The sequence below is a fragment of the Camelus ferus genome, chromosome 12, assembly GCF_009834535.1.
Source record: "Camelus ferus isolate YT-003-E chromosome 12, BCGSAC_Cfer_1.0, whole genome shotgun sequence".
Taxonomy (NCBI): Eukaryota; Metazoa; Chordata; class Mammalia; order Artiodactyla; family Camelidae; genus Camelus; species Camelus ferus.
The window spans coordinates 7426676-7685402 of NC_045707.1; the positions used below are offsets into that span (position 1 = coordinate 7426676).

At 54.7% G+C, this 258727-nt stretch overlaps 5 protein-coding genes, 1 long non-coding RNA gene and 1 other non-coding gene across 10 annotated transcripts; 3 read left to right on the forward strand and 4 right to left on the reverse strand.

The window, feature by feature from the left end:
• The first annotated feature begins 2613 nt into the window (after positions 1-2613).
• Positions 2614-18420, forward strand: BIK (BCL2 interacting killer). Its single transcript, XM_032492380.1, has 6 exons — positions 2614-2716; positions 3072-3325; positions 14997-15158; positions 16502-16609; positions 17216-17333; positions 17934-18420. Exons 3-6 carry the CDS (start codon positions 15004-15006, stop codon positions 18015-18017), a joined length of 465 nt encoding a protein of 154 aa, XP_032348271.1. The 5' UTR covers positions 2614-2716; positions 3072-3325; positions 14997-15003; the 3' UTR covers positions 18018-18420.
• A 3395-nt stretch (positions 18421-21815) lies between these two features.
• Positions 21816-30609, reverse strand: MCAT (malonyl-CoA-acyl carrier protein transacylase). The gene is made up of 4 exons (XM_006177528.3): positions 30105-30609; positions 28887-28974; positions 25984-26201; positions 21816-23070 (listed from the first exon to the last, which is right to left on the reverse strand). Exons 1-4 carry the CDS (start codon positions 30531-30533, stop codon positions 22642-22644), a joined length of 1164 nt encoding a protein of 387 aa, XP_006177590.2. The 5' UTR covers positions 30534-30609; the 3' UTR covers positions 21816-22641.
• A 6128-nt stretch (positions 30610-36737) lies between these two features.
• On the forward strand, positions 36738-47689 carry TSPO (translocator protein). 2 transcript variants are annotated; one of them, XM_032492386.1, is made up of 4 exons: positions 36738-36833; positions 44654-44867; positions 46556-46694; positions 47281-47689. In XM_032492386.1, exons 2-4 carry the CDS (start codon positions 44683-44685, stop codon positions 47467-47469), a joined length of 513 nt encoding a protein of 170 aa, XP_032348277.1. In that variant the 5' UTR covers positions 36738-36833; positions 44654-44682; the 3' UTR covers positions 47470-47689. The 2 variants fall into 2 exon arrangements, with proteins under 2 accessions (XP_032348277.1, XP_006177574.1); XM_006177512.3 differs by lacking the exon at positions 36738-36833 and adding an exon at positions 36871-37261.
• Positions 47690-50567: 2878 nt separating this feature from the next.
• TTLL12 (tubulin tyrosine ligase like 12) lies at positions 50568-68817 on the reverse strand. The gene is made up of 14 exons (XM_032492384.1): positions 68501-68817; positions 64599-64771; positions 62194-62392; positions 61183-61342; positions 60968-61101; positions 58442-58518; positions 57116-57232; positions 56834-57028; positions 56383-56494; positions 55504-55655; positions 55073-55154; positions 53223-53291; positions 52579-52717; positions 50568-52013 (listed from the first exon to the last, which is right to left on the reverse strand). Exons 1-14 carry the CDS (start codon positions 68708-68710, stop codon positions 51862-51864), a joined length of 1971 nt encoding a protein of 656 aa, XP_032348275.1. The 5' UTR covers positions 68711-68817; the 3' UTR covers positions 50568-51861.
• A 5805-nt stretch (positions 68818-74622) lies between these two features.
• Positions 74623-74695, reverse strand: TRNAA-GGC. The gene has a single exon. It is a non-coding gene; the product is annotated as a tRNA-Ala (tRNA).
• A 1915-nt stretch (positions 74696-76610) lies between these two features.
• LOC116667539 lies at positions 76611-81003 on the forward strand. Its single transcript, XR_004324360.1, has 4 exons — positions 76611-76735; positions 77296-77430; positions 80275-80490; positions 80879-81003. It is a non-coding gene; the product is annotated as an uncharacterized LOC116667539 (long non-coding RNA).
• Positions 80157-203339, reverse strand: SCUBE1 (signal peptide, CUB domain and EGF like domain containing 1). Of its 3 annotated transcripts, XM_032492381.1 has the most exons (23): positions 203137-203339; positions 199368-199499; positions 181497-181625; positions 159592-159726; positions 136112-136237; positions 131907-132023; positions 129238-129327; positions 112841-112957; positions 107459-107581; positions 104874-104990; positions 103292-103414; positions 96631-96750; positions 96162-96266; positions 95122-95238; positions 94195-94332; positions 93081-93284; positions 90266-90427; positions 88781-88948; positions 87300-87461; positions 85431-85628; positions 83739-83891; positions 83257-83336; positions 80157-81021 (listed from the first exon to the last, which is right to left on the reverse strand). In XM_032492381.1, the coding sequence occupies exons 1-23, from the start codon at positions 203222-203224 to the stop codon at positions 80869-80871; spliced, it is 3057 nt and encodes a 1018-aa protein (XP_032348272.1). In that variant the 5' UTR covers positions 203225-203339; the 3' UTR covers positions 80157-80868. The 3 variants fall into 3 exon arrangements, with proteins under 3 accessions (XP_032348272.1, XP_032348273.1, XP_032348274.1); XM_032492382.1 differs by lacking the exon at positions 129238-129327; XM_032492383.1 differs by lacking the exons at positions 129238-129327; positions 131907-132023; positions 136112-136237.
• Positions 203340-258727: the final 55388 nt, after the last annotated feature.

Here is a 258727-nt window from a genome sequence, read left to right on the forward strand (position 1 = left end):
GGTACAATTTCTTTTGTGAACATGTCAAAATCTTTACCAGTTCCTAAACCACCTCTTCAGTAACAGGCTCTATTTTTTTTTTAATTTTATTTTTAGGGGTTTTTTTTGGGGGGTGGTAATTAGGTTTGTTTGTTTATTTATTTATTTTAATGGAGGTACTGGGGATTGAACCCAGGACCTCACACATGCTAAGCTCACACTCTACCACTAAGCTCCACCCTCCTCCCCAATAACAGGCTCTGGGTTTATGGACCACCTACTGTGCACCAGGCACCAAGCTGAGGGCTTCCTGTGCTTTCATCCTCACAGCAACCCTTGTGAGGTGGGAAACTTCACAAAGAGTGGGACAGGCCAGCACATCCCAATGGGGAGGGGGAAACTGAGGCCCTGGAGGTTTGGAGGCCAGCAGCGGGAGGGTGGGAAGAACACTGCAGGAGGAACAGGGAGATCCAGCCTTGAATCTGCCTCCGCTGCTCATGGGCTGGGTGGTCTCTGGAAGTGGCTTCCTTATTTGGAACCTCAGTTTTCTGATCTGTAAAAATGGGGCCACAAGTCCTCTCTTGCCTGTACATGGGTCCTTTGTGGGTGTGCTGGTGTCTGTAACATGGGACAACTGTAAGGACTATTGGTGACAAGAGAAAGTGCTTAGCCCTGGTACTGAGGGATCTGAAGAGATGATGGCACCTGCTGTTATTGTTTGTTATTGTTATTGTCTAATCCTTTTCAGGACTGATAGGAAGCCAAGGCCTTCTACAGGCCCAATTCTTAATTCAAAAGTTTTTTTCCTCCTCCTGTCCATTTGACCTGCGTATTATCTTGGGACCTTACAAGGTGAATATTTTCACCCACCTCTCCCTTGGGCATGTCTATCTCCAAACTGTCCTCCCTCCTCTATCTGCTCTGCTAATATTTACTGAATACCTACTACATGCCTGGCACCATGCCTTCAGCCTCGAGACCCCTCTGGAAGCACTTCTGGCCCGTGAGACCAGGCCCTGGCTTCCCCTCTCTGAGTCTCAGTTTCCATGGCAGAGCACATTTGGAGAGAGGCCCCTATTTTGGAGCACCCTATGCCTATCAGGGAACTAGGGCACGCCGGGCTGTGTGGGGCTTGGAGCTGATGGAATTTGGGAGGCCCTTAAAGAAAGGGTTACAAAATCAGAAGAGGCCAGGAGAGAGGGAGGGAGGGGCCTTGAAGCTTAAACTCTGCTGGGAGTTTACTAAACATTTGAGGATTATCTCCTCTGATCCTTCCTACAACCCTATAGGGTGTGTGGTGGGGGCGGGGGGGGGCGGCATGCTGTCATCCCATTTCACAGATGAGAACAATGAAGGAAAAATACATATCAGTGTCATCACTCCAGAGGTAGGAAGAAGGGGCAAAGGGACCCCCAACAGCTAGCAAATGGCAGAACCAGGGAGAGGGGAGCTCCCCGACGCTGCCGTTCCTCCTTCCGAGGCAGCAGGACTGAGGTAAACAAGCCCTGTTGTTGTGCTCCTGGGACAACAGCTACTTTGTAATCCCATTGCTCTGCTCCGCCTTCCTCCACCTCCAACACTCTCCAGCAATAACATTTTGGAGAGTTGAGACCCTATCGGTCCCTAACCCACCCCAGGGTTGGGTACCACTGCAGCCCTGGAAACTTCCAGGTTTCTCCTCCCTCTCCGGAGCTTTGGGGGCCCTTCTCTGCCACCCATTTCCCTCTTGGCTCAGGAGCCCGAGGGCAGGGCGGGCTGCCCCCCCCCCAACACTACGGGAGGGCCAGGAAGGGAGGTATGTGGATGATGCACCTGGAAGGATGAGGGGTGGGAAAGAGTAGGGCAGGGAAGACCCCAGGCTTGGGTAGGATGCTGTGGATGCTGTTTCTGCCAAAGCTTGAGTCTTAGTTTTCACATTTCTGAAACAAGACTTAAACATACTTATCTCCTGATGGTTGCCAGGGGTGGGCAAGGTAGGAATGGGGACTTATTGTTTAGTGGGTATACAGTTTGTTTTGAAAGATGGAGAGTTATGGAGAGGTATGGTGGTGATGGTTACACAACATTAGGAATGTATTTAATACCACTGAACAGTATGCTTACAAATAGTTAAGATGGTAAATTTTAAGTGCATTTTACCACCATTTAAAAAATTGAAAAAGAATTTTAAAACCCCAAACAAAATCTTAAGTCCTGAAGCTGCCAGCACAAAGAGCGAGAATATTTGAGCACTGAATTCATACTGTCATTTAGCATGTCATTCCGTCCTCTCCAAGCCTCAGTTTCCTCATGGGTAAAATGGGCATGAAAAAAACACCAAGCCCTTAGGACTTCTTTGAGGACAGAGTGAGGCAATCCATGTAAAGATCCGGGATTATACATCCAAATGCAGCCAGTGGATTCATCCACAAGTATTCCCCAGAGCCTACTGTGTGCACGCCTGTGCTGGGAAAACAGCGCACGCGACAAAACAAACTTGCAGACCCCAGAAGGCAGAGAGACAGTAAACAAGAAAACAGATCACACTTGTAGCAGTTCTGTTGCCATTCGGACCCGCCGGAGTCGGTGCTATCGGGTGGGGAGGCGGCCCCTGGGGGCGGGCCAGGGCGGGGCGGGGCGGTTTATATGGTCGCGCGCGCGGGCCGCTGGCTGCAGACAATACGCCTCTCGGTTCCAGCGCTCCGGGCGTCGCCACCACCGCCACCACCGCTACCGCCACCGCCACCACCTACGCGAGGTGAGTCCGAGCCCTGCCGCCCCTGCCGTGACCCTAACTCGGCTGCGGCCCGCCCCTCCACCCAGCCCGAACCCGGCAGGTAAGCGCCCGGGGGCTGCCCTGGGCGCCGAGCTGCGGGAAAGTGGGGTCCCGTGCCCAGGTTTTTCTCGCCCAGATACGTTATTTGCAGGCGATGTCTCGGGACCCCGGCTCCGAAACACCCCGTCGCTGGCGGGAGCTCCAGTTCCCCGTTGGCAGCCGTGCCAGCCGCGGCCCCTGCGGGCCTCAGTCTCCGCATCTGTGCAATGGGGCGGCCCCTTTTCGCCGCGCCCGGGGCACCAGACGTCCCATCGCCCTCCTCCTCCCTCCTGCGCAGCCTCCGGGGCGGCGGTCCCACGTCCTCCCCGGCCGTGCGGACCCCGCCAGCCCAGGGCCGCGACGGCACAGCCGCGCGGGCACCAAAAAAGGAAGATGGCGTCGGCACGGGTCCCCGCCGGCCCCGGGGCGCCCCGGCGCCGCGCACCTGCGAAGGGCGGGAGACGGCCTGGCTGCGGGACGCGGGGAAGTCCGGAACAGGAACTGCGCGCGCGGCGGGCGCGGCCGCGCTCCGTCTGCCCGCGCCCCGAGCAGGTGCGCCCCGCGGGGAAGGCGTCGGGCTTGGTTTTGTAAACCTGGGGGGACCGCCGGCCGCCGCAGCGCTGGAGTGGCCGCCGGGCGCGTTCCATCCGGTGACCGCGAGGGGTCCCGCCGCCAGCCCCGGGCGGCCAAGACTCACCCTGCGGGCCTGAGGGCTCCTCACACTTTTTCCAGGAGCTCGGGTCTCTTGGGTGCGAATCGTTTAGTAAACCGTTAATTGTTACTGTAATTTTCACTAGAAGGAGCCACCCTGGCGGGGGGGATGATGTTGTTGTTCTTGCTGCTGCTGTTGTAACATTTTTCAAGCACCTACGTGGCTGGGCCCTTGGTGGGGTTTTCTGCGTAAGCTTCGCTCCAGCTCCCCAGGAAGGGGGCGTTGTCATCACCTTATCTTTCCCATGTGAGGGAGGGCACAGACGACTGATATCTGCTGGTCGCCCTCCAAGGATCCGAGGCCTCATTTTACAGACGGAGAAACTGAGACTTAATTCAGGAGACATTATACAGGCTGTCTAACTAAAAACCCAGAGCCATTTTCTGGAAACCAAGCCAAACCTCTCCACTCAGCCGCTTTCCAGCTGCGATGTCTTAGATGGGCTTCTCCATCTCTCAGCCTCTGTTTGGGTCCAAGAGATTTCTGACCAGGTGTGGGGGAGCACACCGCCTCCCCGAGTGCTGGTGGCCAGTTAGTGACTTCCCTGGAGTTAACACTTTAACCTTGTTTCTACTTGTTTTGGGCCTGCCCTTGGAATGAGTCCTTACGAGGGGACATTCTGGCTGTTCACTGGTACTGTTTTTCACCTGTTCCCTCAGTGGCCTGGATTCCAGTGTTCGCCCCTTCCCCACCGTCTTGTTTCCCCTTCTCACTCCAGGATTTGGGGACTTGCCACCATCTTAACCTCCAGGTCACAGGGCAGCACTGACTGATTTGGCTGGTGCTTCTCCAGCCTTACCAACATCAGGTTATACGTGTTTGCTTGGTTTTGGTTTAAAATGTCTGAGTCTGGGAAAGCTGGCTTCCAGAGTGTGGGCTTTGAGGCAGTGCTTCAGAATGTCCTCCAGGGTGGGGAACATACTTAATTCACCTTCTAATATGGCTGCCAGGTGGTCTTTTTTTTTGGTGGGAACTATCTCAGCAGGAATATTTCTCCAAGCTCCAGGGATCCAGTGAGACCTTCCATGGGAGCGTGTGAGGCCTAAAACAAATGGAGTAATGTACTTAGCATAGTCCTTGCGGATGTCACTCATCATCCTTTGCTATCTCAGCTCAGTTGCTGCCTCCTCTGAGAAGTCTTCCCTGACTACCTCATCGAAAGCCGCATCCCTCCCACTCTTCCCACCAGTTCCTCTGGCTTAGGACCTTATTTTGTCTTTAGGACACTAAAGACTAGAAATTACTGGTTCTCATTTAGTGTGCTTCATACTAGTCTGCAGCTCCACGAGAGCAGAAACACTCACCGGAGCATCCCTAGTGGGCACTCTGGGAGGAAGCTGGAGAGAGGGTTGCATGTATGTTAACTGTAAGTTTTATTAGGCGTAAAAGCTGAGCTGCCAAGAATCCAGAAAGCAATGTTAGTCCATTTTCTCACGTCCAATCTTCTAGTAAATGGAAGGGGGTACTCGGTGAAGGGCTCCATCCACCGGTGGGTCTTGACCCTGACCTCGGAGGTATTTTCCCCTCTCCCTGGAAAGCATCCTGTTTTTAGTGAACCCATTAAGTTTGTAGACAATTAATGGCTTCTCGCTTCCCCTGCCGCGGACATAGTGGATCCCACGAGAGTCTGACTGTTTTTCTCTTGGCTCAGAACAATTCCAAGGGGTTTCAAGGAAGTTCCCGGCACGCTTGGGTTTTGTTGTTGGCGGCCACCAGGAAGCCTGCAGTGGGTCTGGAGTGGACATGTGCCGCCATTCCCTGGTCTCTTTGTCCTGCCACAGGTTGGTTGGGGCCAGGCCCTGGGAGAAACACAGAATGTAAGCAAATAAGTCCCCGGCCTGAGTCCCTCGCTGGCCCTGAGGCAGGCAGGAGAGGCCAGCCTGGTGGTCAGGGCGCTGGGGCGGGCTTGGAAAGGGCAGCTGATTTTCCTAGTGTCAATATTAGGATGTGACAACACAAAACACCCTCTGGGCTTGCCAGGCGCTGCATGGTAAACCTGTTTTTCTGGAGGTGGGAGAAGACACCGGGTCACCGAGTCTGAGAGGGCAACCCACCTGGCAGTCTGGGAAGGGTCACTGTGTCTGTGGCTCAGAAGCCAGAAGAGGCTTTGTCGAGGCGGGGCAGAGATGCACCGGATTTCCCACGTGCAGACCATGACGCATCCGGAAATCCCGGCTCTGACAAGGTCGGCAGGCCAGTGCCAACTAACGAGAGCTTCCCGTTAGTGAGTGCTGATTGTATGCCATGCACATAGCATCTGCCTCCTCTCTAAAAGTGAGGTTGTCCAGTCCAGGATCCCCCCAGCCAGAAGTTGCTTGTTCTGTGAGTCCAGTTGCCTCGTTCTGTTTTGCAGTGTACTGCCTGCTTCCCACTAGGCTGTCCCTGTTCACTGGGTCCTGCTCTGAGCTGGGGCAGACAGACAGGTAAACATTTAATGAGACCATAATGGGCTAAGTGCCTCATCCAGGTCTGTTTACCCAAGGTGCTCCGACAGTGCAAATGAGGAGCAATTAATTCTGTCCTGGGAAGGGTGGCGAGGAGGTGGATTCTGGGCTGGGCCTGGACGAGGAAGCAGGTCCCCCACGCCAACCTTGGGAGGACAGAAGAAGGGTGTAAAGTTGAGGTTGAGGATGTGAAAGGGCCTGGGTGAGTCAGTCCACTGGGGAGCTGAGGGTTATCCCAGGGAGGAAATCAGAGCCCCCAAGGCTGCCAACTGGAGGGGTCCATGTCAGGATCTGGTGAGTGGTTGAGACCTCTCAGAGCGCTGCAGGGAGACCCAAAACTGAAAGAAAGGACCGCGAAGGCCACGTCTCTCTGAGGCCCCGGTGTCTGGGCCCAGCAGGGTGTAGTCCTTTACTTAAATTCTTAGGGACTTAAATACATGTTTTTTTTTAAATTGAAGTACAGTTGATTTATAATATTGTGTTAGTTTCAGGTGTATAGCAAAGTGATTCAGGTATGTGTGTATATATATATGAGAATATATATATATGTTCTTTGATTCATTATCACTATAGGTTATTATAAGATACTGAATGTAGTTTCCTGTGCTATATAGTAAGTCCCTGTTTATTTTAGTAGATAGTTTGTATCTGTTAATCCAACACTCCTAATTTATTCCTCCCCCTTTGGTAATCATAAATTTGTTTTCTATGTCTGTGAGTCTGTTTCTGTTTTGTAAATAAGTTCATTTGTACTATTTTTAGATTCCATACATAAGTGATATCATGTAATATTTGTCTTCCGGTCTGACTTACTTCACTTAGTATGATACAGTCACTAGGCCTGTCCATGTTGCTGCAGGTGGCAGTATTTCATTCTTTTTTATGGCTGAGTAATATTCCATCGCATTTATGTATCACGTCTTCTTAAACCAGTCGTCTGTTCATGGGCACTGGGGCTGTTTCCATGCTTGGCTATTGTAAGTAGTGCTGCTGGGAACATTGGGGTGCATGTATCTTTTTTTTCCCTTCTTTTTAAAAATTTTTTTTTAATTGAAGTACCATCACCATGTATCTTTTTGAATTAGAGTTTCCATTTTTTCCAGATACGTGCCCAGGAGTGGGATTGCTGGATCATATGGTAGCTCCATTAGTTTTTTAAGGAAACTCCGTACTGTTTTCCATCATGGCTGCACCAATTTACATTCCCAGCAACAGGGTAGGAGGGTTCCCTTTTCTCCACACCCTCTTCAGCATTTATTTGAAATTCATGCTTTCAAACTGCAGATTCAGGCGTATCTTGGCACCCTTCTTTCTAATGGTGATGGAGAAGCACAGGGGTTCCCTTCTGGGTGTCAACAATGGCTTGGTTGTCTGGGAACCCCCCTCCGACCTAGCCTTCCAGGTTTTCCTCACCTTGTTTCCCCCACCTGTTTTCTTTTCACTTCATTGAACTGTGTATTCTAACAAAATACCACAGACTGGGTGGCTCATAAGCCACAGACAGTTCTGGATACTCGAAGTCTAAGGTCAGAGCACCTCAGACTTCCTCTATCCTCGGTAGAGGATGGGGGAGTGACTTTCCTGGGCCTGATTTACAAGAGCACTTACCCCACTAGCAGAACCCTCATGATATAATTGCCTCCCAGAGGCCCCACCTTTTCCATCGTGGGGCATTACGTTTTCAACAGAGGAATTTGGGGCGGGACACAAACTTTCAGACCTCAGCAAACTGTTTTTAAAACCAATTTCAAATTTATTTTTTAATTATCATTATTAATAAGATTATTATTAATTATTATTAACCTGTAATTATTAATGTAGACTATTAATCTGTAACAACTTTCTCCATAGTTCGGAGTATTTTTATGGATATTCGAGCAAGAGAGTCATAAAAGGATCTGTCCCCAATGTTTATTTTTGTTTTGTTCTTTTGGGGGGTGTAATTAGGTTTATTTATTTATTTATTACTTATTTTTAATGGAGGTACTGGAATTGAACCCAGGACCTCGTGCATGCTAAGCACGCACTCTACCACTGAGCTACACCCTCCCCCACCATGTTTATTTTACAAGTGAAGAATTAGGGGTCCAGAGGGGCTAAGGAATTTGTCCAGAGTGGCACAGCCAAGCTGGATCAGAACCCAGGTGTGCTCCCAGCCCATTGCCCCTTGGCACAGTGTTTCCATTCATAAATAATGCGTAACCAGTGAAACGAAAACGTTTGCATAAACAGCATCGCAGCAGGTTCCTTATCTTGCTCTGTCACTGGACAGCTAACCAGGGCTTCTTTCCATGTCGCTACACAGAGGCCCACTTCCTTCCATTTTTGCGGTGGCCAGCCTGCCCAGGTGTCGGTTTGGGGAGGAGATGGAGGTGCTGGTTTTGCATCATTCTTTCCACTGACATTCCTGAGCTCATTGGGCCAGGCCTGCGTGAGGCCCAGGGGACCCGAGCCCAGTCAGCCCTGAGCAACTCTCACCAAACTTTGACCCTTAACTATGGCCAAGAGTGTATCCCAGAGTTGAGGCCAGGTTTAATGTGTGTGTGAGAAGCCCCCAGTTTCCTCATCTGTAAAAAGGGGCTAATGTTGCCCCTCCATAGGATTAAACCTGTGGAGTGCCTGGTGCCGGACAGGCACGTCCTGTGCTCATGGGCCTGAGGTGATGCCCAGTTATTGGGCCCTTTCTCCGCCCTACATGCAGGGCCCCATGTGTTCCATCCACTGTCGAATTCAGTGAAAACTCTGGCCATTCAGGCCTCAGAACAAGACCTTCTTTGTCATTGTCAAGGCTGCCTTCCTGGTTTTCTTTTCTCCCGAGTGTATCAGCCACACTGCTGGCTCAGGGTATTTTTGGAGCCTGGAGGTGGGCAACATGATTGTATGGCCAAGAGGCTCTGAATTGCCATTCTTAGCCCTCCTAGGTCCCCTGTAAGTGGGCAAAAATCCCCTCCTGAGAGATGCTGAGTTCAGAAGATGCAAATAAAAAGGATGTGGGGTTACTAAGCGTTAAAGAACAGGCCCAGAGAGGGCAGCCTTTGCCTGAGGCCACACCAGCCAAGCCGAGGTTGGATCTCTTACTCAGCCCAGTGGGTGGCCATGCCAGCACCTTGGTTCAAGGTGGATCAGGCCAGCACCTGTGCTGGGTAGAGGGCTGTGGGGCCGGTGGGGACTGAGGGGGTGTCCATTCCAAGCTGCCACTTTCCAAATTACTGGGCAACTCCCTTCCACCCCTGCAGGTGAATTTCCAACTTTCTTTTTGCTTGAAATACCTTCCTCTCCCTCTCTCCTCTCCTTTTCCCCAGGTCATTTCTCCATCACTTAAGGGAGGTGAGCCCCGCCCACCTCGAACCAGCTGCTTTGGGCACCTGCAGGTTCCTAAGTAGTACCTCCCCTGCCAGGTGGGGAGGGAGTGGGTGGGCACGGGGGCGGGGAGTGAGGCTGGGAGAGGTTGGGTGCTTGGTTCCTAAAATAGACCTTTAAGACAAACAGCACCATGTCAGACCACAAATTCAAGCTATGAACCTGAAACACAATTACTTTGGCTTTATTTTTTGAATCGATGATACCAGCATGAACAGATAATTCAGGAAGACAAAAGCATACACAGTAAAATGTCTCTTCCACCTTTGTCCCAGAGACGCCCCTGCCCCTCTTTGCCGATCACCTTTCTCTTCCAGGAGATGATCTGCGCAGATAGAGGAGTTTGTCTTTTCTGTCCGTACCTGTGGCAGCACAGTTAACAAGCTCCCTTCAAGGTCTTGGCACAGTGGCGCCTGCCAGGTACACGCAGGCGTACACGTATGACACACTTGGAGAGATCAAAGGGTGTGTGTACATTTGTGATGTTGGTAGCTGTCGTCACATTGACCCCCAGAGAATCAGGGACTAGCTGTTTCCCACGCTCTTGTGGGTCTGTTGATTTCTTAACCAGCTTTGGAGCCGTGCTTGGTGGCAGAAAATGGGCGACAGTTGTATCTTTGACTTCTCCTAGCAGCCCTGGAGGTTGTGTTCTTTCTGCGCAGGAGAAGCCCTCTCTGAGCTGGGCTCAGAGCTAGGCGACTGGCCCTGGTCACACAGCAGTGGCAGAGTTGGGACTGGAATCTGGGTCTGTCCTGATGAAGTCACGGCTTTTCTGCTTGATGCTTGGAGCACTGGGTGCTATGTAAACCAGGGCATCACCTGCTCATGGGTTGGGACGGGGGTGGTGTGTGGATGGGAAACCCTGAAGGAAAAGACTGGGGACCAGGGCTTTCCAGCTGGGTCCACCCGGCAGCCACTGGCCTCGCACTCAAGACTCCATTTACCAGGTGGCACTGGTGCGGCCCCAAAGGTGACATCGCCTGTTCCTGCTTTGCTGCCAGGCGTTCAGGGACATAGGGAAGGCTGGGCTTGGGGCGACTGAGGGTCCATCCTCCAAGGAGAGGGCAGCTGTGCCCATCCCAGTGTGTCTGTGGAAGAGGCACAGCCACTGAAACTGCAGGCTGGCTGGTCCAGAGCCTGCCCTCCCTTCCAAGCCCTGCAGGCGTCCTCATGGCTGCGGGGGCGTGTCCTTCGCACTAAGGTTAGATTTGCATCTCGATCTCCTGAGGGAGAATAGGTTCCTAAATGATATTTCCACTGAGTGTGTAGGAGGGCGTGTGTGGGCTGCAGCCTGGGTGGGGACACAGGGCTAGCTATGCCTGCCTTTCACCAAAGAAGGGCTTTAAACTACTACAAAGAAGGGTTTGCAAATCTGCTGGAAAAAAATAGATGCTTGAAACCAGTCCAGGTTCCTGGATCTGCAGCTGCAGCGACCTCAGTCCTTGCCTTTGCTTAGTCATTCAACAAACATTTATCTCCTCAGTGCTCTGTGCAGAGATTAGTAGTAATGGCAGCTCCTGTTTTGTCACCTGCTTACAGTGTCAGACACATTAACACGGCATCTATCACCCTGCCCTCACAGGAGTCCTGCCAAAGGGCTTGTTGCTAGTGTCCTCATCAAGGAGTGAGGCAGAGGTTGACTCACCCAAGGACACCCAGCAGGGACCAACAGGGATGTCAAAGGAGACTGAGGGTGGCCAGCGGCACTGCTCAGACAAAGGCTCAGAGGCCTGGCAGTGTCTGGACGTGTGCTCGTTAGTGTGGCGGGAACAGGGTCCAGGATCGGGGTGGCAGGGCTGGGGTGGCCAGGAGTAGAAGAGGGTCCTGATCGTGGTGCAGCATGTCTCCCGGAGGGGACTGGGGCACGTGGAGTGGTAGCAGGGTCAGATCTGAGGCTGTTGTGTGGAGATCAGATTGGAGAGCCCAGCAGGAGCGGGGCCAGACAGGAAGGGACCAGCGGTGGCCCTGCACTGGGGCGGAGGGGAAGCTGGGAGGGACCAGAGCAGGTAGGCTGCTGCAGGGGCCCTGCCGCCTGCCCGGCCACACTGTTCACTCACTCAGATCTCAGGCCAGCCCAGGCCTGGCTGCTGATTCTTCTCCATTAATACCAGTCAGGATCTCTGCATTGGCGGAGGGGCAAGAGGGCTAAGGACTTGGATTACTTCACTCCTCTGACTTAGACACTGGGTTAAGTGGTGAGCACTTCAGAGTTAATCCACATGCAGGGCTGAAATCAGTGCCTGACAATAGTAGATACCAACATCAGCCAGGATTGTAAGACAGGCAGTGCGGGTTCTTGCCTAGAAAAGGAACCCTATTAGCTTGGGACCATTATCCCTGTTTAACAGATAAGGAAACTGAGGGTCTTGCCCAAGATCTCACTGCAAGTGAGTGGTTGGGTTAGGACGTTAACCTAAGATTTCCCCTGCCTGTTGGGAGCATCAGTGCAGGGCTCAGATGAGCATAGGGAGAGGGGAGTCTAGTGTCTATTCCAGGCCAGCTCAGGGAGGTCCAGAGGGGTCTGGGGACCCACATGAAGGTGCAGACACAGATCCTGCCCCCAGACAGTTCAGTCTGGCTGTAGCAGGGGCACCACTCCACTGCTCACCCATCCCTGGAGCTGGTCAGACACAGCGAGGGCCTCAACCCCAGCTTGGCCAAGCTGCCAGTAGTCACTGTCCCTGTTCAGGCACCTGCCCCTGTAGGACTCGGGGCCCCTCACCCCATTTGGTACCCAAGGTACCTAAGGATTCTAGGCATGACTACTGGGGAACAAGGGATGTTGGGACAGTAGGTCAAGGTGAGGCTCAAGCCATGTGCCCAGAAGTACCCCTATGGCCTCTTGCCTGTGGGGGAGGCAGGGGTTTCAACAGGAGCAGGAGCCATCTCTGGGAAGAGAACAGCCCCTTACGGGGGTGGGGTGGGAGGGTTGTGGAGGGGTAAGGGAGCAGGGAGACAGATGTAAATGAGGGCTGGAGCAGCTTTCCCTGGGAAATGGCTATTTGCATAGACACCCTGGGGCCTGGAGCCTGAGCTCCTGGTCACAATTCCTTAAATGCCAGCCTAACACAAGTTCAAGTTCACATGGCTTACAAGCTATGCAATGTTACAACCTCTGTCTCCATTTATCTGGGTCTTTTAAGTCCTTTAATGGAGTTTAAAATTTTTCTCCATGAAAGATTTTAAGCATGCCATCTTAACATTCATTCCTGACCAACCTTATATGTCTGCAATTGTATTTATCGTTTACTGTATTTTCTGGTTTTCTTGTAGAAAGCTATTGATTTTTGTATCTTGGTCTAACTTCCTAAGACACGTTGACAATTTTCTCAATATAAATCTAACTTAAGTTAATTCAAGTTGTCTAACCTTTTGTGTTGGGGTCCCCCCCCCCCGCACTGTGTTGTCAGTGACCCCGGGGGACCTGGGAGCAGGGTTTGTGACCCTGGCTCAGCAACCCCTGATTAAACTCGGAACGGAGGAGAGTCAACCCTGGCTACAAAAATGGTTTCAAACCACACTGATTTTGTCATCTACTTTTTTTCTAAAGTGTTGTCAAACAGCTTTGCATCACAGGTGGATTTAGAGTCACCTCATAGCTTTTAACTGATACCCAGCCTTTCCTAGAACAAATGTGTGCTCCCAGAGTGAGAGCTGTGCTGGCTGTCTTAGGTTGTTAACAGCCTTTTAGGGGTCTTAGAAAAATCCCCTGTATGTGCATGTGGCCTGCTGGTTTGGGGGTGTCGCTGGGTCGGGCCTGCAGGTGCCCTCAGCAGGTGGCAGCACCCTTCCCCCCACCCCGCCTCAGGTGCGGGGGGGGCACCCTCCCCCCACCCACCAGGTCTGACCTGACAGCTCCCTTCAGCCCACGGGGGAAGGTGCTGTCCTGACAGGTGTGGGTGGCATATGTCAGGCCGGGGCTCTTTTGTGGCCGTTGTGGCTGTGTTTACACGTCTGATCTCTCCAGCCCCAGCTCCTGCGAGCACTGCCTTTCACGTTGAGCTTTCATCTGGAACAGATGTAAAACTGTTGCCCTCCTAGGAGACTGAGACAGCCATCTCTCTTTGATATAAATTCTGGGCACCTATTCTCTCTAGAACAATGTTGTCCTTATGTGGTGTCCTTTCTCAAAGGCCAGAGTGCCCCAGACCCCCAAATACCTGTCTGCGCCCTCGATGACATCACATCCATCTCCGCATGCAGTGTGGATGCATTGTTGAGAGTGACCTGTCTAGACTCGCCCCGAGACACCTGGAGGATCCAGGAAACTCACTTGTGTGCCCACGAGCCCCTGCCCTGTCTCTGCATTTCCAGGCATCACCTTTTAATGCTGGAAGCACGTGGCCAGTGCAAGCTCATTTACTCCATGTCCCCACAGGGTGCCTGTGTGCATCCTGCCTGCAGTCCTCTTCAGGGATGAACGTCGGTCTACCCTGGCCTAGGTGGGAGCAGGAGGCTTGGGTGTAAGCCAATTGTTAATAATACTAATTGAATAATGGATTGAAGTACAGGGGTCAGAACAGTTAAGTGCCCGCTCCCTCCGTGTTCCAGGCTCTGCTCAGAGTACTTGAAGGAGAATCATTTAATCCTCAGACAGCCTACTAGGGGGCTACCGATACCTTACAGATGCCACGTTCTTCGTTATATTCTGGACTTAAGGCTGTTTGATACAGTGTGGGGGTAAATTATGGTGAACAAGGTCGGAGTCCTACCCAGCTATCACACATGATGTAAACATTTACTGAGGTGAGAATTCATAGTTGTAAATAGGAAGACTGGCTGTGAGGAACAAGAAACTCAGTGGTGATTTGAACAAATTGGTTTTTTCCCTTACGCAATTAGGCAGGCAGTGACTTAGTATTTTTTTGGGCTGTTCAACAATGCCATCAAAAAGCCAAACTCTACCTCTGCTCTGTATTTGATATCCTTGTGCTCAACACTTCTGTGGCATAAAATGGCTGCTGCAGTTCCAACCCTCACTCCTAAGTTGATGGCAGCAAGGAGGAAGAAGTCTGTCTGCTCCCTTTCAACCCCCACATCAGACTTTGAGACCTCATTGACCAAAACCGGGTTACATGCCCACCACTAGCTACAAGGCATGCCGGGGAAGTGGGAACAGGGCTCAGAGGAACACCGATTTAGGGCCACCCCAAAGAAAACTAGTTCTATCAGCAAGGAGCCAGGGGAGTGGAGGGGTGAGCCTTGCAGAAAGGAGGTTATCATATTGCAACAATCTTTGTAAGAACCACACAAATAAAATTCTCTTAAGAAGACCAAAAAAAAAAAAAAAGGTTCTTGAAATTTTTGAAAATATTTGTGTGATGTGTGTGTGTTTAGAAACTGTCAATATCCCTGTGGGAACTGGGATTGTGGATGACTTCCTCTTTAGGTTTATTTTTAGAAGCTGGCTTCTTGTGCTGGTGAATCCCAAGAGAGCCTGTATTACAGCCGTAGATCTGTACACCAAGAGAGAAGGCAAGGACCCCTATGAATCATCAAATCCCTGACTTTGGGGATGTATGGCAGAGAAAAGAGAGGCACGGTGACTTGGCCAAAGGCACACAGCCAGCACAGAGCAGGACGCACGCCAGGGGGACCTGGGGTGGAGGTGAGGTAGGGTAAGGTGGGAGATGAGGACAGGTGACTAGTGAGTGAGACCCCAGATTACATACTTCTGGGCATCCAGTCTGTGTCTTTTTTCCTCCAGAGAAGAAATGTCTCAAGCAAGACCTGTCTCTAGGAACCTCTTTTTTTTGTACACCTTCCTGCAAAATCATGGCCCTGGCTCCCTGCACGAGCAAGTTGTGGGGGTTCCCGGCGTGACGGTGACTGATGTCTTGGAGTTCGATCCTGAGATCTCCCCTGACCGGTAGGTTCCAGTGGCCCCTGGGCCCTGCCCACCCCCATTCCTGGCCAGTGACTGCTGTGGGCTGGGTGGAAGAATCTCTGGGTTCTCCAGGCCGGGCTCCAGAGTGGAAATTCCCCAGGTGTGGTCAGGGAGGCAGGTGCCCTGCGCGGGAGATCTGTGCCCTGATACCAGCTCACAGAGGGACCCCCAGAGCACCCAGCATGTTCCCAGTCCCTGGGCACTGGCCATCAAAATGGCCTTAAGACTGGGTGCCTCCCGGCCCTCATGACCACGATCACCTCAAGGCCTCTGCAGAGATGGATTCAGTGTTAGAAAACTAGGAGGCCACTTGAGATGCAGTTCCTGGCCCCGGCTGTGCAGGCCGAGAAGAGGGGGTTCTCCCAGCGCCAGGGTTCCCTTCTGCTTTAGGCCTCAGGAATCTCTTAGCCATTAGGTCCTGGACTCAAGGTTTGGGCTGATCAGGATTTGGGGGCTGGAGGGACCTGAAAATCTGCCTCCTTCCCCTCCATGCTCCATTTGTAGATGACAGCAGGGGACGTTCAGCTCGGGGCGTGTTTCCTGACCGCAAACTCCCACCTGAATGCCAGCCAGCCCTCTAGTGCGCCGCCCCCTAGACTGGGCAGGTGGCCGGTGCTAGGCTGGGAGGGGCTCAGAGTCTTAGCCGCTGGGAGGCCTATCTGCCTGGGGATTCCCGGCCAGGTCACTGGGATGGAATGTGGGCAGCCCCACCGAGAGCAGGGCTGAAGCTGGCCTGGGGTGTGGAGGGGCCTGCTGGACTTTTTGATTGGGTGGGAGTGCATACCTCTCCATTTCCATCAAGGATTCATTCAGTGAGTGGGGGGCCAGGTAGCCCCTCCTTTCTGAAAAGGGGTGGTGACATCGGAGGTTTCAGAATTGAAGACCAAGGAATAGGTCCCAGCGTCCCTCCGCACGAGGAGGGTAGTGTGAGGCCCCCGCCTCACTGCTCACCTTTCCCACCAAGCCCACCAGGTGGGTGGCTTCTCCCGGGATTCTCCAGGGCGCTCATTGTCCTGGGAGGGGAAGGAGGGCTGCATCCAGGAGGCTGACTGCTGTTACATGCACTGAATGTCTCCCTGCTCTCCCACAAGAGAGGCTGGGACAGGCTCCTGCCTGGCAGCCCCGTCCCCACGGTCCAGGACCCGTACTCCAGGGAGTCCACCGGTGGATGGGCCCTCATTGGCTTCTTCTGAAGCAAAATGGGAGCCAGAGGAGGGGAGTTTGAGGGTTCCCTGCCCCCACCTCGTCCCACCACCCCTTCCCCGACTTGAGCCTGTAGGTCACCAGCACACCACTCCCCTAGTTCCCCTGTGGTCTCCCCACAGTGACAGCCTCCACGAGTTGGCCGCGCAGCTAGCCTCCACTGCCGATGACATGGAGCTGAGGTTCGTGCTATGCCAGTTTGCTGAGCTGCCTTGGATGGTCATATACAGGTGACAAACCCCTGCTAGCTCAGGGCCCCTACAAGGCTCTTGACTTAAAATGACGGGAAGCACTGAGTGAGCCCAGGTAGAGCTGCGGGCCCAGCTGTGCAGGCGGAGCCTTCTGCGCTGGGTGCAGCGGCCCTGACCTGCCAGCTTCCCTGCAGGTTCTCAGGACCTCACAGAACTGCCCAGGTGGGGACAGAGACCGCACACTCCGGGACCACGGTGGATGTTGGTCTCTTTGTCTCCAGGAGAAACCCATCCTTTTGAGGAGCCTGGGCCTCTCAGAGCAAGGCTCCTCCTCCTCCCCTGGACCTGCCTCTGTGGGCCTGCGGGCAGCGAGCACTGCCCTGTGGCGAGCTCTGGGACGCAAGTCCAAACCCGTCTGCCAGCTTGTGGGGTGGGGGTGGGGTAGGTGGGAACTCAAATGAGCTTAGGACCAGAAACAGTCAATGGAGAGAGGCCGCCATTGGTGGAGGCACCCAGGGAAGGGACAGGGTGGCAGTGGGTGGGAGGGGACAGGCCCTCTTCTCCCTGCAGTTGTCACCTAAAGTAAAGGCTCTCGGCCCCTATTCCTGCAGTAATGGCCCTGCTTCCCTCCCATTTGTCTTCCAGCTTGTTTTTCACCTACAACCAGACAGGCCTGAGAGATGTTTATAGAAGTTTTATGTATGCTCTCACTAACCTTAGGGAGAACAGAAGGTTCCGGAACTTTCTGGCCGGCAGGGGCAGGGTAAGCCTTGAGATTTCATGGCCTTGACTTCCACTCCTACAAGCTGTGACAGCTGTGGACCAGCTGCTCCATAGGGCCTACCCTCTCCGGATCCACAGGCCCCACCACTCCCTATTGTCTTGCCTGCGTGCTTCCCCCATTTCTACCTCTGGCCTCTGGGTGTGAGACTCCTGGCTTATAGACCATATGCCTGAATCCTTGAGCACCTGTGCTGTGCTTTCCCCTCTCCCAGGAATTGCTTCTTATCCCAGGCGGTTTCCTGACCACTCCCCTCCCCTCCCGCCCAGCCCATCACCAGCCCCTCACACCAGTTCATTCTATCACACCAGTTCCTGGCAGACCAGCAGCCCCTTGTGGGGTGTCCTCAGGGCCACTTTCCTCACCTGCCCTTCCTGTGCTCCTCATCTTTCTGGCCAGCTCATCCTCGACCCCTCCAGTTCTGAGAGGTGCCCCTGTACCCCCAGCCTTCCCCATCACCACCTGCTCTCACCCGCGCCTGGCTGGTCCTTGTGTCCATGGAGCAGGTGCAGGAGGCGAGTTGCAGTGAGTGGGCCTCCTGCAGACTGGAGGTCCTCACTGGTCACGACCTTCATCCCACAGGTATTCCCCGGCCCGTGGCGCGAGATGGTGCTGTCCCTGCTGCTGGGGGTGCTGCTCAGCTGTGGGTGCCGCCTCGCCCACTGACAGCTGCCCGTTGGTGTGGGGGCAGGGCTGGCCCCTCCCCCTCGACTACCACCCTGGAGGTGGCCTTGTTGGTTTTGTTGTCTTTTTAACATTTCCTGATGACTTTTTTTTTTAATTTAAACTCTTGAGTGCTGGGACACGACTGAGGATCATACTAGCTTTTTGTATACGAGAGATGAATTCATTATACCTCTGGGGCTGTTACTGGTTAACGCGCCCTCTCTCCTGGCCCCAGTCTGCCTGTCCTGAGAAGGAGCCTTCCTCTCGTGGGTGGGTCAAGGAGCAGGCGGCAGGGGGAGTGCTGGTCACACCCCTGTGTCTGTGATGCCCGTGACAAAAAAAATCTACTGGAATAGATTTCTGTGGGGTGAGGAGAGCTCAATAAAATGTTGGTTTCCAGCCAGTCTCTGGTCCTCTCTAGGGGTTTGCGGTGTGGGCTGGGTTTGCCTGTGGAGGGGAGGGAAGGGCAGGGCGTGCTCCTCGCCACCTGTGCGCCTGCTTGCATCACACCGCCTCCTGGCTCCTTCCCACACCTGTAAATGCTGTCATACTGTTTGGTCCAACACAAGCTGGTTTACTTCCTCCTTGTCACGCCTTAGTGCCTAAAGCCTACCATTAGAGTTTATGTCCTTCGGGCTGTCAGTGCCTCCTATCATCAGGCTGCTCGCCTTCCCCACGTTGGCTCATCCAGCACTCCTGCTGGAGTGGTGCAGTCTGTGGATACTCACACAGGTGTGGTGGGGAGAAGGGGCTGGGCCGGGGGCAGGAGGGCCAGGTCACCCTTGCTGTGGGCTTAGCCCACCCCAGACCTGGACCCAGTGGTTTCTAGACCCTGCCAGGCCCCCCTCCCCCCGGTGCTGCATCTCTCCCTATCCCCAGTCCCCTACCTCATGCACACCCCAGGCTGGGGTGAGCCGCCTCCTTCCAGCTCTCCGCCATCCCCATTCTGTCCCCCCAATCCCAGATCTTCTGCAGCCTCATCCTCCTGCCCCCTTCAGGGCCCAGGTTTGGGGAGCCTTCCCGCCTCCAACTTAGCCCTAGGCCTGATCCAGCAGGTGCAGCCGCCCCACACCTTCCAGCCAGACTGATCAGACCCTGCTGCCTCAAGACTGTAGGGAGCACCTGCCCCTAGGCTCTGTGCCGCAGCTCCCCGAGGTCTGGCTCTTCACAGCTTTGAATCCTGACTTCACTCCCTTTCCTGTGTAAGTTGTCAGTGTCAGGCCCTCAGAACCTGACAGGGTGAGCCCAGAATCTCCCCGTTCCCATGTGGTTGCTGGGATGCTCCACCACAGCAGCCTGCTTCATCTGGAGAGACTTTCCATCCCAGACAGACAACCCCTCCCCAAGCTTACAGACCTGGAAGTGACCCCTGGGTCACCCTGTGTGTACTGATTCCAAAGCCAGGGCACTCACTATAGAATCAGTGGCTAGGGGTGTGGCAAGGCCAAATCCAGAGGCACCTCTTCCAGGAAGTCCTCCCTGACCACCTAGCGCCCAGCTTGCTCCATCCTGAGCGCTCAAGATAAATTGCCCACCCAACTATGTACCCACGTGGATGTGGCCAGGGGTGCCTGGGGCTTCAAGGAAAGGGACTGGAAACACTATCAGGTCCCCAGGTGTAGCTGATGCTGGCTGGGAAGTGGCCTCACCCTGCACTAATTTGGGGGTACTTCCCTCCAGGATCATCCTGTCCTGGGTTTGCAACATCCTTTCCAGCCAGGGGTATCAGAGGACCCCCCACTGTACTACCTCAGCCCCGGTGGAGGCTCTGGGGTTGTGAAGAGGGCAAGGGCCCCTGCCTCAGATCTCACTTTCCTTTTAGGGAAGGAAAAAAATGCACATAAATAAACCAAGAGTATTGTGGAATAACAGTGTTCTGAGGGCACCAAAGGACAGAGTATGATGGGGCCTCTGTCGGGGAGACAAGTCCTCTCTGAGGAGGGGCTGGGGCATCCAGACTGCGGGACAAAGGCCCTGGGGTGGGAGACAGGCCTGAGCATGGAGGTGTGCTGGTCTGCTCGGGCCAGTGTCTGACCCACTATATCTACCTGTTCACGGCAACCTGGGGCCCTGATGAGCTAGCTTGCCTGGCTTTAGTTCCCACACACGAGGCAGCCACTTTTGACCTGAGCTGATGGGGCTGCAGCCATCTGGGCCAGCACTTCTCTCATCTGACAAAGAGGGGAGTGGAGGCCCAGAGAGGGAAGGGGCTTGACCGAGGTGGCTCAGGCTTTGGTCACATCAGGATCCTCCAATCCCAATCAGATTGGGATCCAGAGTCAAACCCACTGTGACTGCTTCACGTGGCAGTTTCCACAGGACCAGAAAGATGCTCAGCCCTTAGGAGCTGAAACTGGCTTCAATCTGAGTTCACAGCAGTACTAGAAATCAGTCTAGTCCCAAAAAAGAACCAGAGGCCTGTCCCTCACAGGTTGAGGGCAGAGGTGCCATGTAGTTGCCAGTGCCCCCTCCCCATCTCCTGCAGCAGCTCTCCAGGAGGCCCTGGGGCCCGGCAGACAGGGGACATGCAGCCCCTAGGCCCTGGGAGTCTGTTGGCTGGGAGGCTGCTGGAGGCAGTGAAGCACCTTCCCAGAGGAGGTGACAAAGCTGGGGGTGGGGCACAAGGGGTCCCACCATCTCTGTCCCTTTCAGAGGCCCCTGGTGTGGTCAGATTTCTGGGCATGAGGCAGGATCTGAGACTCTTAGGAGGTGCTGCCAGAGAGCGGTGCCCCCTGCAGGCAGACCTGGGGAGTCAAGTGGCTGGGAAGAAAAGCAGGCCAAGGATCTCCACTCACGGGGGATCCAAAGATGTGGTGGCAGGTATGAGTCCCACTTTGGGGTGGGCCGGAGCCCTGGGACCAAGGACAGCACTGGTCTCTTCCCAAGGGGATAGGAAATCGCCGAGGTCCTGCCAAGGAACAGGATGTAGGATCCACCATGGCCTCCAGGCCCTCACCCCGGACTTGGGGCCCGTCCCACAGCTCCCTTCACCGCCCCACGCCTGTCATTCATCCAGATTCAAAGAGGGCAGGCAGAGGGCCCTCCCACCCCCAACCCAGGGCTCCTGTAGGAGAGGTGGAGCTCTGCCCACCCACTCTCCTAGCCAGCAGCCCCTAAGGCAAAGAGCCCAGAGGAGCCGCAAGGCCTGCAGGGACCACCCGCCCACGCCGCCACTCCAGCTCCCTCACGAGGGACGGCGCTCCTCAGAGCTGCCCGCGGTGCAGCGCAGCCAGACACCTGAAGCCGGGACCGTGTGGAGAGCTTGGCCCCCCCAGGCTGCCCACTACTCAAAGCTCTCAGCGGAGGGGGTTCCAACAGACTCAGCAATTATTTAAAAACAGTAACAAAGTTCTTTGTGAAAGTTTCAATTTTCTAAAACAAAGTTTAAAGAAATAGTTCTTTCTTCATTTTGTGTGCTCCAAAGAACACACAAACTCAGGCCATGGTGGAAGTGGGGTTCAGCGGTAGTGTCTGCAGTGTTCTCCACTGTGGGAAGGTGGGAGGGAGGGCCGTGGAAACGTGGGGGTGTGTTTGGGGCCACAATGCTGAAAGTGCGCCCGGCACATAACGGCTGGGAGCCGGGACGGCTGCCCACAAGAGCAGGACAGTCCCACGCAACGAAGACTGGTTCTGCTCAAAGGCCAACAGGGCCCCTTAAGAAACAGAATCAAAAACAAGAAACCCTACCCAGGGTCTGACATGTGCTTCACAACAGGGACATTAAAGGACAAGCTCAGAGATCTCACTCCCTGTAAGGTTTCCCCACTGTCACTGAATAATGAGAAAACCACCCAAGAATCTTAGAAATACTCGTATTTAATACTGATACCAGGGGCTCCTGGTGTGGAGCAGGCCCTGGAGGGTAAGCCCCGAGGGCGGGCCTGTGCCAGATTAGGCCCCGGGCACACAGCAGGCACTCAGTGACCACGGTCTGAAGGGAGGACTTCGGGGTGGGGAGGAAACAGGGCCCTCAGCCGCCCTCCTCACACCACTTCCGCCTTGCTAAAGGGCCCCTCTTCCCCACCAAGGCAGGGGCCACCCACTCCCTGGCACACAGCAGGCCCGCAATGCTGTTAGATAAGTAAACACATGGGGGACTGGGTCTCCTAGCTAAGTGATGGGGTGGACAGGACGGCGGCCGAGGCCCACCAGGTCCTAGCGCCCTCTGGATTCAGTGACAAGGAGCTGATGTTTCGGCTGCATGTGGCCACAGCCCTCTGGCCCCAGCCTGCCTCGTGGCTATGCCGTCTGCCCACGGCACCCGCACGGCAGCAGGCCAAGCCTTCTCAGCCCCAGGACGCAGCGGCAGCCAGGCTGTCTCAGCTGGCTCTGCAGAGCCACCACCTGAGCTCTCGGGGTGCGGGGGTCTGCCTGAGGCAGAGCAGGCGCCCCCCCCAAGGCTCCTACGCAGCTGTCATGGTTACAGCTTCTCCCCCGGCATCCAAATATGTTCCAAGTGGGGAGAAACGGACATGCAAAGGAATACTCATTTTCAGTGCTTTTTATGTGGCAGTCAAAGCACTTTGCAAACAGTCCCTCCCCATCACTGGGAGGAGGGCGCCCGATAGAAGGCCAGGCTGGGCTCAGCCCCCTGGACCCCCTTCAGCCACCCCCCTCCCAGAACCTACTGGTTCTGGTCCAGGTCCTCGTCAGCCTCCAGCACCTCAATGTGACTGTAGGACTTCCAGGCCTGCAGGTTACAGCTCTTCAGGATGGTTCCCAGCTGCTTCCCAGGTCCTACTTCAAAAGTTCTGGGGAACTCGGTGCCTCTCTTCCTCTGATAAATGGTGTGCATGGTCTGCTCCCACTTCACTGGGGAGACCACCTGCTGGACCAGCAACTTCTGGATGTGTTTTGGATGCATGTATCTGTTCCCGTTGACGTTTGAGTGGACAGAAACCAGAGGCTTCTTGACATCAATCTCTTTTAAAACCTGCGCCAGGGGCTCCACGGCCGGCTGCATGAGGCGGGTGTGGAACCCACCGCTAACTGGCAACAACTTGGTGCGTCTGAAGTGATACTTAGAGGAGTTTTTCTGGAGAAACTGCAAAGCCTGGAAGAAAAACAAGGGAGGTTAAAGCCAGTCAAATCTTAGGGGAAGAACACAAAGAGAGGCGGTCCCCACTGGCTGACATCATTGCAGGCAAGCCCATAGTGTATGTTTATCTCTACACACGCACACCCATATTTCATCCTGCACAGTCCCCAGGTCAGTGTCCCAGAAGCCCTCCTCCAGGGACCTGACAGTTCACACACCCGACATGGTGCCTGGAAGAGATCTGAGGCTTAACGTGGGTTCTGTCCCAGCATCTTCATTCACCAGCCCAGGTCCCCAGGCAACCTCTTTGAACTTTTTCTCCCACCATAAAAATCAGCACAATTTCATCTACTTCATAAGGTTGCTGAGAAGTGAACAGACAGGCGGTGTGAAAGCATCTGATAAACAAAAAAGCACTCTAGTGTAGTTTTCAATTAGAATTCTGCCACCCTTTATAACTTTTTAAGCCTGTTTTCTGGTTCACCTATAACCTTCAAGATGAAAATTATGCAGATTCTAAGCCTCACTTCACAATGAGAGGTCTTTCCCATCAGAAACCCTTCATCTGGGGTTTCTCTAGAGAAAACAAGAGCTCTTTCCCTGAAGCCAGAAGCCTTCTCCTAAAAGGCACGTCAGCTCCAGAAGGACCTCTGGGACTGACAGGTCCAAACTCAGAACCACTTGCAAACAAGGTTATTTCCAAGTATCTTTAAAACAGTATATATTCTTAAGAGACGCTGTGCCCTCGGACTGTCACCTTCACAGCCCTCCACCGTGATCTGCCGAAGGCCTTCCTACGCACTAAACCATCTGCCGCATCCCTCCGACCCGATGCCATCCATGGCCTGCTCGGAAGCTGGGCCAGCTGCTCCTGAGGACTTAACAGTCAGGGTAGCTGCATGACCTTGGGCAACTTCACTTGATCTGTCTGTGCCTCAGTTTCCTCACCTGTAAAATGGGGATAACAGTAATAGTTATCTCACAGAGTTCTGGTAAGAACCATGCTTGGCATACAAGTGCTATACGAGGGTGAGCAATTGATATTATCTGGGTTACCAAGCCCATCCGTGTCCACTGGGGAAAAAATACAACAGGGTAGTTATTTGTGCCCCGAGGGTAGGAGGGTTTAATACTCCTGGCTGGCTGGCACTCGTTCATCCCTCTCTGGGGCCCCTCCTTGCAGGGGGTGTACCCTGTTGTCCAGGTGTGGCCAGCGCAGCCCGTGGCTAACGACGGGTCACTCCCCTCTGCCGTGCTCCGTCAGCGTCCCATACCGGGGCCACTCAGCTGCCTGAGCGCTGGGGCGAAAGTGTAGTGGAGCAGAGCCCAGCACTGTGAGTCTGGACCACGCCTGAGGTCTGGGCTGTCTGTCACTGCAGCAGATCTGGTGCTTCACATGCAGTACCATGCTCCATCCACGCCCATCACACTGAGGCACACGCCCAGGCGCCTCTCTGAACAGAGGCCTGTTGGACTCCACAGCCAAAACCCTTCCCACCACGCCTGGATCCTCCTGATCAGCGGCACCTATGGAGACAGCTCTGCAGCGGCACTCCTGCGTCTGCGTCCTTCCAGCGGTCTCTAAGTGCTTTCCAGGGACAGTCTCTAGACTCATCTAACTCAAGTCCCAGGTCAGGGCCACAGGAGTCAAGGCTATAGCCTCAGGGCCCAGCAGGCTCCTCTGGGGCTGGCTCTCAGCCCAGGCATGGGTCTAGCAGACGCCAAGTTTTTCCACATCCACTGTTGGAGGGGGCTCTCCTGCTCAGGGGACCCTGCCCACGCCTGAGCTCTTTGCTGTGGCACTTCCAAGAGCACCAAAAGGCCACCCCTGGGAACCCCAGGAGCTGTTACCTGGACCAGATTCCCACCTGTCTGGGAGCCTGTGTGGGAGACTCCTGCCCTGACTGGGGGGCCCTCCTGGCCCATTTCTGGGCTTCTTACCAAGGCTATGAGTGGGAATGAGCACCCAGCTCCACAGTTAACGGGGGCCACTGGAGCCCATCCTCCCAAGTGAGAACTGCACCAAGAGGGACTCACTGGCTCTCACTGACTCAGAGGAGATACCGAGGGGCGTCTGTATACTGGTCAGGCCTTAACGGGGAGATGAACTCAGTGCTCGAGTGGAGGAAACACAGATTCCAGAGTGAGACGGACATGAGCTCTCATCCTGCCTCCAACATCACTAAGCACTTGCTTTTCTCTGTCTCAGTGTCCTTGTGTAGACCTCCCTCCCACGGAGTACAGGACTGGCTGTAAGGACTGAAACAGACAAGACGTGTAAGCATCGGTCCTGTCTGCACTCAACACTCCCCACTGGGCACCTGGGACAGAACTGCCCTTTCGTCAGGTGCTCCTCTCTGCCTAGGCTGCCCCTGCTCTCGGCAAATTCATCCTCCAGGGACCACCTCTGTAGGTCCTCCAGTCCTCAGCCTGACCCTTGCTGTGCCCCGAAGCCTGGAGTCATCTGTTCCCAGCCAGCCTTCCTTGGACGGCAGGAGCCCTGGTTATCCATCTGTGGGCCCTCAGTCCCTGTCACGTAGGAGCTGCTTGAGAAATGATGTCTGGGCCAGCAGTGAGTGGAAGGATGGACAGAAGGAAAAGGTGCAAAAACAGACACACAGGAAAAGCAGAGCAGGGGAGAGTAAGCCAGGAGGCAACAGCTCCTCTGAGGAAGCAACTGGATCAGAGGATCTGAGAAGCCCAGAACGTATTACAGGAAGGCCCTGGAGACCACCTGGTCCACTCTCCCAGCCTCCCGCCTCCCTCTGCAGTGCTCGTTCCAGCACCCCTCCCCACGCCCTCAGTTACTTCCCAAAGACCACGGCTGGGCAGAGCCCTCGTTACGCTCTGTGGGTTCATAGGTGTGGAATGATTCCAACCTTCTGTACTGAATTGGGGTCTAGGACAGCTGCTCCCGTCAACACCAACCTGCAGATGTCCTGAGATCACCCTGCAGTCAGGAAAGAGGTAGCTGGACAGCTCGCACACAGGGTCCTCTATGCCCAAAGTCCTGCAGTGCTCCTGGGCTTCCACACAGGCGACGGTGAACCTGGACTGAGGCTGGCCGAGGACAGACAACATCCCACTGGGGACAGCTTCTGAGGCTTCCTGCATGGCCTCAGCTCGGACTTTCACCGCATACAAACCTACCCAGAGAGAAGGGCATTTGGAAAAATCAAAGCATGTAATGGAGGGAAGCCCAGACCTGAAAAACAAAGCACAAATTCCAGTTGCTGGAGACACTGATATTAGTATCTAGCACCAGTTCACAAGGCCACAAGTCTACGTATCTGTGTCTACGATAAAACAGATGGTACTGCCATCATCAAAGGGCAAGGTGCTGTCCTTGTCACAGTACAAATTAACCCACAGCTTCCTGCCTTAAAGCTGGCTTGAGGGGTGGAGGGTGTAGCTCAGTGGTAGAGTGCATGCCTAGCATACGTGAGGTCCTTGGTTCAATCCCCAGTACCTCCACTAAGTAAATAAACCTAATTACCTCCCCTCAACAACAACAAAATTTGTAAAAAATTGAAAAAAAAAAGCTGGCTTGAGATGGGATGGTGGTTCTTAACCAGGGTTTATTTCACCCCCAGGGTGGTGTCTGGATTCTCCTGATTGTCCAACTGGCGGTGGGGGTGTTACTGGCATCTGGTGGGCAGAGGCCAGGGATGCTGCCCAACACCTTACAATTAACACGCCCCGCCCCCACAGACAAAGAGCACCTGGTCCAAAATGTCAACAGTGCTGCTTCTGAGAAACCCTAGTGCAGAGTAAAGCGGAACAGATTTTGAGACACACTGCTCTGAGTCATGACCTCGTTCCAGATCAAATTTTTAGTTAGTAAAATGAGGATAATGATATTTAACCTGCGTGGATTGTAGTGAAAACTGGGAATTATTATTTAAGAGAAATCGTGCTGAACATGAAAAGCAACTACAAGCCATCAGACACTTGGAAAGATGTACCAACTACAAAGATAAGAATTTCAATAACATAGTTATCATAAATCAAGCATTAGGGCCCTCACTTAGAACTGGAGGACCTGCCGCTGACAAGGCAGGTGAGCTAAAATGCAGGGCTCCCGGTTCAGTGTGGCTCAAGTGCAAGGTGAGAGGACAGGGCTGTGCCCAGGCCTGTAATTACTGGATATCCGTCATCCTGTCCTGGGTCTGCTCCCTGGAGGGGCGGGAGATGACTCGACAAAGGAGAGGTTAAGAGATCAGTCCAGGTTTGATGGGACAACAAGGCCTGAGGAACGAACTCTGCACCCTTCCTCCCTAACACACCTCCACTCGCCCAGCACCGTGTATGTCTGCACTGGAGTGCTAGCCCCTTACACAAGGACAACTGCGGAGCAGATTCAGTAAGAGCCTGTGTTAGGAGGTAGGCCAGAACACACAGGAATGTGGAGAGCCTCCCATGTGGCCATTAAATAACTACGCAAAAACATCAAGTGAAAAAAATACAGAATGTCAATAATTCTGCAAATTATGTACACATAAAACTATATTCGTATAAAATTGTTTTATTAGAATGTGAAAATATGAAACCTTTCCCACTTCCTTAATAGTGCTATGCTTTTTAAAAAAATAGGCAGTGAAATTCACATAAAATATAACCAATTTCAAGTGTATAATTCAGTGGTATCTGTTGTATTCATCACCTTGTACAACCACTAGCTCTAGTTTCAAAACTTTCCATCACCCTATAAAACACGCCATGCCCACTAAGTAATCATTTCCCATTTCTCCTTCCCTCCAGCCCCAGGAACCTCTAATGTGTCATCCCCATGGATTTATGTATTCTGGACATTTCATGTAAAAGGGATCACACAATATGTGGTTTTTGTGTCTGGCTTCAGCACGTTTTTGATCTTCATCCATGCCGCAACATGAGTTATTTCCTTTCTTTTTATCGCTGAATAATATTCCATCAGAGGACAGGCCACAACTTGTCTATCCATTCATCTGATTATAGGCATTTGGACTGTTTCCATCTTTTGGCTCTTATGGATAATGCTGTTATAAACACCTGTGTACAAGTTTTTCTGTGTGGCAACATGTTCTCATTTCTTAGGTGTAAACCTATGAGTAGCACTGTTGGGTCACAAGGTAACTGTGTTTAACTTTTTGAGGAACCACCCAGCTGTTTTCCACAATGGCTGCACCACTTTATATTTCACAAATGTGCGAGGCTCCTGCTTTTCCACATCTTCACCAACGCTTATTATTTTCCTTCTTTGCTTTGCTTCTTTAATTAAAGCCTCTTTGGTGGATGTGAACTGGTACCTCACTGTGGTTTTGATTTGCACTTCCCTCATGACTGGTGACGCTGCACATCTTCTCATGTGCTTACTGGCCCTTTATGTACCTTCTTTGGAGAAATGTCTATTCAAGTCCTTTGTCTGTATTTAACTATAAGCAAAAACGTCTACCTGTTTTAACTACATCCAAAAATCTTAAGTGAAGTTGATATGGCTCAAAATGAAACACTGATTTACTCTTTTTCATTTAGTGAGTATCTACTGAGCACCCACCACGTGACAGGTGCTGGAGGTATGTGAGTGGACTAAGCATGCACAGGAGCAGTGGGAGAGACAGAGGAGCAAGAAGATTTCACAAGATTACAAAAAGAAAGAAACAGTTCCCTGATGGACCCCCAGGCTTAAAGGGGAATCAGGAAGTCTGGCCCTCAGGTTCCAATGTCATCTCACCCATGTGCTCCCTTCTCTTTCACACCTGAGTAGGTCCAGAATTACCTGTGGCACCTTGTCCTCAGTGTGCCCAGCAAGACAATACCCCATGCACAAAACCAAACCTCTTCCTGTGTACCTTCACAAAATTCCATGGCTCCGGCAAACACTAGGGCTGCAAATTCTCCCACACTGAATCCAGCAGCAGCAACACAGTTCTCAATAACCTGCAGTGACAGATGCAGAACGTGAGGCCAAGTTCTCAAGGGAGTCTAGCCCAGGGCTCTGCACTTAAGAGCTGACAGGGTGTTCAGTGGTTCAGTGAGCTGGCCTGGTGCTCCAGCTAGAAACAGACACACAGAAGTGGCCGTGACAATCACTGACTCAGCCCCTTTATTGGCAAGGAAAGTTAAAGGCTGGTGGACTCCATGGTAGGGCCGTGACTCCAACCCAGGGCTGTAGATTGTCTCACTTCTGCCCTGGAGCTGCATCTCAGGCCAATGAAGACAGAAGGCGTCACAGAAATTAAGATCATGGCTTTCAGAGTCACTGGATTTGATTCTTAGCCTGAGAAGGTTCCCTAACCTCTCTAAGCCTCAGTTATCTCCTCTGTGAAATAGGGAAAGAGCAGGACCGACCTCACAGGGCTGCTGAGAGTATTTCATGGAGAGAATATCTCTAAAGAGCTCAGCACAAACTTGGCCCAGTAGAAGCACTAGATGAATGTTATTACCACAATTCAACAGGACCACTTAAACTAATCCTTTAATGTCTCTTGAGTCTTCTTTTCTTATCCACAAAATAACAGTACTTACCTCACAAAATTGTTGTGAGGAAGAAACGGGGTAAAGTACTAACTTAACATGGGCTGTTTTGATATTAAATATTAATAGCAATCATTTCACAACTTCAAGTGTTATTTTTAGATATCTTCTCAATGATCCTTCCTTTAAGGATGAAGTTTAATCCTTCTAAAATCATTTAATAATTAATTAAATGAGTAAGGATCATTTAAATTCTCAACTCGGCCGTCCATTCCCTAGCCCCTTTCCCTGCTCTATTTTCCTTTCTGTAACACTGATCTTTAATACACTATGTAATTTACACAGTATGTTCACACTCTATTATCTATCTCCCTGCCCTAACATGGCAGGGATCCTTGTTTTGTTTATGGCTGTATCCCCTGCTCCTACAACACTGCCTGGCCCAGACGGGAACTCAGTAAGGATCTGCCCAAGAAGTCAGACATGGCAACACTCCGGCCTGGCAGGTGGGAGCCTTGGTGGGGCAGCGGCCTGGCTGTAAGAGATCGGACAGAACCCATCTTCCCTGACCTGCCACGGGCCTCAGGCCTCACCGTGGGCTGCAGGTGGTTCAGTTTCTCGACGGCGGCCAGTGAAGCCACGAAGACAGCGGGCTGGCAGTGCACCGTGCGGTCCAGGGCCTCCTGCGGCCCGTGCAGGCTCAGCTCCAGCAGGTCGTAGCCCAGCACGCGACTGGCGGCGGCGTAGAGCTCGCGGACGCGCGGATAGCGGAGCAGACCGCGGCCCATGCCCACCACCTGGCTGCCCTGGCCCGGGAAGAGCAGCACGGAGCACTGGTTCGGCAACCACCGCGCCGCCACCTGCTGGGACCCTTCCTCCGCCGTGGTCGCATCTCTCAGCAGCTCCGCCACTTCCACCGCGCCCGTCGGAGGCAGCGGGAAGTTCGAAGCGCTGCGGCGGAAGCTTGCGCCTCGGCCCCAGGCCCACGCAGCCCACGCAGCCCGCGCGACCCGGACGCTCATGCTGAAGAACAGCCACACGCGCGTTACCCGGGCGACCGAGGCCCGACTGCGGCCGCTCGGCGCGGCGCGGTCCCTGACGCACTTCCTGCCGGGTGGGCCGGGGCACCCTCAAGCGGGAAGAAAGGTTCCGCAATTATTGGTTCCGCCCCGGCTCCAGGACCCTTGGCTGTGCGGTGGGGGCCTAGAGTGATCCCCGAGGTTTAAATACGCTTATTTAAACCTCCGCAGAAAAGAATAAAACACGACATCGGACCACAGTGACCCCTCAAAAATATTTACTGAGTAAACAACTCAAAGCAATGTAATATTCAACCTCGCATGGGAAAAGTGCGTGAAACGCTTCCACGTTCTTTCTTTAATTTGATTTTCCCAGCACTGTGCTCTCTTTAATGATTTCTATAAACCAGACACGGTGCCAGGCATATAATAAGTATCCGATAAATACTTTTAAAACATTTTTTTTATTGAGTTATAGTTATTTTACAATGTTGTGTCTAATTCCAGTGTAGAGCACAATTTTTCAGTTATACATGAACATACATATATTCATTGTCACATTTTTTTTCGCTGTGAGCTACCACAAGATCTTGTGTATATTTTCCTGTGCTATACAGTTTAATCTTGTTTATATCCCATAAATATTTAATTCCTCACAGCAACGCTATGATGAAAGCTATTATTACCCTCATTTTACATATGAGTAGACCAGGCCTCAAAGATTGAGTGACAGGTAGTTAGTGACAAAAGGAGGATTGCAAATTGGAGTTATTTGGCTTCCCAGTGGTGGAGCAAGGCTGGGTCAGAGTCTAATTCTGACTTCACCTGTAACTGACCCCGACCCCTCCAACCCCGACCCACCGCCGCTGCTCCTGTTTCACTTCCTGCCGCCTCTTTAAGGAGCCCAGGACACCCCCCCAACACACACACCCCTTAGCATGAGAAAGATCTAGGTAGACTTACAGCAGCAAATCTACTTCAATGAGCTTGTCCTGAGAAAATAATCGGATGAGCAAAGACCTAGCTCTCAGGACATCCTTGGCAGCCTTGCTTTTGACATAAAAAAGGTGGAAATAAGGTGCATATTCAACTAGAGGAAATTAGTTAAATGAATGATGGTGTATCTACATAACGCTGTGGCCATGAAATATATGGAGGCGATTTTCAGGATAAGGCATGAACAGAGCACACACTGCCTCCAGAATCCTGTAAACCCACAAAAAGAATCTTAAAGACATAAACCACAAGGACAGGGAGAACAGAAAAGGGGGCCCTAGCAGCAGAATCTCTTGAAGCTGGAAAGCGAGATGAGCAGTATTACCTGATTTAGCAGACTCCAGACAGCTGAATTCCTCCTGACAGTGGGGAAAGTGGAGAACCAACCGTTATTTATGTAACAGAATCCTCAAAACCTTAGTAACTGACAGCACTAGCTGTTTCTGCATCTAAGGGTTTAAAAAAGGCTAAAATAAAGAGGACTTTTTGAAGACGTCTTTGAAGAAGGGTTAGATCTTTAGATCTCTTTCCTCTCTCTAACCACTGGGTGACACCCCTTCCTCATTCTGGCAAGTTCTTAGTTCTGGAAAGTGCTGGGCAGGCCAGGGGCAGTGGTGGATGTGGGTACTCTGCTGGAACAGATGGCTACTGAAAGCTGAATGCAGAATGCAGAGACCTCCTCCTGTGCTCCCTGCACTGAGCTCCCAGAAACTCAGAACAAGACCTCTATCCTCCAGTCAACAACTAGAGGGCCTTGGGGTATCTGATCAGTTTTGTCTTTAGAATTTTCTGAAATTCTAAACATATTGACAGTTCAGGAAGTTACCAAACAAATCGCCACAAGTACCATCCAGAGTCTTACTTTCCTTCTCTCTTCTAATCATGAGCAGCCAGCCAAAGAGTCCCATGAATCTGAGAAAAGCCTCTTACATACAGAAAAAAATAAAATAACAACAATGCATAGAACTCAGAGACTATGATGAGAGAAGAAAATAATTGTTTTAAGTAAACTATCCTTGATAGTTGAGAGGTAAGAGAAGACATTGCATTGGTGAAAAATGAACAGGAAGTTATAGGTTTTTTTTTTTTAAAGAACATTCAGAAACAAAATAATAATCCCTTGGAAATAAAAAATAGGATAGAATTTTAAAAAATCAGCAGAAGGCCAGGAAAAGAAGGTTGAGAAAACTTCACAGAAGGTAAAAAAAAAAAAAAAAAAAAAGAGCAAAACATGAGAAGAAGGAGAGAAAAGGAAGTTAGAAGTCCAGGATTCTGAGTAATGTGCGTCCAGAAAGAGAAGTGAGAAAATGAGGGGAAGGAAATCATCCCTCCCAAAAATTGAATTTCTGAAAAATAAAGGATACGAGTTTCACATACGAAAGGACTCCCTGAGCACTGACGCAATGAATGAAATTAGACTCACATAGAGGAATATCAGCATGGAATTCCAGAACTCTGGGGATAAAAATCTTAAAATCTTCCACGAAGAACAAAATAGATTGCATACAAAGGCTCAGAACGCAGAATGGCTTCAGCCTGCTCAGCAGCGCCATGGCTGCTGGAAGACGGCCTGTCTTCATGACGCAGAAGGACAGATCTCTAACTTTGAACTCTTACTCCGTCAAGCATCAATCAGCCACGGGATTAGAATGCAACAGCTGAGAAAAGCTACCTCCTCTGCAGTCTTTCTCAAGACTGCATACTGGAGGATGAGCCCATCACAAACACTAAGAAAGGCAGAGATTTGTCATCCAGGAAACGAGGACCAGCCAGCGGAGGGGTCAAGGCCACCCCCAGGATGATGTGTGCACTGGGCCTTCGAGCAGCTGGTACACCAGAGATGCACTGAGGGCTGCCATCACCAAGATGCCGACTGCCACTGTCCTGCCTGTTTCAGAACAGAATATCCAGTGAGCCTGGCCTAGAATCTCCACCACACCTGGTGGTCTTAATCACAGGCTGATGCGACCTCAGCAGAGGACGTTGCTCTACCTCCCAGAAGTGTTCACCCTGTTCTCCTGAGATCTGAACACAGGTGAGGTGAGCTCAGAAGCAGGAAGACAGCCCACGCCTCTATTTCCTGTTGAATGTCTTTGGCACAGTCCTGCCAGACGTGCCAACAGGGGAACTGCACCCCTGGCCTTGGCCTCCGGCTGCACCCAAAGGGACTCTTGTAAAAGCTCAGGGAGGCTGAGGCCAGTCTGTGCCCCAGAGAATCAGTTCAGTTTTACCTTCCCAGGGGTCTTCCTCTGGTCTGGCCACCATGCTCACGTTTTTAGCCAGCTGTGTGCTGTCCCTCTGCTGTTCAGAGTGAATCAATATAGCACTCAGGGACACATACCTAAGGGTATTAATAAAACTCTAAAGGAAAGTGAGGCCATGTTTAACCCAAAATTCAAGATAGAGGTGAGCTCTGGAGTGGCAGGAGGAATCCCGGGAGAGACCGCCAGGAGGCTGGTAGGGCCCTGATCATCTTCTCATTAACTTGAGGGGTGGACACAGAGGCATCTTCTTATTTTTAAGTGTATACAAGTGTTTTATACACATTTCTGTTCATATGGAGCATTTCACAATTAAAAACAATATAGACAAGTGTTTGATCATGTAGAAAGAAGTTTCTGGTTCATTGTAAGGGGAAGAAAACAAATTACAAAACCACTTATTGCATGAAGGCATTCCTGTAAAGGAACGGGTGCATATGCTTAGAAAAAGGTGTGGAAAAACTCACAAAATGTTGACCGTGCTTTGCTCTAGGTAATGGGAAAGCGGGTGACTTTTTTTTTTCTTTTTTGTATTTTCCATCCTTTATAAAAAAAATAGGAATTACTCCTGTAAGAAAGTAAACAAATAAAATATAAGGAAATACAGTACTCGAGTTACACTTAGAACTGAGAAGGTGAATGACACAATGGTTAAGAATGCAGGGTGTAGGGGACGGGGAACAGCTCAGTGGTAGAGGAGGTCCTAGGCTCAATCTTCGGTACCTCTGTTAAAAAAAAAAGTTCAGGGGAGTAAGGTAGAGCTCAGTGGTAAAGTGCTTGCCTAGCATGCAGGAGGTCCTGGGTTCAATCCCCAGTTCCACCATTAAAACAAATAAATAAAACTAATTATCTCCCCCTACCAAAACAAACAAACTAACTAACTAATTAAAAAATTCAGGCCCTGGACTGCTTGGGTGTGAATCCTGATCCCATCACTGGTGAGCTGTGTGACTTTGGGGATGTCCCTTCACCTCTCTGAGCATCCTCTGAAGACTTGGCAGGGTGTTTCGATGCCTCCGTCCTGGATAGACTGATGCCGGGGCTGGGTTTGCTTGTGTTGTACTCTCCAGGGTTCAGCCCAGAGCTGGGCACCCTGCAGTGCTCAGGGTATATGTCCTTCCAGGTTGGCACATGCCAAATGCCCAAGAGAGGCTCCAGTACTCAGTGCTGTGAAGTTCAGAGGTCACTGCCTGCTGAAAGTGGAGGTGGCGCAAAGTTGGGGTTCTGGGAAAGCTTCCTGGGGTGGCACTGGAGAGCAGTCAGACTTGGACAAGTGGAGTTGCCTGAGGTGGGGGTGAAGGATCCTCTGTGCAGGGGGAACCATGTGTGCAAAGGTACAGAGGTAGAATAAGTTCAGGTAGTCAGAGCCTTGAGTGCCAGGTAAAAGGCTTGGACTGGATTCTAAGGCAGGGGGAGCTGCAGAGGGTCCTGAGCAGAGGAGGGACATGGAAGGAACAAGATGGGAGCTGGGGACCAGCTAAGGGGCTGTGGCTGCTGCCCAAGCTCAGGCGGGGTCTGTGGGGTTGGGCAGGAGGGAGGCACAAGTAACGGGAGGCTTCCAGGCTCCAGGCACACCAGAGGGGACATCCACATCTGCGTCTAGACCTGCAGCAGAATCCCTCCAGCATCAGGTGGGAATCTGGTCCAGGTGACAGCTCCTAGGGTTCCCAGGGATGGCATTTTGGTGCTGTTGGAAGTGCCACAGCAAAGAGCTCAGGTGCAGGCAGGGTCCCCTGAACTACAGGGTCTCATCTGTGGGCCTACTGATGCAGCAAGAATTTGGAGACGGAAATCTCTGCCTCCCAGGATGCCCCGGTGGGCCTAGAGCCCTGCATGCAGTAAGGGAGAGGCTGGAGGGAAGTCGCATTGCCTCCTCCCCACAGGGCTTCCGGAGGAGGCCAGTTTGCCACTCTGCCAAGCCACTGGGCACCTCCTTACAGGAAGAGGGTGAGGGCTGGCAGCTCTCTGGGAGGCGTGGCCACACCGACCTCATTAGGAACGGCAGCCACAGGGCCTGGGGCCACGATACTTTGAGGGATCCAGGAAAAATCAGAAGAAAAAGATGAATAAAACCCAGCCTGGGTTATACTTGTCTTTATACCAACACAAAGGCGGAAGAGGCCCATGAATGCAAAAAAGGCCTAGGAAAGTCAGACTTGGGCCCCAGAGAAGCAGGCACAGTTCACCTTGGGCCCCCAGAACCAGTTTGGGCAATTGTAGTTCCTGCAGGCTGAGGGCCCTGGCAGGCCAAGTTAGCCAAGGGGACAGGAACAGGCTCTGGGCTGCAGTAATAAAGCAGCAGGTGCTGATGTGGAGGTGAGGTGCTCAAGGCCTGGGGTTGGACATGCTGTTCCATTAGGGTGACCCTGGCAAACTGGAGGCCACCTCTGGGCTGTGATGAACACTGAGTGCCAAGTGTCTATAGCATCCTTCATTACAATGGGGGCATCCTCATTAGTCCCACAATATTGTGCCCATTTTACAGATGAGGAGATGGAAACGGAGAGAACCGCCACAAAGTGGCTGAGCCAGGACCCAGAGTGCAGCGCTGCCTCCTGCCCCAGGGCAACTGCTAAAGGCACTAGGTTGCTCCTCCGGAGATGGGGATCCAGGGCTGTCGTGTAGGAGGATGTTCCTGACTCTGCCATCAGGCGACGTGATTCCCCTCTCTGAGAGCGGTCTCTGCCGCTCCATTTTACAGATGGGAAAAGTGAGGCACAAGAAGAGACGCGACCCTGCGGACCCGCAGCTGGGAGGCAGTGTGGCCAGCTCAGCACCGGCTGGGCCTGCCCGGCACGGCGGTCACCGTGGGAAGGAGAAGCGGCCGCGAGACCCGCTTGCGCTCGGGGAGGCAGAAGCGCGTCTCGCTCGCGGGGAGTGAGCGCCCCGACCCGCGGGGCTGTGGGCGGACCGACCCCGGGCTTCCAGCCGAGCTGGGCGGGGCCGGGCGGGGGTGGGGCTTCGCGGGCGGGGCGGGGCGGGCCCGGGGCCTTGGCCGTCGCCTCTCGCCTCGCAGCGCTCTTCCCGGAGCGAGTTCTTGTCGCTGGTGAGTGAGGACCCGGCGCCGAGGGGGCGGCGGGAAGGGGGCTCCGCGCGGGAGCGACCTCCGATACCGCCCGCACGCCCGCCGGCGCGGGGCCCAGGGGAAACTGCCGCAGGAGGTGGCGGGGACCCGAGCGGGCGGCCTCTGGGCAGCACTAGGGGCTTGGATACCGGGTCAGCTGGCGGGGGCGGCGGTGAGCCATGTCCTGGTCTCCGCGATCGGCGCTCCGGAAGGGGGCCCGGAAGGGGGATCTTGAGCACCCCCTTCCCGCCGCACCGCGCTTGGCCGCTGGGGTCCCGGGGAAGCCGAACCGCGGGACGGGCCAGACACCCCACTTCCCGCCCATTCCGAGGCCAGGAGAGGGCGGGAGTGCCTGAGCGGGTACTTTGAGGATCACAAAATAACTGGGAGACCTCTTGCTCCTGATCCAGGTGAGACGCCCTGTTTCTTGGGGAGGAAACCTAGGCCAGTTAGGGGAGATTATTTGCCCAAACCCAGTTCAGGCCCTGTGGGGCCTTAGAACCGGGTCCCTAGATCCCCGTCCAGTGCTCAGGTGCACTGTGGCCCCCACGGGGGGCCTTGTGAACAGAGCATCCCCTGGGGCTTGCCTGTCTCCTGCCCCTCCTGCAAAGGGGCTGAGAGCCCAGGTGGGAGGGGTCATGGTGTTACCTGAAAACTGGGTTCACCTCTTGATGGGTGTCAAGCCAAAAGACAGAGCCAAGCTAAAGATCAGGAGAACAAGGTTTTATTATTACTTGCAGCAAGTAAGCAGAACACTGTGGATCTTTCCCAAAGCAGTGTCTCCTTGAACAGCAAAGTTGGGGAACTTTTAAACTAAGGGTACGTGCATATTCATGACGGGGTTAGGTTGGTATATGCATATTCATGAAGGGGCTCCAGCAGAGGAGAATTCAACATAGAATTTGGGCAAAGTTCTACAGAGTCCAAGCTTTAGTTGACTGAAGCCACAAGGGTCAGCAAATGTCGCCATCATGTCCCTAGGGTTCCAGTTGATCTGGTGGTTGAGCACTCGAGGAGGCTTTACATTCTGCAAGACCGCCCAAGAACGTGCTTCAGGCTAATCTTTACCTTTGAAACAGAGCTGGGAGTCTGTACAACTGATTTACTGTCTTTGCTACTGTTGCTTCTCCTGCCTGATAACAGTCATTTGTTCCTGCATTCTTTTGTCTCCTTAATAACATTATTACTAAGACCTGTTCGAGGGCAAGCAGTGTGGCCAGGCTTAGATCACAAAATGACTTGGGCCAAAAATGACTTCTCTTGTGTCAGAAAAGACAAGTCTGTTTCTCTTTCTCAGGGGGACTCTCTACCCTGTCTGCTTACAGTGGACGTTCCAGCTGTGAATACCCTGCTGAGTGCTGGAGTCAGCCTCACAGATGCCCGTGGCCTGGCCTGGGTTGGGAGCTTCTGTGGCTGGCCTGCTAGGGCATGGTGGTACCTGGTACCAGCCACATGCTCTAGAATGGACGGCAGGAGGGGCAGGACTTGAGCTTCCCCTAGGGATGTGTGACTGAGTCTGTTCCAAAAGGGTCATAGGGAGAGAGGATGTCAGTGGAGGCCCTGTACAAGGAGCTCCGCCCAGGGTGCTTGGCACATAGCAGGCCTGCTGCCAAAAGGCCGAGTCACCAGGATGTGGGCCCAGGCCCTGGTGTCTCAGTGGTGGAGTGGGGACCCCCACAGAGGGTAGCAGGGGGCAAGTGTCCACTCCCAGGGAGCAGTAGCACTGGTCCACTGGTCGGGAAAGGAGCCAAAGGGCAAGGGAGGGGAGGTAGCAAGCCTCTTGGGGCAGCAGGGAGATGGGCTGCCGCTTTCTCAGTCTCCAGTGGCTGCTCAGCACCCCGGAGTGCTCTGAATTGGGTGGGAACGAAGCTCACCCAGGAAAACTTGCCCAGGGTCACAGGGCAGTGGAGCTGGGGTTCGAACACTTCCAAAGCCCTGTTTTCTCCACCGCGCCCAGAGGCCACTTTCTCTGCCTGGGGTGTGTGTGTGTGTGTGTGTCCACATATGTGCCTGGCCATCAATGAATAGTGTCTGCTGAATGTGCCAGAAGCCACTGACAGGCGATTGCTCAAGGGTGGGAGGAGGCGCTGGGCTGACTGGGAGGGCACCTACTTTTTGCCGAGTCCACTTTTGCTTTTTCATTATTTCGTTTTTGAATCTGGTGTCTCATATTTTCTTTCACTTACTTGCGATTGGGCAAGCCATGCTTGAGCATGCTCTCTGTCTTAAAAAATATTCATTCTCCATAAAGCAGATCCCTCTTTGTCACCCAGCGGCCCCACCCCACCCGAGACTTCCTGGGTTTCCAGCTGCATGCAGACCCTTTCAGACCTGTTGTCTGTTACACTGGCTACTCTCATAATGAAAAAGATTAATAGAGGTTATAAAGAGGTGGATTCGTGGTGAATCATTAAAAAACAATAATAATAAAAAAAAAACAGCATTGATATAAGTCCCTGGGAGCATCCATGAAGCTTGAAGGGGAGATAAGGCACAGGGGGAGCCAGTAAGGCTGGAGAGGGAGGGGAGCAGAGAAATGGCAAAACCCTGTGTCTTGTTCCTGGGCAGCAGTTTCTGTCGCCTATAGCCTCAGAGAACAGGAAAATCTTCCAGGGACTGCTGGCTCAACTCTCACCTCGCTGGTGGGGACCCAGGCCCAGGATGTGAGACCCTTGGGCCAGGGGTGAAGCATCTCGAGGGTGGGACATCCTGGGTCCCATGGCGGGGGTGTGGCAGGGAGGGAGGATTCTGAGAGATTGCCACCCTTGGGCAGAGATGGGGCTGGGACACTGGCCCTGGGGCTGGAGAGAGTGAGGCTGTTGGCCCTGAGAATCTCTGGCACCAAGGCAGAGGGTGGAATGGCTGAGGTGGGACGGGAGTGGCCCTGCAGGCTTCTGGGGCAGGCCTTTGGTGCCCTGTGACTGGCCATGGGGCCCAGAGCTGAGGCCAGCAGACTTCCAGGTCAGGGGGTGAAGGGGTGTGGTGGGTTTCAGAGTCATCCAGACCTGGCAAATGCAGTGCCTCCCTGTGCCCCAGTTTCCTCTTCTGGGAAGTGGGAACAGTAATGAGTCCACTGTGGAGGCCAAGAGGGTATGTGACTCAGGGCCCCCTCCTCTGAGCCTGTTGTGAAGAGTAAGTGAAGCTGTGTTGGCCCAGGATAAGCCCAGCCTGGCCCTCCGCCGAGCTCCGCTCCTGCTCCTCAGACCCCAGAGGCCTAGAGCCTTCTCCGGACCCCAGGTCCTGAGCTCTCTGCTTTGCTGGTTCTTGGCCTCTGTGTCAGAGGCGCTCCCGCTGTGAGTGGCCCTAGGCCTTGCGGGCAGGGCCTTTTCTGTGTGCATTTTCACCCACTGAATGTCCAGTGGTGTTTTTTCCCCTTGGTCAGCGCCACGTGGCTGCACCTTCCCCTGGAGGGAGAAGTGGCCCCAACACGGACCCCCACATCCCCTCACTTGTCTAGTCCTCACTTGAGTGTCCCCACCACCCCATGAAGCAGGCAGGGCAGGTTATTCCCATCTGACGTAATAGGAAACTGCGACCCAGAGAGGAGTTTTGGCCCGGGTTGCGGAGAAAATTGGAGGCAGAGCCAAGGTTTGGGTTCTTAGTCACCTTCTGACAGAGACAGAAATGAAGGGCAGTGGGGTGGCTTTGCCCTTCTGCCTGAGCCCTGGGCCCCTTGGTGCTCCCTTGCCCTCCCGGGCCCTCCCTGGGGCCCCGTCACAGGGCTGATCTCCCTCAGGCCTGCCAAAGCCAGCTTCCCTGCCCAGCCCGGCCCTGCATGACTCAGCTTGGTGGGGTCCCTTAATCAGGTGATTCAAGAGCCTGGCCCCATGAAGCTCTCTGAAGCTCCCTGCCTGGGCTCTCTCCATCTGCCCTACCTGGCAGGCCCTCCAGTCCCCTTGGTCCAGTGGTGCATAAACACAGCAGCCTGGAAGGGTGGGCAGGAGCACAGAGCTCAGGCCCTACTCTGTCTCTGTGGCCTTGGGAGAGCCACTGCCCCTTCGTGACCTCCGTTTGTCTGTACAGCAAGGGGCTGGGATGATGGGCTCCATGGCTGGGTCAGCGGGCACAGTGGGCGGCTCCTGCTTGGGGATTCCTGGGCACCGGCTGTGGCAGGGTGACACTGGCACCCCTGCCCACAGAACCTAGGGGAGAAACATGGACACAGGGTGGAACGCAAAGACATGCTCAGTGAAAGAAGCCAGACCCTAAAGGCCACATATTGTGATTCCATTTATGTGAAATGTCCAGAAAAGTTAAATCCACAGAGACAGAAAGCAGACTGGTGGTTACCAGAGGCTGCGGGCAGGAGGGGTGGGGAGTGACCGCTAGTGGGTGCTGGGGTCTTTTGGGGGGATGGGAATGTTTTGGAACTTGATGTTGATGGTTGCACAACATTGGGAATGTACTAAATGCTGTGGAATTGTGCATTTTAGAATTGTTAATTTTATGTGATATGACTTTCATTTCAATTAACCAAAAACAATAGGAAATAAAAACCAAACGGTCAGGAGCCTCTGAGAGGCCTCGGTGGCAAGTGGGGCGTCTGGGACCAGGGGTGGGAGTCAGGGACCAATGCAGTGATGAATACATTGAGAGAAATGTAGGAGACTATGCAAGTTAGTGTCCAAACCAGGATACTTCTTTTTTAATGTTTCATTTTGAACTCATTTTAGACGTACAGCAAGTTGTAAAGGCAGGACAGAGAGCTCCCACGTGCCCTTCACCCCACTTCCCGTCACAGGGGCAGGGAGTTAACACCCTGCCGGTCTCCCTGCTCATGCGCTTCGTTGGCCCAGGACCCCATCCGTCTGGGATCCCACGTTGCGTTTAGCTGTTATTTTTCCTGAGTCTTCTGCAGTGGATGACCTTTCCCTCGATCTTCCCGTGCCTTTCATGACCTTGACCCTTCTGAATAATGCTCGAGTGCAGGTCAGGGGTCGGGTATTTTGTAGAGGGCTCCTCCATCCGGGATTGTGACGTTTCCTTGTGGTTGGACTGGGGTTTGCATTTTAGGCAGGAATACCACAGCGAGTGTGTCCACCTCCCTGGACCGTGCTGTGTGTCTTGTACGGGTGGCATTAATCTTGATCACCTGTAAAAGAGACACTGCGGAGAGTGAGGGGGGCCATTCACTTGGGACAAAGTGGCCATACATTGGGACCGTCCTGGGAAAAGGCACATATGGTCACCCTGAGGAGGCCTGAGGTCTGGCCCTGTTCAGTGCCTGACCTCCTGGCTCCTGCCGCTCGGCCCCTGGGCCTCAGTGTCCCTATCTGTACGTGAGAGTCAGAATGGTGTGGAGATCCCCCCATCTGCCCAGCACGTCTCATTCCAGAGGGGCCTAAGGTATTGAAAACAGCTTGTTACGTTGCCCAAAGGCCGTCACTTGGCTGTGGATTTGACACATTTATTAAACAGGCTGTACCTGTGGTGTGGGTGAGAAAGTGGGCTGAGGTGGTCCGGGCTCACTGGAGATGACACTTCGGTGGCCGGTCTCAGGGCTCCACATCCGCCTGGCAGCAGCGCAGGGCCCTGGAGAGGTGGGCTCACACTGTGGTGAGATCAGACCCTCACCCACCCCAGGAACAGTGCTTGGCCCCCGGAAAGCGGAGGGCAGGGCAGGAGGGAGGGGCCGAGGCAGGACCATTTACTCCTCAGGAGCTGGCCCTGGGCAGTGCTTGGCCTCCCAGAGCAGCAGTCGGGGTGGGGGGGTATGGGGGAACCGTCCCTACTTGACAGGCGAGAAAACTGAGGCCCAGGGAGGGAGGAATCAGAGGCTCTAAATAGCAAAGCCAGAATCTGCTGGATGCCTAGCACTCTCCGATGGTTCCTTTTAAAATTATGCTCATTATAGACATTTTGGAAAGCAACACCAGGGTAGTGAAAGCTTCAGACATCCCACCGGGGCCTTAGGCTCCTGGGCTACCCGCTCGCAGAGGGGCCCTGGGCAAACACTGCCGCCTTTGTCGGCAGGCGGGATAAGACGGTCCTCCCCGGGCGAGGACTGAAGGACAGTGTTCAGGCGGGGCCGGGCCAGGCTTACAGCCATTCCCCAGGACACTTAGTTTTATGATGATGACAAAGCTAACATCTTCACACATTTGTTACAGTTTAAAAAATGCGTATCAGTGTTATCGATTTTTTTTTTTTTTTACTAAAATTGGGATCATTCTGTAGTCAATTTTATACTCTGCTTTTAAAAAAATTATCTAAAAAATTTGGGGGGGCGGTAATTAGGTTTATTTATTTTTATTTGTTTATTTATTTTAATGGCAGTGCTGGAGACTGAACCCGGGACCTCTTGCATGCTAATAAGCACATGCTCTAACATTGAGCTAGACCCTCCCAGCTATGTTCTGCCTTTTGCACTAATGTTATGTGGAGAACATTTTTCACATTATTAAAGAAGTCTGCAAGCTGGATTTGGGAGTTGACCAGCCCCCACCCTAGGTGGAGCTGCAAGTTTGCTGAACTGAATTGGGTGTGTGGCTTCTTATCTTATACAGACACCTCGGGTTCTCCAGTTAGGGTCAGGGTGTGTTAGTGGGAGTTCAGCCTCCTCTTTTTGTGATGGGGAAACCAAGGCCCAGTCAGGGGTGCTGACAGGCTTAGGGTCCCACTGCAGGTCCAGGCAGAGCTGGCCCCTGACACCCAGCTCAGGCCCTCCTTGCTGTCTGACTGGACTCCCAGCCCGAGTGAGCTCAGCTTGCTGGGAGCCTAGTAGGTCCTCAGCGCAGACCTCGGGACTGCTGGGCAAGGGGGCTGAAGAGCATAATGGAGAACCTGGAAGACTGGATTCCCCCTGCCCCTGCTTGGGGGCTCCAGCCCCGGGGTGGGGGCGACAGCATCCGGGCCTGAGATGAGGCCTTCCTTGCTCTGAGCCCTGCCTGCCTCTCAGGGCTGCGGAGGGGCCTCCCCAGCCTTAAACTCTTTCACTCTGTCCCTCCCCCTGCTACCTCCATGGCCCTGGGTATCAGGGTGGGAACAGCTCTTTGACCTGGGCAGAGCCTGGGCCCAGAGTGCTGTGTGACCTTAGGCAGGCTGCTTCCCCTCTCTGGCACACAGAGAAGGGGAGGTGATTTCAGGGTGGGCCTGGGGGTGGGGGTGAAACACCTGCACGCAGAGACACTCCCACACTGGTAGGCGATGTTGATGTCCTGTTCCACAGAGGGGAAAACAGAGGCCCACAGAGTTGAAGTGACTTGCCCGAGGTCACACAGTAAGTTGGTGGGGAGCGGGGATTTGAGCCAAGCTCTGATCCCAGTTGTTGTACGAATGATGAAAGAGTGCAGTACTAGGGTGGAAGGTGCGGAGCGTGGATTAATGCGACCTTGCAGAGCGCTGGGCCAGCAGTCGGCCTGGGGAGGAGGGGCTGGGAAGCCTTCTTGGTGGAGGGGACCCAAACTGGCCTTGAGTGAGGTGGCAGAGAGGAGGGGTCACTTGCCAGGATACCCAAGGTCAAGGATGAGGGTGAGAGCTGGGAGGCTGGCAGCTGGAGCAGGAGCTGACGGGGGCAGGGGCACCAGAGAGGCTCCTGCCAGCCAAGGCAGCCCTCCAGGCGGGAGCAGGAGTTTGGGTGGAAACGTGCTCCCTGGAGCCCTTGGGCTGGACTCCGCCTCGCACACCTTTTCTACACTTCCTGATTGTTCAATCAATTGACTGATCGATCGGTGAGTGATGAGGGGCTGGTAACAGACCCACCCTAGGTCTGCGCTCAGTCGGTCCTTGGGAGACGCTGGGCGAGGCCTCACCCCAGCTCTGGAGCATCCCCACCTCTCACACCAGTGCTTCTTCTCTTTCAGAGCTTTCCAGAACAGCAGCTGCAGCAGCAATGGTTATGCCCTATGTGCCCGCTGCCATGGCCTTCACGCTGGTGCCCAGTATGGGGGGCTTCCTGGGCTCCCAGTATATCCGCGGAGAGGGCCTCCGCTGGTACGCCGGCCTGCAGAAGCCCTCGTGGCACCCGCCCAACTGGACGCTGGCCCCCATCTGGGGCACGCTCTACTCAGCCATGGGGTAGGTGGGGGCGGGTGCCGCCTGCCCGCCTGCTGGAGCGAGGAGGGCAGGCGCAGGCTCAGGCCCGAGGTCAGAGCTTGTCCTCCAGAGTTTGAACCGTCTGGGTGCTCCTGGGGCAGCGAGCACTGTTTCCCAGCCTTGTTTGGCAAGTGAAGGTGGAGAAAGCTCTGGGGCCTGTTGGTTGCACAAACGAAATTTTTCCTCTGGGGCCTCCTGGAAGGGGCGGGCAACCCCATGCTGGCATTCTGGCTGTTTTCACAACTGCAGCGGGAGGCTGGCTCAGGATGAGGATGCTTCCAAGATCAACAGCAGTAATAACAGCAGTGATAGCAGCTGTGAGCACTTGCTCGGTGGCAGGCTTTGTCTCGGTTAATTTTTACGACCCCTCATTTGACAAGGGACCTCCCAAGGACAGGGCTATCAAGTAAGGACCCTACAGAAATTCTTGGACTAGACCCACGAATTGCCATGGAGGAAAAGCAGGACTGGATGGGTGTGTGCCCCGTGGCGGCTCCCATAAGAACTGCACCCAGGAGGCAGGTCAGCTTCCCACCCTCCTCTGGAATGTTCTGTGCATGCTGGTTCTGTGCCAGCCCAGTGCAGGGTGGGGCAGCAGATGCCAGGCACCCAGGTGGCAGGTAGCAGAGACCAGGCTGATGCTTCAGGGTTCTGATAGGAATAAGATGGTCCTTGAAACCGGGGTGTCCCTGGGCCACACCCTCCGCCAGCCCCAAGCCCTGCAGGTCAGGCTGCAGCGCTTCCTGTGTCCTGCCCCCTCCTCCCTATCCTGGCCCAGGCATCATTCTTTCTGCCACAGCTTGCTCTGGCCTCCAGGCCTCAGCATCGAGACCTTGACAGAGCACAAATCTGGCATCTCTCTTTTGCAGAACCCCGTGGAGGCTCCCTGCGGCCCTAACAAGGTCAAACCCCTCACAGAGTAAAGAGCCCGGGCTCTGACCTCAGACCACCTGGGTTCAAATCCTCACTTACCTACTAATTGCCTGCCAAGAGATCTTAGCACTCCACCTCTCTGTGCCTCAGTTTCTGCACCTGTAAGATGGGAGTGGTTAATACTCACCCCCTTATAGCATTATTATAATGCTTGGAATGAGCGGGAGCGGTGACTGCATGTGCAAATGCTGGAGGCCATTAGCTATTACTGGTGGTCTATTGTTGCCTTTGTGGCCCGAGAGCCCCTGTGACCAGGCCCTCTTCTGCCTTTCAGCCTCACCTCCTCAGTGCGCCCTAGACCTCAATAGTGATGTAGGCTGACCCGGTCTCATGCATGCCTCTAAGCCTTTGCATATCCTTATTGTCTTCCCAGGCAAACTCTTACTCATCCTCTAAGGCCCAGCCCAAATGTCCCATCCTGTTCACTTGCATGCCTCATGTGCCTTCCCCTTTACAGTACTGATGATGGTAATAATTTCAAATGTTTATCGAGTATCCCATGTGCCAGGCACTGCCCTAGGCACTGCCAGTGTGTTAACTAGAATCCCCACAGCAACCCAGTGAGAAACAAAGGCCCAGAGAGGTTAAGCAACTTCCCTGAGGTTACAAAGCAGTCAATGGCAGGGCATGCCTGAGCCATCATTGTGTCATCCCAGAGGTGAGTGTGGCCCTCTGCCCTGAAGGGAGGCTCCTGGCCTCTTCCTTGTTGGTGCCCTGACTGGCAGCCTCTGTTTCAGGTATGGCTCCTACATAATCTGGAAAGAGCTGGGGGGCTTCTCGGAGGAGGCCGTGGTTCCCCTGGGCCTCTACACCGGACAGCTGGCTCTGAACTGGGCGTGGCCTCCCCTCTTCTTTGGCGCTCGACAAATGGGTTGGGTAAGTGTGGCCTTGGCTTGTTTCCCTGGTCCCTGGAGGCACCCCTCCCCTGGGGGACATGGGGCATCACGTCCCAGACAGGGTCAGGGTCTAAAGGTGGAGGCAGGGGAGGCTCATGGTCAGCGTCTCCTCAGTAGCTCTTAGGGGACCAGTGCCCCTCAGCTGCTTTTCCTCCAGTGAAGGTAGCCTTGTGGGGCTCTGACTGAAACCACATGGCGGTGGGGGAGAGTAGAGCTCAGTGGCAGAGCACATGCTTAACATGCATGAGGTCCTGGGTTCAATCCCTAGCACCGCTGTTAAAAAAAAAACTAGATAGGGTCACTGGCTTGGGTTTAGGGGCCACGTGTATAGGAAACTTGTACACCTGGTGCTGTGTGCCCCCACCCATGGCATGGTCAGGCAAGGGTGATTGTTCCCATTTTACAGATGAGGAAACTGAGGCACAGTGTGGGGGAGGGGCTTGACCAGGTCACTTAGAGGTGGAATGGGGTGCTTTCTCCAGTGTAGTGATGGTGGGCAGCTGGGACACAGCCCGTGGGCACACTGAGCCTCAGGCCTCTCTGTCCTCCCTCCCCTGTCTCTGCAGGCCCTGGTAGACCTCCTGCTGACAGGCGGGGTGGCAGCAGCCACAGCCGTGGCCTGGCACCGGGTGAGCCCATCAGCCGCCTGCCTGCTCTACCCGTACCTGGCCTGGCTGGCCTTTGCGGCCACACTCAACTACTGCGTGTGGCGGGACAACCAGGGCCGGCGCCGTGGCCGGCGGCTCTCTGAGTGAGGGTGCCCACCCTCCGAGGACTGCAGTATGTCCAGAGGTGGTGGCCTTCAGGCTTGTACAGCCAGCAGGCTGCCTGTCTGTCTGGTCTCAGCCCAGAGGATCACCGGCAGTTTCAGAGGTGCCCCCGGCTGAGCCCCCACTCTAGAAACACCCCCACCCTCTGCTTGAAGCACACGCTCGGAACGTGTTTTACAAGCCAGATAAAGGTTTTAACCTCTTGGCAGTGGCCTTTTTACTTGGGAGGGACCCTGGATGTGGGGAGGGCATGGGGCTCGTCCTCCCACTGGATCTGTATGGACTGTGTCATCCAGACGAGGCTGGCCCCGGCAGGGCTTCCTCACAATTCTCAGGACCCTCCTCAGACCCTACAAGAGGAGAGGTGGCTGCCCAGGCCAGAGCAACGGACACCGGCGTAGACCAGGCTACAGCCTCGTGCTTCCACTGAGGCAGGAGCCCACCCACCTCCTTCTTGTCCAGGAAGCTCAGCCCAGGCTCTTGAAGGGCGCAGGCCCACAGTCTGCCTGGTCCAATGCCTGGCTCTGCTGGGCCCCCAGCATGGTCCTCAGCTGACCTGGGCCCTGAGCTGGGGACACCAACCAACATGTCCCTTGGGGCCGGGACTCAGGCCAGCCTCACCAGGGGCAGCCCCATTCACTTGCCCCAGCTCAGCAGATAGCAGCCTCTTGCTGGCCCAGGCACACCCAGGTTTGATGTCACCCCGATTTTGAATTGGGTGACCCCGGCCTCTCTAAGCAGCTGTTTGGAGTGGGGTTGAGGCCACCACTGGAGTGACTCCTCCCGCTGTAAGTTCCTACACCCCGTGCCACACTCGGCGGCACAGACTCCTAGGACCAGTGCGGGTCCAAGCTGCTGGGCTTTTTGTTGCTTGTCTGTTTTGGTTGTTGAATAAGTGAATTCAAATTGGCAAATTCTTTGTATTTAGAGCTCACGCTCATTTTGGCAGGCTGGGTTTTGCTGTTTCTCCCTCTCACCTTGCCCCCTCTGCGTTCAGACACGACCTAACAGTATGAGGCGTTTGGGGAGAAGGTTGGCAAACAGCTGACTGCGTTCTCTTGAGAGCAGGGGCAGCTCTTTCGGTGGCTGTCCCCCCCACCCCAACCCCGGTGGAATTTCATGCCCCACAGAGTGTGTTCCACAGGAGTCCAGCCACTTTGCAGCCACGAGCACTGAGCTGAGCCCTCGCTCAGCTCCCCAGCTTTTCTGATGCTCATCTGAGCAGATGGGGGACCCTGTACATCCTTACCATTGATTTATTCCTAAAGTTCTCCCAGACAGCCAGGGGTGCATCTTGACTTAGCATGTAAATTTACCTGAGACTTCTGGACTCTTCTCAGTGGCGTTCAGACTTTTTTGTCATTTCCACACACTCATGGGTTTGTTCACCTCAGGCAACATCCCACATCCTTCCCACTGGCCACAAAACCATGCACGGCCACAAAGACACCTGGGAAAATGAGTGACAGGAGGGTGCACTTTGCCATTTTCTTTGCTCCCTTCTTGCAATGCTCTCCTGCTTCCTCATAATTAGATGGCATTTCTGAGCTGTTGCCATCCACGAGGGACTCCAGACAATCACTGTGTTGGTCTAATAGGAAAATCCACAGCTCGCAGATTTAGCAAGTCCTCCTGGTCTGTTTCTTTGCTGGAGCTGCTTCCCACAGTTGAGATCTCCTTAAATCTGTGTCTGTCTCCCTCTCCATCTGACTAGTCCTAAAGGATGCAAACAGGCGTTCAGTGGCCCAGGAGGGCTCAGCTGGTGACCAGCCAGCCGGGAAGCAGCAGTGACTCAGTTTGCCCGGCATTTTGATGTTGTGGTTGACACTCTGGATGCTACAAGATGAAGCCCTGCCCCTCCTGTACCAAGTTCTGCCATGTCCACGCCTCTCCATGAAAGAGCTGCCACGTTTGGGTACATTTATGTGGCACAGACCATCACCGAGAGCGTTTTCTAGGTATCACTATCAGCATCTCAAGGTTCACCTTTTGGGTTTCTTCTGTGTTGCCCTGTTGTAACTCTGGCACAATTATTCCTGCTCCTGAGACCCTCGATCAACCCCAAATGTCTGACACTTACAGAATCTGGCTTTGATGAGTTCTTAACACAGAGAAAGTGACTTGGGTGAAGATGGTTACCAGAAAGAACTATTTAGAGGGCTAAGGACCACATCCCCTGCAGTGAGTCTTCCTGGACAGTGGAGGTCCTGCTTGACGGCCTTCCATGGTGGGTGTCTGACGTCACTGATCAGAGGTGCAAGGACATGAGAATTGGGGAAAAGCACGTTTATAATTAAGGCAAGCCTTCCTTGCATGGTCCTCTGATCCCAGCGACTGGGCCGAGTCCACTGGGATTATTCTGGGCAACCAGGTTCTAAGTGATCTGGGACCGAGTGGGAGCAGCACCAGCCCTGAGGCAGCTGAACCACCTGGTAAGGGTGCCCGTCCTGAGGGGCACAGGAAGGTCCTGGCTTAGGGGTGGGGGGTGGGGGTGGGGGGAGGGGTCTCTGCATCCCTCGTGTTTTAACATCCAAACCACCAGGGGGCATCACTGCTAGCTGAAGGGGCCCACACCTACTCCGGTTGCCTTGTGAGCACTTAGGGTCTCCTATCTGAGTGTTTACCCTCAAATTCATATGCTGAAACCCTAACCCTCAGTGTAATGGTGTTAGTTGGTGGGGCGTCTGGGAGGTGATTAGATCATGAGAGTGGGGCCCCCATGCATGGGATTAGCGCCCTTTTTAAAGGCCCCAGAAGCTATGTGAGGACACAGCAAGATGGCTGTGACCCAGGAAGAGACCTTCACTGCCCACCTCAGGCCTCTTGATCTTAAAGGGACACCCCAGCCTCCAGAATAATGGGAAGAGATTTCTGTTTTAACTACCACATTTATAACATTTCATTACAGCAGCCCTAACAGACTAAGACAGAGACCTGGAGACCTAAACACCACCTCGCTGCTTCTGTCTCTCAAAGCGCACATCTTGATGTTTTGGTTTTCCTCCACAACCAGCAAGTACAACAGCTGACACACCATTAAGGCCTGTGGTTCCAAGGCCTCCAAAAAGAAAGGGAGGCAAAAGGACAGAAGACTTCCTTTATTGCGGTACATATCAGGTCAGGGAGGGGACGGGACGCAGCAGCTCTCCGGGGACAAAGCCAGAGATGAGGTGTCCCGCCCTTTCCACCTCTACTTGGCTGGAGGGAAGGGGTGTTTTCCCAGGACACAGGCTGACCTTCTGGTTAACAGAGAGGATGGACAGACACACCCAGACAGACACAGAGATGGGAGGCACGATCAAGTCCAATTTTGCTACAGGGATCACTCTTGGCTTCAGAATGAAATAAGCAGACACACACACACACAGTTTTGCTACAGGGATCACTCTTGGCTTCAGAATGAAACAAGCAGACACACACACACACATGAAAGCTCTGCAGGCAGCTCCCCCATGAAAATCAGACTTGCCCCCTGTGCCTTTAGCTGGGCCCGAGTGCATGGTGGCTACACAAAATACACTGGAAACTGACTCAAAATTTCAGAAACAAAATTAAGGAAAAGAATGAGAATTTTAAATTTTCTTCCCATGAATGAAAAAGCAACAAAAATCCCACATTTTGACTCCAGACTGGTGCAAGATGACATCTGACTTCAACGTAAGGCTCTCCTTGGAATCGTCTCTTGGCCACCCGCTGCCTGGTGCTCTGCGGCCCCCTCCTGTCCCCGAGTCCCCGCACCAGAATCCCGGGCAGGGAGGCGCTGGCACCACATTTGGTCCCTTCCACAGGACCAAGTGGAAAGGCAACAGTAACCAAAGGCAGTGGCCATCCTGCCCTGGAGCCTGAAGGGAGGTTTGCTGGTGAAGGTTCGACTCACAGGGGCGAGAAGGCTGGGCCTTAGAAGCAGGCTCCCAGGGTGTTCTGGGGACGCCTGTCACTCAGGGCCTGGGGTGGAGCGTGGGAGGCAGACACGAGACGCAGCCAGTCTGGGTCTGTCAATGCCTGGGCTCCCAGCGGCGCTCCTGGGGAACCTTGCCCGACATGCTCCCCAGAACCCCTCTTCGCTTACACTCTCTGGGAGCACAGCACCCCAGGAACCAAACTTTCCCGAAGAAAGCCCGTGTCTGAGCTGAGACCAATCAACTGCACAGACAGCGGTGAGGGGAGTGTGGGCGGGGCTTGGTGCTCGGCCCTGGGGGCACTGTGATGGGCCCTGCTCCTGACCGCTGCGGGGAGGGGGACCTGAGCCCACAGTGTGAGGCCAGAACGATGGCTCGCAGGGCGGAGGGAGAGGAGCAGCGGGGACTTTGCAGAAGCAGCTCAGAGAACCGAGGCTGGAATCCTCCTGCGAGCACTGGCAGAGGGGCCAGCAAGCACCTAGATGAGGCGGGTGACGGGGCAGCTGCTGGGCTCATCCAGGAACAAGGTGCTGAAGATGTCATTGAAGAAGGTCGGGTGGTACCTGCAGGCCCGCTCACAGTCCGGGTTGAAATTCACCTCTAGGATCTGCGGCTGCATCACTCGCTTCCCTGGTGTCACAAAAGCACAGAGCATCTCACTCTTGGGAGGGCGGCCCTGGGGGGCCTGTGGCCCCAGTCACCCAGCAGTGGACCCAGGCCAGGGTCTGGAACTTGGGTCTCCTGGCTCCCCGGGGGCCTGGTCTGAAGCCTGCTCTTCTAGGGGAAAGACTGGAGCTGTCTCTGACCCCAGGAGTATTATGAGCCACCACCAGCCCCAGTGTGAGGTTTGGTCAGCCCCCAGGGACTCTGGCACAAGGGGCCTGGTGAGGGCTACTGCCCGCTCGGCCTTCCACACGGGGCTCCTTCCTCGTGGGCGCTCCTGACGCCGCTGCTGCCCACTCGCCTTTCCCAGGTGCGCTCTGCCCTGCAGGCCGTGGCCCCTTAAGGTGGGCCTCCCCTGGACCCAGATCTCCTGGCTAATTCAAGTCAAAGGACAACCTGGGCAGTGCTGACCAGGGCGAGGGAGTGGCGATGCCCTCTCTCGTCCCTGGGGGGCTGGTACAGGGAGGGCTGGATGATCAGCTTTGTGTAAGTGGAGGGGACAGTTTAGATTATGGGCGGGGGGCCCTCTCACCATCTGGACGGCTGTCCCATTTCAGCATGAGGTCGACGGCATACACGGCCCTGGATGAGGGGTAGTCGCAGAGACCCAGCGGGGGCGGCTTGGCACATGCCACCTGGAATAGCTCCATGAAGGCCTGGAAGATTTCAGCCTGGGGACCGGGGGAGGCAGGGTCAGGGGGCCTGCGTGGCTGATGTTGGGACTAGCCCCTCAATATGGGGTTCACTGCCCCATCCTGAGCCCTGGACCCCAAGTGGCCAGGTTGCCACACCCTACATCCTTAGAACTGGCCACAGCCACCTCTACCCGACGCCTGTTTGCCTCACCCCTGGAGTCCGCCTACTGCAGACCTGCCCGTGTCTCCTGCCTCAGAGCCCCCAAGCGGCACAGCACAGCACCTGAAACACTCAGGACACGGAGGCCAGCCTGCATTTCAGATGCATCCCTGTGTCCCCTCAGGTGTGCAACTCCTGGGCAGGGCCCTTCTCTGTCTGGTTGTCCTAAGGGTGCCCTGAATGCCCCTCTAGGCTATGTTCTAGGAACCCTCACCACACCCCATCTGGGCCAGAGGGGAGGAGGGGGTCTCAGCCCATACCCGCCCGATGCCCCTTCCCCCAGAGGGAAGCCCCGGCCCCTCCGGCTTGGCCAGGACTCACCTGGACGCTCTTCCAGGGAAATTCTGGGTACTGCTTCTCAAACTCAGGGATGAACTCATCGTAGTGCAACTGCAACAGACAAACGGCCCGTCGCACTCTGCCTGGGGCCTCCTCTGGGCAGGGAGGAGGGCAGGCCCGGCCTGCCCTGCCTTGACGTGGAACCTCTGACACTCGCTGGGGCACAGGTCAGCACCAGCAGCCTCTCTGGCCCCACCTCCACAGGGCACAAATGGGAGGTAGGAGTCTGGGTCTGAGCTCTGGATCCCACAGTGACTGGCTGTCCCACTTCAGCACATTACTTCTCAGAGCCTCAGTGTCTTCAGCTGTAAAATGGGACAATACTCCCAGCCCAGCAAACCTACTTTGCATGGCTGCTGTGGGGCTCAAGTGAGGCACTGAACGTTGCAAAGCCGGGGCCAACGTGTCATCATGTCCTTCTCAGGACAGTGCACTGGAGGCAGAGCTTGGACCCCAGACTGCAGGGCCCAGGTCTGAGCCTGCCACTCAGCTCCAGCTCGAAGTCCCTGTGCAAGCAAGATCGTCTCAGGCCAAAACTTCACCCAACCACACCCGAGCAGGCTGGCCATTGGCTCAGGTTTCTCCCAGTAAGGGCCAGGTCCGGCTCCCTATGGAAGCCCAGCATTCCCACCCCACTGGACATGCGTCTGCACATGCGGGGGCTGCAGAGGAAATGTGACCCTCGGGATTCACCTGCTATACAGAGGGAAGGCATTTAGATCCCTCAGAGACGATCTCAACATCCCTGGGCCCCGGGCCCCAGGGACCTGCCTTCGGCACAGCCCAAGACAAGAGCAGGGACAAGCAGCAGCAGCCCTGCCGGGCGTGCCTGTGTCCTGGCCACTTGGGCGGTGCAGCGCCCCCCAGAGGACTTCTCACACAGCACAGGGAGGCTCTGAGTGGTCCGTGCAGCACACCTATGGACACTGAGAAACCAGAAACGGCCTGCGCTACCCTTACCAGGGTGACGCATCTACAAACGTGATACTCAGTGAAGAACTAAGCCACTGAAGGGTTTGTTCTGTAGGATGCTGTTACTCAAAACCTAAAAAACTCAGAACAATAGTTTGAACTATTTAGGGATGTCCTTGTGCTGAAAAGAATCATAAAGTGCCTGGAAGGAAATCACCACATTCAGGAGCTGCTACCTTGACAGAGGTGGGAACAAGAAAGCCACCTGCAGGCTGTGAGGAGCAGGGTGGCAAGCGTGGGTGTGCCTGCATCCTGTCTGCCCAGCACAGCAATGAACCAACTGCAGGGTGGAGAGGACTTCCGGGACAGCACGTCAGGGGACCTACTTCTCCTTTCTTCCTTCCTCCTCCCAGAGCCGGCCTCTGCCTCTGCCCAGTCTGCAGCTACCCTCCCTGTCCCAGGTGCACTGCTGGCCAGCCGGGCTTTGACACCCTCACACTAAATGAGCTTTGCCCTGATGCCCCTTTGCTCGAGGTGCCCAGATAGCATAGGGAAGACAGAGGAACCAGGGTCCAGGCAGGTCACAGCTCAGCTCAGCTCAGCTCAGCAGCCCACCCCGGGGGAACACGTGACTTGAACCCCTGTGCCTCCAACCCCGACCTGTCCTCATGCTCAGTGGGTGCTGAACGGAAGGCAGCCTGTGCTTCCCGGCTAAGACCCAGCTCTGCTCAGACTCGGGCCCAGGAAGCCTCGGGCCCCCAGTTAACTCGAACAGAGCTGTAGGGGCAGCTGCTGGAGGTGACAGAGGAAGGCAGCTCCTCTGAACATCTATGCAGCCTGCCTGGAAGGCAAGCTGATGGGTGTAGGGTCAGTGCCAGCCTCCACGAGAACCTGCTCCCCAGGCCCCGCCAGGTCCCTACCTGCTTCAGCACCACTTCCGGGTCGTAGTTCATGACAGTGAAATGTTTCTCGTAGTCGTCCAGGTCGTTGAGTGCGAAGGGCCTGCAGGATGAGCAGGTGGACACTCATGTGGGTGCTGAGCACGGCCAGTCTGAGCAGGGGAGGTGCTCAGAGCCCCCAGCCCCACCATGGGCTAGCTGTGAAGACCCCCCAGGCCCGTAAACATCGCCGTGGCTCACAGATGCTGGTGCCTGTCCGACAAGGGGTGCTCACACCTTGTGGCGGCTGCTGCAGGCAGGGTGAGAGTCACTGCCTTTTAACAGAAATGGGCTTGGCGGGGCCCCCTGAGGGTGCCGGGTGGTGAGGGAGCCCCTGTGGAGGTGCTCAGGTCCCGAGTTACAGAGGGGCCGTCGCCCAGACCCCCACCCTGCCCTGCCGTCTCCCCAGTTACCGGTTGGAGAACCGCAGCCAGAACACATCGTATACAAACAACTGCAGGGGCTTCACTGACCGCAGGAGCACGATGTAGCGGACGTCGAACTTGACCCTCCCCACATCTTCCCGAAAGAACAGGACGGGACTTTCAATGTATTTGGACACAACCTGCAGGACACAGACGCAGGCTCACCTCACCTGGGCCAGGACAGAGCACCCTGACCTCGCCAGCTGCGGGCTCTAGCCGCGCCACCCCCACAGCCTGGAGGACCAGGCCTGCTCCCGGGCCCCCTCAGTCTCAGTGCCATGGGGGTCCTGCTCCCCGCGCTCGCTTCCTGTGGTCTCTTCAAGCCCATGTCAACGCTGCAACAAATTCTCTATCTCAACTTTCACTTTAATTGACGGAAAAGGTCCCACCGGTGTTCAGACTTTGAAAACTGAATACAAATTCTCAGCCGTAAATCCACGGATTGCCCCATCTCACTGTTAGAAATCTTCCCAGTGGCCATCCCAGCGGCCTGGTTTCACTCAGGCCTCTGTCCAGGTGCAGAATCTTGTGTCCCACAACTCCTCCACTGACGTGCCCCGTGTCACTACCGCACCTTCGTCCAGGGCCTTGCGGGGCTCCCTGGCCTGGCCACATCCCTCCTGTCAGGTGGTCACATGAGATGCGGCGTGTGGGGACGCGGTCAGATATGCCCAGATGGCTCTGATGGAGGGTTCCCTCCTCTCACTGGCTGTCACACGGCCCCTCCCTACTGGCGGGGGCAAGGGACAAGGGGGGTGGGGGCTTCAGAGACTCCTGGGAGCTGAGTGACGCTACCAGGACCCACCGCACAGGTCCTAGATGCCAGAGTCCCCTCCACCCCACCTTCTGGCACACCCAACGCCTCACCTTGGGGGAGCTCTCGCGGTGCCGGATGACGCTGTGCAGGTTCTTGGTGATGTGGGTGTCCAGGCTGCGGGCCAGGTTCCAGGGCTTGCAGATCCAGTGGTTGTCCTCACCCCTGGGACCAGACGGGGCCAGCTAGGCTATGCCCGGGCCCACCCTCCCAGGCAGTGTGTCCCTAGGACTGTGCAGCAGAGCAGGGGCACCCGAATCCCCTGGGGGGCCAACGGAGCTGCACTCCGGGCAGAAGGACTACCTGAGCAGAGGCGCTGAGAGCCCCGCGGCAGCCCCTCACTGAAGGGTGCCCATGGCTCCTGGGACCGCGGCCTGTACACAGCAGGCATCCAGCTATGGAGCAGGCCAGGAGGAGTGAGGATGGGTGAGGCTGGGGCGGGCGGGGGCCGCAGGAGCACGACAGGTGTGGGGTCTCCACTCACAGGGCTCTGGGGGCACTTACCGCCTCTCCCGCTGCTGGAAGTAGCTGACAAACTGCGGCAGCTCGGTGCGCAGGTTGAAGGTGCGGGGCAGCCAGGCCGGGCCGTCAGGGCCCCCCGCCCGGCGCGCGATGGAGGCCAGGCAGTCCTTCACCGTCAGCAGGTTCTCGCAGGGGAACTGGTTCAGCAGCACGTTGGGCCTCTCCTGGCTCAGCCTCCTGCGGGGCCAAGGAGGTGTGATGGGTCAGGGGCGGGTGAGGGTGCCGGGGCCTGTGTCTGGAGATCGGGGCGGGGAGGTGTCTCACCTGTAGTCCTTGAGGTGTGAGAAGTGGTAGAGGACGTCGGCGTCCGCCTCGCTCTGGGTGAAGGTGAAGCGCGGGTGCGTGAGGTGGCTGAGCACCTGCTGGACATCTGTGTAGACCCTGCGAGGGGCCGGGCTGAGGTCAGCCAGCTGGGCTCGGGCCCCACGGCCCCTGCTTGTCCGCCAAGTGACTGGACAACTTGGACCCTCACGACCTCAGGTTACCCACCAGTAAGATGGGACCCCAGGGCCCACCTTACGCCTGACCTCAGGATGAAACAGGAGAACTTGAGTGTTCAACAAACATGAGCTCTTTTCTTCTCATGTGGAAATAGAACAGGGTGGACACACTAAGAACTCTGTCCTCAGAGAAGGGATCAAGGACCCTAGGTGCCTGCAGGTGAGCGTGTGTCCAAGACAAGTGCCCCACATAAGGCCTCATTCCACGCTGGTGCTCGCTGTGCCTGCCATGCCTGGCCGTGCTGGCCCCAGGCAGAGGGGAGGACAGGCCCTGGGAGCCTGTCTGCTGGGGGTGGTGGATGCAGCCGTACTTTTAAAGCGATGGGGCCAAGTGTGAGGGCGGGAGGGAGGCCCAGCTGTGGACAGTGTTCTAGGGGAGGAAGGGAGGTGAGGAGCTAGACGGCTCAGCTGGGCCAGCCCAAGGCCTGTAGCCTGGGGCTGGTGCACGGAGCACAACTGTGGGTAAGTGGCAAAGCTAAGGGCCTCAGGGAGGGGGATGAGGGCCCAGCCCAGGGCCAGTGGGGAGGAAGCCCCCAGGACCTGGGGGAGGAAGCAGAGGGAGCATGTTGCCTGTTTCTGGCAGGATCAGGTCTGGGCGGCCAGAGGGAAGGGTTCCCACTGGAGACAGAGGCCAACCTGCCCCTGGCTAGGCTGGGACCCGCCCCCTAGCCAATGCTCCCCAGTGGGTGGAGGTTCAGCCTGGGCTCGCATGCCTGCATGGCTTCCCGTAACCTGCCAGCCCACACCTGCGGACACCTGGGAATGCCTCCTTCCTGGCAGCCCAGGTGCCTTTCCCAGGTGCCCAGCACGGTGACTGTCAGCACTGACTCCCTGCTTCCAGAGGGGGCCGGCGTGTGTAGCCGGGCTGTATACCCCTAGCCCCACCCTCACTTTCCAGAGCCTTCTCTCTGTGATCCTGAGGCTCCACCCCAGCACGTCCGTCACTGTCATGCTGCCCGGAGGCAGAGGACGTACTGAGTGCCTCCCTGCACCAGGCACTGTCCCAGGAGTTGAGGGGGCTGGGGGGGAGTGTGTGAGGAAAGTGACCGAGGGAAAATCTGATCACAGGCTGACAAGGAGGGCTACGCACTTGAAGACGTGGTCACAGGGATACGCCACCGGGGTGATGGCAAGTGGCAGCTTCTCCTTGTTTTCCTCCAAAATGGCCTGGAAGGGAAGCATTGAAGGTAGAAACATACCCTCAAGAAAGGGAGTGAGTGAACACATGCCTCCCCATCCTGTACCTCGGGGTTTTGCGATCTCAGGGGGCACACCCGGACCTCAGGAAGAGCCCTTCGCAGGCACTGCAGCACCCAGAACCCTCTGACTGCTCCCACCCGGGAGTCTGGGGCTCAAGGCCCCTCAGGTGCCAAACAGCCTGTTTTGTGTTCAAAAGAACAATGTAAACATTTAGAAAACGTTCTAAATCTCCTCAATGCTTCCTCCAAGTCACAGGCAGCCGAGATGTGCCCAGCCTGTCCTGGGAAGGGGCTGCCTGGTCCTAGGGGAGTGCTCGAGGGCTGTTCGAGCTTAAGCAGCATGGTGGTTTAAAGCATGCCCAGAAACTCTGACACCCTTTTCAAAAGGCAGTTAATTCATCTCCCCTTGAGGGTAGGCTGGACTGAACGAGCTGCTTACAACAAATTAAAAGAGAGTGGAACAAAATGCTTCATGAAAGGTCCTGCAGCTCCCCTCCCTGCCTTCTCTCAGACCCTTGCTCTATGAGGGGTGAGCCGCCACATCGCGAGGACGCTCAAGCAGCCTGGGAGAGGTGCACGCGGGCAGGAGCCAGGCCTTCTGCCGACAGCTGGCACTGCCTTGCCAGCCGTGTGAGGGCTCCACGTGCGAGCAGGACCCGGCCCCAGGAAGCCTCAGATGACAGTGCCAGCTGACAGCGGGGCTGCGCTGTCTGAGACTGAGCCAGAAGCCCCCAGCCCAGCCACTCCCCATCTCCTCCCCACAGGAAGGAAGTGGTAATGAAGGTCCGCTGTTTTGAGCGGCTGTGTATTGGAGTAACTTGCTACCTGGGGACAGCTAAATACAGGCAAGCCCAGGGCCCAGAGTGCAGGCCTGATCCAGACAGGCCAACCACGAGAAACCACCAGGATGTTTTGAAAACCAGTGTTTGCTCTTACCTCCTCTGCCTGGCCAGTAGAGGGCACTCCCCCCCCAATACTAATGTCAGCTCATGTCCCTCTAACAATCTCCAGGTTAGGAAGTCTTTGTCCCTTAGCCAATTCTTTAGCCTCTCCCCTTTACATCTGCTCACTGTTCAAACGTTTACCAAGCACCTACTGGGTGCAGGCCCTCTATGAGGCCCTGAAACACAACTCCGAATTGGGAAGGGTGATCACGGAGTTTTCGGCAGGATGAGTTCAATCACCAATGGCTTAAATCAAATTCAAAGGGAAAAGTGCCAACGGGGCCACATGCCAGCCTGGCTCTCCCAAACAGCAGCATCAGAGAACAGCTAACGCCACACATGCTTCCCACTCTGACCCAACTCAACTGGCTTCCTCCTGTCCACAATCCTCTGGGGCATTCAGGGAGCATCTGATGTGCTGGCAGGGGCAGGGGATTTCAACATGGTGGGGCAAGGTGGGACCCTCCGCCCACAAATTACGAGGACCTCCTGGTTTTGGATGCCAGCTCTTCTACCAGCTGACCTTTGGCAAGCTACTTAACCCCTCTGTGCCTCAGTTTCCTCATCCTCAGTAAAATGAAGATAAAAATAAGCCCAGACATCCTACTGCAAGGATCACAGCAGTGCACGCCAGTAAAATGCCAACAAGCAGGGGCTTATGCACCTCTTGGCTTCCAAGTGGGACCAGCTGACTGACAGGAAGCCGAGGCAGGAGGTCAGAGGGCAGGGGAGGGAGGAAAGAGGGGCCAGGGTGTTAATCCCTGCTCCGACTTGCCTGGTTCTGGCGCTGGCTGTGTTCGCACAGGCTCCACTTCGTGCTCTGCCCCAGGCCTCAGCGACCCTCGCTCCCTCACCTGGCCTGCCCATGGGCCCTGCATTAACTCACCACTAGCCAGGTGAGTGGGCCCGCTGGGTCCTGGTGGGGCCCTTACCGAGGATGCTCGTGGACTGAAGCATGGCTGCCATTCACAGCAATCACATGCATGAAAACCGCTAGTTGAGGGCCTACTACGTGCCAGAAAACCTACCATATGGTGTCTGAGTACAGTGTCCTCACATCCCTGGTGAGGGAGGTGTCAGGAGATGAGGAAACCCTGCGGTGCCAGGATTCACGCATGGAGCCAAGCCGCATGACCCACACTGCCCCTGCCTCCAGTCCTGGTAACGAGTCCCCCAAAACGAGCAAAAGCAGCACTTCCCCCACCCCACCAGCTCCACCCAACCCTCTGAAAAGACAGTTTCCAGCACGGAGCACCTGGAGTCTGGGCTCAGGGCTGGCGCCAAGCTGTGTGACCACAGCAGCAGATGTCCGCTCCCTGAGCTCTGAGCCCTTGTCCCTCAGACACCCCCCCCAAACTCTTCTCTACCTCGCACGGCAGTCGGCTGGTGCTCGGGAACATTTGGTGAGTGGACAGAGAATGTTCTAGAGATGACCAGGCAAACAGACCCAGGGGTCGGGGGTGGCAGTCGCACCTGGTAGTGCTCAGCGGGCGGCTCGGGCGTTGAGGAGCTGAGGTCCAGCAGGTCAGCGGGGGCCCAGGGCAGCAGCATGCACCTCCGGATCAGAGGGTCGGCCTCTCCGTAGGCAAAGTCCCGGGTCACCTCCTCTGCACCGAGACACGCAGGCCTGTCAGGGGCGGTGGGAGGGCGGCTGACCCTTCCTCAGGGGTGGGCGGGGTCAGACTTACCACCTGTGTCCAGGTCCCTCAGGGGCCACAGCAGCGTGTAGGCCACCTGCTGGGGCATGTAGAAGAAGGGTGCAGTGGCGAAGCTTGGCTCGTCAGCGTGCTGGATGCGTGAGCCAAATTCGTCCATGATGTACCACACTGGCACCTTCTCCTCAGCCGTCTGCGGGCAGAGCACACACGGCTGCCCTCGTCCACCTGTCCATCTCCCCGACCCTCCCGTCCGCGCACCCGAACACCTACCACCAGCCCGTCTACGCCCAACTCTCCAAGCCTAGATCATCTACCACACACGCTTCCAGTCCCTGTAACCTGCAGCCTCTGGGACCTCTGGCAGACCAGGACATGGCCCAGTGGACTGCCGTGTGATCACTTGTGTGGCAAAGGCGTATGGAAAGAAGCCACTCAGCCTAGTAGCTACACGGAAGTGTTTGGATTTTTGTGTGTTGTGAGGAAAGGAGTGGGGAGACTTTGAGTTCAGTGAAGGCTTCCTGGAGGAGGCGACATCTAAGCTGAGATCATGAGAAATGACTTTTGTCTTTTCCCATACTGAAAGTGGTAAGAGGGGCTGGAGTGTAAGGGTGAACCTGGGGAGGCCGGGAGAGGGGAGTGATATAAGCCCAAGGACATGTGCTAAAGGTACTCAACCTTACTCCCAAAGGCAGCAAGGGACCACAAAGGGCTTTTAAGAGGGTGACAGAACCAGAAGGTGCCAGGAAAGAGGCAGCAAGGCCCAAGTCTAGGGGTCTGAAAGAGTTGTGTCACGTGAGTTCAAAGTCCACATGGACACCTGGGTCCCAGCATTGGGTGGCCCAAGGCAAAGAGTAACAGGCCCACGATGAAGCCATGGAGAATGAAGGGGGTGTCCATTGGCCATGGAAGACAAGTTTGCTCCCTTGTGAGGTAAAGGGCCAAGGCTGGGTTGGGGTTCCCCTGGATGGCCTCCCATCAGCCCTGGTGGCACGGGGCAGTGAAGGCCTGTCTGCCTCCCCCAGGGCCCAGCTGCCTGCTCACCCCGTGGGCCAGCTGGTAGGTCTGGTTGAACTTCCACATCTCCTCCAGCACCAGGTCCACGGCCTCGGCGCTGGGCAGCTCGCCGTGGAACTCGACGCCCATCAGGTTGGCCATGCGGTGCAGCAGCCCGGGCACCTGCAGCAGCTGCTGGCGGGCATGCTCCACGCGGCACGTCCAGGCGTGGTCGATGAGGAAGATGCTGCAGGCACAGGCCACAGGTGAGTGGAGGCGGCCACACAGGCGGGGAAAGAAGGGAAGGGTGGGGAAAGGGAGGCAGGGGGATCCACCTGAGGAAGAGAGCGGGGCTCTGGCCTGGACTCTGCACCCAACTTGAGACTTGGTCTCCCCAGCACCAGCGGGCCTGGGTGGGGATCCTGGCTCTGCCGACCACTCACTGTGTGGCCCTGGGAGAGTTCCTCTCCTTTTCCTAGTTTCTAAAACAGGGCAGCAAGGTCCCTACCTCCTATCAGCAGGCTGATGGAGTATCAAGAGGCAAACACACAGCACGCTGACTGTGTACTATGTATCGCCACAGTAACCACCACATCTGTAAGTGTCCTCGACTGGATTCTGAACTGCTGGAGGGCAGGCCCACACTCCCCACCTTGCTACCAGCAGGCCTGACACACTGTAGGTGCTCAGTGAAAGGAAAGGCTGCACCTGCTGGGAGGCCAGCTCTGGGCAGATGTGCAAAGGAGTCCCACTGAGAGCTCACACGCACCTGCCTAGGACTGCAGGGCCCTTCCTGGAAGTGCCACGGCCTTTGGCAGGAGAGGCCTCAGGTCCCTACATGTATGGGTGCCTGCAGCCCATACGGTCTGGTCTCCCTGGAGGAACTGTGGGGGCCATGCATGGCTCTCACACGGCCATGGTGGAGGGCGAAGCGTTCCCACTCCAGGCCCCAGGCCGTGGCTGCCCCCAGCCCACAGGTCAGGGTGCCTGGACACCACCCAAGCCCTGCTGACTCAGAGGCTCCAGCGCGGGGTTCTGCCTGGTGGGAGAAGCAGCCCTGGCCCACCCGCTGCTAAACTGAAAGGAACAGCAAACGCTCCCGCTCTTAGACTGGGGGGCCGGCTCAGTGGTATGTATTTCCCTGTGCTGATATTACTTTCTGTTCACACATCCTAAAACAAATGAAGATTTATTCCTGTCCTCATGCCGTGTGAGGTACTGCAGAGCCAGGCCTTCCAAGTGGAGCATCTGGGGGGGACCTGGGCAGATGCATACGAGGACTGCTGCTCATGGCAGGCACGGGAGAGGATGGAGGCTGGTGCCTGGCCACCAGGGGAGGCTCACAAAGGTCTCGAGGGAGAAGGCCCAGGAGCAGGAAGGGCAGTGGAGCCGAAATCAACACCCAGGACTCCACACCCAACTCCATCCGTTTCTGCATCCCCTGGCAAACCTGACGGGTGGTGGCATGTGTGGTGGAGGGTGCAGAGAGGCAGCAAGCTCCCTGAGGTGGCCTCTGGGCCTGAGCCCCGCGGCTGGCACAGGTGGGAACAGAGCAGGCACGCACGAGTTTGCTGAACTGAACTTAATGAGAAAGGTGAGCTGCGAGTTTGACTCAGAGAGCATGTGGGTGGAGGTGCCTGGCTGCTATAATTACCTGTGTGGCTGCTCCCACCTCAGCAGGGGCTTGGGGAGGAGGCAGAAAGCCCTGCAGACGAGGAGCCAGACCTCCTGGAGAAGCTATGGACACAGGAGCCCAGTGACCCTCAGAAGCCGGCCAGCTTCCCCCTCCAGGTTCCAACAAAGCTGGCAGAGGCCTGCAGGCCTGTCCTGGCCAAGAACAGCCCCTTTTGGCCCCTGGGAGGCAGGAAGCCTGGGGTCCAGTCTTGGTCCTGCCCTTTCCACCCTGTGGCCCTGTGTAAGGCCCAGGCCCACCCCCAGCCTTGCGCCCTCACCTGAGGCACCGAGCCCAGGGCTCCACCCAGAGGACTCAGGTTCAGTAGGACTGGGTGGGGTGGGGGGAGTGCCAGGGGTCCTCGGAGAAGCCCGGACTCACGAGTAAGACTGCCCTGGGTTTGATACCCACAATCTTAACCAGCTGTGTGACCCAGGGCAAGTCCTTCCCCACCGTTTCCTCATCACACCTCCACGGTGGGCCCACTGGGACAGTTAGGAGACATATAGGGGGAGGCTGCTCTCAGGACGGTGTGAGATATGACTAACACAGGAGCACCGTCAGTGTCGGGACTGACACGACCCTGAAGCCCAGCTGGAGACACAGTGGCCCCAAGTGCACCTTGTCTTAGGGACGGATAAGTGACCAGTGCCTGGCACACAGGAGTGCTTGCAATGACTGCTTCTCCCCAATGCTGATGGCCTTGGTGACACATTTCTAAAAGGGAGCCTGGCTCTGAGAGCCCCGGTGTGAGAAGGGACATCTGGTCAACGGCTCCTACCTGTTGGGGTCAGCTGCCCGGAGCCCATTCTCGTTGGTCACGATGACCTTGTAGCAGAGCTCGCCGCCCGGGTTGGGCTTCTTCCGCGCTTCCCGGGCCGCCTCATCCTCACTCTCGTCCTCCTCCACTTCTTCCACTTGCATTATCCCAAACATCTCCCCGGCGTCAAAAACCTGGGGGACACGGGGGGGGGGTGTTGGCAGGAAACCCCATCCCTGGCCTGTTCCTTCCACCACACCCTGGCTTCCAGGACCCCGAGGAGAAGCAGGACTCATTTACTGCCCACCTACCCACAGTACAAGTGGGGAGCCTGACAGGGAGAACGAGGGCTGAACCGACCCCACCCTCCCTGGTGCTGTCGTCCAAGGCCCCTCACCCCGTGGGAGCCACGCTTGGAAGTGGGATCGCATGCACGTGTCCCAGTCACATCTGGTCTGGCCCCGAGCTTTTCAGGGAAAATGAGGTCCGAAAGGCAGAGGGGGTGGTTCTGCTCACACCGGAAGTGAATGCAAAAGTCAGAATCTTGGTGGCCAGGAATTTCACCCCAGTTTTGTTCTCATCAGAAGAACCAATCCAACAGCAGGGCAGCGGAGGCAACCCAGGAGCAAACAGGTGCCCGAGAGTCCCCTGCAGCCACCAAGCCAGCCCAGGTATGCACAGAGCATGGCCTGGGACTAGTCTGGGACACAAGATAACAGCCTTGGTCCTTGAGTTTCCCTGGCAAAGTGCAACTGCCATGTGCAGCTGGTGAAGAGGACAAGCCAGTTGCCCCCCATTCAGCCACACTCACACACCCTGTGTCTGCCACAAATCAGCAAGTGGCCTTGGGGCAGATCCTGCAGCCAGGCCACGTGACCTTGAACAAGTCACTGAACCACTCTGTGCCTCTGTTTCCCCATCCATACAGTGGGAATATTAGAACCGATCCAAGATGTTTGTTGGAAGGATTAAATGCTTAACACAAATGAGGAGCTTAGAAAGAGCTGAGCTTGGCAGACACTCTGCAAGCACTTGCTACCATTGTGACGCTTCTGAGAATAGTCTCCCACCTGGGAAGGGGGGCACCATTCACTTCCAGGAGAGCTAAGAGCAATAAATCAATAAAATGGTGAACAGAAGGTCCCTGACACATAGCAGGGAGTCAGCAAAGGCCAGCCGCCCCTAAAACCTATTTCTCATGACTCTATTAAAAACCAAAAAAAATTCATCCAAGCAGTTAGAAATCGGCCACCTACTCAGGCACAAACAGCTTTCATGCACTGGGCAGGAAGGCACTTCGGGAGTGTGAGGGTGACTCACTCATGACCTTGCCCCAGGAGCTGATAGCCGGGTGGTCATTTGAGGACCAAGTAAGTGGTGCTGGGGCCTGAGGGGCCAGGGAAGACTGTACTGGGAAGACATAATCTGAAGTGAGCGGTGAAGGAAGAGGAAGGTTTAAACGTGTGGCCACGGGGTGGTGGTACAAGGACTCCAGGCAGAGAAGCTGGGGCAGGAAGGGCCGTGGAGCTGCCCAGGTTCATCCGAAAGGAAGCTGGGGCACTTTCTGGGACGGAGCCTTGGGGGAAACCACTACCTTCCCTCCAGTTTAGAGATTAGGAGAGAGCAGCTCAGAGATGGGATTCACACCTGGGGCTTCAACCCAGAACCCCAATCTCCAGCCCTCCACCCCAAAACCTGACGGGAAGGAGGGGACAGAGGGGGCAGCACCGGGCCTGGGGATACAGGGCCTGCCTCAGGCCTGGCTTCTCCCCAGCTGTGAAATGGAGGTGACCATAATCCCTTTACAGAGGGACTGGAGAAGCCCCTTATGAGGTAAGGAAGGGAAGTGTTTTTGCTGCTGGGAAGTTCCTACAGGTAGAAAATAGTTGAAATGTATTTGAACACACTTCCCATCATTTCCAAGGCACCAGCGTCACCGGCTTGTGGGGGGGTTGCAGAGGCCCCATTATTCTGTCAGCAGGTGCCTGTTCTGCCGGCATGTGCCCTCCCTACACCTGGACCCACAGCAGGTTTGTCAGAACAATGGCTGCAGGTCTGGGTCTGGCAAAGTGGTGACTCACAGCTCTGCCCGTAACCATAATGGCAAGGGAGGGCTATGGAAAAGTACTGGCTGCCCCTCAGCAGAGCAACAGTGGCCAGACGGCCTGCAGATCTGTGGCCAGGACGGAGGGGACACTACACTCCAGTGACTGCCTACTACGTGCTGGGCACTGGCTGAAACTTATCTCATGCCTCTCCATCCAGTCTCCTCCACCAAGACCGTGGGAGCCGGAGCCAAGATTCACGATCCTCACTTACTAGATGGAGACTTGGACTCAGATGGGTAGGTGACTTGCCCAAGTGAGAGTTTACTGCACACAGAGCCACACATGTTCCCACGTCGTGCGCCTTTCACCCAGCATACGAGAACCTAGCAAACTGCTGAGGTCCCCTCCCGCCCCGGCACAGGCCTGGAACTAGGGTAAGTGCCCAGGAAATGCTGGTGAATTGAGGACAAGTCATAGGGGAAGGAAATTCATTGTTATAAAAGGCAGGCACCAATGACACTGTATCTTTTTTACAGTAACTACCTGTGTTTTGAGCAGGAAGGTACATGACCTGACCCTGATTTTAGAGGTAGAGAAACTGGCTGAGAGGGTGGGGTTTGTCCAGCAGCCAGACTCAGAGGACACCCTTTTCCTGGTTCAGGGTTGCACGGCTCAGTCTGCCCCAACCCCAGAAGGCAGCCCCTGCAGAGGAGCCTGGTTCCAGTTAAGGCACTAACAGCTGGCCCGTGAATGTACTTTGGCTTCAGCACCTGGTAAACCATCAAAAACCAGGTCCCACCTCTCAGCCAGGACCTGTGGGGAGACCCTTGGGAGGAATAGGCTCGAGTAGGCCAGAAGCAAAACGCAGCCATCCCCACAGAGGGGGAAACTTGAAGTATCTAAGCTCTTCTCATTTTTATTTAGATTCCATCTCCACCTCCCACAGCCTCAGTTTTCTTTAATCTGCAAAATGAGGGTGACTCGGGGCTCAAAACAAATGAAGAAACAGGAAAGGATTCTTCTATGATCAGAAGAGCTAAAACCACACATCTATTCCCCGTGATGGAGGTAGTGGCTGAAAGAAAGTTTCTGGTGGTTAAGTCTGACAGACCTTGGGAGTGTCACTTCTTCCCGAGCCTCAGTTTTCTCAACTGTATGAAGGGAGTGACGAATCTTACTTCTCATGAGACTGCTATGAGGCTCGGGTGAGGGGAGGATGCAGCCCCGGGCCTGGCGCACAACAGGAGCCAAAGTTCATTTTGGTTCCAGTTCTCACCATAGCCCTGGCCCTGGCCCAGCCCCAGGTGCTGGCAGGTTCGGGTACTCAGGTACAGGCTCTTGTCGTCACTCTTAGGCCCCAAACTGCCAAGGAGGTGTCTAAGCTGGTTATCAAGGCATTCGTGGCTCTTCACCGTCAAACCATCTGCCCGTTCCTCTGGCATCGTCCATCCACGCTGCCCCTACCCCGACTCTCCAAGAGACATACACCCTCTGCGCGTCTCACTGAGGCTCGTCTCGCCGGGCACAGGCTTCTCCCGCCCCAGAAAGCGTTTTCTCCCCTTCTCCAGGCCGCGAACTCCCCCAGACGCCCTCCCAGCCTCCCGCACGTGTCCTCCAAGAGGCTCCCTGCCGTCCCACCCCAGCGGTTCTCGGCTAAGAGCCGTCGGCCTGCAGGCCACACCCTTCCTGGTAGAAGGGTCCAGAGCGATCCACCCCTAGCGCGCCGCGGGCCCGCGCTGACTGGGGCTGGGGGGTGCGCGCCTCGAGGACCTGCATCGCAGCTTCCCTGGCCCTTCGCAAAGGGAGCCCGGGACGCCCCAGGTCCGCTCCGCACCCTGGTTCTCCCGGCCCTCCCCGCGTCGCCCTGGCCCGCACCTCGTGCTCCAGCTTGTGCAGGAGGCGGCCCCAGTACCGCTCGGGGACCCCCGACGCGCGCAGCGCCGGGCCATGCAGCGCCGCGAACTCTGCCCGGGCCTGCGCGTCCTCCTCCGGCTCCGGGCCCAGCTCCAGGCCCGGCTCCGGGCTGGGCGCCGACTCCGGCGTCAGGACCCGGCTGCTGCGCTCCGGCCCCGCGTCGGCCGCCATGGCGCCTCCACCAGCGCCAGCGCCAAGTCCAACGCCGCCGCAGCCCGCGGGCCCGGCCCTCCCGACTCGGCCCGCCCGCCAGCGCAGTCGCCCGCCCCGCCCTCCTCTGAGCTCCCGGCGGCCCCCGCCCACCGCCGCCCGCACGCCCGCCCACACGCCCGGCTGGCCGGCTCGCCACAGGCGGCCGGGGCGCGAATCTGGGGAGCTGGACCCGGGGAGCCCCGAGGCCCGGCCGTCCAAGGGGTGCGCGCGCGAGTGCGCGTGCGTGAGCGCGCGGGTGAAGGGCGCTTTTGTGGCTTGGGGCTGCCGCGTGTGCGCACGCGCGCCTGTTGGGGGCGGTGTTTTCTCTCTCAGCCCGCGGCTGTCCCGGGGGATGCCGGGAGTGAGGCTTGCAGCGCCCACGCGGTTGGAACTGGGAGGTACCTCGGAGCCTGACCAGAAGGGCAAACTGAGGCCCAGAGACACGGATGTGGTGGAGCTGCTGCCCCGGCACTGGCCACATGTTGACGACTTGCAGACTCCTGGAGGCTGGAGGGGATCTCTAATTCTTTCGAATGCTTCACCAGATTGAGGTGCAGCAAGGTAGTGGCACTTCTCAGTTTCCTTATATTGTGATTCGGAACGTAAAGTCGAGGTATTGCAAGGTATTTCAAAGTGCAATTATAGAATTTCAAAAATCATTCTTTGAGCGTTCTGGTTTATCAAGTTTTATTGCTTCCATAGGGATGTGTTCATTGTTTTCACATTTGCAACTTTTCAATAATTATTTGCTAAAAAGCTCAAAGGCAGAAACTATTTGGTGCTTTGGTTGTTGAATATTTTGATTAAAAGTTTTAAACTGAATTTGAGCAAAATGCACCAGTTTATAGGACTTGTTCAGTGTGACTAAGACACTTAGATTGGTATGCAAAGGTTCAAATTTTTAAACTTCAGTTGGTGCTGATGAAATAAAAGTCCTATTTTATGGCAAGACAAAAATTTAAACATGACCATTTTCTTTGTGCTCCTGGTCCTCCTCTCCCCTGTAGTGTGTATTGTGCATCTGCATTAACCAGACCTCCTTAGGAGATGACATTCCTTCTTAATCTCATCAAGGGTCATTACTCCTTAGGAGATAACCTTCCTTTTAATCCCATAAGAGGCCATAATGATCCATGACCCCACCGCTTGCTTCGTCCGTGTAGCTCTGGATTGTATAAACCGTCAGTAACATGCCATTTAATGTATAGCCCTCTGTCTCAAAAACTTGTATCATTGTGCTTTAACCTGTAATGGGTGGACCAATCTTCAGAGCTTTCTGAAAGATTGCTTCCTGGGTTATAATTTTCAGTTGGGCTCAGATAAAATTTTCTATTTCTTTCTTAGATTGATGAATTTTTTTCTGTTGACATGGTGAGGAAACATGGCACAGAGAAACACCTGTTATTGCCGTGCTGAAGTACTTTTTTCTGTCTTATATCAGCTTTGTCACAAAACTTTCGTAGTTCAATTACTCTAATGAAAAAATATCTGTAACATTTTGACGACTATGATTTCTAATTCCATTGGTATAATTTTACAGCTTGTTTGGGTGAAGTTATTAACCACATCCAATTCCAGGTGTATTTCTGCTTCATAAAGTTATTAATTTGGTAAGAGTGTTAGCCTCCCCTACGCTGGGCCCATTGACCTTTATGAGTGTTATCATTGAAAAAAATGCCTTCAGTGTTCAACTTTTAAACTGAATTTAGCTGAGTGGCATTCACAATAATGTTAGTTTTGCACTTTGGACTAAAGCTTAGTTTTGATTCCATGAGTTGGATGGAAGGAATGGAAGCATCCAGTGACTTTGATACAATATGGCGCCCCCCAGTGGAATAATTCCGCAGCCAGTGGAGCCAACACATTAACAGTGAAGTGAGTGCAAGAAAACTTGGAATTAGAAAAATGAGTGAAACTAATGTAGAAGAAATATTTGATCTAAGTGAAGAGTGATGATGTACAGGATGAAGTGTCAACCCACTCCTGTGGCTTCATTCATTTTGAGGCACAGTCTTCTTAAAATAAGTACCAACTTTTGAAGTCAGTGTGATACTTCTGAATGAGAGTTGCATCATCTGGTTTGGTTTCTGGTTAATGATCTCTCTTTGGCCCCACGGTGAAAAGTAAATGTTGACATTTTCTGAAAGTTTCCATTTCATAGTCAACTCTGAGGAATGGAAATATTGAAGTTAATTTTAAATTAAATGTAGACTTAAAAAATTGTATTGCTCCTGAAAAAGTTTATTGCACAATAAGAAAAAAAATACTTCTAAACAAAATATAAATAAAAAGCTGTGAATTTATACCGTAAGTACAAGAGGGGACAAAACCCTCTGAACAGCCAAAATGTTCAGAATTCTCTATACGATCTGAAGTGGGACCACTCAGCCTCTGTCTCCCTCACATGTCTTGTGCACAGCTACTCTGTAATTTCCCCAAGCCTTCGTGCATCTTGTAAGGCACAGAACAGGCACGACTCAGGTGGTACGTTAGGCAGGGGCAGCAGGACCTCACTGTGAATATCTCATATATAATATTATATATAATTAGGTAAGAATTACTATCTGCTTCACAGACCTGATCACTAATAACAGCTATATTATATTATTTATCATGCTTTATAGTCTATGCCTATATAGGTATATATCATACTCATAATAATTATTTTGTTTTGAGGAACTGTATGTTGCACTAGCTGAAAACCTGTCATCTTGGCACCTGCACCTTTCTCCCTGTCTATATCAGTCTGTGGTTTATCCACTCCATGGGACAGGAAATCCAACTCAAACTGGCTTCAGGAAAAAAGGTATTTATTGGCTTACACTGTGGTATGGACTGAACGTTTGTGTTCTCTCCAAACAACATCTTCATATTTTGAAGTCCTAATCCCCAGTGTAACTGAATTTGGAAATAGGGCCGGTGAAGAAGTGATAAAAGTTAAATGAGGTCATAAGGGTGGGGTCCTAATCCAACAGGGCCGATGGCCTTACAAGAAAAGTAGTAGATGCCAGAGCATTCTCCCTCTTTACCAAGTGAGAACAGAGCAAGAAGGTGGCTATGTGCAAAAAGAGAACTCTCACCAGCACCTGGATCTTGGACTTCCCAGCCTTCAGAATATACATTTTTGTTGTTTAAACTGCCCAGTTTGTGGTATTTTGTGGCAGCCAGAACTGTCACGTAACACAGAACAAAGGAATTCATGTGGACTTCAGGTCCAGCTTGATCAAGGGGCACAAATAACTTCATAGGGCCCGCTTTTTCTGTACTTGTCTCTCAGCTCTGCTCTTCTGTGCATTAGCTTCACTTTCTGATATGATGAGCTGTCCCCTTGTAGTGATAAAATAGCTAGCTATAGTAACTCCAGCCTACATCCTCCCAGGGATCCAGTCTCACTGGGGAAGGGAGGCTGAGTCTTTATTGATTCTCTCCCACACTGGTCAGGTTAGGTGAATGTCCCTGACCCACCCCTCTGTTTTGCATTCTCCCCAAATGCAACTGAATCATCCAATGCCCAGGGATAAAAACCCAGCCCTTTGTGTGACCTCCAAAACCCTGTGTGATCCAGCTCTGCTGACCTCTCCAGCCTCATTTTGGCACGCTCTTCCCCTCATTTTTGAGCCCCACCTTGCTGCCTGCCTTCAGCTGTTAGAGTGCATCACCTTACCTCTGCCAGGGGGTTTCACGTGCTCTTCCTTCTGCCTGAGTGCCCTTGCCTTCCTCCCACTCATTAATTCCAGCTCATTCGTTAGGTCTCAGCTGAAATGTTACCTCCACAAGAAGCCTCTGTGGTTTAAACAACATAAAATCACATCTCTGTTTCCCTCAGCCCCCAGGGAAAAGACGAATCAGGAGATGGGGCTGAAAGTTCCAGCCCTCTAATTACACTTCTGTCTTTTCTGGTGATCAGCCCTCATCCTGAAGTTATCTAGGGGCTGCTGGCCACCAGACATCTCATTAGCATACAAAAGACGCATCACTCTGGAGACTCCAAAATTTCTAGAGCTGTGTGCCAGGAACTCAAAGACCAAACTCACATTTCTTATTGTATCACAGAGAAATAATTCACCCATGACAGTCCACCCTTTTAAAGTACACAGTTCAGTGGGGTTTAGTATATTTGTAAGGTTGCATGGTGTGCAAACGTCATTCTCTGATTCTGGAACATTTCCATCACGTCAAAAGGGAACCCTATACTCATTAACAGTCTCTCACCATCCCCCATCCCACTGCCCTCCAGCCCTGGGCAGCCAACCACTAATCTACCTTCTGTCCCTGTGGATTTGACTATTCCAGATGTTCATAGACATGGAAACATACAATATGTGGCTTTTGTGACTGGCTTCTTTCACTTAGCATAATATTTCCAAGAGTTTCATATTTTAGTATGTATCAGGACTTCATTTATTTATACGGCTGAGTAATAATTCATTGCATGAGTATACCACATTTTGTTTGTCCATTGGTAAGCTGGTGGGCATTTGGGATGTTTCTATTTTTTGGCTATTATGAATAATGCTGCTATGAACATGTGTATACATTTTTGTGTGAATATATATTTTCAGTTTTCTTGGATATATACGTACATGTGAACTTGCTAGGTTTCACTTTTTAAGTAATTGCCAGCCTGTTTTTGTTACATTTTATACTTTTGTTAAATTTGTTTCTGTGTTTTATTCTTTTTGCTACTATTGTAAATTTTTAATTTCATTTTCAGATTATTCATTGTTGGTGCATAGAAGTGTAAACTGATTTTTGTATATTGATCTTATGTGTTGATACCTTGCTGATTTTATTAGTTCTAACAACTTCTTTTGTGGATTCCTTAGGGTTTTCTAGATACAAGATCAGGCCATCTGCAAACAGAGAGTTTTACTTCCTTTCCAACCTAGAAGCCTTTGATTTCTTTTTCTTGTCGAATTGTCGAGGCTAAAACCTCCATTGCAGTGGTGGGAGCAGACATCCTGGTTTTGCTCTGCACATCATGTTTTTAAGATGTATCTCTGTTGTTGCATGAGATAATAATTAATTTTCATTGCTGTATAATATTTAATCATGTGACTCTACTGCTATCTTCCACTGATTGATATTTGGGTTATCTGCAGTTCTTTGCTCTTATAAATGAGACAGGAGGGAAGTGGGCAGGGCCCAACCATTCAAAGAATGGTAGCCATTGAGGACACCAAAAACTGACTAGAATCTACTGAGCCCAAGATGGTGGAAGAGTCGACTTCCAGTAGACCTTGAGCCTTATTACTATATGCTCGTTGTAACACATCAGCATGCCAAACACATCTACAGGCTCCAAGACAGTTCCCAGGCTGACCCAAAAGGCCAAAAGTAGGCGGGGCCCAATTCCTGGCAATCCCCGCCCCCTCCCCATCTTAGTTGGAATAACCCTCCCACTCATTTGCATATGAAATCACCTGGCTTATAAAAACCGACCACCTCCACACCTCCTGACTGCTCTCCCTTCTGAATGAGACAGACTGCACTCTGTCTGCTGAGTCTGTCTCTCTCTAAATAAACTTGCTTTCACTCTACTATGGCTCGCTCTTGAATTCTTTCCTGCGAGAAGCCAAGGACCCTCACTTGGTGGGGCACGTCCCAGGGATTCACCAGAGACCTGGGACACAACCAGCCTCTTGTGCCCCATTTTCCTGCAACGTGAACATGAGGATGTGAATATTCTTGTGTGCTTCCTGGTTCCATTTATAACTAGAAAGGTTGATCCGTATCCTCTCTGACTCTTACCGTATCAATTTTTACCAACTTAGTGTCACAATGGTGTGTCTTTGTTGCCTTCATTTGTATTTCTGTTTTTGTTTTTGTTTTTTTTTTGGAGGAGGGTGAGGAGGTAATTAAATTTATTTATTTATTATTATTTTTTTAAATGGAGGCACTGGGGATTGAACCCAGGACCTCGTGTGTGCCAAGCACGTGCTCTACCACTGAGCTATAGCCTCCCCTTCCTTAGACTTTTAAATCACTTTGTTAACCCAAGAAAAAATCTGGTGTTGTCACTCATTTGGGATATTAATGTCGTTTATAAAACTCTTTTTCTCCCGTGGAGTGCATGGTGCCAGAAGGTTCTCCACGTTACTGAGGAAAACAGGTTACTCGACTTCTTGTGGTTCTAGATTTCTTTGAGAATCTGATGAGAGCCACAGGCCACATTCCCAGAGAAACACATGCATGTGCTCGCGTGCCCCCCTACCCCATGCATGCAGGCAGAGCATTCACTGTAACTAGTTTCGAGGGGTCCCAGATCCCCAGAAGCTCAGTGTAGAGGAACATCCCTCGCTTCATAATGCCAGTCATGAGGAGAAATGGGATTTGAAACACAGAAGTTTCACTTCCTGGCAGCTCATTTAGGAACGTGTTCCCTAAAGCTGGGTGCCCTCCCCACTCAGACCTCAGACTCACTGCTTTGCCTTCCAAAAGCTTACTGTAGCTCCTTTCCTTTCAGTCCTCAAAACAGCCAGGGCATTTCTAAAAATATTTTCTGATTCCAGGTACTCCGCCCCCTACATAATTGATGAAAGAGAGGAAGGGGCAATATTTAAGTTCATTTCCTGTTTATTATTAAAGTGATTTTCACAAATGTTTACTTACATGCATATGTATGAACATGATGGAGAAAATAAAACTTTGAATATTTGAAGCAACTAAAAGAAAAACTTGGTTACACTGATTATTTGTCACTCTTGTAGGCAGAGTGAATGCCAAAGCGCCTGGACGGTACAGTGCTTTCATAGAAGCCCAGAAGGAAGGCCGCGAGCACTGGTCCTCTCGCCCCGCACCTCCCCAGTGGTGTTCAGATGTCCCTGTTTCCACAGCAGCTGGGCTGGGGCTGCTCAGACTGTTTAAGGTTTTGATCTCAGGGGAGTAAGAGTTCCCCTGCAGATCTACGTGGCTTCTGGAATGAAAAGAAAAATACTCGGCACCAGCCTGGTTTCTCTTTTTTCCCCTACTTCTCCGCTGAGGGCCACCGCGTCCTCTAATGTGTGTGCTGGGGCCTGTAGGAGGGGCAGGTGGGGAGGGGCACTCGGCATCTTCTAGGGTTGTGCACCCTCGGCTGGAAGCATCCAGAACTACTCAGCATGAGTGCCTGGCAGGCTCAGTTTGAATAGAAGTGACCTGCCCACCCCAGGGAGAAGGCAGGTGCCTGCCTTTTTCTGAATGAGCTTTTAGCACTTGTTCCAGAGGGAGGGAGGTCACTACGTCCACACCCCCTCCACCCCCTTGCCCTCTCCTCTCTCTGTCCTTCACGTCCCCAACCCTGGGCACTCCACAACCAGGCTGACTTGCTGACTTTCCCAATCCGTAAAAGTCAGTGATCAATATTTCACAGAGAGACATGTCTGTCTTTGGGATTAGATGGGCTTGGGTTTGATTCTCAATCCCATAAATTACTAACTGTTGGCCGTTGGCGTGTCACTTGGCCTCCCAGTCTGAAGAGCAAGTTCCGCCCCACCCACATGTGCAAGTGTTCCAGGGCTGAGCCCAGAGCTTGGCGAGAAGCGGGGGAAGGGGGCGACGCTGGCTCTTCATCTTCCTATTGAGACTTGGGGATTCAATTTCAGAGTCCATCCAGAGGCTGGGGAGGCTGCAGGCAGACACAGGGTTCCGTTCTTTGGGGGCCACCTGTGCAGGGTGCCGGGAGGGAGCGTGTGGCCACGGCCACGTGGTCCGGGCCGGGGATGCTCAGCCCTCCTGCGCCCTCTCCCAGGAGCAAGGCAGGCTGGGCAGGGCGGACTCCAGCTCGGTGCCAGGCACACAGGCAGTGCTCAGGAATTACTCCTGCTGGGGCGGCGGCAGCCGCGGGAGAGGAGGAGCTATTTGCCCTGTCTGTGGGCCGGGCAGTGTCTCTCACACGTCAAGTCCTTCCGCCTTCGGCCTGAGCGAAGTCAGCTTGGTGCTGTTGCCCTGGTCAGAAGGGCTCAGCTGTCACCACGTGTATCTCTGGTGAAGAACGGGGTCTTGACAGAAGATTAAGTTTACCAGGTTGACTAAACTTCCAAGCACGGGGTAGAGGAGGCAAAACCAGCTGTGGTCCCTGGGTGTCGAGAAAGGAACCTCCCTGCTGGAGCACCGGCTGTGCCAGGCTGGGGCAGTGGGGGGGCGAGGGGCGGACTCCGGCGTCCTGGGCGTGTTGGCCGGGCTCCCGGGGTCGGCAGTCGTAGCCTGTGTGCCTCTCCCTCTGCCAGTGGAGAAGGGCGGCCGCACCGTGAGGCTGGGCTGGCTGCAGCTTCTCCTTCGGGGTGTCTCTCTTGAAGTGTAGATTGGTGGCCCCAGCTCTGTTCTGCCCGTCCTGCAGGTGCCCTCCTTCCCCACCCAGGGTCCTGGGAGGCACGGGAAGGTGGGGTGGCCTTCTCCTGAGGGGAGCACTGAGCTCTGCCACCCAGGCCTCCAGCACCTTTGTCTCTGTGACCAGAGGGCTTCCCAGGGGACCCCGCCAGCCTCTGGGCTGTGGTCTCTCTGACTTTCCAGGAGCCTAGCGCACAGGTGGTGCTCAGCAAACGTTTTCTTAATGACTCAGCTTAGTTCAGTGTCTTATTTTTCAGCCGGGGGGGTGGAGGTGCTGGAAGAATTATTCAACCCCCACAGTGCCACTTCGGCACCTGCTACAGCTCCAGCAGTCCCGGGCCTCTTGTGGAAAATGGGTGACCGTGGCTGTTTCTGGGAGAACAAGGGTTCAGGTAGGTAACGCGGGTTTGTAAGAGGTGTGGGAAAGAGGGTCTCGCTTCAGGCTTTCAAAGTCGGCCTCTGAGGGGAATCACGATCTGGAAGCTTTCTGGCCCAGGTTTCAGTCCTACTTTACCTGCGTGTCCCCAACCTATGGGTGGCCAGAGGGAAAGCTACCACCTTGGGCCCCACGGCCTCCTTGAGCCTGTCACCAGAGGTGAGGAGGAGCTGGGAGAGACCGAGGAAGGAGGCCATCACCATTGGCAGGTGCGACCTGCTGTCTGAGAGGGCCTGGGGGAGGACGGAGGCCAGTGCCGTGGGGCTGCTGCCAGGTTCTGGGGCGGGTAGGAGAGCAACTGGGAAAAACAAGCTCAGTTCAGGGAAGCAGACGAGGCGACCATGACACTTGCTCACAGAGGGCTCGGCCACTAAATCTGAGCAGTCTCCTTCCCGTTCCTCGGCGCGTTTCTGGGGAAGCAGGGAGTGCCAGGAGGTGCCAGGCCCGCAGGGCAGAGGGCTTCCTCCAGGCCCGCGTCCCCTGGCGACGCAACGCTGGGTCCCTCGGTCTCCACTGCCGCCCTCACAGGGCTTCCCCGGTCGGCCCCACGGGAGGCTCCACTGGGGCAGGACTGAGCTCATCAGGACCGCCGGGCCTTGGCACCTGCTTCAGTCCTGGTCAGCCGGGCAAGCTTTGGCTTCCAGAAGTTTGTTCCTTAGCTCCTTCCCTTGGAGTCTATCGACTGGCCAGCCACTGAGGGTCCGTGCCAGTGCAGGGCAGGCCTGGCTGGGATGGGTCTGTGGCTGGTTGAGGCCAATGTCCCTACCAGGGGTGGGATATGCTTCTCTGGCTCAGCCCTGGGCAGCACGGGACTTACGGATCCCTGTCCTGGGCCAGCCCTTGTCCGCTTTCCTTTCTCTCCACCGCCACCTGGAGCCAGGTGGAACGGCCACCTTGCGTCAGCCGATCCACCACCTGCACCCACAACATGGAGACATGAAGAAACACGCTTTGTTGTCCGGGGATATCTTCTCCTGGGACCACCAGGCCCCGCAAAGTGGAGACAGCTCTGCATTTAACACGAGGGACCCCAGGTTCCCCAGCGTGGGGCTGAGGGCTGATGTGGGGACTCAGGACAGACTGCACCCCTGAACTGTGAGTCCCCCAACAGTGCAGGTGGTGGTTTCACTGAGGCGGGGAGGCTGGATGGTGACTGTATGGGCAGCTGGCAAACCTGGATTGCTGGCTACCTGGTACCGGGGAAAGGTGAGGAGCCCCACATCTGAGCTGCCCTGTTCTGCTCTGTCCGGGGGACCCTGGACAGGGTCTGACCACTGTGGTGTCAGGAGACATGGAATGGGGTGGACGCCCACTGAAAAGGGGGCATAGATGAGTGGGCATGTGCGCGGCAACTGCCAGAAACCCCCAGAGGAGCAGCAGAAAGGGCTCAAGAGAGGGTAGAGCTCTTTCTGGTCCTCTCTGGGTCAAAAAGATCCTTCTGAGAGGATTAAAAGAACCAGCAAGCCCTCCCAGTGCCCCGCCGGGGTAGCTGTTGCCGGGTCTCATCCTGCAGACACTCATCTCATTTCTGGGGAGGACCAACGCCTTGACGCAGGAAGACAGGCCTCTGTATGGAAACTAAGGCCGGCCTTCAAGGATGGTGACCAGGGGAGGGGCAGTGCAGCCCGGACGGGCTCACCCACTGACATTGACCTACAAACACAGGCAGCCCGCAGCCTGATTGGATGCTGGCAGAGAGGGCGCTGATGGCAGCGTGGCTGCCCCGCCCCTGCTGACACACGTGACAGCAGTGAGCGACTCCTGAGTTCCAGGCCCTGTTCTGGATGGTAAAATCCAGCCTGACCTACCTGTCACCCCACCTGGAACTCCCAGGGACCTCACTCGCACCCTCAGTCTTCACACACTCACGCCACAGCCCTTCTCAAACTGCTGGGTACGTGGGTGTGGGGTGAGGAGGAAACGACCCAGAGGCAACTGGAACGGGTGACAGGAGTTCACTTTAAGCTTCGCCCATGTTCCTTGTACTTCGGAACGTCTGCTAGCCCTGAAGCATGGAGCACATCATGTGCACGGCCTGCAGGTGGTGGCCAGCAGCGTGGTGGCAGGTGGCCTGTCCGCGGTCCTCACCAGCTCCATCCCAGGCGCTGGCTCCTGGCTGAGCAGGACACCGTGCGACCTGATCACACGCCAAACTTGGACTTTCCTTTTTTAAAGAGAGACTCTGAGGGAAGCCGGGGGTGTAGCCCAAAGACTGCACTGGCAGCCAGGTCTCTGCCTGGGGGCAGCCCCCCCCACCACTTCCTGGTGTCCTGGTGCTCACAGGGGAAAGGCCTTGCCTCCCAGTGGCACAGCATGACCTCCAAGGTCATGGCCTCAGGTCAGACACAGACCCCTTCCAGAGTTTACTGCTGGGCCCTGCACCCCCAGGAAGGGGCCTGAGGGGACACTGCTTTCCACTGCGTATCTTCTGAGGGCAACACTCCAACAAAGCGCTAGAGCCCAGTTCCCCCAAAATTTGTGTTCCAAAGAGTGTCCAGGGCCAGCCTGCCTTTCCCCAGTCCTGCAGGCTCCCGGCCTCCTGTCACCAAAGGTGGCATGTGCCTGCAGAGCAGTTTAATCAGTCAGGCTGGTACAGCCGGGCTCATGGTGGTCATGGGTGAAGAGGGGGCTGCGATGAATACTTACAGTTACTAAAGAGAATTTTCCTAAATTACCCACAAATAGGAGTATATATAATATTTATATTTATATTTATATGTACACAGTACTTAATAGATGCTCTGTTGTGGGGAAGCACAAACCTACAGTCTCCTAGCACCTCTTCTCTGTCCCATCACAGGGTCCTGAGAGCCCAGCCACACTGGCCCGTGTCCTGGGCCCATGGCCAGAGAAGCCAGCAGGTGTGGACGCCCTGCAGGCACTGACACCGTTTATCAAAGCCCCTGGTTGAGCCTTCACACACCCCTTCTTCCACGGCCTGGCCTCCCTGAGACACCACAGCCACGCTCCTCTCTCTCCTGAAGCGCCAGGCGGAGGGCTCGGGCCACCTCCAAAGGTGAGCTCTGCCCTGGCCCCGTCCACATCGGGGCAGAGCATCCTGGCCCAGGGGGCCCGCTGGTGCCGGTTCAGGAGAGGGCACTCTTGGTGTCCTGGACCAAACAGGTGGAGGGAGGTGGGGAGGAAGAAAGGCTGCCTTAAGCAATGTTTTCCCACTGGAGCCGGATCGGAGGAGTGCAGCCGGGTGGGGTCTCTGCCCAGACGTGGTCTCGCCCTCCACAGGCTGGTCAGGGATTCCTGAAGGGCACCACCACGGTGATTTCCCGGGGCAACGTGGAGGCCCATGGAGCCGCCTTCAGCTTCTGCTGTGGAGGGAAGGAACTCTCCCCTCCCCCGGGATAGCCGGCCATCCCCAAGCAGGGCAGCTACACCAGCGTTATTTGTAGGGCCGCAGGAACCGGGACACCTTGGAGCGCAGCAGTTTGATGAAGGACCGTGGGAACATCTCCTTGGACTCCTGGGCTGTGTACTTGAAGTAGTTCTGGGGATGTGCCAGCACGTCGAAGAGGGCCTTGATCAGCTTCTTGTCCTGCAAGACACGGGAGGCCGGGTGTGAGGGGCCCCGGGCTAGGCTGGTGGGCCCTGGCCTCTTAAATGGCTGGGAGCTCTGAAGGGGCCTGGGGGTGTCTGCAAGGATGGGGGAAGGGGGAAGAGGCTGGGTTGGCTGGTGGGTTTCAGGATCCCACAGACTCTTCGCCATAAACAGGTTTTTCTGGTTGTAATAGCCGAATTGTTTTTTTTTTTTATAGTCTATTGGTTTTAACTCTTGAATTTCCAATCACATTTTATTTTACAAAGATTTGCTGCAAAACCAAAACAAGACCACCCACCGTGTTGAAAACTGGAGAACATGGAGCTGAGAGCAAGACTTTGTAGGCCAAAGGGCAGGATTGGAAATCGTAGCTCCCCCGTCTATTCCCTACTCCGTAACCTTGGGCAAAATGGCTCTGCTGCTCTGAATTTCAATTATTCCTCTGTATGATGGGGTAATGATCTCTCCTCTTAGGACTGTGAGGAATAGGAAGTGCAGTAACGAGAGCCAAGCGCCTGGCCCACGTGGTGCTCAGCACAGGCGAGCAGCGAGCTCGGGTCCGGGTGGCACACGCCGCCCAGCTGTCCTCACCCAGCGGCCCACGCTCAGCGCGGTCACTTACCAGCTGGGCTCCCTCTCCGAGCCCAGGGTCTTCAGTCCCAAAAGTGGAGCGGTGCCACCCTGGAGGGGAACCTCCGGGGCAGGCGTGGGGCTGGCTGTGGTCCCGCCGAGGGCCCCAGGCCTGGCAGGGATGTGCTCAGTGAACGGCGGCCACCGCACCACGTGCTTCCTGCCCCACGTGCTCCTCGTCTTGCGGAGACTTGGGCCGCTGGCGTCTTTGGTCTGACTTGGGCTGGCGCGCACGCTCTCTCCCCCTCACGCGTGCACACATGCACCCCCGCCCTTGGGAAACACTGGTGTTCTCCACACCTGCTGGGCGCATTGCCAGGCGCCGGGGACAGCCCGCTGAGCGGGAACCCCTGCGGCTCCTTCCCCACGAGGGGGCGGGGACCACAGGCTCACAGGACAGACCTACACCGCACGGCTGACTGCCAAGGAGGGCCTCGTGGGACCTCCGAGTGTGACCTGGCTCGGGAGGTTGGGCAGGCTGCCCAGAGGGCGGGACGCCTGCGCCGAGAGCAGCAGGACGGGTGGACGTTCACTGAGGAACGAACAGGGAAGAATGTTCTGGAGGCCTTGGCGAGTGGGTGTAGGAGTGGAGGCCTGACTGCCGCTGCAGAGGCCAGAATGGGCCTCTCTGCCTGAGGCTTTGTCCTAAGAGACCAGAACACTTCTAGTTTGGAAAAGCTACTCCCGGCCGCAGGGTGCAGCTGAGGGCAGAGGACGGGCCAGGGGGAGAGAGTCAGGTATGGTCTACAGGACAGAGTCGGAGTGGCCACGGGGACCCTCCAGTTCCCACTAAACAGACAGGAGCCTAAGGAGGGAGATGAGAGGCTTGGAGCTCTGAGACCCCCAGGTCTGGTCTGGGTGCAGCAGCACAGGGACAAACCTCTTGGCTTACAAACTGCCTACTGTGTGCAGGAGTGCACCAGGCCTGGGGCTGGAAGACTCTGTGAGCCACGCCTGTTTCCCAGATGTGGAGGCGGGGCTCAGAGAGTTGCCAGTGGCCACCCAGCTGAGAAGTGACAGCTGGCATGGAGTCGGCCTGGAGGACTGGCCCAGCCCAGCTCTTACCCTCTGGGCCACCCTCGGCTCCCAAGCTGAGGGTGCTCTCTGCCCAGGGGCTGAGCTGGGGCCAGAAGCCAAGAGCCCAAGCAGATCCCTGGGTCTGGCTTCTCATGGTGACAACCCAGGCCCTGACCTGGCCAGTGCCCGCCAGGTTGACGGCCACAGCCCTCGATGTCTCAGTGGCTCTGTTTCTCAGGACATGAGTAGGATGAAGAAGGAGTCAGTCCCAAAGGTGGCGGTGGAGTCTCCTGATTTTGAGATACCGCCATGTCAGACTGTCCTCACTTCACAGTTGAGAACACTGAGGCTGAGAGCTTGTAAGGAACCTGCCCAAGAACCGGTCACCAGGTGCTGGGCCCGACCTGGTCTATCTGGTCCAGCCCTTGCCCCTGGGCCCCTGCCCCCATCACCTTCTTTTCTTCTGGTACCACTCCCCTCCCCTCACTCCCGTGCGGGGCTGGGGTCAGGGTAGGGGCTGAGGTGGCCCAGGGGGGCCTCTGTCCCAGGATTACGTGGACCCTTCCCATAGAGAAGCTCACTCACTTTCAGAATTTCCTGGTGATTCTCTGAGGCGTAGAGCCGTCCATCGCGAACGATATCTTCTATTAATTGCTGGTAGTCCTCTGTGAAACCCACCAGCAGGGAAGGGAGGAAGGGGAGGGCAGAGGCTGAGGCGAAGACCCTGCCTGCCTCCGGCTGACCGAAGCCTCTGCCCTCCCCTAAGGGCTTCAGGCTGAGCCCGAGGCCACTCTGCCTTTGTGTCTTTGTCTCCTCCACCCAAATTGGTCTCTAGGTTTGCTTAGCTAGAAAACTCCTATCCAACCCTCAAAACCCTGCTTGGGCAGCATCCCACATTGAGATTGGTAAACACCACTAATTGCTCCTCAGCTGCACTATCCTGTACCCCTTAAGGGCCTGCCTGTGCCCCACCTTCCCCCAAGGCTGGAGCTCCCTGAGGCCAGGGATGTGTGATTCGTCTCTATGTCCCCAGGACCAGCCTGGGCACACAGTGTGACTGCACTTACCGTCATAGGTGACATAGGGTACTTGGAACCCTTTGCCGCTGTTGCCTTCGTTGGATTTGAACTGGATCCAGAGCTTCCGGGAGCGGGAAGTGAAGGCAATGGGCCTCTCGTAAGTCTGGCAGGTCTCATAGGTGGTGATGGATGTGGGTGAGGCTGTGGGCAGAGGCACGTCACTGCTGAGCTGCCCCAGATCCACAGCTCCTCACCCGGTCCTATCCCCCTGCCTCAGGCCTCTTCCCTCCCCACCCACTCAGCCATCTAGCACCCAGTGTCCAGTCCCCCAAACTCTCCAGCTTTCCAGTCCCTATACATGTTCCCTTTGCCTCAAACGCCCTTCCCCACCCTCAACCCCAGTTCCTACTTGTCCCTCTAAGACCATTACCATGCCCCCTCCTCCAGGAAGCCTCCCTGACTGCTCTGCCCCCCCCCATTTCCTCTCTGCTCTGGTGAGCACTTTATTACAGTGCCTCTCTATAGCGCTGGTGCTGCCACCCTGCCAACTGCTCCTCAAGCACAGGGCTCACGCCTGCCCCCGCACAGAGCGGGGCCTGCGGTGGAGGGTCCATCCCATCTCCCGTGAGAAGGTGAACCTCTATGTGAGGGAATGAACAAGGGTGAGCCTGCTGACCCCTGGGGTGCTGGCCGAAAGGTGCCTCGCCTCCTCGCTGCTCCCTGGGGGGAGAGTCTCTCAAGGTGGGAGAGGCTGGCCGCCCTGGAGCTCAGCCTTGCGGGCAGGCAGACATTGGAGAGGAAGATGCTGGGGACTAGGGAGGCTGGTGGTGGGAATGGGTGGGCGGGGGATGGTCATGGGCTGGGCTCTGACTGGCTGCAGGGCACTGGGCAGGTGCCTGGCCCGCCCTGGTCTCAGGCCTCCCACTCACACACTGGGGCTTCCCCACTCATCAGCCACACCGAGGGGGTCACACGCACACGTGGTAAGAACACAGCACAGAGTGGACAGGCCCTCCCCACTCATTCTCCTGCTGCCCCAGCCATTCTCTGTGCAGCAGAGATATTCCAGGCCCCAGTGGGCAGGCACGTTTTTCTGTCTGCTTGTATCCCCTCCTTCCCTAGCGTTCTGACTGGCAGCTCAGCCCTGTGGGCACCGCAACCCCACTACAGCAGTGAAGCCCCAGTCAAGGCAAGTGCCGTAAGGGATTCTACCCAGTCCCTGCAGGCACTCAGGGGCTCCCTGCCTTTCTTCCTGCCATGGCCACCTGAGCATGACCTTGTGATCACCCACTGAGGGGCTGGGCTGCTGCTCCCAACCTGAAGTCTCACCCCGAACCAGGGATGGGGGTGATGAGCCGGAAGGCTGCGGCTCTTGGAGGGAAGGGAACAGATCCTGGGGTGTCTTGTGCGTGTGCAGGCTGGCCCTTCACCCTCCCATCCCCGCCCCAAGCACAGAGGGAGGAGGAGGCCCTGCAGAATAGGAGGGGCTCCTGGTGGCTCACTCTGGGTGGTGTGGCAGGATGTGGGGAAACAACTGGGATGAGAGGCTGGTCTGTGGTCAGTGTCGAGACCGGGTCTGACCAGGCCCTGGTTCCCACACTGAGGACACACTGTGAGCTCCTGGACCATTCCATTCAGTCTGCACAGCCCAGCTCCGGGAGTCAGAGGCGAGCGCCCGCGGAGCGGGGTCGAGGGCTGCGGCTGTCTGTGGCCCTGCTGCTGCCCTTGCCCGGCACGTACCGCTCTTCCTCATGACCAGGACGTCACCGCACTCATCCTCGATGGGCAGGAAGATCTCGGGGACCACGATGAGAATCCTGCGCTTGGGGGGCGGCGAGATGTGCCACACACACTCGGCGTTGGCCGGGTAGTCGCCAGGGTAGTTGGGGGACTCAATGTAGCCTGTGTAGTCGCCAAGCTCGCCACCACAGTGCTGGTCTGTGGGCACCGTGGCCGGGGCCCTGGTCAGGCTCGCTGGACGGGAGCCCTGGCTGGCTGGGCTTTCAACAGCCTTGGAGGCCCAGGGCAGGGCTGGCGGGTGCTCGGCCCCCTCCTTGGCCTGTCTCCACCCGGCCCTCCCCAACGGCCAGCCAGGCCTTGGGCTCGTCCTCCCTGGGGGGCCCAGCTGAGGGGCAGGTCCCTGTTCCCATGTTGGTTCTCTGAGACCCAGCTCGAGCGTCTCCTTCTTCCTGGGCACCCTTGGCTGCCTCACCTGCATCTCTGTGGCTGAGCCCTGTCCTGGCCTCCTGCTGGGAGCCGCTCACCACTCCCCGCCAGCCCCTGCTCTCCTCCTGTGTCTCAGCCAAGGCCAGTGTGCCAACTTCCCTTTTCTCTCCACTCACTCATCTGCCCATTCCTTTGCTCAACATCTGCTGAGGGACCCCAGGTGCCAGGTGTGGCAGCCCCCCACAGAGCAGGCAGGCTCAGGGACCAGCAGGCAACACAGCCAGGGACGGAAGACACGCTTCCCTTCCTCTGCCTTTTTAGCTAAGCCGTGCACCCTGAAACAGGCCGAACGTGACTCTTTCGTTAGCTAGATGGTTCCCAGCCTTAACCTCATAAAGGAAGTCACACAAAGAAAATTGGATGTAAATGTTAAATATGCATAATTTTCTCACACGTTTTCATTTAAAAATCCTCCCCTCACATCAGCATTTCTGGGAAACATCTCATTTTCACCTTATCGTTCCAGAAGCTTCCCTCCCACTTGGTCTCCCCACTTTTCCTCATTAGGACGTTTAAGTGTTGACAACCCTGCTTCTGCTGAGCCCCACCGGGAGGCCACGAGCCCGGGGGGACAGCCCGGATGGCGTCCCCTGTAGGATGAAACCCCCTTCGCGAGCCCTCAGTCTGTTCCAACGTGACCGCAGGCCGGGAAAGGGACAACTGGCTGGAATGGATCAGGGAAAAAGTAAAATACCAGAAACTATGTCCCAGAGGACTCTGGAAAGTGAATGAGAAAGCCCTAAAAGAGGGATGGGATCCTCTGTGTGAGGCCCAAGTGACTTGCTCGTGAGGGGCCAGGACACTAACTCCCAGGTTGCCTTAAGCTGCCCGCGTTTCTTCTGGTTAAAGGGAGCTTCTTATAGACATAAGGCAGCGTCTGGTGTTCCTCTTGCACCTGCACACCTGGAACACACTTAGCATCCTGTTTCCTGTTGCTGCGTCCTCTGCTTGCGCCCACAGGGCAGTCTAGACAGTACGTGCCTTTAGAGCTGCTGGGTCTGGCCCTGGGCAGCTGCCCCACAAGTCCCCCTGGTATGGGTCCTGGCTTTTCCCTCCACAGACTAAGAGCCTCGAGCAGGGCCTGGCCTGGCACTGAGGCACGGGTCGCCCCAGTGAGCGACAGGAACCAATGAACGACCATGCAATCAGGTCGCTCCATGGAGCACAGAGTACGCGCACCACACACCATGGGGCTCCCGACGACAAAGGGTTCCCTCGGGCGTCCGTCCCACTGAGTGGATGTGCGGATGTGACAGAGCAGGGAGGGGTCACCAGTCACCCCACGGACACGATGCAAGGTCAGGGCTCACCCTGCCCCCCGTGACCTGCCCCTGGTCCCCCTGGCATTCCCAGCTCCCTGGCCGTAGGAAGAGCAACACCTACTTTTGCAGTGTGTGACGTTGGTGGAGCCATCGAAGTCGGTGCTGGTGTTGCCTGGACAGGTGATGCAGTGGTTCTGGCCAAACTCGGGCTGGTAGGTGCCGACAGGGCACCGGATGCACCGGTGGGTGGTGGTGTTGTAGTAGTGGCCGGGGGAGCAGTGCACTGCGGGGGAGGCGGCGGTGGGAAAGGGCAGGGGGGCCTGCATTCTCTCCGGGGCTCCCTGCCCTCGAGGTCTGACTCAGAAAAGGGTTCAAGGCCCTTCCCCACCATCCAGTGACCTCTCACTGTGTGCACCCAGTCTGAACAGGCCGACCCCTCCGCTCCCTGACACTGTCCACAACTGTGCAGAGTGCGCTGTGGACCCCCGGGGTCTGAGCAGTGGGCCAAGCAGACCCAGCCCTACCAGGGGGTTGACATCCTACTCGGCTGTGCGGGACGCCGCGTCTGTTCCTCCGTCGGTGGTAATAAGCGGGGAGAGATGTAAGGCCGGGAGTGGAGGGAGGCCGGGGAAGGCAGCGTGGAGGGGGCTGCGTGGAGACCTGAGGGGCGTGGAGCCGGCCCTGCCGGTGTGGTCCGAGCGGAGGTCAGGGGCTGTGGTGAGGACCCTGCTTTCCTAGTCCACCTGGAGCTGCCCTGGGTTCCTGGCTGCTGCGATGGGAGTGGGCTCTGGGGGCGGGGGCAGAGGCGGAGGCCCAGGCAGGACTCGTCAGGGCTAGGAGAGGTGGCGGTGGCCTGGGTCAGGGAGGCAGCAGTGGGGTGGGGAGAAGTCACTGCAGCCTGGGTCTGTTTAGAGGCTAGAGCTGCAGGGGCCACGGACAGACTGGGTGTGAGGGGAGAGGGAAGAGGACTCGGGGCGATTCCAAGGTTCCCTTGAGTGCCTGGCAGGAGGGAGCCACCGTGCCCTGGGGAGTCCAGATGCTCTTGCTGGGAGGTTGGCAGTAAAGGGAAGAAAACCTGGCAGGAGCTGGGGGGCAGGTGGGGCGGGAGAGCTCCTCCTCAGAACGAGAGGGTTCAGGGAGTCTGTACGTTGGGCCATCAGCAGGTGGGGAGGCTGTCCCAAAGGCCCAGGGCTGAGAGGGAGCGTGTGCAGGGGAAGCAGGGCCCTCAGTGGAGGGCAGGGCCCGGGGTGACGTGGAGGTGAGACTCCTCTGACCTCACCCTGCCGCCCCTCTGCCTCCCTCACTGCCTTACCTTCCTCCTCCCGTCCTTCCTCACGGTGAGCGCAAAGCCTCCCCAGAGCCTGGAGGAGCTGGCGGCTCCTCCTTCTTGCTCTGGGGGCTCAAAGCTCCAGACTGGAGCTACTGGCCTGCTTGGCCCTCTCATCGAGACCCTTGGGCAGGCTGGTGTCGGACCCCCTGCAGTCCCCTAGCGTGTAGCACAGGCCCCAGTGTCCACTGCGCCAGGAGGTTTGCCACGGCAGGAACTGAGAGGCCTTGAGGGAAACTGTCCCTGAGCAGAGGGGTGGGTGGGGGCGTCCTCACCTTTGGCCTCACAGTCTTGGAAGGAGGCTGTGCCCTCGTGCTTGGTGAGCAGCCCCCCTCCGCAGGGGAAGCAGCCCGTGCGCCCGGGCTCAGGCTGGTACGTGCCCACAGGGCAGGCCTGGCAGGGCCTGAAGCCGTCGGTGGAGAAGGAGCCTGGAGAGCATTGGCCTGGAAGTCAAAGGTCAAGGCTCAGGCTGGGGGGGGGGCGCCTCAGGCCAGGCCCTGTGCTGAGCCCTCAGCTGCCCCTGGGAAAGGCACCAAGGCTGGGGGGCGAGGGGGAGGACCTGGGGGAGGAGGACTGGCCTCCCAGGGGCTCACGCACTGTGTGGCCTCGGCCAGGCCTGGCTTGCTTCTTCCACTGGCTAGAAGGGCTGTGGGTTGAAGAGAAGTGGCCCTGCTCCTGAGCTGGAAGTGTGGACCCTACATATGGAGGTGGGAGGTCGTGGGAGGCAATTTATTTGGGGGGGCTCTCCCAGAGTCTTCACATGAGGATCTGGGGCTGTCAAGTTCCAGGCTGATGCTGCCTTATCTGTCTGCCTGGCTGAGCAGAGGGAGGAGGGTCTTTGAGGTCCCTAGGGCACAGCTGGGAGAAAGGGAGGGGACAACACATTCTAGCAAAAGGTCAGGATCTAGCGGGTGTGCAGGCACTGATGAGGAGTGGGTTTAGTGCCCTCTCAGCCCAGACCCTGGAATTCTCTGCTCCCACAGTGGCCACTCTGTGCTGCCAGTCACCATCCCCCCAGGGCAGAGACCACATGCCTGGAGGGGGCAGGGGCTAGAGGGCAGCTGGCCAGCCTACAGAGACTCAGGGCTGGGCTCTGATACTTTCTGTTGGAAGAAGGCTGGAGATCTCCAGCACCCTAAGGGTCCCACTCACCAGCACACATTCCCCCGCCTATTCTCCTGGCTGATCCCCACAATGGCCTGGGAAGGGAGGCTGATGGGGGGAAGGCTATGAGCCCATTAGATGAGGTTAAGTGAGCGTTGTAAATGGAAGAACTCTTTGCAAACCAAACTGTGCTTGGTAAGTTGAAAAAGGCTTTCCAAACCACCTATAGGGCAAACTGTAGAGTTCTTTGTGTGGAGCACAGTTCTTGCCCAAGTGTCTGGCCCCACTCCATGAAGCATTCCGACAACGCTGGGCTCACGTTCCACGAGGTGGAACGTGTTTGGACACATAAAGAACTATGCACCTCTGTTACAAGCTGACCCGTAAATGATCAAGTGTCAAGTCCCTTCCAACCTGCATGATGCAGTTTTAAGGTGCACCCAGTGCAGCCGAGAGCCTGCTCCCCGCCGTGCCCTGTGGCACGTGCACCTGTGGGTCTGCACCTGTAAATGAAGCTGCATGGAAGTCAGGACAGGCTCTGGAAATGGCAAAGACTTTACAGAAGATCACGAGGCACCCGGGCCTTTGCTTTGGGAACCTCAGGGAGGCTGGAGATGCCCTGTCCCTGCCCTTTCCCAGGGTGGGCCCGTACTCGCCTCCACACTCGGATACGTTGCGGGCACCCGCCAGGCCTAGCCCGTCATTGCTGGGGCACGGCGTGCAGCTGAGCTGGCCATCCCCATCCTGGTAGGTCCCCGGTGTGCAGGGCACACACTGGCCGGGCTCTCCGCTGAAGAAGGTGCCAGGACTGCAGGCCACTGCAGGGGCAAAGTGGAGAGACTGCTGGTGGCAGAGGTGGGGAGCGGTGGCCAGGGGGTCTGGCCATCTGGCTCCTAGTGCCTCAACCCCAGGCTCTGTTCTTCCAGATGGGACACAGCTCTCGTTCCTGTGGCTCAGAGGAGCCGGGGGGTAGGAGCCAGGCGGTGGTCATCAGTGAGGAACCTGGAGGCCTGTCCTGGTCTCGCCCTCTCCTGGCTGCCCCTGTGCACGGTCCTCTGCAGACCCCTCTGTCTCAGCCCTCTCATAAATGCCTGTGGTCCCAGGGCTCCTTTGCTCTTTCTGCTCCACACACTGTCTTCCAGCCCTGACCCCTCGGCCTAGGTACCAACTGCCTCCTGGATGCCCCACAGTCACTTCATCCACCAAGCTCCCCTGCCCACCCTTTTCTTTCCCCATGTGGCAGACCTGGCATCTGAGGACATGGGGCAGTGCAGAGGGCCTGGGGGAGTGACACAGGGACAGGCAGGAAGGCCTGGGGTGGAGGACATTGCAGAGACGGTGGGCTGAAGAGAGAGCCATTGACCAAATTAGCAAAGTGATAAGCAAATAAGGAAACTGGTTGAGAAAATAAGGTAAGGAGAAAGGGAGCCAAATGTGTCACTGGAGAAAATATTTAGAAACATGGAAAAACAACATGGGGGAAAAAGGTTAGAAAGAATCCCAAGGTATTGAATTGGAGCTATTGGTGTGAACTCATGGTTTTATATCACACATAAGAAACTGGTGTATAGCACAGGGAACTATTACATTACAATTTCTTGTAATGAGCTGTAATAGAAAAGAATCCGAAAAACAGTATGTATAACTGAATAGCTTTGCTGTACACCTGAAGCTAACATTGTAAATTGACTACACTTCAACTAAAAAAATACATCCCCATCAAATCCTAGTCAGTCGCAGAGGGAAAAAGGTGAGTGAAGGTGGAGGAACCAGTGGCGGGCTGGGGCAATACCCTGTGCCTCCTGATGGGGGCGCAGAAGAGCAGACGTGGAGCGCGGTTTTCCTGCCAAGAACCAGGAAACCTAGGCTGCAGCTAGCCAAGGGTCGCCCTATAGAACTTAGGGGAGGCAGGAGAGAGCGAGGGACTGCTCGAGATGAAGGACTCTGAGGAGACACGACCACTAAACGTAACACACCTTCCTGGAGAGGAAAGGAAGGTTGTGGGAGAGCTGGTGAAGTCTGACGGGGTGTGCAGATCGGATGGGAAGGTGAAGGCTTAACTAGCACGCCAAGGCTTAACACACACACACACACACACACACACACACACACACACACACACACACACACATATGCACATGAGGAAGCCCCGGGGAGCAAATGCTCTCAAATGCCCACAGCGGGGGAGTCTGGGTGAAGAAGATATTGAAGTTCTTTGTTCCGGCTGGCAATGTTCCTGAAATTTTGAAATCATCTCAAAGTAAGTTATTAAACATAAAAGAATGACATCGCCAAGTCCCTCGCCCTCCCTGCACATCAGGGACCGGCCCCTCTGCCCGCCCTGCTGCCCGAGCTGGAGTCCTGCCTTCCCTGCCCCTCCCCACCCTCCTGAATCCCCTCTTCCCCAGTCACTCCCCGTCTGCCTCTCTGGCCCAGTCTATGCTTTGTGCTCCAGGTCTGAGGCCCCCGCCATCTAGTGAACACCTTCACGTGGATGACTCATGAGCATCTCAAACTAACAAGGACTCTTGGCACCTCCGCCAGCTCCCTCTCCCGAAGTTCCTCCCAGATCAGGAAGTGCTGCCACCTGCACCCAAGTGGCCAAAACCTCTGGAGCCATCCTTGAAGCCTCCCGCTCCCTTGCCTACCTCTCCCAGCAGCACGCTCAGTCTCTCTCTTGCTGCCCACCTCTCCTGCTGCCCCGGTTCTAGGCTCTACTGTCTCTCCCTCGGCCTCCACGCCACTGTCCCCCGCACTCAGCCTGCCCACAGCAGAGAGTGGCTGGGCTGCACCCGGCTCAGTGTGTCCCAGTGTCCCCCCTGCACTCGGAGCAGCACCGTGGCCTGCGAGGCCCCTCAGCTTGCCCGTGGGGGTGCTCACTCTCTCGCTGGCTGTCTTCTTTCCCATGAACCGTGAACCCCGTTAGAACAGGACTCTGTCATGTCCACCACCTCTTATCCACTGGGGGCGTCGCTAAGCCTGGCCCTTCCCGAGGAGCCAGCCCTGGGGTGCCCGGTTCACTGGCCCGGCTGGCAGCCCGCCTGCAGCCTTCCCCCACCGAGGCCTCACTGCTTCCCTGCAGACCCCCTGCAGCCCCGCGTGCGTCTTCACTCTGCTCCTCCTCTGCGCTTGGCTCCTACCCGCCTCCTCTGGGAGCCTCTAACCACACAGACTGGCCCCGTGCCCTTCATGCCCCTCGGCTGTGGCCTTGCTGGCCTGTGCTCTCCCGGCCCACCCCTCTCAGGACCGCGGTCAGGGTCACAGGTACAAACATTCCCAGCTCCTTAAATGACAGCCGTCTGCCCAGTACAAGGGCGCCCCTCCCGGGCAGGCCTCCATGTCTCTCCGGCCCCTCCCGACCTGTCTCCCTCCCTCAGGGGACTGTCTACCTGGGCTGAGTGTGGAAGGGACAGAGAAGGTTTGCAGAGGACATCTGAGTGGCTGCGGGCAGGTGGGCAGGGACTCACTCACCACATTTGCCGTCCTGCAGCACCTGGCCTGTGCCACACGTCCCCTGGCCCTCTGGGACCTTTGCTGGCCGCTGGGCCACCTCGTACTCGGTGCCGGCGACCTGGATGGAGAAGTGCTGCCGGCTGAGGGACTTCCGCAGGGTCTTGATGGCAGCCTGCAAGCTCTGCTCCACTCGCTTCCGCACACAGTCCGCTTCGCAGGTGTCTGCAGGGGTGGGCAAGGCCGTGACCCACTGCCCCCAGAAGAGCACCTCTTCACCCAGGCCCCCCCGCCGGGTGCGGTGCATTCTTGCAGCAGCCCTGGGCCGAGGCACTGATGCTGTGAATGTCTGATGGATGAGGAGACTGAGGCTCCGAGTGTTCTGACCTGCTCAAGGCCATGCAGCAGATCTGAGTAGGAACCAGACCTCTGCCACTGCAACACCTCCCCTCCCCAGGGCACGACTCACTGCTGGGTGTCCCTGCCTGTCCCTGCCACTTAGACACCCTTGTGGCTGACAGACCTCAGCTCGTTCTCACGTGCTCACCACCTCGCATCTCCCTTGGTGCTGGGGAGTTTGTGGGCACCCCATGGCTGGGAGTGCTGCTGGCTTGGGGACCAGAGTCTGTCCCTTCTTGCCACAGTGCCCAGGTCCAGGCACACACAGTGCACATTTGCTGACAGATCTCCACTCCTCGGTCACAACTCAACACTCATTCACAGCCCAGAGGGGGATGGTATGAAGCACAAGCCAGCATTCCACAAGCCCCCTTCTGGAACCTGGGAAAGACAGGTCTTTGGCGCAACCATCCTGGGGAGGCTGCAGGGATTATCCCTTTCGGGCCCCACCAAGGGTGTGGAGGGGTGGGGAGAGGCCCTGCGGCTGTCACTGCAGGCCTCCAAGCCCTGCTCCTCTCATGGCCCCGGGCCTCCTCTTCCACCCTGGGCTGAGCAGCTGCTTTAAGGCCCTGGCACTGACCCCTGCCGGTTCCCCCGCCTGCCTGGCTGGCCTCTACTTCCTGTAGCTGTGGCTTGGGTGGGAGCCCAGCTTCAGCCTAGTAGACCCCTGCCAGCCCTCCCAGTCCACCGTCCTCACTGAGGCCCTCAGCACCTCAGAAGGGGACCCCTCACCCACCTGAGACCTCTTCCATCTTTGTCTCAACCTCAAACTCTGCTGTGATGTGGGTCACCTCCTTGGATGGGGACTTTCGGCCACGGCGCCTCTTCTTGGAGGAGTCACACTTGAGGGTCACAAAGGTCACGTGGCAGTTTTCTGGACAAGGAAGGGACCGCTGTGGCAAAGGTGGCACAGGGTGGAGAGCAGGGTCCTACCTGCCCTGCACACAAAGTGCCGTTGGCAAGGGTCCCACCTTGCCGAACAGTCCACGTGCAGATGGGGAAACAGGCTAAGGAAGGCCAGGGTTTTCTGAGGGGCCAGAGGCTGAGCCAGGCCCCGCACCCAGCCCTTCTGAGTCCCCCACACCGCCGCGTACCAGGCACCTCGTGCATCTTCCTTAGCAAAGCTGTGCAGCTCCAGCTCTGGGCCACTTGGCCCAGGTCAGGCCTGCTCAGTGCCAAGGTTTCTCAGATTTCAGGGGGAATCCTAAGGTGTCCAGGAACCTTCATGGAAACAGCTGGGGTGCTTTCCTCCTGCATCCTTCTCCCCAGGCTTTCCCTGTGCTGTTCCCCCAGCCTGGAACGCCCTTCTTGGTCACCCTCACTCAAGAAGGAGCCTCTGCGTAAGCCCTCGATCCCTTCCATTTGGCCACAACCAGGCTGCACAGAAAGCCCAGGCCTGGAGGAGCTTGTTGAACCCCCGGGGAGGCAGGGACGATGGGCCCCAGCGATGCTGGGGGACAGGCTTTCTACTCACATGCTGGCTTTCTTCCCCAGGGACACCCCCACTGTCAACAGTGCACCGGGCGGGGCTCCACGGCAGGGAGGGTGAAGAGAGGCTCCGCCTTTGAAAACCCAGTCCTGCTGGACCCTGGGGTCCCAGAGCCCGGGAATGGGGACCCGCTGCCGTCCCCCGAGTGGGTTGGTACCAGCACGGCCCACTCACCCAGCAGCTGCTGCCTCAGGGCCTCCCTTGCTGGCTCTCGGCTTCGGGGCCGGAGGTGGCACTTGGCGTCTCGGATCTTGAAGCGGGCCTTCTGCCTGATGAGGGTGGCGGGGGCACCTGGGGAGAGCCCAAATCCCCCCAGGTGGTGGCTTCTCCTGTGGGCAGGGAGATGGCGGGGCCCGGGGGCTGTGGAGGGAGTGCCTGAGTGTGAGGGGGCTGCCGGGGGACGAATCCACTGGGAGCTGGGGGTGGGGACCTCTGCTGCCTTGACTCTCTCCCTGAAAAAGGTGGAAGTGTGGATGGTGGGGTCAAGTTGAAGCCAGGGGCCACCCAGCCAGAGGCCTTCTGCAGAGCAGGACAGGCCAGCCTCCCACCTCCTCCACCATCAAAGCCAGTTCATGTGCTTCATGCTTTCAGGAAAAGGGGCAGGACAGAAGAGAGAGGGACACAAGGAAGGGAAGGGGTTTTGAAAGAATATAAACCCTCAGAGCCACTGATTCTTTTTAAGAGCACATCACAGACCCTTGGCCTAGAGAACCCTACAGTCGCAGAGGCTGAGAAGTACCCTTGTGTGGACTGGATGCCCACCGGCTCCGGCGTCCTGCACAGGACACGCTGGAGGGGGAGCTGGCAGGGGAGCCGGTGGGCTGTGCTGACCGGGACCCGGGACATACGCTCCCAGTCAGAGCGCGACCCTGGGAGCTTTCAGGGCCTCGTGGCCACAGCAGATGTGACTCACTTCACTGAAACTGCATCTGAGGTCCACAGACGCATGGCACTTTAGGGTCACTAAACCACTCCAGAACCACAGCGCAGAGCCTCAGAGCCAGAAGGGCCCTTTCACGGTCCACCGCCCCTGGGCTGGGACTCAGCCTGCGGTCTGCCTGCCCTTCGGTCCTGGCCCTGCTCCTAGCTCCCCGGCACCCTGAGGAGGCAGGCCCCAGGCCGGGAGGCTCTTCCCTCTGCCCCCGGCACGGTGCTGGACGCAAAGTCAAGGGCTCGTGCAGGTGTGCGCGGGGCACGGACAGGCCAGGGGCTACCTGAGCAGCTGGGCCCGCCGCTGGAGCTGGTGCTGTTGCGTTTCTGCAGCGTCTTGCCCTGGAGGCCCGGGACCCCGCAGCTCAGGCTGTAGCTGTTGTCCGAGTCTGCAGAGAGGCCAGTGGTGAGATGGGCCTGGGTGCCCCCCGCCTCTAGCACCCCCAGATAGATCCCGGGGGCCTTGGAGGGGTCACTGAGTAAGAGGAAGGTCAGCACTGACCCTTACGTCAGTTCATTTCTGCTACACGACTATGGGCTAGACAGCTGGGCAGGAGGGGGTCCACTGTACTTCTGAGGACACAAGGCCCACACAGAACCTGATAGCTGCCCGGGATCACTCAGGGGCCAGGGCCAGGGGTCCTCATACCTAGGCTGGGGTCCCTTCCTGGAGAACAGCAGGCAGCAGGGCGGGATCCCGGGGAAGGAAGCCCCCGCCCCCCACCATCCCATCTCGGGGACACCCCGGGTTACCTGGCGTGAAGAGGGTGTGGGCCAGGCAGGACAGGGAGCAGCTCTCCACACTGCCCTCCTTGCTGCAGGACAGCTGGGCCTGGGGTGAGGCCTTGGCCCGAGAAAGGCACTTGCCCGTCTCTGAGGAGAAAGAAGACACGAGGGAGGGCTTGAGGGGCCAGGGAGGCCTTCCGGAGCTGGCAGGGCCCCTGAGCACAGACCAACAGGAACTCCCACCGCACCTCCATCCTCTGTCTAGGCCGTCTTGGTAGGAGGGGGATGGGAGTTGGCAGGTCCACATCCTTTGGACACGTGGGGACACTGGGCCCAGAGAGCTGTTCCCGCCTCCCCCAACCCCAGTCTAGGCCGTCTGTGAGCAGGTTCATACCCCACGCCCAGGGCGGGGCTGGGTCCTCCAGAGGAGGTGTCTGTGCCCATCTGGGGAAAGGAACGGCTGAAAATAACGGACAGGGCTTCTTGGCAGAGACCAGCCCCTAAGTGGGTCACTGGGAGCCCCTCTCTGGGGCAGCGCTCGGACCCACCCATGGGTGTCTGAAGATGTCCAAAACTGAGCTCTTCAGAGTTTCTCGTGTGTTTATTTACCTTTTGAGGATTAAAAGATGTCCCAGACTCCTAGGAAAAGACTGACGATTCTATAGTCCAGGCAAACATCTGAACCGACTTTATGGATGTCTGACTGACCAGTGACAGCTGCCTCCAGAAGTGTCACACTCGGAGCCCACCGTCAGCGGTGGGGTCACTCCAGGCTTGAGGAGACGTAAACCTGATTTGCTTTGGTTTATTAAAACCACTTGAGTAGTGGGGCTTTGTAACACTCCTCGGTTCTTTCCCAAGTTCCAGCCTGTAACTGCTCCTTTGGGGTCATGATCAGAAGACGTTCCCCTTTCCCAGGTCAAAGCCCGACCCTACCCCGTAGTGCGGAGGGATCTCCTGTGCAAACGGGACTGCAGCTGAGATACACCTGAGAGGTTGTTTATGGAAGTCTCCGAAAATTCTCCTACGAGTCAGCTCAAATCTTGGCTGATGGGAGCCTTAATATGCCTCTATTATATATGATCAAAACCCAGAATCCCCGGGGCAAAGCTTCCACAACAGCAGCAGAACGACTGGAACAGAGCCCAGGAAGAGCCCGGGTTAGTCTTCCCAGGTGGCCATTAACCTTCTTCTTTGGTATCAACGGGCAAAGCTTAGGCCAGGCTCTCAGGGGACAAGCTCAACAACACGGGAAGCACTGGTGACCAAGGCTTGTCCTCCCTGCCTCAGAGCCACCACAGCCTTGGCTGGAACAGCTGCAGCACCTTTAAATCTGAGGGTACCCATGCATATGATCCCTACTGTGAACTGAAAACTCCCAGCGCTTTTCCTGCTTGTCGGTGAACTAATTATGCTGTCTGGGTCCTTTGTCTTCCTCAGATTACCAACGAGCACTCCTACCCCTCCCCGCAGGAGAGCCCCCATCTCTGCGTGCCTGTGCTCAGAAGTGCTCACAGCCGGAACAGAGCTTCTGGAGACTCCGCGCCAAATCCGGACTCAGTACTGTCTGTTGCTGGGACTTACCTTAAACATGAAGAGATCTTAAAATTCATATGGAAACTCAAGGGAAGTTCAAGAAGCCAGATCAATCTTGAATGTGAAAGCAGGAGGACTTGCACTTCACAATATAAAAACTTACCATAAAGCTACGGTAATCAAAACGGGCTTGAGGACAAACAAATAGATCAATGGGACAGAAATGAAAGCCTAGAAACAGACCCATTCATTTACAGCCAACTGATTTCAAGAGGATGCCAAGATAACTGTACGGGGAAAAAGGAAGGTCTTTTCAACAAATAATGCTGTGACACCTGTGAGCCACATGCAAAAGAATACACTTGGACTCCTATCTCACACCATATAAAATTAATCCAACATGGATCAAAGACCTAAAGGTAAGAGCTAAAACTACAAAGCTCTTAGAAAGAAAACAGGTGTAATCTTTGGGAATTTGGATTAGGCAATGGACAGTTTCTTAGAAGTGACACAAAAAACACAAACAACCAAAGGGAAAAAAAACGTAAACTGAACTTCACGAAAACATAAAACGTTTGTGCTTCAAAAGACACCATCAAGAAAGCAAAAAGGCAACTCACAGAACGGGAGAAAATCTTTGTAAATCGTGTATCTAATCAGGGACTTGTATGCAGAACATATGAAGAACTGTTTCACTGTAATAATAAAGCCAACTAATTCAACTAGAAATGGGCAAAGGATCTGAACAGGCATTTCTTTAAAGAAGATATACAAGTGGACAAGTACATGAAAAAATACTCAGCATCACTAGCCATCAGGGAAACACAAATACAAACCACAATGACATATCACTTCATACCCACTAAGATGGCCACAATCAAAAAGGCAGATAATAACAAGTGCTGGTGAGGATGTGGAGAAACTGGAACCCTCACACACTGCTGGAGGGAATGTAAAATGTACAATGGTGCAGCCACTTTGGGAAATAGCCTGGCAGTTCCTCAAAACTTAAACACAGAGTTACCATACAACCCAGCAATTTCCCTCTTAGGTATATACCACAGAAAACTGTAAACATATGTTCGTACAGAAGCTTGTGCATGAATGCTCATAACAGCATTATTCGTAATAGCCCAAAGCTGGAAACAACGCAAAATGTGCATTGACTGATGGATGGATAAACAAAGTGCAGTGTAACTGCATGGTGGAATATAACTCGGCAATGAAAAGGAATGAAGCACTGACACCTGCTACAACATGGCTGAACCTTGAAATTACGCTAAATGAGATAAGCCAGTCACAGAAGGCCACAGAGCGTATTCCACTTATATGAAATCCCCAGAGTGGCGACTTCATAAAAGACAAAAGTAGATTGTGGTGGCCTAGGGCTGGGGGGCTTGAGGGAAATGAGGAGGGGCTGCTGTGGGGATGGGCTTCTTCTTGGAGGAGTGAGAAGGCTCTACAACCCACCGTGGCTGCACAGCTCTGTGACTACACTGACACTCACTGAATTGCACACTAACTGGGTGAACTCCGTGGTATGTGAATTACATCTCAAAAAAGCTGTTAGTAAAAACAAAAAGCAAAAGGAAGAGAGAAAGTATCAGGCTGGACATGCAAGAATCATCCAGGCCGGAATCAAGCCCAAATGTCTCCCAGGTCATCACGCGAAATACGCAAGGACTTCCTACAGGACCGAGAGGCTCACAGGTTCCATCTCACACACTCATACACACACACACACACACACACACACACACGTTTGGCTTCCTAGTCTGTAAAGGAGCAGGAGGAACAATCAGGTTGTCAGACCCATACGGATGAAATCTGGTGAAGCCGGGACAGCCCCGTGGAACCACCAGACACCTCACTTGAACTTTTGCTAACACCTTTCTCTGAAGACAACCCATCCCCGAAGGGACAAGCTGGCTGTGACATTAGACAATGTTGGTGAGAAGCTTTTCCAGGGTAACAGAGGAAATGGCATGGCTGCGACCTTCAGAATCCTGGATAAAGTGTAAAGATGGGACCTGGACTGGAGCCAAGTCCTAAGACCTTTTGAGCATCTCTGGATGGATGTCTTGGGTTATAAATACGCACTAGTAATAGCAGGTTTACTTTCTGGGTGAGCTGAAGCAGTCTCTTGTTGAAAAAAATAACAGCATTCACAGCAGTGAAATGTTACTAGATTTTGTGTTTCTTATTTGGGATATTCCAACTTACTTATTTAGTAACATGCAGATACATTTTACTGGGAGAGTTATTCATAAAATTATTCAGAAATGTCACCATCTTCATTACCTCTAATTATTTTGAAAAATAAAAATGGATTTTTCAGAACTTACTATAAAGTCACCATTTAGAGATCTTAAACTGAGGTTCCTCAGAGAACCTCTAAAAGCAGAGAGATCACAGAAACTGACTGTTATCCAGGATTCTCCAAGCAGGCAGATGACTACACAGAGTCGAGAGCCTGTATCTAAGACCACTGGAATAAATTCTCCTGGACGTTTGCGACCACTGATCTCCATACGCTCCTTTGCATACCTTCGTTCTTTATTCTTTTGGCCATGTTTCCCTGTCACATCCACTTAATTCTGATTTATCCAAACAAGTAGTAACTCACCTAGATGGAGGCCTTACTAGTGATAACCTCAGCTAACTGTTCCGTGGGGCTGTAAGACCGTTCCAAGTGAATGACTCCCCAGTACCCCCAGTGAGCAAATGCCTCCTTGCAAAGCATCTGGAGATAGAACACATTCCAAGGGACAAATGGTGAAGCAGATGGCAGAGGCTACCAGCCCCATCCACAGGAACTGGACCGCCCCGGTGGTCATCATTTCCGGGGATACACAGATAATGCTGCCGAGAGCACGGCTTAGGGGCCTGATGAAGCAGTCTGACTTCCTAGTGCAAGGAGTCATGGAAAACATGGATACGGCCTCGGATTTTCTTTTGGTCAATCATGGGAGTCTGTGCCACTGCCGGCATGTCATTGTGAACCTGGATTCATGGCGGAGGTGAGTTGGGACGATCTACACCGAGGCTCCACAAGAAAGCAGCCTGAACACCGAGGGCGGGCTTGAGGAGTCGATAGGACCGGTTTTCTGGCTCAGCCCTGGGGACTCTTCAATCATGGTTCTAGCGGGCCTTCTAGTACCTTCTAATACCTTCAGCCATACTTGTCTGTCTCATCATCCCACGCCTGCTGTCCAGAATATCTGTTGCTTTTGTGCAGTCACAGACCCAGCAAATGGCTTAGGGACAAAAATGAGATAAATTCACCCTGACTGACAGTGCCCTGACCAGCAGACCTCCACCAATGGCTCTTCATGGAGGCTGGTTTGACGGCCGTGGTGAAGATCTGGACAAGTCCTGTGGCCCCTCCTGTAGCTCTGACTGAGGAGGGACAACCGAAAGAGGGACTGAGAATTCAAAAAAAAAAAAAAAAAAAAACCAAACCCACGTCCCCATGTGTCTAGATAAAAGCCTGTATCTCACAGCTCCAGTCACAAGTAAATACTCGACCTCACACGACCCTAATAATCAGAGGACACATCTCGGAAAGCCAACCAGCGGGTGCCAGTCCCAGGCCTGGAAAGTCAGCCACCTGGTGGCCGGCTCACTCAGTGATCAGGCTTCTAAGGGAGCGCCAGCCCGTTCTCCCTCAGAACCCTGCCAAGGCACGCTCCTGAGGCTGACATCACCAACCCTGCCTCTACCCAACACGGCCCCAACCCGCTCTTCCCCTAAAACTCCAGACAAGAACAGGGCTTTGCTTTGCTCAATGAGACTTTGCCTGAGCAGCACAGCAAATCTCAAGTAAGCAGCACATTCAGCCTTTTGATTTTGGGTATTAAGTTACGGTATCCGTTCTTCGATACTTTCATTCTTCATTCAACAAACATTTACTGAGTATCTACGCTTGCTGGGCTCTGGGGATTCAGCAGCAAACAAGACAGGCTGAAAACACCTGCTCAAGTGTGCGGAGTGTGTGTTCAGTGAGGGCAGACAGACAACGCCCAGCAGGGCTCTGTGAAGTGCACAGGTGTGGTGGTGCCAAGTGCAACGGGAGGAAAAGAGCGCGAGGGCCGAGTGGCGGGTCGGGGTGCAGAGGGGGGCCGGCTGCTGCTCTGGGTGTGTGGTCAGGAGGGCCCCCAGAGCAGACCCCTGCGAAGAGGGAGGCGCCCTCCAGGCCAACAGAGGAGCCCAAGCACGGCTGTGTTGAGGTGGGGGTGCCACAGCTGCAAGGTCAGGGAGGCTGGCAGGGGGTGGTGAGGGGGAGGGTGGAGGGCAGTCAGGCCTGGGTGCCGCAGCCTTTGGGCCATTCTAGGGACTCTGGCTTTGCTTCTGCATGAAGAGGAGTCACTGGAGGGCGCTGAGCCAAGAGGACAGACTCTGACTTAAATTTAACAGTCTTACTCTGGCAGCCCTGGGGAGGTTAGAGCACGGCGGGGCAAGGACTTGAGAACTGCTTCGGGGACACAGCCCCAGCACCCGGTACAGGCCCAGCACATAGCGGGTAGTCAGTACGTGTTTATGGAATCAGTGAATGTGGGGGACTGTCCAGCACTCAGCCTAGAGGTGCCCCAGTACCCAGAGCCACCAGCAGAGGGCGCACGAGCCCTGCGCACTCCAGGAGGCCTGCCTCGCCAGACACCGTGGGGCCGGCGGCCTGGGCGGGAGGCAGGTGTGCAGAGACCCAGCTACTCCTCAGTCCAGGCTGTAGTGCCTTGTAACCACTCCGCCTCTCCTACCAGCCTTCTTGGTAGGACAAGGAGAGCTGGGGGCTGAGGCCTCCACACTCCACTCCCTCTGAGCTGTCAGCTCCCCCTGCGCCACAGCTCTGGCTGCACACACTGACCTCAGATCTCCACCTCCACGCTCTGGCTGACACCAGTGTGCTCTCCCACTGTACCCCCTCTTCTTCTGTAAGCCCCCATTCCCACCAGCCATATTCTAGCAGCAGAGGGTCCAGTAGCCCCGAGCCCGAAGGAAGGCCCAGGGGTCTTTTTGCCCCACCTGGAGAAGTCACAGCCCCTCCCATCCAGGCAGCAGGTGGCGAGGGGGGGCTAGGGCCCACGCCCTTCTCGGGGGTCTTCGAGGGGTCCCAGCAATGGGACCCCGGCGTCAGCTCGCCCCGGGCACTCACCCACACAGTCCTTCTGGTTCCAGTGGAGGCGCCTCCCGGGGGGGCAGACACACGTGTAGCTGCCCTTGGTGTTGACACAGCCCTGGTCACAGTTCCCATTGTTCATGCTGCACTCGTCCACATCTGGGAGCACAGGTAGGAGTGAGGGCAGGAGGGTGGCTGGGCGGGGCTGGCAGGCGGGGCCCACCCAGGATGGGAGGGCCCTGCATCCCGACCCTGACCCCAGCCCGGTACTGTCACCGGCTGCAGACACGCGGCCACACACGAGCTCGCGCACACACAGGGCTCCCACAGACACCAGCACACACCCCTCCCCCGGAACCTCGGCGGTTTGCTGAACCTGGGCCGCTGTGCTCGGACTTGCGGGAGGGCCGAGAAGTGGTACAAAATAAAGTTCCAGTCAGGTCTTGTGGGGCACGGAATGCCCAGCACAGGCCCGGGTCATGAGGCCTTATCTCACTGCAGGACCCCGGGCAGGCCCTTCCCAGCCTGTTTCCTCTCCCAGGGCGCAGGAAGTCACCCTTAGGGCCCTGCCTTCCTTCGGGTCAAACATCCCCCTGAGGGAAGCAGCAGGCGCAGGGCAGCTGATGAGCTGGTGCCCATGTTTCTGGGAGTCCCTCCAGAAGAATCTGCAGCTCCCCCCAGGAGCTCCCCCATCCCCCAGCACTGCCAGGCCTGAGCCTGGCCGACCTTCACGGCTGCCCAGCTGAGGAGGTGTGGCTACCACCCCAGGTCCAGGAAAGGGAGGGACCGGAGACCGTGGGGCCTTTCTTGACTTCTCCACTTTCACACCCAGGCCTGTACACCTCCATGTCCCATCACCCGTGGCTCCTACATACACCTAGACCTTCCCTCTCCCACATCCCTCCCCCTCTGCCAGAGCCAGCAGCTCTCACTCCCCTGTCTGGAGCCGTGTCCTCACTGGGGCCTGGATTCCACTCTCCTAAACGTGGCAGCCGGAGGGATCTCGTTACATGACCTTGACTACGTCACACCCCTGCTTAAACCCTCGGATGGTTTCTCATTGTGCTGGGAATAAAACCACAAGTCCCCTGGGGGCTCACAGAGCCCTGTGTCCCTTCTGTCACCATGTGCCCCTTCCTTCATGGGGCTGTAGCCCCACGGGCTGCATCTCGGTCCCTCTGTGCTCCCTCTGCCTCAGTGCCTCTGCACACGCTGAACCCTCTGGCACGCTTCCCCTCATCTTGACCCAAACTGTCCTCCTTTAGGATCCCCCCATCTTCCCCACACTCTGCCCTTCTCTGTTGTCACCCCCTCCCACTGGAATGAACTGGTTAAGGGATTCTCTGTGTAGCCGTCCTCCCTGCCAGACTGGGGTTCCCCAGCAACTGCTGTTTACAGGCCTGTGCCCACAGGCTTGCTGAGGCCTGGCACCCAGGGGATACTTGCTGCCCCTTCCCCCATCCTCCTGCCTGGCCCTTGGCTGAGCCCCTCCCCCCACCAGTCCCTCCCAGGCCCGTCAGAGTCAAGGTCAGGGGCGGGGTGTGGGGTACAGTGCAGGTGGCCGTGTGGCCGGCGCGTGCCTCTGGGGGGACGTGGCCCTGGCGGGCGAGCTGCAGACCTCCGCAGTGGGTCGTCCCATAGAGCGTGTAGCCGCGGTGGCACAGGCACTGGAAGCTGCCCGGGGAGTTGATGCAGACGTGGTCGCAGGTCCGCTCGAAGGAGCACTCGTCGATGTCTGGGGCCACAGGGAGACAAAGTTTGGGAGAGGTTTCAGGGTGTGGTGGATGGCATGGCCTGTCACTACTCAGTCACTCAAAAGACATCTGGGTGCAGACAGTCCCGGGGCCGAAGGCTCAGTGCACAGCTGACCCACAGTAAATGCCAGACTTCCGGTCATTGCCTGACTTCCCATTTAGTCTCCATTAACCACATGTTTCTGGGTTGGAAGCCACCTCACATCTTTTCTGGAGGTGGGCAGGGGAGAAATATTGTGAGGAGAAGGGATGACTGTGAGTCTCTGCCATTGTGACGCTCACACTCTAGTGTGGTTAGGGTGGGTATTTCATCCACACCTGCAGGAAACTGATGGGCTTGCCTGAGGCCGCCGCCGAACTGGGATATGAAAATAGACCTTGGATGCCGACCGAAGTGTGTTTTCCCATCACCCCAAGATGTCTCTTGAGAGAGTAAGGAAAACAGCACAGACAGAAAGGGGGTTAGGGGGCAATATGCTACCCACAAGGAATAACAAAGCAGCCTTGACAGTACATGAAATTTGATTCTGACCACCCTGGCAGCCAGGGTAAAAAGGGAAAGAGGAAAGGTCACAGAGCACTTGTTACTGGAAAGGAGGAAATGGACCACGTGTTCACAGGGGACAAGTCTGTCCTGGCCATAAGTTCTGAGGACAATGGCTCCTGTGGGATAGTTGATGGGGGTCCTGAGGGCAAAGCAGACATTGACCTGCCTCCCCATGAGCACTGCAGTTGGAGTTCATTCTTTGAATACTTTTGTTCACGTGACTACAGATGTACTCGTGACATATGCGTGTTTGTAGTAACACAGCACAAGGAAGGAATCACACTGCGTGTGCTCAAAGGAGGATGTGATTCCTCTGGTGGGGAGGCTGGTCTGGAAAGATCTCATGGCGCTTGTGGCACCTGGGCTAGACCCTGAAGGATAGGGCCAGACTGGAGTGAAGGAAGGAGAGTCGGGGAGGGGCACTCCAGGCAAAGACTGGGAGGTGGCAGCACCGGCTCCTCGGGGATCGTGTGGAGCTCAGGGGAGCAGGGGAGGTGCCTGGGGTCTGCATCCCAAGGGCCTTGAGTGCCAAGCAGGGAAGCTTAGACCCCTCCCTGTCGGAACTGGGGACCCAGGGGCTGTGCTGAAGCCAGGGTTAGGGGGCATGGCCAGAGCCCCAGGCCTCAGAGAGATGAGTCTGGAGAGGGTGGAGAAATCAGTCAGAGTCCAGAGCAGTCCTGCCATTGCCCCTTCCTCGGCAGCTGCCCGCCTCTCTCAAGGCAGCAGGGAATGCAAAGTCCAGGGCCTCCCTCACTGCCCACAGAATGCGGTATGGCAGACAGAGAAACAAAGTCAAAGTGCAGAGGAGCCCCGATCGGGGCCTGCACAGATGCTACACTCCCAGGAGGCCCGAGAGGAAGACCGGGCCAGGTGCCCGACCAGGAATGAAGAGGCTGAGCCCAGGGAGGGGAACCGACTGGCTTGGGTCACGTGATGAGCCCCAGGACAGGCTGGCCCTGCCTTGCCAGCCTCTGCTCTCATCATTTTTGGAGCCCTTGGGGGAGCACATCCCTGGCCACTCAGGGCCTTGTGCTGCCCCAGGCCAGCCTCTGAGGGGCACTAAGAGGCAGAAGCTGCAAGGCCCATGGCCAGATGCAGCCACGTGGAGATGAAACGACTGGATGACAACAGGGTAGCCATAATGGAACAGGGCCACTCCCTCACCGCCCAGGTCATCCTGGCCCCTCCCTCTGCACATTTCCCCAAAGCTGTCTCCTTCTCAGGGGCCTCATTCAGCCCCAAAGGGTTCCTTGTGGTCCCTCAAGCCCCTTCAGCCCAACCGTGCCACTTCCTGGATGGGTCACTTCCTTGGCTCCTCCTGGAAGATGCCTATTCATCCTTCAAGCATTTCACCAATGTCCCTTCCTCTAGAGAGCCTTTCCTGACCACCCTCTCTGCTGCCCATCCTCTGGACTCTCTCTGCTGAACTTGCCCTGGGCTGTAATTCTCGGCTTCTGCCCAAATTTCTCCTCCCATTACCCCTGCTCCTGGCAGGTGCCCAGAGACCCTGAGGAAGGACTGCTGGCGAGCACCCGCCATGTGCACACCTTCCACCAGGTGGCAGCATCCTGCCTCCGAAGCCACCAGGGGAGCCAGGCAGGACTCCCTGTGCCACCTGGGACTCGGCTGATCCCTCCCTGGGCCTCAGGTTCCCATCGATAATGGGGACAGGGTGGACTGGGTGGCTTCTGGGGGCCTCTAGAGTCGCAAAGGACAGGGAAGACAGGGAGGGCAAGAGCACATGCTAGGGACAGAAAAACTACACCCACCCTCTCAGGCCCAGCCCAGCAGGTGGGCGGCCCCCACCCCGGGCTCACCTCCTCCCCTAGCGGGCTGTATGAGCCCCCGAGGGGGAAGGACCCCACTAGGACCAGGGCTGCCCGGGCCAGGCTGGCAGCTCACCTTGGCACGTCCGCTCATCCGTCAGCAGCTTGTAGCCCTTCCGGCAGCCGCACTCGAAGCTGCCCACGGTGTTGCGGCAGAAGTGGTCGCAGCCCCCGTTGTTGACCAGGCACTCGTTGATGTCTGTGGGGGCCAAGCGGGCGGGGGAGATGAGGAGGGTGGGCTCGGCGGTGGGGGCGAGGGTGGGGGCACTGCAGGACCACCGGCCGGGACTCCCCCTCCCTGACTCGCCTGCCGCCCAGGGCCCAGGGCTGCGGTGGGTGCCCCAGCTGAGCGCAGGGGTGGGCTGGGCCCCCAGCCGTGGGGGTGCAGAGGACGGGCCACGCCACCCCTCTGGGACTCGGCGCGCCCAGCATTTGTGTATAGAAGGTTGAGGAGCTGATGTCTACTGTACCCCACAAGACGACAGGGTTGATGACACCCCGAGCCCTTTTGTTCCGGGAGGCAGCCCAGGGGGCAGTGAGGCCTGGGACAGGCAGGCTGCTTCCCCGCAGGGCAGCGGTGACTCTGGGCAAGCTCCCGGGCCCTGCAGCCCGGATCCCCTGTCATAACATGAGACTCAGAAGCGCCCCTACTTGAAGAACAGCGGGAGGAGCCAATGAAATAACACCCCCACGGCGCTGGCGCTTTCTCAGCGCCCAACCACGCTTCTGAGAAGCAGGTTCATTGCTCCTGTTTCACTGACAGGGAGACTGAGCCGTGGAAGGTGGCGACTGGCTGAGGCGCTGTGCCGGGAGGCGGGTGTCCCCGGGCTGCCCGACCTCCCGGCTTGGTTCTTCCTGCTCCCCTCCCGGGCCTGCCCGAGGGTCTGCGCTGTCTCTTCACTCAGCGTTTCACGGGTTGGGTATGTGCCCTGAAGGTCACCTGAGCGTCCCTGCCAGTCGGCCTCTGCTTGCACACCTGGAGTGACGGGAGCCTCCTCCCTCACAGCTGGGCCTGCTGGCTGATGCCTCAAAAACTTCCCCCTGACCCAGGTGAGCTCCCTCCCTCCCCCTGGCCCTGCTCATCTGGATTCTGCTCCCCAGGCTGCTGGTCAACCTGGCGGACCGAGTTGTCAGAGAGCTTGTCCCCTGAGGTGCCTCTTCTTCCTCCAGAGTTCCTCTTGGACCCCGACCCCTGGGACCCCAGTGCTGGTCACACTCCACGCCCTCAGCCCCAACCCAGCAGTTGGAGACAGAAGTAGATGACTTTCAGGGTGGTGTCACCCTGATTTGGAGGGGACAAAAAGAGGTGATGGAAGAGGGAAGGGCTTCTGCTGTGTTGGCCACTGGCTGCACCGTAGCAGAGCTGCTGACTCAGACCCCAGCACCCGCTGAGCCTGGCCTGAGCACGAGGCCGGACACCCCTCGTGAGCAAGGTCAGCCTGTCCCCATTTCACTGCCCCACGGAGGAGACCAGGACCTATTCCAAGGGCTCCCGTCTTGGGCCCAGCCTCTCCCCATGCTGCTCCCTTGACTTGAACCTGCTGAAAAGTCCTAAGGCGGCATTCCCACAGAAGGCTCCCCAACACAAAATAAAACTCACAAAACATGGGGAGAATAGGGAGCTTTAAAGAGAGCAAGGCTGAGGCCTGCAGCGGGGCCAACCTCGGGGTCTTTGGGAGGGGAACAGGCACAGGGAGTTGGGCGGGGGCAGGCCCCAGAGCTGCTTTCCTGCAGAGGCCTGGGCAGGACTGGGCTCTGGGGAACAGAGGACCCCCAGTGGGCGGGCCTGTCATCACCTTGCCCTTGGCTGGCCTCCCAGAGGCACCTTCGCCCCAAAGACCCATTCTGTTTGCATATTCTGATGATATTGGCACCAGGAAGATGGGAAGGGAGGGGAACCTGAGGTGGCCCCCTGAAGAAAGGCAGCCGGGGTGTGTGTGGTTCACCAGACCTGGCTCTGAGTCTGGCTCTGCTGCTCATCGGCTGGGGGTCTTGACCTCTCTGAACATAGTCAGTGCTCTGTGTGTACATACTGAAGTGACTGCTAAAGACAGGCTTCTCAGCACTTCAAACTCTGCACATGCTCCAAAGCCCGTATTTCAGGAGCAGAGCTGCCTAAGGAGGAGCCCACGTCCAGAGTAAGTATTAGGACCCCTAGTGGTCACTGCCCCTACAGGACACCACCTCCTGCTGGCAGCCAGGCCAAGCACTTTCTGGCAAAGTCCCATGTGATAGTCCAGACAAGTAGGGGGTCAGATCTCCCCCTTTACAGAGGAGGTCACAGCTCCGAGGAGGAGCCAGATTTGAGCCCAGCTCCAGCTGCCTCTGAAGAGGGGCCTTCTCCAGGACAGCACGCCCACCCTGCAACCTCCAGAGGAAGCAGACAAGTCCAGTGAGGGCTTGTCCAGGGCAGAGGCTTGGGCACGTCCATCACCCTCTCCCCTGGGGACTACGGGAAGATGGGTGAGGTTCAAGCTAAAAGCCTCTGGCTGGAAGGAGAACAGAGGCTCTTTGCCACTCTGCCCCAGCTCACTCTGTGATCCTGGGCAAGGAAAGGCACCTCTCTGTGCCTCAGGTTCCCCATCTGCAACCTGGGCTGCTAACAGGCACCTTTCCAGCATCATTCATTAAGATTAAATGTGCAGATGGGGCTTACCCCCTCAGGAGAGCCTCAGTCCTTCTGGAACCCCCTAATCCCATCCCCTTCCCCATCTGGGCAGCTCAGGGGCTGTCATAGCAACTGGACAGGAGGTGGGAGGCATGTTCGCTTGCGGACCAGGCTGATGTAGCCGGCTGCCTGGGGGTCAGAGTGTGGCAAGCACCACCTCCCCAGCTCTAGTAAGGGTGTGACGGGCTCGCACAGGGCCTCAGGTTTGCTGGGACCCCCAGTTGGCCTGCCCCCGCTGAGTCCTGCACCTGCCCTGCACCTCCCCAGACAGGCCCCAGGAAACCTGGGCTGTCAGCCCAAGGCTCTAGGACGCCAAACCCTGGGTCTGGAGGTCGCTTGGTTTCCAGGGTCCCCTGATTTGAAGACATAAAGATGTCTGTATTATGTAGTTCTAGACTAGTCCCACGATCCTTAAGTTCTAACGTCTGTGACAATATCCAGACTGCACTTCTCTGCCACTGCCACCCCCTGGCCCCAGCCACTCTCGCCTCGAGCCGGACCCTGCGAGAAACCCCCGTGCAAACAGTGAGAGGGACTGGCTCAGAATGAAAACCTGGCCTGTGCCGCCCCTGCCCAGTGGCGTCTGGGGCCTCACTGATGCTTGTGGGATGAAGGGCCAACCCCTGCCCTGGCCCGCCCTCCCTGAATCGCCCCCAGATCTAGCCACACTGGCTGCTTTGGGACCTGAAACCCCACGCCTCTGCACAGCAGTCATGTGCTGCTGGAAATGCTGCCTGGATCGGAGCCTCTTGCTGCGTCCTTGCAGACCCCCCCACCCCCGCCCAGGCCTGGCCTCGCTCTCCGGTACCAGCCGGCAGCGGCCGGCACCAAGCACTCTGTCGTACACGCTTATCTTGGTGATTCTGAAAAATTAAAATGCGTCTTCTTTATTCAATAGAAGATCCCCAAGGACAAGGAATTTCTGTTTCAATCGTTTCTGTCTCCCTAGCACCTGCGCACGGGAGAAGCCCAGAAAACCCATGTGGTACATGAGTGACCGAGAGGATTCCTGATTCCAGGACAGTGGGAGTGAGGAGGTTTGGCTAAAGGCAAAGAGGCAGCTCTGGTTAAAGGGCCCAGGTGTTCCAAGAGGAGCCACATGGTGGAAAGATGGTGGGGGCTCAGACTGGTGGGCCTGGGCTGTGTGGACAGCTCCCCTTGCCACCTCCCCCTACCCAGACTCGCAGTGGGGTGAGGATGGAAGCTCAGGCCACCAATGCATGGGCGGGGGGCAGTAGCCACAGCACCCTCAGGTGCTCCTCTTGGGCCATGTGACGGCCAAGGTCCCTTTCTGGCCCAGACAGGCCGGCTCCCAGTGCTGAGCTCCTGGTCTCACATCAGAAATGAAGCCATACCCTGCCCTCCTCGTCCTGGGTCAGCGCTGTGCCCTGGGCAGAGGGCGGACTGGCCCGATTCTACCCTCTTCTGTCCTGGTTGCTGGGGCAACTGGCCGGGTCTGCTGTGACATTGCTGGGCTGGGAGGACTGGCTGGGTCTGCAGTGGACGCCTGGCCAGTCCTCCTGGCATGAAGCCCATGGGGCAAGGCTGCAGATAGCCCCTGCCCGCCCACTCGCCCACCAGGAACACACCTCGCTCTAAGTGGGCCAAGCCAGGGTTACAGAAGGGCTTTATTTTCAAATAAATAGGCAGAAAAACTGTTATTTCTGTCAATAATCACTAGGTTCTTCCCAGCAAAGTGTCTGGGAAGGAGAAGTCACACGTTGTCTATTTTTGCAGGCTTAAAAAAGCCCATCTCAGACTATTTAAAATCGCTCTAAGCCTCCGCTGTCAATATTTTCACCCACTTGGCTCTGGGAGTTCAAGCACCCCTCCCCTTCCATGCTGGCTGCAAGCCCTCCCCACTTCCTGGCAGGATGGTAGGAAGAGGGTGGCCAGCCTAGCAGGAATTCCCGGGCTGGCCTGGGGCATGGGCAGTGCGGAGGGGTACACCTCATCCTTCTCAGGGGCTGAGTCCCTGCCCGAGGCCCGCAGCTCAGGGGGTCTGTAACACCCCAGGTCTTTGTCTGGGCTGGTCCCCCATGCTGCAGGGCTGGCCCCTTCAGTCCTAGGGCTCTGCCAACTCTGGCTTTCCAGCCCCCTTGCTTCCTGTTTCCTGAGGGATCCCCGACACTGCTGAGCACCCCGGAGGCCCTCAGGAAATGTGGGGTGAGGAGGGACAGCGGGCGGGCAGAGAAAGCTCGACCTTCTCTCACTTCCAGGCCAGCCCATTCCTGACACTCCCAACCCCTATCTTCTAATTGCAAACTGAGGTCCTTTTGCACCCTTAGTCCTTCAGTTGAGATCCCCCAACAACGTCCCTCCTCCAGGGGCGAGGATACACAGTGTCCTCATTTTTCCAATGCTGACAAGAAGACAGTCCTGTCCTAGTTGGAGCCCTGTGCCATGCTGCCACCCAGCTGTGCCAGACAGACTACAGCTGAGGTGAGTGCGGGGAAACAGCCCCATCCCGCCCCCGGGAGGCCACGGCTGGCCCAGGAAGCCCAAAGTAGAGAAACACCTTGTTTGTTTAACCTGGGGTGCAGCCACATTCTTTGATATCAGAACCCCGCTTAAACCTATTGCTATTCAGTGGAAGCAGGGTTCCCCTGAGCACTGTCGGGGAGCACTGGTGTTGACTCTCCCTCTTCTCGGCTTCTCCAGCAGAAAAGCAGGTGACACCTGACCATCCACACCCCCACAGCCACATGTGGTCGCACCCCAGCCCAACCGCGCAGCCCTGACTTGGCTTGTGCAGACACAGGCCAGGCCAGGGAGGCAGCGAGTACTGACCTTTGCACGTCTTCCCATCCGGCTGCAGCGTGAATCCAACCGGGCAGCTGCAGCGCACGCCAGTGGCTGTGTCCTTGCATGTCCGGTCACAGCCTCCGTTATTTACTGCACACGTTTCTGAGAAGGGAAAGAGACAGAGATTCTCAGTCTCCTCGGACAGAAGCCATCGCCTTTCCCCACCCACAAGGGGATCTCCTGAGACAGGAGACCTGGGTTCAAGTTCTGGCTCTGATCCACTCTAGCTGTGGGGCCTCTCTGAACCTCAGGCTCCCCATCTGTAAGATGGGAGAATGACACCTTTCCACTGTGATGACGATGGATGGGAAAACTGCAAACCGCAGGGCACTGGGCCTGTGCAGATTACCGCCAACAGGGGCAATGCTACTACGGGGGCCAGTGCTGAGATCAGCCTGGCTGGTGTTTATCTGGGACAGATTCTCAACGCTTGCCTTGCCTGACCTTAGACTTCAAACCCAGATGGGTGGTTACTGGGGCTCCCAAACTCATATCAACATGGAACGGCTTGTGGCCCTGGCCGTGAGGGGCAAGGAGAGGTCCCCAGAGCTCACACACCATCCATCACCTTGATGAGACTCTCAGCCCAACATCTGTTCTCACTGAACGATAAGCCAGAGGCGTCTGTTTTTTGTCCACTTGAAGCTAGTCTAGTGCTTTTTTTCTTTTGCAGATTCAAAGGGGCTGGAGAGGTGGGGGCACAGCTGAGGTCACTGAGCCCATCGCATGGTGAGAGTGATCGTTCCCAGGCCCACAGAAGGGGCTGGCACGGCCGGGGTCACCCGGGCAGCGTGGAGGAGCCTAGTTCCCGGGCCTCTGAGCCTTTCAACCTGAGTCTCTTCCTGAGCATCTGGAGTGCTTTGATCTTGTGGGAGCTGTGCTGAGTGGGCTTCCCTCTCCTCTCTGCTGCTGGGAAGTGAAGAGCCAAGGGCCCCCATGTCTTATACTCTGAAACCCCCAGCTTGCCTACCGTGGCTTCCGCTGGGAGCCTGGCCCAGTGGCCTTTTCCCTGAAGTCTCCCCAAACTGGTTTTTTCTGTCTGTCTGTCCTGTGGTGTCTGCATTCCTGTAAGCTGCCTTCGGTTCTCTTTGGGAGGAGACTGGGGAAGAACGCAGGAGTGGTGACTAAATGAACACATATCCCTCGGTGCGAGGAGTCCCTGCTGCTAATGCCTTTCCTTTGAACTTCAACTTGTGAGGGGTGGGTGGAGCTGGGAGAGGAGGAAGCCCGGCTTCCCCTCTGTGCGTGTGTGTGTGTGCGCCTCTGTGACTCTGTGGGCAGCCACGGAGGGTGTTGTCCTGAGCATCCTGAACACAGGTGCTGCCTGCTGCAGGGGCCACTGGCCCTTCGTCTTGAGGCTGACATCTGCACCACGCACGATCTGACAAGCCGTCACTACTTCCCAAAGGCACGTCTCCCTGCCTCTGCCTCTCCCCAGCATTTCGGGGTGTCTCCACACACGCTAGCCCTCCAGCAGGGTGGGGGCAGCTCTGCTTCCCTGCCTAGGAGTGTGCTGCCCAGTAGCTTGGAGGCCTCCTGCCTGCTCATGGTTCAAGGCCCAGCTCAAAGACCACCTCCAGGAGGAGCCGCCCAAGTCCCAGATGCAGAAAGAAGGCCACCGCCCTCCCAGTGCCCACGCAGGCTGGCCTCGACGTTAGCACAGGCCGAGCTCTGACCGCACACACCTGCTCAGGTCCTCTCATCTCCCTACCCTGACCGTCTACCAGGACAGTGGAGGTGGGGAGGCCAGGGTGTGACTCTGGGTCTGCCACTCACTGAGTGACATAGGTAGGCCATCCCTCAGGGCATGACCTCAGCACCTGCACCTGGCAGGTGAGGGCGGCAAGCCTTCCCTCCCAGGGCTGAGGTGGGGGGCCCACGCCTAACGGCGCCTGGCCGGGGGCCCAGCCCGGAGAAGGCACTCAACAAATGTGTGTTTCCTCTCCTGATGTTACAACCAGAGAGCGAAATCCCACCTCCTGCCCTCAAGTCCTGAGCCAGGGTACCCCGCGTGCCTGCTCAGCCTTCCCTGCAGGAGACCCTTCTCTGGAGAGGAGGGCAGAGAACCTGCCTGTTTTCCAGGTGCAGGTAATTAAGGCTCGGGGGGACAGCGGCAGGTGCCGGGAGCCAGGCTGGGGCACAGCTGGGCGGCCTTACTTGGTGACGATGGGGTGACTGCTGGGCTGCTCCGTGGTGGTGGAGGTGGGATGTGGCGTGGCCACTGGAGGCTGTGCCCCTGAGAAACAGTCCTGGCCAAGCAGGCTTCAAGGGTCTTGCGGGCTCTCCCCTTCCTGTCTCTGAGGCCCCAGCAGGACTCAGAACCTTGGGCCTCCAGAGCAGGGGGGTCTGGGAGACCTCCTGGCCCCACCTGCCCACTGGGCAGATGGAGGCCGAGAAGGGGGTAGAGTCAAGACTGGATGGTCACCCATTCTCTGTGCCCTCAGCGCAGGTCTCTCCCCTGTACTGTGCACACTTTCGGTCTCATGTGTTACCCCAGACAATGCTGGTACAAGGGGCCCTGGGTCCCCAGAAGGGCCCTTTAGGTTCTTCTTGGATGCTGACCACCCCATCCCACCAGCATCACCTGCCTAGGCCCAACCCAGCTTTCCGAGCCTCACGTTCCCCACCCTCACACAGGCTCTGTGAGACGGCTCCTGCACCCTCCACCTCCCAGGCGAGGAACTGGCGCACTGGCACTGGGAATCTGCCCAAAGCAGTGTGGCTGGAAGTGGCAGAAATGGTGGGGCCTGCTGGGTCTAACTCCAACCCACCTGACAGCCTCCAATCTCTGTCTCTGGCCAGCCCCAGCCCCAGGCCCGCACAGCCAAGCACGCAATCGACTGTCCAGCTCCCTCCCACATGGCTCCTTTCCCAGTGCTCTCTGTCTCCACTAATGCTACCTCTATCTGCCCCAAGGACGCACCCCAGGAGGCGCCCTCCCCCAACCCTGCCTGGGCCTCCGGGCCTGGCCTTGCTGCTTCCTTAACATTGGGTTCTGGCCTGGTTCTTACTGCTGCTGTTCTGGGCCAGGACACTAGTGTGCTGCGATGTGACCTGCAGACTCCGCAGCGGTCCTTCTCCTCCAAACCACAGCCTCACTCTGGGTAGCCAGCACCTTCGGGCTCACGTAGTAATGCTGAGAGCGAACCCCGTGCCAGGTTCTATGCTGGGCGGTGAAGGGGCGAGCAGAATGAGCAACCAGCATTACCTTGTCCTCAAAGCCACCCTCGCGGGGGCCCTGGGCAGGCTCCTGCACCTGCCCCCAGCGCACCTTACACAGCACAAGTGGGCTGTTCCTGCCGTGTCCACCTTGGCTGTGTTGTTTGGAGGTCAGCAGACGTACACTGTAACGCATGACACATACAGGAAAGGGGACAGTGTAGCCAGTCCTTTGGGCTAATGTGGGGGTCGGAGACTGAAGTGTACAATACAGGCTGAGAGCTTCGTCTCTGGGCATTTCCAAGCAGAAGCTACGGGGCGCTGCAGAAGGGGCTCCTTGCCTGGGATGGCGCTCAGCCTGGGCCACTCCCCCAGCCCTCTCTCTGAGTGCCTCAAAGAACAGCCTCGCCTCTCTGTTCCCCAAGACCAGAGATCACCGGGGCCTGGTATTAGGGGATCCTCAGGGCGTCGGCAGTGGGGCAGCAGAGCTGGGGGCCTGAGGATGCAGATATGAGCCCACGGTACCTGGCCCCTCACCCGGCGAGTGGGGAGAACTCTTACCCCACAAGGCTGGACAGGCGAAGGGGGGAAGGCTGTGCACGGGGTTGGGGGCCTAAAGCGGGACAGGGCCTGGGAGTGAAGCCTTTCAGCAGGCGGGAGAAGCCCAGATGTGTTAAAAGGCCAGTCTTCAGTCTTTCCCAGGGGGAGCCTTGCTTTGCGCCGCGCCCTGTGAGAGGCCCCGGACACAGAGGTGAGACAGGTGCTGAACGGGGAAGGGCAGCCACTCAGCTGGCCTGGCGTGCCGCCTGGCCAGGGCTCGACAGAGGGATGGGCTTGGACGGCAGGGCTCCCCTTGAGTTGGTGCTGCCTGCTTGCACTGCCCTAGATCTGGGGCGAGGTCAGGCCTGGAGGGACAGTGTCAGTCAGTGCAGTGGCTGAAACGCGAGCCACAGAGGCAGAAACAGCTCCGGACGCCGCCCCGTGAGCTCGGGCAAGCCCCTTCACCTGTCAGAGCCTGAGTGTCCGGATGTGCGACGGGGAGATGGTAACATTCACCCCCTAGTTCCTGCAAGGCCCACGCAAGATGCAGGCGTGCCGGTGCCTCGCACACTGCCCTAGCTGTGACAATGTGCTCACCCTTGGTGTCATTCCTTAGAACCGCTGCATGGGGAACCTCAGTCCCCAAAGTCAGCTGCTGATTCACCTGACAGTTCTTTTCTGAGCCTCTGCTCTGTGCTGCCTTAGACGCCATCCCTGGTCCTGTGAGGCCTCAGCCCAGCAGGGACAGTGGGTGCATTCACTCCTCTGTCCACCCAGCACTTTGGGAATGACTCCCTTGGTGCTGGCTGGCCTTGAGAGAGCAGCAGTAGAGATGAACCTGACACTGACCCAGGCCTCAGGGGTGAGTGGTTTATCAGGGGAGACAGACAGAAGAGGGCCCTGACCTTGCCTTTCTCACGGAACCTGGGCTCACCTCCCACCCCTCAGCCCACCACCCCCAAGCCTGGGCTCTGTGGGACCTTCAGGGAGGCGCCCTCGGCCCAGCCTCCTGCCTTTTGCACGACTCAAGAGGCCCCTGCTGGCTCTGCCAGCGCCTGAGCTTCACCTGTGGGAGTCCCCTGGGACCACTCACTCTCCAGGCAGAGCTGGGTCAGGGTGGCCTCAGTGCCTGGCGCCCTGTGCAGGACCAGCACAGCGAGGGGCCCGATTTCTGCTGAGTGAGCAGATGTGAAAACAGGACTCTGGAGGCCCGGGAAGAATGAGAGGAAGTGTGGTGACTGAGCCCCTGTCCCCTGGCTGGCCTGGTTGGGGACGGCGTCTGAGAAGAACCTGATGGCACAGGGGACCAGCAACAGCCTGAGTCACGGGCACTGGGAGGCGCGATGGAGGCTGAGGTGCGCTGCACCAGCTGCCAGGGGGCAGCTGCTGGCTCTCCTGGCCCAGCCCTGACTCTCTGACTCCGACCCTCTTCCCTCAGTTGATTCCTGAGCCTTCCATGGCTCCCATCACTTTTGGATAAAAACCACGCTCCTTGGCAAGGTCCTTAACAGCGGCCCTGGTCTCCCTCGCTGCCCAGTCTCCACATGCTCCCCTGACATCCGGGACGCCCAGCGGCTGTCATAAGCATCATCAGCAGGCTTGTGTCCCTCACTGTGCCCCACAGTGGGGCTGAGCTTCCGCTTGGAGGCCCTTTGGAAAGTGAGAAGAGTCAGGCCGAGACAGGAGAAGTGGCTTCCCCAGCCACTCGGCAGGGAGTGGGGGCGGAACCCCATCCCTGTCCGCCAGAACCCTGCTCCTACCCACACTGTCTCTGCGTCCCTGCCTCTCCACTTCTGTCCGGAACCCCCTGCTCTGCCTTGGCAGGGCAGGCGTCCACTCCTGAGAGCCACCTGCAAAGGGTGGCTCTTACCCCCGTGCGGGGACACACCACCAGGCCAGGGTGCCGGATGAACGCAGCCTGGGGTGCCACGGCCTCTAAGTGTAGCTGGGCCCCGGGACACATGCTGGTGGCTGATGTGAGGGTGACAGTGGGTGGGGGGTTTGTGGGAGAAGGAGGTCAGGGCAGCTGGAGGCAGGGTGGTCGTGGAGGCCAGGACTGCAGCCTCGACAAAGGAGGGGGCTCCCAGCCTGAGTCTGAGGGCAAGTAGGAAAAGTGGCTTCAGAAGGCCCCACTGGCCACCCCCCACCCCCCGCTCTGTCACGTCTGAGGCCACCGGACCCCTTCGGCCCACAATCCCTGAGAGGCTGGCCTGGCCCTGAGGCGGCCTCAGTGATCCTGGACTTGGCCTTTCAGCACATGGCCGGGTGACCATGAGGTCCCCTTGGGGCTTTTGCTGACCGCAGCCCAGCCGTGCCGAAGTCACGGGCCAGGAGGCCCACACCACCCCTCAGACTCCATCTGCCTGGGAACTCGGCCCCGCAGTTTGCTGTGAGGTGGGTTTTTGTCAGAACTGTCTTCTGGAGGCACCAGATGGGCCTGAGATTTCAGGGGCTACGCCTTCCCACAGGCCTGCCGGGTGGGGGGGTGGGGGTTTTCACCCCAGCACCCACAGGGCAGAACCTCCTGGGCCTGAGGATGGTGCCCTGCAGTTTGCGGCAACAGGGGCGGGCGGCGGAGGGCAGGGGAGAGGCCAACCAAGAGCAAGACGGGCAGATCCTGGGGAGGTTTCTTCGTATGGTTTGAGGGACCTCAAATGGCCCAGGAGGACACCGAGGGTTTATATCAAAGCAGACGGCAGGAGCAGGGGCCCGGCAGCCAGCCTTCTCCCCGCGCCGGGCTCCTGCCTCTACTCTGGCCATCAAGTGGAGGGGCGCTGAGGGCAGACGAAGCGGGCTCGCGTGCAGCCTCTCGCTCGGGGCCACCCTCCGGAGGGAGAGAGGCAGGATCGGACACCTGTCCTACAGGAGGTTCAGGAGGCTCGGAGAGCGGAAGCAGCCTGAGAAAGGCTACCTGGCCGGTGACCCTTCCTTGGGGCTCTGCTGCCCCGCCAGCTGCGTGTGACCAGGGAGGCTGAGTGTCAGGCCCTTCTCCCTGGAACACCCACCAACAGCAGCGACACTCCGAGTCCTTCTGTGCCAGGCCCCGTGCGGAGCGGGGACGCAGGACCCTGGCCGGAGTGTGGTGCAGTGGGATGGGGTGAAGCTGGGCCAGCCCTCACCTCTCTGAGCCTCACTTGTAACTCTGAACGGCACCCTTGCAGGTTGCTGGGAATGGTAAAGTCATCTAGGTACACAGAGACTCAGCCCCGAGGCTGCTCAGAGGGGAAGCCTTGTTCCAGATTCCTGATGGCTGTCCCAGGGACGAGGGCTGCAGGAGGCCGGGCCAGCACCTGCGCACAAACCTCCCTGCTTCCACGCCGGGCCTTCAGCACTGGTGCACCCCCACTGACCGCCCTACCCTGTGACTTTCTGGGGCCGGGCCCGGGGGCAGGGCAGAGTGACCTGGCACTCGGAGCCTGCGTCTGCCCCCTCTCTCCAGAGTGGGCTGGGCGGGCCTCCTGGAGGGGTCCAGAGTGTGGGCACCTGGCTGGCTTCTGAAAAAGGTTTGTTCACCCTGCTAGTCCCCCTTCTTACGGCCTCACCTACAACGTGACCAAGGTCAGGCAGGCCCCGGGCTTCCTGCCTCGCTGCCGGGGACTTGCCACTGAGGCTGATTTCCTCACTGGCCCTCCGAGTGAGCTAGTAAAACGCTAAGGGCCAGAGAAGGAGAGCAGGGGAGAGAAACGTGATCGAGCACCCGGCAAGTGCCACCCACACTGCTGGGTGCTGTGCGCCCAGTGTCTAGCTCAGGCAGCTTCAAGGTAGAGACGACCACCCTTTTTTTACAAAAGAGAAAGCTGAGGCTCAGAGCCGTGCGTGACTCTGGCATGGTGACGTCGGCACGGAACCCAGGTCTGGCTCCCAAGCCTAGGCCAGGACAACAGACCAGGAAGAGTCATGGTTGGCAAAACTACAGTTGGGTGTCCCTGCTCTGACAGCACATGCACAGTCCTTAAAACACAGATACACCTGGCTGAGCAACCTGAAACTTCCAACTTTGAGAAGCAACCCCAGCTGCCTTGGTACAGAATCTTGCCACAGGGAGCCCTGAGCGTTGGCTACTCGCTAGCCAACAGTCTGCAGGCTGGCACCTGGTCTGCAGCCACCGTCTGGCCTGGCCTCAGCTGGAGCCAGCTAGAGGGAAGCCCTGAAGGAGGCCAGGGTGGGCTGGAGGGGTCGGGCCCACCCAGGCGTGGGGCGGGAGGGAACCCGTGGGCAGGGACCGAGGCACTTGGTCAGTTTCATCTGTTTCTATAATCGGGGGCCCTTCTGAAGACAAAAAATGGTGCCTTGGGCTCTTCGGGGTGCCTTCCATTTGCAGCTCCAGTGGACAATCAGTATTGGCACTTCTGGGCTCTCCTGAGTGCGGCAGGGCAGGGGGCCCACACAGATCCAGCAAAACCATCAGGAAGTGGGTGTGGGGGAGGGGTGATTAGGCACCAAAGGACATTGAGGTCACATCACTGAAGGCTTTGGGACCCCCCGGACCCAATCCAGAGGGAGAGTTAAGGCAGAACAGGGAGGAGGCTGGGGTACAGGGAGGGGGCTGGGGGACAGGAAAGGGGCTGGGGGACAGGCAGGGGCCGGGAACACTGTCTCTGAGATGAAGGTTCAGGCCCAGGAGGGGCACGTGGGGGTCAAGTGTGCCCAGCCCCCAGCGGGATGGCGCAGAGTGCGAGGAGCCATCGGGGCAGGGCCGCCTTCTCTCTGTGGGGCACACCTCCATTTTCAGCTACCCCAAGGGCCCCCTCTGGGTGGAAAGCTCTATGGCACAGGGGAACTTTCTGCATCTGTGTAGGGCAAGGGCTGGCTGTGTGACCCTGGTGCAGGTGTGGGGACGTGAGTCACAGGGACGCTGGGAGGGCACTGCCACAAATCAGGTGGCATTTACACAAAGCCTCAGAGCTGGGCAGACCCCATGAGAGTCACCCCAGGTGCGTCTACTGGCCACTCTGATTGATGAAGTTCTCGCCCAGGCATCCTGTCCCGGTGGGTCCCAGTCACAGACCCTGAGGTTGGAGGACCGGGAATCGCCTTCCTACCTTACAGCACCAAGAGGAGAAGAGATTACCGAGGCCATCCAGGGGCAAAAAGCCAGGACCGCAGTGTCCACAGTCCCCAGGCCCAGCCGCAAGAAGAGCCGTGTAAACCCCTCACCTCCCTGGCCTGGGCCGCCTCTGCCAGGAGACAGATGGCAGCATCGCCCTCAAGGCCCCAGGGGTTGTTCCCACACAGCTGGCTGGCCATCCTCTCTGTAACACCATTCCATGAGCCCCGCCGCAGGACCCTGCCCTCTGGCCTCCAGCTGCATCCCGGCACCCTCCTGCCCGTGCCAGCCCATGAGCCAGCTCCCCCGCCTGGATTCTCTGCTGGATGCCGGGCCTCCTAGACCCTGTCCGACCAAGTTCTCTACACCTGACAGCTGGGCTTCAGCCCGTGGCTCCTGGTAGGTGCTCCCTGACCCACCTGCCCTCACAGCAGCAGGGGAGCCACCCCCATCAGCAGTCCTATCACCTAGAACCCGCCCTCAGAGTCTCGGGGAGGGCCTGTCCGCCCCCTCCTCACTCTCATTACCAGGGGCTGGGACAGTGGCACTCAGAAGCATGCAGTGTTAGCTGCCCGTGGAGGTGAAGTCTCCCATGGCTTTCATACTTCATGGGATGAGCTTATAGACTGGCTAGAATCAGATTCAAATTTCATCTGAGGCCCTGAGAGTGGGGAAAGCTATAAGGCCTCATGCTCCAATGGAAGTCAAGGGACTTCTGGGTAAGTGCTCTGGGCCTTCTCAGGACAGGGGCCGGACTGCGCCCTCTAGCCAGACTTGGTCCCCCAAGGTGCCAGCACCCGGTGCCAAGAACCCTGGTTTTGCCAGGAGCTCAGGGTGGCTGTGGGTGAATCACATCCTCTCCAAGCCTCAGTCTCCCCATCTGGGGCCAGCCAATGCCCTGCCTGGCACCCTGCCTCCTTCCTGAGTCCTATCCCTCGACGCAGCCAAGTCACCAGCACCCACCTCCTTCTACACTCGTAGTGTGTGTGTGTGTGTGTGTGTGTGTGTGTGTGCACGTGTGCGCGAGAGACAGAGAGAGAGAGAGGGACTGTGGATACATGTATGAATAAACTGAGGCCAGGAGCTCAGGGCCTCAACCAGGGACCCCAGCTGCCCAGAGACCAGCCACACCTGGGACTAGTTCAGTGACGGGGTGAAGTCACCCCTAGTTCCTCCTGAACATGAGGTCAGTCCCCGGAGCTCAGCGCTGTTGGCAGGGAGGCCGTGGCTGGAGGCGAGGGGACCTGCCTGGGCCCTGGGCCCACCCACCTTCTCCCTCCAGCTGGCGCCCCTGCTGACCTGGGAAACTGCCCTGTGTCATCGCCTCCCCTGTCTCAGATTCGCCTCAGTCCCTTCCCACAGCCAGGCTCATCCAGGCTCCGGGTCCCAGCCTTTCTCTCCTAGCCAGACACCTGCCTGGGTGAAGAGTGAGCAGTGAGGGCCTACCCATCCCTGGGCACTTCCTCCAGGTGGCCTTCATTCATACTCCGAGCCAACCGGCTTCCCCTGTGCTCCTGCTCTAGGCAAGGCCCTGCGCTGTGTCCTGAGGAGCCATGAGAGCTGGCACACACTTGACCCCTGCCTCCAGTCAGGGGGGTCCTAGACTTGTGACAAAACAGGGTGCTGGTGGAAGAGAAGCGAGCAGGTTAGACGGGGGTGGCAGGGGAGGTCCAGTTAGGTCTGGACAAGCCTTTGCTAGGTAGAACTGTGCAAGATAGCACATGGGTATCGAGTGGCAGGTGACAAGACCCACTGATGCAAGAAGCCTGGGACAGGCTGCATGTACAGGGCCTGAGGGACAGGTGAAGGGTGGCTCCCAGGAGGTGACAATGTGTGGGTCTGGAATTAGGGGTGGGAGGAGGTGGCCTGGGACACGGGTTGGTGAAATTAGGAGAAACCCAGGGACCCTGGAGATGGTGGCTGCAGAAGAGAGGTGGCAGATGGGTGGTCCCTTGGTGGACAGAGGAGCTAGGAGCTGGGGAGGAGAGTGGGTGTGTCAAGAGGTGACATCGGCTGGACCTTTCAGGGTGGCTGTGTGCTTATATGAGGCTGGGACAGTATGGGGCTCAGTCTGTCCCCCCAAATATCAGCCATTATTACCATAATCGCCCCACTCTGCCTGGTCTTCCCAGCCTCCCAAGTCTCCAGCCTCTCTGTTCCCTAGCCCGGAACTCTCTCAACAGCTCCCTGACTGAGCGTTGTCCTGTGTGCCAGGCCCCAGGCACATAGGTCATGGCCCGTCCCATCCTTTCTCTCACGGCCCTGTCCTCTGAGCCCAGCTGGGGAGTGTGTTACGGGGTCACCCCCATTCAGTGGAAGGGAAACTTGGGCGTCCTTCCAGAGGGGCAGGGAGATGGGCAGGTGCCAGCTGTGGGAGTGCAGGGACAGAGAGGAGTTCCCAGCCACCTTTCTGTGCCTCAGTTGCCTCACTGGGAGTCACTTTACTGCCATCTCACAAGATGGCTGTGAGGTAGTGAAGACAGGGCAGTGCGAGGCCCGAGGAAGCTGGGGCTAATGGTTAACTACTGCCGTGGTCCCTGGGCCTGGAGCAAGGCACCTCCACTTTCCTGGGCTCAGGGAGACCCCTGAAATGGGCTGGCTGTGAATCTGCCTTCAGGAGGGAAGGTCCCACCTGGCAAGGCTGCTGAGCCCACAGGTCTGAGCTGTGTCCCAAGCCTCAGGCTGCTCCACCACCGGCGCGGGGCCTTGGGCGTGGGAGCGAGTCCACAGGCCGCAAACCTTGGCCCAGATGACGGCTCGCCGACCGCACGGACCGAGCTGTGTCTCTTGGCTATTCAGGGCCTCACGGCATCATCTGTAAAGTGGGGACAGCTGCCTCTCAGGGCTGTGGGAAGACACATTGGAGAGGGCTGACTGGCAAGCACCTTGCGAACTGGAAAGTGAGGAGGAAGGCTCAGCTGGAGGGAGTGAGCCGAGTGCGGACACCGAGCCCGCTGCTGGAGGGGCTGCAGAGGCTCCCTGCACCCCCAACGCACCCGCACTTCCAGCCCCTGTCCTGTGCTGGGAGCCTGTGGTCCTGGGGACAGGCCTGTGTAAGGGCAGGCGTGGGCTCTGCCTCAGCCGAGCTCATGGCAGCCAGGTGACCGGAAGCATCTCCCCAGACCAAGTTTGGACTCTCCATGGTCAGCAGAGTGACAGTTCCCCCAGATGTCCACATCTTAGTCCCTCGTGACTCGATGTGGTAAGAAGGACTCTGCAGGTGTGACTGAGCTAAGGAATTGGAGATGGCAGACTATCCTGGCTTGTCCAGGTGAGCCCAAGGTGGTCACAAGGTGGAAGAGGGGGCTCAGAGAAGGAGCTGTGGTGACGGAGGCGGGTCAGAGAGGTGCAGGCCACCAGGGGAGGAACGTGGGTGGCCTGTAGGAACTAGAAAAGGCAAGGAGATGGATTCACTCCTAGAGCTTCCAGAATGAACGCAGCCCTTGCTGAAACCTTGGCTTCTGCCCAGTGAGCCCCAAGTCAAATTTCTGACCCACAGAAGGTGGCGGGTTGTTTGAAGGCACTAAGGTCGTGGTAACTTGTTAACAGCAGCGGCAGGAAACCAACACGGCATCTTTCCCAAGTACATCTGGGGAAAAGGAGCTGATCGAAGACCCGGAGCTGACAAGTATGACTCACAGGGTCTCATCAGTCTTGCTGTAAGCGGGGCTCCCAGGGGCCTGTGGTAAACTTAGCTGGGTACTCAGATGTTTCACCCAGCTCAGTCGGCCAGATAATTGAAATTTATCACTTCAACTCTCAAATCCAAACATTTTAACGGGAATCTAAAATCAGTTACATATTTCGAGGCCTCTTTAAAGTAAACATAACTGTACCTGTTCTCAGCCTGTGCTCAGTGACTCAGTATTATAAACAGCAACTGCTGGGTACAGCTGAGACCCCAAGGGTAGGGCAGAGCCACCGGGCCCCCGGCCACTGTGCTGCAGAGCGCTGCCACTTTGGGGGAGCCTCTGGGAGCCCCAGGAAAGCAGCCAACGCTGTAATTAGTGGGAGTGATGCTGTGGGATTTCAGGGAGCACTTATGTTAGGGTTTCAAGACTTGTGTTGGTGTTTCAAAACTGGGGAACCTTGTAACCAAAATGCTAGCCCTTGGGGAACCAAAGAGCAAGCAGGGTTCCCAGAGAGGAACTGAGAGGCTCAAAGGTGGGTCAAGGGCCCAGGTTTTAGCTGATTTTTGCTTATGTTCTGACTCTTGGCTGTGTTGAGATGAGGCTGCTAATTAAACGACTTGCAGCCATCTAAGTGACCTGTGACCTCTGCAGTCTGGGCACAAAATACTTCTGAAATAATTCTGAGTCAAGCAGCCTATACAACCATACAAAACCTAAATTTGCCATCTCCGTTTGGGGAAGGGAAACTGGGGCCCGCAGCCAGCAGTGAGGTCACTTCCCCTCTCTGAGACATGGAAAACGGTGGTTTCAGCCTGGACCTGCAGGCGTGGTCTGTTGCGGATGTGTGGTCACCACAGAGGGTGGTGAGGACGGGCGTGTGCTCGGGGCTGGCCAGGGCTGCTCTGCACCCACCCACTTCCGCTCTCTCAGTCCCTTCCGACCCACTCTGAAAACAAGCCCCAGCCACATAGGAGACAATTGGCACGTCAGGGCTGGAAGACACCTGCCAGGCCATCTCCACCACCAGGTGACCACAGCACACATGCTGCTCTGACGGAGCCCTGTGCCATGACTACCCCTGGTTCGGCCCACAGCAGACCCTTCTGGGGCATTCCAGACCCGTCTCTGTCCTCTCATGCGGCCAGGCTGGCCAGTGCAGCAGTCAAGGGCACAGACTCTGGAGTGGGGGGGCCCGGGGTCTGACCTTGCTATGGGACTCCTCAGGGTCTCACTGTCCTCATCTGCTCCTGGGCCACAGAACAAGATCCTTCCTCCTCTGCCTTTTCTACCCCCATCTCCTCCCAGGACCCCAAACACGGCTTGATCAGCCCCCCAGCCCAGGATCCCCTGGGATAAACTGCCTGTGCTCCTTCCCACAGGCCAAGGATGCTGACCCAGTTCTGTCTGGGCTGCTCTCTCCACGCAGGGGCCAGGCTCTGAACATGATGTCCCAGGCGAGCTCTGACCAGTGCAGGGCAGGATGGGGACGGTCACCGCCCTCACTCTCCAGCCCTTGCTTCTATCAGTATAACCGTGGAGCAGCTGGGACTCGCTGGGGCCTACTAATTAGGCTTCAAGTCCAATAGGGTCCTAAGTCTGTACCACGTGGGCTATTCTCAGAGGAGACAGGTGCTAAGAAAATGATGAGCTCTCGGGGGAGCTCACCTGTACTCTAGACAGGACCTTTCATGGAAGCCTCTGAGAATGGGTGGTTCCGCGTGCGGGCCCTGAGCTGCTGGCCCTGGCCCCCCTGTTGTGAGTGTTGCAGGGAGACCATGGGAGGGAGAGGTCTCTTCTGTCTGTGGGGTGGGGGTGGGGAACTTCCACAATCAGGGAGGTGGGACTGCAGGGGAAGCCGATTGTCACCCATTTCCTCGGCCCCTCCTAGGCCTGGTGCAGAGTCCCCCGATCTGCTCCCCTACCTCTGCCTCCCAAACCCGGGATGAGGGTAGCTGTATCCTCGGTGCCTCCCTCCTCACCTCCCTGACCCTGCTTCAGGATCTGGTTCAGGACCGCTCTCTCTAGTTAGAAAAAGTAAGTACCGAGGCCCTGCTCTCCATCTGCTTACCCACCTGCTCGATGCCGACTCAGCTCAGCCTGCTTCCCACCATCATCTCGCTGGTAAGGGTGCAGGGCACCTGGGGGCCCAGTTCCTGGTCCTGCCCTGCTCTGGAGCTCTGGTGTCAGGCAGCAGTGCCCACTTCTCCGATAAGTGAGGCCGTGGGGCCTGGGCCCTCTTGGGACTCAGCCCACCAGCGGCTCTTACGTTCCTGTCACCCACCGCTAGCCAGCTTTTCAGAAAGCCCACAGCACTGACTCACCCCTTTGTGCAGGGGAGTAGACACGCTTGGTTGCTGGTGCCTCTAAGCACACACCTTGGCTGTTTCCAACCCTTCCCAGGCCAACCCAGGCAGCCCACGTCAATGAGACAGCCCTGTGCAGAGAACTTGCAGAGAGCCAGGCTTCCAGCTACACCTGTCCTGCCCAGCATGGACTTGGGGGTTCACTGAGCCCTGTCGGCCAGCCCAGAACCTCTTCTGCTCCTCAGACCCTCACTGGGGAAGGCCTCAAGCCTACTCACCAGCATGCAAGGCCACATTCCTCCCCCCGCCCCACACAGACCTCTCTCCCCACTACATGCCTGGGTTCCTTTGAGGGCCATATGAGGACCACAAAACTAACTGACCTCTATGGGACCTTCAGGCTCCGACCTCCATGGTCCTCTGACCCTGACACTTAAGATGGCCCACATGGCCAAGACCTCTGGGCTAAGCTCAGCTGCGCAGGGTAGTGTGTGACCTTGGGCACCCCAGAGAGCCTCAGTTTCCGCCTCTGAGACGTGGGAAATATACCACAAAGAAGGCTGTGACAACCTCTGGCGACCCTACAGCTGTGGTCCAGAGGCCTGGGCAGCTGGTGCCACCTAGGGGCCAGCAACCCCAGAACTGTGGCACCGACTGAGGGCCAGAGGAACGAATGCATGGCTAGACAAGACTGCTTTTCTGTTCTGAAGACCAAACAAGGTTGAAGAGCAGTTATTTTCTTCTCCTCCTTCCTTTTTCCTCACCATGCCCAGGGTCAGCCACCCAGCAGGCCTCCGGGCCACGAGGAGCGGCCCCAGGTGTTTCTGGGCAAGCCTCTCTAGAGGGTAGATCTAGCCCAGGGACAGTGCTCAGAGGGCAGCTGACATCACACGGACCCCCCGAGGCAAGTGGGAGCCTCAGAGGGGACCAGGGAAAGTGGGCTGCAGTTGCCAGCCTGGCGGGCTTGGGCTAGGCTCATTCACAAATGTGGGGGGCCTTGAGGTCAGAGGGGCTGAGTGAGTCTTGCTTTTAGCTGGTCTGCTAGATGAGCTCAACCAGTCCTCCCTTCTCTGGGTAGTAGATTTCCCAACTCAAAAGGGGAGTGGCGTGGGCTGGATGCCCCAAGACCCCACGGCCCTGAATCTAGATGTGGCTCTTTCCCCCGGACGTGGCTCCTGTCCGAGGCAAGGAGATGGGTAAGGACTGTGCTGCCCAAATCCCTGCTCTACATCAACACCCTCTTTGCTTCTGTGTCTCAGTGTTGCTTTGCTGACCCTGGGATCCTAACCGCAAATGAGGCGTTACTGCGCGGAGAAGGGTCACAGCACATGTCTCCTCCCATGCAGAGGCCACTAGCACTGGCTCTGGGTTCTCTGCTACAAACACACAGACAAGGAAACACATGCTCGATGAAGGGCACAAACTTAAAAAAAGAAAAAGTGAGTCCACGTCTGGAGTGGAGCCCTCCACACTCACACGTGGCACGCACGACTGCACACACGTGGGCACACCCCACAGACATGCAGCCCCCACGCACACTCACCCCACACGCCAGCACAGCGCTCACAGCCTGCCGCAGCAGCACGCACACAGACGCCCCCCACGCCGGCACACACCACACACGTGCACACACGCGCACACACGCGCACACACACGAACAAAGGTGCAAGGACAACAAAGGAAGTGGAAGAAAAGTGTTACCCATGAGTAGCCGCCGTTTCACCCGCTTGTCCACATCAGCTACTGACGTGGCATTGAACTGAGAGCGCTCAATTGCAGCCTCATCCTTTTCTAAAACACAAGTAAGGGACAAACACGGAGCCGGTGGTTAATGAGAGCCCACTTCCCGCGGCCCAAGACAGTCAGCCTCTCGGCGTGGCGCACACAAAGCCAACGCAGCAAGCCGGGCCAGCGCGGCGTCCTCGCCAAGGGGCTAATCCCAGGAACCTCCAAGGTGGTGTGTTCAGGGCAGAGCAAAGAGGCAGCAGGGTGGGCGGGGGAGGGGTAGGCAGACAAGGGGATGACCACAGAAGGACACGGATGGGACACGGGGCCCATCTGCAAGCAAACACAGGAGGAGGCTGAGGTCAGAGGGGACGGGACCCGTCTGCGGAGGGCCGCAGGGGCGTACAGCACCACCACGGAGATCACGGAGACACAGGCAATTACAGACACCCCGGCTCAGGCTGGAGAGGCAGGCACAGGACAAGGCACAGGGCAAGGGGACAGGGCCATGAGGTCCGGTGATGGATGTGCCTGGACAGCAGATGCCCTGTCTCAAGGGCGTGACAGTGTGTCAAACACTCATGCAAGATTAAGAACAAGACGTAAGGAGGAGCAAATACATACGCACAACAAAGGATTGAATCGAACAGACACAGAAAAACCAGGGGGTCGATATGGGCAGCGCTGGTTGCCTGCTTGTCTATGGAGGACTGGAGTGAGACATTCAAGTGCTCAAGGAGGGGCTGCAGAAAGGGGCCCGCCGTTTTGGGAGCGTGCGGAGAGACAGACGGCCGGGCCAGGCCGGGAGCGCTGAGATGCTCCCGTGCAGAAGCACGTGAGGTTAGCTGGTTCCCGTTTCTTTGCTCAGTGGGAGATGTGGGGAGACACTCGCCCCCGGGGGAGCCCCGGGAGCAGTGAGCAAAGGCAGATGAAAGGTTCTCTGGGCCAGCAGGGAACAATGGCCCAGGAGCTGGGTCTGGAAAAGGATTTCTAAGGAGAGGGGAGGGAAAGGGGAGGGTGAAGGGAGGTACGTTAGAGTAGATCCAAGCAGGGACCTTCACATGCAGCAGACACTAAGAGATAAAAAAAAAAAAGAAAAGATGAGCCAGGTGGACAAAGACAAGATGTGTTAGACAAGGCTGGGTGTGTGTCTGGCCGGCAGCTGTTTGCGCTGGTCTGGGGCCGGCAGAGGCGGCCCCCTGCAGACACAAACACTGTGGGAGACCCCAGCAGACGAGACAGGAAGGGGGCCGGTGGGCCGGGAGAGCCCCCAGGAGGACAGCGGAGACAGGGAGAGAGGCGGGAGAGGAGGTTCTAGATGGGATCAGGCTGCAATAGAGACACCGGTCTGAGACCAGGTTTTGCTTTGAATTTATTTTTGGTTGTTTGGTTTGGTTTGGCTTTTGGCTCTGAAAATAATTAATGAACGTCAGTTATCAGACAAGACAGGCAATCAGGGACCATCACCAGAAAAGCAGGAAGAATGAGATAAAATGAAACCAAAAACGGCTGTCTGAGAGGAGAGACCACACAGAGGAAGGGAGAACCACGCAGGCAGCAGCCCCTGGGAGACAGTCGGGACTAGGACGGGACCCCCTCGGCCTGACTCCCCGGGGGACAAGGCAGCAGGGTCACGGGGGACAGAATGCGACAGCAGACTCCGGGCTTCATGGCTTCACTTGCTTGCCAACCCCTTTTCTGCTACTTGAAAATCCCTCAAGAAATATCTTCTGAGTCAATAATAAGATGGGGACTTTTTTTGGAAAAAAAAAAAAGAGAACATGGTAACCATCCTGCTGTGGGTTTCTAAAGTTTGCTACCGTTGAAGAGAAAGAAGAGGTTGAACTCTGGCACCAACTCTGAAATTCCTCTTCTTCTCAGTTAAAAAAATTTGCTGTTATTTTTGAGTCGGGAAAGAGCTTACTAGTGATTATGACGTGAGATAATCACAAATATTCAAGCTTCCCCTTGGAAGTAAGGACCAGGAGAAAGGAGGAGACCAGGCCTCAGGTTGAGATGCCCCGTAACAGGTGAGGCCACGGGCTGAGAAAAGGGGCTCTGGGAGGGAGAGGAGGTCCGGCAAGAGGCCCTGATGGCCTGCGGTTCGAAAGCAGCTAAAAACACCTGGAGTCCCCCGGGGGTCACAGCAGCCGCCTCCCCTGGTGTCCCAGACCACGAAGAATTAAAGCAGTTTTCTGAGGACACCTCTCAGGTTTCCAGACTGCTGTGGGCAGCTCGCACCATGAAGGGGGCTGTTATGCAGGTTAAATGAGTCTTCGGTGAGTCTCCCCAATGGGGGAAGAAACTACTGGGCTTCAGGAGCAGAAGCTGCCCTCCAAAGGTGCACACACCTTCCTCCTCCCCACAGGCCGCCTGCTGGGGACCACCCCCATATCGAGGATGAGGACCCTCAGAAAACTGGCTGTGACACAAAGCAGAGGCACCTGGTCCTGGGTGGCTCAACAACCCAGGTAAGTGTCCACAGAGAGCTCCCATGGGGGCACCTGCCAGCCCCACCAGTACCGTGGGTGCTGCTTTTCCTGTTTCCCCTAAGCTTCCTCCTTGGAAACCAGGACGCAGTGGGCTGCTGGCCACCTTGGGGCCACGTAGGCTCCCCGTGGGGCAGGGTGGCACAGGGTACTTACCGATGCAAGTCCGACCGTCTGAGTGGAGGGCGTACTTCTGGTGGCAGCCGCACATGGGGCCTGTGTCCGTGTCCTCACAGCTGTGCTGGCAGCCTCCGTTTCCATAGTTACAGGTTACTAGTTAGGCCCAAAGTGTACATATGTGCGTATAAACAGAACGACAACAAAAGCGATTAGTCTATTGCCGTTGGTTGGTTCTCTTAAAGGATGGGGGAGGAAAGCAAGGGCAGGAGATAGTCAGTGCAGACATCAGCCCTGGACATCAGCCCCTCCAGGGTCTTGGATGGAACAGCTCAGTCCCTAGAGGCAAACTGGGGTGGGGCAGAGCATGGATTTGGGGTCATCTGGGCTTCGAACAGAGCTGACACGCAGCTGAGGCACACAGATGGTGTTAAAGAAAGGGATACACTAGATAATTTTATCCCTCCTAGGTTGCAAAACACACTTTAAAATAGACTGTTTCGATGAGGCAAATGTCTCTTAACACCTGGCATGCTCTTCAAGGCGGTGGGGAGGGCGGCTGGCCCATGCTGAGGGGGGCGCTCGTTTCCTTAGCTCCTGCAGGGCTGTCTTTCCTCGACCTGTGTCTTGAGGCATGTGGAAGGATGTCCCCACAGGTATCCACTCTCTCCAAGTTCAGCAGCCATCTCAATCCCTGTCCACTCTAAGCCCTAATCCTCCCAAGGAAATGTCCAAATAGACAGAACATATGCAAATTAGTGTCATCTCAGATGCAGTTTTCAAAATGACCTTTTATTTAAACACTTTATACAGTGTGCAATGCCTATGGCCCAGAGGAGCTGGTGCCCTTCAGCCCAGAATCTTAAAATGTTTCAAAGCATCAGCCACCTGGGTTGCTAAAAAGTAGGCTGAGCAAACAGGAGCAGTCTGAAGTAGAAAAAATGATAAACTCAAGTTTATTTAAAAGAAAACACACTGATCTCTCTTTCCGGGGTGAGGGCTATCCACCGCTAAAGGAGATCCAAGATCGCCATGGGAGGGCTCGCAGCCTGCTTTATTCTACTAGAAGATGACAGGGTGCCCGTTGTCTGTATACACGTGGGACACCAGGGCCTCGAGGACAGGGTGTCTTCCTGGAGACCTTAACCGTTTGTCCAGAATCCTATCCATACTCCGAATTTATCTGGCAAAACCCTAATGATGATCTATGATGCAAAAATAAATCTCAGACCAACTATGGTCAGAGGGACAGAGAATTCCAAATGGGCAGAGTCTGAATTAATGACCTTCTATCAGGCTGACCCACAAGCAGGGCTGGTGCCAGAGGGAAGTCACTTGGTGGCAACTCCCCAGTGAAGGATTCCAAACAATTCAGAACTGAATTCTGCAGCTGCCTTTTCCAGGGACTCCTTTTACCAAGAGCACAGCACGGTGGCTCTGGGGGCTTCCATCCTGAGTGGTGCTGCCCTGTCAACCTGGACACACGTGATCTCCCTGCCGGGTGAGGAGGATGGAGGAGAACAGTCCCAGACACTGTCCTCAGCGACCAGAGGCTCAAGTGAGCTGCCTTCTCCACAGGGAGCTAATGACCATCCGAAGGAGAGTCCCAGCTTCCCAGGTGGCATTTCAAGGACATGCAAAATGCTTCACAACACACAGCTGCGGCTTTAACACCAAGCCCTCTGGCCCCTTCTCCACGGAGCGTCTTCTCTCAGCATTCCCGGGTGCCTGGAAGCCTGGAGTCACGTTCTCTCATCTCTCTGCACAGGAAGAGCTTCAGGGAAGCCAAGGTTCCTGGGGTTACCGCTTAGCACCGCTCTCCCGGGAGGGGAGAGACCCAGCCAGAGCCCCGCCTTGGGCTGGACATGGCTGAGAAAAGCTGCACTTCAGAATGGGCAGGGGTGGGCCAGTGAAGAGACAGTTCTTTCCAAGCTCTGGGCTCCAGGAGACGGACCGCATCCTGCAAATGACTCTAAGGAGGACACAAGCCTGTCAGAAGCAACTGGAGGAAGGGCCACTTCCTCTTGCTCCGTCTACACAGGCAATCGTGCATCCCACAGACCACAGGGGCCGACCTGCGGGCACCTGGAGAGCCTATAACTTGTACATGGAAATAAGTGCTGGAGCCCTGAGCTCTGGGAAGACCCAGAGAAGGATGGAGAAAACCTCCCTGGCCCTGGAGTGTGTCCCAGGCTCTGGGGGATGGAAGTTTGGGAAGAGTCCCTGTGGTCCCGCTTGCTCATGGTGGCTGGCTAGGCAGGCCTCAGCCCCTCATCCAACTCCAGATCTAGGATTTCCTGGGCCCCAAGTACCTCAAGGGCTAGAGGGAAAGGCTCAGAGCTAACTTTACGCAAATTCTGGCACATTAACCACAGAGAAGAAACCGAAGCTGGCTGGGCGGACAGCCACAGGCACAGTCCCTCTGCAGGACCGCTGCAGGGCTTGGCTGCAGGATGGGTCCCAGACTCCCTGCACACCTTGGCAACACCCAGCCACCGAGCAGAGAGGGCGGGGCTGCTACTTCCCTCACCAGCTAAAGCTCTCGGCCAGGGCTTGGCTCTCCTCTCTCTGGTCGGGTAGGGGCAGTCCGCTCACGGAGCTCTGCCTTGTCCCTGATCCCTCAGACCAGGCTGGCCCTTCAGGAGTTGCTCTCTGAGCAGACTGTTCCCTTGCAACACTCATCGCGGATGGAGTTAGAGAATGAGGAAGCGAGTCAGCCAGTCCCAGCCACTTCCCGAGGCTTGTAGCTCTCTGCGCAGGCCCGAGCTCAGGGCTGGCCCCGGGTGGGCATCAGCTAGGCTTGCTGACTGAAGGAATGTGCCCCCCTCCCGGCCGAGCATGTCAACAAGCCTGCCCGCTCCACACGTGCTGGTCCTTGGCCCTTGTCCTGAGGAAGCTCAGATTGCCCGACAGGGAGGACTGGGAAAGCTGGAGTCACTCATCTTCTGTTCCGAAGGTTGCCCAGTGACAGGAGGTTTCTCTGCAGCTGAAGGAATCCATCTGGTGGAGAGGACAGGGGGGCCCGGCCGGAGTCTCAGGGCTGAAGCGGTCATTCCCCAGTCAGCACGTGGGTCCCCAAGACCTTGCGGACTGTCGGAGGAGAGCCTGATTTGGGAAAGGCGTGGCAGGTGCCCAGGGGAGCTGAGGACAACTGACAGAACCTCAGTACTTCAGGATGATGGGCCGGTGAGGGCCAGCTGTCTTCTCCACAGAATGAAGGCCGGAAGAAAGGCCATCTCCTTAGGGGAGCTGGTCAGCCTCAGTCTCCCAGCTCAGTGGCGAGGTTGGTACCACTCTCTCTGTTGGGAGTTGGAGTCAGACTCCACCACATCATTGTTCTGCAGCAGAAAGCAGGCCTGGTATGAAGTACTTGTCTCTGGCAGAGATGGGCAGTGCTCACACCAGCCTCCCTCAGCTCTTCTCAGACACAGGGTGAACATTACATCAATCCGGGCATCTGGCTGCCCAGCGAGCAGAGGCCACATCCTACCATGCCCCGTGCAGTGCTGGTCGGCACTGGGTCCAAAGCTTCTGAGGACTAGCGGAGTGTGTTCTGCCCCATCCTACTTTGTTTGCTGCCTCCCACTCCTGCTGGGGAGCTGGGTGACTACATTAAGGGGCTGGATTACACTGAGTCTTGCAGGTTGACTTCCAAGCTGGTCCTGAAATGGTACCTTTGGCCAGAGGCTTCATTCAATCCAAATCTCTCAGCGTATCATTTATAGTGGGCCTTGCAGGGCTATACTCTGAGCTCTGATCTTTGATTCTGGAAATAAGGTCAGCACAGCCTGTGCTGGGACCTCCCAGAACCAAGCTCCTTGCCTTCTTTATCCCACCCTGCTGCCCAGGGCTGCCCCGGCCCACTGAGAGCCCAGAGCCCCTCCACTCCTGCTGGAGAGCTTGAGCTCAGGACCAGTGGGTCTCTGGGGCCAGTGGTAGCAGGGAAGGGTTTCAAGAAGCACTAGTGGGGAGACCACACAGGGCCCTCCATAAGATCCAGCCCAGCTCTGGGGCTGTGACTGCGGTGTTGTGCCAGGTAGGGAAACCCACGCCTGGGGCTTACGGCCCCGACCCTCAGGCCTCCCCAGGCCCCTTCAGAGGCCCTGCCCTTCTCTCCACCCCGAGGGACTGAGCGCCTCCCTGGGCAACGTCCAACAGACTGGACAGAATCCTGCCCTCCCCTCCCCAAAGCAACGGCAGGAGACGCGTGGGGATGTCTGACCCATTTGCCTCCATCTACCTACGTGTGCAGTCCTTCTGGTTTTGGGCAAGGTCAAAGCCGGGCCTGCAGTCACAGGCCACCCCACCTTTGGGCGTCTCCCGGCAGATGTGGGCACAGCCATGGTCTTTGTTCATGCAGTTCATACCCTCTGGGAAGAGACAGACAAGAGAGGGGTTGGGGACCGGGGAGAGAGAAAATTTCAGGCTTAAAAGAGAGAAGCAGGGAAACGTCACAATCAAACGTAGTGTTCTTGGGCTGCCGTTAGCTGGTGCACGGCTCGCACACGCGGGCGTGTGCCTGTCCATCCTCGAGGAGGCCCCTTAGGGAGAATCCAAGGATGCACTGTCCAGGTCTAGAGCCAGGCCTTGTCCTGAGGGGCCCATGGAGGAGACGCTCTGGACCCGAGTCAGATTACAGGGCACGGGCTACGGAGGGGCCTTTCAGGGCAGGGTTCTAGACGTCCTGCTGGAGCAGGCGTGGCTGGCATTTTAAATGATGGCGTGCGCAGCACTTTTCAGTTTGTACAGGGATGCCACAAGACCTCATGAGACAGGTGGAGACTTTTGTTTTGGGCTGGGCTCAGAGAGCAGTGCCGGCGGGTCAGGGGGCTGGGTGGCTGGGCTGACATGCCCTGGCCGGCCTCCAGTGTCGCACCCACAGCCGGAGGCCCCGTCGGCCTGCTTAACTTCCTCTCACTGCATTCCTGCACCAGTCAGACGCCTGGTCCACTGGACCTCAGGGCAGCAGACGCTCATCCTCACCAGCCCCACGGCCGTGCCCTGAACTAAACACCACCTCCACACACCACCCCTCAACTGCCAGAGGGGTCACTGCAGTGCTCCCTGGGACCCACAGAACCCCCAGCCCCAGTGCAGAGCCCTGCACGCCCAGGCGCCGGCCCAGCTCCATCGGCGCCCTGAGCGAGTGTCCCTCCGCCCTCTGAGCCTGCTCCAGGTCCAGGCCACACATGTTACTGTGTTCCCAACCTCAGCCCGAGATTTCTGTTGGTTGGCAGATGCTACTTTTTAAAGCAAAAATGTTTGCAAACCTCAGGCACGTTTTCCTCTGAGGCCTCAACTTAAAAGAACAGTCAGTGCGGGTGGGTATAGCCCTAGTGGTAGAGCCTGTGCTTATTAGCATGCATGAGGTCCTGGGTTCAATCCCCAGTACCTCCATTAGGGAAAAAAAAAAAAAGTGGTAAAATAAATAAATAAATAAAATAAACTTAAAAAAAAAAAAAGGTCAGTCAGTGACTGACCTCCCTGCTGGCTGGGAAACTTCAGAAATGGGAGACTGCCACAGAGGGCAGAGCTCGGCCACTCGCTGCCTGCTCCAGCGCCCCTACCCTCCAGTTGCAGTGGGCTTTTTTTATCTGGAGCCTCGTCCACATTGGCCCAGCCAGGCAGGCCCTTCCAGCTCGTCTTCCTGGCCACACCCTGCCCAGTCAGTGCGGGGCCAAGAATTTCGCCAAAATTTACCCTGAGGGTACTGGTGTGACGGGGTGGGGGGGGGGACGGGGACAGGGCTCCCTGTGGTGGGCAACATTTGGCCCCTCACCCTTAGTTCCTGGGATATCTCCTCATCCCAGAAGACTTGATCTCCCATCCCTGACTGCCTGGAGCGGCTTGGAACCCCCTTCAGTTGACCCCAGTTGATGTTTATCTTCCTGGTGATTTGTGAGGAGTTTCCAGAATTTATGAGGTCATGGGTCAAGTGAGAGGTTATAGGTCACAAGTCCATCAAGAGGCTAAATGCAGATGAAAGGAGGAGCTGCTGTCCACCCACACGGCCCTGAGACCTCCTTCCCCAGGTGACTCACTGGCCTCCTGTTCAAGGTGAGGACTAGTTCAACCCTGACCCCGGCCACTTTAAGCACGGCCATGGGGCAACTGAGAAGTGACAGACATTTAACAATGCAAACCCCCTGGCAACTACAATAAAGATGAGGAAAAAAGTCTTAAGTTGAGTAAAACAAACAAAAAAATAGACATGAATGAAGCATGCATTTTGCTCAGCACACTGACCTCTGGTTTCACCTGATTTTATTACTCTTATCATTCTTTCACCTTGATTTTCTCACATATGCAAATCGAACTGTCAGACTGAGGCAGACTACGACCAGCTAACCAACAGCTGAGGAAGTGAAGCACTTCAACGTCATGGCTCCTCACGGGAAGCTACAGGTTCACATGGAGGGACCAATCCTGTTCTCTCACTAAATTCCAAAATAGCACGTACACACGACTGGCAGATGTTGTGGGGGAAAGACAGTGGTGTGCTGATCAATGTTTAACAGCTGGTGGGGGTGGGGATTGAGGCTTGGGTCGGGGGGCTGATCTGCAGCATTTGCCAGTTTCTGTGGTGTACATGCTCCGACCACGGCTGACTCCAGAGAGACGTCACTGAAGGTGGAGCTGGGGAGAATGCGCACAGCGGGCTCTCGCAGGCCTTTGGCTTTTTTTAAGGTCATTATGAAGTCAGGCAGATGAGGGTCCGAGCCTGGCCTCCTTGCTAGCCGTGTGCCTTGGAGAAAACTGCTTCACTTCTTGAGCCTCATCTGTACATGACAGGAGAAGGCCAGGTATGGTAGGTACTCAAAAACTGAGACCAGGTCTTCTATGGGGGCGCTGACTTCTGCAGATCTGGAGAAAAGGTAGCTCCTCATGGGGGCCCTGGCTAGGCCAGGCAGCCCCTCCTCAGAGGACGCCTTCAGGAGAGGGACTCTCTCAGGCCACTGAGACATACTCAGGGATTCATCTGGTCATCTGTGACTCCTGCCCTGGTGAGAGTCTGGCCAGTAGGTGGTTGCCACCAAGTGGCCTTCCTGACCATCATCAGTGGCTGTCATCCCTGGTGGGCTGGGTCCAAGGTCAACCCTCGCTCTCTGCTCATATGGTTTTTGTGGCTCCTTGGTACCGACAAGCACACAAGGCAATGGTGTTCCAGCTTCTTCCAGCTTCGTCTCCCACCACCTCCCGCATGTACACACTGCCTGCTGACCACCCCCCAGAAGTGCCCCATCCATGCCCTTGCCTCTCCTGTCTTCCATAAACAAAATCCTGGGCCTGCCTCAAACTCCACCAGTTCCACACAGCTTCCTGACTCCTGGTCACACTCCTCATGTCCCTTCCATGCCCCCACCCGACATTAATTTCCCGGGGCTGTCCCGAGGCTGGCACAGGAGCTCAGCGCCAATCAGGCAGGTCTGTGCTTTCTTCCGAACCTGGGAAGAGCCCACGGGCCCCCGTTTCAGCTCAGGCTTATACGTGATGAAGAAAGGGAGATGGAATCTCCATTCACAGCAGAAGAATCACAGCTTAGGGGAAGCCCTGCCAGTCATCATCAACCATAAGTTTGCCACTGGAGAGCCGATGTGGCCCTGAGCTTCGCACACTAGGTAGAGCATTAAGCTTTCGGAATTCCCAAGCTTCCTCCCGCGCCGTGGCCTTGCCATCAGGTGGCCTTTCTTTTCGATTAGCTAGACGTTAATAACGAGCCAAGATGTCGTCATTGTTTTGCTGGCAAAGGGCAATCTGGGGGAGTGCTCTAGCATTCTAGTCCAGGGTTGATGTGGCACTGAGCAATGAAACCCCTGAGCTGGGAAGGTGGGCCCCAGTCCCCAGCTGTGATCAGCCAGTCTCAAAGGTACCTACGCAGTCCTCGCAGCGACTGTGGGAGAGCAGGGCCAGGCCCTCCATCCTCCACCTAAAGACTCGAGCCCAGGTCACGTGACTTCCCCTCCTCACTCAGGATTCCACACAGGCTCTGAAGCATCCGGCTTCCTGCCCAGCTGCCCCAGAGCCTCCTCTTCCCCTCCAGCTGAGGGCAGGGAAGGGGCTGGGTCCTAGCGGAGCGGGATTCAGGATCCCCTTGCATTTCTGACAATTCTTGAGGAGCCAAAGGGCTTGTATTTACGTGTTTATGTGTTATAGCTATTTAGACTTACCATACTAGATACTAAGTGGGGAAATTTATACTTATTAACTTATTTAAAAACAGAAATTAAAAATTTATTACATGTTAACATTAATACATTTTTTTGGTTAAAAAATGATATTTTCCAAAACAAAGGGACAGTTTGCTGAGAGGAGAGTCCCTGCCGAGGAGCTGGGGGTGGGCACTGACTCTCGACCACATGGGTTGAGCCCCTGGGAGCGCACCTGGGCCCGGAGCCACAGCCCCTGGTTCTGCAGGCACCAGTCACTCCTGCCTCTGCTAGGTTGTGGGGGTGCCTCTCGTTGACCAGGCCTGTCACAGACTGGATGCTACAGGGGCCAGTCAGCTGGTGGTGACACGCCAGAGGGTGTTCACTCTGTGAGGCCGAACATTACTACATCTCTCCTCCAGAAAGCCTTCCTTGGTCCCCAGGCCAGTCAAGGGCCTTCTGGACGCCGTGCCCCCCTTGCTCACAGTACTGATACCTGTGGCTGTGTCGCTCCTCTCTGCTCTCCATGTGACTTGGGCTAAGCTCTGAGTCTTCTCAGTGACCTCACTGTCACAGTGACAGGTCTTGCCCAGGAGGCGACACTCTGAGTCCTCACAGTGGAGGGAGGAGAAATGGAATAATCCTGCCCTTCCACGAGGGTCTGGGCAGAGGTCTGGGTCTCACCCCCAAGCAGCTACCAACCTGGGAAACAGGCTGATGTGGAGTGAGCAGCTGGGAAGAGCAGCCACCAACAGCCAGGCTCACGTGAGGTTGGAGTCTGCTCAGCCTGAGTGCTTCCGGAGGCTCCTTCTCCCTGAGATGCTGGTCATCACAGTATCGCCATCACATTTAAAAATGGTCCTAGCAACCACTCCAAAGGCTACCACTGCCTAGCTATGGGGCGGGGGTACAGCTTCCTCTGTACTGGTAACTTGCCCCCTTGCCCAGCTGTAGACACGGGAACCACCGGCCTTCCCCTCCACTCTGGGCAGCACTGGCTTCCACAGGCCATGAGAAGCCTGGCTTCACGGCTGGCAGAACACAGGTGGTCAGGGCTGGCTAGATCCTTGCAGTCCATCTTACAAATGGAGAAGACGAGGCCCTGAGGCAGGAGTGATTGTCTCAGGTCATATGGCAGGAGTGGAACCAGGCCCCTGGGCTCCCAGCTATGGCCCTCCTGCCCTGGGGGTCACTGAACTACACTTGTGGGACCCAGATGGCTGACAGGCAGCAAGCATTTTCTGGAGTGAACAGAACTAGGAACCCAGCACAGAGTTGGTCTAATAAATGTGGCCTGTTACTATTAATTGTCCTCAGAATAAAAGCCTGTTAAAATTCAAGGCCAATTCAGACTCTGTGAAGCTCTCTGGGCAGCCACTCAAAAAAGCACAGAACCCTCGCTCCTCTTTAACCTTCCCCCAGCTGCCACTGAGCGTGAGGCCGGAGCCGCAGCTCACCTGCAGCACCATCAAGTTCACACGAAGCCTCGTCTCGCACGCACGCGTCACCTCTCTAGCCTTTCCAAACAGCGCGAGGTTCCTTGAGCAGCCGTGCTTTACAAAAGCCCGGGTCCCGACCTCTGGCCTGCTTGTCCTCTGAGTCTCCGCTCTCCCTTTGCGGCCACCACTGGCCTTCCTTCTGGGCTGGAGGCACCAGATCAGCCTCGGGCAGGCCTGGCCCCCGCCCTCCACAGCTGCCCTGTGAAAGGTAATGGGCTCTCAGCTGAGCAAGGTCATCATTCTGGCTGCCTCTCAAGCGGGAGGAGAGCTAAAGGGCTGGCCGATGAGCCCAGCACCTCAGGGCAGCACCAAGCTGAGCCTGCTCCACCAACTCGCCTCCCTGGGGCTCGGCCTGAAAGCGGCTCCCATTGTGGGATAACTGACGCCTTCATTCTCCCAGCACAGCTCGAGATCTGCCGCACAGACCGCACTTCCTGGCTCTGTCTCTTCCTGCGGGAGGCAGGCCGGCTTTGAACTTCCTCCTGTGTGTGTCTCCCTGCAGGCATCCCTCCCACCAGCAGGTGAGCTCCAGGAGGCAGCGTCCTGCCCCTGCTGTGGCCCGCGCCCAGAGCCCTGGCCGCCCAGCAGAGGCGCAGGAGATCTTACTGGGGAGCGAGTGCAGAGGCAGCGAGGGGCAGGCCTGCTCCCACCACGTGCTCACATCAGCAAGAGGCCCTGAGGGAGACTGAGCCTCACACAGAGCTGCGGCTGGGACCGGCCTGCTGGTACCTCTGCTCAGACGCCTTCTTCCGTTTTCTCAGCTGGGAAATGGGTGGTCAGAATCTTTACCTCTGGAGGTTGCCGTGAAGCTCAAATGAGATGACTGTGTAGTATGCGGCACAGAGCGGGTTCCTAAGAAAGTAGGACTGCCATCAAAGCGTTTCTACTCTGCTCCTGCTTCATTCTGCCTTGTGTTAAATGTGAATAGTTGCTAAGTTGCTCTCTCCTGCCAAACAGGGGGAATCTGAGGGGAGACCTGAGCTTTATTCTTTTCTGTACCCTAAGTACCCAGCACAGAGCCTGGCAGAATTAGGGATCAGCAAACAGTAACGGAAAGAAAGCGAAGAAGGACGGGGGTGAGAAAGAGAAGGAGGGAGGAAGAGAAGAGAGCAATGAAGGAGATCTTACCTCTGAGCAGATTAAACCCACTGCCTATTATTTACGGGGCAAGGCGAGAGGCATAGAGAGCCTGGAAAGCACTATTGTGGCACCTGCTGTTGTGTTTTCTATGAAACACAGGACCTCAGGACACCTGATGGAAATTCACAACACATGTTAAAGGCTCTGAGAAGTCCTGCAGTCACTCATGGGATAGCCCCCTGTCCCCTCACTTAACACAGTATCCTGGGGAGCTCTGCCCCAACCCCTCTGGGAGGCTCTGAGTTACAGGCTTAGAGATCCCAGAATGGTCCACTTCATCCTCATCTTACAGGTCATGGTGGCTCAGAGACTGAGGCAGCACAGGGCAGGGCGGGGAACAGGGCACTAACTCCCACCACATGGAGCCTGGCATGGCTTCCTCTGTGCCTCAGAGCCTCAGGGGTAGGGCAGATGGCACTCCCTTCTTGTCTTCTCAGGAAGGCTGTCCTGAGGGCAGGAAGCTAACAGGTAGTGTTCCTGGGGCCCAGCAGAGGTTTGAATGTTAAAGGTGAACCCCAGGACATGCAAGGTGCGGGGTACCAAGCACTTCTGCTCCAGGAGAATGGTCCTGGGCTCCACATTGGAAGGGACTCCAGGTCCCCCACCCTGCTGCGGCCCCATCCCAGCTCCTCTGAAGCAGCCAGGCCCGTTCCTGCCAGCTCCGGCTGGCACACTGTCTCCACTGATGCCAGCTCGCAGGCTCCTCCAGGACAAGGGCTGAGCCCAGAACTGGGCACCGAGCAGGCTTTCCGAGCCTGCCGAGCAGAAGGGTCCCAGCTCAAACTCTGTCCTCCTGTGGCCCCTGCTTTGTACCATGTCTGCTCCTGGAACTGCACACAAGGGAGCTGCCGCGGGGCCAGGTGCAGGCTTTGCCTCAGCCTCACTCTCCTTCTCAACACCACGCAGTGCCGAGTCCAGCAGAAAGCTCTGCTTCTCTCCCCTCCTTGAGAAGTGAGATAGAATTTCAGAGTTGTTCCCAGAAAACCTGGGCTTCAGGGGCCTGCTGCCAGTCAGGCCAGGCTGCCCGCCAGGTCGACTCTAATTTGATCCAACCCATCCAAATCCGATTATGTTCTGCAAACTCGGACCGAGTGTCTCCTTGGTGCCCAGGATGGGGCGGGGAGCAACGAGGACACAGAAGCATTGCTGCCACATTGCCGGGTCTATATTCAGACTCCGTCACATGCTGCATGACCTTAGACAATCACATCACCTCTCTGAGCCTTAGTTTTCACCTGTGGAAAGTGGATAGTCACAGGACCTGCCTGCCTCACAGACACTCAGCATGCAGTCCCTTCTCTGGGCCAGTGAGGCTGGCTAAGGGTGCAGGGAAGGATTGAGGGCCTTCACCCTGGGCAGGGGGAGCCATAGAAAGCTTGTAAATTGGGCAGCAATGCACTCTGTGTTAGAAAGATCTCTGGATGCTGCATGGAGGGAACCTGCCGGGGCAAGAGTGCAGGCAGGAAGCAGGTGGGAGACTACTGTTCTCACCCCAAAAGGGATGAAGAAGCCTGGAGGGAAGGCAGCGGCTGTGGGGACAGGGAGGAGGGCTGGACTAGGGACACATTTCAGAACCCCTTTCTCTGAGCTTTCCAGAAGATGTGAGGCAGGGACTCTGGCTCTAACTATACTTTTACTTAATTTACCCCTCGCTATAAAGCCTGAGATGTGGCTATTGCATGCCCATTTCATAAAGAAGCACACGAGGCTGGATGAGGGTGGGGGAAAGACGTGCCAGGGCCACACTGTGCATGAGAGGCAGGGCCAGAGTTCCGAGCTGCACCTTCCTCTCCCAAGTGCCCCGAGCTTCCTTCTGAAGGGCTGCTCCCCAGGTTCATGCCTTCCCTAGCCCCTGTGACAGCCCCCTGCAGCCCTTTCCCACCAGGGCCTATTTTCCCAAAGGCCTTCTGTCATTTTTGGATGGTCCACAAGAGTGTGCGCAGAGGTAAACGATGGCAGAGTCTGCCTACCCCAAACCAGTGTGTACACCGTGTCTTTTGCAAAGCAAAGTTCACGGATGCATCTAAAACAGGGCAGTGTGTATGGGGGGGGGGTGCAGGCTCGATCTGTTTGTACTTAGGAGCAGCCCCCGGCCAGAATAACAAAGCTGGAATGTGTGCCTCCCAGGGGTCGTTGCTATGGTGACTTCATCAATAACATCATTTTCCGCATCCCTGTCCCTTAAACACTCGGGAAGGGAAGGCAAGCTGGGAACTGCAGAGCAGGGAGAAAAGAACAATTACGTTGCTCCGCCCTCCCCCAACTCGGGAGGAAGGGATCTTCCTCTCCTTCCACCTCATCAGTACAAAATGACGGAGCCCAGGATGGGGCTGGAGCCTTGGGAGGTGGCAGGAAGAGGCTGCTGCCTTCCCCAGCCCAGCCTCAGCAAGCCGACCAAGCTAGGCAGGGTAAAGCAAACATGGGCTCCCACATGCTTCAAAGAGGGGCTGAAGGAAATACCAGAAGGGTCTTGCTTTGGGGGGAAGGCGCAGGAGCAGTGGCGGGGATGGGACCGTGGGAGAGGTGACAATGACAACAGCTGTGCACATCCATCCAGAGCTGCCTGTGCGTCGGGCTGTGCCGCACGCTCCACATGTGTTATCTCATGAATTCTCCTGACAGCTCCGCAGGGCGGTTCTATCATGGTACTAGCCTCACTTAACAGACGAGAATACTGAGGAACAGAGAGGTTAATAACTGAGGTAAGGCGAGGCGGCGGGGCTGGATCTAGGGACAGCGTGAAAGCAAGACAGCCTCTGTGCTGCAGAACAAGCAGGGCAGAAATTCGCTGCTGGTGACAGCCTTGCTCCCGTTACCGAGCGCCCACGGCACACCACACACTTCACGTGAATAACTGCCTGTAAGCCTCATGGCCGCTTCCAAGTAGGTGCTGTTACCCCTACTTTGCAAGCGAGGAGAGTAGGTTGAAGAAAGGCTCGGTAACTTGTCCGGGAGTCATGGGTGGGACAGGCATTCATGCTCACTTCAGAACCTGTGCTCCCAGTGGGCTTCCAGGAGGCAGTGTTGCATTCACGTCCAGGGGAGGGGCAGGGAAACCAGAGTGGCCCCCTTCTACTCCTTAACTCCCCATGGTGATCTGGAGCCCTGAAATGGCCAGGCCCCTGCCTTCCCTGGCTATGTCCACGCTTCCATGTTGTCTCTCCAAGCCCACCTCAAGCGCCAGCTTCTCCAAAGTGCCTGATTTTTCACCCAACCCTTCCCCCAGCCAGGGAGTGACAGCTCCATGTTCCTCAGATCCGCGGCCTGAGATCACTGAGGTAGAGCCAGGAGCACACCCTGTTCACTCCTGATCTGCAGAGCCTAGCCCCAGGCCTGGCACAAAGGTAGAGACAGAACACAGGCCCTTACAATACTACCCTGCAAGGTAAGCAGCTTTGTCCTCATTTTACGGAGCTGTTCAGAGAGGTCGAGCAATTTGCCCTTGGTCACTTGGGTTGGACGTGGTAGAGCTGAAACTTGAACCCTGTTCTGTCTGCCTTGAAGACCCACCCTTCTCCAGCTGCAGAGGGAACTTCCCGGAGCGTAAACGTGACTGTGTCTTCCTAACTGTTAAAAACCCTTTGATGCCCCCACGCCAGCCAGGGCTCATAGGGTTAGGCTGAAAGTTCTCAGCATGGTGGTCCAGGTCCTCCAGACCCACTCCCTCTGCGGGCCACGGCCTGAGGTAACAGGGATGCTCTGCTGTCAGCCAGCACAGACTGCCTTCCCTTCTCACCTTGGTCCCTTTGGGGATGTAGCCTTCTGCCTGGGACACACTCTCCCTCCTTTGAATAGTAGCTTCTGACTAGTTATTTGAGATTCTGCTCCAGTGTCACCTCTTCTAGGAAGCCCTCCTTGTTGCCACTCTTCCCTTGAGTCACTCGGCTGGATTAGGGGCCTGGCCTGGGCCTCCACACCCCGGACTCCCCTCTCTCATAGCACCCCCAACACGAATTGTAACTTCTAAGTTTGCTGGGTCTCCCTCACCAGACTGGGGGTCCTTGAGGAGGCAGGGCCCAAGATTGAGCCGACTCTTTGCCTCCCCCACCCCTGGCCCTGCACGATGTCCATCCCCGGAGTGAAGGCCTGAGAAATGTTCGCTGAACCCAGCTGTACTGGCGAGGGGCCTGGGCTTGGCCACTCTGGGCTTTGGACTCTGCATCAGAACAGTGGCCAACACTCAGGCAACATGATGCCTTTGTCTGAAGGCCCAGGCGGCTGCTGCCTGCAGTGCAGGGCTGGCCCCAAGCCTGTGCCGCCTGCCTGCCCACCCGCCGGTCCGGCTCCACCTCGAGCCCCTAATTACACTCCAAGCATCCGTGCCTGGATGGTGCGCTGAGAGCCTCTCATTATGAGGCCTGGGCTTAGCAGAAATGCAGGACTCTGTCTCCCACCCTGTGCCCCCAAAATTACATCCTCCCTGGCAATTCCAGGCCTGGCCGGGGTGTCCCAGACTAGACCCCCAGCCGACCGTGAGTCCAGCCTACCCTGGGCTGCAACCCTAGGGGCGGCCCTACATGGGAAATGGGAGTAAGACTGTGGGCTTCCACTTACCCAGAGCTCCCCAGTGCCAGGCCCCATGCCAGGCTCTTTGCCAATGCCCCTAATTGACCGTCTCCATGACTCTGCATGCCAGGTGCCGTCAGCAGGCCCACAGGGGTCCCAGCACCTTGGCTGAATGCTCACTTCACACCACCAGCCCTGGTGCCCTCTGGGCTGCCTCGGTGGCCCTCCGGGGGACTTTGCTCTGCTCCTTGTCCTTGCCAGCATCTCACCGCCCTCAGCCTGATCCTTTCCCACTGATCCCCAGGCACACAGACCCCTTTACCTTCCCACCACCTCCAGCCCTACTTCCAGGCTTGAAGGCCCCCTGCCAGGGCCCCGGGAAGACCGGCCCTTCTGAATGTGCACCCCGCCTCCCCTCAGCACTCGCTGGCCAGCTGGTGCAGCCACGAGAAGTCGAGCCCTCCTGTGATTTGACTCCCGACTCCTTCCACATCCCCCTGCTCACTGGCCTGTGGGCTCTCTTTCCACCAATCTTTAGGGAGGGTCTCCTTCCACAGGACCAGCCTGCTTTCTGTCTGTGCCTTTCACTCACTTGGCTCTCACAGCGGCCGGACCACAGTCCAGCCCATCATGCGTGTTTAACAAACACCTGTAGTGTGGCTGGCCCCGAAGTACCTGGTTACTTACGGACAAGGGCCCGGCTCCAAATCAAAGCCGCCCTACTTTGAGTTTGCATATGAGCAAACTGCCAGAGGGACTGGTTTTCTGGAAAGCTAGAACTGGAAGGGACTGGTTTTCTGGAAAGCTAGAACTGGAAGGGACTGGTTTTCTGGAAAGCCAGAACTGGAAAGGAGCTTAAAGAGCATCTAGATGAAGCCTCAACTTTTCCACTGAGGGGGCCAAAGTCCGCCGGACTGGACCCGCCCTGGGCCACGCAGTAGTCATTAGTGTCCACACGGAGCCTTGGCTCCCAGTGCCTTGACCCTCAAGTTCCTCATTCTTTCCGTCACATCAGGAGGTGGCTTACGAGGCATTGCTGGTTCGGGGATAACTCACCCACTCAGTCACTCACTTCTACACTTTTGCTGGGCAGCACCTTTGTGCAGGCCCAGCTCGAGCGCCCACCTGTCACAGGTGCATTTTCAGCTAAGACCAAGTCCTTTGCCACGGCTGCTCACTGGGTGGGCAGGCACCATGTACAGGACAGACGAACAGATGGACAGACAGAGAATTCAGACTGTGGCTGACTCCTGGCATGTCAGGTGAGAGCAGAGAGGCTGGGCTGGTCTGCCCTCTCAGAAAGCGGACATGGACACCAGCCTCCCTTCAGCTTCTCATCTCCTGTGCCTTGACCAGTCCTGCCACTGGGAGCCCCTGGAAAGCTGCCTCTGTGAGGTGGGGGGGAGCTTGTCTGATGGCTGTGAGGACCACGTGGCAGTCTGTGCAGACACACGTGGACAGATGTCTGCAAGACTGCAGGTGCCACGGGAAGGTCAGCATCACTGGGTGGGGGTGGGGTGGGCCTGGTTTCACCAGCTCTACTTCCCACGCCTATTCTGGCTCGTTGTAAGGTGTGTGGCCTGGAACTTGCTGGGTTTCCTCCTTTATGAAGCAGAGGAGGAAGGCCACTAAAGAGAGTCAAGAGGGAATGGCTCCCGCTCAGGGTCCCCTGACCACCCCTCTCAAGACGCAGGTGGTGCTCAGTAAAGGCTGGCCTGCACCACCTGCCAGCCCCCTTTGGCCAACTCTACAGTGTCTGTCCCTTTGGAGCTGCACACTCACCCTCTCCTCCATCTCTTTCCAAGGATAATGGTCCTTCCTCTTCCTGCCCCTGAAGTTCCCTAGCTGGTCACTAGGCGTCACCACAAGCGCATCCAAGCCCCTCTGAGGCCCAGGTGAACTGGGAACACAGGCTTGTGAGACTTTCTTACCTCCTAAGATTTTACTCTGTTCGGGCTCCGGAGGCTAGAGATGGCCCCTTCCCTCCCCAGGGCTGCCAGATATAGCAAATAAAAACATAGGATACCTGGCTAAGTCTGGCTCTCAGATAAATAACAAGTATTTCCCGAATATACGTATGTCCCAAGTGTTGCATGGGTCATATTCATACCAAAAGAAAAAACTAGTCATTGCTTATGTGAAACCCAAATTTAAATGGGTGTCCCATATTTTATCTGGCAACCCTATCCGTCCTTCCACGGGGACCCTAAAGGAAGCCATGGGGGACAGTCAGCTCACAGACCTCAGGCCCCGGCCTTGCCATGAACAGAGAACAAGTCTGTTTCTCCCTCCCAATAGGTGACAGATGGAGGGAGTCCAGGTGCAGGAAAGGCCAACGTGGTGGCCTCGAGTGTTCTCACAGCAGCTCTGGGGGGCCTGGGAGGAGCAGCCACAAGCGCGCTGGGGGACGCACCAGCAGGACGCAAGCAGCTGCTCCGCACCACAGCCAGTGCCTCACCCCCAATGCCCCCACGTGCCAGGACGAGGGCACGCGCTTCGGAGCCCCAAGTGCCTGGGCTCCGTCCCAGGCCAGCTGCGCCCGCTGTCTCTTCCTGGGCCTCCGTTCCCTCCTTCGCACAACGGGGTGACAGCTGTTACTTCCCAGGGTCCTTGGAGGAGTAAAGGGCGCCAAAGGCTTGGCACACAGTAGGAACTCCATACATGCCGAGTACCTTTCCCTTCCCCAGGGCTCATTTCAAAGGCAGAACTTTGGGAAATCACGCTGATTCCTACCATTTATTCTAACTTGAACAGACTGCCAAGTGGTCACTTCACTTGGTAAACAAACGTGTGGGCACCCACTGGATCAGCTGCTGGGGACCCTGGGGAACAAGAGGACAGGTTTGGGGCAGCAGGGAGGAACAGTATTGCAGAAGAGCAATGAGCTCACGCAGAGGCATGGAGACATGAACAGGGCGGGGGAGCGTTTCTGAACTTCTGACCATCTTGGGCTGTCTTGCTGGAGAGGCCCGGGCTGACCTGCACGGGACCACAGCTGTGGGAGAGAAGAGAGCCCGGGCGGGCCCTCAGTAGTGGCACCAGCCAGACCACAACACGCAGGGCAAGTCCCCCAGCTGCTGCTCGGCACCAGGGACGTGAAAGCACTTTGTGACATTCAGACATCATCTCCCTCATGAGGTGAATCCAGTCCTCCTTCACTTCCATTCAGCACATCTCCTCCGCTCCCTGCCCTGTGTTAGATGCAAGAAACGCATCTGTGGCCTTCTCAGGAGCTTGCCCACCGGCCCCCTAAGAGAGGTCCGAGCCGCTCGGAACCATGTGGTGCCTGTCGGGAGGATGACATGCTTGCCCTGGAGTCAGAGACGGCTTCACAGAGGAGACGAAAGTGAGTTGGGTTTTGAAGGATGATGACGAGTTCTCCAGAACGTGAGGGGATGGGGAATGGCATGTGAGGCAGAGGCAAGAGCACACAGCAAGGCCAGTAACTGGTAAAGGGCCCCCTGGTCACAGGGAGAGCAGAAGGCAGGTGGGGGGACTGGCGAGGGGCCACACCGTGGAAGACAGAGGTTCTGGCACAGGAGAGACAAGGGTCTGCTTCTCAGCAGACAGGCTTCACGACATGCATGGCATGGAGAGGAGCCACAGGAGGTCCTGAGTGGGGAATGACATGGCCAGAGGGCCATGGAGAACAGCGGCTCTGGCTGCCATCGGAAGGTGGATGGGACAGGGAGAGCCTGGAAACAGCTGCTGCTCTAACTCAGCGCGAGGATGAAGCCTGGCCCTGGCGGAAGGTGGAGAGGCAGGGCCCCAGGCCTCACGGGGCTCCAGGCTGTGGGCAACCCCAGCTCCCACTCCTCCAGCCATTTGTTCATTCAGTATCTTCGGTCTTAGGAGTTGGTAAGATGTGGGTTCAAATCTTGACTGCACCACTGACTACAGACAAATCTCTTCGTTTCTCAATCTCCATTTTCTCACTGGCAGGATGGGAGAAGCTGCTACACAGCACGGGACTGTTCTCAGGATCTGATTACTCAAGGCACAGTCCGGGCACAGTGCTAGGCACACAGCGATGCCCAGGGACCGCTGACAGTTTTATGGGTCTCAGGTTCAGGCCTCCACTAGGGGACAGCATGTATATGTATCTCATAAAAAAATTATATGATGAACACTAATGTTTGTTCCATTTTACAGATAAGAAACTGAAGCTCTAGGACCTGCAGCCGAGAAGGAAGCCAGGGCCAGGGCCAGCTACCCCTGCACTGTCCACTCTGGGAGGCCTGAGGCCCTGCAGCTTGGGGGAGCCCCCACCACCAATGCCTATAGTACTGGGGTCCCCGCAGGGCTGCCTGGCCGGGGCTGGCTGGAGGCCAGGCCAGGAGAAGGGCGTGAAGCTGGGCTCACCAGCCAAAGGAGTTGTTTATGGGGTGGGAGGCTCGTTAAAGATAATGGGCTGGATTTATTGTCCCCACCTCAAGGGCCGCTCTGGACTGCAAAGGGCCAGGACCGGCCTTCTCCGGCAGCACCGTAAATCCTCCTGCTAAATGGAGAGTTGTTTATTCTCCCGCCCACCTGGTCTGCAGGCAGGGTTGGAGGCAGGGTTGGGGGGAGTGAGAAGGACCTGCCCAAAGCTCCAGCCTGGGTGATCCACCCCGAGGAGCAGCCAGAGGGGCAGCCTTGAGTCTGGAGGAGCAGGGGCGGGGGGGGGGGGGGCTGGTAATTTTTGGGCAAGGCCACTGTTTCTCCTCATTTAAAAGAGAAAGTTCCCTGCCATACACACCCACAGGGAACCCAGCACTCACAGCTGATGATGGAAAGCCCTGAAACAGGGCAGAGAATGTCCCTCACCCTGCAGGAGCCAGGCTGGGGCCCCCTGGGTCAAGGCCTGGCCAGACCCCACAATGTGGGAATCACGTCCTGAGGAAAGGTTGAAGGGGTTAAATGAGGTAATATGAGGGTGGCCATATGTCTTCGCTTGCTTGGGAAAGTCTCAGTTTATACCTGCTGCCCTGTCACAATTAATTGCGCCTCCTTTCACTCTCTGAAGTGTACTGGTTTGAACATTAACTTACATGGCTCCCAGTTAAGACAGGCAAAGTGCTCATAATGCGCCTGGCAGAGTTCTTAGCTATTCAATTATTATTAGAATGCTAACGCCTGCCTGCTGGGTGGGTCCTCGAGTCCACGTGTGAAGTGGCACAGAACCCACACGTGTACGTCGCGCTAAAGTCAGCTCCCTGGCACTGGCTCTGTTCTCCAGAGACGTAAGGAGTGACCACAGAGGGGACACTGGGCCAAGGGCATGTGGGTCTCTCCTTACTATTTCTGCATTTCCTATGACTCTATAATTATTTCAAAATAAAAAAGTTGTAAAAACCCTATTATTTTGGCTCTAGTTATACTTGGGTATAAACTTACAGATAAAATGAACAGATCCTAAAAATAACTCATGCAGGGGTCCAATAAACAAAAGGATTAACTCTAATTGGCCAGAGGTCACGGGCACCGTCATTCAGGGCACGCCTGTAAACTCGCAAACGCGTGGGAAGGGCTCCCGGGAGCGAACAGCTGTGGCGGAGCCCAAGCCTCTCCCTGACCGGCCGCGAGCCCTCGGCCTCCTGCCCACATATGCGTGTGGGACCCTGGTGGCTGGTCTTCACAGCAAGAGCCACTAGGGACGGTGGCACGGACGGCGGCCAGCGGCAACATCAGGAGTTACTTCCAGCCCGAAGCCTGGGGCGCTCAGCACGGGGACGGACAGGGAGAAGCACTCTCTGGCCCTGGGAGGAGCGGCTGTCTCGGTCACGAGTGCATAACAAATTGCGTGGACTGCAGGGAAAAGAGGCCAGGCCAACTCAGGCTGTTCCCCTGAAGCGAGCAGGAGAGGGGGCGAGCCACTTCAGAAACTTTCTACCACAAAATGTTTTTTGAACTCTTGATGCTTAAAGAGGCACCTGTGGTACCCGGAGAGCTGGCGCCCGTGGAGCTGCCGGTGGGGACAGCTGAGGCGGCATCTCTGCTTCTCCCGGGGCGCACCCCACCTGGGCCGGCGGCACAGAGCGGGCCCAAGCCGCGTCAGAGCCCTCCACACAGTCTGCCCAGGCTCAGAGGCCAGACTGCCAGAGCCTGGGTCCTGCCGTGCTGCTGGCTGTGCAACCTCGGACAACTTTCCTAACCAACCTGTGCCTCGGCTTCTTACTCTGTAAATGAGGTCACAGTAAGGATGCAACGTGTCAGGCCATGAAAAGTGCTCCTAACAGTGCCTGGCACGCGGTGAGCACATGGGAGATGCGGCTCTCCTACCCCTGTTATCATTTCATGCAAAAGAAGCCTCGCTTCCTATTCCCGGCTCCCACCTCTGATTCTGGCTGGAGCCAGTGTTACCCTTGATGCCAAATCTTGAGTTTTGTGAAAATGTGGCCCTGAGTGCCACAAGGAATGCTGGTGGTGGGAGGGCAATGTGGTTCCCTACACATGTTTATGAGCATTTAAACAGGCTCAGAAGGACATTAAATGTTAAATGCGCTCAGGTAAACCCATGACATCCCTACTGGGAGAGCGCCAGCCTGGCATCCACTGCGCATGGGCCTTGGCCTTGCAGGAACGCAGATGCTCAGCCTCCCCACGGCCTGTTCCAGCGCATCCAAGACGGGAAAGGAGGCAGCACAGCAGGGCTTTGGTGTACAGTCAACCGGGTAGTGACCTCACAGATGCTCCCAGGCCCCTACCACTTGGATAGACCACACCGTCCATTAGCACGTGCTGCCAGGAATCTGCCTGCACAGCCTGAGGATGTGGAGTGCCTGGGCCCAGGGAGTTGCCAAGAACTGAGCATCACTCTCCTTCCTCCCTCAGTCCTTTGCAAAGGGCCCGTGTCAGCATAAGACACAGAGATGTGGGGAACTCAGTCCCTGCCCTCTGGGAGCTCCCAAGCTGCAGGATGCAGGCAGCAGGTGCGGGGTGGAGACAGAAGCAGCTCTCTGAGCACAGAGGAGGCAGAGCCTGCCAGTCTTCCCTGGGGCCGGCTCAGGACAGGCGTTGCAGTGAGTGAGAGCTCCTGGGGAGGGCTGAGCGGGGCTGGGCTCCCCAGCATGAGGAGCAGCCTGAGCTGACAGAGGCCTGACGTCTTCCTCATGCCTGGTTCCCGACTGTGGTGCCCAGCAGGGGCCTGGCACAGTGCTCAAACCTTCAGAGAGGATAGAGCTGAGCATCCCTAGAGGGCAGGGGCTGGTCTGATCTCTGGAGCCCTAGGTGGGACAAGTGGTGGGCGCTGGCGAGCTGGTGCTGGATGCACAGGTGAGAGTGAGGCCAGTCGTCTCCATGGGCCTGTGCTGCCCTGAGCACGCATAAATCCAAGTGCAAGGGCCACCAGCTCGCAACTTGAAAGTGAGTTCCTCTAGGATGAGGCTTGACTCCTGACCTCCTCTCCAACCTCAGCTGAAGCTCAGGCCTCAGCCAGCACCCAGCACCCAGCAGGCATCAGCAGAGCCAGGCTCAGTGTGCACCCAGGCCCCGACTCTGCTGCTGGCTTGCCGTGGGGCTTGGGTGGGCCTGCTTCCTCCCCTGTGATAAATAACAGTAATAAAGAGCCCACATTGACTGAAATGATCTTTTCAACTCTACTAAGTAGGTACTATGACCATCTCCATTTTACAGACCAGGCACAGAGAGGTTAAGTGACTTGCTCAAGGTCACAAAGATGATGAGTGCTGGGATCCCAGCCTAGGCTGCCAGGCCCCAGAACCTGTGCTCTAATCATGATGTAACAGAGATGATAGGTCTCCTCTGGGCCAGAGGGCCCTTGGGGCTGGGCTCTGACACGTGCAGCCCCTCAAGCCCCCTGCCAGCCTGTCCTGCTTCCTACAACTGTGGGGACGATGCGACATTCCTTCTCAGTCTGGTGCTTTCCACCACTACCAGAGATCAGACCACAGTGGGCGTCCAGGGAGGCTTCAGAGCACAGTTGTGCAGGGCAGCTTCCTGGGGCGGGGAGACGGCTCAAACATCTCAAATCCATTGCCGTCGCAACAGCGGTGGCCCAGGATCAATGCCAGTGAGAGGAGCCATCCTTCCCCAGGCTGACCAGGAGACTGTTCGCATTAATCTCCTCTGTTCAGAGGGGACACTAGGGCCCCAGAAGCCCCGGGTCCCTCCCTCCAGAGTGTTTTTCTCAGCTGGTTATTATAAGGCAACTCCTAAGACCCTTACTGAGTGTTTAATCCCTTTTCTAGGTGGAAAGCTTCACAGGAGACCACGCCTGCCTGTGCTCGCGCAGGGATCCAGGGACCAGCCAGGCGCCTGGCACGCGGATGAATGAGACGCTGATCTGCAGTCACACAGTTCGGCAGACCTTCCAGGGCCCCTTTCCCTCCCTAAATCAATTTTGCGCAGACTGAAAGAAATAATTCTTCACTCGAAGCGAAAAGTTCATCCAGGAGTCACCTTCTTGGCGCACAGATATGACATAAGTTTAAGAAAAAAGAACAGGCGCAGGAGAGGGAGAGCGCGTGAAGGTGCTAGCTGCCCGGCGGCCCGTCCACCAGGTACTGGAGAGGCCTCCGGGGCACGTGACCATGGTGGGGCAGCGGTGGCCGGGACTGGTCTGGACTGGCTGCCCGCAGGCTGTGGGGTGGAAGTGGGACTTATCACTTGCTGGGCCAGAGGCTTAGTGCGAGGTTAAGTGTGGGCTGTGATGGTGCCAGAACCAGCTCCCGGAAGTGCTGAGCAGAGAAAGACGGGCCATGGATCTCAACAGCTCTGGGTCCCCTCCCACCCAGAGCTGGGACAGAGGAACAGCCTGTGTCCCCAAATGAAGTGTGAGTTCTAAAGACCTGAAGAAGCTGCCTGTGTGAGTTGCCACCCCTAGGGCAGGCACTGCACTTGGCCCCTTCAAGCATTTCCCCCAACGGAGCCCCCACTCGCCTAGGAGGGATTACTGGTCCCAATTTATAGACAGGAGGCCCAGAGTGGTAGGAGTAACTACAGAGGCCACATGACCAGTGGAGATGGAGAAAGGCTGAGGCCCTAAAGCTCCCAACTCCAGCCTGGCAGATGTACATGCCTTGGGCCAGGGTTTACACTGGCGCCTGGGAGGCGGGGCCACTTGGAGGGGCTGAGCCCCATGGCCTTGCTTCTCGGCCAGGAGCCTGGTCTGACCCTGGCTGACCTTGCTCAGGCGTCTGGCCCCCTCTAATCAAAACCAGCCCTCATGCTTTCCCCCCACTCAGGGGAGGCTCCAAAGGGCTGACAGGCATTAGGAAGAGTCAGATGACATGAGGAATCTGATTTGAGGATCAGAGGCCACTTAGGTACAAAACAAGCTGGGTCTCAACACCCTGGACACACTCTGATTTTAAGCTCTAAGAGTCGTCACCATAGTTGACACTCAATCATGGTGCACAGTTGTCATGACAACCGACAGAGGCTCAGGAGGGAGCAGCTTGCCCAGTCACCCAGGCCTGTCCCCACACACAGGTATTAAAGAGTGGTCGGCCCACGTCCTGTGCAGCGCCCTCTTCAGCCTTCCACACAGCCTTCAAGAACCCTGGAAATGCTGTCACTTGTCCTTTGGCAGGTATCCAAGAAGTTGTCTGCTGGTTTTCAGATTTTTTTTAAACATTTTTTTATTGAGTTATAGTCCTTTTACAATGTTGTGTCAACTGTTTTTCAGACTGATTTATTTTCCAGATTAAAAAATTGAGAGATTGACACACAATTCCTAATGAGGGAAGGGACTTCTTACCCAATATGCTGGTTAATGTAGACTGAGGTTGAGTCCCCCTCAAATCTGCATTCTGGTTAAACCTAGATTCCTGGCTTCACTTAAAAATCTGGATCTGGCCACCCAGGGCCTTGGGGTGGGGTAGGGCACGTGGACTCCAGGCTCCACTGCACGACTCATCTGAGGCCCAGCCGCTGCAGCATCCAAGTTCCCCTAGAAGTCCTCCAGCCCCCTCTCCAGCATCATTTCCCCACCTCTGCTTAGCCAGCTTCCCGTGGCTGCCCCTCGTGAGATCCAAACCCCTGCCTGCATTCCACCAGCCTCTCAGGGTCTGGGCCCTGCCGAGCTCCCCTCACCCTGGGCTCACTGTGCCTACCATCCCGTCCTGCATTCTGCGTTTCCTGGGAGTCTGGTCCCTTCCCACCTCAGGGCCTTTACACGCACTCTGCCTGCCCCCGCCCCCGCCCCCGCCCCCACCTGCCCTGGATTGCTCCGTAGCCACTCTAGCTCATTGCTTGGTTTCAGCTCATGTGTGGCCTCTTCCAAAGTGACGTGGGTGACTCCTATTTCTGTCTATTCCTCCACCCAATTTCTCTCCTTGCCAGCCTCATCCCGTCATAGCTAGTGGCCTGGGCTGGAAGCCTGACAGTTACTTCCCTATGTATGGCCTGGGGCAGATCCAGTCACTGGACTGGGCTTCAGCCTCCTCACCTGTCACCAGGTCTTGCCAGGCTGATGTGACGGCCAGCTCAGAGTAAGCGCATGACCCCACAGTAGCCACTGTCACTGCCCCCTACAACATTGCATCCCTCTGACCGCTCCCCCCCCCTTCTGGTTTACATTGAGGCTTGCTTTGTAACATCCTTACTGCAATGAATGCTTACAGGCCAAACCAGGACCCGGTGGCAAACAGGACACAGCCGCTGTCTGGCACCACGCTGTTCTTCCCTTCCTGCCCACCCTCCTTTCACCCAGGGGCGCAGCTTCACCTGGAGCCCTGCTCGTGGGAAAGCTGTTCTTCAAAGGCACAGAGCACACACAACCTGGCTGAAAGGGGCTCAGGCCGCCCTGGCCCCGGGGACTTTACAGCTTGCTCAGAGCAGTGGTTGCCCCGTAAACCCCTCTCCTTAATGAGAGCAGGACCCCCTTCCTGCCACCAACACTCACTCTCTTCCCCATAAATCTGCTTTTCATAAAATCTGACTTGGGCCCAGGTTCCTCCTCATGGGCAGCTCAACCCCATAGCTGGGAGGTCTCACAGGGCGCCATGGGAGTCTGGACAGCACGCCTGGAGCAGGTGCCCAGCGGCGGCGGAGCTCGGCCTTTCTGTCCTTCTGGGGACACGGCAGGGCTGGGGACTGTTGGGCCGCCTTGTCTTTGAGGAAACTGCCTAAGCAAACACTAAGAACTCTGAGGAGTCTAGTGAAGTAGTTCTGCTTCATTACCTTGGGTTCTGTATTTAAAAAAATTTTTTTTCTTTTCTATCTTAGGAACTGTTTTCAAATAAAAATCACGCCCAGGGCTGCCAAGTCTCACCTCGTAGCCTCTGCCAGCTTTAATGTACACTGGGGACTTTATCCCCAAGACCTGGTCCCACCCGCCAAAGACCCTACTGGGTTCCGTTTTGCAGATGAGGAAGTTGAGGTTCAGAGCAGCAGAGCTGCCTGAGGAAGGGCTCCCAGCCAGGGAGCGGCAGAGCTGGACTGACACCCGGTCCGGCTGACCAGGAGCCCAGTGCCTGCCCTTCCCATTCCCCGCCTTTCAGTGTGAACCACTCTCTAGCCTCCTGCTGGTGGCACAGACCAGAGGCGAGGCCCTTACAGGTGGCTTCCGGCACCTCCTCCTGGTCTAGAGTCAGCCATGGGGGAGGGGCTCAGGCTGGGCCTGGTCCTCCTTCCACATCTGCTCCCTTGAACGCGCAGACCGGCCAGGCCCCAGGAGCACGCCGCCACTCTGCTGCAGCACACGGCCTGCCCCAAGATTCTGGACCTTGCCATGATCTTAGGCAGTATGTGACTCCACACCTTCCAAAATGCCATTCCCTCTGCCTGGAAGCCCCTCGCCTCTAAGCACGTGGGTCCTGGCTTCTGGCCAGCTGTCCCATTTCACCGCTTGCTGCTTTGAGCCCTGACTGACCACCACGGCCCTGATAACACCTGCTGGGCTCAGCTGGAGGCCAGGCTCTGTCCCAGCCTGGGGCTGTTCCCAAGGTTGCCTTAGTACTCCAGCTGGCTGGAGTGTTCCCTGCCCCTCTGCACCGCCCCAGGCCGGCCTGCCATCCCACCTGGCCCACAGAGGGCAGCAGGCCCCTGACCACAAGGCCCCTCTGCTGGCTGGTGACCCAGCAGGCATGCAATAGACTGAGAAACCAGCACTTGGCCTGATCAGGCCTCAAGCCCCCCTGGGGGAAGGGGACCATAGAGAATGGAGCCCTGCTCTTTCTGGCCACAGCCAGCCCCCAGCCCAGAAAGGAAAACAGCTTCTCTGGTCACATCTGCCCATTTGTGGCCCCACCTCGCCTCCACATAAAAACACCAGAAACACCAACAGCCCTGGTGTAGGGGGCGGAGGGAGGGAGCTGGGAGGCTGTTCCATGCAGCAACACCAATAGCACAAAACAGCCTTTCAAACCACCACAAAAGTTCCCTGCCTTGACAATGAGGCCCCCAGAATCAAGGTTCTGGAGAGGGGCTTTCAGGGGCCACCCATTTTCTGGGGGTGGGGTGTGACTGGTGAGCACAGGCAGTACTCACCGTTGGAGCGGTGGATGCAGGTGTGTTGGTTGTCGCTGAGGAAAAAGCCGCTGTGGCACTGACACTCGTAGCTGCCCATGGCATTGACACAGATCTGCTGGCAGCCACCATTGTTGTCCTGACACTCGTCCACATCTGTGAGAAGAGAAAGAGAAGGGGAAAGGAGGAGTCACACCTGGAGCTGGAAGGGGGCGTGGTCTGTTCCCCCAGCTGCGGGGAGGGGGCTCGGCGGGGCAGGCTGCAGGGCAGTACTCCCGAGGTCCTCCCTGGGGTGCTCCACAATGGCACTTCCCGGAGCCATGCTCAGGGGTGGGCGGTACAACGGCTGGATGCTAGCTAGCCCTGGCCTTCCTGTGTGCCTGGCATGCCTCCAAGCATCTTACCAGCTTTAACTCCTCAATTCTCCCAGCAACCCTCCCTATATGGTAGATCTAGGTATTGGTCCATTTTATAGATGAGTAAACTGAGGTACAGAGAGGCAAAGTCATCTGTCCAAGGTCCTATAGAGGCAGGATTCAAACCTGGAGGTCTCCCTCCCAAATCTGGGCTTTCACTGACGTCTCGTAACTTTCCCTCTCTAGGAAGACTGTGCAACCTGTACTGTTCACCCCCAACACTCTGAGCCTTGCCAACTAAACTTCACCATTCCCTTTCTTCAATCACACCTCAGATTTATAACCAGCAGCACAAGAACTCGCAGTTAGGGACAGGCTGGAAGCCAGGGCAGCCTGCTTTCTGCCTTGCAAATTGATTTCAAAAGCCCAGAGAAGGGGAGGTTTTTAAAAGGCCCTGACCTCTGGCTGCCAAGCCTGTTGCAGAAGGCTGCCAAGCGGTCTTTCCCACTCTCCGGGAGAGACAGACCTCAGGGCCGACACTCATTTTTGACCAGAGGCTGCTGGCACAAAGGGTGCTATTGGCTGAAAAGAGTCTTTATGGAGTTCTGGTCTTGAACAGAACAGCATGTTTCAATTACCGAAGTCATAACCCCCTACACTGTCAGTTTGTTTAATGAAAGAAGGGCTTCTTAAACCTTAATGTGCCATGTCTGTATTGTCATTTTAATAGGCAAATATATGAAACCACAAAGGCAACGTGAGCTACTGGCTGCTTTGAGCCAATCCTGCGACCCCCAACATACACACACAAGCGCACGCACACGCACTCACTTTGGCATTGAGCTTTTTTCTTTTTAACACAGCCATCTTTCAGTTCTGGAATCAAAAGGGTGTGAGAAGGTAAAGAATCAGGCAGTGACCTGCGCTGAGCCGGGAGAGGACTCAGCTCTGGCACTACGTCGGCTGGGTCCTACTGAGGCCTAGGGACCACAGACACTCCACTACCCACGAGACAACGCAGCTGCCTTTGAGGCTGACGGCGAGGCAGGTCATTACTCTCCCACAAGCTCAAATGTCAGCTGTGTGGCAGCCAGGAGGGAGGCAGGGCTCTGAACTCTAAAAGCCACCAACAGTTAGAGCTAAAACGGTAAAGGTGGCCCTTGCTGAGAGGAGACTGGGAGGGGGTCCTGGGGGAAGCTGGGAATGCTACAGAGGATTTTTCTGAAAACCTTTCTCCACTCAACAAATCTCACTGATGGCTCCCTAAAGGCCCAGAGCCAGGGTCGCCTTTGCTGGGGACCCTCCCCTCCACACTCCAGCAGTGTCTGCTGCTGGGGGTCTGCGCCTGCTGGCACTACACCACAAACAGCTCTAAGCCAGGCACTATGTCCTGTTCACCCCGTTAATAACAACAGGAAGCTGACCCTCGTTGAGTGATTGCTCCATCGACTCACTCAATTCCAGCAGCAACCTTGAATGATAGGTTGTGTTACCAACTCCATCTTACAGATGAACTTGGACAAAGTCACACAGATGCTCAGAGCAAGGGCAGGACTCATATCTGCTGTCCAGCCTCCGAGTACATGCCCTTGGTCCCCTGCTAAGCTGGCCACACCAGCAAGCACGTTCAGACTGAGGTGATGAAGAACCAGCTATTCCTGAAATGAGCTTGAGCTGGGTGTCACCTTGGATGTGTCTGTGACTCTAGATGCAAACACAAAGCCAGCTCTGCCTGCCATGAGCAACATAAGGAAATCCCAGCATACCTGGGTTAGTCCTGTCTGTCCCAGCAACACCCTGGGGAGACACTTATGCCCACTGGGCCGGCACACACATAACAATGAGATTTGAACTTGGGGAGTTGCTCCAGGGACTCAGTCCAGACCCCTTTCGAGTCCAATTCTTTGCTGTTCTTCCCATGGGTCTCAGATTCTTTGCTCTGTACCCCAGCTTCTCCGGCCCTAGTAAAGGTTCAATTGGTAACACAAACAAAACAGATACAGGCCCTGAATAGTGTGGAAATACTACTTTGACCCCATCATCCATGAGCTCCCTGGTGCCACCCCTCTGGTCTGGCCCACCTCCTCACCTCACTGGAAGCCAGGAACCAAAGGACAATGACGTAACACATCTACGGAGCCTCAGTGAGCTGGCAGAGTGGCTGAGCCTTGGGACAGGGCTGTTTACACTAGCAGGGAACAATGACTCTCCAACGCTGATGAATAATTTGAAACAAATGGGAAGTCATGTAAACATTTCTTCTCCCCACTCCCAAATGATAAAGCCCCAAGATTAAGCAGCAGGGAAGAGGGGTTGCCTCCTCTGCACCCTTTTTCCACTGTGGTCCAAACACAGGCCTCCTGCAAGTCGGACAGGAAATCATAGTCTCAGAATCCCTTTGGGTAGTCCGCGGTCATCACCAACTTCTCTAGGGGCTGGATTAAGGGCCAAGGCCCACCTCATACCCCTCCCAACCCCGTGTCCCCAGCCCTCCGAACAGGACCCACAGTGAGGTCTGAATAGTGACCAAATGGGGCGGCTGAGTCCTCGAGATGGCTGCGCACTGGCCTAGGACAGTCTGGGTTCACCTGGAGGCCTTCACCAGGCCCAGCACAGCACGATGGGATATACTCAGTTCCTTGGCCCTCCGGACGGGGGCAAGCCCAGCGCACACTGCTCCTTGGCGCCAAGGATTTGGCACAATGCGCTGTGCTCCATGGCAAGGAGAAAGCCTACACCTGGGAGTCAGACACCTTGAGTTCTGTCCCTTGGCCTGTGGCCTGTGGGAGGTGCGTGGTCCCATCCACAAGAGGAACTGCAGATTGTGCTCCAGGAAGCCCTCCTGGAGTGCTTGAGACACACACCTCCTCCTTCTCTCCTGTGGAACTGACTGTTCCATGCACAGACGAGCCCCTATGTGGGGACTGCCCCCACCCCAGCATCTCCATGGCCATCAAGGATGACTGGGCAGGGCTGGTAGCCTTATTTTCATGAATAGTAGCCCTCACTGCTGGCCAGGCCCCGGCTGGGGGGCCGAGGCTTTATCTTAACACGTCTGCACAGCAGCTCCACATCAGGAGCACTGTTCGCATCAACCCAGTTCTCAAATGAGAACCTGACAGGGGAAGAGACTTGCCCAGTGTTATAAAATAGGTGGAAGCAGGTTCTGAAGGCCAGCGAGTCTGGGTCCAAAGCCCTTACTCCACTCTTCCATGATGTGGCTTCTCTGAATGAGGATGCTTTGAGCCTAATCATGGCGGTGAGAGTAAGCCCCCTGGGTATTTATGCTTAAAAACCTCCCCTGACTCAACACACTGATATCCCCAAAGCCCAGGGCAAAAAGCCCCCTCCTCTCCGAGGTCTTCTCGGTGCCTGGCAGCAATTTGCTGGCTCCTGGCTCCCAGACGAAGCATACTTTTGTTTACAACTTTCTTCCTCTGCCCTGGATCTCAGGCTTGGCCATCCTGTCTCTGCTCTGGGCTGAGGACAGACCTGAGTCTCCTGCATATCCCTGCACCCAGCAGAGGGTCAGGCTGAGTGGGTGCTCAGGAGTCAACAGGGTAAACTGAATGGCAGCTGTGTGCTCGTGCACATCAGTGACAGGGACCACCACCATCCAAGGCCAGTCCCCTGGAGCAGGGCGCCAGCCTCGTTCCTTCTAGGCATGCAGAGGGGGCTCATTCAAGGCTCTCCACAGCCTGCCTAGCTCTCCGGTAGCCCCACCTCCTTCCACTGTTCTCTAAACACACTCTGTCAATCACCCGTGCCTTCATGTGTAAACGTGCACCTCTTCCTGGGACCCGCTCTCCCTCCTTGTCCAGACAGGAGTTCTTCCTGCCTCTAAATCCCCCCCAAATTTTGTTCATTCATTCCCTCTGCTAACACTGAGTACCTACTATGTGTTCCACTCCCCGTGAGCTGCAGGGGCACCTAAAGGTATACCACTGGTTAAGCTCCTGCTCCCCGAGCCGCCAGCATGTTGGACCCAAGTATGGAGGCGGAAGGCTTCATGGAGGAAGTCATGGGAGCTCAGCCAAGGAGGGTTGGGACATTTGTGATCTGAAGCTGGAGGATGAGGAAGAGGAATTCTGGAAACAGAGTCTCGTGGAAGGTACAAAGCAGGGCGTCGGTGGGGCTGCCTGCAGGAGTTCTGGAAGCTTTGTGGCCTGCATATTCTTTCTCAAATAGACTCCACCAGGGCTCTCACAGACCTGGCCCGAACTGGGTCCTCATGGCCCCTCTTCCCACCAGCCCTGCTGGCAGAGGGGACAGGCCTTGGGGAAGACAGCTATGCAGCCTGACAAGGCCGAGTGTCACGAGCCCCAAGGCCTCGGGCGGAGGCTGCGCCCATGTGCGGCGGAGGGTGGGGTGCGGGGAGGGCTCTGCCCCTGAATCGTGCTGGCAGTTCTTGGGCCTTCATCATTATTTACGACCACAGGTGACTGTTCCCAGAAGGCAGGGTGCTCCTTGGCACAGGGACTCAGCTACAAAGCAGAGAGGAGGCCCCAGGGGTTCCGGGGCAGACTCTGGGAGGCTCCTCTCTGGAAACTCGTTTAATTGGCAACAGAAGAACTAGAGGACAGAGTGTGGAGAAAGGACCCGAGGCTCCGGCTCTGTGAGGGTTTGGCATGGAGCTCATTGTGGGCTGCCTGGACCAACCAGGTCACCCTCTGGAAGGCCCCAGCCTGCAGCCTTCCCAGGAGGATGTTTAGCACACAAATGCATCTTCAGCTCTGCCACCAGGACTGCTGGAGCCTTAGCCCTTCTGGGTCAGGGTGGGGGTGGCAGGCGGGGGTGCGGGGAAGGGAGGGAAAGCTGAACTGCAGTAGCCCCGCCCTGGGCTCAGCCGGTGGGGCTGGGAGGCACCCTCTGAATCAGACGGTTCCAGCAAGGTCTGGGGTGAGAGACACAGGGCCTGCGCTCCTCCGAGGCTGCTCCCCAGCCTGAGGCCCCGTGCCTGGTGCGCAGTGAGCTCTCATTTGTTCAGCAGACAGCTGAGGGAGGGTGGAAGGTGGGAGGGAGGGGGAGCGGGAGACAAGGGCGCCAAGGAGAGCAAAGAGGGACCTCGCTCCAGCTCTGCCCTCCCCGACCCAGCTGGTGACTTTCCCTCGTCGCCCTGCCTGTCTTGCCTCCACTCTGGTGGCACAGCCCTGGCATGGGCCTCAGCCTCTCCCTACAAGCGTCTACATGCTCCTCCTAGGTCTCCCGGCCTCTAGCTTCTTCCTCCCATTCCCAGTGGCCACTGTGATGACGCGAGTCAGAACAGGACACAGCCTCCGGCACCAAAGATCAAGTCCAAACAAGGTCTGTGGGGTCAGGTGCCCCCACCTCACTCTGCAGTGCCCTGCATGAGCACAGGTCAGGATGCTGGGGTGGGGAGATAGACCTCAGGTGTGACTTTCGCCCACTTCTGCTCAGCGCGCCCACCACTCCCAGGGCACAGGCCGCCCCTACCCCTGCCAGCCGCTGAAAGGTCGTGCCTGGTATGGGCCCATGTGCAGTGATGGACGCAGCTGTTTTCCAGCAAGAAGGCGTGCTGGAGCCGACACCAGTGTGCCGTGGGGGGGTTGCTTCTGAAAGGCGTCTGCACGCAGGGCTGTGGTTCGCCCGTGAGGTTTGCTTTTTGGCCCAAGGTGCTGGTGGTGTTTGTTTTTATTAATAGCTGGCTACGTGTCCTCCTTTGGACCAGGAATCCAGGTTTGCAGTTATTTATAATAACTAGAAATTACTTCTGGATCCAGCTTTGGTTGCTTTTTGTTTCCCATGAACACTTCACGATTTGAAACAGAGACTCTGTGTTCTGCTCGGACCCCACCCATGTTCTCCTGGCTGCCAAGAGCCTACTGTGTGTCAGGCCCCGTGCCCAGATCCAGCATCCCAGCTCCCAACAAAGATTCAGGAACACAGGCAGAGGCACCGGCCCATCTCAGAAACCAAACTCAACCTTCAACCCAGAGAACTCCCTCCTGGTTCCTGAGAGCTGAGGCTCCAGCCCTCCCCTGGCTCCCTTCAAAAGGGAGGCTTAGGCAGAAAGGCCTCTTGGCTATGGAGCGGCTCTTGCAAAATTGCATTTGATGAGTTAAGTGTAAATAAATGAGAACCAGATGGATTAGATTTCGGGTAAAATACACATGGGTCTTAGAGCTTTGGGGCCTGGGTTCTGCCAGATCCAGGACACTCCCTGACCATCAGAGGAGCTGGCACAGCAGGCAGGAGGTGTGACCGGGGTCTCCTGGGACCTGTCTGCCTCGGGGTCTGGGCATCAGCGGGGGCCTTCTCTGGGGCTCCTGACTCCCCAGCAGGTCGGCTGAGTGTGGAAGACACAGGGTCTCCCATTGCAGCCCTGCTCTGACACCAAGCCCCTCAGGCTGGGCCTGAGTCCAAGCTCAGCGCTGGGAGACAAGGCACATGAGTGGTGGGCTCAGCTTTCCAGATCCGCACGCCCACTGCTCACACCCAGACCCGAGGAGCCAGCCCAGGGCAGGCCAGAGCTCTGCTGAAGCTGCTGGTCTTCAGGCTCTGGCCACTGCATCCCTCATCTGGCCCCATGTTCAATCCCAGCTGCTGCCTCGTGGTCCCCCAGTGATGGCTGATCAGCATGAACATCTAAGGACCAGGAGTTCGCTGCCTAACTCCAACTGCTGACTGTTCCTCCTTATGACAATCTACATGGCGTCCCCCCTGTGACCACTGCCTGTGGGTCCTGGTTCTTGCCCCTCCAAGTCACATCAGCTGGGGTCCAAGATGCAGTAAGTAACACACTGTGTGACCTCTGGCAGGCACTTAACCATTTTGGGCCTTGGTTTCCTTCTCTACAAAACAGGGATGATAGTACCTGAAGTTGTTCTGGGAATTAAAGAAAATCATGGAGGTAAAGCACCTAGCACAGTGCCCGGCACAGAGACCACCGATAAATGTTAACAACTGTCGAACAAAGCCACCGCAAGTGCTCCGGAGATCACAGGCGGGGGCGCCTTCTGGGGGATGGTAAAGTCCCTTCCAAGTTGGAAAACTGACAACAGACCACATCCGAAGGGAGCGGAGAGTCTTGCCTCGGCCTTCTGGTCTCCAGGCAGAGCCGCCTCAGCCCGGGAGTTGCTCCCTCGCCGTGCAGGTTCTGGCCTGCCCGCCACCTGGGTCGCCCTTCTCAGGGCGCCTGGCCTATCAGGCACTTAATTGGAGAAACGCCTGTTCAAATCCTTTGCCCATTTAAAACCTGAGTTGTCTTTTTACTGTTGAGTTGTGAGAGTTCTTTATACCCTACATACTAGACCCTTACCAGACATACGGTTGGCAAACACTTCTTCCTGTTCTGCGGACAATCCTCCCTTTAAAGCAGCCTCGGGCAGTGCTGGAAGCTCACTGCACCTGTGCAGCCAGGTCCATGAAGCCTGGGCTCCTCCTGGGCTCTGATCCTGGGGGAATGTCACCCTGTCCTATGGCTTTTCCAGCCTCCTATGTGCCAATGCTGCCCAAACCTCTAGGCCCGCCTGCTCCACCATCCCCCGGATTTAGACATCAATGCTGCACTTGGATGTCCAACGGGGCAGGACACACCTAGCATGTCCCACGCTGAACTCCTAACTCCACCTCCCACAACAAAGACAGAAGAACAAAGCAAAGCCTGGTCCCACCCTCCGCCTTCCCCATCTCAGCAAACGGCAGCACAACCCACAGCTGCTGCAGCCAAAACACCTGGCGGTCATCGGCACTTCTGTCCACTCGGAACTTCCATTTACTGGCATCTTCTGTGTGTTTGGTTCTACTCCCCAGAGAATAGAGTCCCTGAGAACAGGGATATCTTGAGTGCTGCTGTATCTCTGCCCTTTGTCTTGCCATACCAGCTCTTCCTTTAATCTCTCTAGTAAGGGCAGAAGAGGTTGCAGAAGGTGGAAGGGACCCCCCTCCATACCCTACCAGTTCCTCAAGCCCCTGCTCTGTGCTAGGCACTCTCATTACAGTGTCTCGTTTGGCCTCAGCCTGGGGCAGGAGCAGTGTTATAACCAGGAGCTCCAAGCACTAAGCAGTCTGCCCTCGGTCCCCAGTGTGTGAGTGACAGAGCCAGGATGGGAACTGGAAGCTTTCGTCCCCCTGCCCTCAGGCTTCTGACAGGGCAGCTGTGAATGTGACCCTGGTTGTACATCTGTGGAAGGCACTGTGGTTTTCAAAACTTTCCTTTGATGGGGATAAGAACGGAGGACTGGAAAAGAGGGAAGGGGAGAAAAACCAACAAAACAAACCCTGGAACCAAGGTGAGAAGCTCTAAGAAAAGAAAGGGGGAGACCGCTGACAGTATTCTTCATGAACATCCTCATCGATACAACAGGCCCAGCTGGCCGTGATCACCCTGCGGGCCTGCGGGTGAGCGGGCCCCCACCCTGGGAAACGCGCCACTGAAGCAAGGAGGGCCCCTGGAGCCCCCCAGGCCACCCTGGCTGACAGGTCCTCTGGCCAGGTCCACACGCCTGGCTCTGGCCAGGTCAAATGCCTTATGCCTCAATTTCCCACCCTGAGTACTGCCTGTAATTCTGAATCTTCAAGCAGCAAATTTTCCCGATTAAACTCAGCATTTTCTTCCAACTGCCAAAGCTGTTGAATGTAAAATCCGGGCCTTTCACTTATCAGGCTCCCGAGGGTGCTTCGTGGTGGCCCGTTCTCCTCCTTCCCGCCGGGGCCATCCACGTGCACACCAGCCTCCATCTGGGAGTTCTCTGTGGGCGGGAGGGCTCCCCTGTGGCCCCCTGCCCCTGCTGGGACTTCCTAACTGGGCTGGCCGCGAGCTGGCTCGTTCCTGTGACGCTCGGTGGGCCCTCACTGCCAGGCCCCGGGTGGGTCATACGGCCACATCAAGGACTGAGAAATGATTTTGTGCCAATAGACTTGACACATTTAGGAAAGTAGCAGGAAGAGCGCTGACGTGGGCACGAGGGAGCTTCGTGGACAAGGCAGCACTGAGCTTGGCTGAAGCACCAGAAAGGCCGCCATGCCTCCCATGGCCAGCCTCACCCTTTCCAGCCCAAATTGTGGGCTTTCCATGGGATTCCTGCCCTCAAGAACCCAGCACGGCTCCCTATCACCTGTCCAATTACACTTTTTTTATTTAAAAATGTGAATTTACAAGGAATTTTGAAAAATAGGGAAAAAAGGATCAACAAACTTATACTCCAGCTACAGTCACAATCATGAGGGCACAGTTTGCTGATTTCCGGCCTAGAATATGTCTGCGCGAGCCACTGTCTCACTCAAGTCGTCTTTCCAATGCCCACATCTTCCTCCAGTCACTTGTGCTTGTCCATTCACTCATTCTCTCAACAAGGCCCCACATTCAGCGCAGGGACTAGGCAGCGAGCGTGAGGTCGGGGCCTGCCCTCGGGGAGCTGCCAGTCCAGGGGGAGAGAAGTGGTAAGCCCAGGTAAGACCAGGGATCAGCAGCCCAAGCTGAGAGGCAGGGGCGCCTCTCTCTAAACTGCACAAGGACCAGTGCAGGGAGAGATGTGTCTGGGGGTGGGGTGCCTGCCAGGTGTGTGTGTGTGTGTGTGTGTGTGTGTGTGTGTGTGTGTGGTGAGGCTGCTGCAGCAGGTAGGGCCCGTGTGTCTGTTGAAGGAGGGGCTAGGAACCAGGCTTGAGTCTGACCTGCCGAAGATGCAGTCAAAGGTGATCCCCTGCCATTCATACGTTTGCAGATACAAATCTCCAGGTCTCAGACTCAGAGCAATCGCGTGTGTAGCTCTGCTGACAGACCACCTTTTTACACACCGCTGTCTACTCCTGAGCCCACTCTTCAACCTGCCCGAGCCTTTCCACCTCGAGGTCTTGCACCTGCTGTTCCCTCCTCCCCTCGCCCATCTCTGTCCCCACCTGGTGACCTTTTACTCATTCCTGGCAGGGTGAGGACCCCCGCCCCCCGCCAGTTCTCAACGACATAGTGTTGATTATCGCAAGGATGCCGCGCTGGCGGTATTTCTTCACAGCGCCTCGAGCTCCCTGAGGGTGGGAGACACATGTAACAAAGCTCCAGACGCCCTGACCCAGCAGATACAGGCACTCAAGGGGCAGTGGCTAACCCAGAGGTTACAAGTCACTTCCTCCAACCCGACGGCCAGCAGCAGCAGCTCTCACTCAGTGCCCGCAGGCTGCCAGGCGCCCCACACCCTGGACTTTGGTTCCAGTCCTGCATCTCAGCTACGTGATTACACATCAACAGAGAGGAAAGTGCTGATAGCGCACGGCGGGTGGGGTGGGGAGAGCAGCGGACAAACATCGACGCACGGTCATAACCATATAAAGTCAGCTCTGCACACAGATATCAGACAAGAACATTAGGACATGAGAGCTGTTGACTTGCTGGGGTGGCAAGCGAATGGGGGAATTATTCTGTCTTTTCTATTCATTTCTGAGTGTTTCTGTATAACTATTACACGTGTGGAAGATGGGTAAGTAAACAGACCTCTTCAACTCTGCGTGATGAGCACCGGGACTCTGGCCAGTCCGAGTGCAGGGCGGGGAGCAAGTCATCCTGCAGGAAGGCCTGGGGAGAGGGACAGAGGGGCGAGCTAGAATACTCGGGACAGGCAAGGGGAGCCAGTCCTCCAGGTAGGAGGAAGCCCAGAGGGGATGAGGACAGGCTTAATATTCAAATGAAGAGAAGGCAGGAGTGGCAGGCAGAGCCCAGATCACGAGAAGCTAGCTACCAGGCTGAGGACGCCAGACTCCTCCAATGGCAACAGAGGCCCTCCGAGGGGCCTCTGTCAAGGCTCCTCCAAACGACTCCACTGGCTCCTGACCCCCTGGCAGCCAGCACACGGGCCAGGGCAGGGCAGCTCGCGTTAGGGCAACACCTAAGAGGCTACTAAAGACCCCAGACCAAGCAGATGGGTGGCTGCCATGGTTACCTACTTCCCATGAACAAGGAGCGCCAGCCGGGTGCGGGCCGTCTCCGCCGTCTAGTCTATTTCCAGCTGCATGTGGTTGGGACAAGGCGGGTGACAGGGAGGTGCTGGGGCAGCGGTACATGGGGTGGCTCACAGCCACTGTAAACAGCCTGTGGGTGCTGTGGGTGCTGTCCAGATGCAGCCAGGCCTGGCCACGTCCAGAGTGACCCCACCATCACCCAGGGCACAGACTGCTCCAAAATAAGCGAGGCTGCTGGCAGAGGAAGCGCTGTGCTGAGGACTCTGGGACACCCGTATTTGTTGATAACGCCCCTTTTAGGCACACAGTTCAGTTCTGGTTTGGGGCACATGTTTTGGGGGTAGAGTATTTTTAAAGAGCCTTCACAAGACACTTATTTTTTGTTTATTTCTCTGAGTTCTGACCAAGCCCTTGGCACATGGACTGCAAACAAGAAAGATGACGGAACGTGTCTGCTCGCCTGTCCAGTCCTCTGCAACTGGGTGTTTTTCTTTGCTGTTTATGGACTTGGCATTCTCCACCCTGGGACACAGCAGGACTTCTTCCCCAAGCCACCAAATTGAGACTTATTCAAAGGTGAGGCCAGCACAGGGGGATGGACAACAGATTTCAACCCAGTCCTACCCATGGTATTGTGATGTGGCCCCTGACCTGAACTTGCAACCAGAGGGGGAGCAGGAAGGAGAAGCAACGGGTGCTCCTGATGCCTGCTGGGTGCCTTCATGCACCCACGGACCCACTGCTGTGTGCCCACAGCTCCCTCCCAGGGCATCATCAACCTCCTTCCTGGGTAAGAACAGCGAGAACGGAGAGCTGGCCCCAAACCACTGCTAGGAAGGGAGCTGGGGGCCGAGGCTCGATGTGTCTGATTCCCAAGTCCTCGCTCTTCCCTCATCTAGAACAGAGACTGGAAGGAGCTGGGCATGGAAATGAGGACGGGGAGGGGGCGTCCGAGCTCGGGCGGCCACAGGGGGCTGTATCACACAGGCTGCTGTACGGCTGCTGGCGGAAGCACCAGGCTTGCGCACTCACCACTGTCAAGCCGTGCTCCCCTGGACAGTACAAATCAAACCTTCTGCCCCGTTCCTGGACCACCTGCCCATCCCTCCACCACACACACGAGCCTGTGCTGGGCCTGAACAAAGAGCTAAGTCACTCTGGAGCTTGGCCCTCCAGGATCTCCCGTGGCAGGAGAGACCCTCCCTCCAGTGTCCAGGGAGAAGCCTGGGAGCTCAGTGGGGAGGCAGAGGGCAGCCTGGGGGCTGCAGGCTGTGTGCAACTCAGGGAAAGCTTTCTGGAGGGCTGATGCCTAAGCTGAGTCCTGAGAGACATGTAGGGCTCAACCAAGCAGAGCATTAATGAAGAGCCTGGGGAAGGGTGGCTGGGGCAGAAGGGACAGCAGGTACAAGGACGCTCCTGGGGGGTACGTTTAGGGAAATGAAAGCTGTTCAGTGTGCTGGAGCTCACAGCTTGAGAAATGAGAGAGAGGTGCACAAGGACTGCATCAGGCAGGGATAAGGAGGACCTGGCAAAGGCACTGTCCCCGAGGACACCCTGTGCCATCCGGACATCGAATCACAAGATGTTGGAGGGAGAAGGTTCTGACCCAGCAGCCAGGCCCAGGCGTTCCAAAAAGTATCCCTGGACCCGGGACCTTGCAGGGGTGGGGACGGCATACGGAGAGCAGGGCTCTCATCCCTGCCGGTCTCACCTCCATTTTAGTCAGAGCAGTGTGACCACTGCATGATTCCGCTTGAAATAATGGGTCCTGCTCTGGAAACAAACGGCCATGAAGTCTGCAAACCACTGGTTGAATCCCATCCCTCATTTCACATTTGATGGGGAAACTGAGGCACAGGCGGTAGGGGGTTTCCCAAGGTCCCCCAGCAAGTCCATGGCCCCAGGAGCCCGATTCCCAGCCCCGGCCCTTTTACCCTAGCACTCGCCCGGCCCTTCTGCAAGGAGCGTCTGGGAGAGTAAGGCTGCGGCTCTGCCCACGTCCCTCCCCGCCGGCCCCCCATCCTGAGCTGGCCACAGGTGTGAGGCTGGAGAGGGTCACGCCACCCCGAAACACACCTGGGGCCCCATCAATCCACCTCCCTCCCTGCTCCAGGAGCTCCCTGGTTCTGTAGTGATTTGGGGAAAAGAGAAAAGTTTATAAAGATGCACACGGCGTCCAGTGTTTCCTTTTCTCAGGCCAAAGAATTTCCATCAGATTAACAGTTGTAAAAAGCTGGGAGGGGAAGCGGGTCTGAATCCAACTTGTCTTCTGACAGCAAATCCCTCCAACCAAGCGCGTTCAGATCACCTGAACATGGGCCAAGAATAGGGAAAGGGGGGAAGAGAGGGCAAAATAGAGAGAACAGGAAGAAACCTCTCCAGTTTACCTTAAAAAATATTGGTGTTTATGGAGTAAGTATATGACGACCCGAAGCTGTTTAGTTTTACATTAAAATGGTCAGCACTATTTTTCTCGGCAAGAAATGCATTTGAGCTGTTGAAGTATAAAGACAAATAAACAGAGACAACTTGAGCCTTCGTTAGGGGTTCAAGGGAGCAACACATTGTCTCCAGCTGTCCTGCAGGATGAGGGGGGCGCCTTCAAAAGGGCTGAGGCGCGGCCCTTTCATCCTGCCAGGGCCCGGCCCGGTGCAGGGAGAGCTGTGACCGCTGCGCCGACGCGGAGCATCTGGGCGCCCACGGCGCCTTCCTCCCACACGTGCAGCTGCACTCCTGGGCCCCGCCGGGGTCTCCCCAGGTCCCCTCCTTCTCTTGTCCCTCTGCTTGGCAGCCTCCGGTGTCACCTGCACACCCACCTCTTGATCTGATCCTGACAGACAGGGATCACGTTCCTTTTGTAGAGAACAAAACTGAGACGGAGGTGATGTGTGTCCCAGGTCACAAAATGAGTATATGGTGGAGCTGGGACTGTAAGCCCCAGTGCCACGTGACCCACATCAGTGGACGAGCACAAGCACCAGTGCAAGAGGATGGAGAGGTATCTGCCCTGGGAGGGTGGTGAGCAGTGGCTCATTTGGCAGGAGAACCACGTGGAACACGAGGCACAGTCCCCACCCAAAGGGTTTCACACACAGCCCAGGGAGAAGGCTCGTCCCCTGCATCTTCGCCAGCTCAAAAAAGACACTCATTTTCTGTGAAAAGTTTTCTGGCTTTGCACACGAGGAATAAGTGGTAATTAGGTAATTCACTATATGTGCCAGGCATGGTGATATGTGCTTTGCAAAGCTGATTTCATTTGGTCTCTGCATCATCCCTGTAAATAAGCACTGCTATTACCTGCCCCCCACCACACACAGATGAGGATAGAGAGGCCCAGAGAAGTCAAGTTACTTGCTCAAGGTCACACAGTTAAGTGAATGATGGATCCAGGCAGGCTGATTCCCTGCGCTTCTTGGGGGCTGGAAATATGTCATTCATTTCAAAACCGTGAGCTCCCAGCCCAGGACATGGCACGGGGCAGGTGCTCATGAAATCTTATGAAATGAGTGAACGTTAAGAGCTCTGATTTTCAATGCCATCAGAAGCTCTAGGCTCTCATAATCCCCCCGAACTTCAGACCTGACTACCCCCACAGACTTCTGAACTTGTCTTCCATTTCCATTTGGATGGCTACCGATGACCTCAAATTGAACCTGGCCAGACTCTGAGTCCACCCCCTCCCCATTCCACCCCCGGCTTCCCCATCTCAGCCACAGTAGCGTAGCCACACAGTAACTCTGGGCAAAAAACTAGCGGTCGGTCTTGATTCCTCTTTTTCCCTTACTTCTTACATCTAATCCGTCAGCTATTCATTTTGGCTTTGTATTTAAAATATATTTATTCTCATCACCTCTACCATTGTCTCCCTAGACAGAAGCACCAACATCTCTGACCTAGACCACCAGAGTGGTCTCTGCCTCTTATCCCCTGTAACACATTCTCTATTTAGCAGCCAGGAAGCAAATCCCTTTTAATTAAAATGTCAATCCCCAGTCAAAATGTCCCAAGGTTTCCCAGCTAATTTGGAACAAAATCCCAAACCCCTTCCAGGGCCTATAAGGCCCCACGTGACCTGGCCCTGCCCACTCCTGACCTTGTCTCCAGTTCCTCTCCTGCCCTCCAGGCGCACTGACCTGTTTCCAAATCAGCCAGCTTGTCCCCATCTCGGGCCACTGTGCTTGTCCCCACCTCTTCTGCCCCAGGGGAAGATCTTCTCTAGATCTTTCGCTTCCTCCTCCTCCCTGAGGCCCCTTCGCTGAGCCCCTTCCCCTGGAACATGTACAGACCTTTGTAACTGCCTTGACAGGTAGAGTCGGGTGGAAGTGACTTCTGAGGCTAGACTAAAGCTTCCAAGCGTCTTGTTCTCTTGGGACCAGCAGCCATGCTGTGAGGAAGCCCACGCCAGCCCACGTGGAAAGACCACACGGAGAGGCTGCCCATAAGTGTTCTGGCCAACAACCAGCATCAACCGTTAGAAGTCATCAAAGCAGCCTCCGGATGATTCCAGCCCCCACCAAGCCATCTCCAGCCTTCACGTCTTCCCAGCTGAGGCCCCACACACTGCAGCAGAGACAGCCGTCCCTGCTGTGCCCTGTCTGAATTCTTGACCCACAGAAGCCTCAGGCGGAGTAAAAGGATGTTTCACACCACTAAGTGTGGGGTGGCCTTTTATGCAGCAATAGTAACAGGAATATAGCCCCCTCCCACACCGCCCACCCTTCCCCCATCACTTTCTATCACATTATTTTGTTTCACTATTTTCCCTGGAGTTGATCTGACTGAACTTCTTTACCGAGTTAGGGGTTTATTTGTGCACTGCCTCCCCCTCACTGGTGTGGGTGATCGGTTGCCTTTGTTCACCACTCAGGGTCTCCTCAGCACTTAAAACCAGGTCTGGCACGCAGCAGGTGCTCAGAACAATTTTTTTGAATAAACTAATGAGTGTCTACTAGGTGGGAGACTTGTGTCACTGCTCACGTAGCCCTTTCTACCTGTCATTAGGGTCGTGAACATGTCTGTCTTTCTCACGAACCTGGAGGTCCTGAGCCGCAGGCTCCACCTAATTCACCTGGATCTCTGCCACGTGCCCGCCACGTGCCCGCCACAGAGGTTTGCTGAGCTTGAAGACCCAGGTTACAAGGCACTTCTTCAAATTTGTTTAATCATTCATTCTTCAAATATTTATATGCCTATGATATGCCAAACACTATACCAGATTCCGAGAGGAAAACAGAGAGATAAACAAGACAGCTTCTGCTTGCAGGGGAGAAGAGAGAACCCCAGCACACAGCCGCAGCGGAGGTGTGTACAACGTGGTCCCAGAATACTTCGGAGCAAAGGAGACGTGGGTGGGATCTCCAATGACAAGCAAGACCTCAGGTCCATACTGGGAGAGGGGTCACAGGGAGCAGCTCCGACAGCGGGGATGTGCAGAAGGACTGTGCGGGTTTCAGGAAGGCTGGGCCAGAGGGCAAGATGAGGGGTGAGGAGAGGAGGCTGGCAGTGCTCCAGCCTGAGGGGCCTCTGACAGTGGGCAGATGAACTGGGTGCTGCTGTGGGTCGGAGCCACGGAGCTGTGTGAGAGTGCTCGGTGGTAACAGGGCTCTGCACGGTCACCTAGGGTAAGACAATGTCCTGGAGAAGCTCACAGGTGACACAGGCCCCTGCACGGTGGTAAGACCTGCCTTGGCCTGGGAGGCAGTGCAGGCTGCGGGGAGGTGAACTCAGCAGCCAGGGCCGCCCTTGCGCCCTGTAGCATGCCACCCGCCAGCCTGGCTCAGCAGAGGCTAGGATTTCTCAGTGACCCCTAAACTCGCAGGGGTGCAGAAGCTAACCCCTACAGAACTGGACCAGCTGCCCAGAGTTGGCTCTGTTCCCGGTGCCATGGGCGAGGGGTGGGCAGTGGCTTACAGTCTTGAAGTGGCACATGAACAGACCTGGGCTCTGGTCCCAGCTCTACCATTTACCAGCTGTGTGACCTTACTTAGATCGCTTCCCCTCTCTGAGCCTCAGTCTTCTCATTTGTAAAGAGGGGAAACTAACAGCTCTGCCCAGGGATGCTGTGAGCACAACATTCTGGATGACTCTGGCTTATGGCAGAGACTTGGCCCTCATCTCACCTGAGTGCAGCTGCCTACCCAGCACAAGGCCGGGCACACGGTAGGTGCTGGTAAGTGGTAACAGGAATGGAGTGAGCTGGTTAACAAAACAACTTTCCTGCCGAACCGGCTACAGATGACTTCTTCTCATCAGGGCAAAAAGTGCTGAGAAGCAAGTCCCACATTCAAACTGCGAGCAACTTGAGAAACATATTTTTCAGTAAGTCAAGATAAAGACTGGGGTCGCAGAAAACATCTGGCCAAGTGAACTAATGGCTTTAGGGGAAAAGGAGCCTTGCCTTGTGGAGTCGGGAAAAAATTATCCACTGCTGGTTTTAATTTAAGATGAAAAAAAATCTTATTCTATTAGCCTAAATATTGCTCTTATGTCCAATTGCATGGAATTTGGAATAATATTTTTCAAACAGAACTACTGCTATTTCAAGTAATTACAATGCTAAAAGCAGTCATTTGGGGTTGAGCAAGGATCTCATCATGGTTTCAATTCCCTCTGGTGTCATTTTCTGTTATATTTGAGAAATTCCTCAATAAAGATGTCAAATAGAAAGAGGGTTTTACTCCCCGGAGGACAGATTTGGCCACCCTCCAGGACACAGTCCCAAACAAGCCATCTTCACAAGAAAATAACCTCACTTGCTCAAAAGAAAAGAAAAAGGTTCAACTGTGAAAACTTAGGCAAGAAAATAACCCTTCAGCCATCAGCCTCATTTCTCCTAGTTAACTCAGAATGCTTCTCAACTGCGCTGCCCAGGCTCTGTTCCAGCCATCACCCCGAAGGAATGCAGTGGTGGCTGCAAGAGGAATGTGACAACCGGACAAGACTTTTGACCCAGGATTCTCGAGACAAAACAACAGGAGATGCAAACAGGCCTAGCTGTCCCCGGCGGGTGATGGGTTGTGAGGTGGGGCTCACAGTGACTGGCCAGAGATGCACAAGGCAGCGATGATACAGAACACAGAACCTTCCAACCACTTGGTCAGGTTCTGGAAGCCTCATGAGGCAACATGAACACAATTCCTACAGAGATCAAGCAGGTAGTTAAATGACCAAAGCTGGCTGGTTGTGAGCAACAGGAAATGGTGGGGACTGTGGCAATCAGGAGAGCACGCACACCCTCCAAAGAGGGCAGCCAGCTTGCAGCTGCTGCCAGTGGCTGCTGGTACCACGCTGAGACGTGGGCAAGAGGTGCCCCTGCTCTTGGTCTCTGCTCTGCCCCTCCTGCGGCTGCAGCCCTCCCCATGGAAGGAGGAGTCCACAGGGGGTCATGTGCACCTGGAACACACACCCACCCTTCTAGACCACATCCTGGGTGTCTGAGACTCCCAAATTCCCTATCTAGATGGCCCCAAGCCTGGCTGTTCTTGGAGGGACAGATGACAGGACCAAGCAAAAGGGAAGAGGGTTTGGGGCAAATGGCCAGAGCTTAAACACTCAGGTGAGGTGTCCTCAGGCTCCCTGTGGTGTCAGATGGAGCCAGGGGTGAGAGGAAGAGGGTAGGGAGGAGGCACTTCCCTGGCTACCACTTTTGGGCACAAAACTCCAAGGAGTCCTAGCATTCTAAATTCCAGTCTAGCCTTCCATGCCATTAGGAAGGAATACTTGTCAAGGTAGAAGAGACTGAATATAATCTAGTTTTGAAGCTTTGTAATGAGTTTTACACATTTAGCCACATGGGAAACAGGCCTTCATTTACACTCCTGTCCAAGTCCAACAAAGGCAGGGGCAGGGGTCTCTGGCCAAGTAGGAATAATGCTGGAAATACTGATTTTTATGTGTCATCCCTTGGTTTATAAATGTTGACAAATAAGTCAATCAACATCAACACTGTGGAGGAGAGCCCAAACATGTTCACAGGCTGGATGAGGGCTGTGGGCTGCAACAATGTGATGACCACATCCTCACCTGTGTGGAATTTCCCATTGGGATGTTCATCTCTTGTATCTCCTTTTATATTTCTTTGTCACAGTGACCCTGAGACAGGTAGTACTGTAGTTAGGGGAACCAATGCTTGGAGAGTTTGAGTAACTGGTCCCTCACCATAAAACTCATGAGTGGTGGTGACAGAATTTGGGCAACATCTCCAAACTCCAGGGCCAGCTTCCTCTTACAGTGTTACTTGTTTCAGCCAATATCTACAAGCCGCCATGGTCCAGACACTGTGCTAGGCATTCTGACAGCATTTTGGGGATGGGGGAGCTGAAGCTTTGAGAGGGGACGTGGTCAGTCTAGGCTGGAGCTGGCTGGACCCAAGGTCTGACTTCTCTAGAGCCAGAGGTTTGTCTTGAGAAGGAAAAAGCCCAAACAAAAAGAAGTCTGTTGGGAAGGGTCTGCCCTCAGCTAAAAGCAGAGGAGCAACAGAGAGAGCCTTTTCTCAGTTGCCATATGTGTGAATTAGAGCCACACGAAGCGGCAATCTGTGCTTGGAGGTGGGGATGGGGGTGGGGGGAGTCTTTCCTAGTTCTTTAATCAGTGTGAAAAGAATCAGTTTGAAAATAATGTTGAAACAAAGACCTGCCCACACCTGGGCAGGTGTGCCAGACTGGAGGCACTGGGCACACCTGCCGCAGCCAAGCAAGGGTTACAGACAGCTGACTCTGCCCAGGTGAGAGCGCCGTGACTGGGAAGGGGGCCCGGGGGTGCGGACGGCAGGCCCTGGCCCTCACGACATCTCGGAGGCATCCACCCAGCCCACCTCAATACATCTCGTCTGAAAGTCGATGGCCGGATTGAGCCCGGTACATGCGTGTGCTCGGTGCCAGGCGCTCCACTAAACGCTAGGCATCCATGAGCCACTCCAACCTCACAAGAACCCTACAAGACAGAGACTACGAATTCCATGTTACAGGTGAGGAAACCGAGGCTCAGAGGTGAAGCAGCCAAAGGTCACACAGCTGATCACTGTCAGAAATGGGATTTGAGCCCAGAACCGGCAGCTCCCAAGGTGTGTCCTCTTGACCCCTGGTGATACTGTCTGTTGTCCCATAGGGACTGCCGGCCATGCCTGCACGGGCTAATCAACTTCTGAAACATGCTCTATCATCTGAAGAAAGGGGCAAACAGCCAGTAAAGCTAAATGCTTACACTCTTGGGAGGATTAACTGAGATAAAACTCGAACCGTACTGAACTGCGTGTCTGGCACAATGAACACTGCATGGCCTCCACTCTCTGCGACCTCATCAAACGCTCTGAAGCCCCAGCCCCGGCTGTGGCCCCCCACCCCCGCCCCCTGCCCTGAGCACAGCTCTCCGTTGCCTCTACCCTTGACCGGGAAACTGCCCCCTGCCTTTGGAGACCCTGCTCAGTGCAGTCTCCTCCTGAAGCCCCCTGAGGAATTAGCCCCACATCCAGACAACCCCCCTCACCCCAGGCAGGGGCAGCTCTTCACAGACCCCTCTGGGCTTCAACAGCCTGCTGTTCAGACCTCCGTTTCAGCATGATTTTGGGTATAATCACATGTTTACAGATTGTTTCTCATAATAAGCTAATGTGAGATCCAATATGCATTAAACAAAAACAGGCAGAGGAATCAAAGACCAGTACACCAGTAATTCTGGAGAAGTTCCGGAGCACCAGGGATGTCAGGCTTCCTACGCCACGCACCAGAGCCCCCGCTGGCGCAGCAGAAGGCTTCCCAAGGCCTTTCAGGAAGCACTGCACCAAAAGCCATAAAAATCCCAAATGATCCTTCTGACCCAGTAGTTCCACTTCTGGGCAGAATTGCTCAGGAAATAGTTGCAAAAATAAAACAAAACAAACTTTTATGCCCAGAATCACCTCTGGATTCTGACGGTAAAAACAAACAAAATAAGCAAACTATTTAAATTTCCAACCACAAAACGGGGGCCAAGTCACCTACAGCAATACTAATGCCATTAGGAACACTGATGTTTGTTGACTATGTATACCCACTAAGTGCCAGTCACTCCACTTCACCACGTCACTCCATCCTCCCACACAACCTGATGAAGCAGGCAGCATTATCACCCCTGGGACAGCCATGATGACAGCAGCAGCTACGAGGACCGAGAGCCTGGTAACAGGCACCCTTCTCAGCCACCCGGACGTGCCCTCAGTCACTGCTCACAACAGCGTGTGAGACAGCGGCTCTTCTCACCCTCCCGGCACCAGCAAGTGTCTGAGGCTCAGGAATGTTAAGAACGTGTCCACAGCCACACCACACTCCTGCTCTCCGTCCAAGCCCATGGTCTCACCCCCTAGGCCATCGTTCCCCAGGTCACTCAGCAGCCAGGAGCAGGAGAGGGCGTGGGGGACGGGCGCCTCTGCTTTGAGACCATGTGCTTTCTACCATGAGATGTTCCCCTCAACACCTTGACCTCAGACAGCCCCCAGACTGTGAGGGAAAAAAAATTTCTTGTACTTTAAACCCTCAAGCTGTGCTATTTTGTTACGGCAAGACTAGCAAACTAATACAAGGAACCAAAAGAGGGCAAGCCTTCCCACTGCCCCCAGGACCGCAAGCTGGAGCTGAGAAACAGGCAGGGTGTGCCTTGCAGGCAGAGCGCGGATGCGTCACTCACCCAGGCAGTTGTGTCCATCGTGTGCCAGCATGAAGCCATCAAAGCAGGTGCACCTGTAGTTCCCCGGGATATTGATGCACTCATGGACACAGCCCCCGTTGTAGTAGTCATTCTCACACTCGTCGATGTCTGCAAAATGAGGTGCATGAGAAATGTTAGAGGAAGAACCTAGGGGTCTCCTCTCCCCCCACCACTGAAATCACCAGAACATGATTGGTTAGGGGATGACTCAAGGAATTCACCTGCTGGGAGCTGGGGACCCAAAGGTTACAAAGATGAAGATCCTGTCTGTGCAACGAGGTTGGCCACCACCTTGCAGAGCAGGGCCATGTGCCATGTGTGTTCAAGGTGTCTTCCAGACCCCCCCACAGTGAAGCGGGGAAGATTCACACCCAGCTCTGCCCCCCATTGAAGCCCTCTCAACACTAACAGCATGCAGGATCCTGTCTAAACTGCCTGCCCCCCAAACTGGCTCTTTTTAGGCTATTTGAAAGCCTCCCAGAGATGGACAGCTCATTACTTGTGAAGCTGGGGGTAAGAAATAAATGAACTTTGCATATCACCAAAAAGCATAACCTTGAAAATGAGAGAAAAGTCCATATACTCCCCCTAGAATTTCCTTCCAGATCAGCCATCTGAAGCCTGAATTTCTACGGCTCCAGTTTGTTATAACAAAGGCTTCTGTCTCATAAACAATGACCAATGGCTTTTGTAAAGGTCACTCTTTTTGCTGTTTTAAGTCTTTTTCAACACTTCCCATCAGGGTCAAAAAGCTATCAGTTCTAGAGTTCCAGAGAGATTTGAGAGACCTCAAGAAACACAGGAGCGAGTCTAGTTAACATTCAACGAGCTGCTTCTACGCCCAAGTCCCCGGGGGCAACACTACACGTTATTATCGCCCAATTCCCACACTAACTCCAAGACATAGGTACTGTTATCATTCTTCCAATTTTACAAGGCCACCGAAGAAGCCAAGGTGCAGGGACCCCAGGACCTCGCCACAGGTCACATACCTAGAAGCAGTACAAATGGGATTTGAACCAGTGCAGCCTAGCACTGGAGTCCAGGGCGGGGCTGAACACTGGCTGCACTTCTGGGAGTTTCCAGCAGGGCGGTGCCAGCGCAGAGGCTCTGCCAGGCGAATGTTCCCTGGGCTCTTCTCGTCTCAACCTACACCCACCCGGACCTTCAAAGGGTCTGCGGAGAAGCAGGAAAGGGTGAGCCGGAAGTGTCCCACAACAGAGCCTGAAGTGCTCCACGGAACCGGAAGAGTTCCTCCGTGGAACCGGAAGCACTGGCTAAGCAGTACCCGAAGTGCTTTGCAAGAGGCTACAGTGCGGGAAGAAGCAGTCTCGCCTCTACTTGGTTGAAGAGGGATTTTTGAGGCCAGGTTCCAGCTATGACAGCCAGGAAGGGGCCAGCCTGAAGAAGAGGGGGAACTGAAGACAAGCCTGGTCGCTCCTGCAAATGACTGAGGAGCTGGCACAGGGAGACATTCAGCTCCATGTGCTCTCCACGCTCGTCCAGAGAGAAGAGCTACACAGAGTAGGGGAAAGCCATGCGGGCCAGTTAATGTTCACGGGTGGGAATGTCCATGTGGAAGATAGATCCTGTCTCAGGAGGTAGTGAGCTCTTTAACTCTGGAGGTGACCAAGTAGTCTGGACACCTGTGTGCCAGGGACGCAGGCCATCAGAGGGAATAACTTCAGTGAAAACTGCTGCACTGGAGTGCTAGCATACAGAGTCTGGGCTGGGCAGCCTCCTCCTGGTGCCCACCCACCCAGCCACGATGAGGGAAGAACAAAGTAGCCTGGATCTCCAAAGGTGCAAGAGACAGGAGGCTTTGCCTGCACTGGCTGTCAGTGTCAGCTGGGAAGCAGGCTCAATTCCGTAAGCCATTTGAATTTTTAATCATTATACTTAATGTACTTAGAAATTTTAAATAACATTAATGGAGGATATAAGACTTTATGTTTGAAAGTGTACGTGGATTTATAAAGACTGGTGTATTGATTACTTCCCAATCTCTGCAGCTCTGACCTTTTTGCCAGAGCCCCAGACACACCAATCCAACCACCTCTCCCTCTGGATCTTCCACATTCCCTCCAAAGGCAAAATGGCCAAACTTTAACTCATCAACCTGCACTTCCCTGGGGTTCCCCATCCCAGTGAATACTGCTATCCTGCCACCTCTCCACTGAAATTGAGTCAGCTACCAACACTTGGTTTTTCTACACTCTTAATATGGGTGCAGTCATGCCAGTGGTCACCCATTTCCTCTAACTGTAAGCACGAGAATCATCTCTCATCTGATCTGAACCAGCAGCTCCCAAACTGTTGCCTCCCTCCCTTCCTTCATTCAAGCAGGTGACTCAGGAGAAGGTGCCCTGGTCCCAGCTCTGGCAGGGGAGAGGGGGTATCAGTCTAACCCAAGCAGTACATGGCATTAGCAACCGCTGTTGGTCCCAGGGTGAGCATATGACTTATGCTGGATGAGTCAGACTGAGGGGAAGGACTTCTATTCTATGCTTGGGTAGAAGAATTCTCTCACACACTCTACCTCAGAAGGAAGTATGCAGGGATCTACTCCAGACACATACACCAGTCCACTTAATTTTCACTGCAACCCTCTGCAGTAGGTATTTTTTAAGCAATTTTTTATTGAAGTGTGGTTATTTACAATGTTTGTTTCAGGTGTACAGCAAAGCAATTCAGTTATACAGATACAGATATATATATATATATATTCAGATTCTTTTCTGAATATATATATAATATATATATATATATTCAGATTATATATATATTCAGATTCTTTTCCATTATATGTTATTAGAAATTGAATATAGTTCTCTATGCTATACAGTAGGTCCTTGTTGGTCTATTTTATATATAGTAATGTGTACCTGTTAATCCCCAACTCCTAATTTATCCCTCCCCTGCCCTTTCCCCTTTGGTAACCGTAGTTTATTTTCTACTTCTGTGCGTCTATTTTTGGTTTGTAAATAAGATTTGTATTTTTTTTAGATTTCACATAAAAATGATATCATATGATATTTGTCTTTCTCTGACTTACTTCACTTAATATGATAATCTCTAGGTCCATCCATGTTGCTGCAAATGGTATTATTTCATTCTCTTTTATGGCCGAGTAATATTCCATTGTATACCTATAACTTTTTTTTCTATCCATTCAGCTGTCGAGGGAAATTTAGGTTATTTCCATGTCTTGACTATTGTAAATAGTGCTGCCATGAACATTGGGGTACGTGTGTCTTTTCAAATTATAGTTTTCTCCAGATATATGCCCAAGAGTGGGATTGCTGAATTATATGTTAAGTCTATTTTTAGTTTTTTAAGGAACCTCCATACTGTTTTCCATAATGGCTGCACCACTTTTACATTCCCACCAACAGTGTAGGAGGGTTCCTTTTTCTCCACACCCCTTCTAGCATTTATTATTTGTAGACTTTTTAATGATGACTATTCTGACTGGTGTGAGGTGATACCTCATTGTAGTTTTGATTTGCATTTTTCTAATAATTAGTGATATTGAGCATCTTTTCATGTGCCTCTTGGCCATCTGTATGTCTATTTTGGAGAAATGTCTATTTAGGTGTTCTGCCCATTTTCTGATTGGGTTGTTTATTTTTTGCTATTAAGATGTATGTGTTGTTTGTATATTTTGGAAATTAGTCCCTTGTCGGTGGTATCATTTGCAAATATTTTCTCCCATTCTGTAGGTTGTCTTTTCATTTTGTTTCTGGTTTCCTATGCTGTGCAAATGCAGTAGGTGTTTTAACTCCATTTTATGGTTGAGAAAGCTGAAGTACAGAAAGGTAATTGCTCAAGGTCACATAGTAAGTGGTAGGCCAAGGATCAAAACAAAGGTCTTTCAGTCTACAAAGCCCACGTCCTTTCTAATAAGTTAGAATGCCCATGGCATCCCAGGCATTGGCAAAGTACTTTATATACATTATTTCATTCCTGGCACATTTACACTGTGTACCGAATCACTATGTTCTCTAATCAGCCAAACACCCATTCACACATTCATCTTTCCACATGCTCCACATCCATCCGTCGTCCCCCCCCCCACACACTCTCAAACATGTGTGTGTGTGTGTGCATGTACCTATCCATCCGCCCAAACAGCCGGCCAGCCAGTTATGCATCCATTCATCTGAACATCCATCCGCTCACCCATTAACCATCCATCTAGTCACTCCAATAAGCTGTTCATTCAGACACCCATCCACCAGCCTTCCATTTGTCTATACATGCTGAAATCTATCCATCTAAATATCCAATAAGCTGACCATCCTCCCATTCACCCAATCACATATTCCCCCATCCATACATCAGGCAAATATCCACCCATATAAATGTGTATCCATCCACCTAAATATTCAGCCAAACACCCATCCTTCCATTCATCTCAACATCTATTCATCTAAATATTCACCCATCCAAATGCCTAACCACCTGTCCATGTATTCATTGATCCAAATACCCACCCATCTATCCAAATACACACACACACACACACACACACACACATATCCAAACACCTACTTGTTCATCCATCTATCCAGCCAAACATTCACTCACTTATTCATCCATCCAAACATCTATTCATCCACCCATCAGTTCCTTCAAACATCCTCCATGTAAATAGCTTACAAAATACAAACAATAAGATTTTCAAAAAGAATGGATGTTAGGATGAAGAAAAAGAAAGAAGGGCTGAAGAATAAGAGAAAGCTGGTGACTTTATGCAGAAATACATTTGGTAATTCCAGCACAATTACAAAAGGAAGGCCATAAACGTGACTTAGCTTCCTAGAAACCAAGGCAAGGAAGGAAACACAATCAGTTACAGAGTCACTGCATCCATGAAATTCAGTTGAGCCAGCTGTTTTGAAGGTGGTAAGAACAGAGAAAAATGTCTTTTCTCTGATTAGGATAATCATACACCCAAGTTTGCCTGGAGTAGTTCCAGTTTATGCCTGTTGTCTGGGTATAATTATTAACAGCAACCTTTTCACTATCAAAATGATAAACTATTTGATCACCATATACGTAAAGCATTATAAAGAGATTGCTGAACAGTCAATAAAACAGCTCCAGCCTTTTCCTTTCTGTGACTCCCCATAGTGTAGGCCACAGTGGGTACGAATGGGCTGAAGGGTGCAGGGATGTTCACTGCTCACATCTCTCCCCTTAATCCATTCCCAATGAGTCCCCCCAGATCTGAGCGTCCCTAAGAATGATCAGTTCCTCTCCAATCCCCAGGCCTGAAGTGCTCCCACACGCTTCTGTGGCCAACCTGATTTACCTGCCCAGCATCCTGAATGGAGACATTTGCTCAGAAACCAAACCTCCCCTGACTTTCTGTGTCTGTGCTTGGAATTTTTATTTTTTAAAATCATGTGAGCCGCCTCCTTTAACACAAAAGAGATAAACACATAAACAAATCAACTAATTTTTTTTTTTGCCAAAGCAAGTAGATTATTATTGTAAAAAACATATCCAAGAGCCACTAGCCCCAGAAGAGGTCCCACAGGCCTCCAAGATGCCTATTAGCCTTGGACTACTTTTTAAGGACTGTAAACCAGAGAGTGAGGAACAGGCAGATGGAGTGGGGAGAGGGTGAAAGAGTGGGGGCGGGTAGAGCCAAGCTATTCATTTTTTATTTGAAGTATAGTTGATTTCTAATATTGTGTCAGTTTCAGCTGCACAGTAGAGTGATTCAGTTACACATACACATTTTCAGATTATTTTCCACTATAGGTTATTACAAGACACTGAATATAGATCGTTCCCTGTGTTAAACAGTGAGTCCTTCGTTGTTTACCTGTTTTATATACGGTAGTACGTATCTGTTAATCCTATGCTCCCAATTTATTCCTTCCCCACTCCTTTTCCCCTTTGGTAACCATAAGTTTGTTTTCTATATCTGTGAGTCTGTTTCTGTTTTGCATATAGATTCATTTGTATTATTTTTTAGATTCCACATACAAGTGATATATAATATTTGTCTTTCTCTGTTTGACTTACTTCACTTAGTATGATATTCTCTGGGTCTATCCATGTTGCCACAAATGGCATTATTTCATTCTTTTTTATGGCTGAGTAGTATTTCCTTGTGGAGATACACACACACACACACACACACACACACACACACACACACTGTTTCTTCCTAAACCAACCGTGTTGATGGGCATTTGTGTTGTTTCCATGTCTTGGCTATTGTAAATAGTGCTGCCATGAACATTGGGGTGCATATATCTTTTCAAATTATAGAGTTTTCATCTTTTCCAGATATATGCCCAGGAGTAGGATTGCTGGATCATGTGGTAACTCTATTTTTAGTTTTTAAAGGAACCTCCATACTGTTTTCCATAGTGGCTGCACCAATTTACATTCTCACCAACACTGTAGGAGTGTTCCCTTTTCTCCACATCCTCTCCAGCATTTATTATTTGTAGTTTTTGATGACAGCTATTCTGACCAGTGTGAGGTGATACCTCATTGTAGTTTTGATTTGCATTTCTCTAATAATTAGCAATATTGATCATCTATTCATGTGCCTGTTGGCCATCTCTTGGTCTTCTTTAGAGAAATGTCTATTTAGATCTTCTGCCCATTTTGTGTTTTTGCTTTTTTTTGATATTGAGTTGTATGAGCTATTTGTGTATTTTGGAAATCAAGCCTTTGTTGGTCGCTTGGTTCGCAAATATCTTCTCCTTTCCCAGAGGCTGTCTTTTTGTTTTGTTGATGGTTTCTTCTGTTGTGCAAAAGCATTTAAGTTTGATTAGGCCCCATTTGTTTATTTTTGCTTTGATTTCTTTTGCTTTGGGAGACTAATCTAGATATTTAGTCTTAAAGGACTGTTGTGAGTTGAACTGTGTCCCCTCGAAAGATGTGTTGATGTCCTAACCCTCAGTATTTGTGAATGTGGCTTGATTTGGAAATAGGATCTTTGCAGATGTAATCAAGTTTTAGAAGAGGTTATAGTGGAGTAGGGTGGGCCCTAATGCAATGACTGGTGTTCATACAAGAGAAAGGAAATTTGGATATAGACACACAGAGGGAAGACAGCCATGAGACCACAGAGCAAAGACTGGAGTGATAAATCTGAGTGTGAAGCAGGTGCGACTGCTGTTTCCATTTCACTAATGCAGAGGCCAAGGATGGCATGGCCGAGGGCCTTGTCTTCAGGGGCCCCAGCCAGGCACTGTGTTCAAATGCAGGCTCTAGTCCTGTTGGAGCCACATCCTTGGGGTGCATGAGATGAATACTTTTTAAAAGTGCTTCATGCTCCAAAAGCTATTAAGGAGAAAGGTGGGGAGGAGATGCCACATGCATCATTGTTTTTATCTCCAGGGTCTGCACCTACTCTCGAGGTTGACGGGTGGGTACAAAGGTGGTTCCTACCGGTGGAGAAAGTGAGCAGGACGAAAGACCGGACCCAAGTGCTGCAGATGTGAAGTCCAACAGCTCGCCCTAGACATCCCTGCCCCTTCTCCAGCTTTGATTTTTTTTTTTTTTAATGAGAACTCAATTCCCAACAGAAAACAGCTCCTAACATCCAACAGAGCAGAGAAAAACAGCATGGTGAGCTGCTCATTATGGGATTTTTAAAAGGTCACACAGTTCCACTTTTCCTGTATTAAAACGGCAGTGCACACACAACCCCACAGCTCTTGTTATGTGTCAGCAACACTGGTTTGGACTTGAGTGGGATGAGTTTGTTTGTTTGTTTGTTTTTTCCATTTAATTCAAAATTGGTTCTTGCTGCGCCATGAAATATATATTTATTCTGCAGTGCCTAGGTTCTAAGAGATTCTACTGCAGTGAGTCAGAACATCTTCTCATTTTATTTTAATACTATTTTAGGGTATTTTCCTAAAAATCAGGACTGACTAGAAAGGTTCTCAAGATGAGGATTTTTAAAGCCCCTCACTCTCCACTCTCAGAGATCATCACTGACAACATCTCCCATTTCCCCTTGAAATTGGCATTTTTCTCGGCATTCCTCGCAGACAGCGGAGACCAAACGCTCTAACAAAGAACCCTTCCCTGGCTGGGCGCTAACACGTCTTCTCCTTTGTCTGGGGGGTTTAGGAAAAACCGTCCACTCCTTAGATCAGGCAACCATTCTGGGAGAGATGTATGGCTTAGGAAGTTGAGTCCTTATTGGTGAATAAATCTTAATCCGGTTTGTTGGCTAATTACATTCTCGGGAAGGTAGTTTCGCAGGGCCGCCTAGCAGGAAGGATTAAGCCCCCTGTCTCCGGTGGCACAGGGTTAAGCTCCGGGTGTGTAATGACTGAGTAATGAGACCCGCTCTCGGCGGACCCCTGGCATCCATCGATCAGGTTTCCCTTCTGCCGAGACAATGCCAGAAGTGGGCCCAGCAGTTAATTATGGGAAAGGTCAAAGGTCATGAAAAACCAACACAAATCTATATACTTTTTCATTCCTAACTGCACACAATGACCATGGCTCAGCCAGAGGGTGGGAAGGTCCTCCCCCGACCCAACCCATGATCCAAGGTAACCATGGGGTTTGAGCTGCTTGCTGACCTCTCCCAGTGGCCTGCATGGCTTCAGGCCGCCACACTTTTGCTCACGCTGTCCCCTCTGCCTGGAGCTCCTTCCCCTTCACAGATGCCTCCGCACTTCAGCAGGCTGGGTCCCAGCATCACCTCCTCCCTGACGCTTTTGCGAGACCCCTGGCAGACAGGACTCCTCCCCACCCTCTGGGCCTCACAGCTCCCTGAACAGACACTGTCATTACTCTCGCTTGCTATGTATGTGTCCTCTGAGGCTGTGAGTTCCATGGGGCAAGCACTGTGTCCTGTTCAGCTGCGGGCTCAGAAGGAGTAGAGTGTGCTCCTCGGAAGTCTGCTCGGCACTGAACGAACGAGTAGCCAACTCGACAGGAGCCTCCGTGGACGTGTGAGGCCGTACGCAGGCCCTTCACTGTGACCACCCTGAGAAATGGGTACCGACATCTTTATTAGACAGCAAAGAAAACCAAGGCTCAGAGATGTTACCTTCCCTGCCCAAGGTCACACAGCTAATACGGTGGAGCCAGGAAGTGAGCCAGGCCACTTGACTTGAGAGCTCCTGCTTTCTCAGTCACAAAGAGCCATATTTTTAACGATTCTATTTATATGAAGTCTCCATAAAAGGCAAAACTCTTGAGACAGAAAGTAGATTAGTGGTTTCTTGGGCTGGTGGTGGGGGCTGCGGAGTGATGGCTAAGGGGTACAGGCTTTCTTTTTAGAGTAAAGAAAAGGTTCTAAAATTGATTGTGGTGATGCATACACAGCTCTGTAAATACACTAAAAGGCACTGAATTGTAAACTGTAAGTAGGTGAATTTTATAGTATGTGAATTATATCTCAATAACGCTGTTTAAAATTTTTTTCCATTGACTGCTGAATCCACTGTGCTGGTGAGTTTCTGGGGCTCTGCCGGGTGCAGGGAAACCACAAGGATGCTCACTTTGAACTGACCCCAAATGCTACCTGCCCAGTGCAGACTCACTGTAGGCTTTGTGGCTCCCAAGTACCAGGTGCGACTTGCCTACCAAACCCAAAGGACCAATTACTCCCTTTGTTCCTCAGGAACACCCTGGACCCTTCACTGGGGGTTGTTCCCAGGCTCCGACATCAGGCCTGCTGGGTACCGAAGCAACCTGGTTTGCTGGGTCAGAATGAGAGCTGACCCGTCAGAGTGTTCAAGACGGAAATGAGGAGGGGCCCCAGGGGGCTGCCAGCCCAGAGTTGAGGCTCTTACTGCTCCCCAACCAATGACAGGCATGGCCATTCTCCCATTCCCTTAGCGAAAGGCAGCGGAGAAGCCCTGGGCCCCCAGACTGCAGGCTCCAGGGGGCTGCTCTACAGCCCAGCCCCATGAGCGCAACAGGAGGGCAGTCAGAGATGTAGTTGCCCGAGAGCCTGAGCCGCTTGGAGCGGGTAAGCTGGGGTTCTAGAGGTCTGACGCACCCCTGGATTTGATAAAGGGGTGACCGAGCCCAGAAAGGGAAACTGCGGACCTACTCTTAGCAGCAGGTTGGGGCTGACAGCACCTTGAAGGAAGACTCCCAGCTCAGGCGTCCTCCCCTGCCCTCACAGGCTGCCCTGGGGGCGCCAGCAGCGGCAGGGCCGGGGCTGCCCTGGTGCAGTCTGATTTCACTCCCTTTCTCTCCGGGTCCCAGGGGAGTCTCTCTCTAGTGATGACAACAGTAACAGCAGGGGCAGCCCCCACCAGGCGCCTTGTCAGAGCAGGCAGCTCAGCCTGCAGTATAGGCCAGGTTGGGAGGGCTAAACTTCCCTCATTGTGGAAACAGAGACCGGGGCCCAGAGAGCTTAAGGACTTGGACAAGATCACCCAGCTAGTAAGTGGCAGAGCCAAAACTGGAACCCAGGCAGGCTCCTTCCAGACTACCATCCTAACCCCGACAGTCCTCTGGAGAATTCATCACATCTCAGGGAATGAGGGGGCCAGGGCCCGCAGTCCTCACTGAGGACCAAGCCACCTCCCTGACTTCTTCCTTCTATGCCAGCACCTTCCCTGTCCTGGCCCCTTGGCCTCAGCCCAGACCCCGGCCACAGAGAGCTGCCAGCCCAGAGCGGGAGAGCTGCCAGCCCAGGTCTGCCTGTGGCGCTGTCAGTGGGAAGGGACAGGTGGCTGACCCTCCAGCTGGAGCCCACCTCCACCCCTAGAGACTGAACCGGCGTCAGGCGCCACCATGGCCAGGAGCATCCTGAAGAATGAGCTGCCCACTGCTGAGGTCCAGGGTGCCTGGGCTCTCCTGGCCCAGCCCTGAACTTTACAGTCAGCACATGAAGGCCCAAGAGGTCCACAGACCTGCCCAAGGTCACACAGGCTGGCACCCTAGGTCTCCGTGGACCCACACCCAGCTCTGTTCCCCTTGACTCAAGAGGCAGAAGGCCCGGACCGAAGGCAGGGGATCTCTGGGAGAGAGGAGTGCAACTTGGAGCCTGCAGAGGGAGTGGGGGGTGTCCAGTCCAGCAGCCGTTATTAACCAGCCAGAAGTCCAAGCTGGGCAGCTGGGGTTTTAAACGCTCTCCTCCCAGGCCAGCTGGGGTTTTAAATGCTCTCCTCCCAGGGGCTGCAGCCCTGGCCCATCTGGAAGACCCCCTCCAAGTATCCTCCGAGACCCCCTGACCTTGCCGGCACACACAAGCCCTCTGGCCCTTTGTCTCAAGGCCTTTGGGGAAGGCCGCCGTCCACTTCAGTAGCATTCAAAGGCCAACAGGCCCATGGTTTATTTTCTTAGAAATAATGGTTTTTTTCTGGTTAGCATTCCTCCGATGGAAAAACAAATACAGCCACTGTAATAAGAAGCGGCCAAGAGGCGGCCAGAGGGCCTGGAAGAAGGGGCAGAGAGAGGCCTGCTGCCCAGGGAGCTTGGAGATATGGAGGTGGGGGTGGGGGCAGAGGCCCTCCAACCCTGGGAGAAATGGGAATTTAGAGAAAAAAGAAAGCTCAACATGCATGCACCGTGTCTTCGACACACTCTCATGTATGGCGAGGCAGCCTTCCCTCCCCGAGACTCCACTCAGATGCACACTCTGTGAGGCAGGTACCCCTGCTCCCATTGGATGGATAAGGAGCCAGGTGCCTCTGGAAGGTTAAGTCACTTGCTGGACTTACCAAGTCGGCAAAGACAAAAACGGGCCTCTGCATCCTTGCTGCAGATGGTTCCATGGGCCCTCAGAGCTGGAAGAGACCTGCACTGCTTTCCTAACTTGGCCGGGATGATGCCTCTCCAGGGAGCCCTCCCAGACTTCTCCCTCTCTGGGTAGAGATACACGCTCTCTCTTCCTCATGCCCGCTGAGTCTGGTCTGTATTTCTATGGCTGTACTTTCCACATCCTGTTATGATCGTGTCTCTCCCAGGCTGTCTCTCCCCTCACCAGTGAGGTCAGGAAAGCATGCCTTGGCCCGGGCACCAAGCTTGGCACAGAGTAGGTGCTCAGTGAACATTCTTGATGCTAAACTGAATCTAGTCCAGTGGACACATTTTACACACGGGCAAACTGAGGTTCAGGAAGGTGAACTTGCCTCCAATGCTTAGACGCCAACCGTATGAGCTCTTAATTTTTGTTTCCAGAAACAGACATGGGCTCCAAGAAGCCTAAACTCTGCAGCAGATCTGAGACCAGTTGTAAGCAACGCTGCCTAATTGCTAGCTGACAGCAACTTGGAAGTTTAAGTCACACCCAATTTCTTCCTGCCTCTGGTCTGCTGGACGCAAGCGCCTTCATCCTCAGCAGGGCACACGTTAGCATGCATAATTGCACGTTTTAAGACCTGAAGAATTTCCCCTCCTCCCCCCTCCCAGCCCACCTCCTACTGACTTTCTTGGCCTCCCCAAAAGCAGAATTTCATCTGGAGTTTCAATAAAGTGTGCAATAATGATGATGAAAATGATTTAATAAGGTCATAGACATTATTCCCTCCGAAGGCCAACTGGTTTTAAGATTTTTTCCTGATGTTGAACTAAATGGATCATTGGGTGTGTCAGTAGGAGTTTTGTTAAAATGCTTAATAGCATGCCCTGTAATCTACCTGACTTCAGTGACTGACAAGTAGACCCCGGGGATATGAAATTCAGGAAGTGACTATTTACATTCATTACATACATGCTAATTTTGTGATCTTTGATGCCCATAAGGTTGTCATTTTTTTCCTTTTCACAAGAAAGGGAAAATAGTAATATATTTGATATACTGTGGCCAAAACAAAATGTTATTTCCCCCAAGAGTTTTAATTATAACATCTTGGAAAAGGCCCCAGTTGGAACTTGCAACTGGAATAAACCACTTGAATAAATGGTCGAAAAAATTAAGGACACATAGAAGGGGTGATGTGCACTGCTGGTTCAGACTAAACAGTGATTATCAAGAGGGTCTTAGTTATTTAAACAAGCCATTTGAGGGTGGTTTGCTCCTCGTTTGGGGCCTGGTCTTGATTATAAACAAGAGCTTTTAATTAAGATTAGTAAGGCCCAATTCAAGCTATAATTTGGTCCTTTTCCTTAGCAAATGTCTATGAAAACAAAGCAATTAAGGTTAAATGAGTTGAAGCATTTACAGGGCTTAAAATGCCCCCTCTTCACCCCCCACCTGCCCCCTCGGCAGAAAGAGCACAAACAGGCCTGACTAAGCCGAGCAGGAGGCCAGCGATGGGCTGGCTGGGCGATGTGCCGCCAGCCCCCTGCATTCCCAGGGCCTGGCTCAGGATGAGCTGATGGCAGGAGGGGAAGTGTGAGAGGGTCTCTGTAGCCCCCTCTAACGCACAGCTAGGGAACTCCTCCCACTGCGTTCAGACAGGCTGCTGGGGACCTGGCCAGCTGCTGGGACCCCGTGGCTGACTGGGGTTGATGTCTAGTCCTGCTGCCTCTCATCCGAGTGGCCTGGCTAGAGACCGACCTCCTGGTTGCTTCAGGTGCTGGGTTTGCTAAAGGGTTTTCCTCAACCAGCAGGAGTTTCCAGGCAACACAGTTAAAGGTGTAAGGGGCTCCGTCAGCCCCACATGGTGGGGGGGGGGGTGTCATAGGTAACTTCTTCCTGTGGAGAACTGGGGACACTCTAGAAGCCGTGTCTCTGGGCATGCTTTGCTGAGAATCTGTCCTCTGTGTTTACCATGGTAAGCAGCAAAGACTATCAGATCTCTGGAACAAGGTAACTCATTTCCCCCAAAACTCTAACCCCAAACTCTGCAAAATCCCACACAAGCTCAGGACCTCCAGATAAAAGGGGCCCAGGGAGGGAAAACAGGTTTAATCCCAGGTAACTATGGCTGTCTGGAGGGTGCAGTTGTTGATTCTTGATGTCTGCTGTGGGAGAAGGTGGCAGCATACTATTTGCCATCCCTGGAGTAGGTTTAGTAGAACAAAGGAAAGCCTTCTGTCACTTGTATTTTTTATTGCACGTGGTTGGTAAATGGTCATCTGTGAACAGCACACATGTCTGTATGTCTGTGGGGACATGGATATATGCATGTGGTTTATCTGAATAGTCAATGAACCAGAATACCCCATTTCCCAGCTGTTTTAGTTCCTGGGAGTTATGGGAAAAAGACAACGCTTCACCCCTTTTCACATATTGGACAATGTTGCGATCATCGCCATCAACATCATGATGGTCACCACTGACCTCCTCATCCTCATCGTCATTATCACTGTCATCATCAGCAGCGTCACTGTCAACATCACCGTCACCGTCAGTACCATCATCACCACCATCATCCTCACAGTAACAGCAGCCAATGCGGATATAGTGTGTCCTATGTGCCAGGCTATGTTCAAATGACGTATATGCATCAATTCATTTAATTCTCACACTATCTCAATGAGGTAGGACTATTGTCATTTCTATTTTACAGATGAACAAATGGAGGTCAAGTAACTTGTCCAGGCTACACAGGCAGGATTTGAACCCAAGCAGCCTTGTTCCAAAGTCCAGGCTTTAACCACTATGCTCAACTGAATATGACCATTCATTCCCTTGTCTCAGAATAGAGGGCCACAGACAGCAATAACTGCTTGCAGAAAGGCACTGTGAAGCAGTGGACCCACCAAACTCAGGCCCTAGTCCCAACTCAGGCAAGGCCCCTGCCTTCTCAGGCCTCCCTTTCCCGCCCTGTGAACCAAGAAGTGAACACCTGGGTGTTCTCCAAGCTCCCCAGGTCACCAGTGCACAGGGCCTGCCAGCCCCTCCAGATTTCAAAAACTCCAGAAGTCTCTGCATGGTCCTTCTGGGGAACCCAGGGGGAATCTGACGAACACTCCAGCAGGCTCTGTGGTTCTGAGTGATGACCGTAGGTGGGTCCCCAGGGATGAGAAAGCCTCAGCACAAGGGGGAGAGCATCCACTCAGGTGCCCTGAACCCACAGCAGCACTCGGAGTGTTTACGGAGCGAGCGCCCAAACAGCATCCTCCTCTCGGTTCCTGACGACCATTCTCCCTGCCGTTGACGCGGCAGCACAGCTCGCTTACCACCCGTGTGAGCCTCACTTGTTCGTTAAGAATTTCTACCGATGCGCAGTCTCAGTTCATGCAGCCCAATTGGACTATAAGCTCCCTTAGGGGAGGGGCCAGGCTGCACCCTATCACCTCTGAGGTCTGTAGTGCTGAGCAGTGTTCAAAGGTCTCCATGGTGTCATCTGAGCCTAAAACCACTATGAGAGGTAGTGAGAAGAGGTGCTGATGACAACGACAGTGCGGGTAATGGCACCACCCTCTGTGTGTTATGCACGCACCGTATAGAGTGTGAGCCAGACCCCGAGGCTGGCAGGCCCCCTGTACACTATATTGCATTTCATCGATCAGGGCTGCCTGTAGTGGCGGGTATTTGGGGTCCATCTAATGAAAGGAGACACTGAAGCTCAGGAGGACAAATGACCACCCAAACTTTCACACTGAGGTGGGCTGCAACCCAGGGCTCCCATCCCTACATTTCTCTCTCATTAGACAGGGTGGAAATGACACCCTGGCAAGAACAGGCCCTCCCGCGGACCCGGCGCGCCACACTTCCCATGCAGCCCTCACACTCTTCTACAGGTGTCTCAGAGGCCGCTCACCCTGTGTGAACTCCAGTCTGGGCAAAAGAGAGCCAAACTCAGAACAAACATGTCCTGCACACCCATGCTAGTGCCAGGCTCTGCCCCAGGAGCTGCGGACACAGGCACAAACGTGAAACGCTCTCTGTAACTGAGGAACTCGCTGTGAGATCCAGTCGGGCAGAGGCCGAGTTTGACAGCTTCAGTGTGGCGGCCCCACGGCTGAGCACATGGCAGACCCTCCAATAAATGAGCTCACAATTCAGTGGGGGAGCAAGACACATAATTATAATCCAGAATCAGAGTGCTCTGATGGAAAGCAGCCTAGGGGCTTCTGGGAGCAAGGTAGGTACTTAACGCAGCTGTGTGTGTGTGTGCGTGCGTGCGTGTGTATACACATATACACACATGCACGCACATGTGTATAGTTGTGTGGAAGTGGTGGTATTGGAGAAGGCTTCCTGGAAGAGGCAAATCTAAAGCATGATTAGGAATTAGGACACAAAGGGAGGGAAAGGAGCTCCAGGCAGGGGGCAAACCTGAGCTGGGTCTCAGAAGCACAGAATGACCTGGTGAGTGTGTGTGAGCATGGTGTTTGTATGAGGCTGAGCCGGGCTGGAGAGACAGGGAGGCCCCTGGCAGTTCCTGAAGCACATTCACAAGCCTTATCCTCTTTTATTGTCGTACTGAGGCCATCAGGCCTCCGAAGCCAGTGAGTGTGACTCCCAACCTGGGCTCAAGCAGAGTGGAAAGCTAAAGCCAGACTCTGAAGGACTTCAGGGCAACAAGGAGGTCGCAAAGCCTGGGTCTCCTGGGCAGGGGACAGTGGGAAGGCACCTATGGAGCTGGGCAAGGGGAGGAACAGGCTGCGTCAGTGGCTCAAATCAGCAGGGATGGGGGTCACCCTGGGCCTTCCCCTGCCAGAGCATTGGGCCTGGAGGGCAGAGCAGAAGGTCAGAAAACGGTTGCACAGAGCCTTACATGTGTCAGCTGGAACCCCCAAGCTAATGTCCAGGACCTGCCAGCAGCTGGCCCGGCCTGTGCCACCAGGCTTCTGGCTCACGGCCGGCTCTATCTGCCTCCAGCCTGGCCTCCTTCCAGAGGTCTGTGAGTAGGCACCAGCTCCCCTCTCAGGCTTCTCCCCCTAGCAAGGCCAGGGAGGCACGATCCAGGGTAATGTCATCTGTCCAGCACTTGGCTTTAAGGAGACGCCCAACAATGTCAGCATCTCACGGAGGCAGAGCTGCATGTCCTACACAACCGAGCTCCCGTGAAGCCTTATACAGCATTGCACCTTGTTCTCCTGTGTCATTTTTCTAACACAAATCTCACACTGTGAAAAAGTAAGCTGGCAGGGCTCAAGGAGAAGATAAGGAGACGCTAGAGAGCCGTGGGTGGGAATTAGGAGACTTGCGGTTGAGTACCGGCCACGCCACTGTGAAACATGGGGATCTTGCAGAAGATGCGTCGCCACACTGAGCCTCAGTTGTCCCCATCTGTGAAGTGGGGACAGATTTGGGTCTTGATTCTTATCAGTCATGGAGAGAGCTGTTTCTAGTCCTCTGATGCTGGGCTCTGCCCCATGGAGGCAGAATGACTACACAGACTCTCCTGGACAAATGCTCCCAAAGTTTCCACCCAGCTTGGAAAGTCCTGGCTCCAAAGACAGCCGAGGCTGCTCTTGTCTCTCTGACTCTCAGCCTGCCAGGGAGGTGGTTTCTAGGGCTACACAGTCAAAGCAGCACCCTAGGTGCAGGGAAGGAAGGCTGGACAGAGAGACGGACAGCACAAACCCACCAGTCTTGGCCCAAGTTCTCATCCTTGAGACAGGAGCCCTGAGCCAGCCTCACAGAAGTAGCTGTCACTGAGCCGCTCCCTCAGGGAAGCTACACAGGGTACATAGAGTTATTTCGGATTTGAAATTAGGGACTGTGGGGGTCACCCCAAGCCTTTACCCCATACACATCCAGTCAGGGACAGATGGACAAATAAATCATTAATGCTTCATCTCAATTTCTTTTTAAAAACCCCAAAAGTTTCAAATCCAGGGAGAGTTAGACACCCCAGGCCTCTCAATACCACCCTCCAGAGAAGTAGCCAGGTTCCCGGGAAGCCCACAGCCTCCCTCCCAAGGCTGAGAGAGGCCTGTGCTGTGGTTCTTCATGGGGGCGAGCCCTGGAGACGCAGAGTCTGCCGCGGCTAAGGCCAAGGCCGTGGGTGGCGGCCTTGGGGTCTGGCAGGAGGGCCGGGCTGGGCTCACCTTCACACTGCCTGCCTTCCCCCTTGTAGCCTGGCTTGCAGAGGCATTTGTAGGACTTGGGCGTGTTCTGGCAGATGGCATCAATGTGGCAGTCATCTGTGCCCTCCGAGCACTCGTCCACGTCGACTGCCCCTGTTGGGGGGGAAACGGCAAGTGAGGTGTGGCCTGGGAAGCAGGCAGCCCTAGCACGGGGCAGGGGCAGGGAGTTCCGTCTGCCTCCCACCCTCCCACTGATCACTGGGGGAATTAACAGTCACAGCTGTCACAGGATGCCTAGGTGTGACGAGCAGTGACTGGTGGCATCTCTGGGGCAACTACTCTGCCAGGCACAGCGCTACCAAAATGCTGGTCTCATTTCTTTTCACAATAATTCCATTAAGTAGAGCTATTATTCCCACTAAAAAGATGAGAAAACGGAGGCTTAGGAAGACAGCGAGAAGCCTCTCTCATGTGGTCATGCTCTCCCCACAAGCATTGCTCCAACCCTCCCTACTCTCCTTATTCTAGAATGTAGAGCCAGAAGGCTCCGCGGAGGATTTTTAAATCCACCCCTTTTGGGTTACAGCTGGGGAAACAGAGGCTGGCATGGAGCAGGGAGCAGAGGCTAAGCCAGCAGGCCCATGTAGGAGATCGGAGCTTGGGCCCCAGCCAGCCCCTAGACTATGGAAGGAAAGGATTCTTCCCCCAGCTTCCACGTCACCAGACTGGAGAGGCCCAGCAATGGACTCAGTGGGGCTAACTTAGTTCATGGGTGGTTCTGACCTCCCTGTCCCCTCTCCTCCCCACCTCGGAAATCTAGGTTTGAACCTGGTTCTCATATTCTGACTTCCAAACTCAAGTGAAGTTTAGGTTGTGAGGGCTCCTGACAACTCCCCGCCTCCTGCCCTCACAAAGGGCATATACACCTGCATTTGGAACATCTGTCAGGCAAATAATGTAAAACAGATTCTATGTATCTGTATATACACCCCAAGACATACACACACACACACACACATACACACACACACACACGCACACACACACACACACACACAGAGCTCAGACATGGGGAGGACCCTCAGAGCACAGAAGAACCTTAGCTGTAATCTAGGTTAATTCCTCAGGTTACAAATGAGGAAACAGAGGCCCAGAGAAGTCTGTTGAAAGTCAGTAGCTCATTGGGGGCAGAGACTGGACTCCTCTGACCCAGGATAAGCAGGTCCAGAGCTTTTCTACATGCCATGTTACTTTCCAGGCAGCTTTGCATAAAGTACCAATGGATGGCAGACAGACATAAGGACCCAGAAGGGCAGCATAGGGAACCCTGAGTGCAGTAACCCAGAGGCCAGGCTGGGGAAGTCCTGGAATGTCTCCTCTCTTCCTGCCTCCAGCCTCACCGTAGCCTGTCTGGCCATCAAGAATGTCTACCCTGAATTACTCTTCTGGCTGGCTTCCAGGTTCTAAATCTGCATGGGGGTGCTTCTCTAAGAGAACCACTCCCCACCATCCCGAGGACTCTTCCTCTGTTGCCCTAGTCCCCAAGGCTGCAGCCTGCCCCTAAAGGATGAATGGCAGCAAAAAGAAACACAACAGAATCACCTCCATGCATGCACGTGCGCGCGCACACACACAGAGACATACACACACACACACACACACACACACACACACACAGAGCAGGTGGTTGTATCTGCTCAGGTCAGCAGCCCATCCTCTACAGCTGCCCAAAGGAAGGTGGAACAGCGGCCAGGAGGCAGTGAGTGTAGGAAACCAGAGCCAGCCATTAGATGGCCAGGGGCCAGCAGAACATCTCCTTCTGGAGAAGTGACCACAGAGGGACTCAGGAGAGGAGTGGCACAGCCTCAAGGGCCAGAGGCCAGAGACCAGAGAGGGCCAGTCTGCACTTTCCAGGGGAGAGGACTGGGGCCACTTTTGAGGCAGGACCAGCAGGGGCAATGGGCTGCGGCACAGATACAGCTCTCCCACTACCCAAGCGTCAGTGCACAGGAAGGAGGGAGGGAAACTGACTGGGGCTCTGGAGCGCCCCCTACCCCCAATCTCATACCTAGGTAGGGATGGAAATGGATGGATGGTAGCCAAGGGGCAGTGGAGGCACCTCCCAACACACCTTTTAAACCTATCTTTAGGTGGGGGCTGGGAAGAGGGCAGGCAAGTTCAAGGAGAGAGGGAGAGGAAACATGGGGCATGGGCTCCTGCAGGTTCCCTGGCCATACTTATGGCCTGGCTGGGGACTCTTTCCCCGGGGGAGCCAGCCCAGCCCTCCCAATAGGTGGTTGCTTTGACATTAGTTTGTTTCACAGCACACGGCTTCCATGTGGTGGGGACAGGGAGTGCAGACAGACACAGAGGAGAGACAGAGAAGGGGAGACAGGCACATAAGGAACAGACAAACGGGGGTGAAGGACCTCAAAGCCCAGAAGAGACACCCACAGACACGTGGGGGTGTGGCAGTAGGGACAGCTTCCCTGGTGGCCACCTGAAAAACAGCTCAGCTCCAACTGTGGAATAGTTTAAATGGCCCGGCATCCTCACTCAGGGTGTGACTCCCAGAAATAGACTTCCTGCTGCCAAACACAGACCTCAGGGAGCCCTGCACAGCAGCCAGGGAGAACATAGCAGGGTCTCTCCCCACCAAGGACAGAAAGGGAGGAAGCTCTTCCAAGGGACGTGGGAGGAGAGCATGTGTCTTCAGCTTTGTGGAAGAGCCCCTTCCGGACAACCAAGAGAGCAGGAGGCGAAGCCGGGGTGGAGTGCCAGGAGTCTCTGTGAGATCCATGGGGCACCCCCACCTCGCCTCTGCTGCCTGCCCCAACCATGCCTGATGCTCGACGCCTGTTCCCTCCTCCAGTCTCTGGCCTCTCTCTCCTGCCCCTTCACGATGTCCCATGTTTGGTCTCCCCTTCCTCTGGTTCCTATCCATTTCCTTTCGCCTGTGTCTGTCGGTCAGTCCTCCCCCTCCTATCTGTCAATCTGCCCACGGCTTTCCAGCCATCTCCATCCTTCTCTCTTTCCCTCCGTCTGTCTCCCTCCCTCCTCCTCCTCAGTCCTCCCATCTCTTTCTCTGGTGTCCCCCTGCCTGTACCTCCCCTCTTCTCCTTTTCCCTTCCTTAGTCCTGCCCTCACATCTCCCCCTTTTGATCTTTTCCCTTCCTGCAGCTTATCTGCCTCCTTCTTACTCCCTTGGGTTCCCTCCTTTCCCTCTTCAGTCTTTCTGGTCTGTACTCTTCCAGTCTGTCTTTCTCTGGGTTTTTCCCTGTGTCCTTTTGTGTGCCTCCTTTTCTGTCCATCTGTCTCTCCATCTACCACCTCCCTCTTCTCTTTCTATCCCTGTCCTTTTCCCCCTTGCTCACCTCTTCTGGGTCTCCCCTTTGAGCCTCCTTCCGCCGGTGCTCCCTTTTTCCCTGGGGGAGCGCCCGTCGGCTCAAGGGTCTCCACCCTCTCGCCAGGTCGGCAGGGGGTGGGGGATGCCCTCTGGCACGCCGTCGCGCCTTCTTTCTTCCTCGCGCCCTCACGCTCCCCTTCACCCGGGGCCTCAGCCCACCCCGCCCCTGCTACGGCCCCGCGGGGCTCGGGGAGCCCCGGGCCGCCAGGGCTGCGGGGTGGGGGCGCCCTGCGCGGGCCCCAGAAGTTACTTTGCAAAGAGGTGGGGCGGGGCGCAGGGCCGCGCGGGCTGAGGCCCTCCAGACGGCGCGGGGCTGCGCCCCCCCCCACCCCGGGACCCTGCCGCTGCCGCCCGCCGCCCGCCGCCCACCGGGTCGGGGCTTACCTGGGAGCCCGCTGCCCCCCGCCAGCCGCCCGCGCGCGCCCAGGGCGAGCAGCACACACAAGTGCCAGCGCACGGCCGCCGTGCCCATGCTCGCTGCGGGCCGGGCCGGGCCGGGCCGGGCCGGGCGTGCGGGCGTGCGGGGCGCGAGGACCCCACCGACCGGCCGCTGGGCGAGCGCTCCTAGCTGCTGGCTCCGCGGCCACCGCTCGGGCTCCCCAGCCACCAAGCCGGCGCGGCTGACGAGCTGACAGCCGCGCGCTCATTGGCCCGCTGCCTCCGGGGGCGGCGCTCCGCCCGCGATCGGCCAATGGGCGCCGGCGGCCGGCCTGCGGGGGGGAGGGGCGGGCCCGGGCGTCCGGGGGCGCCCCCTCCCCTCGGGGCTGGCGGCAGGTGGGGGGTAGGGGCCGGCTCGCGCGGCCGCGGGGTGCACCGTCTAGGCCAGGCTGGAGCTGGCTCCGGAGGCTGCTCCCTCCCGCTGTCCCTGGCTCCCCACCTCCTCCCACTAGCGCCGGTCGTCAAGGGTGGCCACACCTCTGGGAGCAGCACCCCACCAGCACACATACTCCGCTCCAACACACACACTCAAGGGAGAGGAAGAGGGCCGGCCAACCGGCCCTTGGAGGTAGAGAAAGGCCCAGCAGCATCCATTTGTAGTGAAAGAAACGCAAACGCTCAAAGCAGAATTGTACATTCACCCATTTGGTAACTCTTCACTGAGCACCTACTGTGTGCCAAGCACTGGCAATGCAGGGGCGAAGCCAGGCAGGAACAAAATCATTCAAAATTCTACGTTAAAAACAAAAGAGCTTTTTACCACTCCTCAAAGGACAATGGCCCATAAGTGTGCTTGTCATAGGACAGGCACAGGACCCCCATCATCTGGAAGGGGCGGTTTTTGCGGTCAGTCCAGCCAGCGCAGCCCACCTTCTGGCTGACCTCTTATCCAGGAAAGTTTGATGCCCCCCAGGATGCGAGGCCTGTGGCCTCCCCAGGGCCAGTTCCCGGAGGGGTTGTGGGCTTGGGGGCAGGGGCAGCAATCATCGGACCATTCAGCCCAAGAATTGCTCTGGCCTGACCTGTAGTCTACACCTGACTTCTTTGGGGCCTGGACCTGAGACCCGGGCCGGGAGGTGCGCCTGGAAACAAATAGACCTTCTCAGCCCCAGGCAGGACGCTCACTTTAAGGGAAGAAAGTTCAGCAAACCCCAAGGCCCATCTCCTTGACAACCACCAATAAGAGCTCCTTTTTTCTTCTCCTGCTCTCCAGGCCTGCCTCAAAGACAAGACTTTCCTCTTTTTGTCCACTCTGCTTGTACCGGTCCACACCCAACTTTCCTCTCCAACCCCAGCTCCCTTCCCTGCCCTCCAACACACACCCTCAGGCGAACGGACACAGGCTCTCACACACAGTCACACTCACACTCACACACATCCTCACAGACACACATCCTCACACATACGCACACACTTCAAACACACAGCCTCTCACACACAGACACATGACCACACACACTCGCACTACCTTCTGTAGGTGTCCAGCCACCCTTGCTCCCAATCTGACTTCGTGTCACAAGCAGCTTGTGGCACTGGCCTGGTGCCTGAGGCAAGGGGTCTCCCACATGGAGGGGACCAGGGAGGGCCAGCCTTACTCCCATTACTCCAGACATCTCCTCCTCCATGGTTGATCCTGGCAGGTGGCTTAATTTGGAAGACCCCATTATCAAGCTTTATTTTTGCCCTCCTCATGGTGTGGCTTTGGGTTTCCGGGAGAGAAATCTCCCTGGGAACCACAAATGCTCTTGTGCAAGAAATGTGACTTTGGGGAGACGGGCCCTTTCAGGGGGCTCTAGCCGACTAGAAACAGCACTCTTTAATGTGTCTGTGCATCAGAGGCCCCCACCCCTGGCCAGCCCCCCCCAAGTTTAATGGTAGCAGGGCATTTTCTTCCAGACTGTTTCCCCAAATCAAGGAGGGAATGGAAGCAGGGTGGTGGCCTGTTAGACTGTGACTCCCGGAACCCCGAGACAGCTCTCACTCAGATTGAGTTCTAGTCGGCGGCTGCCCCTCTGAGGTGTGCAGAGAACAAGTGCTTCCTTCCAGAAGGCGATCATGGTCTGTGCAGAGGAGCCAGGGAGCTGGGAGAAGGGAGGTGGAGAGACACTCATCATCCCTCCGTGAATACCTTCCCCAAGAAGGTGGCAGAGAAAGAGGCAGTCACTTCTGCCCCGGAGCACGTGACCTAGAGTTCGGAACCAAGTATGAGAGGAGATTTCTGAGATGGATGAGACAACGCGCAAGGCCCCACGGGAGAAGGGGGGGACCGAGGAGTGGATGTTCTTGGAGCACCTGGCAAACTGTAAAGCGTTGCACGTGTGTGGCGGTGACAGGTGGAGAGCTGCTCACAGAGACTGGTGTCTGTGCCGCTGGGAGGGGCAGGAGGGGTGAGCACCTGGATGCCTGGACTCCAGCAAGGGGTGTCTTGCAGCCTCTGGAAACAGTTGGGTGAGTAGAGGCCCAGGCACGAATCGGACAGTCACTTTGGGAGGGACATCTGTTGGCTCCCTGTCACCTTCCAAACAATCCAGGAACACTTGGTGAGGCCAACAAGGCCCCTTTGCCCTTCCCAGTGAACCTATCCTCACCAAACCACTGGCCAGGAGGGCCCACAGGCATCCTGTTTCCACACCTCCTGCAAGGCCAGGAGCACCCTCATTGCCCTTCTTCACAAGGCTCACCCCTCCTTTTCTGCCCACCCCCTCCACCCCTGCCCCCAAGCAGGGTGTAGGGCCTCCTTTGGGCTCCTACAGACCCCGGGGCTTTCCCATCAGTGTCCAGCTCACCCTGGGTCTCACGTCTCTCTCCTCCCAGACTGGGGATTCCCAAAGGTGGGGCTCACAGCTGATCCAAGTCTGGAATCAGCTCCAGATGGGACCTTGGGGAGTGAATCCAGCCGCCCACCCTCTCCTGGCTGCCTCCACCCTCCATGCCCCATGGGGAAGCTGGGCTGGCCAGCAGGACCGCTGTCCTCCGGGGCCCTTTGGCTCCCTCTGGTGACACCTCGTGGAGATCTGAGGAGCAGCGAAGGGGAGTGGAGAGGGGGAGGGCGGCTCTTCCTTCCAGACACGCAGCCTCTGCCGCCCTGACTCCAGCCTGCTGACCCCCTGTTCTCAGCATAAGCATACCTTAACTTTTAAAAAAAATTCCCCTCAGGAAGAATTCTCTTGATTAATAACAGTTGCGAAAGTTCTTTGAGAAAATAAAGTTCCCTGCAAGCATAAAATGTCATTACAGGGAGGTTAAGCCTCAATCTGGATGACTTTAGAGGCTTTTGTCATCCTCCCTTATTAAAAGTGAACTTTTATAATAACTCTGCTTCATTTTTGCACACTTCTTTAGACCTCCGAGGCTATTTTTTTTTTGCAATCACTTGAACCCCGCTTGTCAAATGAGGGTCTCAGTCCCCAGGAGCTCTGTGCATCTCTAGCTCACGTTCCATGCTGCTCTGATATGACTCGCCTGAGAGTCAGCATTCGGGGTATTCTGCCCTGTGGGCTGCCTCCTTCCCCGCGTATGACATAGGTACCCTGTATGGAGTGTTCGTGTGCCCAGCACCGTGCTCAGATAGCCTGTGGGTTCCACCATCTATCCTGAGAGGTAGAAACTGCTACCACCTCTACTTCACACCTGAAAAGATGAAGACTCAGGCCGCTTGCCCAGGACCACAGAGCTAGCAAACGGCAGATGCGGGATCCGAACCCAGGGCCGTGTGACTTCCAAAGATGCGCTCTAAACCATTACCTGTTCATAAAATTCACTCACAAGGTCAAAAGGCATTAGGGCGCTCCTCACTGTAATGGGATAGGTTTTACTCTTTTGGTTTCACTATTGAGAAAAGCAGCCAGATTCTAACAGTTCACAATTCATGTGGTTGATTTCAGGTACTACCCAGTTTTATGTTCTCCCATCTTTCTAACATGTCCAAAAAAATTCCCTCATCTAGGATGGTGATACTTCACTCTAGGGTCCTGGGTGGGGTTGTGTAGAAGTGGGAAGTGGGGGTGACATGACACACACACATGCCCCAACCATCCCCTCTGGGGCGTAGTTATGGGACTGACTAGGCTGCAAGGCCGTAGATGCGTCCACAGGCAAAGCTGCGAACGAGTCCTGGAGACAGCCCAGCCCGCTCACCTCATTTCACAGGGAGGGAAACCTCGGCCCAGCCCCACAGATCTGCTGCCTCTTGAATGTGTCCACGGCACCTGAAACTTGCCAAGTGGGCTGTCAGCCACTCTTGCCTAAGCCTGCTCCTCCCAGGCCTCCCAGGCCTCCCAGCCTCAGGGCTGGCACCTCTCCCCTCTCCCCACCCTACACACCAAGCCCTGTGGATGTCATAAACCCTCTCCTCTCCATCTCCTGGGCCACCAGCTCTCACTTGAATGACCCCACAGAGGCTCAAACCCATATGCATAAGGGTAGCTGGAGTCAGTGCTCAAAGGCTGACCTGATCTCCCTGCTCCTTGCTGCCTAAAGGACAAAATCCACTCAGGGCCCTGGTACATGGGTCCACCCTCTGCCTGGTAAAGTCCTGCTTGCCCTCCACTCTGCTGGTTCACACCTCTGAGCACAGCTCGCTCCATTCCCTCGTCTCATGATGCCCTTCCCCAAGCCGTGTGCCTGGCAGACCCAGACTCAAGGTACCCTGTCCTTACAGCTCACACCCTGCTCAGGGCCTTGATGATTGCATCCAGCTGCCCACTTTCTCCTGGCCACCTCCATCCTCTGTGCCCCCAGAGGAAGCTGGGCCGGCCAGCTGGACTGCCATCCTCAGGTGCCCAGAATGGTGACTTGGGGCCCTTTGTCCTACACGATCCCCCACCAAACCTGACCCTGGTTCAGGTTTGAAATCTGAAACTCATCGGTTAGTAGATCTGTCTCTCACTCAGGTCAAGATGTTGGGGTGTGCAGGTTAGTTAGACTTCTTGACCACCACGTGTCCCTTCTAGACCTCAACCCAAGGCCTCAGTGGTAAACAGGTGGCTCTGGCTGGGCCATTCACTGTATTTCATGCCACTGGCTGTAAAATTGGTTCAGGCAAGGACATGGAGTAAATCAAGCCAATCAGATCTCTTCCCTGGGATTCTCTAAGTGGGGCTGGTGGGGAGTGCATATGGGCATAGAGCAGCAAGGGTGGATGTCAGAGCTGCCTGTCACTGTGGTTCTCCCATGGGATGGAGAGCTGGCCTAAGAGAATGGATCCACCAATCAGAGGGAAGCAAAGGGAAGAGATGGGGAGGGAAAAAGAAGAGAGAGAGAGAGAGTTGGGGCTGGGGAAGGAGGGACCAGACAGTGTTTGACGCCCTGGATGAGTCATTCTTTCTGCTCTTAAGACATTTATGCTGGTTTCTGTCTCTCTAGCCAAAGTAGTCCTGCTTAATCAGTGTGCAGGATTGGGGGATGTCTCCATGATATGACACCATTTACAAATACAGGTGCCAGGTCTTGTTCTAAATACTACATATATTTTAAAACATATTTTATTGAAGTGTAGTTGATTTGCAACATTGTGTTAGTTTCTGGTGTGATGTATGTGTCACAGCACAGTGATTCAGTTATACATATATATATTCTTTTTCATATTCTTTTCCATTATAGGTTACTACAAGATATTGAATATAGTTCCCTGTGCTGTACAGTAGGACCTCATTGTTTATCTATTTTGTGTATAGTAGTTAGTATCTGCAAATCCCAAACTTCAATTTATCCCTCCCCATCTCCCTTCCTCCCAGTAACCAGAAGTTTGTTTTCTATGTCTGTGATTGTTTCTGTTTTGTAAATAAGTTCATTTGTGTCATTTTTTTAGCTTCCACATAGAAGGGATATCATATGATATTTGCCTTTCTCTGTCTGACTTACTTCACTTAATATGATAAATCTCTAGGTCCATCCATGTTGCTGCAAATAGCATTATTTCATTCTTTTTAATGGCTGAGTAGTATTCCATTGTGTATGTATACTATATCCTCTTTAACCATTCATCTGTCGATGGACATTTACGTTGCTTCTATGTCCTGGCTGTTGCAATAGTGCTGCTGTGAACACTGGGGTGTATATATCATTTTGAATTAAAGTTTTCTCCAGATACATGCTCAGGATTGGGATTGCTGGATCATATGGTAACTCCATTTTTAGTTTTTTAAGGAATCTCCATAGTATTTTCCATAGTGGCTGAGCCAAAATACATTCTTGCCAAGTAAATGCTGCATATATTATTTCATGAAATCTCACAATCACCCCATGGAGTAGGTGCTGTTGCCCTCATTTATGGCTGTGGAATGCAATACAGAGAGGTTAGGCAACTTGCCCAAGGTCATAAAGCAGAGCCAGGCACCAGTGAATGAATGAATGAATGAATGAATGAATGAGAAGTATTGCCCTTGGTCACCCAGGCAATCAGAGTCAGGATGAGAAGGAGCTGTGGACTCTTGACTCCTTGTCCAGTCTTCTTTGCTCCTCCCTCTTTCCTGGAGTCTTAGATGTCCCATGATGGAGTGGAGGGAAATAACAGGCTGGACCTGAATCTACGCTCAGCTATGTACTTGCTGTGTGACCTTCGGCAAGCCACTGCACCTCTCTGTGACTCAGTATCTTCACCCATAAAATGGAGCTAATAGTGCCTACCACACAGAGTAGGTGTAAGACTCTCATGGAAAGTGCTGGGCACAGGGCATTGACACCATGGCAGTCAGGTAGTTCATTCATTCCAAGGATGTTTACCGAGCACCTGCCTCATGCCAGACTCTGTTCTAAGTGTTAAGGGTACATCAGTGAGTAGGTCGGACATTCCCTGCCCTCAGGGAGCTCACAGTCCATTTGAGGGAGACTGACAAGAAACAAGAAAAGCCTAAGGTGGTGAAAAGGGCTATGCAGAAAACTAACACAGGGTGGCGGGATCAGCTGATGGTGGGGTGGGGAACCATGAAGGTGGGGGCAGTCAGCCAAGGTCGTGGGGAGCTGGTACTTGTGTCAGGACCTGAATATCAAAAGAAGCCACCTGTCAGGTTGGGATGGGGACAGGGATGGGAGAGTGGCATTAGATAGAAAGAGACAAAAACTCGATCCCTTCCACCAGTTACTCCACCTCCACAGATTTATTTCAAAGCAGTGATCAGAGACATAAGGAAAGATTTAGGCAGGATGCTGTTCCACTCAGTGTTGTTTATAACGGCCAAAAATGAGGGTCAGCTTAGGCTGGTTAAAAATATATGTTGAACTTATGCAAGGGAATACATAGCTAATTAAAAATCAATTCTCAAAGAAGATTGAATGCTTATTATGAATTTGAATGAGATGAGAGAAAACAGGTTGTGTACGTGTTGAGTAAAACTTGAAAAGAATGCTGAACAAAAGAAGCCAGACAAAAGAGTACATCATTGTGTGTGATTCCATCCCTGTAAAGTTTTAGGACAGGCAAAATCAGTCCATCGTCGAAGACATCAGACCAGTGATTGCCTGAGTTACGGGGATGGGGCAATTGACAGGAAGGGCAAGTGGAAATTTTGGGAGTGTTGTAGATGTTCTTCCCTGGATTGTGGTGGAAATTACCCACTTGTGTGCGTTTGTCAAGTTTCCTTCAATGATGCAGCAACTTTGGAAAACAGTACGGCAGTTTCTCAAAAAATTAAACAGAGAATTACAATATGATTCAGCAATTCCACCTCTAGGTGTATAGTCAAAAGAATTGAAATCAGGGACTTGAACCAATAAAAATACACCCATGTGATAGCAGCATTATTCACAATAGTCAAAAGGTGGAAACACAAACATCCATTTACAGGTAAATAGATAAACAAAATGTGATCTATACACGGAATAGAATATCATTCAGCCTTAAAAGGGAATGAAATTCTGATATATGTTACAACATGGGTGAACCTTGCTCAGATATTTCCTCCCAGACTAATTAGTGGCAGCAATAGTAGACAATCAGGAGGCGATGATGCTGGTCAGCAACATCCCAGGGAGGGTCTCCCAGGATCCAGGAAGAAGTCAAGGGCTCTTGTCCCAGACACCCATGGCTTTCCCACCTTCTGGGGACTTGCCCCAGTTTGCCATTTGAATGGAAGATTCCAGCCCTTCTCTGGTCCTAGGCCTACGGTAGTTCACTCCAAGAATGTCCCCAACCCAAAGGAGGAAGAGCTTGTATGATCATGATACAGGTCTCCCCAGGCCGCCCACGCCAGGCTGCAGGCAGACGCAGCTCCCACGCACAATGAACCATTGTGGCATTCTTCCCAGACACCCTTATCTCCCAGGAATGTTGGGGGAGGGAAGGAGATTGGCCGAAGAGAGCTTGACCAGGGGATTCACGCTCTCCTGCTCTGCCCCAAGGTCAGCTATGCTCTTGGATAACTAGCCTCACAGGGCAGGCCAGGGTGACATTGACAATGAACACTTGTGCAGACTGTTTAGGTTTCCCAGACTCATTCACAGTCATCACCTCATTGGATCCTCACAGTCAACGGCTGAGATCACGGGCAGATGGAGAAACTGAGTCAAGGTAAAGTTAAATACCCATTGCTGTAGGTTGCGTTGGTCCCACCTAAATTGTTAGAGAAAGGACAGACACTATTAGTTGCTGTGTTATTGCCCAAAAGAGATGGAGGAGGATTCATTTCCTTTAGCAAGAAATTGACTGAACAGTGACTTCCTGTCTGGACACTAGGGACACAGGAAGAGGCCTGGCCCCTGCCTGTGATGAGGTCTCACTAGAGAGGGAGGCTCGGCACATACATTTTGCAGGAAGTGTTTGAGATTCTGGCCAGGGGGCCCTGCCTCTCAAAGTTACCTTTGTTCCTTTTTGCTATACTGCAAGTCTCCTGCAACTGACCACGTGAATTGGTTTTAGGCTTGAGTGGACACAACTGTGTAACCAGCTGGGTGTCCTCAGGGAAGTTCCTCAGCCTCTCTGAGCTTCAGCTTCCCCATGTGTACAATGACAATGAGAAGCTCTCATCATACGTGCTCAGAGAGGGAGAGATAAGAAGACATGTAAAGTTCTTAGCATGGTTTGTTGGCATACAGCTGGCACTCAATAAATACTGATATAAATTTTAGACAGGATAGAGGAAGCGCCAAGATGCACATGTAAAGAAAAGTGTAGGGAGTGCCAGCCTGGGCAGGATGAGGAGCTTGGTTGTGAAAGAATGTGGCTCTGAATAACTTAAACCACACAAGAGCTATTGGAAGGAGGTGGGTGTTGTACTGAAAACAAGAAAGGACAACTAAAACACAGTCCTCAGAAGAAACAGGACCAATGTGGCTTAGGGATTCAAGTAGCAGGAGCTGGGGTCTTGCTCTCCGAGTACACGATGAATCAGCTCCAATGAGTCTCTGTCCCTGAGTCAAGCTTCAGGTTCCCAGGAGTGAGGTTGGTGGGTAATGTGTCCGCCCGAGGTGGGGTGATTTGGGTGCCTGGCTTGATGCGCCCACTAAGCTGCAGGCTACAGGAGGTTGGGGAGTGTCTAAAGGAGGTGCCAGAGCCAGACTGCAGATGTCGGCACTAGGAGAGAAGGAAGAAGAAAGGAAACCTCTGCCGAGAACACGTTGTGTGCCCCCAGGAGGGCTTCTTGGAGGAGGTGGCATTGGCACTAGGCCTAGAAGAGCAGGGAGAATGCCACACTCCAAGGGCATGGGGGATAGGGAAAGTAATGCTGTCCTCTGCCACCATGGTGTACCCAGGAAGGACTTGCTGAAGGATGCCGCTTCACTTTAGCTTAGGGGACAGTGGCATTTTTGGCAGTGCCTTCCCTGCCAAACCAATGACTGGGCTTCAACTTCCTCTTTGGGATTCTGGTCCTGGATAATTGATTACATAGAACTCAGTAAGAAAAAAGTCATCAAACCACTGAGCTTTTGTTTGGGTGACATTCTGTTAGAGTGACAAGTGTTCAGGCATTCATCAAACATTTGCAAAGCACTCACTATATGCTGAGCACTATTCTGGGCACAGCTGCTGCCCTGCAGGAGCTTAGAATCTAGTCGGGGATAGAAATAGTAGATAATTACTTCTAGAGAGACATTTGAGGCCTGTGCAAGGTGCTGTTTTAAGATAAAAGAGGGAGGCATTAACTCAGCAGGTCTGGCTGGGTGGGGAGAGGGTGTGTGAGAGGGTAAACTTTCACAGAACAGGTAAGTTGGGTTTTTTTAGGATGCATAGGAGTTCAACAGGTAGCTGGAGGATGAAGAGCATTCCAAGTGGAGGGACTGGTGCAAAACATCCTGGGAAGCAGAGGGAACTGCAAATAGTTTGGTGGGCCTGGAGGCAAAGGTGTGGAACAGAGGGAGGCCAATCTGGCTACCCAGGCGCTATGACTTTATCTTGGAGGTGCTGGCGGCCATAGGAAGGCTCTAGGCAAGCACATTTGTGTTCTAGAAAGATCCTTGTGGTCTGGGTGGCATTTGTTAAGGCATTTGTTTCACCTCCACCGCGAGTCTTCTCTGCAGGTGGCTTTCTCTGAGAGACCAGGGTCAAATCCAATTGGGAACCACCTCACTCTATATACACCCCATCCTTTTGGAGAGTTGTTCCAGCTATTGGCATATTAGAGGCTCTGGAAATTCCTGCAGCAGAGACATCCCAGGTGTTTGCTTGGCCCAGTGTACCCCACAGGGATTTGGTCACATTCCCTCACCTCCTTTATATTAATCAAGCAGCACCTCTTAAGATTCTTTGGCACACTCTTTGAGAAACAGCCTAGACCCTTTTTGATCCCAGGGATTTGAAAAAAACTAGTTTCAATTAAACTGTGGGGCCCTTAATCTCTGTGGACCCCAGAGCCTCGGATCCCCAATCTTCCCTTGTCTTTGGCAACGGAAACCTGATTCCAGGGGCTCCCTTTTGAAGCCAGAGGAAGGGCTGGGAGAATCCAGTGAAGGCTAAGGTCAGTCCCCCTTTCTGTGGGTCCCATTCACTAAGTTCTAACACGGGCCAGCTGTTCACAATCTCACTCCATTCACAAAACACCCTTGCCAGGAAGGGGTGACTATCCTCATTTTATAGATGGCAAAACAGGCTGGAAGAGGTTAAGTGATACGTTCAAGATGCTTCAGGGTAAAAATACCAGGAAAGCAAGTACCCAGAAGCAAAGGAGGGCATTTAAATTCTTCAACTAACAACGTAGAGTTTAGAAGTGAGAAGCAGAGTGTGTGTGTGTTGCGGGGCGGCAGGTGGCGGGGGGGGGGGGGTTGCAGGTGGGGATGGGGCTCAATGCCAAGCTTCCTGGTGGCCATGAGGATGAATTCTTAATAGACTAGAGTAAATGGGCAAAGGATATGAATAGGCAATTTACAGAGGAGGGATTCCTAAAGGGTAGAGAGGGTAGAGTGCTTCTGGAGAAAAAATTCTAGCTTCCGTCCTATCAAAGGAGCCAACTAGGTCAATGGGATTGACAAAAAAGACAAGGATCAGTGACACCCAGTGCTGGAGAGACTGTTGGGAGATGGATGGTCTCAGACACTGTTGTGGGAGGTAAACTGGAGCAGTGTTTATCTGTCAAAATTTTGAATGCTCTTTCCTTACCTCTAGGGTGGGGTATTGAGTGCGAGGGCACACACAGGAGCATTCTGGGGGGGTTAGAAATGTTTTGTATTCTGGTCTGGGTGGGACTACAGAGATACGTACCTGTGTCAAATGTACTGAACTGAATAAAGATTAGTGCATATTATGCACCTTACTCCATGTATTGTATAAAAAGGAAAAACAGAATAAAATGCAAAACTACCTTTGACTCAACAGTTGCCCATCCAGGCATCTCTACAGAAATACTTGCTCATGAGCAGAGAAGGCTGTTCCAGGATGGTCAGGACACAATCATTAGTAACAAGGAAAACTTGAAAACAACCTAAATACCTTTTAGTAGGGGAACAGTGGAGTAACTTATGGCACAAACAGAATGCCAATATGCAGTCATGAAAGAGCATCTTAAAAAAATGTTCCTGCTGCATTGTGACAAAAGCAAGTTTTAAAACAAGATGAGGGTGGGGGAAGGGTATAGCTCGTGGTATGGCTGCACTTGTCTACAAAGGAGGTGGTACTGCTACGATGGCCACTTGAGGTCCTGGGTCCAATCCCCAGTACCTCCATTTAAACAAACAAACAAACAAATAAATAAAGCTAATTACTTCCTCCCCCCCAAAAATGCACAAAAAATTATTTTAAGAAACCCAATATCTGTGATCCTGTGCTTGCAAGAAGCATAGTAACTAAAAATCTCTCTCTCCTTGTGAAGAAAGTCTCAAAAAGCGACATCCAGTGGTGGTTTCCTCCAGGGACTGGGATTAGGCGGTCTGCATTGGGAACTCTTACTTTTCACCGTGTACCCATAATGTGTCATGGAATTATTTTGCAATTGGTATTCACTGCTTTCGCAATTAAAAAAAACCCATAAAAATGAAATTAATCAGTAGAGGCACCTGGCACATAGTGGGTGCTTGCTAAGTATTTGTTGAAGGCAGGGATTCAACTGCCCTTGGTCTGCCTGCCTTCTCCCTCAGACTGCGTGCTCCCACCCGGGTGGGCCGGCCACGCGTGACCCTGTCTGGGCGCCAGGCCCCCGCCCCCACCGGGGCCTCTCAGGGCCTCGAGGTGCTGCTGGAATGGATGTTAATGGAAGCTTGAAGCCAGCGGTAACAGTTCCCTGGGGGGACAGCTCTAAGGCCAGAGCTCTGCTTCGTTGGCCCAAATTTTTATTTGTGGGGAGATTAAGGAAAAATAAATTAAAGCAACCCAGCCCTCCTTTCCAAGTCCACTGCGGGTGAATGGTGGGGCTTCGGGACGGCGGGCCCCGGCGCCTGCATAATCTTCGGCCACAAAACAAACAAAACGGATGGCGCGGACAGAAGCACTTTATGCACGGCCCCTCCTCCCGCGCCATCACTCAAGGCCTCCGTGCCCTCCCCTCCCGGCGAGGCGGCCCCGAGACCCTCCCCCGCCCCCTCCCCCGCCCCCTGCCCCCACCCCGTCGAAAACTTTTTGAAGTTGATCAATGAAACATGTTTTATTTACGGGCCGTTCCTGGGCAGGGACTCTGCGAGGCCTTCATTAGTTCCACATAATGAAAGAATGGGCCGATTCAAGGGGGCTTGGGAGAAAAAAGAGGGAAAATTAGAGTTCGGTCTGCTCACTTGAAAAAAACAAAAAGAAGAAGAGGGGGTGGGGTAGAAATTGTGGATTTGCTCAATGCAGCTCCGGGCAGCATTCAGAGCCTGCGGAGAGGTCCCTGCTCAATCCTCTTAGTCCAGACAATGTAGGGCCGGAGACTCGCCGGCCGGCGGCTCTCGCATTCCACCCGGGGATGGAAGGGCAGTGGGGCTGTTTAAATTGCTACTTAAGTTTCCAGCTGTTTTACCAGTGATTTGCCCAACCTAATAGCTCTTTAAGGCTTTAAACAAGAAAATAGCTCTTCTCACGACTCAAAGAAGCGGCCCTGGTTAGTTCAGACGGCGCCCATTGTCCGAGGCTTAAACCCTTCTCTGTGCTGAATCCTCCCCCCACAGCGGTCTCAGACTTTGTCTGCTTGTGGGGACTATTTATCCTTTTAACGTTCTGGTTTTCTGGGCCTCCATCCAGAGGACTTCTAAACAAGTACTTGAGGGGACTGCCTGTCTGCTGCCTTTGGGCATCCTCCAACAAATCGGTAACAAATAGCAATAATGAGGATGACCGTAGCATCTGTTTAGTGAGCACCTACTGTGTGCCAGACCTTGGGTTCTGCCCTTTGCTTCCCTCATCCCATAGCATTCTTGCACTTGTCTACAAAGGAGGTGGTACTACTACGATGGCCACTTCACAGACGGGACACAGGCACAGAGGACAGAGTTGCTTGGCCAAGTTCACACAGAGGCATGCAGCAGGGTCAGGGCTGGTCTGATTTCCAGGGTCTAGACTCTTAACTGCCATCTGCTGTCCAGTAACCATGGGAACTTGAACAGACCAGGGGAGGGGACTCCTGGAATGCGGGTTCTGGCCTGGTACCTCTGGCCATGGGCACTTAGAGGGCTGCTGGGCCCAGTTTCTAGGGAGGCTGCAGGGTTGAGGGGAGTGGGCAGGAGAGGAGGGGACCATCCAGCAGTGGGGGGGAGGGGGTCTGACCTTATCCGTCTGAGTCCAGAACCTGCCTTTAATTGTATGAAAATAATTCCCTATTATGATCTAACTCTAACAAGCCAAAAAGCAGCAGTTGTTTTCTGACTATAAAAGTCATACATGCAAATTGTGGAGACCTTAGAAAATGTAAAAATAAATGAAGGAGCACCTGATAAAGGGTTTGGGAGCTGCTTGGTGCCGAGTGAGCACTGCACGTGTGTGAGTTTTCACCCTCAGCTTCATTGTCCAGGTTATCCTGGCCAAGGGCCTGGAGATAAGTGTGTCATGATGTGCTGTGTTCCCTCCAAGTCCTTTTCCACATATATAAACACACCCACTCTTAATCGTAATTACAATATGCAGTATTTTCAACATGCATGCTTTTTTTCCCCCTGAGATTCACCAAGCCAGAAAGCTCTGATGAAGCTTTCCTATTGACCCTCTGCCCTTTGATTATACACTGTGGATTATGAGCGAGAGCACAGACAGCTGCTCAAAGGAGCTTGTTAGAGGTGGACGGAAGGACTTTGCAGGTGAACAAAGCACAGGGGGAAGGGAAGTCCCCAGATAAGGTGTCTGTTCAAGGCTCAGTTTGGGGGAAGTGGAGACTGTGTGTCTGGCCAGACCACAGAGGGAGGGGCTGGAGCCCCCGATGTGACTGTGTCTCTGGTGTGTGGGAGGGCATCGTGGGCAGGGATGGCCTCTCAGCTGCCCTGCCAGCCCGGACACTCGTGGGTAAGACACATTCACTCTTTTTATTATACAACCAAATTCTTTTATTATTATTACTTTTTAAATTGAAGTACCATCAGTTACAATATGCCAATTTCTGGTGTACAGCACGATGTCCCAGTCATGCATATACACACATATACTGGTTTTCACATTTTTTTCATTAAGGGTTATTACAAGATATTGAACATAGTGAGTAGGTCTGGGAAGGGCCAATCTATTCCAGTCCTCTTATTTTACACATGCTCAAAGTCGGGAGAGGAAATGGCAAATAATTGGCAAAGGCAGAACTAAGAAACGTTTTTTACTTTTGTACCACAACTTGTGATTCCTGTCCATTTCTGCCCTGTTCCTTGTCTTAAAAAAATACTTGAAAGAGTATCAGTGTTATAATGCTTGCTGTTGAGAAGGTACAGGGACACATGCAAATTAGTCAGTGTAGATTGCTATAACCTCACGGGAAGGCAGTTTGGCAAAATCTATCAAAACTTTTAATGCCAAGGTCCATTCACCGAGCAATTCTGTTGCCTAGAATTGTTCCTACAAATACATTCACGCATGTATGCAAAGATGTATGTACAAGGATGCTCACCACAATACTGCTTCTTATACCCCAAACTGGAAAATAAAAAAAAGGAACCAGCAACTCTAAATGCCTTTAAATGGGGACTGGTTACATAAATGTTTCTACACCCACACATAGAGTATTACAGAGCCACAAAAAGGAATGGAATAGATCAATTTATATGCCCACTAACAGTGTTTGAGAATGACTGTTTCTCTATAAACTTACGTATTTTCAAACTTTAAAATTTTGTCCAATTGATAGGTAAAAATGAGTATTTTATTATTTTTACTTACATTTCTTAATTATTAGCAAGAGTGAACACTTTTCCTATAGTTATGACTCATTTTAAATTCTTCATCTGGGAATTTCCTTTCAATACACAGCTTTTGCCCGTTTTCCTGTTAGGTTTTAAGTCCTTTTCTCACTTGTACGAGCATGTTTTAAACAAAGGCAATCAATCCTATGAAATGACAGTCCCTGTTTGGCTTTTGTCATTACTTAGCTTATGCTTTTTTTTTTCACTCAGATATTTAAAAATTTTTTGGAAGTCATTTTTTTTAACTTTGAATTTTTGGTACAAAAGATTAAAAAAAAAAATAAGCAGTTGGATCAGTTTTCCTTTCCCTGTGTAATTTCCTCGATCATTTTAAAGCCCGGAAGGGTCTCACCCCTCCGGGAGCTTGGTCAATATGACATATTTTTGGCCAGTCTTTCTAGGATCTGATTTGCTTCATAAATAATTGATTCTTCAGTATTTGTGAAATGGATTTAAACTTGTATTTTTCTTCACATGTTCTCAAGTTTATTCAACTTCCCTCCCATTGTTCATAAGCTGGAGAAGACACTGTCACCATGGTTTGAGTTATTTTATGCAGGAAAGACTGTTCCTCTGTTCTCCGTTAATCATGTATTTTAATATCAGAGGGAGCTTATTCCTCATCTCTTTGAAAATCATCTTTGGACTTCCCTCTCATTTATTTCCTCCAATGAATTTGATTATAGCTTCTGGATATCCTGCTTAGAAAGATCTTTCCTTTCCGAGATTATAAATAACTTCACCTCTGTTTTCTTCCAGAATTTTTATGGTTCAATATTTTTTGTTTAAATCTTGGCTCCATCTGGAATCTGTTTGGGTATAAGGGGTGAGGTAGGGATTCAATTTAATTTTTTCCGGGTGGCTGACTCCCCACTTATCGCAACGCACTGCTTTTACTAATACATCCATTCCCTCTGATATAAAGCGCCTCCTTCTTTGCTGATGCTGAATTCTCACATCTATTTCCGTAGACTTTTGTACTTCAGGCTGGACTGAGCAGCTAGCTCTTTTCCAACACTAAACTTTAAAAATTATTGTACTCTTATTACACGTTTTAACATCTGGTAAAACCAGCCCTCCTTCATTACTTTTGTTTTTCCTTAGAATTTCCCTGGCTGGTCTCACATGTTTATTTTTCCAGATGAAATTTGGTATCATTTTGTCAAGTTCCAAAAAATAAAAGAAAATAAAAGCCTTGTTGGTTTAAGGCCTTTCTTACCAATGAGTTTAGTTTTTGTTTTTTTTTTCGCCCATAGATTATTGTTATGAACCCTTTGCCACTCGTTTGATTGTTAGTCCATTTTTCTCCCTGCTAATTTTTTCCTGTGGTACAGAAGATTTTTTGTTTTATATAGTCAAATCCTTCTCCTTCCCCTTAAAAAGTCCTCAACGATTTTTAAAGTTTGGAAACATCCCATTACTCTAGAGATCTGGTCAATGTTTACTTATACTTTTGGCCAGTCTTCTTAAGATCTGCTTTGCTTTGGAAACCACTTTTGTGGTCAGTATATGTGAAAGATGGGGAGAATGCCTCAAAATGGACGTTTTTAATGTGCTATATCTTCCATTGTTCTTCGTCTACTCAAGACAACTTTATCCTGTGTGACCAGAAGCCTCCTCTCTCCCCATTCCTTTCCATCCACGTCTGCTCTGCTGGTTCATCCAGGACTTAACCATTTGCTTTAACACCCAAGAGGGCTGGTTGCTGACGTTTCTCACCATGTTCTTTGGATTTCTCACCCTTCTTTTTCCCCAGATACCCTAGCCTGCATGATTCATTTGGTCCTCACAAGAACCCTGTGAAAGTGGCTAGAAGCATTAATTCCACTGAATGAGTGTCCCCCTGGGCTGAGAGAGGCTAAGGGACAGACTAGATGAATCACGGTTGTCACAGCTTCAAGGGAACAAAACTGATCCTTTAGGATCTGAAATTCCCCTTAGGAAGGGAATTGTCTGGTCAGCAGCAGCTTTGCTGGTTGAGTTTGACACGAAGCAGCGGGGGAATGTGTTTGCAGCAGGCACGCGACACTGCCTCACGGACCAGAGGGCTGTCACCTGGGAATCTCCGGTGAAGCTGCCACCCACCACTGTGAGTCAGCGGGGCGGCATCGGGAGGAGGGGCTGGGAGCCCCACCTGGGCTGGGTTTGGGTGCCGAGATGGGATGAGCTTTCCTGCATGCCTGAGGCGGCCCCCCTGTGGGATCTACTTTAACTCTGTGACCTCAGGTGCTGGGGGTCTCTCTTGAGGGCCCAGTGTGTCAGCCTGCGTCCGTGTCATTAATGTGTGCGGTGACAGCCCTCGGCAGCCTGGCTTCTTTCAGGGAGCCCGGGCCTGAGAAGAGGGGCCAGGCCCAGCATCCCTGGAAAGAGCCCTCATTTGCAACTGATACTGAGATGTCAATACTAGCAGCCCCTGGACGAGCTGGAAGGCTGATGCAGATGGGGTGTCGGCAGGCAGGCCATTCCCTGATGGAATCTTCAACCAATCTGCCCCCTCCAACTCGCCCTGGGGGGCGGGGGCGGGGAATGGTCCCGGTGATGCTAGAGGACCAGAGGGGCGTCTCCCGGGTCAAAGGCAGAGTCACAGGGGACTCAGACGCTCCGCCCAACCCTGCCCTGGCAGCCCAGGCTGGCAGGCTCTGTCTAGGATCAGGGGATTTTGTTTACTCTTTTTCTTTGTTTTCAGCTTGTATTTTGATCTGACTTCTGCAGGCAAATAGTTCTACCAGGTTTGTTAAGAGAAACAGCAGTTTCCAGCTGCTGTCCCAACTCCCCATACGCCCTCCCCAGAGGCAACTGTTTCACCTCCTTCAGATAATGATTTCGGTCTTTACCTCCATGCCTCTGGGACTGCATCTTGATTTCTGTAGTTATCGGCTTTATCGGCTGACTTATCCTGGAAGGCAAGGATTTCGCTGTTTCCTGCCGCATCCCCACCGCACACACCTTCCCATGTCCTCAGGCCTCCCCATGTATTCTGAGAATGCCAGCCACCTCTGTTTTCAGTAATTAAGGGCATGATCTCTGGAGCCACTCACCTGGGTTCCAGCCCTCCTTCTGCCGATTACTGGCTGTGTGATCCCGGACTCGTTACCCAACCTCTTGGTTGATAGTCTCCCGCCCAGCCTTGCTGGGCTGGAGCTTTAAAGGAGTTAGTCCATATAAAATGCTCGCTTCAAACAGGGCCTGATGGAGAAGATGCTCACGAGTGTTAAGAGGAAGAGGAGGCTGTATCTCTGGCAACCTTCGCTGCACAGTGGTACCCCTGCCCCCGCTAATAATTGTCTTGTTTCTCCTTTGCTTAGTTTTCTATGCATTTGTTGCTAATTCATTGCAGAACTTGATTCGGGGTAGTTTCAGATGCACCAGGCCTTCTCCACCTTTGGAGGAGCCTGGGCCTGATGAACTAGGACCCCCATACCCAGGGCTGGGCTGCTGTCCTGGGGCCTCCCTGTCCCAGCAGCCTGGGGATACCACTTGCCTTTCTCCAGTTTCCTGTGCCCCAGGTTTTCCTCTTTCTTGATCTACCCCCTCATGCTGGTGAAGCATCTTGTCTAGGAATCTCCTGAGAAAGCGTGTAAGGAAAGTATAATTCGAGGGAGTTATGTTGGATGAAGCGGCCATAGAAGCACTGAATTAGCCAATACTGAGCCATCGCTCCTACAAGAGACACTGGGTTATGTTCCTGTGAGTCTGTGGTCACAGCGTTTTCATCAGCTGATCAGTACCTAACCTTGCTTAATGGATGGTGTATGTGTCTTTTCTGTGTGACGACACCTCTGCCACTGATTCATGAACATTCAACTCCAGGCCACCAGCACTACAACTCATGCCCGAACAAAGCTGATCTAACACACGTATTTTCTCCATAAGGCACATCACAGTCCTCTTGTACTTGGGAACACTGGACAACCCTTCAGCTCTCTGCTTGGAACCACTTTAAACAGCAAAATTGCCAACAAAAGCACAACAAAATGTGACACTAAATAGATTGCAAAAAGGACATGTTTACAGTGGGAGAGCCAAGGCAGAGTGACGCCTGAGGTGGCTCAGATTTTTTTTTTTGCCACTCTGTGTATGCCTGTGAATGACCACAAATACACCTCAACTGATTTTGAGGTTACAGATACGTTTTAGCGAGTTCGTGTCTTTGCTAATAAGGAATAGGTGAATAATGAGGATTGACTGTAAATGTGTCAAGACGGCGCATGTCTACAGATAATTTCATTTCACCCTCACGTTGGACCGCTAGCTTGTCTGGGTGAAGAAATCGAGCTTGGAAATACTTTTCCTTCAACATTTCACAAGGCATTGCTCCTGTGCTGCCAGCTGCTCGTGTTGTCAAGAGGTCTGAAGCTATTTTGGACCCTCGAGGGTGACCCTTTTCCTCTTGGAAGGTAGTGGGATCTCTTCTTTGTCCCAGCGTCTTGAGTTTCATGAGGATGTGCCCTGCTCTGAGTCTCTTTTTGCACTTTGCCCAGAGGAATACTTGGTGAGTCCTTGTAATCTATACATTTAGATACTTTTGTTTGCAAAAATTCTCCAAATTGTTGATGAAGTCCCTGTCTCCATTTTCTCTGGTCTGTCTTTCTGGAACTTTAATCAATTGGACGTCATATCTCTTGGATTGTTCCATTTTTTCCCCTCCTGTATTAGTCAGCGTTCTCCGGAGAGAGAGAACCAGTAAGATCCGTCTTTACCTCCATCTCTGTATCCTATTCGTTCTGTGTCTGTATCTATATCTACATCTGTACATCTCATTGGTTCTATGTCTCTATCCCTTCTCTGTATATCTATCCATCTGTCTATCTACCCATCCATCCATCCATCCATCCATTTATACTCATGAAATTATGGAGGCTAAATTACATGATTCACTGTCTGCAAACTTGGTACCCAGTAAAGCAGGTGATGTAGCACCAGAGGCTGGTGGAAGTTCCAGCCCCTGGCTGGGAGATGATTGACGCCTCAGGTCCAGCAGTCAGGCAGAGAGAGCAAATTCTCCCTTCCTCCACCTTTTTGTTCTATTCAGGCTCTCAGAGGATTAGATGAGACCCACCCGCCCCACACTGGGGAGGACAATCTGCTTCACCTGGTCTCCAGATTCAAATACTAATCTCACCCTGGAAGCACCCTCACAGACACAGAAATAATGTTTAGCCAAACACTGGGCACCCTGGGATCCTCTCAACTTGCCACATAAAATGAGCCAGCGTCCCTCGTTCTGTCTTCATCCTTTTGCTCTCGGATGTTTCTTCAAATGTATAATCCAGCTCTTCCCCTGTGTGTTTGAATCGCTGCTTTTGTTTTCATTTCAAGGGCTCTTTCCCCTAATGTTCATTTTTCGGTAGGTCTTGTTCTTCTTTCATGGATATCTTCTTTTCTTCCTTCTCTAAGAATGTCTTTGTAGGTTTTTTTTTTTTTAAGTTTTTCTCCCCTCAAATAGTCTTTTTCTTCCAAGTTGCTTTTCTCTGCTTGATTGTTGCCTTCTCTTCACCGTCGTGTGCCTTGCTCTCCTTGCGTACCTGAGCGTCCTTGGCTGTCTGCTCACGGGCATGAAGAGGGGTTCCTCTTCCTGAGGGTGTGGGTGGGATCTGGTGACTGGGCTTCTCTGCGTCATTTGGCCTGGTGTTTCGTTCGGGAAATGTTAATATCTGTCTTTAAAGATTTCCCTCTTAGTCTGGTCAAATTCCTCTTCCAATCTCTTGCTTGGAGGGTGAGGGCCACGCAGCTAGTGTTCTAGGACACGGGAGGGAAAATCTGAGGACACTCAATATCCTGTCTATACAGTCCCGACGGTCTCTGTCCTGCCTTCTCCGGCATAAAACCCCCAGGCTTGCTGGTGGGGGCTTGTCCCTTGGTGGCCTGAATTGAGGAAAAGATTCTGGTTTTTTAACTATTTCTTGAACAGATGACGGATCAGTCTTCCTCCTTGTTTTAGCCGAGCCCCAGTCACTTCCTGGTACCACCCAGGCCGCGAGCATGTTGGGGATTCATGATGAAGTCCAGTCAGTCTTAACTCTCTTTGGCTCCCTCACCCTGTGAAGCCAGTCCATCTGCTCTTCAGCTCCTAAATGTGGTTGCTGCACCTCCTCCCCAGTCCTTCCCATTCTTCTTCATTTCTGGCTTCCAAAAAGTCCCTTTGCTGTCTTTTTCACAGGGTTTGGCGAGGGGAGAGGCACACGCAGGTGTTTACTCTGCCGCCTCTATTGGAAGCCCCTGTTGATTTCTTTCAACGTCTGGCCCCTTCGCCTGTGAGCCCCCTCGGGATACAGAGTGGTCCAGGTCCTTTCTGAGTGCCCTGGGTGAGCACAGGACCTGGCCTCAGGAAATGTCAACTTGATGATTGAGAAGAGAAAAGCAGGTCGACCTTCCCACCAGGGAGGCTGATCTCAAGTCAGGAGTTCTGACTTCAAACCCCTGCTGACTTCCTGGCATTGGACAAGTCATTTTATTTCTCTGTACCTCAGTTTCTTCACCTGTGAAATGGGTATACTGAGATTACCTCAGCAAGTCGCTATGAAGCAGAAGCCAGAAGATATGTATGAGGGTGCTGAGTGAGCCCGAGTGTGCTGAGTGAGCCCGAGACCACTTTCAATGTTGAGCTGATGGTAATTTGAAAAGTATGACCACGGTATTAGAAATAGGTAATGGGGAATAAAAACACAGGAGTGGAAATCTGTAAATTTTATAAATTTGACATCTTCCAATCTTACACATATTTCTAGAAATATTCTAGAAAGTAGAGCAAAAAAGGCCAAAGATGGAAATAGGAGGGGTGACGGTTCATTAGCTCTCCTGGGCCATCACCTTGGTTCTGCCCTTACTTTTTGAAATAACTTCACCTCCCAGTTCAATTTCTTCTCCTCCATCACCACCACCTCACACGTGCTGATGACAGTAAAAATGCAGCATCTGTCACCCAGCAAACACTTAGTCTGCTCCAGGAACACAACAAACACTGTGATTCTATATAATTACGTGTATAATTCTATTTGATTGTTGTGACAACCTGATAAGGTAGGTTTATTAGCATCACTTCTCTTTTATGTTCAGAAAATGAAGACTCAGTTTAAGCGACTGGCTCTGGTCCTGGAGCCGAGAAGAAGTCAGGAAGCCCTCAGGCCCGGTTTTGTCCCACGCGCGAGTTTGCCTTTTGCTACTGAGCTTCACTGTCACTGGGGCCTTTGGGGCCTCCCCAGCGCCAGTGTTTCTGTGATTCTTCCCAAGCCCTGAGGCCACATGTTCCCGGGCTGAGAGGCTGCCTCCCGTTATAACTTCTTTCTGACCCTCGTTTTCACTGGTTTTACATCACGAGTGTTTTAAAGGTGTTTTCTTGTCAAGTTAAAATACACTTTCGCGAGGTTGGCAGATCCGATGTAGACTTTAAACACTGTTTGGCTTGGCACAGCTTCCAAATGTCTCCCCGCCACTGTTGCTCTACACTGCTTTTGCCAGGACCCGGATCAGAAATAACTCAGCTGTGAAAAAAAAAAAAAAATACAAGCTTGGCAGCAGCGCCTTAAAGAAGATGAAGTGCTGGTGGATTATTTTTTCCCCTTGAGTCACAAGTGTGAAGGTAGGTGGGAGAAGGAGCAAGGTTTTGAAAGACCTGTGTATATTTAGGTACCAGGATTAGTTCCATTTTAAGAAAGGCGAGGGCTGAGGCATCCGTGCTCCATCAGACAGGCCAGCCCATTCTCTGCCAGGCTCCGATGCCCATGAGTCGGGACTTCTGGTTGGGCTTGCTGAAATCCACAGGCCCCACACTGGGTTGGTCTGACTCCAGTTGGCAAGAAGTATTTTCATTTTGTGGCATGAAAACTTTTTTCTCCCGGTCGGTTTGGAAGCTTTCTGTGACCATATCCTGGTTGAAATGTGGTTCTAACCTCCAAGGTAAAGCCGTGATTCACAGTGAGTGATGTGCAAATATCTTGCAGAAATGCCATCGTTGCTTTCGACACCTGGGAGAGACCGTGAGGCAGGGCTGTACTTGAAACTCATAGATTGTGTAACTGACGCAGGTCGGGTGTTGTGATGAGGGCTGGTTTGCTCATTCAGCTTTCTCCACACATTTCTCAGATGTCTTCATTATTCTGTGCCCACATCAGGACCAAGAACACTGTGCCTCCCTTCCTCTTGGCCCTTGAGGAGCCGTCGTCTTGAGGGGAAAACCACACAATGGCCACGGCAACAACCACCACAACAAGCCCACGGGTACTCACACTGTGGCTGTGTTAACGGAGAAGAACAGGTTAAAGGCCAGAGCAAGTTCTGGAAAGAGAACTTCGGTTCCTGTCTCTCCGCCAGTTGAGATACCTTCAACAGCTCCCCTGGCTGTAATGAACATGCTGGATAAAATATTTTTTTAACTTTTTTTTTTTCACACATCGCTGAGTTGGTGTGAAAGCGGGGAAATGACGGATCTTGGGAATGAAGTGGAGGTGGGAGCCTTTGACCTTGTTTCCATAGCCGCGTGAGAGGCAAAGAACAGGGGCTAAACGCCAGGCGCCACTCACGGGGGACATCTACCGGGGGACGTGCCCTGCGCTTCAGAGTGAGAGTTCAGAGGTCTACGTCCGGGCGTGAGGAGAGGACGAGAAGCGAGTCTCACCCTGCAGAAGAGACAGAGAGGAAGCCTTCCTGTTCTGACCTTGACAGTGGGTTGAGAGACAGAAAAATCTCCCTCGAGACTTTGTAATCACAAGCTGGCCCTCACATACTTTTCAGTGTAAATTCACTCTACTTGTGTGGTTCAGACAAACTCAAGTGGGAAATTTAAAGTGGCCCCTGCTTGGTCATACCCCGAGTCAACTGGCCGAAGCTACCCGGTGCCTCCCTTGAAGAATCTGGCTACGTGTCAGCCTTGTAGAACGTCCACAAATGCAGTTCCAAGGAAAGAGAGCAGCTCAGAGTGAAAAATAATAACCTTCCCAGGGAGAAAAAAGAGAACCAGCAGAAACAAGGGACAGTGGAAATGGATCGTTTAAGATGTGAAATGATTGTATGCAAACTACAGACAAGTTTAAAGAAATATTTTTGTGTTTCTAAAGAAATCAAAGAGAAATTTGGAAACATGAGCAGGGAATCAGAGACTGGTGAATAGCCAGATTTGAAAAAGAACCCGAGAAAACGGACAGAAATGAGACATACAAGACTTGTAATCTGAAACTCAATGGACAGACTGAACAGTAGATTAGATACAGCCAAAGAGAGGATTAACAAACTAATGGAGACACAGGAATCACCCAGAAGAGCAGGGTGAGAGGGCCTAGGGTACCTCTATTCAGAGTTCTAGAAGATAATGGAATGGAGGAATAGGCAATATACGAGGAGATAATGGCTTGTAGTCTTTAAAATTGTTGTCGATACCAAACCTCAGATCCAGGAAGCCCAGTGAATCCGAAGTAAGGTAAACCAAAAGAAATCCACATCCAGACACATGACAGTAAAACTGTGGGACGTCAAAGAAAACGAGGAGATGCTAAGAGCATCAGAGAAAAAGAGATGATCTCTGAAGGATTTATAGCTGACTTCCCACCATCATCAGTGGAAGCTAGAAGACGGTGGCATTGTATCTTCAACGTGCTGAAAAGAAAATGGCCATCAGCTTAGAGCTCTATGCTAGCCTTCAGGAGTGAGGGAGAAATAAAGACACATGCAGACAATTAAAAGCTGTGAGAGCTTACCACCAAGAGACTCCACTAAAGAAAAGTCTAAGTGTAATGTACTTCATGCAGAATAAAAATTATTCCAGAGGAAAGATCATATACATAAGAAGGAGAAAATGTGGAAAAAAATTGGCAAATATTTGGAGAGAAACTAAAAAAAAAAAAAAAAAAAAAAAAAAGGGACGAACTGGATGGCTTCACAATAATATCTAACTTATGGTAGGAAAAAAATAGGCTGGTACTGAAATACCAAACAACACCATATAATTTTGGAAGGGATGGTCAAAGTTTAGACTTAATTGAGTGCTCAGTGTTCAAACGGCTAGGGTAGGCATGAAATAATTGTCACAGCCTGTATACTTTCTAAACAATTAAAAGGAAAAATGAGGATAAGAAAAAGAAGATAAAAACCCCAAATGAGTGAAAGGAAGGTAAGTAACGGGGCTGAGGGCAGGAAAGGTTAGAGTGAATAGAAAATTAGACCGTAGAGATTAACTTCGATATTAACTAACATCAGCTATTAGCAACACATGTAAAAGGACCAGACGCTTCAGTTCAAAGAAGACTGCCAGCCTGGATTTTAAGGAACATCTGGATCCTGCTCTGTTGCAGAAGATGCAGCTGAGACATAAGGACCCAGAAATGCTGAAAGTCCAAGGGTAGAAAAAACATGCCAGGCAAACGCTAACTCTCGGAGAGCTGCTGCGGCTGTATGCAGAAGGGAAGACAGACTTTCAGGAAGAAAAGCCTTATTAGAGATCAGATGGTCAGCAGATAATGATGGAAGGTTCAACTTGCCAGGAAGCTCAGCAACTCTCAGTGCACACGTAATTAATATCATAGCTGCAAAACAAATAAAATGGAGGAAACAGGGAGGACAGACATGCTCGTCGCATGACAGGGTGTTTTTTTAGGCTGTCTCTGAAGATGCAGGAAATTTGAGGAATTTCAAGCATGCGTAGAACGTTTAGAAGACTATAAAGCTAACCTCAACCAGCTTCAAAGATCAGGGTTGTCGTTCACATCTCCTGGGAACTTGACTCTGAGATGGCGATTAGGGGGCAGGAGGCTTTTTAGGGGCCATTCTTGGGATCGGTACCATTGAACGGAGGGAAGAAACAGGTTTGCACGGCAGGAGACGTGGAGCTGCAGTGTGGTATCAGTGGGAGCCTCGGCCAGTTCCGTGGGGAGCCCTGCAGCTGGGATGGTCCTTCAGAGTTCCAGCCGTGGGGTAAGGGCCCCGGCCTCTAAACGCCCACACTGAGTGGATGCAGGCTGCTCCCTGAAGGCGGCATGACCTTGGCTGGGCAAGGGAATTCCTTTCGTCCACGCAACCCCCAAAGGCTAACAGCTGAGGGCCGCCTTCTGGGCAGCTCTCTGAGCATCTGGGGGAGTAAGCACTTCATTCTCGCAGGGAGATCTGAGCTGAAGCCACAGCATCTGGCACAATTTGTATACAGACTCTGTGTCCTGATCACAATCCAGATAAGTTGGAAGTGGATAACCAAAAAGATACCTAGTAAAAGCTCATACTTTCGGAAACTTGAAAACAGACACGTAAATGACTCACAGGCCAAACAAGAAATCATAACCAAAATTAGAAAATTCTTAGTACTGACCAATAACAAAAATATCTGTGTCAAGACTTGCGAGATGCCTCCAAAGCAGTATTTGGACAAGTGCTTATAGCCTTAAATGCTTGTAGTAACAAATAAACGGTGAAACTTAATAAGCTAAGCACCTAACTTAAAGAGTTAGAACAAGAACGGTAGAACAAACCCAAAGGCAGTGGAAGAAATCAAATGATTATAAGCCTAGAAATTAATGAAATAGAAAACAGAGAGGAGGATTACTGAACACAAGAGATGATTCTTTAAAAAGAATAAAAACATTAGACAAACCTCTTACAAGACTGAATCAGATAAAAGCGAAAGCACAAATGATCAGTGTTGAGAATACAATAAAGGGCATCGTTAGAGATGAGCACAGACTAAATAGATGACACAAAAATATAATAAATGACCTTATTTACTAGAGCTGTTCAATGATATCAACAAATTCCTGGAAAAATACAACTCATCAAAATTGACTCAAGAAGTAATAGAAAACCTGAATGGTCCCATAATTACTAAATAAACTAGATTAGTAGTTTAAAATCTTCCTATACAGAAAACACCAGTTTTCAATGGCTTTCTAGGTAAATGCTGCTAAACACTCAAAAAAACAGACCTTTTCAAGCTTACCCAAATTTCTACTTCAGAGTGGAGAAACATCATCAACACCCTTTCAACTTACTTTATCAGATTAGCATATGCTTGATAATCAGACAGGAGGCTAAAGAGAAATTTCAAGTTAATTTCACTCACAGATCCAAAAATTCTTTTTAAAATGTTGGTGTAGTGAATTTAGCTGTAATAATTGAAAAATAGAGTACCCCATGTTTAAATTGTGTTTATCTTATGAAGGTAAGGTTGGCTTATTACTAGGAAAGTAATTAACATAATTCACATGAACAGTTTAAAGGAAAAAATAAATGATTATTTCATTAGATGCAAAAATTATTCAATAAAAGTTAACATTCATTCATTACAAAAATTTTTTCAAACAAGGAGTTGAAAGGAATGTCTCTTGGGGAATATAGTCAATATTTTATAATAACTATAACTGGAATATAACCTTTAAAAATTGTGACTCCCTATATTGTATACTTGTAGCATATAATATTGTACATCAACTATACTTCAATTTAAAAGATATGATATTGTAAAATAAATACATAAATAAATAAAGTTGAAAGAAATGTCCTTAACTTGATAAAGGGAAATAAGTATAGATATAAATGACATCATACATAATAATGAAATAAAGAAAGTATTACCCTTAAGATCAGAAACAAATCCGTGATGCCAATTCTTTTCAACATTGAGTTAGGTTCTAGCCAGGGTTATGATACAAGAAAAATAAACAAAAAGCATAAAGATTGAAAGGAAGAAATAAAACTACTATACACAGATAATATGATCATCTTTGCAGAAAATCCAAAAGTATCTACCAATAAATTATTAGAATTGCAATCGCAAAATCACTTGTTTTGCAATTTTGTTCAAGTTCTAAAACACAAAAAAGCCAGTTGCATTTTTATACACCATCAGCTATCCCAGTTAGAAAAAGTAATCTGAAAAGATAACATTTAGCAATAGTAAAAAAATATATATATGCTACCTAGGAATTAATCTTGCAAAGGATGTGATAACCCTTTTGGAGAAAATTGTAAACTATATGGTAAGAATCAAAGAAAATCTAAATAAATGCAGAGATATCTCAGGTTTGTGGATAAGAAGACTCAATATTTTAAAGACTCAATTCTCTCCAAATTAGTATATGCAGATTCAATGCAATTTTGATCAAAATCCTAAGAAAATTTGTCCTAGTATTGAAAAGCTGATTAAAAATTTATGCAGAAGCAAAAATGTCTAGGGGTAGCCCAGACTGTCCTGAAGATGAAAAACAAGGGAAAGACTGTGTCAGATTTCATAACACAAAGTTGTAAAAATTAAGAGAGTTAAGGTATTGTTACACAGACAAATAGGCCAATGTAAATGTGGAGCCTGGAACAAAGCCATGCATCTGTGGAAACTTGATTTAAGGCACTGAGGTCTCAGATCCTAGAGAAATGGCACTGGGACAATCTGGTCTCCATGGCAACAGAAATGTAACTGGATCCCTGCCTCACACTGTATCAGGTCTGATGTGTGACACTAACATACAACAGGCAACTTATACAAGAAGACAATAAATAGAACATAATATCTTTATGATGTTGAATAGAAAAGTAGAGGAAAAGTTTATATATTTGACTACATTAATATCAAGATTTTTTTTTTAAAAACAAAAGATGATAAATAGATTGAAAAGACAAGACATGTAGTTGAAGATGCTTACAACATATGCAACAAAGGGTCATTATCCGGTATACATCCAGAATTCCTGAGAACCAATCAGAAAAAGGGAACAACCCGATGGGAAAATGGGCCCACAGTGAAGGGGAGAGCAAGCACTGCTGGGCTAGGAGCCAGGCCACATGAGTTCTAGTCCCAGCACCAGCGTTTTCTTTGCTGTGTGCCCTTGGCTGCCTTGCTTGGCTTCTCTGAGCCCCGGTGTTCTCATCTGTAGCCTGCGCCTCACTGCTATGGGGCTGAGAGGATCCCCCTCCTAGCCTTGGGCCGTGGGGCAGCATGTAGTTCTGCCATCATCCATCCGTCTCCTTACCTGACACCCGAGCCACAATCAGGTCCAGGTCTTGGGCTCCTGGCTGAGCCTTGGAGACGATGGACACTGAGTTTCCCCAATCCAGGGCCAGCAAATGGATGTCCCAGAACTCCCAGAAGGGTGTAGTGCTTGTGGCCTGGAAGACCCTGGCTGGACCCTACAGGCCAGCCTTAAGCCCCGGCGGTAGGATGTGGGGACTTGGTGGTGGCAGTTGCTGTAGGATCCAGCCCCCTACCCCTGCAGAGCTCCCCTGGGGGCTAGGACGCGGCAGAAGGGCTATAGCCACAGGAAGCCAGCTCCGCCATCTCACTTACAGTGACTGACCCCTTTTGGGGGGAGAGGACCCAAACTGGCCTGGAGCCCAGAGTATATGAGGGGTCGGGGCAGGGTGCCGGGCCTGCAATGAGCTAGAGCCGAGGGAGACTCCTGCAGTGATGGTGGTGGGGGTTGGGGGTGGCGGGAGAAGGTTCTGGGCCAGGGAGGCTGCCCCTCAGGACTACCAGGGTGACTTGCCTGTGAGCACACCTAGCTACACTGAACTGTGGGCACTTCCCTGGCCACTGCTGTCCTGGTCCCTCTGCCTGGATCATGGAACAACTGTGCCTGCCCCCCTGTTCAGGTTGGGGGTCTGCTCAAGTGCCCCTCCATGCCAGTATTAGCTACACTCTGCTACCAACCCTGTGTGCATGTCTGTCCCCTCCCCCCCAAGACCCAAGCTGTAGGAGGATGGAAGGTCACTGGTCCAGCTTGGTCCCTGGGATGTCCCTGCAGCTCAGGGACTTGCCCAGAGGGGTGCTGGGAGTGCTCACTGACTGTGTGTGTGTAAGCAAGCCATGATTTCTCCCTCCTCTAAAGGCTCCCAGCAGTAGCCCAGGGGACGCTTGACAATGTCTGGAGATGCTTTCAGTTGTCATAACCTGGGGGTGCTGCTGACATCCTCCCATGTGCAGGGCAGCCCCCGGACAAGTAGGGATTGTCTGATGCAAAATGTCAGCGGGGCTGAGGTTGAGAAACCCTGCCTTGCAGGGCACAGCTGCCAGGGAGCCCCCTTGGCCTCAAATGCAGATGCCTTCTGAAGCCCAACAGCCACAAAAATAAATATGCTGGGGGAGGGATAGTGGTGTTGAGGGGGACGAAGCTGCCCAGCCCAGCAGGGACTGGTGTGCACCCACCCAGAGCTGCTCAATTTTCTGGTTTTCAAGAAAGCCTAAAACTCCGGATTTGGGCATGAAATCTGATTTCTAAATGCTGGTAACTAGCTGTAATTTTTAAAAACTCGTATACTGAACAGAACTGTATAGTTCTTCCTCTGTGCTTGGCCCTGCCACGCCGCTAGGGCCCCCTTGCCTACTGGTGGTGGGTCCCAGGTCAGCAGAGATCCCAGCGCGGCCCTGTGATGGCCAGGACGCTGCTGCCCCCCTGTGGCTGCAATGGGGAAGTGCCACCTGTGATGTGGATCAGGGGGTCTGTGATTTTCCACAAGGACCGAGGTGCGGGGTTCGGGGTCCAGGCTGCTCCTCTGGTGAGTTAAGGCTCTCGGAGACCAGGGTTTCATTCCAGAGCTGCCTAGTGTGCATCCCGTGCTGCCCCAGCACAGTGCGACGCTGGGAGTAGCCCTCTTTGGGCCTCTATTTCCTCAACTGAAAAAAATGGAGATGGAAGCAGGGGTTTCGTGAGGGTTAAGTGAGATAATGGATGTAAAAGGGCCAAGTGTTGGCAAGGGGATTGGTGTGTGCACAGCCAGCGCTCTTCATTCCGCATCTGGAGAGGCTGACACGGGCTGCCTGGGCAACGCTCTCCGTCAGGACCAATCATTCTGAGCACCAACGACGCTCCAGCGCTCTGCCCTCCGGGTACAGGATTGTCTCCACGGATCCTTCCGCCGTCTAGGAGGCAGGCACTGTCATCATCCTCGTTGGTCGAGGATGAGATGGGACACCAAGGGACGAGGTAGATAACTGCCCCAAGGGCTCCTACAAACAGCAGCGCCGGATCAGGAGTTCCAGCCGGCCCCTCTTCCACTACGCTTGCAGAGAAGGGCATGGCTTACCTCCAGGCGGCCTTCGATGCCAGCTCCAGGACTGGCTGCAGACATCCTCAGGGGCCAAAACTCGGAGAGGGAGGGGGAGGGCACCCTCCCCTCGCCAGGGTCTGGTGCACAGAGCCCTCCCAGCGGCCAGTGGGTTACATCACTGTCCCGAAGGGAGGCAGTCCTGTCCTGGCTGCAGCATCCCTGAGCTGCCCTGCTGCCAGGGAGTCCTGTTTGCCTTCACAGTCTCCAAACCATCTGGGCTTTTGTCTCCTGAAGACAAGCCACCTCGGGGAAACTGACCGCAGCACCACTGAGGGGTCTGTGCTTCTCTGCAGTCCCTGGTGAGGGGAGGCAGGCGAAGAGGATTGTAATACTTCAGATCAGCCTAGGTCTTTAGAGTGTCTAGTCTGACCTCCCACTAGGTCGGAGGGGAGCCGAGGTGGGGGAGGAGACAGTAATTCCCAGGTGGCCCAGGGACCGACAGCACCTTTTCTTTCCTGAGTGATGCTGGGCTCATTCCATGAAAAGCGGTTGGGTAGAGGTGGGGAAGACGGTCTCTGGCAGACGGCGTTTGAGGGCTCGATGTTCCATCTGCTCGTCCCTTTAGGTTGGAGAAGAGCAGCTCCTGTAGGGGACATGACCTAACTCCTAGTGATGCAGAAGCCCACTGAAAGCAGCCTCTGGAGACACAGCTGCTCCCTGCAGCCTTGTTAGGGAGGGAGTTGGGGGCTGGGTCTGCCGGGGACCCTGCACCCTCCCACCTCCTGGTGCCTGGCAGACCTGATGCCCTGCCTGAGCTTCATCTCCTCCTGCTGTGTGACATTGGGGGAGCCTCTCCACCTCTCTGAGCCTCATCTGTAAAATATCTATCACATCTTTCCTACCTTGCAGACCTGGCGGGAGGGCAGCTGAAGCAATATTGCACTGTCTCCTTCCTCATTAAATATGATTATGCTTGTAATTAAATGGCTCCTGAATAATGAGTTGTTTAATCTCTGCCTCCCACCCTCAGAGCCCACAGGAACCATGACTATCTTGTTGATCACCATGTCGCCAGTGTCTAGCACAGGTTCTAGCCCCTGGTACACGTTTGGGGAGTTAATGAAGATTTATAGTGACACTTCTCTGACGTGCAAAAACGTCACGTCTATGAAAAGCACATGGAGCAGCTGTTTGGAGAAACTTGTGGGGAGGAGGATGGTGCGCCCCCTTCCCCAACCCCCAGTGGGAGCCAAAGACACACCTTCCCAGGGCTGAGCCCCGCCTCCTCCTGAAAGACTAAGGCGGTAAGTGGGCACCAGACGCACTTCTCACCTGTACCCAGCAGGTGGCGCCAGCCCCTGCTCGCAGGCCAGCGGAGGTCCCTGGCTTGCGGTGGGTTGTTGGGGAGCCCTGTTCAGCGTATTCATTTTGGGGAAGGCTCTGCTCACAGTTCCATGCATGGAGCAGAGGACTTTTGCCCGTTCTTCCAGACCCAGTTCAGGGGCAGCTCCAGGTAGAAGTCACCCTTCCTCGGTGCCCAGCCCAGGGTCTGCCTAGGGAAGGTGCTCGAATGTTGTGACCTGAGTGTGGAATGAGGCAGGTCAGAAAGGAGGGCTCTACGCTGGGGAAGAAGGGAGGGGCCCGGGGCCCCACGTTTCACTTGTGTCAGGAGGTAATGGGTGGACATAAAATAAATTGAAGAGAAGAAGAAAGGAAGGAGGGGAGAGGGGTGGGGAGAAGGGAGGAAGAAAAAGAAAGGAGGGAAGGAATCCAAACAGTACGAAAGGGCATAAAGTGAAAATGAGGTCTTGCTGTCCCCCACTGCCACCCCTGGCTCCCCACCCTAGACACCTGCTGTGGTCTTGGCTTCTTGAACATTCTTTCAGAGACATCTCCCCAGGGGTATGAGTGTGTTTGTGTGCGTGTGTGTATGTGTGTGTAGGGGGGACACACAGAGCCACACTGCATGGGAAGAAAATCCCCTTGGCCAGAAAGATTTGGGTCCAACTAGAGCTGGCAGGGTTTTTGGATGGTATGTGGGGGTGGGGGTGGGGAGGAGGGTACTTCAGGGTGCTTCCCAATACGAGCACCCTTCATGGAGGACAGTGTTTTGTAGTTTACAAAGCAGTCCCCCTTTTAATTTCACACTTGATATTGGGTTTGGGGCCCCTAACAGCTCAAGTTGGAGAGTATTACAACTTCCCCATCTTACGGTTGGAGACCAAGGCCAGAGGGTGGAGGGGCAGGCAGCTCCATGCCACACAGTGGGTGACAGAGACTGGGGTGCGGAGCTGGGTGTCTGGGCTGCTCCCCCACACCCAGGGATTTTTTTTCAGGTCTAGTTAGGGAAAAGCCAGAGGACCTGGGGACTCTGACCTGTGTGACAGCTGTCCAGTGATGTGGACATGTGGGTTCCAAACCAGCTGGCCTTGCCCTGGCCCTTTCAATGCAGTGGCTCCTAAAGCCAGTTAGAGACCAGCCTTCAGAACACTTTCCTGTTCTCCCTCCTCCTCCGCCCCCACTTCCCCCCCTTGTCAGGAATCTGTAAGTAGAGTGGAGAGCCGGGTTATAATTGCCCCCCGTGGAACTCACCTGCCATGAAAGGGTGTTAAATAACACACAATTTACATGTCTTCCCTGTAGGAAATGAGAGAATCAGAGCTTTCAAATTAGGAATAGATTTTTCTAATTGAATCTATTTCCCGTACGGCAGGTGAAGTGAGAAACGACCAGGTAGTTCAGTTTCCCCGGCAAATGGACCACCAGACAATTGAAGGAATTAAATGCTTATTAAAGGTGCAGGTAAAATTGATATTATGTTTCTGGGAAATATGTCTGCAGAATGATACTGTAGGTGCATTTGTGTCCACATCATCCCTTTTGTGAAAAGAGAGAGAGTGTCTGTGCCCACGGAGGAAAAGGGCGCGGACGAGGGACAGAGCTGGGAGGAAGCCGGGTAGTCCCCTAGCACGCGGCCTTGCTGTCATGCTCACCTCTCCGAGTCTGCTCTTTAAATCTGTAAATGGTAACTATAAGATGGTTATGGTGAATATGAGGAATAAATAAGGCAAGACATGGGAAGCACTTAAAATTGTGCCTGCCACATAGTAGATGCTCAAGAAAATAAATATGCCTTACTGCTGTTACTGCTTTTTATCACTGTTACGTTTGCCTGGCGTATTAGTGGTTTATAACAAACCACTGCAATACTTAGTGGCTTAAAGCAACACACATTTACTACTTCATGGGTTCTGTGGGTCAGGCATCTGGGTAGAGCTTAGCGGGGTCCTCCCAGCTCCAGGGGCTCTCACAGGCTACAGTCAGGGTGTTGGTCCAGCACCTGCAGTCTCACCTGAAGTTTCAGCTGGGGACGGATTACCGTTTGTCCATTTCCTCCGTGAAGATACTGGCCAGGGTGAGGGAGTCCCGGCTCCAAGGCCACACAGCGAGCAGGTTTCAGGCCCAGGTCTGTCTGTCTCTCTGTGTCCCCAAGGCCTGCTCAGGCACATGGCCTCTTGCCCCAGTCTTCCCTCAGGACCCCTTCTTAAGGATTAACCCTCCCCTCCATTATTCTCTCTGATGAAAAGCACCCTTGTCTTTCCCTGGAAACTCCCTCAGGAAGGGCTTCACTCTCCCCTGGCCCATTGTCCCTGGCCACAGCCTCCAGGCTTTCCCAACCTGGGCCTGGCCATCCCCCGGGGCCCCCCGTTCCCACCTCCTCCCTCCTGGGCCCCATCTCAGGAGGCCCCTGGTGAGGTCATCCCTGTGTCAACAGGAGCCGCACAATAGGGTCGGGGCTGTCTTTCTGCTGAAGAGGGAGACTCAGGCTGGGGGAGAGAGGCAGGAGGCGCAACTGCAGGTTCCACAATGGGGGCTGTCAAGGGGCCTCTGCCAATTAGAGCTGCTTCCGGATGAGCTGGGGAGACGAGGACGGGGAGGGCTCACCATTCTTTCATGTTAATACTGTCTGAGCACCTACTGTGTGCCAGGCAGGCGCAGTGCTAAACACCAGGGACACAGCTGTGACCCAGCAGGTGAGGCTGGGCTCTGATGGAGCAAACACTGGTGGGTGAGACAGACAAGAAACACAGAAACACGTGTGACAGATAAACATGCATCACACTTTCAAAGAGAGTCAAGCACCACAAGGAGATAAAACAGCAGGAAGTCCCAGAGAGGCGGGGGTGTGGGTAGGGCAGAGGGAACAACAGGGCCAAGGTGATCAGGGTAGGCTTCCTGGAGGAGATGACATTTGAGCTGAGACCTGGAAAGCAAGACACGGCTAGCCATAACTCAACTGGAGGAGAAATGTTCCAGACAGAGGCCAGAACAGTAAGTGCAAAGGCTCTGGGGCAGGAACACGCCTAGTATGGCAGGAGTTGGGTGGGGACCGAGAAGAAAGGGGGGCTGTGGTGTCGTGGAGATGGTGCACGTCAGCTCCCAAGGGCCACCTGTACACAGCTGTTCCATCTCGTGTGTGTGAGTTGGTGGCTTGAAATGGATCCTTGTGGGAGCATTTACACCATGGAAACCAGCAAATGCTGCACATCAGCACTTTTCCCCTATAAGACGCCTGTTGAAGGTTGACCAGCACCCGCTGGGGTTGTGCACAGGGGTTCCGCGTACTGTCAAGGAGCATCAGGATTTTATTCCCAGGTATTTACCTGATAGCCATCCCTGGCAGCCAGCCAGATGGCTTTCTTGTTGCATTAGAGGAAGGCTGAGGCCCAAAGAGGGGAATGACCCACCCACGGTCACCACTGCACTAGCTCCCTGGCCTCGGGCTGTGGGGCGCCCCTGGCTTCTGAGGTTTTTCTCTTCTAGGATCTCAGAACCTCACCCCCCTGCCATCTGAACCCAAGCCTCTCCAGGGACTCTCAGGAGCCTGTGTTTCTGGGCCCCTCTGGCCCAGGGGATCCAGGCATATGTGTGGCCTTGCGGTATCTTAGGCACTTAGCCACTCGACCCTCTGTCTTCCCCACCAGCGAGAGGAACTGCGTGTGTGTGTGTGTGTGTGTGTGAGAGAGAGAGAGAGAGCGCGTGTGCATAAATGAGTGAATGAGCATCTTTCCCCAAATACTCACAAGTTCAAGGGGTGAAGTCTAAATGAGACTGACATTAATTAAGCTCTTACTGTGCGCAGACACCTCCTAGACCTCTTTGTGCACCTCACCCCCTTCAGTCCTTGCAAAGAGGCTCAGAGAGGTTAGATGACACGACCAGGGGCACCCAGCTGCCACATAATGGAGTCAGCATTAGAACCCATGTCTGCTTGACCCCTGCCTGGGCTCTCCCCACTTCGCCAGGCGTCTGCCCCTCCTGCCCGCCCTGCACGCACTGCCATGTCTGTGTCTGCACCGAGCATCTGACAGGGGGCCCGGGGGAGCATGACCGCACACTTGGCTCCTTCTGCTGAGCACTCACCGTGTGCCTGCTGCCGCCCAGTCCCAATCTGGGGCATTTCTCCCCGCAGTCCTGTGATGTGGGAACTCATTTACAGATCAGAGCCCGGGCCCAGGGCGGCTGCGTCAGAACACGGCTCCCACTCAGTGCGGAGGCTCTCAGCGCGCATTTGAGGACACCAGGCTGGTCCCGGCTGCTCCCGGACCTCAGGGCAGCCTTGGCCAGCAGGTGCCTGGATTCCTACCAGGGCTGTTGCTTGTTCAAGATACACCACCCTGCCAGGGCCTGGGCTCAAGACATTTGAGGGGACACGAGATGGGCCTAAAGGGAATTCTGGGCAGGGGACCCCTGGAAGGGAGCTCTGGGAGAGGACAGAAATTCCTCATGGCTGCTTCCCACCCCACCTGCCCTGTCTAATGACAGAGGTGACCTCGGTGCAGACCACATTTCATCAGCCTGGAGCGAGGGCCCTGGAGGGCACCTGTGCCCTATGGGGGCTGCAGCCTCAGGAAGGGGAAGCTCGAAGACCTCTCCAGGGAGGAAGGGGCCACTGGGTGGGCAGGGTGAAGGGCCACCCCGAACCTGCCTGAGATGTGGCCACAGGGCTAGTCGTCTCGGAGGGCGCACGGACACTGGGCTCAGCTGCTGGGGAGCCCAAGGGAGCCTGACACAGCCCTGCACGCTTCTCCCCTCCTCCTGCCCAGCGGTTTCCATCAGGCTGCGTGGGTCATGTCCGGGCTCCACACGCATGCCTGGTGGCTTCAGTAGGATCTCAGCCTCCTCTTCTGTAGTTCTGACAACGGTCACCTAGCAAGGGCTTTATGAGGGTGGAGGTGATGGGTGTTAAGCACTGTTGCCCCCTCTGGACTCACGGTTCCCGGCACCCATGATGACGGCAGTGGTACCAGCAGTGATGGACGTGAGCGTGCGCTGTGCCAGGCACTTCCAGAGCACTGCACCTGCCCTGACTGATTTACTACTTGTGACGGTGCTGCGAGCTGGGGGTTACGAGTAGCGCCACCTCATTAGACAGATGAGGGAAAGAGGTCCGGGGCAGGGCAGTGACTTGGGCGAGGTCGCCCAGCTGGTGAGTGGCAGGGCTGGGAATCCGGCTCCGGGCTTCTGGCCTCTTCTCACAGCTTCTGGGCAGGAGCTGGGCTTAAGCACAGGGCTTGGCATGAGGACTGCTTGTTACAGGGATGGAGGGTAGAGTGGAATTTGCCGGGGCAGCATGTTGATGGTGGTTTAGAGGGTGATGCTGTGGGCAGGAGGCTGCGCCAGAGAGAGGGAGTGGGGACTGACGACTTAGGGCAGGGCTGGTGCAGGGAGCTGGCCCTGCATCTCTGCTCACCTGCTCACCAGGGCCACTCGGGGGATGCCAGCTCACTGTGGGGCCGCACTCAAGGCTGCTCCCCCAACAGTGTGGAGATGGACACCCGGCACACGCTGCACGCGAGGAGGCCAAATGGGGCCAAGCCAGCTCTGGGCTTCTGGGGGCACCGGGAGCCCTGTGAGCAGGGCAAACACGCAGCTTGGCACCTGGGCGTCTGCACCTCCCTGACTCAGCACCATCTCCCCTCAGCCTCTGTTTGCAGTGTAAACACCCAGCTTCCTGCTCGAGGCTGCCCCATCCTGCCCATCTTCCCTCGGTGCCAGGAGAGAGTGGTGGGGGGTCCACTTGGCTTCCTCAGGCTCCTGGGCCTGTGGGTAGCTGATGTTTTGAACACGAGCTTCAGAGGGGCCGTCCGAGTGGTACCAATGATCCTTGTCAAAGAGAGGAGGACAGCTGGGACAATGTGACCGGCTCTGGGCTAAGACAAGTCAGGCCAGAGGGTGCAGATACAGCCTAGAAGGATGGGTCCGACCGCAGGCACATGGAGCAGGGGCACAGGCAAAGGCGGGAGGTGGGAGGTACTGGATCACATTTATCAGAAACACTGGGGCCCTGGAGCCCATGGCACCACCTGGCTTCCAGTCTCATTGGAGCAAGTGAGTTGCTGTGCGCTCTCTGCTGGCACCTGCGTGAGGGCAGACACTGCGCTGCCTGAACCTTTTCCTCCCTTGCTGATTCTTTTTGGTCAACACCCAACATAAACAAGCTCCTCCTGCTCTGTGCCAGGCGCCTGTTGGAAGGACAGATCAAGCTCTGGGAGACAGGCGTGTAAAACCCATCTTACAGATGAGGAAACTAAGGCTCCGAATGTGGGGTTCAGACCTGCCCAAGGTCATTCTGGCAGCAAGTGGCAGGTCCGGGACTTGAACCTGGTCCCAGCAAGCTCCAAGGCTCTGCTGGTTCCAGGAAGCTGTGACAGCTCTGGAATTGCCCCCCATCTGAGAGCCTGTCTGCCCTCATGCCTCCTTCTTGAAGTTGCTGGTGTTTGGCCACTGTTCCCTGGAGTCCAGACTCACGTGACCAGCCAGAGTGGACATCAACCCAGGCCAGCCCTCACAGGGGGCGACTCTCATCTATGAAGCCTCCCCATGACAGTGGGAGCACTGGCAGATGGGATGCTTTCTGGCCTCACCAGGTGGGTGTCGAGAGGACATCATGGTTGAGCAGAGGCCCAGCTCAGGCTCCTGGAGGGAGAGGCAGAGGCCTGGGGAGAGGAGGTCTAACCAGAGCTCCCCTCTCCACCCCATGGCCATGACATTCACTCATAGCATCTCTTGGAGCATGGACAGGGGCAGGAGGAGAGAGTGTGGGGCTGGGCACCTGGGTCCCTAGTCCTGGTCGCATCTCTGCCTCTGATGTGCTGTGTGCCCTTCGGTAAGCTGCCTCCCTTTGTTTTCCCATCTGTGAAATGGGGGTAACCTCAGCTTTGTTAGGGGGGCCTGGGAATAAAATACAGCTTTTTCCCAACACGTTTCAGACACTGGCTCCTCCTAGACAAAGAAAACGTGGGTTGGCTGCCTTTCCAGTGTCTGGGGGCCCTCCTGCCGCTCAGAACTTTTTCACTCTGAAAAGGGAGCAGCAGGAGGACGGGGAAGGGCAGAGGCCCCACCCATCACCCTCCTTCACCTGTCAGCAGGCTGACCAGGCAGGGGGGAAGTGAAGCCTCAGAGAACCCGGAGGGTCTCCACGGAGGTGATCCTGGAGTCAGGGCTGGGTTCTCTTATCCTCACCTCAAAGCCAAGGGCAAGGGACAGTTTCTTGAGGCCACTGGCTTCTCTGTGAAGCCAGGTGTCCCTGTGTCTAGACCTCAGCTGCCTCTGGGGGCACAGTCAGGATGGGACAGAGGTCCTGCTGCCAGGAGCCAAATAGAGCTGTCCGGAAGGGCCAGCCAGGTGCCCGTCCATGGGAGAAGCAGTCTGCCAAGTGGACCAACAGAGGAGCCACACAAGCTCCCATCTCCCATCCTGAGCTACCTTAGCCATTAGGTGCCCGTCTGGGCTGCCTGCTGGCTGGCATCTGGGGTGAGTGCTACAGGTGCTGAGAGGGGGCTTTGACCTGGGTGATTCTCAGGACCCTCCTCTGCGGAAAGGCCTGCCCCTGCTGAACGCTGAGGGGACAGTGAGTGGCTGAATGAAGATCATTCTAGTGGAGGGAACTACCTTCTACAGACATCTGATTGTCACTCTGTTGGGTTGATTTGACTAATACAGACAATTTCAAAGGAGGCCTGGATCTCCAGCCTCAGCTTCCTGATTTGTAATGGGGTGGGCAGGATCCCTCAGCACTGACCCTTCCCTGCCGCCTGTAGCCGTGAGCCTGGGGCTGGGGTCCCGCCCTGCCGGCCTCTGTGCCTGAGAACGTGTAGGGGAGCGGCCGCACGCGGGTTTGCCAAGGCTGCTGCTGGCGCTCCCTCTGGCTGCCTCGGGGCGATGAAAGGAGCTGATGGCTTGGCAGCGGCTCCTAGGGAAGGCAGCAGCCAGGCTGGCGGCCCGGCGGCGGGGATGGTAGGAGGGGGCTGCCAGGGAAAAGAACAAAGCCCTGAGGGTGCTGGGCTCTGGGGGCAACAGAAGGAGGTGGGATGTGGGCGTGGGCGGGGTTCTGGGCCTGACTTGGAGGGGGTGGCCCACAGGGAGGCTGTGGCATGGGCCTCCCTCATGGCTGTGTGAGCCCAAGCAGGTCACTCATCCTTTCCGAGCATCAGTTTTCACACCTGTACAACTGGGACAGTAATACCTACATCACAGTTCACTGCTGTACCCTGGTGTTTACAAAAGGGGGTGGCACAAAGTAGGTGCTCAGTAAACAATTTTGGAGGCAATGAATAAAACATGAGAGAGTGGAGGTTGGGATTGATTAATCCATGCTTAGCACAATGCCTGGCACATGGTATTTCTAGAGAAGCAATATCTTTGTGGCTTTTTCACCAAGGGTAGAGGACTGAGCTAGCCTGGTAATCCCAGAGTCAATGAGAAGCAAGTTGGTAGATGTGTTTGAGAATAGGGTGAGGGTGGGGCACGGAGCAAGGCTGGAGATGTCCCTACATTGGGACATGCAACTTGAGGGCTATGGCCAGGAGGCTGGACTCTGTCCTGAGAACAGGGGGAAAGGCCCAGATGGCTGGGGATGAGCAGGACTGCTGGGGACACCAGGAGGCTGCTGGTGACCCTGGCGGGCCTGAGGAGGGGCTGGGGAGGCGGGGAAGCAGAGAGAGTGAGTGTGCAGCCTTTTTCAGGAAGCTTGGTTGAGAAGGGGGAAGATGGGCAGTAGCTGGTGTGTGATGAGGGAAGGACAGAGGTCTTATTTCTTAGGTCAGGAGACACGAGCAGGTATAAATGCAGGCGGAGAGACACTGGTCCACTGGGGGTGCTGTAGAAGATGTAGAGAAGGGGGTCCTGGCTAGAAGCGTCCCTGAACGAGGCAGAGCTGGAGGGGCAGCTTCTGAAAGGGGGCTTCAGGACGGGCTGCAGCTTTGGGTTTAGGCCAGGGGGACTTCGGTGGCTCAGAGGGGTAAAAAGACTGATCACCTTCCAGGCAGGGAGGAAGAGGCTCCCAAGAGCTAAGGGGAGGCGGCAGGTTTCTGGGGAGAGAGGGCATTGTGGAGGGTCCTTGGAGCTCTGCTGGACCATGGTGAGGCCCGAGTCGGCACTAGACTCCACCCCGCAGGGAAGTGACTGTGGCTGTTACACGAGGGCAGGGCAGAGCTGCCGGCTGGGACCGTGGGCAGGTAGGAGTGCAGCCGGTCCAGTAGGTCCTTCGGGAGTGGCAGACAGGCAATGTTTGTAGGGCCAGCCCTTCACAGTGGCTGCCTGGAGCCCTGTGCAAGGATTCTGAGGCAGCATCCTGGCTAACAGGAAAGAGCAGTGCTATCGATTAGTGATGTCTGCTCGGGGCACACAGTGGAAGGTGTAGGGCTTGAGCTGCTTCTGTGCTGTCCCTCCGGCCCAGGCAACAGCAGAGAGCCAGAGGCCAGGGATGGGATTGTGCCAGAACTTGTGTCCCTCCAGACTTACCAGGGACTCAAGGTGTGACCTTGGGCAAGTCCATTCTCTCAGCCCCAGCCTCTTATCCGTAAACTGGAAATAATAATGCCACTTTTCTGGGTGATTATGAGGATTAAGGGCATAATGTGTGTGCTCAAACAGCAACTTCTGTCATCTCTGTGATGGGTTGCAGTGGTGGGGTGGTGCTGGCGAGCGTGGAAATGGGAGTCGGGGGGACACTGGATGAGTGATGTTCCGCTGGGTGGTGGCCTGGGGACCTCATGTGCACACACATTTTCCTTTCCCCTCGGCTGTCTGCAGAGCACCGTCTGGGATGGAAGCGTGGGTCATGAAGATCTGGGCAGTTGTAACGCACCTTTTGGCCAGGTCACCCAACAGCTCCAACCCTACTTTAAAATAAAATAAGGAGGGGGTGGGGGAGGGATAAATCAGGAGTTTGGGATTAGCAGATACAAACTACTATATGTAAAATAGATAAACAACAAGGTCCTACTTATAGTACAGGGAACTCTAGTCAAGGTCCTGTAATAAAACATAATGGAAAAGAGTATTAAAAGGAATATATTTATATTACATATATGTATAACTGAATCACTTTGCTGTACGCCGAAAACTAACACAACCTTGTAAATCAACTATACTTCAATTAAAAATTAAAATAAAATAAAGTAAAATAGGTGATAATCCTGATGAACTGGAGCAGTAAGATTTATCAGCAGCCCTGTGGCCTCTGGTATCAACCATCCTGGATGGAGAAATCACAAAAATCTGTTTTCAGCTCCTTCACCTCCACCCTTGACCCTCCTCTTCAGGAACTGTTTAGTCTTCCCTCTAATCAGAAGACAGAGTATTCCCCCTCCTATGTTTCTTTCTCAATCTGGGCCTTAGTTTCTTCTTTGTACAGTATGGGAATAGGGTGAGTTTGGAATAGAAGGGCACTGAGATCTCTCCCTACTTTGATGATTCTGACTCAGAACTGCTGTTAGGAGAGGGCTGGAAACATTCAGACTAGAGTGTGAATGACTGCCTCAGCAGCAGCACAACAGGATTTTGCTGGCTTCTTTCCTCACTCCATGCCTGCCCAAGAGCTGCATTTGGTCTTAGCGCTGGTCTGGATGCCACACTTTGTGGGGAGAGAGAGCCTGGGGCTCATCCAGAGAAGAGGACCGAGATGGGCAGGGGTTGTGTGGCCAGGTTAGCTGAGGGACATTTACAGGATGAGGCTGTGAGCCTGGGGAGGAGAGGACTCAGGGAGTTCTGCTGATGGCCGTAGGGCTCCTCTGGACCATCCTGGAAGGAGCCAAGGGTGCAATCCTGGAGGTGGATGGGGAGCAAGAGGGGAAGAAACTCAAGCTTAACAGAAGGAAGAACCTGACAGGTAAGACCCCAAAGATGGAAGAGGCCCCTGGGCAAGTGGGGAGCCACGGGCACGGGAGAGGTAACAAGTAGAGGCATGAGTGCCCTTGCAGGGATGCAGGGGAGGGGCTTCCTTTCAGAAGGAGGGGGCCTGGGGGGCCATCTGCGTGAGGTGGCTGGCACCCCTACCCCGACTGCGATGCCTCCCTGGGATTTTGCCTCTCACCAAGGATAACAGCTCTCCAGTGGGGAGATTGCAGGCATCAGCAGAAGTGTGTGGGGGAGCACCTCCCGGGGTTTCTCTGTCTAATACATCTGGTGCATTAAGTGTCTGCTGAATACCTGCTGGGTGGCGGGAGTGAAGCTGGCACTCAGCAATGAACAGCATGGGGACACCAGTGGTCAAGGAGGCGTGGAGGCAGAGGCCTGCCAGGTCTCCTGGGGACCATCACTGAGGTGTGATTGCTGAGAGTCACAGCCAGAACTAGGTGGTTCACAGTCCTTGTCCCACGTGGTTGGCACTCCCAGGCTTAGGACCCTGTCACTGGCCATGGGCCGAGGTAGAGGGCAGAGCAGTTACAGTCCCATGGTGGGTCCAGGAGGGGTTGGTTTCCTGGATAAGTGCATCCTGGGTGGGATGGGCAGAGCTCCCCTCCCCCACCTCCAACTCCCACCAGCAGGATGCAGCTTAAGAGCAATGGGGAGCCACTGAGGGTTCCCAAGCCATGGAGGGATACCCTGACTGCAGAGAGCAGAGAGCGAGCCTCGGGAGGGCCATGAGGGTAGGAGGGCTTGGATTCAGGAGGCAGGCTGGCAGGACTGGGGGTGCCTCCAGATGCAGGAGTTTTAGGCCTTGGAAGGAGATGCCTGTTCTGAGCTGGTTCTGGTAACTTCACCTCCCAGCTCTCTGCTCTCCGGGGCATTCATCTGGGGTCTGGACTACCCTGGGGGCCCCGCTCACTGCTTGATCCCAGCCAGGGTACTTGTGCCAGGACTCAAGCTGGTGTCCTGAGCACCTTACCACCCAAGCCTCCTACAGGTCTCCTGATGTGGGTCGGGGCAGCAGGGGGCTGGATCCAGGCCAGGACTTCCCTCACTCACCCCTTTCACAGGTCCTAGGAGCAAACCCTGCTTTCTTCCCTCTGTTTTCATGTTTGGCTCCAGCATCCCTGCTGGGGTCAGACAGCCTTGGACCTGGTGCTCCCACCACTAGTCATGGCATCTGGGCCCTTTGTGGGGCTCTTGTGAGGTTGGGTCACCCTGTGTCCCAGTGCCCACAAATGCAAGCTGCTTTTGGACAGGGTTGTCGGGGTCGGGCAGCCCTCTAGGGGTGAGAGAGGAAGACACAGGGCACCCAGCAAATGCCAGAGCCACCTGGAGGGGTCTGGTGAACTCCAGCAGTGGAGCCAACTACCCCCAAAGCTGGAGGGCATGGCCTTCAGGGTCCACCGACGGTCTGTGCTTCCCCAGATCCCACCAGGACCCCAGGAGGCGGGCAGTACTTTCACTTGTTTTTCAGAGTAGGATGCAGACCTCAGGGACACGGAGGCAATCATGAGTCAGCTGGAGGGGGCCGCTGGCGGCCTGTGCCCCCCACTGTGTCTCAGGTAGCCGTGGCCTACCACTCTACCCTGGGCTGGTGTGCAGGCGGTGAGGACTGAATAAGGAGACACACGTAAGGTGCCTGGGGCTTACTATTACCAGTAAGTCTTGGAGCCCTGGCCATTTTATCTCCAGGGTCCCTCTTCACCAGTCCTCTGTCCCCACCCCCTTCACAGTGTCCACTGCCGAGGGATCTGCCCAGGCTCCACCCGCCCTTCCCTGGGCTCTGCTCTGGGGTCACGGGTGGTGCTGGGAGAGATACCACTTCTGTCTCCGTCTCTCTGGAGCCCCTCCCTCCTTCACCCCAGGGTTCCCTTTGGTTCCTGTCTCTAGGACTTTGCTTACTCAGCCCCTTCCCCTAAATGCTCTCTTTCCTCTGCCTTATCACCTGGCACTATCTGAGCACCTCCCCTTCTCTGCCGTCACGAGGGATGAGAGGACCCCTGTGAGCCCCTAGCCTGTGTTCCCCTCTGCTCAGCAGTGTGTGGTCATGGTTAATTTCCAGGACCCACACCTTCTGGGCCCCTTGCTCAAGGGCAAGGCCAGCTCTGAGGCCCTCTGTGTCTCTGGCTTTGCCTCACCCAGAGGAGGTGGCCATGATGTCTGTGGAAGTTTATTGAATATGAACCGCCTCCTGGCCTGCCCTACATTGCACCCATTTTCTCAGAAAAGGAAACCACAGTTCAAGAGCTGAAATGTGGTATCCAAGGGCCCACAGGGAGTACAGGCAGTGCAGAGACAGGAGCCCTGGGCAGGCCCAGCTTCGTCTGTTCCCACTTCTTTGATATCCAGGAGGTCGGAAGAAGTGGCAGCCAGGGAAGGACCAGAGAAGGCTGCGGTGCAGGGCTGGACGCGGTCAGGACCCTGGACAGCTCAGCAGAGCTCAGCCACCCCTGGCAGTGCTCGGATGGTACCTAGATTTGTTGGGGGCCTTTAGTGGGGCTGGAAGGCGCTGGTCTGACACCTGGCAGGAGCAGGGTGAGTGGAGGGGAGAATAGGTGTCCTAGAGTTTGAAGATTGGCCTTGCAGTCCCAACTTTACCATACACTAGCTGGACAGATCTCAAAAAAAAAAAAAAAATCTCTTGGAGCCTCAGTTTCTTCATCTGTAAAATGGGCCTTCTGGTCTCCCTTCACAGGAAACGTTGCCCCTAGCTGAGATCCCAGCCAGGCTGTTGTGAGAAATAAACCAGCTATAAGGAATCTGGAAAAATTCTCTAGAAACAATAAAGTGCTCACAGGCAGCAAGTGAAGGGTGGGGCCATGGGTGCAGGTCCTGGCTCCTGCAGCCTGTAGGGGGTGGATGGCCCTGCCTGGCCTTGGCCTCTGTCTTGGTCCTGGGGACTCCAGTCCTGGTGCTGCATCGCCTGGGGCAGGGAACACCATTCCTGAAGCATATCTTGGGCCAACTGTCCAGTGACAAAAGCCTCACCCTCTGCCAGGGGCAGACCCCTGTAGAATAATCAGTGAAGTATCTGGAGGCCCTGCCCTGCACGTGGCCTTCTGGGTGATGGCCTGAGGACCAGATGGCGGGAGTGCCTTGGAAACGGGGTAGAGGATTCATCTAGACAGCAGCCTGACCAGGCCCTCAGCTAGGGGCAGGAGGAGGGGCTCCTGGGGTCTTTCCGCATCTCCTCACTCATCTTTGAACAAGCTCAGGCGCTGCTATATCACTTTTCTGCTCAGGCTGAGAAAACTGAGGCTCAGAGAAACATGGGCTGCCCCAAAGTCCCAAGCAAGTTATGACAGAACTGGGTTAGAATCCATATCCCCAGACTTGGTGTCTAGAACTGTGACAGTGTTAACAGCCTCTATGACGAGCTGAGTGTCACCTGTGTACCAGGCACACTACGTGCACTGCCCTCGAGGCAGAGCTTATTGTACCAGCTTTACAATAGTAAGAATGGAACAGACTGAGTTTCACTCACAAGCTGTAAGTGGCAGAGGCAGGATCTGAACCAGTGATCAGGGCACAGTTCAAGAGTTGGGGTAGTCATTGCAGGCTGTGCCCGAGCCTAACCAGAGGTGAGCAGTGTGGCTTTTCCATCCTGGACTCTGGGCCGAGAGGAAGGCTCGGGATGAGGCTCACAGCAGACGGCTGCATTGATACTCAGCTGCTTCTGGGCTATGTCAGGATCCAGACAGACCTATGCCGGCAGGCGGAGACCTTGGAAGGGTTGATGGGGCAGAGGTGAAGATGCAAAGCTAGACTTCATCCTTCCAGTCCCAGCTGGGGTCACCTCCTCCAGGGAGCCTCTCCCAACCTCCTTGGCCCATGATGTCATCCACCTCCCCTAAAATCTGGCCTCTTCTGCCAGGGTGATCCCAGGCCCTGACATGGTGCCTGGCATGCTGAATAGTCACTGTGTCCTGCAGGCTGGCTCTGAGCCAGGCACCGTGAAGGACCCAAGGAGAGAGTGAAAACGTGGCACTCTGTCAACAAGGCACTAGAGTCCTGCATGGCCTGAGCCTGGCCGTGCCTCCAGCTCATCCCAGCCCCTGCCCTACATGCACCCCACATTCTGCTCTCACCCCTCCCTGAATGTCCCCCTCTCCATCCCTCATGATATCCTGATGATTATAGAAAACTTCAAGATGACAAAAAGGTCCCATAAGTTAAAAACCACCCATAATCTTATCCTGAGGGTGGACAGTTCGCTCCAAATACCACCTATCTCCGTTTTTCTCCCTTTTCCTATTTCTCATGTTTCAAAACCCAGAGTCAGGTGCACTCTCGTGGAACCTACTTCCCTCATTCATGGGATGTGTGATGAGCATGGACATCACTTTTCCTGCCACGTCACAGTTCAGCAGCATGGTCTGGCTGCTTGAAATTCCCCGGACATACCATAATTTAAAAAAACAGTCCCCTCTGGCTGGGCATCTAGCTTGTTTCCGATTTGAGCTTATTACAAACAGCCTGCAGTTATAGCCCAGGATACCTTCTGGGAAAGTGAGTTTCTTGGCCAGGGGATATCTTAGCATGCTCTTTTGACACTCTGAGCCTTTGCACAGGCTGGTCCCTGTGCTGGGCTGTCCCTGTCCCATTTATCCTCATAGCCAAGTCTTCTTCTGAGACAGCACACACATCACGTCTTTCTGAAGCATCCCTGGGCTGCATCTGTTGCCCTTCTCCCTGCCCTCAGCTGCCCTCTTCTCTCCGGTTTCCTGAGCATCTGCTGTCTCTCTGAGGGCAGACAGCCTGCCTTCTCTTACTTCTCTCTTTGGCTTCCGGCACATAGTAGGTGCCTGGGAAATGCTTCCCAGCTGAACGAGCCATCCCCTGGCTGGTTTACAGTGTGGGATTGTGTGGTGTTTCTATTAGTCTCCACGAACAAGTGCCACTGTGTTATTAAATTTTCCAAAAGCAGAATGTCTGCTGTGTTTGCCAGATTGGTTGCTCTTTTAGAGTAGGTCTACCCTGCCCATCCCGCACTCCTCATTCTATCTTTCAAAGCCCATTCCCTGGGCACCAATTGAGCTCCAGGTCTGAGGGATGCAGTGCTGGGCTGCGAGGGAGCCTGACCTTCAGGAGGTGGCCCGGACCAGGGTAAGTGAGGGTCAAGTTCAGAGCTCAGTGCCTGGGACTGGGTGGTGCCGGTAATGGCAGGCCCCTTTGGTGGGGAGCTCGTGCTTTGCTCCGAATGAAGGCGTAAGAGCCGGGCATACAGTAGGTGCTCAATAAGTGTATAAGAGAAGGTGTTCTGGGAGCTAAGTGAGGAGGGCTGGTGGGATCAGAGGTGGTGAGGAAACTGACCTTGGAGGACAAGTGTCACAGGAATGTCTCTGCTCTCGCCCAAGATCAGGACAAAAATTCTCCACTATCCCCAACCACACGTCCTCCCAGGGCTCCCAAGGCACCAACAAGCTGTGGTTTTGTCCTTGGAAGGTAACAGGTGGAGTCTGTTGGGCTATTGAGCCCAAGCCCAGCCTCCCAGGAAGGCATGGTAGACCCATGGAGACATTGCACTCAGGAAGCCTGCAGCCCCAGGGGAGACAGACGCTTCCCGCTGAGTTTGGGTTGCTCCTTCAGGTTCCAGAGTTGGGCAGCCTGGCTGGAGGGGCTGGGACGCTCCGTGTGCTCCGGGGTGTGTAGGTCAGGGGATCTCATTCTTCATCTCCTTCCATTCATCTGCTCACTCGACCCTGGACTTGTCCTGAGTGTTGGGACATAAGACACCACAGAGCATATTGCTCAAATGCCTTCAGGGGCACCCGTGACCTGCTGAGCATGGCATTCAAGGCCTGCCTTACGGAATGCTCCAGTCCCTCAGGGGTCCACCCCTCCCTGCCCTCCCCGGGCACCTGGGCACTTAGGCATCTGCTGTTCCTACTGCTGGGAACGCTCATCCTCTCCCCTGTCCACGTTCTGCCCTTTCTTCCAGGCCCAGCCCGAGGCCCTCTTCCAGGAAGCCCTGCTCCATCCCCCAGGGTGGACATCTCTCCCTCACCTACCTAACAATCGATCCAGATTGGTCTCTGGGCATGTCTCCCCTTTGGCCTTCACTAGCAAAGGTTGGATGGCAGGGGCTACAGCTGGATGCCCTCTGCATTCCTGGCCACCAACACAGGCCTGGCAGACACACAGTTCCCAGGACAACAGAGGTACCAAATGGAGCTTGCAGCCACCTGAACAGTGGAGCTGACAGTGGACTTGGGCCACTCACCAACCCTTCTCCTCAGCAGAAGGTCTGTGCTTTTACCTGGGGTTTCTTTCCTAAATTCCCTGGTGACTGCTCCCACACTCCTCTCTGCCTGGCCTGGGAGAGCCTGCCTTGGGGCTCTGACCCTCAGAGGGCCAGGCAGACACGGCCCCGGGGGCCAGGGCAAGTAATCATGGGGGGATTGGGGAACCTGCTTTCCAGGACTGGCCCTGGAGGGAGACCAAGTGGCAGCTCCCTGCTCCCGAGGAGAAGCGGAGGGTCTGCCATCACTCTGCCCACCCACCAAGTGTTTCACCTGTCCCTCCCACTCGCCCGGCTGACCTTGTATTTCCAGCCCAGCCTCTTCACTCTGCCCCAGAACTGCCCCAGCAATTCTGCGAAGTGAGGCCCAGAGACAAGGAAGCAGGAGGGAGGAGACTAGCCAAAGCCCCCTCGCCAGCCCCTGTCCCCCTCCCTGGCCTCAAGGCCCCAGTCCAGGCTTCCATCATCGCCCTCAGCCGCCCCAGCCTCTCCTTCTCCCGTCAGGGCTGCCTGAGCAAATTCTAAAAAGATAAACCTGATGAGGTGCTTCTGCTCAAAAACCTTCCATGGCTCTCATTGGCAAAGTCTACCCATCTGAGGCAGGCATTCAAGGCCCTTCCAGAGCTGGCTCCTGCCCCTCCTCTCCCTCCCCTCAACTTCCCCAACCCCACGTCTTCTCTTTCTCCAGCCCCAGTGAAGCTGCCATCCCAAATATGCCAAGACCTTTGCAAGCCCTGTTCCCTCTGCCTGGAATACCTTTTCCATATCTTCACCCCTTGGTATGCTTACTCAGCTGGGGCAGCCCCACTGGGTAGCTGTTCCCACTTATCCTCCTGCACCCAGGAGGGGGCTTTTTCTGTGTCCCTGTCTGCCTCCATACTGGACCACCTCTCCCCAAGGGCAGGTGGCCTGAGGCACCCACACAGGGTGTCCTGTCCTTAAGGGTTGTGTCTGAAGCTCTGATGAATGCAGAATTGGAGGCATACTGTGATGTGACTGTACTGGGCACGGGGGACCCACAGACATTTGTCAGGGTGCCTTAGATGGGCCTCTGAGGGGCCACACCTCCTTTTCCCCTGTTCTCTGTCTGGGAGGGCAGAGCCTGACCTGTTGCCCTGTGGACATGAGTCTCCACCCACAGTAGGGTCTAGAGGTGATAAGGGGCCCTCTCAAACTGCCCAGGGTGGGACCACCACTGCTGGGTAGGGGTGCTTTGCAGCCTCCACAATAAGGCAGGCCTTCTTCAAACCAGAGACCAGATCCTCAGGTACCTACCTGCTCACCTGCCCACTCCGGGTTAGACCTCCTCTGGCCACAGACTGTACCTTGGGACTGGGGACATGGGACCCCCCCAGGGGAAAGAGATGCTGGCGCAAGAGGGGAGGCAGGGCCTATGCAGCCTAGGGGCTGGGGGTCTACATCTCTCAGAAAGGGAGGGCGGAGGGGGATTCGCAGACTTCGGTGGGAGGGCTCCGGGGCAGTGTGCCCTCGCGGTCCTGGGAGAGGGTCCCGGCCGGGGCGGGGGCCGTGGCGCCCCGGAAGGAGCCGCACACGCCCCAGCACGCGGTGCCCGCCGCGGCAGCCGCGGATCCGGAGGTGAGAGCGCCCCCGCCCGGCTCCACGCCCACCCCGCGCGCGGCCGGGTCCGGGGCTGGGGGCGGGCCCGAGAGGGGCGCGGGGCGCGGCGTGGCAGCCGCCGGCCCTTTTCCGCAGCGCGGGCCCCGTCCCTCCTCCCCGCGCGCGCGGGCCCGCTCCCCTGCTCCCTTCCCCTGGGCGGCAGGATGCGGGCGCCGGGCCCGGGCGGGGGCCGGGGGCCGAGGGCCGAGGCCTGGCCGGCTTGGAGGGGGCCCCGGCCGGCGGCCGCGCGGGGCCGGGGACCGAGGGCGCAAGTGTGCCCCTCCCGGCGCCGGGCGGGGGGAGGCGGGGAGGGAGGGGGGGCGGGAGGAAGGCGGCGGCGGGAGGGGGAGCCAGGGAGGCTCGGAGCCGCGCGGCGGGCGGGCGTGCGGGCGAGGGAGCTGGCGGCGGGGAGCCCCCCGCCCCCCGAAGGAGGAGTCTGGCTCCCACTTGCTGCCTCGGACGCGCGGCGAGGCGGCCGCCGCCGAAGGAGCCCCCGCCTCTGCGCGCCTCCCTCCCCGGAGCCGGGCCCTTGCCTCCCTCCGTGCGCGCTGCTGCTCGCGGCCGCCGCGGCCGCCGAAAAGGAGCCCGGGGCCAGGTAGGGCCGGGGGCGGCCGGGGCGCGGGCCGGGGCGCGGCGGGCGAGGGGCGCGGGGCGCGGGCGCCGGGCCGGGCGGGGGCGCGGCCGGGACCCTCTCCAGGCGCGGGGTGACGCCCGCGGCGCGGCGCAGGGGCGCCCGCAAAGTTACTTTGGCCGCGTCTGCAGGGTGCCGGCGCCCCGGCCGGGCACCCCTGCTGCCCTGCCCGCAGAGCGGGTGCCGCCGGCAGGGGCTCGGCGGGGGCGCTGGACTCTGACTGGGGCCGAGGGGTCAGCGAAACTTTTCCCCAGCTCGGCAGTCGCTGCTGACTGCCGGCAGAGTTGCTGGTGGAAGAAGCGGATTGGTGGGGTGCAAGTGATGAAGATGGTGATAACAATAGCAGCCCCTAGTCGTTGAGAGCCTACTGTGCGCAGCGAAGCCCCTGCTGGTACTTGGGGACGAGGGAGGCGGGGACTAATGCTGGTCTGGTGGCCACTTTCTCTAGGCATTGCTGGAAACTTCATCCATCCATCCACCCATCCATCCATCCATCCATCCATCCATCCATCCATCCATCCACTCACTCATTCCACACATATTTAGTCCTGTCTGCTATGTGCCGGGCACAGGGGATTCAGTGGCTAACCAGGCAGGTCTCAGCCCTCACAGGCAATATTTCATCGAATGCCAAGGCTGAGGAGCAGTTTTGTCTCTTGTGTGTGTTTATTCGAGGACTCGTTATGGGAGACCGAATTCATGCACAGCCTTCCTTGACCTGGGTGGAGACGGAGGAGGGTCAGTCTGAGAGCTGGTATGTCCAGGAGTCTATGGCAGGCCAGGGCTTTGGGACCTAGACCCAGGTGTCTTGCATCCCGTCCCCTCCCCTCTCCCCTGGGGCTGGGTGGCTGCAGGTGAAATCAGGAGGCCCCACTGTGGAACTGGCCCCCAAGGTTGCTGGGCTGACTTCTCTTGGGTCGTCTTTCCCCCAGTGCTGGGTCAGAGCCTCTCCCAGCTCCCCTTGGGGGTTTGGTTGCCTCTCCCTCCCTATTTCTAAGGCCTCCATTGAACAGCCCAGAGGAGAGCTTACATCGCAAACAATTATAAAATTAAACCAGGGAACAAAAGTGAGCCGGCTGGTGAATGGTGAGCTGGCCGCACAGGACTTGAGTGGTGGTGGGAGACTTGTGCAAGGAGCGGCCATTCGGGTAGGGGGGGCTCAGGCAGACGCTACCATCATCACTACCCTAACTGATATTTGTGGGGAAAAAAATTAAACCAACTTCATGAATAATTTGTCACATTGGCTAAAATGCTTTGGGGGATGTCAGAGAGGCCACCGGCTGACGGCCACATTCAAGTTGGAAGCCAGACCTCCATCCATGGGAGCCAGTGCTCTAGGAGACCATTTGGGGAGGGGGTGGCGGATTTGGCTGAGCTGAGGCAGGCTTCTGGTGATGGGAGCACACCCGGGCTGTGGAGCCGGGCGCCGGGTACGGGGGACCGTGGTGTGGGAGCCATGCATAATAAACTGTGCTTCATGACGCCCGTCTCCCTGCAAATTGGCTTTCCGAGTGGCAGCCCCACAACACTTGTAAGATCTTTTTCCTTAAGATGGGTTTCTGCGAAATGGTTACATCTATTTGAGTGCTCACTCCGTGGAGGTACATTAATTGGCTGACGGCTAGTCGAAAGGCGATAATCCAGTCACAGAGGTTTAATCGTATATTCGGAAGTGGTTCATTGTGGGGCTGCTTTCCTCTTCATTTCTCAGCCCTAGGAATTTCCGAAGACCTGAATTAAACTAGATCGCTATAATGTTGATGTGGGCAGGCCCAGAGTGTCACCTACATGTGAGATGTCGTACCTCATATGCAGTTACTGTGTGAACACTCAAAATCACTCACACACACCCTAACCCTGTGGGCTGTTTATGGACAGATGGAATAGGTCTGAGTTGGAGTAGGAGACTGGGGTTTAGGTTCTCTCTGCTGGTGCCCAGACTGTGTCAGGAACGCAGACTGACACACAGAGTAACCACTCAAGAAAAGCCTGCTTTTTAAAAATTTCCCAGCCCACCCGAGAGACTATTAAATCTCCACCCAACTAAAGTAATTTAAGTTCATTTGTTTTCCCTTGAACTTGCTGCCTTCCCTTGCAGGCACTCACCAAACACAGGACACATCTCTTTGCACATGTCCGAGGAATTAAGGCTGGTAGCAGGATTTCACCGAAGGGTAGCACTCAAGGAGAAAAATCAGCATTCTGGGTGCGGGTTCCAGGCCCGTCCCCAAAGTGCAATCATCTTTGAATCTATCAAAATGATCACTTTTCCAGTTTCAGGCCTGTGAACTGATCATGAGTAGCAGGGCAGAGGAAATTAATCAGCCGGGCAAAGACTTTTAGCAAGTAAATATTATGCACAGAAAAACATGCAATTAGTGGTTGTTAGTTAATGCCTTTCAAGTTTCGGCGGCGAGCCGCAGTTAGGGGTGGGATTTCTGCGTTATCCCTGAATTGTCTGTCAAAATCTTTAATGTGACAATGTGACATGTCTCTCCCATCGCCCCTCCCTCACCAGGAACAGAAAAAGGGTCTTTTCAAGCATCCCCCCCCTCCATTCTTCTTCTCCCTGAGATCTCTCCGTTCTGCAATTGGCACCTTTGTCTGCCCGCACCTCTGGAACGAGGGACCCTGGGGGAAGGGACTCCCCATGTGCAGGAGCCCGGGAAAGGATTCTCAGGCTTGCTGTGTGCCCACCAGTCACACAGTTAATGGCATCTCAGATGAGAGACAGGCTGCTTGTGGGGTCTTCCTTCTGGCCAAACGTCTCACCCTCAAGGATCAGACATGCCGAACACTTACGGGGCAAGGAGGAGAGGGGCTGAGGAGAACGCTGCACACAGCAAGAACCAATTAGACAATGCTGTGTCGCTCTGAAAGCCCTTCCCTGCAGCCGTGTTTCCTGGGGTGTGGACGTCCCCACGGAATGAGGCCACCAGCTAGCATCCCCTCCAGATGGCCGCTGACATTGTTTGAGTTGGGTCTGAAGAAGTGACGGAAATGCAGAAGGGAAAAGTGACCCTCAGGGAAAGAAAAAAAGAGGGGGCTCCTTTTGAGGGGGTGGTGTGGGAGGGAAGATATAAATATTTCCTTGATTCGTTTGATTTGCTGTGGCTCTCCCTGGTGACCTGGCCATTCTGCTACCAAAACAAATGCTTTGTATTGACCGCCCCCCACCCCCCGCC

Bases quoted from the DNA above. Each gene is read 5' to 3' on its own strand.
- BIK (XM_032492380.1), top strand. From the start codon at position 15,004: ATGTCTCAAGCAAGACCTGTCTCTAGGAACCTCTTTTTTTTGTACACC. The intron at 15,159-16,501 runs GTAGGTTCCAGT...GTCTCCCCACAG, and splicing joins CCTGAGATCTCCCCTGACCG to TGACAGCCTCCACGAGTTGG. The intron at 16,610-17,215 runs GTGACAAACCCC...TTTGTCTTCCAG, and splicing joins CCTTGGATGGTCATATACAG to CTTGTTTTTCACCTACAACC.
- MCAT (XM_006177528.3), bottom strand. From the start codon at position 30,533: ATGAGCGTCCGGGTCGCGCGGGCTGCGTGGGCTGCGTGGGCCTGGGGC. The intron at 26,202-28,886 runs GTACACAGGAAG...CTCTCTGGGTAG, and splicing joins AGCCATGGAATTTTGTGAAG to GTTTGTATGCGGTGAAAGTC. The intron at 23,071-25,983 runs GTTGGTGTTGAC...TTTTTCTTCCAG, and splicing joins TGATCTCAGGACATCTGCAG to GCTTTGCAGTTTCTCCAGAA.
- TSPO (XM_032492386.1), top strand. From the start codon at position 44,683: ATGGTTATGCCCTATGTGCCCGCTGCCATGGCCTTCACGCTGGTGCCC. The intron at 44,868-46,555 runs GTAGGTGGGGGC...CCTCTGTTTCAG, and splicing joins ACGCTCTACTCAGCCATGGG to GTATGGCTCCTACATAATCT. The intron at 46,695-47,280 runs GTAAGTGTGGCC...CTGTCTCTGCAG, and splicing joins GCGCTCGACAAATGGGTTGG to GCCCTGGTAGACCTCCTGCT.
- TTLL12 (XM_032492384.1), bottom strand. From the start codon at position 68,710: ATGGCGGCCGACGCGGGGCCGGAGCGCAGCAGCCGGGTCCTGACGCCG. The intron at 55,656-56,382 runs GTGAGGCGTTGG...TGTGTCCTGCAG, and splicing joins ACCGCGAGAGCTCCCCCAAG to GTTGTGTCCAAATACATTGA. The intron at 55,155-55,503 runs GTAACTGGGGAG...CTCATCCTGCAG, and splicing joins TGGCTGCGGTTCTCCAACCG to GCCCTTCGCACTCAACGACC.
- SCUBE1 (XM_032492381.1), bottom strand. From the start codon at position 203,224: ATGGGCACGGCGGCCGTGCGCTGGCACTTGTGTGTGCTGCTCGCCCTG. The intron at 96,751-103,291 runs GTGAGTGCCCGG...CTTTCTCCTCAG, and splicing joins GAACCAGAAGGACTGTGTGG to AGACGGGCAAGTGCCTTTCT. The intron at 88,949-90,265 runs GCGAGTACGGGC...TTTGACTTCCAG, and splicing joins CAACGTATCCGAGTGTGGAG to GCCAATGCTCTCCAGGCTCC.